Source organism: Heloderma suspectum, chromosome 5 (assembly GCF_057233095.1).
Source record: "Heloderma suspectum isolate Gila_16-S chromosome 5, 16-S_ref, whole genome shotgun sequence".
In the NCBI taxonomy this organism is placed as follows: Eukaryota; Metazoa; Chordata; class Lepidosauria; order Squamata; family Helodermatidae; genus Heloderma; species Heloderma suspectum.
In genome coordinates this window covers 190258144-190478356 of record NC_139462.1, presented here as the reverse complement: position 1 = coordinate 190478356, position 220213 = coordinate 190258144, and the positions used below count along the sequence as shown (strand labels likewise).

Genomic DNA, 220213 nt, shown 5'->3' with positions numbered 1-220213 from the left:
GGACTTGCCCTCCAGTAGCTGTGTTCAGGATTGCACCCTTAATGTTACTATAAGCTGCTAAACTGTTCTTGCTGCTCTTAGAAGTTTCAGGACATACAGAACTCTGGACTTCAATTCAACCTGGGCTTAACCCTGGATCCCATTTGTACCACATAGGTGACCCTGGTTCTGGAACTTGTGAAGTAACCATGAGGAAATTAAAACCCCTGAGCATCAGCAGAGGCAAGCCTTTCCCTTACCACTGAGTAATCACATTTACAAGAAGAGCATTGAGGTCTAACAGTGTCCCTTAGCATAGATTTCCCTAGAATACCCTTCATTATAGAAATTAAGCACTAGCAGAATTCAACCTATACTTGTCTTGTACTTTAAAGAGTTGCTTGGAATACAGAGAGTAGCCTTAGCAACTAAATACTGCTTTGGTAAGTTTATCATCCATTTTTTTTACACTTAACAGCACATACTTACTTACCTGGGAATAAGCCCTATTGAACTCACTGGCCCAGTTCACATGTAATGTGAACCTGTGGGTTGTTGGAGCTAAGCGCAAACAAGCATACTGCCTCCTGCCCACTCACTGCTTCTGTTTTGCATCACTTTCCAAAACAACCCAGGAATGAGGCAAGGTTGTTAATCTTGATGTCTGAACCCAGCACTCTGACTTCTTGGGGATTAAACAACCCAGAGTTTGAACCCATGATTTGTTGCTGGATTAAAACTTGTTTAATCCACAACAAACCAGAGTGTTGGGTTTGGACATTACAACTAACAACCCAGGAATGGTGCATTCCTGGGTTGTTTTGGAAAGCAGATGAAAGGGAAAGTGGCTGGCGGGCAGGAAGCACCATGCTTACTCACTCCCATGTGGTCCCGCCAATTCATGGGTTGTTTAACCCATGAATTGTTATTATATGCAAACCAAGTCATTGGAACTTACGTCTGACTAGACATATATAGGATTACACTGTAAATTATTGTGCAAGTGGATATCCATGAAGCATCCTTCTTCCATGCACCAGAAAGCAACACTGGTGGTTCACTGGATAGAGGCTTCAAGAGTGGTCTACTCTTAACTGCATTTCCTCCATCTCTCTTTGTACATGTAATGTATATAAGCTATGTCTTCCCCAGCAATCAAGCTAGTAATTTCATTAACAGGAGACTGTGTGTATCTGTTCCTTCTTTCCTTCCCTGTAATCAAATTTGTTCATTTTCCTTACACAGAAAATGTTCATTTCCACCCCAGAACAGGGTCCCAGTTCAATTGTGGGCCAACCTAAGATGGGGTGCACCAGGGCAACACCATTTCCTTCTCTTACTCTTGGTTTGGTTTCAAAGAAAATGAGAAGTGAGGGTCTGAAACAGAAAGATGAGAAAGTAGTAAAGAGAGAGAGAGAGAGGAAGAGAAGGAGGAAAAAACAGAAGAAAGATAAAACATGAATTAATTAACCCACAATTTGCCAGGTCATGTGCCTGGTGCTTGCTGCTGCTGCTGCTAATTTGCATAAACAACCTCCAGTCGGCCTGAGCAGAGGTTTCTTGATGTGCAAACCTGGATGCTACGGGTTATTTGTGGGTTAAACAACCTGCAGTTTACCTACAATTAGTTCCTAGGGTTCACCCAAAGGCTCTGCTTGCAATAGGTGCTTCTGTCCAATATTTGGGAATTCCTCCCTCCTGCTGCAGGTTTTCATGCCATAGCCCTTGCTGTTGAGTGGGGTTCTCTGAATTTCTGGATAAGCTTTTCGGGGGCGCAGGGGACTGCAGGGATGGGACCAGAAACATCCACTGCTCTCACGACTTGTATTTAACCTATAAAGTAAAAACAAATTAAGCAAGCCCTGTGTTTTAGATTGAGGTTAAAAATATGTATCCCAGGTTTGGAAAAGGCTGAGGACTACTGATTTAGATGACAGGGTTTGTCCCTTGTCTAGGGCAGAGGGTTAGATTGCTTTTTGATATTGTTCAATCCAGGTATTCTCTCTGCTGGGCCAAACTTGCCAGCAAAACCCAAAGAATAAAATCAAGAGATGGAATGTGGTGTACAATCAGAATTCCCTTGCACTTTGGCTGACAGAACAGGATTGCCTGCCCTGCCCAGATCTCCAGCAGCAACAAGAAAGGCTGCATGCAGACAGGTGAGCGCTCTCACAATGCCCCTGGGAAAATATGTTCTCTGCAGTTCAGTAAAATGTTTCTGACTGGCTTTCAAAGACATAATAAAAGAATGGGAGTATCGTAGGTGTAGAAAGCCCACTGGGCTTCTCTGTGTATTTGAATGGTTGCTAAAGAACCAAAAGGCTTTTATTCAGTCGAAGAGTGAAGCGTCGTGGCTCACAACCCAATCATTCAGTTTGGTGTGGGGTGCGGGAGCATGGAAACAATGGAACTGTCTTTTGTGGATTTATTACATTTTTATCCCTCCCTTCTTCCAAAGAGCTCAGGGAAGCATTCATGTTTCTCTTCCCTCCCCCCACATTTAATCACCACAACAATCTTGTGAGGTAGGTTAACCTAAGAGGTAATGACTGGCTCAAGCTTTGTGGCAGAGTGGGGATTTGAACTTAAGTCTCCCTGGTACTTCACCACATAACCACAACACCACACTAGCTCTTAAGTAAGCAGGTTTATTTTTGCAGTTTTTGGAAGGTCAGTTTTTACCATGTAAAACCTGTAGTTAGGATGCAAGTATTTTGGAGTCCATTTTGTGGGCAATGCTAGGACTTTTAAGCCAGTCCAGGTCTCCAACCACTACTTTTCTCACTCGGCCTCTGAGCTGTAATAGGAATAATAATACTGGCACACCTCACAAGGCTGCTGTCAGGATTATAGAATGATGTATGTGAAGCTTGATTAATAGTATATACATGCTGCTTAATTGCTGCAAAGCAGGGAGAAATCTGGTAGTTACTGCTCACAGCACTGTGCAGCTTTTGAACTTTGAATTATGATTTTTTTAAAATCCCACCCTTCTACTTGATTCTTCCTCCCCCTGCCCAGTTATCCTTACAACAATCCTGTGAGGTAATTCAGATACAGAGGATGACTAGCTGAAGGTCACCCAGTGGATTTGAACCCTGGTCCTAGTCTCACTCACTTTAGGTCTGGAGCTGACCTAGTCAAATCAAAATGTTTCTGTACTTTCCTTTGGCTCCTATGACTTAAGATATCACAATACAGCAATTTGAAGTCTGTCATACCTTTGTGAATGAAAGTGTATTCTATGGTTGCTTCTATCTGATAGAGTAGAGCTTAGGTCCTGGCCTTCTACAGAGGGTTTAATGTCATCTGATTTAAAGGAATGTGTAAATTGCCTCATGTGGTTAAGTCAGCAGGTAATCTACTTTATTGTACGTAGTTAATAGGTAATTCCAAGCAGTAAAAGCAAAATGAAGGGTTGTTGTTGTTTTTTAAATCACTACTATAAAAGGAATTAGAGCTTTAGAAACATCCAGGCTTTAACGTGCCAGTTAATGATAGGGATGTCAGAGAAATCCAGCAGAATCAGATGAGTTCAGATTTCTGTGAATCCAGCCCATGGATTCCTCAGCAGACTGGCTTTTCCTGAGTCACATGGTTTCCATGGACTTGCAGACTGGTGCTTTTGCTTTCTGGAATTTTACGCAGATCTAGTGGTAGAAAAATATATTTAAAAAACAGGCTGAAAATGTGCATTTCCCCCATAGGCTAAGACATGAAAATGACCATTTGAGGGGATTTGTGGATTTTTGCAAGTGCAAATTTGTGCAAGCCTGAATTTGTGCAAATTTGGGAAATTGGAAACAATCTGATTCAGTCAATGAGTGGATGATGGAACAAAAGGCACCTGACAATCCGTGAAATGTAGACGGAATGCATTTTACAAAAACTACATCCTTAGTTGATGATCCTTTAATGGAAACCTAGTTGTACACATTGGTGCAGCCATTTTAGAATTTTATCCAAAGATTGATCAGTGGACCTCTGCTAATTCAGTGGGGTTTCTTGGCTCCTCCCCCCATCCAAATATCGCCCCCTGTGCCTCCCAAAGCCACTCCTGAGAGTTGAGGGACCCTCTGGAATGGTGTGTGATTGGGACACCAGGGGCTACAGCAGGATGGGGAACTCAGGAGAATTTGGTGGAGCTGTCCTGCACAAGCCAAAAGTACCTTTCTGCCCACACAAGACATTTCTGGATCCAACCCACAATTTCTGATTGCAAGTATTGGTTTATTAATGACATTTCAAAAAACCCTCTCAAGAACTTAAAGTATGTTTTCCCAGCACCATTCCTGTGAAAAGCACAGTGTCCATCTTTGCTGCTATTTCAATGGCTGAGAAGCAGTGCATTGGGTTCAGATAACTGCTTCTCATATTTTAGGATTGTGGACCCTCTATATATCTAGATCTGTTCCCCTTGATTAAAATAGTTAAATTAACATTTCTAGTTGAGAATAATGTCTTTCTTTAATTGCAATTCCCTGCAGAATGTCTGACTTTTAAAGTATGCCATATCGATTTTACATTATTATGACAAAGAACCCTGAGCTCATCAAAATACATCAAAAAGGGAAATGCTTTTATATAATGGCCAAGGATATTCTTCAAGCAAGAGAACCTGTTCCACGGCCAATTTCTGCAACTTCTTAAATACCATGACTAAGGCTACTGGACAATGAAAATAATGTCCATCTACTCCAGCATTCTGTTCACCCAGTGGCCAACCAGCTGCCTATGGGAAACTCACAAGCAGGACTTGAGCGCAACAGCGACCTCCTGCCCAGGACTGGCTCTACCATTAGGAAGAGTGAAGAGGTCGCCTCAGGCGGCAGATGATGAGGGTTAGTAGCAAGGTGTTGGAGGAGAAAGCTGAGTGCCAAGCAGCCTGCCTTGTGCTCCCTACAGTCCAGTCACCCTTTGTACATGGAACAGGAGAGGACACCATCTTGTTCTTTGCCTTAGGCAACAAAATGTCTTGGAACGGCCCCACTCCTGCCCATGTTCCCCAGCAACTGGTGTACATAGGCATACTGCCTCAGACACTGAGGGCAGCATGTAGCCATCAGGACTAGTAGCCACTGATAACCTTATCCTCCATGAATTTGTCCATTCCCCTTTTAAAGCCATCCGAAGTGGAGCCCATCTCTACGTATTTTAGACCACAATTCCCATAATCCCTGATCATTGTCCATGCTGGTTGAGGCTGATGGGAGTTGTAGTCCAAAACATGTGGAGGGCATCAGGTTGCCTGCCCCTGCTCCTTACCTGCCAGCATGACCTAACCTTCAACAGCTCAGAGCACAATCCTTTGAATGTTTAGACAGAAATAGCCATGAACATTTAAAAGACATTCAACAAACACATGTGCTCTAAAGAACTCCAAATGTACATCATTCAAACCCTGGGCTGATATAGGTGCAATACTCATAAGTGTGACTGCACAAGGGATGCCTGAAGAAAGTGAAGTGTAAACCTGTTTCATTATGGTAATTGGCACAAAGAATTTATTAAACCAATTTATGGAAGATAAGACTGGCAATGGCTAACTAGCTATTTGCTACATTTCATGTTGGCAATATCCATTCTTTTCTTTTTTTAAAACTTAGGTATTTGCTGATCCATGTGATATGTGATGCTGTTGAATCAAATTGTTAAATTTTGATCCAGCTCCACTAGGACATGCTCCAAATAGCTTAACTGAATGAATAGATATACCACAATGTTTTGCACAATTGAAGACGTGACACAGATATGTTGATATTAATCTGACTGAGGTCACTCGGCGGAAGTGATCAAAGAGGAAGAATTCATGCTTCACCCATCAAGACTTTTTGTAGGACAGATGAAGTTGAAAGAGATTCCAAGGCTCCTTAATCTGGCTCACTAACTCAGAACAAGTCTCCTCGGTGTATTTATAATGCTCCCTCACCAAATTTAGATGCAATAGCCTCACTTTGAGGCCTGCAGAGAGATTGGAGCAAACTCTGAGGGGATGATGTATGTATTAATTTTATAGAGAGGCAGACAAATTTACTCGTTAACTGGTGTTAACTCTTCCCCCAGGTATAGAAGAGCAAACGCTACGGAGAAGTGGCAATCTAATCCTGTTAGTACTGTTCTATTTTAGGAGGCTCTCTGATACTTCAGTCTACTAGGCTCTTTATATAACTCTATTTGATTAGAGCGACAGAAGTACTCCAAAAAAAGGATAGTGGAACAGTTCAGCTACTCTCTCAGGAATTGCTCTCCTCACCCCCCCCTATTTTGCCACTCCATTTCTAACAGCCTAGTAATTTAAGTGAATACTGTTTGGGTTTACTATAAGCTGGTCAGTTTATCTCAGAGTACCCTCTGAGAGAACACTCTGGTGTATTCTTTTAGTTTTATTTATTTATTTATTTATTTATTTATTTTCTATACTGCCCAATAGCCGAAGCTTTCTGGGCGGTTTGCCCACATTTCTTCCATTGCCCCCCAACTGCAGACAGGAGGGCATGTATTCAACTCTCAGCAGCCTTTCGCTTCTGCAAGGGTGGGGGACCTATTAAAATGGTCCGCCCACAGAGGCTAATGGATTCCAGAGGGCTCTGGGGGATTTTTCTGCTGGTATGGCTGGTGTACCTGTCGAGGCCCAGGTCACTTTGTGGAATGCAGAGATGACTTGGGCAGTTCACACGATCACACCCAAGTACCCTCTCCCTCTGAGTAGAGGCTGGGCTGCTCCTTGATATACACCTGAGCTGAGGGCCTCATTAGGCAAAAGGGCAGATGGCAGAAAACTCGTGCTGAGTCCAAGAGGTTAGAGGTCATTATCAAGCCTACTCTGTGGCAGTGATGGTGGCAAAAAGGGAGTTCTGTTCTACCACCGTTGCATCTTCTCAGTGTTTTCCAGTGAAACTTTTCCAAGTAGTTCATGGCGTGTTACAATCTGGGCCAGGAAGAGAGGTGGTGGAACCTTTGGTAGCATGCTGTGACACGTTTGTGCGGGATTTAAAAGATAAAGTCACTCAAATCCATCAGGAATTGGACACCCTGATTAATGCAGTTCCATTACTAGAGGTGCCCAGAGCACTGTCTCATTCAGTTTTATTTGATGAGTTTCAGTTGTTGAGGCCTGAGGATGTGGACAAAGTGGTTGACCAAGTCTGGTCAACCACCTGTGTGCTTGACTCTTGCCCTTCATGGCTTATTACATCTAATAAACAGGGGATGTCCAGCTGGGTCCAGGAGGCTATAAATTCTTCCTTGAAAGATGGGGTGGTGGTTGTTCAGTAGTTAAGTCATGTCCGACTCTTCGTGACCCCATGGACCATAGCACGCCAGGCCTTCCTGTACTCCGCTCTCTCCCGGAGTGTGCTCATGTTCATATTCATTGCATCCGTGATGCTATCTAGCCATCTCATCTTCTGCCGTCCCCTTCTCCTTTTGCCTTCAGTCTTTCCCAGCATTGGGGTCTTTTCCGGTGAGTTTTCTCTTCGCATTAGGTGGCCAAAATATTTGAGCTTCAGCTTCAGTATCTGTCCTTCCATTGAGCACTCAGGGTTGATTTCCTTTAGGATTGACTGATTTGACCTCCTTGCAGTCCAGGGGACTCGTAAGAGTCTTCTCCAACACCACAGTTCGAAGGCATCAATTCTTCGGCGCTCAGCCTTCCTTATAGTCCAGCTCTCACAGCTATATGTTGCTACTGGGAAAACCATAGCTTTGATTATACGGACTTTTGTCAGCAAGGTGATGTCTCTGCTTCTTACTATGCTGTCTAGGTTTGCCATAGCTTTCATCCCAAGGAGCAAGCGTCTTTTAATTTCATGGCTACAGTCACCGTCTGCGGTGATCTTGGAGCTCAAGAAAATAAAATCTGTCACTGCTTCCATTTCTACCCCTCCTATATGCCAGGAAGTGATGGGGCCAGATGCCATGATCTTTGTTTTTTTTAATGTTGAGTTTCAAACCAGCTTTTGCACTCTCCACTTTCACCCTCAACAAGAGGCTCTTTAGATCTTCTTTGCTTTCTGCCATTTGGGTGGTATCATCTGCGTATCTGAGGTTGTTGATAATTCTCCCGGCAATCTTAATTCCGACCTGTGATTCATCCAACCCAGCGTTTCTCATGATGTATTCTACATAAAAGTTAAATAAGCAGGGCGACAATGTGCAGCCTTGTCATACTCCTTTCCCAATTTTGAACCAATTGGTTGTTCCATGTCTGGTTCTTACTGTTGCTTCTTGACCCTCGTACAGGTTTCTCTGGAGACAGGTAAGGTGGTCTGGTACTCCCATCTCTTTAAGCATTTGCCAGAGTTTGTTGTGATCCACACAATCAAAGGCTTTCGCGTAGTCAATGAAGCAGAAATAGACGTTTTTCTGGAATTGTCTTGCTTTCTCCATGATGCAGCGAATGTTGGCGATTTGATCTCTAGTTCCTCTGCCTCTTCGAAACCCCGCTTGTACTTCCGGTAGTTCTTGGTTCACATGCTGCTGAAGCCTAGCTTGTAGGATTTTGAGCGTAACCTTGCTGGCATGTGAAATGAGCGCAATTGTGCGGTAGTTTGAACACTCTTTGGCATTGCCCTTCTTTGGAATTGGAATGTAAACTGACCTTTTCCAATCTTGTGGCCACTGTTGAGTGTTCCAAATTTGTTGGCATATTGAGTGCAGCACTTTAACAGCATCATCTTTTAGGATTTTAAATAGCTCAGCTGGAATACTGTCATCTCCGCTAGCTTTGTTGTTAGTAATGCTTCCTAAGGCCCACTTGACTTCACTATCTAGGATGTCCAGCTCAAGTTCAGTGACTGCACTATCATGGCTATCAGGGACATTCAGATCTTTCCTGTATAGTTTTTATGTGTATTCTTTCCACCTCTTCTTAATCTCATCTGCTTCTGTTAGGTCCCTGCCTTCTTTGTCCTTTATCATGCCCGTCTTTGCACAAAACGTTTCCTTGATATCTCCGATTTTCTTGAAGAGATCTCTAGTCTTTCCCATTCTATTGTTTTCCTCGATTTCTTTGCATTGTTCATTTAAGAAGGCCTTCTTGTCTCTCCTTGCTGTTCGCTGGAACTCTGCATTCAGTTGGGTATATCTTCCCCTTTCTCCCTTGCTTTTTGCTTCCCTTCTTTCCTCAGCTACATGTAAAGCCTCCTCAGACAGCCACTTGGCTTTCTTGCATTTCTTTTTCTTTGGGATGGATTTCATTGCTGCCTCCTGAACAATGTTACGGACCTCCGTCCATAGTTCCTCAGGCACTCTGTCTATCAGGTCTAATCCCTTAAATCTATTCCTCACCTCCACTGTATACTTATAAGGGATATGATTTAGGTCATACCGGAATGGTTTAGTGGTTTTCCCTACGTTCTTCAATTTAAGCTGAAATTTTGCAAGAAGCAGTTCATGATCTGAACCACAGTCAGCTCCAGGTCTTGTTTTGACTGACTGTATAGAGCTTCTCCATCTTTGGCTGCAAAGGACATAATCCATCTGATTTCGATATTGACCATCTGGTGATGTCCATGTGTAGAGTCACCTCTTGTGCTGTTGGAAAAGAGTGTTTGCTATGATCAGTGTGTTCTCTTGGCAAAACTCAATTAGCCTTTGTCCTGCTTCATTTTGTACACCAAGGCCATGCTTGCCTGTTATCCCAGTGATTTCTTGATGTCCTACTTTAGCATTCCAATCCCCTATGATGAAAAGGACATCTTTTTTGGTGTTAGTTCTAGAAGGTGTTGTAGGTCTTCATAGAACCAATCAACCTCAGCTTCTTCGTCCTCACTGGTTGGGGCATAGACTTGAATTACTGTGATGTTAAATGGTTTGCCTTGGATTCATACTGAGATCATTCTATCGTTTTTGAGATTGTACCCCAGTACTACTTTCCCCACCCTTTTATTGACTATGAGTGCTACTCCATTTCGTCTAAGGGGTTCTTGCCCACAGTAGTAGATATAATGGTCACCTGAATTAAATTCGCCCATGCCCGTCCATTTTAGTTCGCTGATTCCCAAGATGTCGATGTTCAATCTTGCCATCTCATGTCACCTCCAGCTTACCTTGATTCATTGACCTTACATTCCAGATTCCTAAACAATATTGTTCTTTACAGCATTGATTTTCTTTTCACCACCAGACACATCCACAGCTGAGTGTCCTTTCGGCTTTGGCCCAGCCGCTTCACTCTTTCTGGCGCTACTTGGAAATACCCTCTGCTCTTCCCCAGTAGTATATTGGACACCTTCCGACCTGAGGGGCTTATCTTCCGGCATCATATCTTTTAGCATTGTGATACGTTCCATGGGGTTTTCTTGGCAAGAATACTGGAGTGGGTTGCCATTTCCTTCTCCAGTGGACCACATTTTGTCAGAACTCTCCGCCATTATCTGTCCGTCTTGGGTGGCCCTGCACGGCATAGCTTATGGCTTCACTGAGTTACGCAAGCCCCTTCGCCACAACAAGGCAGTGATCCATGAAGGGGGATGGGGTGGTACCGGCCTCTTTAAGGAAGGTGGTTATTAGACCACTCCTGAAAATGTCTAACCGGGACCTGGATGATATTAACGACTATAGGCCAGTAGTCAACATCCGCTTCCTGGGCAAGGTGCTTGAGTGGGTTGTTGCCAGTCAACGACAAGCACTCTTGAATGAAATGGATGGTCTAGACCCATTTCAATTGGGCTTCAGGCCTGGTTTTGGAATGGAAACTGCCTTTGTCACCTCGTGGGATGACCTTTGCCAAGAGAGGAACAAGAGGAGCCTTACCCTGTTGATTCTCTTAGACCTCTCAGCGGCTTTCATTACCATTGACCATGGTATCCTTCTGGATAGGCTGTCTTGACTGGGAGTTGGAGACACTGAATTGTAGTGGTTCCGCTCCTACTTGGATGATTGATTCCAGAAGGTGATGCTGGGGGATTATTCTTCTGTGCTTTGGCAGCTATGCTATGGGGTTCCACAGTGCTCTATTCTATCACCATTGCTGTTCAACACACACATGAAACCACAGGGAGAAGTTATCCAGAGGTGTGGGCTGAGGTGTTATTAATATGCAGATGACACCCAGCTCTACCTATCTTTTCATCAAATCTAGGTGAGGTAGTGGCTGTACTGAATCAATGTCAGGGCATGATAATGGACTGTATGAGGGCCAATAAACTGAGACTCAGTCCAGACAAGATGGAGATACCGTTAGTAGGTGGTTTGTCAGCCTGGCTAAGTGACGTTCAACCTGTTCTGGAGGGAGTTGCACTTCCACTAAGGATCAGGTTCACAGTTTGGGGGTGCTCTTGGATCCAGCATTGTCACTACAGGCACAGATAGACTCAGTGGTATGGAGCACCTTTTATCAGCTTAGGCTGATATACCAACTACATCCTTATCTGGACAGAGATAGCCTAGCTACAGTTATCTATGCTCTGTCAACCTCTCATCTGGATTACTAGAACGTGTTATACATGGGGCTGCCTTTGAAAATGTCTGTAAACTTCAGCTGGTATAAAATAGGGCAGCAAGATTGTTAACAGGGACTTGCCAATGTGTTCGTATTATGTCAGTATGGTTCCATGTGCACTGGCTGACAGTCCATTTCTGGGCTGGATTCAAAATGCTGGTATGAACATTTAAAGCCCTAAACAGCTTGGTTACCTGGAGGATTGCCTCCTCCCATATCTTCCATATCTCCTCCCATATCTTCCCAGATCCTAAGATCGTCTTCAGCAGTCCTTTTCTGGGAGCCACCACCGAAGGAAGTGTGGTAGGTGGCTATTAAGAAGAGGGCCTTTTCTGTTGTGAAATGAGCTTCCCAGAGAGGCTCGCCTGGCACCTACATTGTGCTTTTTTCTGCACCAGGTGAAGACCTTATTTTCCCAGACATTTTAGTCTTTCAGTTTCTGCTGCTTTAAATCTGTTACTCTATTTTAAATCTTTGCAATGCTGATAGGTTTTATTTTTATTTTATAGTGTAGTTTAAAACTTTTATATTGTATTTCATCATGTTGTATTTTGTGGTTTTAAGTATTGTGAACTGCCAAGAGAGCTTGGCAGTTGGGTGGTATAGAAATGTAATAAATAAATAAATAAACTCAGGGGGGCAGGTAACTGCAATTTGTGGTAATTCCCTCTGTGTGTATTGTCAACAGCATTTTTGTTTTTAATTGTGGAGGTCATGCACAATATCTGAAGGGTGGGGAAAAAATGGGGGAAGGGGAAGAGTCCAGTTTTTGTACCAGGCCCAGAAAAATTGCCCACCCCTTTGCCTGTCCCCTTTGGAGAGCTATAAGAGGTCAAATCGCAAAGGGCTTCCCAAAAGCTGGAAGCACCTTAACAAGTGTCTTCATATTCATATTTGCTTGAACTAAATAGTGTATGGACCAGAAGTACGAACATACGTACTTTACACATGGTGGGGTCACTTGCAGCAATCACATGTAAACATGTCTGCATTTACTTCCAGTTCAAACACTACTTCCTCTACAGAAATGCAGACAATGGTGAGCATGTAGAGCAGGCCTCTCCAACCCGGTGCATTCCAGATCTGTTGGATTGCAACTCCCATCATTCCCAGCTAGTGCGGCCACTGGCCATGATGGCTGGGAGTGATGGAAGTTGTCGTCCAATACAACTGGAGGGCACATGGTTGGGAAAAGCTGATGTAGGGTGATCAGTGCCACCATCTTGTTTGTGAAGCAATTCACAGTAGGGAAAATGGATGGTGGGGTGAAATCTCATATTCTACTTTATAACCATTTCAAAAAGAAAATAAAAAAAATGGCGCAGGAGGAATTCATAATTTAATACACATTATGTTCTCATCTTTATTAGGAGTTCCTGACTAATTGCTACATTGAATGCATGTACTTGCTTCTCTCACTGAAAGTTTTACAATGCGATCAGTATAAATAGCTCCCTTCCTTGGAATATTTATATATTGCAAAGTTACACAAGCCACACACTCTCTTTACATACACAAACACAGACACACACAAATGTATTTTTTTTAAAAAAATAAGTGCATGTTTTCTGCACAGTTTTGACAAATAGAACAAAATGTTCAGTGTCAAAGGGCTTGAAGAAAAGAAAGATGCCCTTTCTCAGTTATTTCTATATGCACAGGTATAGCATCTGATTATGAAAAGGAAGTGAGTGGTTTGAAGACAAGTGCATTACAACAAACCTCTTCAGTATGTTTTTATTCCCATATGTAGCCTTTTTTTTCTTGTTTAAATATTGTTGAATTTCAGTTGTATATTATTCTGACTCTGCCCTATGGTGTTTGGAAATGTTAGCAAGCAACAGAAGTTGTTGTGTATTTAGATGTGCAACAATGACATTCTTGACATCCATGGGGCTAACAGCAGCAAAAGTATATGATTTAGATAGATTTGAGAAGGCCAGCTATATATTCTTTCTCATGGAAAAAGCTACTCTTAGCCAAATGGGAGATAGTAAGATTACTCCTGGAAGTGTTGTACGCCATCATGGGTTCCTCTTTCAAACTGTGGACCTGTTGAGTGCCAAAAGCAGTGACTAAGGGGAGATTTAACAGAGTTTTATAAATTATGCATGGTGTAGAGAAAGAAATCAATGTATTTCTTCCTCAGAATACTGGGCTCTGGGGTCACCACATGAAACTGAGTGGCAGGAGATTCAGGACTGGCAAAACACTCCTTATGACAATGGTGTGGTAAGGACAATGGTGTGGTGTGGTGGTGACCTTTAGCTTAAGACAGCTTGAAGAGCAGCTTAGAGAAATTCATGGAGGAAAAGGCTATCAGTGGCTACTAGTTGGGATGGTTATACTACCTATAGGATCTGAGGAAGCATGCCTCTGAATACCAGTTGTCGGGGAGCAATAGCGGGAGAGGGCTGTTGCCTTCAAGTCCTGCTTGTGGGCTTCTCATGGACATCTGGTTGGCCACTGTGGGAAATAGGATACTGGACTAGATGGACCATTGCTCTAATCCAGCAGGGGGGCTCTTATGTTCTCACACATACATGAAGTGTACGTGTGGAGGACACCATTATGTCAGATGAACTGTTCCTTTCTGTTTGAGGTTTGTTTTCAGATTCCATCTCTGGGGCCTCAAGAACTCTCTTAGTCCCCAGTTGGAGTTGGCAATGCATACCATTGCTGCCACTGGCATACCATGATTTCTGAAAAGGGGACGGTCAGGAAAGAGAATGGTGGCTTAGATAAAAGATTACCAGACCATGGATGAGGAGGAGGAGGATTAACTTTTATATACTGCTTTATTGCTAAAACGCCATCAAGGTTTTTAGCACATCAAAAGCACAGAAATTTAAAACAATAAAACTTGAAAACAATAAAGAATAGGAAAACCACAAACAGTAAAATGTTAGTACATTAAACAACTATGTAATTTAAAGGGCTAAAGTAAAAAAAATATCTTGACACCTTTTCTAAAAGCTAAAAGAGTGGGGGCCAGTCATAGTTCTTGAAGGAGCACATTCCACAGCTTGGGAGTGACACATTCCAGCATTTCACAGATGAAAATAGGTATGGTAATACCTTATTCTCATATCAAGGATCACTGCCTGGTTGCCCACTCTCCACCTACACATTCCCCACTCCCTAACTTGCACATTGGTGAAAGCACTACACCGTCATCTAAATGCTATATTCATTTATAGTGCCATAGCTTGCCCTGCTCTGTTTAAAAAGATGAAAGAGGGGTCTATTCTGTATAGTAAGATGAACAGGAAGACACAATTACCCACCACTTGGTTAGCAGTTCAAAATGACTCGCCCCAGTGTGTGAAATAGACTGTGTTCCACGTGACACCTTAATGTGTGTTTGTGTGTGTGTTTCAGATGCTACATGCACACTAGGGTTCCAAGATGCATCCACCTACTGCTCAGAGATTTAACTTTGAGAGATAGCAGGAAGAGCATTGAATCCTGAAATGTCAACCATCCCCCAAAAGCAGAAGTAGAAACAAACTTGGGATAGTGATTTATCTAGGGTACATACCAAAAAATGGGAATTGTCTCTGGCAAATAGTGACAACTAGAGCATATGAATGGATGAAGATTTTAGCACTGCACATGAGCAGAAAAGGATAGAGCTTAGAGCTGCTGGACAGTAAACTGAGATTAACCTAGCAGTGTACCAGAGCCAGAATAAACTCTTATGAGGCCAAATACTGCTCTCTGCTGTGTCCTGTTGACGGTGTATCACAGTGGTGTAGGACCTCTTTTTCCATGAGATTGTGCCACTATACTGCTGTACCTCTTGAAGGCCACTATCAAGTGGGTGAGGCCAGTCACCCAGGCCCTAGTCACATGATCATTGCCCCCCAATCGTGACTCAGGTGACAATGGTGCGGTAAGGACCCTTGTGATTGGCCCCATTCATATTGTGACAAGCCTTTTAACGTTACAGCCGTGCTGTAATTTCAAACCATGGGAAACAGGGCTCACCCAATGCTGCTGGAAGATCTAAACTGAGTACCACAGTCAAGGTCTTATAGTACTTCCCAATGATCAGGGAATGTCTGGAACAGAAATGGGAATATGTGTAGAGTAGCCTCTCCCAACCTGGTTCCCTCCAGATGTTTTGGACTTCCATCAGCCTCAGCCAGCATAATTAATGGTCAGGAATTCTGGGAGTTGAGGTCCAAAATGGAAGGCAGCAATCTGGGGAAGGCTAGGTGTAGAGCAATCTAACCATTTTACCAGTTTGTTAATAGTATATGAAAAATGGAACATTTCTAGACGATTAACCCACCAAATGTTCCCCAGTGCTAATAGCACTTAAAATCGGAGAAATTAAAATGCAAGCATTGTGAAAAGTAACTGGCTAGGAAAATAAAACTGATAATATCTTGGTAACTTTCCACTACAGTGGCCTGTTGAGTTTCTATTGGTAGATATTTGTCATAGTGACATTTTGTTTATCACAATGTAAGAGAAGTAGTGTGGCAATAGGGAGCTGAGGCAACAATTGTGGACAAATATATGCCCAGAAAGCTTGTCTTGAAACTTACATGTTCTCAGCAAAAACGTGGATCTCTGTGATAATTTTTGCATTGATTCTTGAAACTAACACTTTGAAATTGTCTTCCAGCCTTCATCTAAAAACACACTTCTGTCCTTATAAGTGAAGATGAAAGAATACCCCCACCCACAACTTTTTAATAGCTGCCTCCATATTAATCAGCTCCCACACAAATGCTGGGGAACACTTAAGTAAGCATCATGCTATTGCTCATAATAGCTCACAAGATTTCCTAATGACTAATCACTCCACCATCATCTTAAAAGATGGGGCAAGTTGAAACGCTTTGTTCTGCTACATATTTGAGCAGAAATCATAGTTGCAATTAGAACCAAATAATTAATCTTTCTACTGACATCCTGATCAACTTGCAAACAGAAAATCTCACCATTTTTAACATGCATACACTCATTTTACACATCTTTATCTCTCCTCCCTTTTCCACATATAAGATGACAATGACAGCCTCTCTTTGCTTTCAAGTTGGAAATTCCTTGGTCGTGCATCAGATTGCTTTATAGCTTTGTCAGACCTCTTATGATTTATCTTTTGGCAATTTCTGGATACCCAAAGCCAGGCAGAATGCATGTTGCATTTTGAGCATTCTGTGTATCTCATATTTAAGCTTGTAAAACCAGCATAAAGCCTATATGGAGGATTTTATGGGGGTGGTGGGGAGCTAGTGCTAAGGGAACTAGTAACTCAATCCTATATTTACTTCAAATGAAGTCCCAGTGGGTGGAATCCAAGTTGATATCCCTGTGGGTGGAATCAGCAGAACAGGGACAAGGCTATTCCCTCTTCCTCTGCAGTGCCTCACATGCCCCCAAATCTGCTTTGGAGGATCCCCCAACCCTCCAGCACAAATTTGGGGGTTGCCCCTTCCCCTTCCAATGATTGAAGCTCTCCATTGGTCGAGGGACCCTAGTTGGATTCCACCCACTGTGTTCAATAGGATTTATTCCCACATAAGTGTCTATAGCAGCCTTCCCCAACTTGGTGCCCTCCAGATGTGTTGGGACTGCAACTCCCATAGTTCCCAGTCAGCCATGCTTGCTGCGAATTATGGGAGTTGCAGTCCCAACACATCTGGAGGGTGCAATGTTGGGGAAGGATAGTCTATAGGATTGTACCCTGAGTCTTGTACTGGAATCCAGATTTTGGCCTACTGAGCCCCCCCTCTGTCACTTTCTGCAGCATTCTAGTTACAGAGGAGGATGCAGCATGTATAATTCTTATAGTTCCTTAGTTAGACACCTCTTGATTGGCCACTCATATATACATCTATCCATATTGGTGCCCATACAGTGACCTTCTGTTTGGACAATAGTCACCCAGCCAGTGTGTTTTGGTTTGGCATTATGCATGTCTAATGGCCTAATCCATCAGGGCTCTTTTTGCATTCATATTTTATCACCTCTGCCTTACTCCTACAGCAGCATAGTTATTATTTAACCATTTGTTGCTTTATTTAAAATATTTATACCCCGTCTTTCCTTATAAGATTTCAAGCCAGCTCGGAACAAAAACCATAAAATACAGAAAGACCAGAAATCTCAAACCCAAATAGAGCAGCAGACCAAGAGTTAAAAACAACCACAATTTAAAAAAAGAAAAAATGAATTTTTTTTTTGGAGAGCAACATGAGCCAAAGGCCTGCCTAAAAACACTAAATTTTAGCATTTCTGCGGAAGGCCAATAAATTATTTGGAGTCATCAGCCTCATAAGACCTTGTAAGATACATAATTACTCCCATTTTGCAGATGAGAAAGTATGCCTGAAAGATAGCTATGTAGGCAAAAACCACTCAGTGGATTAGCAAAGATTAGCAAACACTGGTCTCCCATGTCTAAGCCTAGTACTTTACCTGTGAAACAATACTCATTTTCATATTTTGTCTTGGGATTGTTCTTGGAGCTGACTAATATCCAAAATGTTTTCTTCACTGGGCACAGTATTTTCAAACACAACTCATACTATGCAAGAGATCAGATATGTAACTCACACTGCAATTATATATACACTTACCTGGGACAAGTCTCATTGAATTCAGTGGGGCTTACTTCTGATTAGACCTGTATAAGATTGCATTGTCACTCCAATTGTGCACTGCACTGTGTGGCCAGGCATTGAACAAGAACACAAGTCACTGAGGGAGAAACATTTGGTAAGAGCATCATATAACATACCATATAAACAATTTACCTTAAGGGTAGGATTAATTATATAAAAGAGATTCATTACATTTTGTTGATGCAATTATGAACTGTTATGGTTAATTAGTGATTATACTAAATCTGTAAAGAGGAATGTACAGTCAATAGTCATTATAACTTCCGCTTGTGTACCACCTGTTATTTTGAACATTTAGCAGTTTGGGATATTCCTAAAGTGATTTGCATACTATACTGTAAAAGTCTTGGATTCCTGGCTCCATACAAAGGTGAAAAGATCAGAAATTGAGATGATCTGGGATGTTCTTGCCCTGAAAACTGCAAGAAAAATACTAATTATATTTTTAATTGAAATGGACTTTCTCCTTTCCTTTCCATATACTTGCCAACAAAGAGAACTTCCTGCCTGTATTTAACAGTCTCCAAGATCATAGGGAGGTGTTTTTTTGTTTGTTTTTTTACAAAGGATCTCAGCTAAGTTCTTTTTAGACTGCACTTTATGTTATCTTATTGTTTGGAAAGTTTTCCTTGTTTAATAAATATTTGCTCATTTGTGTGTGTGTGTGTTGGGCTGGGTTGGGGGTAAAGCCTTGCATTATATGTGTCATTTCTACATACTCTGATACATGCTTACCTGGGAGTAAGCCCCATTGAATGCAGTGGGACTTGCTTCCAAATAAACATGGATAGGATTGCATGATTACGTCTTGTGAACAAATCTTGGTGTCTTCCCAAATCATTAACATCTCAGTTATCAAATGTCCTTGTGTTACCTTTAAGTTTTCATTCAAAAGTCCCTACATTTTACAGTTCAGCACCATTTATTTAAATGTCTTGTGACTGGTATCCAAGGATTTTAGAGAATCAAGAGTTAAAATAAAGGGTGCTCTTTCCATAGAGTTAAAACAACAGGTACAAATTGTTGCCAACAATTTTTTTAGAAAGCGAGATGATTTGTGGTGTCTGAAATAAGGAGCAACCTTATTTGTTGGGAACAACCATTATGTTGTGTGGAAGTGTGAATTGTGGAGATAAGGGGATATCCATTTTGTTTCATGGGGCTCTGATGTTCTAGAATAATGGACAGCCCTTTAGACAAAGAATACCATGGTACCCTAGCATCTGATAAAGTGGACTTTTACTTATGAAAACTCATGCTGCCATTAATCAGCCTGTCCCTGTGACGTCACAGTATGTTGTGTTGTTCGTTTGTTTTTTTAAAAAATATTTATTTACTGAAACAGACTGATATGGCTTTGTTGTTCAGTCGTTAAGTCGTGTCCGACTCTTCATGACCCCATGGACCATAGCACGCCAGGCCTTCCTGTCCTCCGCTTTCTCCCGAAGTGTGCTCAAGTTCATATTCATTGCATCGGTGATGCTATCTAGCCATCCCGACCATCTGCTCCCATCGGTAGTACATGCCCTGGTCTCCTCTTGTTTAGCACTACTGTAATGTGCTCTACGTGGGGTTACCCTCGGAGACGGTTCGGAAGCTGCAGCTGGTACAGAACATGGCATTCGCCTGATTAAAGGCAGCCGCTGGCGAGATTACATCACTCCGGTGCTGAAGGAGCTGCACTGGCTACCAGTTGTTTTCCGGGCCAAATTCAAGGTGTTGGTTTTGACCTTTAAAACCCTATACGGTTCCGGCCCAGCCTATCTCAAGGAATGCCTCCAGCAACACCAGATAGGCCGCTCAACAAGATCAGCCTTGGATGGCCTTCTCTCTGTCCCATCAGCCAGGACAGCTAGGCTGATGAGGACGAGGGAGAGGGCCTTCTCTGTGGTGGCCCCCACTCTGTGGAACTCCCTCCCTAGGGAACTCTTGCCCCCTCTTTAATGAGCTTCCGCCATGCATTAAAATATGGTTGTTCAGGCAGGCATTTGGGGTAGGCTAGGGTAATTTTAGAAATGTGATGTTTTTAATGTTGAATTTTATTGTATAAACTGTTTTTATTGCTGTACATCGCCCAGAGTGGCTGGGTGACCAGCTTCTGCCGTCCCCTTCTCCTTTTGCCTTCAATCTTTCCCAGCATCAGGGTCTTTTCCAGACTTGAGGGGCTCATCTTCCAGCGTCATATCTTTTAGCCTTGTGATACGTTCCATGGGGTTTTCTTGGCAAGAATACTGGAGTGGGTTGCCATTTCCTTCTCCAGTGGACCACATTTTGTCAGAACTCTCCGCCATTATCTGTCCGTCTTGGGTGGCCCTGCATGGCATAGCTTATGGCTTTACTGAGTTACGCAAGCCCCTTCACCACAACAAGGCAGTGATCCATGAAGGGGCTGATATGGCTACTGTTCTGGGATTTATCCCTCTTTCATTTTAGAAAACTATGATTTGGATAAGGTGGGTCCTACTTTGCTCTTTGGCCCCAGTCCAGCCAGAGAGGCAGCTAGATCCTAATCATGTAGATCCTAAGGACATTTACCTGGAAGTAACTATGGAGTTGGGCCACGGGCATCTTCTAACTAGTGAAGGAGTCTGCCTCTTATCAAAGTTCTGGTTAGCCCTTGGCTCAACTGAATATATGGGGCAGGTTTCCTCTATTCCGAAACTAGCTTGGCTATACCATGGGTGCTGGTTTCCACTTGTGCTCTGATGTCAGTTTCTGGGACATGAGGGATATTGTACAGCAGACTTCCCCAACCTAGTCCCCTCCAGATGTTTTGGACTACAACTTCCAGCATTCCTGAACATTGGCCATGTTGGCTTGGTCTGAAGGGAATTGAAGTCCAAAACATCTGGAGGGCACCAGGTTGCGCAAGTCTGTTGTAGAGCCAAATCCTGTGCCCATGCCACCTCCAGTGTTTCCACCCATACAGGTGTTAACCAGAACTCATTCTTCAGATGGCCTCACAATAGATTTCAGCCATTAGTGGTAATTGGGAAGAGCAAGATACTGGTGGCAATGTAGCTGGATGTTGGTAACTAAGTTAGCAATAGGGTTTGTGTGATTGGATGGTGGGAGAGAAGCACATCCAGAAGGAGGGCATAAGTCCAGCTACAAGTCCAGTCAAGGTAAAGCAGCTGTTTTAGACAGAAAGCTGCCCTCCCTGACTCTTTGTCTTGTCTTGTGTCATAAGCCATGACTACATACCAGACAAAAGCAGGCTTTCCTCAACCTGGTGCCCTCCAGATGTAGACATTTCTCAGTATCCCTGACCACTGGCCATGCTGGCTAGGCTGATGAGAGATGAAGTACACAACATCTGGAGGGCACCAGGTTGGGGAAGGCTGCTATGTACCTTCTTCTAACTGAAAGGGTCCAGGCATAGCAAAATTTGGACTGATACTAGCTCCCTCTTGGCCAGCTGAGTAGATGAGGTGTACTTGCAAGGTGGGGGGATTGCATGATTGAATGTTCCTCCATACAAAAACTTCCTGGACATCAAGGAGAAGAGTTCTAGCCCAGCATTGAACTATGCCTCCTTCTGCCTTCTGAAGTAATTCAGTTCCAGCTTTAACCATCTCTTCTGGCCAGAGGCTCACCTTGATAACCCATGGACAATCTGGCTATCAGCATATCAGCATAAGCCTTTGCCATCAGAGTAAGTCTTGACAAACAATCTGCTACAAGGGGTGTCCTAAACAGCCAGAATAATGTGATTTAAAATGAACCAATTCATTCACACAATTGGGGGTTGGACTCGTTGGCCTTTTAGGCCCCTTCCAACCCTACTATTCTATGAACCTATTTAGGCTTACAAAGAGAAATATTATGGTTGTCAACAGGTCAAGGAAAATGTAAGTTGATGAATACTATGAGTTTTAGCTTGCGGTCCTATGCACACTTAAGTGGAAATAACCCCAACACAGTGGGACGTACTTCAAAGTACATCTAGGGGAAACTGTTGTAAGCCTTTCTGAGCCCATGTGATAGAGCTATAAATACAATATATAAATAATGAATTATTTTTACATGGTGCCTATATGTGTTGCAGCAGCAGGCACTATTTTAGTTGGCTCATTCTTTCCCTCCTGTGAGAGAGATGGGGGAATGCCTCATCTGAGATGCTACCTGCTAGGGACAGCTCAAAACTTTAGGGGACACCCTCATGGGACTTCTACATCAGCCAGTCTCCTCCCATTAAGGTGGCCAGTTGTGCATCACCAAAAAAGAGGACAGTAAAGGGCATCAATTTGCATGTGTTAATTTATATGCATAGATGGAAAATTAGAAATAATTATAATTTCAAATAGCAATACAACACATTTCACCACATAGAAATATAGAAATACATCTCTGATCTTCATGAAATAAATTTTTCACAGAGGGAGGGCTTGGACAAGGGTGGTGGAGGGAGCTCTGGACAGCTAAGCAAAGTGGAATATATCTTTATGAAAGATCTGTTCGATGAATGGATATTGTACTGCACTACACTCACACACAGTGTGCTCATTTTGGGACAAATTACGGAACTTTATTTTTGACAGAAGCAGCTTCTGTTCCAAATTCAAGTGATGCCTCTACAAACACCACCACCAACGAAAGTTCTTAAAAATTGGCAGGCTCCAATTTTTATTTTCTTAAAAATTGCCAGTTTCAAAAGTATGCAAATTGAAATCAAAGAGCGGGGGGGGGGAGCAGAATTATCAGAGCGATCCCTCGTTACGTGTTCCCAATAACATTCGCTTGATCTTTAGGTAAACGGGTCACCCGTCCTAAAAGGATAACTTACACATATCCACATACCCCCCCCCCGCCCCCACTGCACAAAGCAGCTCAAAACCACCACCCCTTCCTTCTTTCCCCCTTCTCCTCCTCCTCCAGGTGAAGTGCAGGCCGATGATTGGTTAGATGGGCTGTCCTTCCTATGACTATGGCCAACCAGGCTCGAGCCAACGGAGGCAGGGTGCCCAATGGGCGCACGTCCTGACGCCCCTTGCCCGCCACAGACGGGGCGGTGGAGCCCGCAGAGTGCCATTCGGAAGGAGGGCGGTGGAGCAGCAGGGTAGGTGGCGGAGCTGCAGGTGCGGTCGCGGCCCCGAGCTCGCGGTCAGGCAGGAGCGCGAGCCGTAGCATCCGACACTCCCCCCGCCCGGCACGCCTCCTCGGTGCCCGCCGACGTCGTATGGACGATGTGAGCCGCGAGGGGCTGAGCTGCCGAGGCCGGCAGCCATGGCCACAGCCCAGCGATAAGCGCCGCGCGGAACGGTCTGGAGCTCGCCTGGCGCGGCCCCGTCCTGTCCTCTGTTGCAGGGGGCGTGTTCGTGTGCGGAGCGCCTGAGGGAAGCCTCCGTTGTTTCTCTCGCCGTCGAGCCGACGCCATGTCCAGCTCCTCCTCGCAGACCCCCCCTCACCACCAGCCCCCGCAGAGGATGCGCCGCGGCGCCGCCGGGTCCCCCACCAGCGGCAGCGCCGGAGCTTCGGCCGGTAGTAACGGGGCCGGCAGCGGTAGCGGAGGAAACGGCAGCGGCGGCGGCAGCAGTGGCGGCGGCGGCGCCCCCAGTGGCGGCGCTGGGACTAGCCGGCTGCTCCAGCCGATCCGCGCCACCGTCCCTTACCAGCTCCTGAGGGGCAACCAGCACAGCCCGACGCGCTCGCCGGCCGCCTCAGCCTCGGTGGGGAGTAACACCGGCCCAGGGGGTCCTCGCGGAGGTGGAGGAGGGGGCGGCAGCGGCGGCAGCCCGTCCCCGCCGAGCTCTACCCCGCCGTTGGCCCTGGCGGCGGCCGCTGCTGCCGCCGCCACCCCGCCAGGAGCAGGCGGTGCGGCGGAGCCGGGGAGGGTGAAGGCGAGGCAGAGGCGCTCGCCCGAGAGCAGCACCAACAACGGCAGGCGGAGAAGCATCTCACCTGAGCGAAGGAGCCCCAGTTCGCCCATATATAGAGGTAAAGGCACACACGGGACTGATCCGTAACCCCCCCCCCCCGCGCGCCCGCATACAGAGTCTCCCCAGACCTTGTCAACACCGAGGAGGAAAGAACCCACCTCCAAAACACGGTTCACTTCGTGAAAATATTGGGCTTAAATTATATCACACACGCCCACCCCCTTCTGCCACCTCAACAGCTCATTTCTGTGAATATTTACTCAGAAGTACGTTCCACTGTGTTCAGTGGGCCTTACTCTCTGGTAAGTGTACATACGGCTGCAGCCCAAGTTGATAAGGAAAGGACATGAGCAAGCCCTTACTCCTCCCCCCCCCCGCAAATGTCAAGTCTAAAGGCCTTTCTTAAGCTCTAGCCTGAAACAAGATGCCTGCCTGGATCACTTCAATGTTGATTACTTACCCTTCATCCGCGCTGTAATAGTATTCCTAGTCCAGGGTGACAAATAGTAACGGGTGATAAAATCAATCTACCTTGCAACCTATGTCTGTGGGTAAAATAAGGGCTTTGATCCTTAGTACTAATTGAGAGCATTGCTACGCCCATCCCCCCCCCCCCCCCGAGAAGTTTCAGGGGGTGCAGCACTCAGTTTCCTGAGGAGGTCACTTGAGACTTGTGGGGTTTCCCTCATAAGGTTTATTCACATTTTGCTTAAGATGTGGGGCTACAGCATTACCACTCCAACAGATCCCTGCTCCCGCTCAGCTGTCTTGGGAATAGGTGGCATAGGGTTTCATACAGAGAGCCAAAATCAGCTCTCTCCTCTTTCTTCAATCCACTCCCAGCACAGCCTGACTTCCTGCTATACATGCAGTCCTCACTCCCCCCCTCCCCTTGGCCTAGTAGAACAAAAGGTTACCAACTCAAAGAGTTACAGAGGTTTTTTTGTGGGGTGGAGGGTTCCTGAATCTCTTTGTAATTAGGGGCACTGAGTTGTAAAGGACACCTGGAAGGTAATTTATACTGACCCCAAACACACAACACTATTATTTTCCCCTCAGAAGAGGTCTGGACTCCAGACCACTAAAAATAAACAAATAGGCCAACCAAAATAACTTCTTCAGTAAAACACAAATGCACAGGGTTAAGTAAAACATGGAAGAACATTCTGGCAAAAATCTAAAGAGGATACATCCAACAAAAACCAGTAAAAAAAAAATCCCAGTACCATCACAAATGCTCAAAACAAAGAAGGAGTTCAGTCTGTATGTACACTTGAAGATCTAGTCTATGAGGTGTTCTTCTGTTTCTTTGAGGTCTGGAAACACATTGTGCAGCTGTTTTCAGCAGCTGCAGTTGTGGAGCCACCTGGCTCATGTAAAGGCAATGGGTCCATTTCTAGGCTTTCAGAATCAGACCCCAGCCCTTTCCCCACTGACAGTTGCTGGAGCCTGCCACATATTTTATCCCTTTGATACCTCCTTAGGTGGTCCTTATTAATAAATTTGAGCTTGTGCCTGGGTCCCAGCTGGATCTGGTACACCCCTTCATTTATTTTCCTTAGTACCACATAAGGCTCTTCCCAAGACTTACCTAGTTTAGGGCTCCTGTCCTGCCCTTTTCCCACTTAGGGTTGTAAACGGACATCAGATCACCCCTTGCAAAGGTCTCCCCATATGATCTCACATCATACAACTGTTTCATCTTATCTGAGGGAATCTTAGGTTTTCTCTTGCAAATCAGTGCACCTTCTCTAGTTTAGGCTGTAATTCTTCCATATAGTTCAAGAGGTCTGTATTACTTTGCTCACCATCTGGAGTGCCATAAAGGGGATGGTGGAGGTCCTCAGTTCATGCTGAAACATAAGAAGGGCTGGGGTACATTGAGTACTCTCATTAACTGTAGTTTTATATGCCATCAGGAGGAGTTGGATATGCTCGTCCCAATCCCTTTGAAACTGCTGCACCAAAGTTGCCAACTGCCCACCTGGGGTGTAGTTGAAGCTTTCCACCATGCCATCAGACTGGAGATGGAAGGGAGTAGTCCATGTTTGGTGGATTCCAAGAATTTGATACATTTTTGGAACACCTTGGACTCAAAGTTTCTCCCTTAATCAGAATGTAATTCCCTTGGCATCCCAAATTTTAAGAAGAAATTGTCCACCGAGGCCTTTGCCATTGTCACACTTCCTGGTTTTTTTATGACATAAACCTTTGTCTACCACGTGAAATAATCCATGACAACCAGTATGTAGCAGTTGCCAATATCTTCTCTGGTAGGGGCCCAAGGAGATCAACTGCTGCATATTCCATTTGGTGTACCTTCAAGATACCACTACAGTGGGACCTCCCCTATCCTTTTTGGGGGGCGGGGGGGGGGAGAGATTGGTACACAGGCCTCACACTTTGTGTACTTATTCTCCACATTTTGCCTGTACTTCATCAATAGAAGTTATCTCTTACTTGGGCAAAGGTTTTTGCTGTGCCAAAACGTCCAGTTGTTTTAGCATCATGGCATAACATAATTACTTCCTGCTTTAGCTTTTTTGACAAAATCAGCTGCCATCTGTATCCAGCTCCAGTGGGCTCTGTCCCTCATCTGTACAATGCATGACTGTACAGTGTCATCCCTAAGCTCTAAACTCTCCCATTGAGACCAGAAAGCCTTCACAGTAGTGTTGAATGGAGATAGGATTTCCTGAGGGGCAGATTGAAGAATTAATTTTCCATCAGCTCACAGTGTTGACATCAGAGTCGTCTCTTTGTAAATCTCTCAGTTGTTCCAGAGTCCAACCCTGCAAAGTCAGTCTTGACACAAGGAATACTTGTGCTTCTGTTACTTCAAGGCCTCCATTTGCTTCTGTGAGGCCTCTGTGTGCTGCTGGTTCTATTGCCTCAAGGCCTACTGGAACTTCAGTTTCATCTGCTCCAGGAGTGTTGCTGTTTCGCTCTCTATTCTTGTACAGGCACACCTTGGCTCACAGTTCCTCTTCTAGGAAACACTATCCTACTTCTAGCACCAGTGTTATACTCGTGCACCACCACGAATGAGCTGTGAGACCTTTCAGGAGTTCTAGCACTTAGAGTTCTGTTTCCTGAGAAAGAGGTCGCTAGTGTTTCTGTCATTTAAAGTTTATTCACATTGAGCTTAAGATGAGGGTCCACAGCATTACCACTCCAACAGATCCCTGCTCCCCCACAGCTGTCTAGGGGAAGCTGTAGTGTCGTAGGTTTCATGAAGAGAGCCAAAACCAGCTCTGTCCTCCTTAAATCCACTCCCAGCACAGCCTGACTTCCTGCTATACACACAGGCCCCATTTGCCCCTTCCCCTTGGCCTAGTACAGCCTACCCCAACCTGATGCTCTCCAAATATTTCAGATTTTGGCTTCCATCAACCCCAGCCAGCGTGGGTAATGGTCAGGAATGTTGGGAGTTTTAGTTCAAAACATCTGGAGGGCATCAGGTTGGAGACAGCTGGCCTAGTAGAACAAAAGGTTACAACTCAAGAGTTGCCACAGTTTAAAAACAAACAAACAAACCACATTTTGGGGGGGGGGATTCTGAATCCTTTTGTAATCAGAGGCACTGAGGACCCCTGGAAGATAATTTAGACTGACCCCAAACACAGTATAGAATCTGCGCATGTTGTTAATGTAAAATAATGTAACTCAAAATGCAACATACATTTGGTTGCATTGGCTTTTGTCCTGGAGCAGGAGTCTTGGTTTAGTGAAGTCTATCCTTTAATAAAACATCCTTTTTTAAAAAAGGATTGTAACAGTGAGTTTCAGCCCCATCGCATCGTGCTGCATTCATGCCTTGTATGGAAATTGTTTGTATGTTTCAGTGACTGTAAAGGTTGGGCTAATGTCTGATTGTTTCATATTAATTATCATTTGGACTATAAGATACTTCCCCATAAATAGCAAAGACAGAATAGTATTATCTGTATAAAAGGATGCCTGGACCTTTTTACCTTCACATCAGGAAGGGATACAAAAACTGGCTTAAACAAGAACATTATTAACACAAACACATTTGCAATAGGATCTGACACCAGTACAACTGCTTGCAACATTTCCCAAACCTATCATGCACAAACAGTATTAGGGTCTGGGATCCTGTCTACAGTCCAAAAAGCCTTAAAAATCCCTTGTCCTTAAATGCAACCCCTTCACATAGCTAAATCTTAAGGGCTGAATTCTGGGAGCTAACAGCATGCACACACATTCTGTAGTATTCTTGTGAAAGAATGTAATGTAATACCAGGAAGCATCACAAACTCCGGATCAGTTGCAAATTTGAACCAAAACATATCCTGAAAACTTTGAAACAAATTAATATCTTTTGAGTTCTTTAAAGTAGCTGTGGCCATTTTAGCTGTCCACTCCCCCTTCTTTACTTCAGCAGTTGAATGAATCATACTAAATACGCTACTTATCTTGCTATAGCTATCGGGTATCCTGCATCTTTCAACACTTCTGCTTCTTTAATCATGCCAAGTCTGTGTTTCATTTCAGCAGCAAATCAAATAACCCTCTTGATTTAGTATTGAAAGCACCACGTTGGAACATTCCTGCCTTAAATCCTTGCAATTAGTTGTGTAGATACAGTTATTTGGATCGTACTAAACCATTCAATCCTCTAGAATACTGTTAGTATATTGAGCTGAAAAATGTTTACAGGAAAATGTGAATGTTAAATTTCTTTTTTGCATTCCAGATTGTGTGTAAGTTATGCAACAGGCTGTGATTTTGATTGATTAAAAAAATTCTTATGGAAATTGTCTTAACTGTCTAAATCAAATCTTGTGTAAAAATGGTGCTTAATCCATGTTCTTGGGTCCAGAAAATTTTAGCTTTCTTAAGCTTAATGGACTCAAGACACTTCTATGCAATTCTAGTCAAACTAGCAAAAACATTTGCTTGTAAAAACAAAACCTGTAAATGAAAAACTGATAACAAAACTTGTACTTACATGGAAGGTGTATTTAGGATAAAAGACTATTATATTAGTATGTAACTTGTCTTTCCTCAAAAAACTTTAAAAATACTTAGACTGCAATCCTATGCATGTTTACCTGGGAGTAAGGTCCATTGAATTGTGGGACTTACTTCTGAGTACACATGTATAGGATTGTGTTGTAACTCTCTAAAAAGAGGTGAATTACCTTTCTTTCAAATATTCAGACCTCTAAATTAGAACTGAATTACTTCACTGAATTTGTTGAGCCTGCCTTAAGCCATAGTAGCAGCATCCACAACTTGATGGAGTTATGAGAGTATAATATGTAACTATGAATTGGCTGTCAGGAACTGTTACCCATATGTACCATGATGAAATGATCCCCCTCCTTTCTCACACTAGTTTCTCAGAAAGTAGGTCCTGAATGGATGGAAGTAAATGTCCATATACTCACCATGCACTTATCCATTCCTGTAGTTTTATTCTGTTTAGACAACAAATGAGTATTCTTACATCTACAAGCTTAAAAAGTAAAATACAAATGTTAAAACTAAAGTCTGCAAAATCTCCCTTGTGGATCAGTTTTCACTGAGCATGACCAATCCCACATTCCTGGTTTGATCTCTTCTAAGTCGGTACACCTTTGACTAATGTAGTAAAATTGGAACAGCAACCTGTATTATCTGTAGGGAACCTAGAGTTGCTTTGTGAAAACGTTTAATGTACTAGGAGACAATAAATCTGGCTTCTACCGCTAATTCTGATAATTATACAACTTTGTGCTGATTTTAACCTCTGTTAAGAGCATGCCATATTAATAAATATGCTTCATACGTGGTACTTCAGAAGGTGTTTGTTAAAGTCACACTTAAAATATGTAACTCTGCTTCCTCTTTGCATTATTGTTTATACTGCAGTGCATGACTTTAGCTGCATAAGTGAGTTGCATTATTTAGTTTGTATTGGGGACATCTTGAAACAGAAATTGTTTTCCTTAAATTTTGGGTATGTCTACCATGTTTTCACAATGTAGCTTTTTCAGTGAGAATGCTCAGATTTATGTTCTTTGGTAATAAGGGAGCTGCCAGTGGTTCTTAAAAGAAATCCGCAAAACTGCTCTGGGTTGGAAGCCTGTATAGGTCAGGCAGCTGCCACTGCAGACGTTGACATCATTACTGCATGAATGAAAACAGCTTCCTCTGGGTGTCCTTTTCCCTCTTGCATCTTTAAGTGCTCTAAAATGTTTGTTTTAAAACCAATATTAATTCTGATTTCAAATACCATCAGGCCAGGCAAGCTGTACATTTTAAATTTGTAAGACAGTTTTTTATAAAATATTTTCTCTCCCTACATATTTGAGTTTCAGCCACCTACATTTAAAAAGTAATAGTCATTGCATATTGTATATTTTGAATATTACAGACTATCTGATGTCATGCAGTTTTGATGTCTCCTTTCCATTCCTGACACTTAGCTTACTTTTTTGCTCTATCTTTGAAGATAAAAGCATGTGTAATACAACTTATATTATATGGGGTACCTTGACTTTGTGATAAATGAATAATATACATGTGAGTTAACCCAGCGCAAAATGTTGTATAGAACAGCACTTGGTTATTTGAATATCACTGCATTAATACGCTAGGTGACCAAATAAAAGTTGTAGCTTTTAAATTGTGAGAAATGCAAGTTGCTTCTAAGATAGTGCAGTTTATTTGTAATTCAGATAGATGTGAACTATATAATTGCAAGGCATTTTCATTGTTAAACTCAAATCTAGCCTTTTCAAATTAATATAAAAATGTTCTCAATTAAAAAAGTCTATAAAATTACTTCCATGAATGCATAATTCCTAAAAGTATGCCTGGAGGTTTCCTAATAACAAAACAAAATCACTATAATTTCAGCATGGATGGTAACTTTTAAAATGTAGAATGATTTGCATATAATTTGGGGGAGGGGGTGTTCTGCCTGTCATCTGTCTTGAAGATGTTATCAGTTTCTTACAGTCCTCTAATGGGCTTTGGTAAGGAAGTTACTCTTACAAATGTTTTGACTAATATGTTCAGTAGTCTTTGAATATATTCTCTGAGGCCTAAGATTTCTTCCACCCCAGCTCTTTATGCTCCGTCTTGGGCTTCACTGGCTACTAACCCACAATACAGTTAACCTACTTGTTTTCTTTAAGGTGAAAGGCAGTTGAGCCATTTCATAAATCATGAGTGAAAACTGACACCTGAAATTCTCAGTTCCCATGTTTGGTTTCTTCCTGGTGTATGTATGCACACATATGCATGCACGCATATACACACACATGCACGCTTGCTCTCTTTCTCTACGTGCGCACACATATACACACATACATATACACACCTCCCTGGCTAAAATTAGAATACTGTCAGGAGCTCCTGTCGGTATGCTCGGTGTACTGGTGCTTTGAAACTTCGTACATGATGATGTATGAACTTTTTGTTAAGTAGACTGTGTGTAGATAAATGTGGTGTATGAGGAACTCAGGACTATTTCAACAGCTGTCTTTTGTAGAACTCTAAATACTTTTGCTGAAATATTTTTAATGACTGCAGCTGTGACCATGCACTATTGAGATCTCACTTGTTCAGAATTGTTTGGTTTTAAACAGAGGTCCTTTCTAGTCTAGCTAATCAGGCCACAAAGTTTGTTAGTCTGTGTCCAGGTCTAGAGAACCCTGCACTTGGGGAGGGGAATAAAAAGGCTATAAGAGAGGACACATGCGCAGCTATAATGTGCACTAATAGAGTGAAGTGCTATGGAGCTTGCATGTGTGGCTGTGTGTGTGTGTGTATTGTGTGAAAAGAGGGGGTTGGACAGGAATAATTTCTGTTTGCCCCAGGTGAATGACAGATTACAAGGCTTTAGTAATGGGATAAAATTCATTTTATTCCTGAGCTTAAATCATTCTGACCAGATATAAGGAACTGTGAAACTTGTTTGGTAAGCCCCAGGGGAGAGCGGGTTAGACCTTGGTTTTTCAGATACCAACCCCAGCTCAACTCCATGTGATAAGCTGTTCTTGAAATTCTCAACTTCAAAGCAATGTTTGATATGGCATGGGATCAGCAGTTATAAAAAAAAGGCATATTCCAATTTCATTTAAAGCCCTGGTATTAACCTGGGCCTAGGCCAGCCTTATCCAACCTGGTTCCCTCAGGATGTTTTGGACTACAATTCCCAGCACACATGACTTAGCTGTGGTGGCTGGAACTGATGGGAGTTGTAGCCCCAAACATCTGGAGGGCACCAGGTTGGAGAAGGCTAGCTTAGGCTATCAAAAGTTATCTGAAGCACTGCCTTCATTCATATGAACCTGCCTAAGTCGTTAAATGGTCATTAAAGGCTTTGTTTTAATAGATACTGGATTGATAGGTACCAGGAACAGGGCCATCTTGGAGTTGATGCTGCAGTTACAGAATCCTCTTCAGGGAAGTCTGATTAGCTCCCTCTCTTCCTATTTCTAGACAGATACAAAAACCTTATTTGGGAAGACATTTTATGATAATCTGTGGTGCTGTTTGAAACAGGTATGATGGCTGTGGGTAGAGCACTTGCTTGTGAAAGTGTTCCATGCATTCCTCATCAAATGTACACACACTTGCCACATGGTCTCTCTCATAAAATGGCTGCCATGGGGGAGTTGTCTATTTATAAAATGGTTACCATGGTGGGCATGGCCAATCACAATACACCCATTTCCCAGAAAGGAGACTGATAAGACTAAAAGAAAAGTAACTTGTCCAAGAACCCAAGGGCAAGGCAGAGGTGGGGTCTGAGCACCCAGACACAAAGCCAATCTTTTGAACCCAAATAAAGATGGTGCTGGAGGGCAGCACTTTGTTTTATAGCATACTAGCTTTCCAGTTTAAAAAAAAAAATCTTAAGAAATAAAAATCCAGAAGGGCGGGGAGGCTGGTGGGCACCAAGGGAAGTTCCCATGGGCACCATGTTGGAGATCCCAGTCCTAAATTATCTTGGATAAAAATGTCCAAAAGTGTTTAGCTGAATTAGGATACTAGTTTGTCAGAGAAAATCGTCAGGTAAAATAACTTGCATTCATACATGGCTTAATGCGCCTTTAACTTGGTGCATTTAATTCCTTTCATTGTCGCAGTGAGGTGACTACCACTTTGGATCCAGATTTTCCTAAAAGCTGCCATACCCAAATATGCACCAAGATAATTTTTAGTAATTGCATGCATGTGTTCTTTCTGTGCTTTGTATACTGTGAGGTTAGCATAAGAAGAAGGGCCATGCTGGATGAGACCAAAGATCCATCTAGTCCAGGATTCTGTTCACACAGTGGCCAACCAGCTGTCAACGAGGAACCCACAAGCAGGGCGTGAGCACAACAGCACCCGCCCATGTTCCACAGCAACTGGTGTACACAGGCTCACTGCCTCTGGTACTGGAGGAAGAACATAGCCATCAAGATTAGTAGCCATTGATAGCCTCCTCCTCCAGGAACTCGTTCAACTCCCTTTCAAAGCCATCCAAATTGGTGGCCATCACTACATCCTGTGGTAGTGAATTCCATAGTTCAAGTATGCACTGTGCAAAGAAGTACTTTTATCTCTCCTGAATCTCCCACCAGTCAGCTTCATAGGATGACCCTGGGTTCTAGTATTTTGAGAGAGCGACAACAATATCCACATTCTCCATACCATGCATAATTTTGTAGACCTCTGTCATGTCTTCCCTTACCCTCCTTTTTTCCAAGCCAGATAAGCCCAGCTGTTGTAATCTTCTGTCATAGGGGAGTGTGTCTATGTGTGTGCATTTGTACATGCTGCAGTGCCTAGTTCACTTAAAGTTGTAGCTCATATTTACCCACACTACACATGAGTTTCTGCTTGGTGGTGATGATTCTGATCCCAATGAAAACTTGAATTTTTGGTTACTACATAGTGTTGATGTCTTCTGTTGACCTACTGTGCTGGGCAGCAGAAGGGGCACTTGCAGGCAAGGTAGTGGTTTCTATGTACTGGTGGGTGGGAGGAGTGCGTCACAGGTAGACAGAAAAATATCTTGTTTGCAAAATGTTTTTAAAAACTGAGGACTAACCATGGTCATTACTCTTCGGGAGGTGGAGAGTGCCGAGAGCGATAAGGGGAAGAGAAATGGGGGCTTGATCAGGCTAAAACATTTATGGTATTGTTACCTTAATTTATCCCCCCCCCCATCCAGAATGCTTAGGGACTTTTCCCAGTCCAGAGTGCTTAAGTGTGTAAGAACTTTTCCTCCAATGTTAATCACTCTTCCAAGGTTGTGAAAAGTATCCAGCTCATTCTTTCTACTTGCTTAGTTCAAAACCTTAGCAGCACTTTAGGGCAATTGCACTGTAGTGCTAGACTGCTGAGGTTCAGCTCTAGTGAGAAGCTACTCCTAAAGCGCCAGGATTTAGCAATGTCATGCGATTGTGTGGTGGTGGTGGAATTTCCCCATCATTCCCTTGTAATTTTTTTTGCAAACTCCTGAGTGCTGTTCTGATTTGCCAGTGTGCAAAAGATATGGTGGTGGTATTTGGGGTACAGCAACTTAAACCTTCCCTTGTAATTTTTTTTGCAAACTCCTGAGTGCTGTTCTGATTTGCCAGTGTGCAAAAGATATGGTGGTGGTATTTGGGGTACAGCAACTTAAACCTTTTATCATTGGATATATATTGGATACATGTGGGATTGCAGCTAAATATAGACATTACCACTGTTGCTCCTCATCCATAGATACAAAAGAGATAAAAAATTAAGAGAACAGAATGACCTGGTTCACACCACATGCCAGCACTCTGTGGCTTAATTTACCCACAGGTGCTGTCGGATCATGTGGCTTGTTGTATTGTGTGAACCCAGGCGGAAGGGGTTATTTGAGGGTTAGCCAACCCTCAACCCTAAAACAAGCCATGGGCTATTTGAGGGATGTGTAATCCTCAAACAACTCCTGCCGCTTGGGTTCTCATGACACAATAAGCCATGACAAGCCAGGTGCCATGCAGAAATGGTGCCCACGAGCACCCAGCACAACAGTAAGTTAAGCTGCGGTGGGTTGTCATGTCATGCAAAATATATCATACTGGTAGTAAAATAATAGAAGTTTCTGGAAAGCCACCCTAAAGCCATGGGAAACCACTTTCTCTAAAACAACATTTGGGGAGAAATTGAAATATGCATTACTTTTATCAAATCTAAACTAACTGTATGAATCTGAAATGTATCATGTATAACTGACTAAATATTTACTCTTATGTACATGTATGAAGTTTAAAAGCTGAAATGACTGTCCAAACAATTACAAACTGTATGTAGACTTCAGCATTATTATGCAGAAACAAGAAGCACATATTTCTAGAGAGCTCAGAAAATAAGCACTTGTAGAATGTAAATTAAGGAGCAGCAATATCTTTGGATATTTGTTGCAGTGTATACCTGACCTCTTAAATTGAGTGCTTCTATTTAGGTTGCAGCTATCTTGGAACAGGAGCCTGATAGTGAGGGCTCACAAGGAAGTCTTCAGAGGGAAGAAAGGATACCTCTTCTCTTTCCCACCTTCCTGAAACGTGTCCCCATATAACACTAAAGGGTTCAGGTTTGACAATGGCTTTTTTTTTCTTTTCTTTTGCTCTATCAAGGACTGCAGAGTGTGAGGGGAAGGGAGGGCCTTTTGTGAATAGGAAAGGGAAGTGTCCTTTTTTTCTTTCCTCCCTCTTGAAATCTCTCCATATAATGCAAAGAGTTTTTTAACCTCGCAGTGCGTTCCCCACCACCACCCAGTAACTACCTCAAGGACACTATAAGCTGCTAGGGGCTCAAACAGACTGATTTCTCCCTACCTGTCCCACTTTTTTTCCCAACTGACATCTCAGACATTCTGTGGCTCCACATCAGGCCAGTTTCTTAGTATAGAAACAGATACTGCATCCCTAGACTGTTCTCAAATATGCAAAAGCCACTGGCTCTATCTTATTTATCCCCCACCTTATCACTTTGCTTCAATGTCACTTACAAAAAACACCATATGTAAAACATAAAAATGAAAACTGCAAAAGCAGTAAACCATAAAACCAACTGGTAGAACCAATTAAAATATCAGCAAGCTGAAGGCAATTACAATGATACAAAGCTTATTAAAAGAACATAAGCAGGATAGATTTTCCCTGGTGCTGAAAAGATTACAGAGGTGCCAAGTACACATGGAGGAACTGCACATGGAGTTCCAGAGTTTGGATGCCACCACTGTAAAGGCCCTCTTTAACTTCAGAAGGTGGTGTCACCCATAGGAGAGCCTCCATAATCTATCTTAAGGTGATAGGCAGGTTCATGTAGGAGTAGGCAGTCCTTTAGATCACGGTAGGTAGAAGGTAGGTCTCCAGATGTTTGGGACTTCAACTACCAGAAGCTCCTACCTTCATAGCTAGACATTAGGGATGCTGGGAGTTGAAGTCCAAAACACCTGGAGATCTACTTTCGGACCACACATGCTTTAGATACTTAGGTCAAAGTCTTTTATATGGTTTATAGGGCATTAACATCTGCACTGGAAATGAAATGGTTTAACTTGTCTTTAGGTGGCCTTTTTTGCTGCTGAACATGAGATCACAAAGTTCAGTATTAGTAATTATTATACATTGTAAAGGTACAGTCCTATGCACACTTGATTGGAAAGGTAATCACCAGTGAATTCAGTGGAATTTACTTTTGAGTAAGCATTCATAGTAAGTACAAAAAAAGTTGGGTATGTTGAACCATATTTATTTTATTTATATCCCATTCTATCTCAGTAGATATTTGAAAATATTATTATATTTTTTCCTAATTGATATCAGTGTCTGAAAGTGCTGTAGCTTCTGATTCTGAACTTTGAGCTTCATGTATTTCAGAATATGATTCATTCAATTCAATTTGCATGAATTGAAAGACGTTTCTCCACTTTTTCACACGCTTATAAGGATCCCACATAATCCAACATAGCTTCAAGGCAATGTACAGTGTCAAAATTAAAACAGTATATTAAAACAACAAATTAAAAGCAAAGTGAGATGGTAAGATCAATAAAATACTGGACGGCATCGCAAAAGGCAGTTAAAAGCATGGGAACAGGGCAGAAATTGCCTGACACCTAAAGGAAAGTACTGGTGTCCAGACTGGCGTCCAGTCAGCACATATCTAGGATGGGACTCCCAGAGTTTGGGTGCCAGCACTGGAGAGGCCTTCTCTCCAGTGGCCAGCTACCTAACACCCATGTTAGTTTGTTCCTTAATTGTATATGTATCTTAAAACATTAATCAGTTTTTAACTTAATGCAGAATGTAGAAGAATCTGAGGCAAATGTGAAATGAAACGAGTCCATTTGTTAAATAAAAGACTTGCCTTGCAACCACATTGCATGAGCAATGTGCTTGTCAGACTCCTGATTTTGACCCTAAGATGCTCTGTATTCTGTAACTTTTGAAAATAATTATCCCAGTGTTGCATCATAAGAGTGCTGGTTGTTTAGTAATCCAGACAAACACAGTATCTATGCTATCATCATTAATATTACCTTTCAGTCTTGGATAGAGGAGTTTTGGTACAATATTTTTAAAACACCACTTTAGATAGGACGCTGTTCTTAATTTTGGAAAAATGAGTTCTCCAGCTGTCCCCCAGATGTCAACTTCCAATTTTTTCAGCTTTCCCCTCTCACATTTCTAGTCAGTTATATTAAAAATCAAAGTTTAGCCACAGAATCACTATGTGGCATATTCTTGCCCCTGACCAAGAGGGGGAAGGAACAGTCTAGTAAATATTTATTTATTACATTTCTGTATCGCCCATTAGCAGACGCTTTCTGGACAGTTGACAAGACAAAGCTTAAAACCATAAAATACAGTGATATAGTAAAACATAATATAAAGCCATATGATTAAAACAGAATAAAACCAAAGCAGTAACCAGGAAAAAAGCGAGCAGCAGTACAAAAATCTAAAAATGCACTAACACAATGTTTAAAACTGAACGGTCAGAACATAAGAACCATGATGGATCAGACCAAGGGTCCATCTAGTCCAGCATTCTATTGACACAGTGGCCAAACAGCTGTCGACCAGGAACCGCAGGGCATGAGCACAAGCAGGGCATGAGCACAACAGCACCCCCCCCCCAATGTTCCCCAGCAACTGGTGTACATAGGCTCACTGCCTCTGGTACTAGAGGTAGCACATAGCCATCAAGATTAATAGCCATCAATAGCCTTCTCCAGGAATTCATCCAACTCCCTTTCAAAGTTATCCAAATTGATGGCTATCATTATATCCTGTGGTAGTGAATTCCATAGATCAACTATGCACTGTGTGAAGAAGTACTTTTATCTGTCCTGAATTTTCCACCAATCAGCTTCATAGGATGACCCCGGGTTCTAGTACTTTGAGAGAGGGAGAAAAATATCTCTCTATCCACATTCTCCACACCATGCATAATTTTGTACACCTCGATTATGTCTCCCTTTACCCTCCTTTTTTCCAAGCTAAACAGTTCCAGCTGTTGTAACCATCTGTCATAGGGGAGATGCTCCAGCCCCTTGATAATTTTAATTGCCCTTTTCTGCACTTTTCCACACTTTTCCAGTTTAGAAAGCTTGGAAAAATAAAATGGTCTTCACCTGGTGCCCAAACACCACAGCATAAGTGCCAGGCAAGCCTCTCTGAGGAGGTCATTCTACAATTGGGGCGCCACCACTGAAAAGGCCCTCTCCTTCATAGCCATCTGCCTCACCTCATTTGGTGAGGGCATCCAGAGAAGGACTGCTGAAGTCGATCTTAGGGTCTGGGCAGGTATATATGGGAGGAGACGATCCTTCAGGTAACCTGGCCCCAAGCCATTTAAGGCTTTGTAAATTTGGCCCAGAAATGTACTGGCAGCCAGTGCAGATCATAAAGCACTGGTGTAATATGATCATATTGGCCAGTGCAGTTAACAGTCTTGCTGCCCTATTTTGTACCAGCTGAAGTTTCTGGGCCATTTTCAAAGGCAGTCCCATGTATAACACATTCTAGTAATCCAGATGAGAGGTTACCAAAGCATAGATAACTGTAGCTAGGATATCTCTGTCCAGTTAAGGACGTAGTTGGTGTATCAGCCTAAGCTGATAAAAGGTGCTCCATGCTACTGAGTCCACCTACGCCTGTAGTGACAATGCTGGATCCAAGAGTGCCCCAAACGGTGAACCTGATCATCTCTGTCCATATCTCTGGATAACCTCCCCCAGCGGTTTCATGTAGATGTTGAACAGCATGGGGGATAAAATAGAGCCCTGTGGCACCTCATGGCATAACTGCCAAAAGACAGAGCAATAATCCCCCAGCACCACCTTCTGGAATCAGCCATCCAAGTAGAAGCGGAACCATTGCAATGCAGTACCTTCAAGATTGCCTATCCAGAAGTATACCATGGTATTGAAAGTTGTTGAAAAGTCCAAGAGAATCAACAGGGTCACACTCCCCCTTTCCCTCTGTCAGCAAAGATCATACCACAGGGCAACCAAGGCAGTTTCCGTTCCAATATCAGGTCTGAACCCCAATTGAAATATTATAATAAACCAAATATAAGCTGATAAGGCAAGCAAAGAAAGAATTTGAAAAGCAAACTTGTATCTGTTTTAACCCAATTGCTTAAACTCCTTCATAGCGGGATACCTGCTATTAAGGGAGCACGTGTTAGATAACAGATTTGTAAAAAAAAAAATACTGAAGGAAAATGCAGATATTGCAAATAATTCATTCGGCTTCTCTGGATCAGTTTTCACTGCAGAAGATGTGGCAAGACTGGTACTTGATCCAATTTTTTGGTGTCAGGCGGTGACCCTTAGAAGTACTTCAATTTGTCAGCTGTCAGCAGGAGAGACTTTGGTAGAGTTGATCCACTATGCAACCTGGCCACACTTTTGAGAGCCTGTGGTGTGGATGCCACCAGAAACTGCATGCGTTCCTGTGGCCAGTTCTCTCCATCCCTGCGATAACATCTAGGAGTAGTTGCTATATGATACAGTGTCATCACTTCTCTTGAGTGTCCTTCCTTCCACCAGCAGTAGTCGATGATATGAAATGTGGGTGAGTGGGTGGGGATGTCCTTGAGTTCAGATTTATGGTGGTGGGGGCTAGATGGGAATCTTGGAGGTTGGCTTGAGCCCTTGGCTTCCCAGTTGCTGTACACAGTGATGTAGGGCAGAACATTTTTCAGTGCTTTATTTTTCCATGGAAATGTTTCCATTTCATACGTTCATTTGTTAAAATGAATGTATGGCAATTGCAAATACAATATTAGGCAGATTTGGCAGAGAGCTTCAGCTAATGGATGGTATAGAAATATAATAAACAAACAAATAATATTTCAGAATGAAACAGAACTAATAAATAGTAACAGTGAAACTGAAATTAGCCCAGCAACCTTAGTGGAAGAGAGTGGAACTCTGTTGAAATAAATGAGTGGTTGTCAGCATATCATGCACCGTTCTTTGGGTTGCTAAAATTAATTAGTGTGTCAACAGTTTTCAGTACCTTTGTTTTGTTTTTCTTAAACAATGTAAGAGAAGTACATGCCATTAGGCAGTATCCAATGCTGCCACTCTGCTTATGCCACTGATGTAGTGCTAGAGTAAGCAACCTGTAGCGCAGTGCCAGTAGGGTATGCTGTTGGGACGGGTTTCTCTGGAATACGTGTCATGCCAGCATATGCTATTGGCATTGCACTAGAGGTCACTTATGTTAGTGCTATGTCAATGGTGTAAGTGGAACAGCAGTGTTGAATACTGCCCAATGTCTTTATATTTTTACAAGTATTCTAATAAAAAAAAATTCTGCATAATATAACATTTAAATCATGTTCTTTAATTTTCCCTCTCAAATATTTCAGGTCAAATACTTGTGGTGTACTAGGACAAAAAATTAACATGGGGTATTTTTTTAGCTTTGTTGTTTACTAAATACAGGTAAAATAAACATACTAAATTATATCCCTCTAGGGCAGGGGTGGGCAACTTTCCAATTGAAAAATGTCCAGAAAACCCACATCGCTATGGGACACCACAGAATGCATTGTCCCCATGATATTTCAGGTCAATATTGTATGAATCTGTTAAGAGAATCCAAATATAAAACAGTGGGAGGTGCACTAATAGAAGCAGTCTGGGTTCCATGACTCAAATATTAGGTTATATTTTCTTAATATATTAACTGTCTAGTACAGTCACTATCCATGCATTTAATAAAGTAAGCTCTTACCTGGAGTCAGCCCATGCCAGAAGTGTTTTTCCTCTAGCAAAAGTTAAGTGAGAAGGTAAGCTAAAGTGCAGACTTAACCTGGAAAGTTGTGTAGCTCATATGCAACTAATAAAATGCATACTATCAATAAAATTGTATGCAAAGTTAGATTTTTTTTAAACATGGTGTTATCTAAAAAGGTGGTGGGGAGGGAGAGGAGTGAATGAGAAAATCTCACATGAATATTTTTCCTGAGTTTGCTATAGTCTTGTTGTAGCAGACATGCATATTTCCTCTATTCACAGAATACTTGGCACTTTTCTAATTTACCTTAACTCTTGGAGTTTTTCCTGCTTGAGAGAATTAGCATGAAAGGGATCTTGACAGGGGGTATTTTCTTATTAACAGGCCTTTTGTGTTAGTTGCCAGATTGAAAACATGTGGACAGCTAAATCATTAACAGCCATATTCACAATGTTGCCTGTAACATGTTTCTGTTTCAGTGGACAGGCCAAAAGCCCAGCAAATTAGAACGTCTAGTACCATAAGACGCACCTCTTCGCTGGACACAATAACAGGACCTTATCTCACAGGACAGTGGCCACGAGATCCCCACATACACTATCCTTTATGCATGAAGGATAAATCCACTCAGGTAGGTTTGAGAAACCAATAATTGCTACTCAACTGCTCTCTCAGTCCAATTGGTATGTGTAATATATAGCCAGTTCTGGTATCTAAAAACACTGGGGGTCAGTAGGTTGGGAGTAGGACAGAAGCAAAGTAGATTCCAAGAGGGCATACCCTCCTTCACATCCTGATCTTCCCAAATAGAAACATCTTTCTATTTCACCCTTGTCTTCTCCCTCCACTCCTCTCCCCTCAGCATTAGGCTTGCCTATTCCTTCCTCACATGACCTAGGTTGTAAGTTCTTCAGGGCATAGACCTGTCTTTGTTTCTAACACCCAGTCTCTTCTTGCCTCCAATACTGTGAGTGTTCCTGCTTTTCAGCCTTGGAGTGTGTTTCTTCCAGCATTTTTGGTAGAGTGAGAACAGACTGCTATTTCCTGGCAATGGCTTCTCTACACATCCCGTTAAAAAAAGGCGTAAGAATGTAGTGCATTGGAACTAGTATTTTATTAGAGTCTCAGAAGAAATTGCTTTTAGTGTTCCTCTGGAAAAGCCCTAAGGTTCTGACCTGTAACAATAAAATTGTTATTTTATTTGTGGTATTTGTGCTCCACTGCAGCAAAGCTAGAGCATTTGGTCCATTCAGCTCATTAAGCACTGATGTACTCAGAGACACAAAATACCATCTGCATAATCCCTATGAGGGACTGAGTCTTTGAAAACAATGTTAGGTTTGCTTTGAGCTTCTGCACAGTGGAGGGCAACTTCTTGCATTTATGCATTCATTTAACTTTTAATATTTGAAGCATGAGTAGGTCAGACTTGGATATACGGGAAGTATTCATAATTTAATATTAGTCTGATTGCTTTTCAAATAGCATGGAAAAGTCATAGTCCTTAAGAGCACGCTATTCAAAGGCAGGTATATTACAATATTGACAAAAATAAGGTCAAATCAGTCAGTCCTAAAGGAAATCAACCCTGACTGCTCATTGGAAGGACAGATACTGAAGCTGAAGCTCAAATATTTTGACCACCTAATGCGAAGAGAAAACTGCCTGGAAAAGACCCTGATGCTGGGAAAGATTGAAGGCAAAAGGAGAAGGGGACAGCAGAGGATGAGATGGCTAGATAGCATCACCGATGCAATGAATATGAGCTTGAGCACACTCTGGGAGAGAGCGGAGGACAGGAAGGCCTGGCGTGCTATGGTCCATGGGGTCACGAAGAGTCGGACACGACTTAACGACTGAACAAATATAAGTCTATAGTAGAGGCCCTCTGGTACATTCATTGATCCAGCACTCACAATCAAAATAGCCTATTGTGGGTTGTTTTAGTCATGGTGGGCTGTGGTGCATGCCAGGCTTGATTTGCATATTCGACGTCCAGTTGCAGCTTGTCATGTCATGTGAACCCAAGGACTGTGGGTTATGCAAGAGTTAAACAACCCTCATATAACTCAACAACAGACCATGGTTATTTAACCCTCGCATAACCCATGGTCCCTGGGTTCACACGACACAACAAGCTGCAGCCAGGCATTGAATATTCCAAAAGGCTGCCCACATTCGCTGTTTGCTTGTGCGAACCGACCCAATGTCTCATGTTCCATTTTGAATTTTCTTGCTTTCATGGACCCTGTTTGTTCCTGTGCTGCTTTTTATGTGCTTGCAGTACCTCCAAAGTTCAGCACAGGGTCAACGTAGGTGCTTTAGAGCGCTCTTTCGGGAATCAAGCTTGAAATATAGTGTTTCATTGCAGCAGCTGCCCTCTTAGCATTGCTTCTGATGTTGGGAGGGTAATATTTTAGATGCTGATATTTTCAGTATGACTTTGGAGTGTTAATTGAGAAGAAAACCCTGGACCCGATAGATCCTGGGGAAAATTTAAGGAGGCTGCCCAAGTCTCTTCTCTCTTACCCCGGGCCCCACCTTTGAATTCAGGAAACATGCATGCTACCTATCATCTTTCCATACCCTGTAGCATTGTATATGATTCTTCTGTGTTTCTCTTGTATGTCATGAATCAATACAAGAATGGACAGTAGGTTCTTCTTCATGGTCTTTGTGCGTAACACATCTGGGCTCTGCACCTGCACGGAGCCTCAGTTCAGGAAACTTCCATAGCTGAGGAACTTTTGGCAGGAACCCTTCCCCCATCACCCAATGTGCATATTCCAATGGGTTCTTGCTCAATCCCTCAGTTCTTTGTTGTCAGGATGCCCCTGTTGCCTTCTGAATTCTCCAATAGCTAAAATCAACCCTCAGACAAAAGGGCTGCTTTCCAGGGCTTTAATTCCATTTATCCTAATGAGGCATACAGATGCTAATTGCTTGAGACTCGGAGGAACTACAAAGGAACAGCCATCTAGGGGTTTCTAAGGATTAGGATGTCACTTGATCTCCGTTTGGGAAAAACATGGCAACTCTCTGAACTTAAGGGGTGGGAGGGAAGATCTCCCCCTCTCCCGCGTTGCTTCTGCACGCAGCTGTTGACGCCGAGCCAATCGGGCTGAGCGCCGAAGCTCTGCCCCTGCGATCTCTCACTTGTGTTTGCGTCTGCGCCTCGTTTCTAAAAGTTCAGGTTGTCCCTCCCTTTCCATGCCTGGTTCACTGTCGCTCCCAGGGATGTGAGAAGGGGGGGCTCCCCCTCCAGCTGCACCTCTGAAGTCTGAGAGAGTTCCTCCCCCACGAATTGTATCTCCTCCTCAGAATCAGAGCTGCTTTGGGACTCTGTGGGCTCAGATACAATCCTGACATTTGTCAACCACCATTGTGGAAGCACTCGATTTGAGGAACTTCTTGCTGTTGGCGATTTTGTCGAGGAAAATTTCTGTTTCTTTTGTCTCTTTCCCTGTTTGTCTTTTTTTCTTCTTGTTAGTATTTCTTTCTTCCACGTTTTTCGAGTTCAGTTATTTTTCTTTCGGTTTGCAGCAATCGTTGGATCGCGGAGTGCCTTTAGGCATATGGCCATTAAGGCCCCTTTTTGGAAATGTGGTCGCTGTTGGGCTAAACTGCCGCCCACTGACGGGCACTCATTGTGCCTTCTTTGTCTGGGAGAAGGGCACATTGTTGAAGCGTACCATCGCTGCATGTCCTTCAGCAAGCCGTTACAGAAGAACTGCACTGATAGACTTAAGGCGATCCTCTGGGGAAAGGCTTTGAAAATGGCGGATGCCCTGAAAAAATCGATGACGTCTGTAAGATCCACAACCAGACAAGGTGAAGGTGGTGGATATGCCTCCTCAGAAGGAAGGATTGGCACCTGCTGCACCTTTCTGGTCAGCTCCAGCTCTAGCCACAGGCTGTTCTGATCTGCCTATTCTAGGCCGTTCCCTGGCAGTTTCTCTGGCAAAAAAGTTGTCAAAAAAGGCACGAACTTCTCAGCCATCTGAGGGTCAAAAGAAGAAGAAGAGGAGGGAGTCAAAAGCACTTGCCAGTTGTGCCTCGCTTACCGGCTCCTCGTCTGTTGTTGGATTCACCAATTCCAATGACTGTCCCACCGTCAGTATCACCATTGGTGCCGGTATCAATGCCATCTGTTTCAGAAGAGGAAATATGTGACTCCACACTGACTCAGGATTGATCAGTTAGGAGGAATGATCTCTTATGTAGCCATTCATACCGAGAGTTTTCTCCATCGGTCTCTTCTGCTCACTCATGTAGGGGTGAGAGGCCTCCTCCCTTTCAGTGGACGCACGATTGTGACTTGTCTAGATTGCCTCACTCTGACTGGGACAGAGGATCGGATTGGTTTCTTCCTCCACGATGTCATTATGAGTGGGGTGATTAGAATTGTTATCGGACTCATCCTTATTCTTATGAACATTTTGCTTATCTGGAAGCTCAACATCACCGTCAGGAGTCTCCTCTGTCAGCTTCTCAGTTTCATAAACCTTTATGCCTCCTCCACCGCCACTGCTGGTGGTACGGGCACCACCTACTGTCTTGCAGTCACCTGCTCCACCTTGGCCATCAACTCCTAAGGTGGCAGATATGCAGGCCAATACAGGCCACAGAGCCTCGCCTCTGTTACATCAGAATCCCTCTCCTAGGCCTCACAATCAAGACCTTCATTGCAGCTCCTCTGCCTCCCCAAGAGAAGACTATCAGTCTGACTCTGCTTCAGTGTCATCTGATACTCCCTCAATTTTGTCTCCTGACAGTGCTGCGGGCTCGCAAGACCCATCCTCATGCTTGGAGGATATGGGTCATCTTTCTGAACAGATTTTGAGAATGGCCCAATCACTGAGTTTGGAGATTCAACAGCCTATGTAGAGGATTAAGGACCCAGTCTTTGATGTTCTTTATTCGGAGTCTACCGCTCCTGCGACCATCCTGTTTCTTCCGACTTTGCTGCAAACAGTACAACTTTCCTAGAAGGCTCCCTCCTCCATGACACCAACATCTAAAAGGCTGGAGAGCATGTACAGGGGAAGGACGTTACATTCTTATTTACTCACCCTCCTCCAAATGCGGCGATGGTTGAGTCCTTGCAGGGCAGGTCTCATCATGTTCACTCTTCAGTTGATAAGGAAGGCAGGAGATTGGATTTGATGGGTAGTCATATATAGTCATCTGCTTCCCTTGGACTACAAGTCACAAATTAGCAGGCAACCATGGCTTGCTATCAGCTTTTTTTGTGTGAGAAGATGGGTTCATTATATGATTATCTCCCAGATGATCAACATGAGTTGGCCAGTGTTTTCAGGTGGAAGCAACCAGAGTAGCAAGGAAGCAGATTAATACTTCTTGACACCAAGGCAAGGTGATGGTGGGAGCAATTGCATTCTGTAGGCATGCTAGTTGCGATTGGGTGGACTTAACACAGGAAGTGCATTCTCGGATTGAAGACCTTCCGTTCGATGATGATGGGTTGTTTAATTCTAAGATCGATGAGGCCATGGATACCGTACAGAAGGTGAAGATCACAGCACAGAAAATGGGGTTTTCACAAGTGCAGCTGGCATTTAAGCAATGCTGATGGTACTGTCAATCGACTTTCCAGCAGTCTCGGCCTATAGGTGATCGGCAGCCACGCCAGCAACCAGCATTACAACAGAAGCATCAGTTTCCTTGGTCTTCAGGATGAGATTTGACTCCAGGAAAAAGCAACGCCTTTGACTAGACCATGATACTGCCTTCCTCGGACAGCCCTCCACCCTATGGCTCCTGTCTTGCCGCCTTTGTTACAGCATGGGGGAGATAACAACAGATTCTTGGGTTCTAGAGATTGTTAGTCAAGGTTACAGAATCGCATTTGATGCTCTCCCTCCTTTTTCAGGTATTGCAACCACAACTTCGTCTCTGGTGCTTTTAGAAGAGGTGGACAACCTCCTGCTGAAAGACATAATCAAGCTGGTACCTCCCACAGACATGCAGGGGGGTTCTATTCCCAGTATTTTGCTGTGCCAAAAAGGGATGGAGGGCTTCGTCTCATGCAAAAAGTTCAGAAGGACGACGTTGACTTCAATCCTACCTCTACTGCAGAGAGGAGATTGGTTTGTGGTTATCAACTTAAAAGACATGTACTTTCATATAGCGATAGAGGAGTTCAGCCAGCGTTTTCTTCGGTTTGCAGTCGATGGCCTCCCTTACCAATTACGGGATTTACCGTTCGGGCTTGCCACAGCTCGAAGAGTCTTTACGAAATATATGGCCATGGTGTGTGCCCACCTGAGACTGAGACTACAGGGAATTCAGATTTACCCTTACATCAACGACTGGCTTCTGGTTGCCCAGTTGGAGCGCCAGTTGCAAAGTGCCATTCTGCTGATGATGGATCTATTGGAAGACCTTGGTTTATGCATAAACATGGAGAAGTCAGTTTTGAATCCAACCAGAGTTATCCAGTTCATTGGAGCGTCCATAGATTCTGTCAGAGGTCAAGTGTTCCTGCCTCGGGATCGTGCATGAACGTTGGTAGAGCTGGCTACCAATATTCAGACCTCTCGTTCTGTGACTGCTTACACAGTACAGAAGTTGCTGGGGTTGATGGTGGCTACGACAGCAGTGGTACAACATGCCCGTCTTCGCATGAGAACGCTACAGAACTGGTTTATAAGGTCCTTCAACAAGAGGCATGAAAAGTTCACCTGCGCCTCCCTGATGTAGTCAAAGCTTCGCTTTGGTGGTGGACGGTGCTGCCCACCCTCACACAGGGCACACATTTCCAGTATCCTACTCCAGCACAGCTTGTTACAACAGATGCCTCTCTACAAGGGTGGGATGTTCATTGCAGGGACCTCTCGATTCAAGGGCTGTGGTCAGAGAGCGAGGCCAGCAGCCACATCAGTGTTTTAGAACTTCTCGGTGTCGTCAAAGCTCTGACGGCATTCGAGGGGGTTGTTCGCAACTTCTCATATTCAAATCACATCAGGCAACATGACAATTGTGTATTACCTCAACAAAGAAGGAGGGACCCACTTGATATGGTTAATTCGTCTTATCATTTGGATCCTGGAGTGGTGCATTGCTTGAAGGATCATCCTTACTGCGTTTCATATGGCAGGCAAGGACAACTGTTGGGCGGACCACCTCAGTCGCTCTTTTCCAATATCTCATGAGTGGGAACTCAAGACGAGCGTACGCAACTGGCTGTTCAGTTGTTGGGGTTGCCCTGCCATAGACTTTGTTTGCGTTGGAGGAGAATGCTGTGTGTGAGATGTTCTGCAGCTGAGTGGACTAGGAGAGGCATTTACGAGGGACTGGAATGGAAGTTTTCTTTACATGTTTCCCCCCTTTCTGCTCCTCACCAGGGTGGTGGCGAGGATGGAGAGGGATATTGTGGACGGCATCCTGATCGCACCGTGGTGGCTGAGTCAGCCGTGGTTTGCCAGACTACTGCACCAGGCCAGAGGGTAGTATCTTTGGCTCCCATCAATACCGACCCTGCTCTCCAGAGACGGAGGCAAGATGAGACATCCTGACCTACTTACCGTGCATCTTACAGCATGGAGGATCTGGCCTTAGATAGAATGAACTTACCTGCACTTCTTCAGTCTGTTCTTGAAGCAGCTAGGAAACCTGCCACCAGGAAATCTTATGCGAGTAACTGGGCGTGTTTTACGGTTTTTGCTAAGGACAATGATTTTGACTCTGCCTGCTGTGCCGTACAGGGCACTGAATTTTTTATTTTCACTCCATGAACAAGGGCTGAAGTATTCCTGTCTCTGAGTTTATATAGCAGCCTTTTCAGCTATCTATCCTGTTGACAAAGGTTTGTCTGCTTTTTCGCATCCTCTGGTTCATCGATTTTTGAGGGGAGTTAGAAATCTTGCCCCTCCTGTGAAACCTCCAGTACTGGCATGGAGCATTTCAGTGGTGCGACATGCGCTTACCATAAAACCCTTTGAGCTGCTTGATATGGCGGATCTTCACTTCTCTATTCAAAAGTATTTTTAGTGGCCATTACCTCAGCCCAGCGGTCGGGAGAGTTATGTGCCCTTAGTGTGGATGCTCCATACCTGCATTTTCATAAGGACAAAGTAGTTATTTGTCCAGACATTGCTTTTCTGCCTAAAGTTGTTTTAAGCTTTTATTTGGGTCAGGATATAGTTCTTCCTGCCTTTTTCGCCTCGCCCTCAACAGCAGTTGAGAAGACGTCTTCTCACCTTAGATGTTCACAGTGCTCTGGTGTTCTATAAAACTAGAACAGAGTTGTTTAGTCTTTGTTCTTCTGTTATGGGGGATCTAAGAAGGCGCACTCGACTAGAGCAGTAGCAACATCAGTGGTGATTGAGAGAGGGGTGTTGATACCAGATGTCTGTCGGGCTTTGACTTGGTCTACCCATTCCATTTTTGTCAAGCGTTATCGCTGCGATGTTCAAGCTTGTAAGGACTACTCCTTTGGTCAGATGGTTCTGTCAGAGGTTCTTTAATGAGGACACTGACCCGCCTCCTGGTATGTAAGCTTGTTATTTTCCCATATGTGTGATGCACAGAGACCATGAAGAAGAAAAGCAGGTTGCTTACCTGTAACTGTAGTTCTTCGAGTGGTCAGCTGTGCATTCACACAATCCTCCCACCATCCCCACTTCGTTGTCAATACCATGTTTTATTGGTGGCGCCGAGATTCCTTTGGTCTCTAAGGGCACAATTGACGGCCTCCTTGGAACTGAGGGATTGAGCAGGAACCCACTGGAGTATGTGCATTGGGATGGTGGGGGAAGGGTTCCCACCAAAAGTTCCTCAGCTGTAGAAGTTTCCCGAATCGAGGCTCCGCACAGGTGCAGAGCCCATATGTTTGAATGCACAGATGATCATCGAAGAACTACAGTTACGGGTAGGCAACCTGCCTTTATATTAACATAAATACCTAACTTCATGGTGGATTGCTAGGCTCTTACTTTTCACTGCCTTGCTTAAGGCCTCAGAAAAAAGCTAGAATGTTCTCTTCGATACAGGAAAGTTAAGGCCAGTATCATCATTGGTTTATTTGTATGCCACTTTTCTATGGCAAAACCTTGCTCAAAGCAGAGTACAGCAACATCAGAAATATTTACATAATAAAATGCAGCAACATTTCCAGATAATTCATGAAACAGTCTTAACAAGGTTTAAATAGTCCTACAAATAGGCTAAACATCTCACAATAAATATACACCACAATTGAACAATCCACTAATACCTAAAGCTAAATGTTATCCCAGTCATGAAACCTAAAGAAGACCCCATTCTGATGGTCTCTACTGTCTAGACATCTTCAACAGCAGAAGCAGCCTTTGTAATTGGAGTCAGTCAGGGCTCTGCCCTCAGGCCAGGTAGAAGTGAGCCTGACAGAAGCACAGGGATAAGGTCGCCCAGGACTGACAGATAGGTGGTCTTTGTGAAGCTGCCCTTAAAAACTATTCAGAAACTTCAGCTAGTGCCATGTAATTCCTTTTTGTATCAACTGGACTGGCTGCCAGTTCGTTTCCAAAAGCAGTTCAAGGTCTGGTTAGCACCTTAGAGCCCTAAACTACTTGGGCCTGGCTACTTAAAGGACCATCTCCTCATGTGAACTTGCCCTTCTGTTAAGGTCAGCTGCTGCACCCCTTTTGCTGTTGCCTTCAGAGGCACAGTTGGTGGCAATGCACGAGAGGGCTTTCTTGGTGGCAGTGCCCTCTATGATCCTTTTAGCTGATGTTAATTTACTCTTGCACCCCCATCCTTAAGGCATTTTTTTTTGGTCTTTGGTGACATTTCAATCTTATCATGTAACTAGAATAAACAAAATAGTAACTGACTTATAAAATGCTTAGGGTACCTGAAGTTCCAGATGAGTAGTAGTATTGATCTGTAGGAGGAAAAAATAATGATCTGTGCACAGTTGTTCAATATGGGTCACTGGAGGAGATGCCCTCCTTGGAATTGCATAGAACAGATTTGAAGAAAGTTGTGAAAGGATTTGTGGGGGGAGGGGGGAATTCAGATTTAAGATTTCAGCTCTTATTTCTGCTGTTAGTGAACTGTGGCTTTAACTCTCTTATTACATTCTCAACAGTGGGGTTTTATCTGTCAGGCAAAATGGAACTTCTTCTCTTGAATGGCCTAGCATGGCCTCAGAATATAGTAGACCTCGTCCCCCATTCTGTTTTGATTTAACTTGTGTTTTAGTAAACATGGTCATTTTCACCCCCTTTTAAAAAAAAGTTGGAATCGTTCAGGCTACCCTTATTGAAGCATTGGCCTGACTCTACGGCAGCATCTGGTTATTCATTGCTTGATATATTGACGATAGTGGCTGGGAGTGTTGGAGGATTGAGAGTGGTACTGCAGTAATGGAATGGTAAACAGACTTGCTAGATACATGCTATACTCTTACATAAGAGTGCCTAAAACCAATCAATTATTGCCTACTTTGGGTGAAATCGTGTTCTCCTTCCATTATCTGTTAGCTGAGTTGTAGGTATATCTGGGTTTTAGCTACTGCATTATTACTGAAAAACACTATTTAGTGAGAGCCAGTGCAGGGTTTGAGGAAGGAACATAGCTCTATGGTAGAGCACATGCTTTGTGAGCAGAAGGTCCCAGATTCTCTGGCATCTTCAGTTAGAAGGATCAAGTAGCAGTTGATGGGGAAAGAGTTCTGCCAGAGATCCTAGAGAGCTGCTGCCAGCCAGACTAAATACTGGGTTAGATGAGCAGTTTGACCTCATATAAGACAGCTTCCTATGTGGCCTAAGAATTCTCATTTTAAAAATACTGGAAGTTAAACCTTCATAGGTCTTGGCACTTGCTGGTAACTTGCCCCATCCCCCTTCAAATTCCTAGTGAGTTCTGCCCTTCTGTGTGTGAACATACTATTTTTAGATCAGTTGTTTGGATTCTCGGCACTCTAGCAGGAGATTAATAAACAGATCTTGCTGTGCTTCATCTTATCCTGATTCTAAGGTAAATCTATATTTCTGTATGTAAAAGCTTGTCTGTTCTTCAGAATGCTCATGTTTGGTCCTGTAGGACTTGAGAACTTGAGCCTTCCTACCATCTAATTAACAGCTGCCCAGCTTGCCCATGTCTTAAATAAAAATTGAAGGGAATACCATTTTCATTGACAAGAATGAATTGTGGAAGTTACTGTTTGATAGCCCTTTTAGCAAGATAGATATTAAACTTCTAATTATTATTTTACCATGATTATGGAAGTCACTTTAGCACCATAGCATTAAAATGGCTCAGTGGAGACCAAATTAACACTGATTTCTAGAGTACCATGGATTTTATCTCCTGTTTTAATGGACAAAGTGGGCACATGAGACTTGCAAAGATGGAGTAGCTTAAAATAGATTGTTTTCAAAATAGTTGAAGGTTATTTTGTTTTGTACTTCACCATGGATGGCGTCTCCTATTCAGCACCTCTTCTTAAGCAGCATCTTGTTTTGAAAGCAAATAAAGTTCTATACATACTTCAGAGAGTAGATGGCCAGCTGGCAACCTTTATGACCCTGATAAGACTTGCAGTACAATCTTATCTAGTGCCTGAAGGGTGTTACAGGTTTTAATTTAAGGTGTAGTAACATTTTTGCCTGTGGAGTCACTTGTAAGAAAAATAACATTTAAATTAAAAATACAGATTAAAACAGCAGCAGAGAAGAACAGCAGCTCAGAAGGCCAAATGCTTGTTTAAATAAAAATGGTTTTGCTGTGCTGCTGATTGGATCACATTATGTGCCAAAATAAATGTTTAACACTTGGAAGCCTATCTGACAAATAGCCTTGCAAATAAGCCCACAAAAGTGTAGCAGTCTATCTGACATCACAGACCTGTTTTATTAACTTATAGAACATAAATGGCTTGAGTGGTGAGGAGAGGAGCCAACTCCCTTTGAACTGATACACACTTCCTAGATTTCTTACTCTCCTAGACACAACTCTCAGCACTCCACAGATGAGTGCCTGAAATAGCTCCTAAGAAAACAGAGGATGGCCACTATATTATATGTAGTCCATTTATATCCTGCCTTCTTTCTGTCGTGGAACTCAAGGTGGTACACAAGGGGTTCCCTGGTGGTCTCCGATCCAGACACTGATCAGACCCAGACCAGTTTAGCTTCAGCAAGGTGGCTGAATCATGTGCTCAGACCATGTCCTGACACATTTCTTGTTTACAGTACTAGAGATGTAAAATGTCTGGAAATTTGGAAGCGCTGGGGAAACACAGTTTTTTAAATTCTTTCTGTAAAAATTCCAGCATCTTTATTTCTTTCTTGTTAAAATTATTGTTCTAATTATCTTTTACTGATAGACATTTAGGGATGCTCCAAGTCGTGCTCAGTTTCCCAATATGTGACTGGAGTCACCATATAATAGTATTTGAAGAAATGTGCATTCTTGACAGTTTGGGTTTTGTTTTATAGAGTCATGTGTTTGGGGGCTTGTTCTGATTAGATACTATAGCAGTCAGTTAATGTGGTTTTAAAACCCACATGTGAGAGAAACACTGTAGGCTGTACTGCCACTGCCGCCACATGCAATGGAACAACATGTGGGTTCCCACCTATGTTTCTTTTTTAAAAGAACTCACTGCTACAGTTTTTAATAAAAGTTCCCAATTAGACCTCATTGGTAGGGGAATGCTGCCTCAGCTATAAAACCTTTAACTGGTGTTAGCAACGTAATCCTTCTGTACCTAAAAGAAACTCAGTAGCCTGGTTCCTATGGTTTAGACACGGAATTTACACCATCACTAGATACAACTTTTCAAAATGAACAAAAATTAAGATGCTTATTAAAGGAATTATTTACAAAAGGGAATAAAGTCAATAGGTTGAGGTAGTTTAAAGGTTATTCAATTAAATGTTTTTGGTTTTTATTCCTAATAGGTAAGAAAGTCTTCCCAGCTAAATAGCTTTTACTTCAGGCTAGATTTCCCTAAACATCACCCTAACCAATTCTTCACTAACAGGTGCTGCACACCAGTCTTCCTTGCCTTCAGCTTTTCCTGCTTCTGGCTTCTAAAACAATTCAGATATTTCAGAGACTAATTGCTGAAGTCCCCTCTGGTCAGACATAAAATTGGACCCTAAAATGTATATAACTTGGTTTGCTCGTAAAATTATCATGTTTGTTATATTAAATGTAACAGTATAGTTTATTCAGACAATAATTACAAATACACATATTTAAATGTTTTTAATTGTAATGATAATTTTATGAGCAAACCAAGTTTGTGTGTGTGTATTATTACATTGTATGTTCCTGAAGTGACAAAGTGACTTAGTATTGCAAATTTCTCAATTTTCCCCAACATTTCTGGATCCCCCGCCCCCAAAAAAAGAACAAGAAAAAAATCCAGGTTTATTTTATTTTCCCATGGCTTCAAAATTTCTGGAAATTTTACATCTCTACTGCTGTGGAGGAAGAATAAAGATTTAAGAGTATAACATCATGCTGAGAACACTTCTGATATGCAGTACTTCTGGCCCTTAAGATTATTTTTTAAAGATTGTTTGGTATTTCCTTCCTATGGCCGAAGCCATAAGGACAATATTTTCAAGTAATTAAGTATCAACATTTTAATAGACACAGAACTTGAACAAACCAAATAGGAAATAGGCTTCGTTAGTACTCAGATGCTTTTGTATAAGGCAGAACAGACAACAGCAATAAAGCAAAATACAAATACTGCTTAGCTTGGCAACCGTGCAGGCTGACTAGAGTTAATTTTTGGATTGTCGCTACTCTGGCACCTTTAGTTTAGGCAAGAATATTTGATCCTCTTGAAAGTGATGCAATTTTAGCTGTGCACTTACTTCCAGCCACTGGTAGTGACCATACAGATTCTCCAGATGTTTTCCAATTAAGAATGATAGGAGTTTCCAAATAATAAGTGATCCTTGGAAGTCTGTCACCAAATAGTTTTTAATGTGGCTGATATTATGAAGTGAGCAAGCATTGAAGACAGTCCTGCTGACTCCTGTACATATCACAACACAGACTATTCTCTACATTGTGAACAACAACAGGTTTGGAAGAATGTTCAGCCACTCTCCAAGACCCAGTAAAAGGACATTGTCTGTTCTGCCCCCCTTCCCCCACCTGGTATGGATAGGAGCAGAGGCTTTGTCATAGATCTTCACCTCATCTTCAATACTATTTGCTTGAAATTCACAGAAGGTGAACATGGCCTCCTCTGTAGCTATTCATTGGGGAGGGGGGAGCCATAAAGAGACCTTGGCCTGTATATTGGGTCATGTGCAAGAAAACAGCTAAGTTACAAATGAGTGAAGGTTTCCTTAGCATCTGGGCTATGCTCATATCCCAAGGGGAAGCTTCTAAGGCTGAATTGGCACCTCAAGCCTTCAGTTGCCTATTTTGTGTCCTTGATACATGTGGTTTTAGCTGTCAGCTGGACAACAGAGATTTCTTGTTGGAAGTGAGTATTCATAATTCAAGCTATGGCAGTAATCTCTGGGGCTGAAATCTTAACTAAACAACAAAATACCTTGGTACATAAAATTAGTTTGTGGGGAGGGAAATCGGTATATAGCCCTGGTATGTGAACTGAATTGTACGATATGAGCTATAACATCAGAAATCTTAAGATGCCATGTCCTTGACTTTTTATTTTGGAAGGCAACTTTCTTCCAAGGTACACAATTCTTTTTTTGTGTTTTTGTCTATCGTGCATATACATATTCAAACAGCTGTTTCAGTGAGGATCACTTGTTCTAAAAGCTATAACTCCAGAACGGGGTGAGAGTATTCTCTTCCCCACCCCCAATAGTTCAGCCAGTTGTTTGGCTGTCCACAACTTTAGCTTACACTATATTGCCAAGTATAAAATAAACAATGGATCTAAAAGCCTTCTTCCCCCCTCACCCTAAATAAAGTGTTGAGAAGGGCAGAACTAGTTAAATAATTAAGGAATGGTAATTGCTCCTAAGCAAACACTTGCAACAAGTAAACAACAGTACAGGGATTATGTGCATATACATCAAAACTACTATGCACAGATTTAACACTCATGAAATATGTAACTCCTTCATGTTGTTGGTTTGTTTTGTGGACATATGTGCAGATACCAATCCATCAACATCATGCAGGGAATAATCCTATCAGGATGACAGTAGGCTTCTGAAGATGGAGGCTTACCGCCATCCAGTACAGAGTGGGAGGAGTGGCTCCTCCTGCTGTGCATTTTGGCTAGACAGACTTTTTTGCCGTCCAGCTGGAGCTCCTCTGAGCAGGTGGGAAGGAGGCTGAGGAGGCCTGGGGATACTGTGTAAGCAGCCCTCCTCAGTCCCCTTCCTGCCCATTGGTACGCCCCTTTTCGGCCCTCTTTGAGGTCACTTTGCAAGCTCGGAGAGGCTGCCGACTTGGTTCTCTCTGTGCTGGCTGCGAGGGGGAGGAGCTGGGGAGCTCAGATTCCTGGCTCTGAGATCAGAGCATTGTCTCAGACCTTAGATCTGAAATCCAAACTATCTTACGCCCCCCCCCCCGGGGGGGGGGAATAGGATGCTCCCTAAAGTGTTTCCAGGATACTCCAGAAATGGTAGGGCTGCAAGTTTGCAGGGATTGGGCTGATAACTGTACGTATAGTAATGCTTGTACAGAGTACAGATAACTGTTGTACAGAGTACAGATAAATGTTGTACAGAGATACTTATACAAGAGAAGTTCACAGTGATGAAAAGCATGGCATGAAAAGGCTTTCTGGCAGTATACTAGCTTTTGTGGTACACAGATAGTGCTATGAAAACTAGGAGAACCTAGTGACTCATCATGAGATTGTGGGGACTGTACACTGCACCCAAAGAACCATGGTGCTGCTTATACTAATGACTGAATGTTTCTTTAGTTATGTGTATGTAGCTTTAAGAACAGATTCCCGGGGTTAGTATTTCCCCCTTTTCTTAATAGGCAATGAGAAAATAGAAAATACAGTTCTGTTTATGTGGCAGATGGGTAGAAACTGAGGTACTTGCTTAAGGTGAAGACTGCAAAACTTTACATATGAATATTAGTACAATGGAATCTTAATTTGTTACAATCAAATGAGTTGGAGCATTTTTTTTCTAGTTCATTGCAGGATCCGAATTTTAAAATTCAAAAAAAGCAATTTGACATCATCATTCCACCTGCTTGGTTTGGGAAAATTACTACTACAGTACTGTTAGAATCTCCGCTAAACAGCTGAGTCAGAAATGAATGGGATTTGACCCCTTGCTTCTTCCAGAATTTCTCTGCTGTTGTTAGTCATTGGGCCTGTTCTCACATCATGACAGTCCACCGTGGTGGCTTAACTTACCTGTGAAGGTTGTCACATCATGCTGGGCGCCTGAAGGTGCCATTTTTGCATGGCGCCTCATGGATGCTTGGCTTGGATTATCTGAGGGTGGGCTAACCCTCAAACGATCCCTGTCGCTTGGGTTTGCACAACATGACAAGCCACGGCAAGCCGAATGCCCACAGGCATTTGGCACAGTGTGACACCCCCTTGCTTTACTTCTTCTTGTTGCTTTACTGCTTCTTGGGAATTTAATGTGCTTGAAATTATTAACAGTTGGCTAGGTGGTAAAGGTGTTAAGTTATATCTTTTGCATGTGAAGGGCATTTAGAAAACTTGTCTTAATGGTGCTTAAGCCTTCTCCAATCAATCAGTCAGTCAGTCAGTCAGTCGTCAGTCAGTCTTTTTTTTCCAAAATGTTGCTTGTCTTGACCAGCACACATCTAATTAGCTTTTTTTTATTCTTTTAAAGGAAAGTTGGCAAGGAATCTTTGTCTTGTCACTGTAATCTTGGGTTGGGATCCTCTTGGTATGGTCGCTTGAATTTTGGGGTACTGCTAGCAAGGATGGGTACTGCCATGCCTGTATAGGGGGTGTTAAAGAGAGTATTGGGAATGCTTATATTAAGCTGTATGATACTTTTCAGCCTATGACCCTTAAAGTGGGAGGGACCATATCTTAGTGAAAGAGCACATGCTTTGCATGTTCAGTCCCTAGCACCTCCAGTTAAAAGGATGAGATAGCAGATGATCTGGAAGGACTCAGCCTAAGACTCTGGAGAGCTGCTGCCCGTCAGAGTAAACAGTACTGGACAGTTATTCAGATCTGGTTTAAGGTAGCTTCATGTGTCACCTGAATCAGGGGTGGGCAGACGTCAGGTGTGTGGGATCTGCTTTGTTTTTTACTAGAACCCTGAGGTCCACCAACCAGAGCCTGATTCCAAATACATAATTTAGGAATAAAGAATTCTGAGCCCAGGAATTGGTTTTGAGTATCAGAACTGAAGGCAGCTTACAGTCCTTCCACACACAAATCCACTTCTGGTTACCCAAGCTTTCTTAATTTCAGCAGCATAATTTTGTGCATGTTGGGGGGAGGGGGATCTCTTTCTTGCTGCTATTGTTAAGCAGTTGAGAGACATAAAGCCTTGCCAATCTACTGCAAATCACACAGAGATTTACCTTCTCTCCACCCCTGAGTTAAGAATGACAACTACTAGAATTGCGAACTATGTGGAAATACAAATACACTATACACAAGGTGACTCAAGAAGATTCTTTCAATGCTTTATTTTCTAAGGGCAAATAAAGTGTGTATAGTGTAGTGTGCTACGCTACACACAACCTGGTTGAATAATTTCTTGGCAGGGAACTATGGGAACTGTAGTTCTGTAAAGGGGATTAGTGATCTCTAATAGAATTCTCAACACCCTGATAAAGCTACAGTTCCCAGGATTCTTGGTGGGGGCGGGGGGAGGCAGGAGAACCCATGACAGTTTTATGGCAGGTCTGCACAATACATTTTACCGGAATTCCAACTTAAACCATAGGGTTCTAGGAACTTATTGTCTGGACCGTTTAGTACAAAGCTTGCTTGGACTAGAAAGAAAAGTACAAATGGGAGTGCCTACTACCAAGCTGCTGCCCCCCCCCCCCGCCCAATCATAAGCAGTGCAAGGGGATTTCTTTGCCTCAGTTCAGATGTTACTTGGAGCATTTGCCTGGTAGAGTTGCAGTGCAGCAATTCTCCGCTCTACTACACAGATGTCATAATATATTAGCTGGCCCTCCTCCCCCATGAATGGCTGATCACATGAAGGCCCTGTTGATATTATTTTCCCCCTCTCCCCCCCAAAGTGGAGGAGAATTCTCATGAATGGGGCTTCCAGGTAAATCCGGCATTTGAGTTAAAACTCTGGCGTATGTGTTAAGCCGTCTGCATGTGTGCAGTTGAGGTACTGCTCCCTGATGAATGTCCCAGCTACTGAATGAAGTTGTGCTTTGTCCTCTCTGATGGTTGCATAAATATGGGTGTCTTCCAGATTTTTTGGACCACAACTCCCATACTCCCTGACTATTGGAGACTGGAGTTGAATAGCGTTGTCCAAAACTTCTGGAGGGCACCAGGTTGTCTACCTCTGCTTTAAATGGAAGGGGCACATCATACCCCATAACAAATCCAAAGCTGCCCACAGCTCCCCTCCCACTTTGCCTTCCCATTATCTTTTGTCCTCTACATCTTCCATGTAATGTGACTAGAGACCGATAAAGATGGAGCTTATTTAGCCTTCCCCACATGTGTAGAAGAGAGAGCAGGAAACAAGTGGACCTGTTGAATTTTTTTCCATCTTCACAACTGTTAAAATGATGTTACTACTCCTGTGTCCCTTCTGCATCCCCTGTCTCTTGTGATATGTCCCAGTCATGCATAGTTCAGTTGCAGTGGTGTAGCTGTACTGTCGAAGAGTGCAATTGTGAGCAAGCCATAATGAAATCAGTGGGAGGACTCCAAAGTAAATATAGGTTCAGGCTGCAAGCATTGTTACTGGGGTCAGGTCAGTGTGAGTCAATTTGGGTTTATTTATATATCCCTGTTCTGCAATTATTGCAGTCAAAGTGGGTTCACAAGAGATATAAACATAACAGTATTCCATAATTGCCAGAACCAGATGCAAAATGGCAGTTGTGGGGTGGAGTCTTGTATCTACTATACCTCTGAAATCTGCACATATATGGGCAAATATACATCTTACTACAGAATAGAGAATCTAATAGGGAGGGGAGGAGGGAACTTTTCTGTTGTTAAACAATTGGGAGTCAGAAACCCTTGCCAATTTACTGCAAATCATCCAGCAGTCTTATCAGTAGATCCCAGTCTGCCTCTTGTCCATCCTTGTTATATGGGATTGGAGTGTGTGTTTATAGTTGTATGTATTATTTGGTTGCCCATACCTTTCTGTTCTTCCCCCTCCTGCTCTGTCTGTAACAGGAAAGAGTGGGTAAGCAAGCTCATACAACAGCTAGCATGCCCCACTGTGTTTCCCAGTTGGCGTAATAGTGCTTTGTTATGGCTGCCTCTGGGCTGAGCTGTCTCTGTCTTTCTGTTTCCTTCACTGTCTGCAGAAAGCCAAATATTGTAGTGGCTGTATTACTGTTGTGTTTTCAACAACTGCTGTCCGTCTGGGTGGGGTGTATCTATCATAGAGTGAGTTGTGGCTGCTGCATCTGTCAGAAGAAAGAGAAAGCTGAAAGAGGGTGATAATGAGGGCCTTAACCTGGGGGCAACTTCTGTGTGCCTTTGGTGATCAGAGGAGTGACTAATTACAAGGCTGCTCTTGTGAGTACTAAAAAAAAATTCCAAGCACTTCCTGAATTTTGAATGGGAGCATGAGGAGGAGAAGCCACTGTGCTACAGAAGGAATTCTTGTGCACATGGACAAATGTGTAGGGACTGTGGAGCTACTGTAATGTTAAGGTCATCTACAAATTTCTATAGAAATATCTGTATGGCTTACATTTTAGTATATTACCCATTATCATTTAACTTACAAATGATAAGTGGTGTAATCATAGTATTAAAATATTAGATACATTAGTTGATGGTGGAGTTGGTTTGGTATCAAAATGTTCAATGTAATCTGATTAATGATAATGGAGTGAATAGATACTGTTTTGGGGGTAAACTCTGAAAAGCTGTCTGATTTCATGTTCTAAATGTTCTGATGAAAAACTGACTTTGATTTCAGTCATTTCCATACCCTGATTTTGTGGGGTGGTGGTATGGAGTGTTTTAGTACAATATCTATTCCACTTCTTCCTTTTCTTGAGCTAAATATTTATTTTCATTTAATGATTTATTGTCAAGGAAGCTGTATTTTGCAGTTACACTGAAGCACTTTACTTGTGCACTTCTAAACAAGGGCTCCCTTTGTTTTGAATCTTTAAACATCTGCTTCTGTTCATGTAGCTCAACTTGCCTTTGGAAACCGCATTTTCAATATAGCAGATGCAGCATAGAGAAAGTGAGGGATGTAGTGGGAGTGCAGCTTATAGGCTACTATATTGTATATTCTGTGTCTCTGGTTATGAGTTTTAAATTTTGTGCATGTTCTAAGTGTGCATTTGTGTGCAAATATAACAGTATATTAAGGTGAAACTCTGTTTAGCAAAGTATCAGGAAAATTGTCTTATATATTTTTGTAGTGAGCTGATGTGAAGTGGGAGCCATGAACTAGGAAGTATTCTGGTTCAAATTTTATCTCGGCCACAAACTCATGGTTAGACAAGCCAAGCTGCTTTGTTCTCAAATCCAGCTCTTGCGTAATATGGGGATAATAATATTGTTTCAGGATTGCTCAAAGGAGATGTGTATATGAAATGTCTTCAGCACTCGAAATATAATAGAAATGCTAAATAGTGTGTGTTCTAACAATACAAGTGTAAAACAAGAGCAAGTAATGGTGCCAAATCATACTTGTTGGTTTTCGTTCGTTTAGACGCCTAGCTGTTGGGCGGAAGAGGTATTAGAAAAGAGATCTCATCAGCGTTCAGCTTCATGGGGGAGCGCTGATCAACTAAAAGAAGTAAGTGCTTAACAGTTTGGCAGAGGGGTTCCTCAAGTCTCACAGTTATACTAAATGCAGTTTAAGTGTTCTGCACCTTTTTGTGGGAGCATGTTCATGCTCTGTGCTCCTGTTACAATCTCTTGGTGTTAGGGTTTCTCTAGTGTGAGTGGATGAACAGAGAGCATTGGGGAATCAGAGTGGATCTCTGTGGTAAGATTGGCATGCAAATAGTTACTACCACGTTGTGTGTTATGTGCATTGTTCCACAGGTAGATTCGTGATAAGAATCACATCAGCCCCAAACTGTTTATGTGAACTCAGAAATCTCTTTGAAGTGGTGTTTGAAGTACAATGTAGCGCCCCCTGGTTCACACATTCTTGTGGTCATTATCTGGCCTTAATTAATCCATTTGGGTCTGAAAATAGAAAGCAATTGAATAATGTTTTAAGGGACTGTACCAGTAGTTCTTGTACGTTCAGTTGATTTCCTAAAAATGGTATATTGCATATAATTGTAGATATTTTGCTAAAATATATTAAGAAATTGAAGGAGTAAAAAAGCAAACAAAATTAACCTGGTTAAGGGCAAGAATAAGAGGGTAGCATTTATCTAAACTACTGAATGGATGGATGCAAGGACAAAATTATTTGAAGAATGAAAAGTTTTTCATATGGTGCTAAGAAGTGTGACTACTACTCACAGAGGTAAAATGAAACTTATGTCACACATTTTCCTATAAAGGGGCAAGGAAATGTGCACTCTGTATCTCTTTCTTTTTCTATGTGGTTCCTTTTCACAAGCTGCCAGCTCAGTGGATCCAAGGCCTGGCTGATTCACTCTGGTTAGCTGCCATTGCCACCTGGCTATTTGTTTTAAGATCAGCTTCAGTGAGCTATTTCAATTTACGTATGCAAATGAGTAAGCCAGCATTTTCTTCTGGGAAAGGTTGCAATTCTGATCAACCTCATAGTTCTTGCGCTTTTGCATTGGAGGAAAGTAAGGGATCATATTTGGGAATGTCTACTATGCTGCATGAAAATGTAATGTTGTAAGTACAATACATGCTTCTGACTTGTTCAAAGCTCTGGAAACAACTCAGAATTAGTGTATCTTCTTTCTAACATAGATAGGTAATGTAATTCACATTTTTAGGAACATTTAGATATGATTCTGATTCTCAAATATATCCCTTTTTCCTTTCAGAAGTATCATAAAAGCAGTCCTTTTTAAGCTAAATTTCAACTCTTAGTAGGTTAGCTGTTTAGAAGAGAGCATTTAGGTCAGGATGACTAAAATTTATGCAACAAGCAGTAATCACAACCCACGTTCATCTCTAAAGTGTGATACTGTAGTTTTGCAGCTAGCTTATTTGTTAAGACAGGTGCTTTTTTCCTCTCAGCTAATCTGAAGATATGAACATTGTCCATTCCATGCCTTCTTTTATTTGATTTTGTCTCTTCTTCCCATCAGATTGCCAAATTGAGGCAGCAGCTCCAGCGCAGTAAACAGAGTAGTCGTCACAATAAAGAAAAAGAACGTCAGTCACCTCTCCATGGCAACCACATAGCAATCAATCAGACTCAGGTAAGCAGACCACTGACGTTGTTCAGGCAGCATTTTCTCTCTCTCCATAGAATGGAAGGTGACTATCCTTTTCCGGTTCTGAATTCATGTCTATATTTTAAAACGGTATTTTATAGTTATGACTTCTGAGGGGAATTTTATTCCAGTGTATTCAAGCAGCAGGTAGTACTTGAAAAGTTGAAGAAATTGTCTCTTTAAAAAATTAATAAATCTGCAGCTTAGGTTTGATGGAAGCTTTGAGGTGTTTAGAAATAGTTTGTTTATCTGCCGTCTCTCTATCCAGAAGACATTCAGATTACCCAATAAAGTTCACCCACTGTCTCCATTTTCAAGGAGATTTTTTTACCTTGCTGTATTTCTGGAGACTTGTGATCTCCAGTAAATGCTAATTTATCACTACCTGGTTACCCAGTGCAGCAGACTAAAGAGGTTTCGTTTATCGTTGTTCTTTTCCTGCCACTGGGAACCTTGACCACATTATTTAGTCATAGCAACCTTCCTAGAAATCCTTGCTTTGAGGACTATAGAAAATGTGTGCTCTTGAAAGTTTGTTGCATACAAAATGGTTAACTACAGCTTCAACACTGGCACAGCAATACTGCCTTCCTGCAATTATCCATTTTCATTACTCATTATTCACATTTATCTGCAGTTACGCTCTAGATTCAACATGGTATACAACCAGTCATAAATAATCTGGTAGCTACCATGGCACCCTATAGAATTGTGCTTTTATTTAGCCCTTGTGATTGTGAGAAAAAGCTAGATGTTTGATCTTTATTTTCTTAAAAATATTTAGAAACTTGTAGGTGTCTGGGTAATATTTTTGAGCAAAATGCAAATGAAACTCAGCACAGGTTTTCTTCGTAGCCCACAGGACGGCACCTCATTGTCTCAAGTGGTAAGTAGTGGGGCTGGCAGGTCTCGCTCATTCCCCTTCTGGAGGTTGTTAAGAGTTCAACTGCCCTCATATTTTCTATAATATTTTTTATTAATAAATGTGTTAGTCTTTAATGTTGTTGCTGCAAAAGACTTATAACACAGCTATTTCTCTGGAAATTCTTTCTCTTAAATTATCTGTAAGGGGGGTTGTTTGGGTTTTTTAGTTTTAGTATTATTTGTACCTCACCCCTGCCCCCATGTTTGCTCACCCGTAGCATAGCAGGCCACATTGCGGAAGTGACAAAGGTGTGATGCCAAAATCACTTCAACTATTTTTTCATTCTAGTGTGGCAGCATAACTTTTTATGTTTGTGTTTTTCACAACAGTTGTGTTGTGTTTTTCACAACAGTTATGCATTTTTCCAGAAAAACACCAAATTTACACCATATACATGGATAGAATATTTTGAAGTTTGCTACGCAAGTGTTAAAGAGGCCATTTGGCTTTAGTTTTGCCTTGGCTGTGCTGTGCAAGTATCTTCATGTATAATTGTGTTAACTAACAAAGGGGTTATCTTTATGGAATATGGAATCCTAAGCTACCGCAACCTGAGAGTAAGCTCACTGAAATCAGTGGAACTTGCTTCTGAGTAGACATGTGCAAGATCAGGCTGCGCATCTAGTAAGGGACAATACAGAATGGAAGCTTTTATAAATATTTATTTATTTATTTTACTTCATTTTTATACTGCCCAATAGCCGAAACGCTCTGTCACATAATGTTTGCATTGTGTAATTGAAATGAGAAACAAGATATCCATCTTAAACACTTATAATTAATAGTTGAAATACACCCTAAAGAGATGGGTCAGTTGCATTCTTCAGAAATACCATGCTGCCTTGTCTTAGAATGGCTTGTGCTAACAAAGTGTGTAGTGTAGATGAGCTAAGTGGGATTGACCTGCCTTGCATCACTGCCTGTTGGTTGAATTACCATTAAAGCCAATTGCCATTGCTTCCAATCCTACTATTCTATGATTCTAAGTACAAAGAGCTGTGCAACCATAGTTGGCCCTATCGTGGCCAGAAGGCTGTTAGAATAGCACATAGGTGAGCTAGTGGGTACTGTCCTCAGCCCATCTCTCCCATACTCTCCCATAACACCTTTGATATGGTGTCTGCACATCTGGCTATCAGCATGTGCCACTAGGTTTGTGTAATGTGTTTGGTTTTCTCATGTCACGAATACAATACCATTTTTCATGCTGATCCAGTACTTTGATTGCTGAGGCAATGGGGCATAGTACTGGGCTGTTAGACCTGTATGACAGGAAGGATTGGATCTTTTTTCCCTTTTCACTTCTACTCTTTCTCATCAGAAATCTGCAATCACTGAGGTGCTCCTGGATTCAAAAACTGATGTATAACTCTGGTTTTCTATTTCTGAATCTTTAGAGGAGTACAGAACCCAACCTTTCACTTCATAAACTCTCCAGTTGTAAGTTTTAAGCTAATCTGATATATCTCTTGTTTGCTCTAAAGGCTTCTATATCGAGATCAGTCCCGATGCCACTGTCAAACATTTCAGTGCCAAAGTCAGCTGTTTCACGTGTGCCGTGCAATGTAGAAGGAATAAGCCCCGAATTAGAAAAAGTGTTCATCAGAGAGAACAGTGGAAAAGAAGAGGTATCCAAGGTAAGGTGATGCTAATAGTAGTCTTTTTAAAGGGCATAATATAGGAATGGGTTAAACAATTTATGAATCAATCTAAAATTATTGAATTTAGGTAATTTCACATAGAGAGGACAGATATTCTACAAACACTTAAGAGTTTTATCCAAAGCTTCTACTGCTTGCAGAAACCACATTTTCAATCTTGCACAAATGTCAAATCCAATATTTTGATTCTGTTTGCGCAAGCCGTTGCACAATGTGTTCCACACAAGCCATTTCATAAAGAGTTCCATATGCTGTTGAACAAGGCATTCCACAATTCACTATGACTTCTTTAGGCTAAGAGTTGCTTGCACTACTTGTGCTATTATTCTGCAAGCAGTTATGCATCTACTAGTGGAACACCACCAACTCTTGTAATTTTTCCATTGTCTTAACATTGGACAGCTAGTTGCATTTTTTTTTTTTTCAAAGAACCTGGTACTGAAAAGTACCGAACCAAAGCTTGGTTGTATACTACTCTATTTAATTATAGTGACAGTGGTAACACAATCTTGACATCTCTAGAGATCCACATCTCAGCATAGTAATTGGAATAAAATAATTTATTTGAAGAGCTGATCTAAATATTAACTTAAGTTGATGAGAATATTACTAGCACAAAGTGTCAAACACTACCTTTATTCCATCTTCCACAATATATGTTACAGAACCAATGTCACTGTGGTTATAACATCTGCCAAAATTAAAGAGCACATGTTTGTTGATCAAACAGATTATCATATAAAATGATGTTCTTGTCCTCTAACAATTTATTGCTGGACATATAAGGTTTATCTCTCCAAACTGCTGAGCACTTCTGATCTGATCCAGCAGCACATGAGGAGGAACTATATTGACTTCACTAAGGCTCCTCACAGCTTTAAGTGGTTTGCTGGATTGTTGCCAGAGTTTTTGATATGGGGCAAGACTGAGCTAATATCAATCCCTCCTTCAAAGACACAATTAGCTCCCATGTTTTTTTCTTGTTATTTCAAGAGTTAAAGCTGTTAGAGAAGTCAAAACTGAAGAATGTATTTGTTGATATAAACCAAATTCTCTGTTATGCAATCTTTAATGCTTCTAATTTCAGAAGAGAATTTAAATTGGAAAAAGAGTTCTGAATTTGTATTTGGAATATTTGTTTCTACAGGTTTGAGATACAGAAAAAAAATCCTTGTTACATCTCAGCATTATATTGTTTTCAGTGCTCCATATATAAATAACTTTCCTATTGAACAAAGACAAGAGAAGACTTGCACAGCTTTTGCTATATAACATTGGCTTATTAATTTTTTGTCAATTACTATGTTGTATAATATAATTCTTAGGCACTTGAATATGTATCTGCTGAATAATCGGCAGTATGATTTGATCTGTCCAATAACAGCACAGTAGGCCTCATTTTAGGTCATAGCTTTAATCAGCTCAAAGCTTTGTGCCCATACTCATGGGAGTGCCTGAGAGATTGTTAGTTATTGCTGACATCACAGTATGCCCTCTTCGCAGGCGTACTTCTGCATTCCAGTAGAATGCAGCACGGTAACTGATTGTCTTGCAAAAAAGAAAAGAAAGAGCTAAACAGTGCAGAAACTTTTATATAATTTTCCCATGATTTTATAATCCTAAATAAAAAGGCTAACTATTATGAAGTAATTTATTATTTTGTAAGTAGGGCAGCAAGCCACAGCACTGGGTCACAAAGTAGATACAGTTTTTTTAAAATGTTAGGAGCATATACACACAAAGCAAACTGCAACACTAGTTTCTAGGGCCTTTGTTCTAGCATGCCCATTATAAGTGGCTTTGTGTCAATTGCTGGCTTGGCAGCTGCCATCAACACTACTACACCAACAAGGTCTCCTTCCCATAGTATGCCACAGTGGTGCCAACTGGTGGTGGTGGGGAGAATGAAGACAGGAGGGCTACTGACAGCCTCTTTTTGTGCTCCCTGTGAACTGTTTGAACCTGTAAGATCCAAGTGAGCATTGCCCTATCCACAACTGAAACAAATGGTTCGGGGTAACATGTCCCTATCACAGTGTAAAGCCTTTGACATGGATAACATGCTTACTGCTGCAGTTGCTGTGGGTCCATAGGATCAGGCTGTTAAGTGTAACACATGGAAAGTCATCTTGAAATATCTGCTTATCTCACAGGAAGGCAAAGCTATTTTAATAATATGTTGATGCCATTTAAAAGCTTTGAGAGAAAAGCGCTAAGTGGAAATATTTCAGTCTTTGTTTCTAAATCTGTTAAAAGTGAAATGCCTTGGTAAACTGGGAGACTTGGATATGAAAAGGAATAGAAAATAGTATTCTGTAATGCAGAAGTCCTTTCCCAAACATTGGCTGGGGTCTTCCATAAGAAGGTGCTATCTAAGTTTTCTGGAAGTTGAACCACTTTACTTTTGTGCACACCAACTTGTTAGAATTTTCTTTATGACAGCTTTTCAGGATAGAACAAAATACATTTTTTCTTAGGTTTTCTCTTCAGGATAGACTCAGTATTTCTGCATCTCTGTTTACCTTTGACTCGTTCATCATAATTTTCTTAGTGTGAACTTACTGGCATTTCACTTCACTTCAACGAATTATTCATTATTCTTAATCAAGATCTTAGGTAAACAGGGTATAAGTTGGTTCTCAGGACTTCACCTGCAGTGAACTGACTACTATGAGGCCATCATCAAATTCAGTATTTATTTTTAGAAATATTCTCCAGTGAGGATGAAGTATTAGAAAAAACAGATTGGGTACATATTTTGATGAAAAATCACTTTTAAAAACCACATGGAAGAGGTTGACTTCTTTTTTTAGACACTTGCCTACCTGGAAACAATAAATTCTTGAACTAAAGCTATATATACTGGGTTGACCCCTTAAATGGCTGTTGTCTTCCTTTAGGGCAAGATCCAAAGGGACTATGCTTCAGAACAAGAGTTTTGTTTTTTCCCCTCTGTTGGTGTCTGCTAAGGGAAATATTTCAGATTGTATTTCATAGTAATAATGATAGCCTTCTTTAAGCTGTGCACTTTCCCTATCTTCTTTCATCACAAATGTCTTCTTTTTGGTTCCTTTAATCCTGTTACTATTTTTAAAAAAAGGCCAGAGCATTTGTTAGTAAGGATAAATCTCAGCATGTGGCCTAACTGCCGAAGTGCATCCAGCCCTGACGTTTATTTAAGGATATAGCTGCACATTCAAGTGACTGGAATTTTCATGCAGTCTGTTGCACTAAGTGAGCTGATGAACAGCATGCCATTGTGTCAGTTGCCTCCTTTTGTAGGAAGTTGACTTCCCTCCTCTCGCAAGGTCATGTCTGGCTTGAAAGAAATTAGCACAGGTCAAAGTGCCCTCTAGGTCTCAGACTTCACTGCGGGAGAACAAGTTCTTGCCATGCATTTTAACGATGTTGTTTTTCTTGCAGCCCTTGGATATTCCTGATGGCCGAAGAGCGCCCTTACCTGCTCACTATCGTAGCAGCAGCACACGCAGCATTGATACACAAACACCTTCTGTCCAGGAGCGCAGCAGCAGCTGCAGCAGCCATTCCCCATGTATCTCTCCCTTTTGCCCTCCTGAATCTCAGGACGGGAGTCCTTGCTCCACAGAAGACATGCTGTATGACCGTGACAAAGGTGAGAGCCCATTTGAATAGCTGATCTTGGCTTGCTTTTACTTTGCTGTACCCTCATTGTGCTTAAATCAGTTTTTAATTTCTTTTTGTCCTGTTGGTGTGAACCAAGACTGCTCATAATTGTTTTTGCTTGTTCACATATGTTTTCCCTCTTGTTTGTGCAGTTTCACAAACATCTTCCATAAATGTCAGAAAGACACAGCAAATATCTTTCAGTCTTTTTATGAAGGCTTCAGTTTGAAAAGTTAAGGAAATGTTTCATAAAACAGTGTGTGAATTGTTGGTCAAATAAGTGACCATAGTTTATGGTTGTGTTGTTCTTAAGTAATGAAACCTACCTTTATTGTTCATTTGGCAGCAAAGGTTAAACTAAAAAGACAATAAAATTATTCTAGTTGCATGCACAAAATATCATGACTGGGAATGAGTTGTTGATGAGGGAATCACTGTCTGTGTTTCACTGTCTGTATTTAACAATGCAATCCTATGCATGTCTTCTCAGAAGTAAGTCCCATTGAGTTCAGTGGGACTTATCTCCATATAACTGGGTATATATGATTGCAGCTTAAGAGTCTGACAATTCTTCATAGTTAAGTGGAGAAGTTCTCAGCTTTTGGCGAAGGCTATGCTTTTGTGTACTTCGCAGTTCTACACAAGCATAGGAGTTGGTGGTGGGCACAGAATTCGGCATGTTTAGTATCTTGGCTTTCCTTTTCCTAGGCCTGTGTTTCTAATCTAGATCTTAATGACTGGTACAATGACCTTTAAAGTGTGTGGCCAGTGTCTCATGACATTTCATGAGGAGTAGGGTGATTTCTGTTCTTTGCAAAGCTTCTTGCTTCATCCTATAAAAAACAGAATAAACTATGTGCAACCAGCAAATGTGTGTATCTATATATTTAATTTATATTCCGTATTTCCTCCATGGAGCTCAAGATGCCATACATTCCTTGGTGATTCCTTGGTAGTCTCTTGAGGCACTGATGAGAATCAGACCAGCTTAGTTTCAGTAAGGTTGCTGTACATTCAGACCATGCCTTGGGACCATACATGTCAATTTGTTTTGTTTGTGGAATCTATAAAGGTTGTAGGGTTGAATTTGTCTGTATAATTTTTAAAGCAAGTTATAAGCATCCATGGTCAGTATGAGCCTCTCTAAATGAATAATAAAATAATTCAAGTCTCCTGGTATGCAAAGTTAAAAACAGCTTAAAGCATTAAAATGAATAAGTGGAAGGGGAAAGTATCTTTCTTTGTTTTTGTTTTAAGTATTTTACTTGTTCCTTCACAAAAAGCTATGCATTTTATCTTTTAAAAAATATTTTAACTCACACTTTGGCCTTTTCTTTCTTTCCAACTTTGATACTAATTTTCTGTGTTTATCTTTTTCTTTCAATATAAATGACCACATCCTGCACTCTGCCTTTATCATTTCAGTCATACACATCCTTTACAAACCATTCTTTCATGTGCCTCATACACTTTTTCATTTCTTTTTCTTTCTCCTGTCTCCAGCCCCACCTGCCATCTCCCTGTCCATTCTCTCTCTTTATGCACATATTCACCACACTTGGGCACTTCCTCAGCCTCTTACATGGTTTTACTGCCTCCTCTGTCTTGGCTGTAGCTTCTTTATTCAGTTGGAGTTAGGCACACTGTTTTTCCTTGAGGAAGCAAGATGTTCTTGCAATGCAAAAGAGCCTATGGAACATCACAGCCTAGTTGCCTTATGCATACATGCTTCATGGTAAATTGTGAGTTAAGTTCATGATCTTTCATTATATTTGAAGAAATGTAAATATATGATGCTATACTACACAATACAGTGTGTTGAATGTAAGAAGCAAGACACAGTAGAAATAATACTTCACACTGAAAAATACAGTCAATTACTGCTGCTGCTGCTGCTGCTACTACTAGAACCCTGTCACAAGAGGTCTTACATAATCAGCTGTTGCCCTTTTAGGTCTGTTTGTCCCATGCCCAAAGGCCTTGATGGTCAGGCGTATTTCATTATTAGCATTTATCGTTAGTTGGAAAAATACAGTGTTCTGTAGAATCTCGTTAATGTTCAGTGGCAGCTAAATATTTCATCTGTAGCCTTTAAGAGACTTTTAGATAATGTCAATATTTGCTTTTAAAGAGATGCTTTAATTTTCTTTTATTTTCATGGCCACTTTAATGGTGTTTGCAGCCACAGACCTGTTTTTTGGGTAGAGGTGATACGTATAAGACTTTTTGATGCCACAGTTCTTCCTCATGGTCACTGTTGTCCCTCATATGGGTTCTGCTGTTGTGCAGATCCAGCTATGTGAATGTTTCAGAGCTCTAGCCTGGGAATTGGCACTCGCATGTTCCTCCCCCCAAGAGGAAATGTTTAGCCTTGCGCACATACCTTGAGGGAGCCAGAGCTCTCTTTTGGCTGTATGCAATATGAATCTGATCAAACTGCTACAGTTATCATGTACTTTTGGTTATCTGCAAATATATTTTTGGTTTAGCCACCCTGATGTCTGTTGTTATGAATCTGATAATTACCATTTGTATTTACACAGATGGTTGCCTGTTAGCAGCTCTCTCTGGAACAAGTGACAATTTGATAACAAGCAGTGCATCTACTCACTAATATAGTGGTCACTGAAAAAGTAAAGTTGCCACAGCAACTGCTGTATGCTTAATCAGCACAGAGAAATAACACCACTGAATAAAATAATAATAGTTCCTGTATATTTGATAGGCTGTGCTGAATTTTGTTTTTCTTTCTTTATAATGTTACTAAATTTGGACCAGTAACTACAGACCGTTATTATATATTTCAAGCAACTTATACAGTTAAATCATTTTTTAAAAGGGAAATTTGTTGTACTAGCTCAGATAATATGAAAACCTATCTCAAGGAAGATTTCTGAATGAAGATGAATGCTAGGTGTTGTATTATTAAATCTTTAAACAATTGTTCAGAAGTTTGGCCATTACATCATTACTTTTGTTTTTAAATGTTGACTTTCTTAAGTCACAGTCATTGGCTCTAATTTATTGATAGATTGTGGGGAGTGTTGATTCTTAGACCTTTCTTATTTAATCTGTTGTATCAGAAACTGATGTTGGCAACTCTTTTTCTGTTGAACATAGTTTTCAGCTGCCATATATATTTATTTATTTATTTATTTATTTATTTAAGTCAGGAGTATGTATTTATACCACATATGCTGAATAAGCAACATTTTAGAAACATTGGAGTAATATGTAGATTATTAAATACAATTTAAGATCAGTCTTTGGGAGGATGTAGAAATGTGTACTGGGCAACATAATTCCCTTTTGAGAATTTTTCCTGTAATCAAAAAGTGCACCTTTCATTATCATTCTATTATGAAATAAAAGGATAGGCTAAGAGGCCTGGGTAGACATTGGTGGTTATTACATCCTCATCCTCTGCCACCCTACCCAAGAGGTTTATTTGGTGCCAGATGTTTGTCTTAGTTTGCAGCTGCTTTGGGTAAAAGAGTTGATAATGTTATTGTTGAATACATTTTTTTCAACAGACATCCCCCACCCCCACCCCATCCCCAGTTCTAGAGTACAAATTTCCAAACTTCTATTGTGGATCCCACCTTCAGAGGTTCAGTCTCTGTTCAAGCCATCTGCCACCTCTATTTTAGGGCTCTTCTGTGATGGTTCAACCTAAATAGTTGATTAACATCATGTTTTGGAAGGAGACATTTTCAAGTTTGAACTTCTTATGCTAAAAAGGCATTTAAAATAATGCCCAAAGGTTCTGTGCTCTGTTGTTCCCTGTCATAGGCCTTATTTTCCTCTTCAGCTAAATTTCCATTATACTTTTCAGTAGTAAATCAGCTTTAAGCTGGATCTGACTGTGTTTCTGAATAAAAAATGGAAGTTAATAATTGATCAAGCGTGGGGAAAGCTAACCTGCTGGCCAGACACAGACCTGCTTTACATTTCTAAAGCATCTTTTCTTTTCCAGTCTAAGGCTGCGCTTTGACCACAGGCTCCATTGCCGCTCTTTGGATCAGATCAGCTGTTTACTTTACATTTCTATAAAGAGCTGCTTAAATAGGTTGAAATTTTCAAAAGAAATGAACATAAAGTCTGCAAAGAGAACCCATGGCCTGCTTTGGGATGGGAGAGTGATCTTGCACAGCAGGGGGTGGAGAAAATGTTAATGGCACCTGTTGTGTGTGTGGGGAAGGGGAGGTGAGGAAGGGCTGAGCCTGCAGTGTGATTAGAAGCAGTTTTATTGCATTAAAAGTGCCAGCTCCACAGGGTGCCCATGATTAGAATTCAGTTTGGTGACCCCCTATGCTATTTACAGCCTGCGGGTTCACGTTTGAGACCTTGTTCTACAAAGAAAGATACTGGTTTTCGGCCTTTACTTTTTGGATTGTAAAATAGAACTTCACTTCTGATAAGTAAATCTCTCCCTTTTTTGCAACAGACAGAGCCTTTGTTGATTGGCCATCTGTTTAGTACAGCTACTCTCAAGTTAGTGACGATTTGTTTACTACACTGCATTTCCTCTAGTATTACATGTTTAGGACCAGCTGTGTGTGAAAAATGATATTTGGAGTGTTTTAAGGAGGATTCAGGGGACATATGGGATTGAATACACACAGGGAAGAAAGGATGGAAGGACTGTTGTTATATGAGGTTAAAGAACTGAAGGGATATAGAAATGTTCCCATGGACATTCACAGTAGTTACCCAATTACCTAATAAGTTGCTGGTGGGTTTTATTAGAATGGTTTAATTGACACTGTATACTGGTCAATTATTCCCAGTGAATAATCAGAGTTTTCAGTTCTGTTGTTTTTGGGGGGTGTTCGCTTCTCAGAGCAAAATTTGATTTCCAAACCATAGAGGAAGGCATTTAAGAGAATATAAGCAGCAAAGGAAATCAGTTTTTCAAAAATTGAATTGTACTTGAATGTATCCTTTCATTGCTTTCAGTAATAGTTTTCAAGGGATTTGAGAAAATTATGGTTGCCATTTCCTCACAGTCTTGCAGTACATAGTAAGTGTTCCTCTATGGATCTATGAATACCATCTACCAGACATAACATTATTGTTGTTTACATAATCGCCTGTTGTGGGATGAAAAAGTGATAAATCAGGAGTTCCTCAGTTCATATGCAGCTCTTTTAACATTCTGATTCAGTCCCAGAACTTGAAAAGAAATCTGAACATGTAGAGTTCAGGTGTTATTACCGCAAGATACTTGATGAAGTTAAAAGGCTCTGAGAGGCATTAGTTTTAGTCTTTTGATCTCAAAAGGTTTCAGTTTGTATGCCATTGTCTAAACAAGAACCATGCAGAATAGTAAAGAATTTAAAGATGCAATCCACCAAGCCCTCTTCTCATTCAACTCCCATTCTTCAATGGTGCATGCTAAGAGATATGCTTGATGGATTGTGCTCCAGCTCTCTGTGGGTATGCTAGGCATCTGCTGTTGTGATACGGATATTCAAAGGTGGAAGAAGGGTTACCAAAAACAGGTATACCAGCATGTCAGTCATGAAAAGCAGGGATACTAATAGAGCAGGGATGCACCAGCATTTGTATTATATACACTTGTTTTTATTTCCCTTTTAGTCTTTTTCTGTGTATAACACAACTGTGGTCAGTGTTTCCAATGGCTTCATAGTTCAAAAGCTACGTATTCACACTTTAAAATTACTGTGTTTATGCATTGACAAGACTCAACTGAACTTTACATTATCATTAACCACTTGCCCTTCTTTTCCATATGCTGTACATATTGCCCTGATCATTTACATTTTTGAAATGCATAATAAAGAACTTTTATTTCCAGGATTATAGCTGTACTTTATTCAGTCTGTAGCATTCTGGATGAAATATCCTCCTATTATGTGCTGTTGTGTGGTAGATTACTGCTTCACTAAAGCTTTTATTCAGAAGAAATGTGCTATATCAGAGTGATAGAAATAGCCTGCAGTAAAAGACACTCTGTGATTTGAAGTAAACTGGCATCAGCGGTGAAGTTGTGCAAAAGCCATCGTGTTTGGAAATCAAGTATAATTAAAAGCACTCTCAATCCCTAGTAATACAACTGCTTTAAATTTTCAGACAGTGGGAGTAGCTCACCGTTGCCCAAGTATGCCTCCTCTCCTAAACCCAACAACAGCTACATGTTCAAACGAGAGCCCCCAGAGGGATGTGAGCGAGTGAAGGTCTTTGAGGAAATGTCGTAAGTAATGCCTTTTATATCAGCTGGGATCTGCAAATGCAGGAAACTTTTTTACTGGACCATTTTCAACTGCAGATGAATAAAGTACTCCAGCTGATGAGAGTTTTTTCTTTCAGAAGAAGAAACCACTCTTGCCAATTTTGCACAGGCAAGAAGTTGAAGTGTTCCTGTCAGCTTGGGGGAGGGGGGTGGAGCATTTTTGTTCTTGACCATGTGACCCATATTTATAAAAGCACAAGCAAGGGGGAAACACAAGCAGAGCTATGGTTTCTTTAGTATTCTGAAAAGTATTTTGCAGCACGAATAAAGCGGTCTTTATAAGGAATACCAGTTTAGCTTTCATTCTTTAGCCTTTAAAGCCTGTAAACAGCAGCTGTGACCAGAGTTCTTTCGGTAGTTTGTGAATTTTTTATTGAGCTATATTTCGTGTGTGTGTGTATGTGTGTGTGTGTCAACTTTTCCACACACTCCCAACCCCCATTTTGCCATACAAGGAACTAGAAGTGGGATTACATGTTAGACTAAGGGCAAGCACATGTTGCACAGGCAGGTGGCTGAAGTCAGGATCTGTTGTTTTAGCTCCCATAGAAAGTGCTTCTGGATAATTAGCAGAGGGTTTAAAAGAAAATGAAGAAGTCTTGCTGGGTGAATGTATAGAGTGGGCTAAGGAAAGAGGGACAATTGTCTTAAACTGTGCTGCCATTTCATGTGTGTTTTCTGTTGATAAACCCCACATGGAAGGGTTTGCAACATGGTTTGTACATCTATATCCTTTAGAAAGTTATAAATGTTAGAACTGCTCTCTGGTTGCTTTTTGCTGCATATTATTTATTGCTGTGGATCGCTGAGCTGACTACCAATATGGAAGATGTTTGCCCATCCGTCAAATAATCCCATTCCTTGTCACTCACATTTTAGTAGCATATAAAACTGCAGACCTAAATTAGGCTGTCTTGAACTGTTCAAGTGTGTAATACTTACTTCCTTTCCACCCTCTTTGTTGCAGGACTCGTCAGCCTGTCTCAGCCCCTCTCTTTTCATGTCCTGACAAAAACAAGGTTAATTTCATCCCAACCGGATCAGCTTTCTGTCCTGTAAAACTTCTGGGCCCTTTACTACCTGCTTCTGACCTGACGCTCAAAAGCTCTCCAAACTCTGGTCAAAGCACAGTTTTGAGTACTCTGACTGTTGAGCAGCTTTCATCTCGGGTCTCTTTCTCCTCTCTGTCAGATGACACCAGCACAACGGACTCTACAGAGTTCTTAGTACAACAGCCATCCCAGCAGTCACCACAGCTTTTGCAAGAACTGCAGTCTGAAGAACACTCCTCTCCTCAAAACTATGTGATAATCTAGAGCAAGGCAGAGTGTCAGTTGAAAACTCAACTGCGTGAGCAACAACGTTTCTGGAACAAAACGACGCTACTTATCAGCATCTTTCTATATTTCAGTGCTCTTCTTGGCAGGGACAAAAATGCTCTTATTTAGCATTTTTGTGTGTGCGTGGGGGGGGGCAGAATGCTTGCAGAATCCGTGTATCATTAAGCATTTTAAGTGGAGACTATGCATTTCATAGAATGTTTGACCAGATTAGTACTGTGTCTTGTGTTCTGTTTCAGATTCTACAGTATAAATAAGCTCTATATCAAACAAAGGTTGCCTGTCTAAATAGAAAATGTCTTGCTGTGTTGTGTTCTATGGAAAATACTGTACTTCAGGATTATGTTTACAATTTATCCAGGTATTTATGTTTTGAACTTCTGTAATACATACAATGCAAAAAAAATGGCCACAGCAGTTGCGCAGTGCCCACCCTATGGCCTAGCTTCAGGTACTTCTCTCGAAGTCTAAACTCAGGTAACTTGGAATGTATATCATATTGGGATAAAAATACTTTACAGCTAAAAAGCTAAAGAGGGAACATCACTCTTCTGCCTTTAATTATTTTATGCATTAATATTTCCTCATTACATTCCACTTCCTTGGAAAAAGTGCATTCAAATCCAGGGGAATAACAACCCTGGACATGGGTGAACATGAGGAGAACCAGCAAATCTGTGATGTTTGACATCACATCGTCATGTGGTTACAAGTAAACAACTGTTGCATTTACCGTCATTTCAGCATGTAAATTGTGGCATTTAAAAGTTTCAGGTGTTGCACAGTTAATGACTGTTAAGCTGTTGTGAATAAAGTGTTCAGTACTAGGCTGTACATAAGAAACATTCCATGGCGTGTGTGAGAGAGAGGATCTAAGGCAAGAGTGTTTTCATTTAATTTCAGCATTTATGTTTCAGGTTTTCAGAGGGGGTGGTGGGAATTTCCTCTCATGTGTATGTTGGCAAGTCAAGGACGTGAAATGCTACTGTTACCATTTTAAAAGTCTAATTAATGTTTAGTTTCTCTTTTAGAGGAAATGTTCATTCATGTACTGGTTGCAAAAAAAATTCTCGGTTTTTTGACAAGCAATGGTCGGTAAACTTTGTTTTATTTGTACAGTGGGTATTTTGCACCTGGACTGAAAACAAAACAAACTCTTAAGCAGCATTTGAGGTTTTGTAAAAAAAAAAAAAAAAAAAGGAAAAAAGCAATAGTTTTTAAGTCACGTTATCTATTCAAAGCATTTCCTAATACCGTCCAGTTTAGGTCATTGGCAGGTTGATTTCTTGCAGTTTGGGTGGACAATGTTGGAGCTTGTGAGTTGTCTTCACAGATGCTGCATCCAGAAACATTTCCTTGCTGCCCTGGAACTGTGAGAGCACTGCTTTTGGAAATAATAACTGCAATACAAAGAGGACTGTAAAGGCAAGGGACATTCAACATTCTTGGGTCTTTGCTTTCAGTTCTGTGGAAGTAGCTTTATGCAAGTCTGTTCCTAAGAAAGCTTGCTTTCTCTGTTCAGAAACTGAAAAGATTTAAGACTGCAGCTGCTGTAGTAGTTATGCTCACTCCACTACTTTCTTTTGAGGAAGAAAGGGGGGGATAATAAAAAGGCCTCAGTGAAGAGTACCTAAGAAAAGAAATATGGAAAATATACAGCATGTGTATGTTGTTGCAAGATGAAGCATGGTTTCCTTCCTATCATCACCAAAGAGTTGGGTAATAACCTGTTAGGAAGTATACACCTACAGCCTCTGTACAGTTGTTGTATGACTGTAGGAGCATGCTGAGAGTGGAAGCTAATTACCTGTTTAATTTTCACACAGTAATTTTTTTTTTAAATACAGTAACAGGCATCTTTAACCTTGCTAATCTCAGGCCTTGGCAAAAGCACTATATAGTTTGTATGTTAAAGCATAAGGGAAAAGCATCCAGTTCTTGTGACCTAAGTGTGCATTCTTTAAAGTTTTACATTAAAGTTGAATATTAAAATACATTTCCCTTCTTATCCTCTGGTTGTTTCTAAATATAACTATATAGTCATGGTTCTTGATGCTAGGGTTTATGGAAAGCTCTATCAGGTGACATTTAGATCAAGAATGAACTCTGGTGTACAATATTTACAGTTATATTACTTGTTCTGTTTTCCCATGAGAAACTAAATATTAATTGTCACATGCACATTTGTTTTTAACATATGGGAAGGTTCTGAATCAAATGTGTTTAAAGCTAATGCTTTGCTATGTAAATTTCCCAGCAGTTGTTGATCTCTGATATATCCTACGTTCAGTTCAGCTGTAGAAATTTGTCAAATATTGTTTCAAGAGTTTTGTACATAGTTGTACTGTTATTTCTAGCCACTGTGCTGAACAGTATTCGAATTACCACACAATATTGCTTTACACAAGGAAATGTGTGGCTTTTGTTTTGTATTTTTTCAGTATAGAAGTTCCTGTGTCTTATTTAAATAAAATTATTAGAAAAAACACACACACACCCTACAACCTGCAAAATGTAGTGTGTCTCTTTTGTTTGAAAGCTGTGTGGAAGGTAACTTAAACATTCAGAAAAAGCATGGGGTATAATACTTGAACATTTCCACTGCAAGGAGGCGGGGATCACACAAGGGCTGTCCCATGTTAAAAAAAAAACACCTTGCATATGGAAAGCTAATACATTAAGAAGAGTAATCAGTTGAGATGTGGGATACTCTTCTTAACATATAACAGCAAAAAGGAGTGGTGAGGCTAAAATCCTATTTCTCTTCTATAGGGTTGTTCAGTCGTGTCTGACTCTTCGTGACCCCATGGACCATAGCATGCCAGGCCTTCCTCTCCTGCGCTCTCTCCTGGAGCGTGCTCAAGTCCATATTCATTGCATCAGTGATGCTATCTAGCCATCTCATCCTCTGCTGTCCCCTTTTCCTTTTGCCTTCAGTCTTTCCCAGCATCAGGGTCTTTTCCAGAGAGTTTTCTCTTCGCATTAGGTGGCCAAAATATTTGAGCTTCAGCTTCAGTATCTGTCCTTCCAATGAGCACTCAGGGTTGATTTCCTTGAGGATGGACTGATTGGACCTCCTTGCAGTCCAGGGGACTCGTAAGAGTCTTCTCCAGCACCACAGTTCGAAAGCATCAATTCTTCGGCGCTCAGCCTTCCTTATAGTACAGCTCTCACAGCCATACGTTACTACTGGGAAAACCATAGCTTTGATTAGACGGACCTTTGTCGGCAAGGTGATGTCTCTGCTTCTTACTATGCTGTCTAGGTTGGCCATAGCTTTCCTCCCAAGGAGCAAGCGTCTTTTAATTTCATGGCTACAGTCACCGTCTGCAGTGATCTTGGAGCCCAAGAAAATAAAATCTGTCACTGCTTCCATTTCTTCCCCTTCCATATGCCAGGAAGTGATGGGGCCAGATGCCATGATCTTCGTTTTTTGAATGTTGAGTTTCAAACCAGCTTTTGCACTCTCCTCTTTCACCCTCAGCAAGAGGCTCTTTAGATCCACTTCGCTTTCTGCCATTAGGGTGTATCATCTGCGTATCTGAGGTTGTTGATAATTCTCCCGGCACTTCTATAGGGTATATACCTTTAATGCTGGGCTTCCCAACCAGTTATCAAATGTTGTGCTTAAATTGTGTATTTCTGTAATGAAACTGTTTACATCAATTTATTGTACTCTTAATCATTTGTGGAGTTAGAAGTCCATTTACTTCCACTGTAAGGTAGTGTAGCTGGAAAACGATTAGTGCCAACCTGGCTAATTCAGAAAATACACACTTCTCCTTTGGACATACAGGCTGTTACTAATATGTACATTTCATTTCTCGTGACTTAACACACACAATAGCTCTGAACTGACTTATTCGCTGTTCTTATCTATTCTCTGCCTATACACTCAGGATAGGAATGACATATTAAAAGGTACTCGCATCCCAAGTGCCTTTTAATATATTAAAAGTCTCAAAACGTAGCGATGGCCACCAATTTGGATGGCTGTAAAAGGGGGGTAGACAAATTCCTGGAGGAGAAGGCGATCAATGGCTACTAGTCCTGATGGCTGTTACCTCCAGTACCAGAGGCAGTGAGCCTGTGTACACCGATTGCTGTGGAACATGGAGGGGGGGCGGGAGGGTGCTGTTGCACTCATGTCCAGCTTGTGGGTTTCTGGTTGGCAGCTGGTTGGCCACTATGTGAACGGAATGCTGGACTAGATGGACCCTTGGTCTGATCCAGCATGGCTCTTATGTTCTTATCTATTGTTTTATAGAAGCTGCAGAACATAAGCTGGTTTTGGTATAGTTTTCTGTGTCGTAAAAATGCATTTTCCCCAGCCCTACAGCTTTTATATATGTGGGAAACTGTCATTATGTGCTTCAGCACCCATTAAAACTTCAGTTATCATCATACATTTTCCAGTAAGCCTTTACTATTAGTTTTTAAAAAGCTAAAACTAAACCACGTCACTTTGTGGCCTGAACATCATAAATTCAAGGAACAGAGCACTAACGTTTTCTTGTACTCATAATATGTTGGGAGTACATCTTAGTGTGTGTTTGGAACGCAGAAATCAGTAGACTGAACTTTGCCTGTGAATTATCCTTAGCTAGCAGGGACCAGGTCTTGCAGGACTCGCAACTAGATGTGGGAAGAAGGGTGGATTGTCTCCCTCTGCAATGTCACACCTCTTCCTGCCACAATAATTTATGAGGGGTCAGTGATGAGTTGATTTGGTGAGCCTGCTGCAATAGTGCTGTAAATTGTTAGAGAATGTTGTAGGCCTAATAGAAATACTTATTCAACAGCAGCAATTTTTCCAATTGCTATTAAATGAAAAGATTGCACAGTAATGCTCAGGTAGTGCAAAGAGCAGTTAAATTAGGTATGCCACCCCTCTTCTCAACTAGTAAGTAGAGCTTGAAGTTGTTTTAACAGGAATGGGGAGACATGAACTCCCCCCACCCCAGCTGATGTACTAATTCTGCTCCTGTCTAGCAGACAGCAGAACTTTGGTGGGACTCTAGCTTTTTACTCAAGTCTTGTCAGCATGCTGGCCACAAACACCCCCCCGCACGTCCCTTCCCCTACCTAATGATACTAGGGAAGTGGAGAGGAAAATATATTCTTAGGGAAAGACACCACTATTCTATCACCTTCACATCTGGAAAGAGATGGTAAAGCACACCACTGAGTCTACTATCTCTTCCCCACAGGTGGCCTTAGATCTCGTGTACATTCAGAAGCAGAAAACCAAAAAGGCTGGTGTCCAGAAAGGACAGCTTAGGGTCTTGTTCATTCTTGGGTAGGGCCTCTCCTGCAGTAGCCATGGAAACAGTGCAGCAACACCCTGCACACTGCCAGGTTCTGTGGGTGTGCCATCACAATATTATCCCCACCTATAAAGCAAAGGAGAGAAACTATGGTCCAAAATACAGCAGCCAGACTTTCGTCTTGCGCATTGATTGGGGCATAGAATAATGATCTTGGGTCAACTTAATTGGCCGCATATCTGTTTCTGCTTGATTTAAAGTGCTGGTTTAGGCCTTTAAAGCCAAATCAGGGATGGGCAAGTTGTGGCCCTCCAGATGGATTGCATCTGCTGTGAATCCTAGCCAACATAGCCAATGGTGAGGGACGATGGGAATTGCTGGCCAACATCTGGAAGGCCACAACTTACCCACCCCTGCTCAAGGACATGGTTAGCTTAAGGACCATCATTTACCATATAGGCTTGCCTGCTCTTTCAAGATCGGCTTTGGAGGCTTTGCTTTCTGTGCCATCATCTTGTGCTGTTAGGTGAGCGAACACAAGAGAGAGCTTTTCTGGTGGTACTGCAGCTCTGGAATACTGTCCTGGCGATCTATCAGGCTATTTGTTCTCCTTCTGTCTTAATCGGAGAACCTTCCTTATTTTTATTTACTTTTTACTGCTTGGTTTGTATTGCATTGTAGATTGCTGCTCTTAGAATTTAATGTCTTAACATGTTTGCTTTTTAATATATCTTTTTGTTATACTGTATTTTTATGTTGTGAAGCCACTCTGAGCAGGTAAAAGATCTGGTTATCAAAACAACTTTTCCTAGTGGTGGTCAATTCAGTGAAAAGAGTATCTGAGTAGGCAGTCCTTCCAATAAGTAAGAACCTGCATTTTTCACTAGGATACAGTAATTCAAATACCAGTTTTGTCTTTTGTTCCTGGAAGGCTGGACAACTATTCTTAAGAGGTTACATGCCACTTGAATCTTACCAGGAAATGGTCTGACCTTAAAAAGGAGTTAGCCCCAAATCCCTTACTTTTTATTATAGTAGTGTCCTCCAGACATTTTTTACTACAAATCCCAGTATTCCTAACCATTGGCCATGCTCACTGGGGCTGATGGGTGTTGGTCCAAAACATCTGGAGGGCGCCAGGTTGGGGAAGGCTATATTATAATATATTATACTAATATACTTAGCATTCATTTATGTAGTTCTTTAGAGTGTAAACTTCACTTATATTCCAGGCGTCAAAACTGCTCTTTGACATACCTAAGTAAAGTGCTTCCTTCCACAAACTGAGAAAGACTAAGTAGGATGTGGTGAGTTTCCATTCTAGCTGGTGATCATAGAATAGTATAGAATCATAGAATAGTAGGGTTGGAAGGAGCCTACAAGGCCATCAAGTCCAACCCCCTCTGATGCGAGAACAATGTTCAGGTTCTTTGCTGAACAAGGTAGGGCTTTATTTAGGATCTTCCTGGTTAAAGGCACTTGTAGATACCCTTTCGTCATGGGCATTTTCCTCTTTCAGATTGATGTTGCTACATTAGCAATTAAGTGTGTGTGCATGTGAAACCCTCTGTTTCTTAGGTAGTTTTTGCTCAAACAGTGCATTACTGTCACCTTTCTCATTGTGTGTTTTTCTGATACTGAAAAGGCATGCCTACCCCAGTCTGGGATCAGGACCACCTACTCCTGTATGAACCTACCTAGCAGCTGAGACTTCCTGAAGGCCAACTCTGGGTGCCCTCACCTGCAAAGCTTAGGCAGATGGCTACTACAGAGCTTTTCTGCAGTTTATCGTGAACTGCAGAACTCAAATCCAAGAGAGATCTGACTGGCACCTCCAATATAGGAAGCTGACTTGCACTGAGTCAGACCATTGTTCTATCAAGCCCATTATCATCAGTGCTGACTGGCAGCAGCCTTCCAGGGTTTAAAGCAAGAATTCTTCCTACCATACCTGGAGATGCCAGGAATTGAACTTGGGCCTCTCTGCATGCAAAGGATACTCCAAGCTATTGTCCCTCGCCTTCAGGACTGCTCCTTAAGTGCCAGGCAAAGTCTGTCCTGTTTATTCAGGCTTTTGGTCGTTGACTCTTGTGGCTTGAAAAGCTGATCATAGTGTTTAGTCCAAGGGTGCAGAACCTCAGGCTTGGGGTCAGTGCCCACTCCAGGTTTTGGAGGGCCCTTGGGCAAGACACCCTCAGTAGGCCCCCACTCTCAGTGAGCCAGCCTTTTCACCACCATTGTCTGCAGCTACTATTGCTCCTCATCCTCTGTCTTATTGTTGCTACCACTTGCTTGCTTGACAATGGCATCTACTGCTTTTCCTTCTCACCACCACTGTTTGTGCCAGAGCAAGAGGTGGGTGAGATAGCAGGGTGCAGTGGCGAGGAGGAACAGCAAGTCTAGGGGGCTCTTGGTGGGCCCCTCCTGGGGTGTGGGCCCTCAGCAGGTGCCTAACCATGCCTACCCTTGAAGCCAGCCCCGCCCAGAGTTCCAATCCGGCCACTAGAGCTCCCAAACTGGTCCCCCAGGGTTCCCCAGATGTTCTTGTCCCCTTCAATGGCCCCACCCCTTCCCCTCATCACCAGTTGTTTGATAAGAACATAAGAAGAGCTGTGCTGCATCAGGCCAAGGGTCCATCTCAGCCAGCATTCTGTTCACACTGTGGCCAACCAGCAGCCCATGGGAAACCCATAAGCAGGACACGAGTGCAACAGCACCCTCCCGCCCATGATGATTTTCCAGCTTTTGTGCAGCTTAAACACAGTGGCCCCAAGGCAGCTTACAATGAAAATGTAAAAATGCCAAAATTAAACAGCATGAGCAATAAAAGGCTCACAAAAAGCAATAAAAACTCACCAATAAAACCTTAATTGCTTTTATCTAGTATGTTTTTATAATGGCATATTAAGAAATACTGTTTGCTTTTTTATTGTTTTATTTTTAAGATAGTTGATGTTTTTTAATGGAATTTTGTTAATAATCCGGATTTAGTTGTGTGCAACTGGACTGGCAGAAGCGAACCTCCTTGCCCTGCCCACAGCAGCCCCTCCAGCACCCTGAAAATGCTACAAAGAGGGACATGGGACCCTGCTGAAAGGGGTGACCTGTGGTACGGAGGGCAAGGGGGATTTCGTAAAATTGGGCAAAAGCACCTTCTGGGAGCGGAGCCTTTCTATCGATGGAAGGCAGCTCCTGGATCCATCCCAATAATAATAAACAAATTATCATTATTATTATTATTATTATTAGCCTGTTTATGTGTTCAAAGTGCTTCACATGCATTATCGAGTTGGAATGCTTTCAACAATACTGTAAGGCAAGTAAGATTATCTCTTCTGTGGCAGAGGGAGAGACTGAGGCCAAAAGAGGACTGAGGCCATCCATCTGCCATCCATGGCAGATGGATGGCCATGTGTCCTCTTTTATAGAGGGCCATCCAGTCCCAAGTCTGGTATAAAGACTGAACCATCAGAAGGAAGAGAAGGGGCTTTGAAGCTGCCCATCAACAGCACCTGGACAGCAGACTGAGCAAGGCTGATACATAGGTGTTCAGGGAATGGAAATTAAAAATCTATGCACACAAGCATGAGATAAGGAAGCACATTTGCCCCAAGAAATGTAGACAAGGAAGACTACCCTGAAAAAGAAAGGCAAGAAGGAGCACTAGCACAACCACATCCTGCAGGTAGCTTGTGCTTTTGAACAGAACTATTTCCAGTGGCCAACCTAATTATGGAATTTTAAATGTGCTTCAGGTTATTTATTCCCAGAGGTGAAGCGCTCTACCCTTACTTTTACAATGCATCATTGTGTGAAAACAATTGTCCAGGCAACTTCTGCTAGCAACAGGGGAAAAATGGTGTGGCGGAATACTCATTTTCCATGGCTAGCAAAGATCTGTCCCAGATTTTTTTAAAAACAAAAACTTCAAGAGCTCATCAAGGGAAAACATCAATAGAGCAAGTAATTCAGGAAATATATTCCCATGCCAGAGGAAATTCTTTTGTTTAAAGGGAAAAGGGAAGAACAGTGACCTCAGCTCCATTTAACACCAGTTATGCTCTCGTTTTGCCTTTTGCCTTCGCTGTGTGTTAAAACCCCAGAAAAGACGCTGCAGCAGCAGCATGAAATATAAAGCATAAAGGTCTATTCCAGAAGTTTATTTTGAAGAGTGATCCTCCTATGCATTACCATCAACATTTTCACCCTAGAGGCCATTCTCAGCTTTTCTGGTTAACCCTCCCATGCAGGCCAGGAGACAGGGCCCAACATGCCTTTGTGACCAGTGTGGAGACAACATTTGTGGGGTGAGGATGGCCCTCATCCAGACTGCAGGGCCAAAATCAGCCCAGATGCTTTTTGTTTTACACAGATGTAGACTTAGGACATTGTCCCTGGCACAGTAGTAAACAATGCCCCCCAATTTATGCCACTTACCATTCAGTTTTCTTTTTATAAACAAAAAAGCACCCAAGGCATAAACAGTCTGAAGAAATCTACTGCTCTTTGCCACTGGGATGCTTTATTTGTCTTACATGCAATGTAAAGAATGTAGGACATAAAGACATAAGCAGGGGTGGTCCAAGGTATTTTGCTGCCTCACCAACAGCCTGCCTGGTCCAGCATCCTGTTCCCCACAGTGGCCAACCAGATGCCTCTGGAAAGCCCAAAGCAGAACATGAGGGCAGCAGCCCTCGCTGTTGTTGGCCCCCAGCAACTGCTATTCAGAGGCATGGTGCCTCTGCTCTTGGAGACTGTATAGCCATGTGCATAAGCAGCATAGCCATTTATTGCCATATCACTTTGTATATGAATTTTATTACTATAAGTCACCTTGAGAGGGCTCCTAGCCTAGATTTTTTTCAAATAAATTAAATAGTGACTTGCACAGCCTCATTGATAGCCTCATCCTCCATGAATTCTGGATCCAACCCTAGGTATCTGAAAACATATGCAAGAGGCAGGGAGGTACAAAATCGCTCTCAGCCTCTCAAGAGACCAGCCGGATCTTGAGTTGGGAAGAACAGCACTTGAGTCTCTACTGCACAAGGACGTATGTCACCATGGAACTTGAAAGGGCCCAGGGACTCTTTGTGCAAGCAGGCTATTGTGTTGTATGTAAATAATGAACTGAATCTTACTACTCCCTGGGAGTTGGTTCACAGACATTCTTCTTGAGGAGGAAACACATGGATTCAGCTCTCAGTCCGCTGAGACTTGTGGCTGCACTCAACTCCCCTGCCCATTCCGCTTCAGTCCTCCCCGCAGAAGATATAGGCAAAAATACTAGCAGACTCCTTCCAAGCACTTGCCATACTTTTCATGTGTTTGAAAGCTAAAAGCAGCAATAAAACCTATCCACTTTTCGTGGTGTTGGTATTTTATTAAGTTATTTTTATGATTTTAATATATTATTGTAAACTGCCTTGGTCAAGAACATAGGAGGCTGCTTTACACCATGTTAGACTATTGGTCCGTCTAGCCTAGTAGTGTTTACTCTCACTGGCAGTGGTTCTCTAGAGCCTTGGGCAGAAGCCTTCCCCATCACCTGCTACCAGTTCCTTCTTTAACTGGAGATGCTGGGGATTGCACCTGGGACCCTTTGCTTGCAAGACATCTCCACCACTGAGCTATGGTGCCCCTACAGGCAGGGTAAAATTAATTTTGGTAGGAAATGTTATTTTTGTTTCTGCAAGATTACCAAAGCAGCTTTAGCACTGTTGGGGATAAGTAATTTATTCCTTTCTTCCTCTTGTAGGCCCAGTGAAGGTCGAATCTAGACACTCTCATGGTTTGCACCTTCACTGCAGCTTAAACAAGCCACGGTGGCTTGTTTTAACGCCTGGCGTGTGCCGGCCACCACTTGCCTAATTACTTGCCTGGGCATGGCTTGCCATGTTGTCCAAACCCAGGCAGCATGGCTTGTTTGAGGGGGAAACAACCCTCAAATCACCCAACAACAGGCCATGCTTAAACAAGCCACTATGGCTTGTTTATGCCATGGTGATCATGTGAACCAGGCCCACTTTCTACAAGGTATTTTAAAGCATTTCATCATGACAAAAGGTTATTTAAGCAGTCTGTCAGTAGCTGTGAATATGGAATATATTAGATGCACCCTGAGCCAAGAGACAGAACTACTTAAAACTTCAGGTGACAAGCTAAATAGAGGATCCATGTAATTCTCTATATGGAAATAGCCTCAACATAGAAAATTGGACCCATATAAAGCAGCCTTTATACCAAGCTGTACATGTTGCCTGTTTTGCTGCTGGACTATCTTAAGCAGAAAACATATTAAAAGGTAGTTTAACTTGATTGATGCACACTCTTCAAGCCCACTGTTGGTTCTGCTTCTGTTATCCATATGGAATTAAGTACATTTTTATAAAAGGTTCATAAAAATTGTTATTCATTCTTTCCCCTCAACAACTTAGGGAGCAATCCTATGGCCACTAGACACTGTCTAGAGGGCCATTGGATATGCTCATTTCTGGGAACCGACTTCAGAGCTCGCGCTCCGAGGTCGGTTCCCGGAAAACTAACCTCCTCCCTGGTCCACGTTGCCTCTGAGGCAGCGCGGAGAAGCCCCATCCTCTGTGCTCATAAGAGGAGCGCAGAGCGACTGAAAAGGGGCTGGGCTGGGGGGATGTTCTGGGGTGGGGAGAGCGGAGCTGCACGTACGACACTTCCAATGTGTCATACGGCAGCTCCCTCTCCTGGTTGGCCCCCCTGCTGCTAGACAGCTGAAAATAGCTGTCTAGTGAAAAATAGCAAGGTAGGAGAGGCGCGGAGGGAATGACCCCCCCCCCCCTGTACCTCTCCTGCCTTGCTTTGGATAGGTGGTCGCCTCTGAGTTCGGAGGCGGCCACCTATCCAGTTAGGACTGCGCTCTTAATCTTAGAAATCGGAAGTTCCCCAAAGCAGCTATTCTTAGCAGAAATTCTCGCTAGCTGAAATGATCAGATTTTAATTAACACAAATCTTCTAAGAACAGCAAATCAATTATCATTTCTGCTACAGCATCACCTCTCCCACCCTGCTATAATGCCACAGCCATTGTGCAGCATTTTTATTTAAAAATATCCTGCTTCAAAAAACAAAATATGCAACTATGTACAACATATACAACATGCAATACATACAACCAAAAGGAATTCTTAAACTGGTCAGATAATGGACCAGATAATTGTTAACAGAATGATTAACAGACATCTCCAATTAAATAACTGAGACTGAGCACATGGCCAGCACAGCAAAATACTACAAAAACATTCAACATGACTTAATACTGATGATGATATTATGTTTATCATCACCATCATCACCATCAACAACTCATCTCATACTTTTTCCCTTAAGTCTGGGAGTTCAGTTTGGAGATAAACAGTCTGGTTGCCAAGTTCCATTTCTAGACTCAAATTACTGTAATGGCCATTGTTTAAAATAAAATTCAAAAATATACACATTGTGTATACAACACTAATGACCAATGCTGTCTTTGCATTAAACAAAATTTGGCTTTATTGGTTGTTAGTCATGATACACAGAGCTTTTTAAGGTGGGAGGGTGGTGGAATCGGTACAAATACAGTTGCTTTTGGGGGGGGCCCTCAAATCTTGTGGCAGTTTCGCTATTGTATCTGAAGTGTGATGTGAATTGGTAGTAATGCAGACCTTTGTTACACTTGTGCAGCATTCTCCACACAAGGCCCTGATTGAGCGGGAGCCATTTGTAGCTCAGATGTCTATGATCTGTGACCTAAAAACAGTTCTTATTAAGTCTGACACAGTAGCATATTAGCTTGCTTGAAAGCCACAGCAATCTATTCACTACCCCCCCCCCCAAAATAAAACATTCTAGCTTTGTAAGCTGGCAAAGCTACAACTTCACTCCATTCAGCTGGCTGCAGATCTAACATACATTGGGTCCAAAATAATAGCTTATGGGGATTTTAGAGCACTGTAAACAGTGGATGGAAATGTAAAAGAATCTGTAATATATTGTGGAATGCACAATTCATTGCTGGTAAGACCACCAGCTGTTTCCAGCAACATTTAGCTTTGCCACTAAATATATAATTAGAAGAACCTCTTGAGTCACCGTCTTGTGGGGTTTCAACAATATGAAATATGAAAGAGTAAATCAAGTAGGCTAAACCAGTCGTGGGAGATGCTAATGCGTTTTTAGTTTTCCGTCTCCCCTGTCCCATCTTAACATTTCTTATGGCAGAATAGGACAAGCAATATGAAGAGCATTAAGAGGTGACCACTTTGGACATCAAGATTTTGTTAAGATGACAGTGATTAAAGTCCACTTCACAAACTACAGTTTTAATAGAACACATACAGAATAATGGGTGTGTTCCCACAAACCTGGGATTTTAGGTGGTCAATATTAACAAAGATCACAAGTAGTGGAGAGTCTTCACCATAAGTACACTGACCTATCAGATGAAAGCCTACCATAAGCCATGCTAGAACAGGAAGAGGCGTCCTAGTCACTGAGTGTTTTATGTTTTCAAAAGCTGTTTTAGACTACTGCAACACACACACACACACACGCCCCCCAGTCAGGTACCTGGATGTCTGATCAATTTCGAATTCAGAACTCCTACATCATGAATTTAAATGTGCATGAAAATCAAGTAGAACATAAATGGCTGGCTGGCAAAAGAAATCTGCATCTGTACTTGGGCTGGAGGCATCAGAATGAGATGGGAGGGAAAGGCCCGGAGTTGCAGAATAGAACTGTAGTGCTTCAGACTGCAAATAGGTATCATGTTTTTGAATATTCTCTATGAAAAAATCCCAAAAGTAGAAAATTAGCAGACCAAGGCGAGGGCTGGACTAGAACCTCTCTCCCAGAGATGCTAATACCCTACGGACAGCTAGTTATGTTGCAGTCTGTCTTCAAAAGTCATCTAAAATTATCAAGAGAAAATAAAGGACGACACACCCATTTCTTTAGATTTACATGTTGGGAAGATAAAAGAGAAAGAGTCAATCTGAAGGAAAATATCAACTGAAGCAGAATTTTTGAGTAACAGATTTTCTTGCCTAGGGACAGCTCCAGATTGTTTTTTTCGGGGGCAGGGGGCTCAGCAAAGTGCTATTTGATGTCCCCTTCCCCCCATGTAGGTTTATGTGATAGCAACTACAGGCAGCAGCCACAGCTCTGGAAGACACCATTTAAAATGCCTACAATGCCCAGCAGTGACCCTATGTCAGAGGCATTGTAGAAATTAAGGTGGTGACTCCCACTCCCAGTTGTCCAGCACTGATTGGACATTTTTTATTTAAAGCAAGTCTTAGGGCAGGCATCAGCTTGTAGATGCCTAAGCCTGCTCTTGCCAACTGATGATATCTGATGTTCTTTCAGGCAAGGAGAGGAATTATTAGTTTCCGACTAAAAATGATCATATTTCTATCAGTTGGATTTCCCACATTCCAGTTGACAAAGGGGCATTTACACATATTTTTTTTTGTCAAAACGATCTTTATTAAAGAAGAGTGTCACAATAAGCTCAAGAACATGTGGGTATGAAACCAGCTATGATGAAAAGTGCTTTGTATGGAAATGGTGGTTACTGCAAATGCACACGATGGCAAAGTAAATACGACCTGGTCTTTAACAGCAGAAACTGCTGGCGCAAAAGAACACGCTAGAAGGACGTAGTCTGGGCAGTCAGTTTGGACTTATGCAATACTGTTTGCCTAATAATTTAAAATCAGAGAATGAGTACAGTAGATTCACAGATACTCAAATATAATTATCTAATAATTAGCCCCAAAGTATAGATTTTTCATTATGGTTAATAATAATAATAGAAATTTAGTTATTTTAACATTTCAGCAGTATATCACATACTACTGTCTATACAACTGATTCATGCAGCCTCCAGTTACATGATTTTGATTTCTGATTTCCACAAAGAAAAGATATAAAAAATAGGTTTATCATTTATATTTCACTCTTGTATTAGCTATAACACCTTTCTGTCAAGACCCAGGTTACAGCAAGTACACTAATCTAGTCATCAATCCCCTCTAAACCAACACTTCATTCAGTACATCCACATACCGAGAGAGAGAGAGAGAGACAGAAGAAGAAGAAGAAGAAGAAGAAGAAGAAGAAGAAGAAGGAGGAGGAGGAGGAGGAGGAGGAGGAGGAGGAGGAGGAGGAGGAGGAGGAGGAGGAGGAGCAAACTCTTTATACAAAACAAGAGCTAATCATTGTTACCTATAGAAAGGGGAGGGTCAATCCCTTGATTTTATTAGAATGGCACAGATGTGAGAAGTTGTACAACAGCACACTGACCTGATATTAAATTTTCTAAAATCCCAAGAATGGTGTTTATGAATGATGAAGTGAGAGTTACCACAGGCAGACAACTCATGCATTTAGCAACTCATGTTCTTTATCTGTTTTTCCAATGGCATCTGGGTTGGACAAGGGGTCCAGATCAGCAAAGAGGCTAAACCAAGCAGTTAGATCTTTAGAGGAACTTGCAGTTTCTGCAAAAAGAAAAGACAAACAATCCCCACCCAGTCAGGCTGTTTATCACATAAATAAATATGCAATGGATTTAGAATGCACTATTGAAGAAAAGATCTCAGATATATCCAAGAAAACCTATTTTCATGTATTGAGAGAAAAGTTAAGCATTCTGCAGTTCTATATTTATTTATATAATTTGTACCTTGCCTTTCACCGGGATGCCCTCAAAGCTGCTTACAATAAACCACACTACAACACAAGAAAGTGCAACAAAATATAATGGCAAATAAACCAGCAGAACTGGCAGATAAAAATCAAGTTACATACATACATATGGGCAGTTCATGGCCTATCCTCTCACTAACACATAATTAAAGTACTTCACATGAATTTTCCTTACGACATACCTGGAAGCTAGGGGCACACTAACGTTTTGAAAATGGGTTGAGGGCACTGGGAGTTTCCTCTTTCTCTGATGGACATTTTGGAAATTGTGAAAAGATCAAGAGAGAAATATAAGCAGGCCACCAGGCGGCGACATCAGAAACCGCAGAGATGGCAGAGCCATATGGGCACATCTTGCCTGCGGCCAGGAGTATTTGAGTTCAAAGAGCGTTAGCTGGAAAGGGGGAGGGTGTTCACCAACATGCCATGGGGCCCAGCGATGCTCTAGTGGAGTTCTGTGGCCAGCAGCCTGTTTACAGTGGCGGTTCTCCATCACCATTCAAGTCTCCGCAGCATTTGAAACACAAAGAATGAACAAGCACAGACATTCCAGTGCTTACTCCTTAAACTCCACTCTGATTAAAGCATTAAAACACACACGCCAATGATGTATCACCTTTCACAGGTGTCTTGTTGATGTTCATATTCAAGCTGCTGGATTTCTGTGTTGTCTGTGGTGCAGGCAAAGGGCTAATGCTGCTGGCTGCCCAACCTAAAATTAAATAGCAGAGTTGCATTTCTGCGAATCAACAGGAATTACTTATCACAACACTCATGGCAGCAGTACTCAAAACATTTATTTTATTTATTACATGTATATCCTGCCTTTTCCTCTCAGGAACCCAAGGGGGGGTATATGATCCTCCTCCTGTCCATGTTATCCTCACAACAGCCTATGAGGTAGGTTAGGCTTATGGTCAGTGACTGGCTCAACATCACCCAGGAGCTTCATGGCCAAGTGGGGATTTGAACTTGGGTCTCCCCAATCCCGAGCCTTGTGTGGCGCAGCGTGGTAGGTGGCAGTATTGCAACCAAAACTCTCCCCACGACCTGAGTTCGATCCCAGCGGAAGCCAGGTCTCGGGTAGCCGGCTCAGGTCGACTCAGCCTTCCATCCTTCCGAGGTCAGTAAAATGAGTACCCAGCTTGCTGGGGGAAAGGTAGTCACGAGTGGGGAAGGCAATGGCAAACCACCCCGCTATAGTTTGCCATGAAAATGCTAGCGAAAGCAGCGTCCCTCTAGGGGTCAGTAATGACCCAGTGTTTGCACAGGAGGAACCTTTCCTTTTCCTTTCCTCCCCAATCCCAGTCCAACACTGTAACCACAACACCACACTAGCTCTAATTTGCTAGAGCCTAAGTCTTTAATAAGTAAATGAAATTGCTGTCCTAATCTGTTGTTTTCAATCTGTTTCATAGTTTTAGGTAGGTTTTTATATTTAGAGAAAACTCTCTGGAAAAGACCCTGATGCTGGGAAAGACTGAAGGCAAAAGGAGAAGGGGACGGCAGAGGATGAGATGGCTAGATAGCATCACCGATGCAATGAATATGGACTTGAGCACGCTCCGGGAGAGAGCGCAGGACAGGAAGGCCTGGCGTGCTATGGTCCATGGGGTCACGAAGAGTTGGACACGACTGAACGACTGAACAACAACAAATTACATATTTGAATACATAATTATTTGTATTATGCTGCTTTTAACCCAGTTGTGTAAACTGCCTCGGTCGAAAGGCAGGATAGAAACAAAAACAACTCTCCCTTCCTTATTCCAGGTTACTTCAGGAAACGGCTGAAGGTTACTCCAGTTTATTTTAGGTACGGATTACCAGGGTTTGCAAACAGTACGGGTTTTCTATCTTTCTTTTTAACAGGCTTGTTTGCTCCATTAAATCGATTACCCTTTTGAAACAAACAATACAACATACTGATAATTTTGAAGTTATTGACATTCATAAGCAGATCTATTGGCTCATGGGGAGGCCTCCAGACTGCTGTTTCCAATGGCAGGTTGGAGTTCTAACAGCCTACAGTTCTGAACCCAAGAAAGGGCTCCATCAACAGGCTGCGGGTCTACTGGGGTAGATCAGCTGGCATGACTACTCGTTGCTGGGGATGCCCAACACTTGTCCATTTGCCCAGTAGCTCTGCGAAAAAGATACATCTCTGCCATATTTCTACTGCTAATGTACAGTGAAGTTAAAAGGGGGAAATTTGCCTTTGGGGAGAAAAGGATCAGTGTTTACTGGCTGCAACCCTACGCTAGTTTATTGCTCTAAGAGCAGCTTATGGTATGATGAGACGCAAGATTATCAGTGAGACGTTAACTGTACAAATGTGGAAAGTTGAAACAAACAAGCAAAAAGTAGTCCCCTCCATTCCAATTAAATTAAAAAATGGAAATTTAAAAATTAAATTTAAATTTTAAATTTAAATTTAAAAATGGAAGCAACAACTAGATAGTTCACTCCAACCAGCAAACACCATTCCTGTACACGTGTTAAACAGGATTCTGTATATGATTCCATGATTCCTTTAATTCTTACCAAAATGGAATATCAGTAGAAGGGTGTGTGGAAGCAAATGCCTTTTTATTGAAGCAATCTGTACAATTAGAAAAGTGGCCAGAGGAGATAACTTCACCATCAGTGGAATATTTAACATCCCAACCCCAAGATCATTTTCTTTTTTGGCTCTGAAGCCTAGCCTTCTTTCACCTGCATAGAGAGCTCTTCAACAATAACAATTATTTGTGCTAAACAGTACTCAGAGCCCATCTAAGACTGGGAATAAATGGACCCAGTAAGAATATAATGTTGTAGATCGACAAAAGAGACTGAAGGACAAGGGATTACTTACCAGACAAAAGAGTAGGAGGCAGGAAAACGCAATAAAAATAATTTCCTGAGCCTATCGTTGTCATGTGTATTCTTACTTTGGAAATACCCATGCCTGAAAGGAAGCATGTCTGTACAATGCCTGTCTGCATGTTGGTCAATCAAGACTAACAGGTATTTGCAACTGATTAATTACTTGATCAAAGGTTTAGGCTGAAATTCTATACACAGGCTGAGTTGAGGCATAATGCAAAAACATTGTGTGTTTTGATGTCTCAATCCACGCCTGCCACGAACTGGTCCAGTTTGGACTTCACATTAAAACTTGGTTTACCATTATGGGAATAAGCATGTTGAAGCCTCAGGCTCCCCCCTCTCCTCCTCCATAACAAAGAAATCTGAAGTTTCTTTTGGGGTGGACAAACCAGGATCTGAAACCACAATCTGAAGCTGGCTTCCATACCACAGTTTGTGTTAATTGTGGTTTGCCGTTATGTCTGAATTCAGGGACCACCAACAAACCACAGCCTCCAGTTCAAGAGGCTGCTGCATCGTGGAGACGGGATTGAATTTACGATGACAGACAAGCAGCTCAAAGTCATGGGTCATAAGCAAGTCTGGAGTTCTTAACTGTGGTTAGCACTAACCATGGATTTGTGTTACATCTGAACCCAGCCTTAGGCTGCTTAATTCCATTGAAACAAATTAAATTTAAGTAGTCTGTGTGCAGGACTCCAGCCTTAAAAAATAAATATCCAATTTATCTGATCGATGAAAAACAGCTGCCTGTGCACAGTCAGGAAGTTGGCTTCATTTGCTCCCCATTTTTCTCCATACTTCCATATTGATGAAAGAATACACCACACTGAGTGCAACACAAAGTGAAGAGGGAAAAAACAAATGTCTGAAGCAGGATTTTCCCATCTGCCTGACAGGATTCTTTTTCATCAGCCTGGTTTACTACCAACAATCTTTATTTGTAAATGCTATGGATTCTATCAGAGGTCTTAAGCAAGCTACACATCTGCTTTAGCATATGATTCCACTGAAGATGGTGAATCAAAAAGGCCTTAATTTAGTATTTTTTAATATGCAAACTGACCTACAATACTTATTTTGGATTCACAAAAACCCTCTAAGATGGACTACTATTATTCTCAGGTTCAAATGAGAAACTGAGGCAGAAGACCGTGCATAGCTGAGTAGGGATGTGAACTCAAATTTTCTTAGTTCCCTGCCAGATGACAGACTACAGTAGAGTTCCCTTGTCTGCATAACTGACACTGTGGATGAAGGTTGCAATTTACAAGGGCAGAAAATACTGTTCTCTGCCAGCCATACATTGAGTAGATCACTTAAAAATAATCCTAGCAAAAAGATTTTTTTAATTAATAAGCAAAGCTGATGTTAATGTACTTTGCACGCAAACCATTTACGCAAATGAGAAGTTGTATGCATTTATAACATTCTCTCAATTATTTAATAAGGCAAAGCTTTAACCGGTAAGAAAAACAAGCCCTCTCAATACTATCCTGGGTTATGCGGACAAACAGTACCACTGCAAACAGGTGAGCTGACACTCCAGCAAGTGTGTTCTATCTACGGGGAAGTGTGTTGGCTTTGAACCAGACAAGAATCCCAAACACCTGCTCAGCCCTGGCCTCTCTCATTGGCCTTGGGCAAGTCATGACTTGCCCCACAAGGTTTCTTAGGGCACAATCCTATGCATGCTTAGGCAGAAAAATGGCCTACAATCCCAGCATGGCTGGCTGGGGAATGTTGGGAGTTGCAGGCCTTTTTTTCTGTCTAAACATGCATAGGATTGCACCCTCAGAGAATGAACAAGATAATTGCATTTAGTACAACAGGAAGTGTGCCACAAAAATCATAAATAATAAATTTTCCACTTGCAGTTCGTTTAAGTGATCTGTGACTGTGTTGCAGGCTGAAGTTTATAAAGAGAAACGTAAAGTACTGCATGTTCAAAAGAAACTTGTTTAAAAACAAAAGGTGTGTGGGGAGAAAACCGGCCCATTGTTTTATCAAAGTGTTTGGGCATTGCAGTAGATTGTAAATCTGAATAGGTAACACTGACACAATGCTGTTTGCTTGCAAAACAAAAGAGAGGCTAATGCCATTTTGGATTGCATTAGCAGAAGAACTCTATAAAGGTATTAATAGTTATGGCTCCTGCTGGCCACTGGGTTGTCCTCAGCAGGGTCTGGATGGTGCTTCAGATTTTTTTGAGGAGTTCAAAAAGGTTGACTGACAGCTTTGAATATATGACATTTTAGAAAAAGAAAATTGCGGTGTTTTAAATGCGGGAAGACTGAGTGGTGGGAATGATAGTAAAGTTGAAGGAGACTCTAGATATACTGTAGGTTGACTATCAGGACAAATTTGACAGTTGTCAAGGGAAGTTGCTAAGAAAAGTGGTGGACTCTTGTTGGATGTAAGCAGCCGTTGAGAATCCTAGTCTAGCTTGAGTCACCGTCTTTGGTGGCATCCTATGTTCTAGCATAAGCTTTGTGTGTATATGATCTCAGATACAATCTCTAACATTTACAGATAAAGAATGTTAATAACAAGGCTGGAAAAGATCACTGAACTTTGGACAACCATTTGCTCTATAACTAGAGTTGAAGCTGCTGAGGAAAACAAATTGTCAAAATGTGTTCAGCTGGACTATGGACTGACTGAGCTAATAATTTCCCATTAGCTACTATTTAAGAATATTAGCTATTTCAATAGCAATTTCTATTAGCTGTTTAAGATGACTTAGGTAGCGTAAGAAATTGGTGAGCTGCAATTTGTAATGCTTTTGAAATGTGTTGTGAAATAGTGTATTTTTACAGTATAATTTCTTGTTGCTCCTAGCTCTCAGTTTCCTTGGAGAATAATTTCAGTGAAGTGGTAGGCTAGATAGACCCTTGGTCTGTGTTAGTATAAGGATCAAACTTCACATTATGCAGAAGTCCAAACATCATCCCCAATGTTTTATTTCTTTTTCCAACCCAAAAGCAGCTGCTGGGAACTACAATTAGGATCAGAGGAAAGACGTGTTGGGAGGAGGTGCTTTGCTCTTTCCCTGCCAGCACATCTCCCCACACCCCTCACTCACAGCTGCCTATCCCACCACAGAGGAAAAAGTACAGTCACCATTATGAGCTTTTCCGCACAAGGCTGTTAATCAGCTGTTAATCCACTATATCTATGTTCGTTTTCATTGCACAATGGAGATCCGAGAGCTAAATGAAGAGCGTTTCCTTTCCTGCTTTTCTGCTACATAACCTCTAGGTGACACTGTTGTATAGCCAAATAGCACAAATACACAAGAAGAGATCACACTTTCTTTCGGGTTCACAATTAAATGCTGCATTTTCCCTGTTCTAAAAAAACTCGCCAAAAGTGCTGGCTATACACAGAAACAAAACTGGAAACAAAACAAAACTTTACCCACAATGTTGGGTAAAGAACCTGTAAACAACCGTGAATAGGGAATGACAAGCACATGATAAATGCCTCATGTAGAAAACCCCTATGTCCTGTGCCCTGTCAAAAGAAAAGCTGCTAGTTGGAAGAGGATTTTGAGGCTGCTTCCAAATGCAGCCTCCAGTGACTGCTTTTTCCCCATTTAAATTGCCACCTGCAAAGCAGCTATTTGCCACATGGGGGAAAACATTCAAGTACCATTCCGCACCCCCCCCCTTTTAAACTTAATCTCCACCCATACCCCATGGTTGCTTTTTAATTAAAAATAACTATCACTGCCATAGGTAATGCTCTACACAGATCTCTCCCATCAGGGGATGGATCCAGGATATGCCTTCTGCAAGAAAAAGTGACCTTCTGCAAGAGGAAATGCTCTGCTCATGAAAGATCCCTGACCAATTTGGGGGGTTCTCCCCACCCTCCCATAACTCAGCTCACCCCATGCAGCAGGGTCTATTTTGACTCTCTAGCATTTTCAGGGGGCTGGAGGGACTGCCATGAGAAGGAAGGGGTGGGAAAGTCCACTTCTGCCAGCACAGTTGATCTACCATAAATCTGGATCCAATCCCATGTCTAGTTCAGCTTTAGTCACTTTTCTATGCTGGCTTTCCTGTAGTGAGCAACACAACATCATCTTCCTATGTCTAGTACTTCAGCTCCATTAAGCACTTACACTAGACTGAAAAGCCAGTTATGTCCCTGTTCCACTGGCCAAAGTACTTGGAATTAAGCCACTAAAGTCCCTTTGATGATACACTCTTCTCTTAGGCTTGCCAGTTTTGACAAGGTCCCTTTAACAACAGCTTTTTTATTGCTACTCCAGGCTCTACTATTTTCTTCTACCTGAGGAATGCCAGAGGAATAATTTTCCCATCAACAAATGACAAGGAAACCAACCCACGTTAACACCCTGGAGGAGTTAAGAACCCTTCACACACGTCATCCCTTCACTCTAAAAATAATGAGACAATTTTTCCTTTCACCCTTTACGCCTCCCTCCCACAACCACCATCTGCCCAAGACACAGCAGAAAGATTAACATCGAATATTGGCAGCAAAAAGGTTGGTCTGCTGTACATGGAACACTGAAGCAAGTAGAGTTACAAATTTATAAAGCAGTTTCATTTTAATTCTGTTGTGTTGCAAAGTAAATGCATCTGCACAAGAGCAGCTAACTCATACTTAGGGAGAGCAACAACAGGGAGGATTGCAGAGAGGGGAAAAATATGTAAACAGGCCTAGTGTGAGTAACCTGAGGGAGGAAGTCACTTCCTGGAAGGTATACATGCAAACTTCCCAGAAGAGAGAGAGAGGGAGAGAGAGGGGGGGGAGAGAGAGGGAGAGAGAGATAGGACAGATAGAGTGTGTGTGTGTGTGTGTGTGTGAGAGAGAGAGAAACAGACAGACAGACAGACCTGGCTGGTAATAATGCTAAACCACAGCTGTGTCATATGCAGAAACCTGCTCCCTTCTCTTCCTCTGGCACATCCATAAGGAGATCATAACAATCCACTTTTGTTTTAACCTAACCGGAATTTGTCATAATTCATCTGAACAAGAAACTGTGGATAGTTTAAACTATGGTTTATCCAAACAACCCAAGATCAGAAGACATGGTTTGATCCTGGCTTGTTTGGATGAGCCTTAGTTTAAAGTAACCACAGTTTGCCCCTGTGCAGATGGAATGACAAACTGCGGTTAGTTTAAAATGGAAGAAGATGCTTCCAATTTTCATCATGTGGCTGTGCTGGAGGAGGGCAAGGAATGGGGAGCCCAAGGCTTGTGCACATAACACTATACTATGATTTAGCACTATATCCCCAAACCCTCCAAGTAAGTATGTGTGTTTGTTTGCATGCACACATACATACTCCATTATCATAGCGTTCAGTGCTCAGTTAGTTCACTATGCCAAATTACTGGCGGAAAGAGTTAATTTACTTAGCAACAGACTGTGCTCTACTGCTAAATGTTTCTAATACCAGCAATAAAACAAGCCTACCTTGAAGGGAGGACTGCAAATCATTCATGTTTTGGTCTAAAAGCTGAGAAGGAAGGAAGCCTGATGATGACTGATGGCCCTCCATTTCTCCTATGGAAGAGTTTGTGGCCATATCAGCAAGGGGATCCTCTCCAAAGACAGCTGTCCATTCCCTGCTGAATTCACCGTCATCCAAAGAAGAAGCATTGAGAATCTCATTCAGTAAGACCATATCGTCCTTATCAGCAGCTTCTGGCTCCAAGGAGTTTGCAAGTGGGTCCTTTGATGCTGATGGAAGAAGTAGGAGCACCAAAATTAAAGATCGGGCAAACGAAGTAAGAACAGAGGTGAATACTGAAGGCATGCCCATCCAGACCTACCAGGAGGGGAGGGACCATTGCACAGCCATAGAGCACATGCTTGGCATGCAGAAGGTCCCGGGTAGGACTGGGAAAGACTCCTGCCCCTCGCTACCAATCAGGGTAGACAATACTGGGCTAGATGGACAAATAACCTGACTCAGCATAATGCAGTTTCCTCTGTAACCTGTCCGAGCTAGTTAACTTTCCTATTACTACTTTTCATCCCTCACCTTTTGGGAGTCATTGTGGAATTCTGTCTGGACATTTATGATTTCTCACCTCTCCTATTAACCTCTCTGGATGCCGTGGTTGATGCAACAATTCATGATAAGACAGCTGTTAAAATGCAGACACCTTCACTGGGACACTCCCCCACTTTTTCAGAAACACACCAGATACTTCAGCAAAAGGACTATTTTGGCCAATGATCTGAAACATCATGAAAATTGTTTTTCCTGCAGCAGTCCTTACCCTTGCTATAATAGGAGATGTAATTTAATATGGGCAACAAACAGAAGGCTCATGATGGATTACCTAGCAAAGGAACAGCTTACTTTATGGTTACATTACTCCTACTGAGCACTCAAACCAGGAGTTTTGCTGGATGGGGGTGACCTTATGCTGGGCTGCTGGCTCAGATGTCTGCAAGATGAAAAATGGAGGAAATGCATCATGGAGAAGAATAGAATGGCCTCTCTTCCAGATGACAAGGAAAACAGGAAGGGAATAGGATCTACCTATTTGACCAACGTAGAAGGCAATGAGATGTAGCAATTATTTGCAAACTGATTGTGTGCCCGTGCACTGGAGGGACAGAGATGGATGGTCATGGGCAAGAAAGGCCCAGTACCCAGCCAGCCACAGTTGTACAAAGAGAGTCACACTGAGCTCCTAGAAAAAGTTAGGTATAATAATAACAAATGACAACTGCAGTAACAACAACAACATGATCAACAACAACAGTTTGTCAGCAGGGAACCATCTCAAATCACAAACAACATTATTAAATCTAACCGAAGCATTTAATGGGAGAACACCATTAGAGCCACCAGATGAATCACTGAAGCCTGTTGCTGGTCTATCATTTTACTTTCCACCCTCCTCTCTCCTCCTTAGGAAGAAGTCAATGTGAGAGTGGAATCCATGACTATCTTCAATGTGGCAAATGCTTTAGAACTTCCTGTCTCTTGGAAATACAGCTCTCAACATGGTTAGTAGTACCACATCAGAAGTTTTAAAATAGACACCATATGGGAAACTGACGTGCGATTCTATCTTGAGAACATGCTCAGCCATGATATTTCTTCCCCTTCTTTTTCTCTAAGAAGCATGCCTCTGGAAAGACCGTGTGGCAGAAGCAGTCCTGATGTCCTGGGGGGCTGGGGAGGGATTGTTCTCTGCCCTGCTTCCATTGCCGGGGCATTGCTAGAGGGCAAATGCCAGAGTAGTCATCAAGCAAACAGTATGGGAATCTGTAGGTTTATTCTAGGTTGGAAGATCTGGAAGACTGTCTTTGCTGAAATCAGAATTATCTTGATTTAAAATTTGATTGGAAGCTGCCCCGAAGGCTTAAATGGTGGAAAGATGTACACCTGTCTGTTGAATAAAGAAATAAATAATGTCTGCTGCAATTGTTGCTGGAACTCATGAGGACTTATTGAGCAACAGTCTACAACTAGTTCCCTGGTTGAATCCAGTGGTTAAACATCAGTCAAGTCTAATGGTAAAACTTGGCCTGCCATAATCAATACGACAGCCATGGACTACTACAAAGCTTCCCCAAGAGGGAATCCTTGCAGGGAAAGGAACAATATCTTGATGAACTAGTAAATGTACAATTAGCCCAGTCAGTGAAACAAGGTTTTAGGTTCAACTTGCACCTGACCTCCTGGGACAACTATTTAGCAGGGCATCATCTGTGTAGGGGGAGTGTTGGTTGGCCTGTACAGAGTACCTTCAACTTCAAACAAATCTGCTACCCAAGCCACAGTTTGCAGGTTTACAACAGCTGGCAACCCTACCTTGGCCAACCATGTTTTGACCTATTCATAAGTGAGCACATGCCAGAAAGGCTGTGTCACATTTGGCTTGTTCCAAGGAGAACGTAATTCCGTAAACTATTGGTAAAATTATGTGCAGCAAATTTGAGGATGGCAGCTGATTCAAAACTGAATTTAGGATAAAAAACAATGTTCCATTTCTCCCTTAAGCATTATCATTTGCAGAATGCATGCTGTAGTACTGTACATGCTCTTAATTTCAGTGTAACAGCCTAGGATCCTATGTGGCCTTTTAGCCAGTTTACTGCTTTTTTGTGTCTTCCAGAAAAGGAAATTTGCTAAGAAGAGTATATAAGGGAGTGTGATGGGAGGGTAGGAGTAGAAAATCAGAACTACAGCAAATATTGCGATTGAAGAAAGGAATGGGGGACAACTCAGCACCATTTCCAGCCAGGCCTGAATGTGCTTCAAGCTTTGCTCTAAAAGTGCCCCAAAGTGTGATGCTATGTATTTTTGGAAAGGTTTTCTTTTATGGTTCCTCTCATGCTGCATCACTGTGGATCTTAGTAGCTTCCCTCAAAAAAGTAGTAGCACACACAATAGACACAGCTTTCTTCAATGAAGCTTCAATTGGCCAAATAGCCAACTGTGCACTTACATTCTCCACACACAAAACAGTAAAGATCATAAACACTTGCAATGAGTTGTGGGCATAATAGAGATGTACATATAAAAGAATCCTTTGAAGCACAACAGCCACAACAGCAGATTTTACTTAAAGGCAACTGTCTTCTTTCTTAGAGAGGACCATTCTTTTAAAGAGCACAAGAATGTAGAGTGAAGTGATTGGGGTGCAAAAGAGGATGGTTGACTTTTAAACAAGCTTATGAGTCAAGACCACATGGGAGAATAAAAAAACCTATACACTAGGAATAAAAACACCTACAAAACTAGGAATTAAACAGCAGCTTAAACTTTTATCAAACATCCACAAGAAGGATTATCTGAAGCCTGAACTTTTAGTTTATATCTTCAGTCCTCTATGCAGTTCTGTGCTTGACAAGAAAGTCTGTCAATATAAGTAATCAACTAAACTGGCATAATTCAGTACAAGTTTCCAGCTGTGTCAAAATGGTGGTCAAAACTTTCATCCCAGCATATTAAACTTGGAACAAACTGGAAATTTTATAAAAATTAGCAGCACCCCTCCCTCCTTCTCTCAAAGAAAGGATGATTTGGGCCGCATCTACATGACACCACTTTCATTGCTTGCTCGGTAGGAGCTGCGTAATATTAGCGCTGCAAACTAACAACTGGGGTGGTAGATGGGAGGGTTACAGCGGGCTTCCCAAGCCGGGAAGAGCAGAGAGCGCAGAGCTGGGGAGGAGGGTGCGCGACTAGCACGGAGGATTTGCTTGCGAGTAGGCGTTCATAGCAAACCCCACATACACGTTTCTGAGGCAGGCGGGCAAGCAGGCAGCCGCTGTCTCCAGAGCCTGAGCAGGTGCTGAGAGCATGAAGTGCTTCTGAGTACATGTTTATAAAAACCATCCGCCCTGGCACCCACCCTCACTCAACTGCGTAGCTTCGAATCCACAGGCATCCACTGTTTCTCAGCTGTGTTCCTTCGTAGCTGCACGTCTCCACTCTCCAACTCAACAACTTAAAGTGAGAGGAAGCGACGTGGAACGGAAGGAAATGAGTTACTTTCCGGTATACATGTTTGCCCCTCTGCTCTCCCCCCACCCCCGCCCCAGGCTACTTTCCCTTCCACCAGCCTGCTTCTTCATGCCTCTGTAACTGTGGAGCTGCGAAGGAGGAACGGGGAGGGGCATCACTAATGATGCTGTGATCTGAGGAAGGGACAGACAGCTCAACCCCCCGCAGTGAACCCGAAGCAAGTAAAAACTTCGCAGCAAATGGACTCTGAGAAAAGCCAGATTTCTCTGTGAAAATCACAATTGGGCTGCGAAGCGGGGACTGTGTCATCTGTCGCAAAGATCTTCTCTTTGAAGCGGCACCAGGGCAAATGGCTCATGTACATGGGGCCCTGGTTAGCAAATTTACTACAGTTTACTATGGCCAGAAAATCACAATAGTGTCTTAAAACTTGGTAAAGCTCATGGCACAAGTGGGTGACACTACTAATGCTTCATTTCACAATCCACAGCTGATCTACACAGCTCAAACGAAAAACAACTGTACTAGAAAGCTCTCTTACTGAACTAGAAGCCAGAAAACTCTTGTGATAAATGTGGCATTAACACCGCAAATCTTTTGTCTCCTTGAATTTGAAAGACACCTCTTAATTCGACCTCTCTGGCCTGATATTTTGCATGATGTTTTAAGGCATAAGTCAGGACCTGCATCACTTCCAGGAACTTCCACACCAAGCAGGGGATGATGAAGTGACAACAGATTTTTAGAGCATTGTTTTAATGATAACATGGCACCATTCGTCTGTGATGCCACAAATTACATTTATTGCAACAGTAATAAGGCTAAGAGCAAAGCTATTCTATGCAGTTACTGTATACTACTTCTGTTGCATGATGATGCAATGTATACAGATAAAATATATGTAAACTATTTTTCTGTATTCTAAAACTGCAGCTGTTTATTCACTATCAACGTAGTTCTTACTAAAAAGAAAAAAAGGCCAACATGGTTCTTATCAATTAACTATTTGCTTTGCTGTTACTTCTCCCTTCCCTTCCCTTCCCTTCCCTTCCCTTCCCTTCCCTTCCCTTCCCTTCCTTTCTGTTCTTTGTCTTGTGTTGACCATTTCCTTGATACTCCTTTTTCCAACAGTAAATCTAACCCTCATTTTCATAAATTTTCCCCTGCTCTCACAATATTTAAGAAAGTAATATACTGTTACTATCTTTCTCTTGACGTAGATATCCTTAGATTGGGGCAAATTCTTCTTAATGTATGCATTATTTTGCATGGAACCCAAGACAGTGTATAGAATGGAAAGTATACCCATGCCTTTTCATTACATGATGGACAGGTGCGGTGGGGCATGTAATGGGCAGTGCTGGCAACAATACAGTTGGCATTTCTGCTACAACAACTCTGCCTGCTCTGGCCTTCATGACTGTTAGTGCTGCTGCATCTGTAAACAAACATGGTGGCATGCTATGGGCTACCCACAGGGCACTGCTGTACATTCATTTATTGGCATTATAAATATATTTATTTATAATGACAATATTATGAATTGTACATGTATACATATGCACAATAACATTTTTTATAAGATGATTTGGACTAGTTGGCTGGCAGAAGCTACTGGCAGCTGCTTGTATGGGAGGGCATAGAAACAAAGCGAAGTTTAACATGAACCCTTATTTGTAGGGTGACAAAAACATCAGCAGCCATCTCGGCTGGAAAGCTCACAAAGTTAAGCAAGTATTTCTTAAGGTTATCACAGATTCTTGATGTTGTTATTACAAGTGAAATTGTTTTATGTAAAATTTGTTCTTATACTCCCTCATAAATATCCTGCTTCGGGGGCAGGGAGTGATTTTAAACAATATAAATATAAAATATATTGTTTTATATTATACACAATATAAAATTAGTTTGTGGAAACCCATTTTGATTGTTCATTTATTTTTCTGGAAGGGAAACTCATCCTTCTGAAACCAAATATTACTTCAGGAATATGCTAAGTACATCTCAATTAATAGTCACTTCTAATGTGCCTATGTATGATTTCACTTCATACATTTCCCATGGCGGATACTTGTTATGGACACACAGTCATGTAGTGGCACCTGGAACGTACCTGATATGGGGAAATGCTTCTTAAGAACTAGTGGGTTCCCTTACTAACTATTACCATGTGTGGTAGTTGTGTTAAAATAAATATTCAGAACAAGAAAATGTTCACAAGGTGTAAACACTTTACCGTCTCAAAACCAAATGTGGGATTCCAGCCTCGGATGCTATTAGGAAAAGTGGCAGAATAGGTACAAGAATTCTCACACACACACACACACACCCAAATAGCTGCCAGGATGAGTGCAATATGGAAGACACAATTTCCCACAAACACACAATTGTGATGGATTACTGAAGCATAGTTGGCAAAGTATGCCTGACTAAAAACTCAGTGGAAGACTATCTGTTGCCTACAATAATGTTTGATGTCAAGGAACCTGACAAATACACTTTATTACTATCACTGTCAGTCCAGAAGAGGATACTTCTCTACAACAATATCATACTGAATTTCCTTTTACAACCACACCTACATCCACACGTAAAGTGGTCAATCACATTGAAAAATAGCTAGCTTTTAAATTATTAAGTTCAAATTAAACTGTTTGGTGCCCTTTGGAAGAACTGATAAAACAGACAAAAAGATTACGTACCATTTTCCTCAGGTTTCAGATCTAATAAATCATCTATAGCACCTAAAAAAGGCAAAGGAGAAGGGAAATAATTGATCTGCAGACACTTCTGTAGATTTCATGCTTACAATGATCTCATTTTCCTCAGGATGCAATCTCATATCCACTTGGAAGCAAGTCTCACTGAACTCAATGGAGTTTACCTAGCGAAAAGACATGTATAGAATTGCACCGCATTTCTGGGAAACATACCTGAATTATTTCTGTGGTTGAAGTTCTCCCCCAAAGTACTCAGGATGTCCTTAGTATCTTCTGCTGTAACCAAAATATGTTCTAGGTCAAATCAAATCCAGCAGAGTCATACAGAGCTTTAGACACAGTATGTTCCTCAAGGTTTTCTGGTCAGATCTCTTGCACTATTAGGACTTTTTATTTAAACTGAATCAATCCCAGATAAATGATTATTGAGTAGTGTCTTCAGCAAAATGTTTTTATAATTGTAATATAATATCTGTCCATTACTCTGTAGGCCACTACACGGCGCTCATAGAAACTATATTCACTTTTAAAAGGCCCTTTCCACAATTTGATGTCTTACCAAAGCGAAACGCATTTCACAAGATCAGGATCTATCTCTGTTGTAGCTAGGGTCACATGAGCTGAAATCCACTCACATGAAAGGGCTTTTTCCTCCCCCCGTGCAGCTCCCCACCCCATGTGCAATCTGCTCTGAAGAGTCCCCCAATCCTTCGGAGCAGATTTTGAGGGCATGCAGGGGGCAACACGGGGAGGGCAAATTGCCTCTCCCCATCCTGTTGACAGAAGTAGTTCTGTTAGTGGAAGGACTTGATTGGATCCCACCCTTAGTGCACCATCACCTCAAGAAGGGACACAGGACCAGTTCCAAATATGCTCAGTGATTGACTAAGCTTAATCATTTAAGGAAATGATAACTGAGAGACATAAACATTTTAATTTTTTCAGTTTGTAGCAGTGGTGTGATTTGGAGATTGAGCTACCTCTGTTCAAGTTAGGGAGCAGGTTTACTACAACGTTGTTTTAAAAAATCCTGATCTTTTACTTGCCTGGCAGGTTTATCAATTCCAAATAGATTGTATTCCTCTCTACTTCATTCTCCATTTATTAGAGAGTCTACTTGAATTAAAATGCTGTGATAATTTTAGGGAGTCTTGCTGTTAGGCACTCACCCGGAACATGTTAAAACCTCATCGATGCCCAACTCTGCCACTACTCCTATGTGAGTACATTCTCTCGGAAAGAGCACACAGGGTAAGAAGGGAAAGTATGCCCAAAGGGCTGGATGCGCCTGATCTCGTCTGATCTCGGAAGCTACGCAGGGTCAATTAGTATTTGGATGGGAGACCACCTGGGAATCCAGCTCCCTGCACTGAGCAGGGGGTTGGACCCGATGGTCTTGTAGGCCTCTTCCAACCCTATGATTCTATGATATGATAAGTCTGGTACATTTGGAGAAAGACAGCAGAGTGTTGTGGCGGCTTTGGCAGTGGTCGCTATCTCTTTTTCCTGAAAAGTCACGGGGGAGAGAGGGCACCACCAGACTGGCAGTAGCCACAGCAACAGTGCTGTGTTCCTCTAGCTGCAAAAGAGATGATGACAGAGGCCCCTTGAAGCCGTGGTAGCAGGCAGAAGGATGCAGAGCAAGTGCCTACTCTCCACAGTATTTATTTTTCAAGGTGCTTTTAATAGTTGTTAAACAAAATATCTAATCTCAGATCTCCGTTCTTAATTGATTTCATGTGCTTTTTATTTCTAGAGCGGGGATGAAAACAACCTGACTGAGACCATGTAATATGCTCTAAAGTAGCTTGCAAGAACAAAGTGTTCACACAGCATCTATTAAGTGAGAAATATGAAGCACACTTGGCATTTGAAAGGCATAATACAAAAGAATACCTGAGTCAGCCGATTCCTTGGTGAGGCTTTCATCATCTAATGAAATCAACCTTAAATTGGAAGGGGAAAAATAACAACTTACTTTGTGCTATGTTCTATCATATTATTGGGGAAAATAGTGTCATACGCTTATGGTTCCCTCCCTTTTTCAGTTTTGTGGACCAAATCAAGATACCCTGACATTCCAAGGATGTTGGTATTTTAGTGCTTTCTAAAGAAACAACAGCATGTGCAAAATCTGTTAATTAGTGGCATCTGATAACACTAGATTTTATCCCCTGCTGCATGAGATACAACTTTCTGCTCCAGCAAGTTAACACTGTAGCATGTGCTGCACATACTAGTACCACGCTGGTAGTGCATCACAAACAGCTGTAATTCATATGTTTTTTCTCTGGTGAAATATCCATTTCTGCATTGAGTGGCACTAAATGGTGGAGGGGAATCTGATCTCCTGATGTCTCCAGCCATGAGGTGGAGACAGCAGTCATGAGAGCTGCAAGATAGATTGACTCTGTGTTGCTGCGTTTTTAAAATTGCTATTTCTCTGTGTGTAAGCTCTCCCCTGTTACAATAAACCTGTTTTACTGGTTTATTGTAAGATTTTATTGTGCTGTGTTTCATTGGTATTGTACTCTACTTCAGAATTATTTTATAATGGAAAGTTGATAATACATGTTTATAAATAAGAAAGAAATAAACTTCAGAACCATGCAGGCATGCTGCTGCTGAGTTTTGTTGTTTATTCGTTCGGTCACTTCCGACTCTTCGTGACTTCATGGACCAGCCCATGCCAGAGCCTCCTGTTGGCTGTCACCCCAGCTCCCCAAGGTCGAGCCCATCACCTCCAAAATATCATCCATCCATCTTGCCCTTGGTCGGCCCCTCTTCCTTTTGCCTTCCACTTTCCCTAGCATCAGCATCTTCTCCAGGGTATCCTGTCTTCTCATGATGTGGCCAAAGTACTTCAGTTTTGCCTTTAAGATCATTCCCTCAAGTGAGCAGTCTGGCTTGATTTCCTGGAGTATGGACCGGTTTGATCTTCTTGCAGTCCAAGGCACTCTCAGAATTCTCCTCCAACACCACAGTTCAAAAACATCTATCTTCCTTCGCTCAGCCTTCCTTATGGTCTAGCTCTCGCAGCCATAAGTTACTACGGGGAATACCACTGCTTTAACTATGCGGACCTTTGTTGTCAGTGTGATGTCTCTGCTCTTCACTATTTTATCAAGATTTGTCATTGCTCTCCTCCCAAGAAGTAAATGTCTTCTGATTTCCTGGCTGCAGTCAGCAGCTGCAGTAATCTTTCCACCTAGAAATACAAAGTCTGTCACGTTTCCTCCCTCTATTTGCCAGTTATCAATCAAGCTGGTTGCCATAGTCTTGTGTTTTTTTTGGTTTAACTGCAACCCAGCTTTTGCACTTTCTTCTTTCACCTTCGTCATCAGGTTCCTCAGCTCCTCCTCGCTTTCAGCCATCAAAGTGGTATCATCTGCATATCTGAGATTGTTAATGTTTCTTCCAGTGATTTTAACTCCAGCCTTGGATTCATCAAGCCCAGCATGTCGCATGATGTGTTCTGCGTACAGGTTGAATAGGTAGGACGAGAGTATACAACCCTGCCGTACTCCTTTCCCAATCTTAAACCAGCCCGTTGTTCCATGGTCTGTTCTTACCGTTGCTACTTGGTTGTTATACAGATTCCTCAGGAGGCAGACAAGATGATTTGGTATCCCCACACCACCAAGAACTTGCCACAATTTGTTATGATCCACAGTCAAAGGATTTAGAATGGTCAATAAAACAGAAATAGATGTTTTTCTGAAACTCCCTGGCTTTCTCCATTATCCAGCGGATATTGGCAATTTGGTCTCTAGTTCCTCTGCCTTTTCAAAACCCAGCTTGTACATCCGGCAATTCTCGTTCCATGAATTGCTGGAGTCTACCTTGCAAGATCTTGAGCATTACCTTACTTGCATGTGAAATAAGTTCCACTGTTCGATAGTTTGAACATTCTTTAGTGTTTCCTTTTTTTGGTATGGGGATATAAGTTGTTTTTTTCCCATCTGATGGCCATTCTTGTGTTTTCCAAATTTGCAGGCATATGGCATGCATCACCTTGACAGCATCATCTTGCAAGAATTTAAACAGTTCAGCTGGGATACCGTCGTCTCCTGCTGCCTTGTTATTAGCAATGCTTCTTAAGGCCCATTCAACCTCACTCTTCAGGATGTCTGGCTCTAGCTCACTGACCACACTGGCAAATCTATCCCCAATATTATTATCCTTCCTATACAGATCTTCTGTATATTCTTGCCACCTGTTCTTGCTCTCTTCTGCTTCTGTTAGGTCCTTGCCATCTTTGTTTTTGATCATACCCATTTTTGCCTGGAATTTACCTCCGATGTTTCTGATTTTCTGGAAGAGGTCTCTTGTCCTTCCTATTCTGTTATCTTCTTCCACTTCCGCGCATTGCTTGTTTAAAAATAATTCCTGATCTCTTCTGGCTAACCTCTGGAATTTTGCATTTACTTGGGCATCTCTCCCCCTATCACTGTTGCCTTTTGCTTTCCTTCTTTCTTGGGCTACTTCTAGCGTCTCAGCAGACAGCCATCTTGCCTTCTTGGTTTTCTTTTTCTTGGGGGCGTTTTTTGTTGCCGCCTCCTGAACAATGTTGTGAACTTCTGTCCATAGTTCTTCCGGGACCCTATCTACTAAACCTAGTCCCTTAAATCTATTCTTCACCTCCACTGCACATTCATGAGGAATATTAGTGAGCTCATATCTAACTGATCTGTGGGACTTCCCTATTCTCTTCAGTCTGATTCTAAATTGTGCAATAAGAAGTTCGTGATCTGAACTACAGTCAGCTCCAGGTCTCGATTTTACCGACTGTACAGATGTCCGCCACCTTTGGCTACAAAGGATGTAGTCAATCTGATTTCAGTGTTGACCATCTGGTGAAGTCCATGTATAAAGTCGTCTCTTAGGTTGTTGGAAGAGAGTGTTTGTTATGCACAGTGAGTTGTCTTGGCAAAATTCTATCAGCCTATGTCCTGCTTCATTTTGTTCTCCCAGACCATGCTTGCCTGTAATTCCAGGTGTCATTTGACTACCCACCTTAGCATTCCAGTCTCCTGTAATGAAAATAACATCTTTGTTTGGCATACTATCCAGTAGGTGCTGCAGATCCTCATAAAACTGATCCACTTCTGCTTCTTCAGCATCTGTGGTTGGGGCGTATATTTGGATCACTGTGATGTTAAATGGATTACCCTGAATTCGAATTGAGATAATTCTGTCATTTTTTGGATTGTATCCAAGCACTGCTTTAGCCACTTTATTATTAATTATGAAGGCTACTCCATTTCTTCTGTGGTCCTCTTGTCCACAGTAGTAGATCTGGTGGTCATCTGATGTGAAGTGGCCCATTCCAGTCCATTTCAGTTCACTGACACCCACAATGTCTATATTTAATCTTGACATCTCCCCAATAACCACATCCAATTTGCCCTGGCTCATAGATCTTACATTCCAGGTTCCTATGGTGTGTTGATCTTTAGAACATCGGATTCGTCGTTCAACACCAGCACCGTCAGCCGCTAGCCGTCCTTTCGGCTTTGAGCTAGCTGCGTCATCACATCTGGGGCTAGTTGAACTTATCCTCTGTTCCTAGATAGCAGCATTCGGTGTGGACCTCTGATATGCTGATCTACACCAGTCTTCCTCAGCCTGGTGTCCTCCAGATGTTTTGGACTGCAACTCCCAGAATTCCTGACCATTGGCCATGCTAGCTGGGGCTGACTGGAGTTGAAGTCCAAAACATCTAGAGGGTACCAGGTTGGGGAAGGATAATCTATACCTATGAGCTGTGTGCCATTCCACTGCTGAAAGTAACAGCTGCCTTGCCTCCTCCGCTACCTTTTGGCACTTTCTGGTGGGGCATTAGATCCCTTTCCTCCATTCACTGGTGCTCAGCAGTAGAAACTAATATTTACCAGTGAACTACAGGATAATCTGCTGGTCATCACGAACTATAACATTATGCTGGCATGGTGAAAGAATGGTATGCTAGCGTTTTAGGCAGTAAAGCCACAGTGATGGGAGGAATGGTCCTTGTGACTACGTGCTGCTCAGAATGGCAGCAGAGTTGGGTGGTTAGTCTCTTATGATGTGGTGAGCCTCACCTGAATCCCTCTGAAACAGGATGGTGGCAAAAAGAGTTTGAGGACCCAGTCAAAATTAAAACCTTCCCATCTCCACAACTGCCTTTGTGACCCTGGTGATTTTACTTTGGCGTAGTTTAAATCTACATCCTTTCCCAACTAACACAAAACAGTATTTTTAGTGCCCTCAAGGAGACACTTTAGAGATTCAGAACTCTTTTTTGCTTTTCATCCAAACATTTAAAGAGAGTGAGAGATTATTAAATTTTCTGTTTGGAAGAGAGGAACTCTGCTTCCTGACCTTGTGTGGAGTAACCGGCAGAACCACTGAATAAGCAAGAGGATTGGTTACATGGCAACTGATGTATTGGCTTGGCAGGGATCACTGCTATTACTATGCCTGCTGTCACACTGTGATCTTATCTGAACCACGAGCCAAGCACTGAGGACAGATCAACTGTTCCTTTAGATCCACAAGAGGAACACAGACACAGTGGGGTTACAGAAGTTTTTAGAAAGAAGCTCTGAAGCAAAACAGATCAGAAGAGGAAAGAAAGAAAAAAATGAAAAAGGACAGCTCCAGGAATAAAACTACTTTACTAGACCCTTCCATTTTTGCTTTACAGAAAGGAAGAGCTCAACCACATAAAGTCTTGAGCCACTTTATCATTCAGGCTGAAAAGGAAGCTGGCATTTGTCAACTCATTTATGAACTCTTTTTTGGTGTTCTTCACAGTTGTCAGAAATGCTTTTGCTGATGAAGTCTCTACAGGAAGATGCTCCTTTCTTCATTTCAGCCATTCAGAAATGTTCTCACACAGCTAATTAAGCTATTTATGTTAATCACATTTTATGCATAGGCAAGTCCGACCTGCTTCCATTGGCACACAACAAATGATGGATTCAGTATAGATATGAAAGTGGCCACCTAGAAAATGGCCACCTAGCATTGAGCACGGGGTTGGACTCGATGGTCTTATAGGCCCTTCCAACCCCACCATTCTATGATTCTATGAAAGGCTATCCAACAATAGGCTCTCCCAAGCCTCTACACATAAAATAAAATTTAGATCAGACCATTCCTTTTTTCAAAATTGTTTTTTTCTAGGATCAGAAATCTCAGGATTTCTCTGAGACTTTTAGGGGGAAAAGTAACCAAACCAAATCCAATGGCAGTATTGAAAGCTGTTCTCCAACACATTCACATCTGGTCTTTCCTTAACCCTGAACATCCAAAACAACAGCTGGCATTAGGATTACAGCAATGCACATATCTTCATCTCTGTTCCTGGGTGTTTCCACAAAAGAGGGATCACATCTCTTTCTCCTTTTCTCTTCATGTCCTGATCAGCGAAACTACCAAAGATTAAGATACAGCCTACCTGTATATTCTCTTGACACCAGTAAATAAAATCTCACTAGGCTCAGTTCTCAGGATATACGCTTACAGTGTACTTGCTGCGCTACTAGGTCACTTGCCAAGCCCGGTATAGATTACAAAAGCTAATCAGTGCTCAAAGTGAGCAATGGATGAGTTCCAGCTCCTGTGTGCAAGTGGAATGCCAAGGCAGGGAGACAAAGCATGGAGAGAAATATGTTTATTGGTCCCATATGATATACGTACAATGCTATTGCTTCAACGCTCCGCAAAATACCAGGGAAGAAAATTTGCAAAATGGGCAAGTGCGGTGGCAGCATTCAGTCCCACCCCAAGTACAGCAGAGAATGTAATGTAATTTCCTGTGCAATGTAATGCTTTTCTTATGCAGAGGAGCTTCTATGGAGAAACACATGCAACACAAGCCTGGAACGCAAAATATAATGTGCATTTGTATGCTGACAAAGTATTTGTCCCACGTGTTCTTCTGTGAAGGAGAAAAATATAAGAGACAGGAAGAGAGAAGTAGTCCACTAGAGATCCAATTACAGCAGCAAAAAGGTAATACATTAGAGTGGGGCAAGGAAGGTTCTTCCATTAGCTTCAGCCACAGGTTGTTTTTTTTAAAAAAAGGAGATTTCCTGGCCCAGTCAAAACATACACAGCGCTCAGAGAAGCTTCCACTTCCTCTACATACTGAACATCACTTCTGTTTGGGATGCTCATCACACTTTGCAATTAGGAAAAAAGTCGTTACTGACACAGTTCGTGATCCTAAAGTCCACGTATAGGGCTTTGCCCACAGATTGCCTTTGCAGCACTTCATATGAGCTGAAGAACTACTCACGGAAGAGGTATCAGCTCATGTGGGCAAAGAAGTGAGAAGCCACTGACTCATGTTCTGCACGTTTCCTGCTCAGATAATTAGTAGCCTACTTGTTTACTGCATTTACAGTTAGAAATGTGTATTTCCTTCCAACTGCAAAGATAAAGTGAATCTGAAAGCCATTCTTGGCCAACATTATTTTGTTCCAACAGTTGCATAACATATGACTTACTGGCTCTGCTGATCTTCTTCCAATTTGGTGTTCTCTAGCTGCAGTTCCTCCTCCTTTTCTTCACTCTCCATCAGTTTATTTACAGGTTCTTGTAAGCTCTAGGTCACCCACCAAAACATACATGAAAAAGAACATAGAAAGTCAATAATAAGGAATGCTGAAAAACGTTAATGTTGTGACTTATCAAAGTTGCATAAAACAGAAGCCAACACAGGAATGGAAATAGGAAGAAAAGAGAATTCCTAAAGGAAAGAGGTCACCAAACAAACATTCATTGAATAATAACTGTAGTGGAAACAGAATGGGAAACAGGCAAATAGTCCTATACATTTTCTTTGACTCCCACAAGGTGTAGAGCAATTTGCAAGTGGGCAGAGACGTCTTACTTTGCCTCCTGTGTTTCAAATATACTGTTATGACTATGCAACAGAGGCAGTGAGCAGCACTGATGTTTCTGGTTCTAATGAATGAATTGTAGGATGTCTTTTAAGAAGCCACCACAAGCATTTCCCTGCCTTGCTCCCAAGTGTGATTATATCACACCAGTGATTTATTGTCTGCACTGGCTCTCAGTCCATTTCCAGGCCCAGTTCAAATGCTGGGTTTAATCTCTAAAGCTCTTCATTTCATTTATTATATTTCTATACTGCCCCATAACCAAAGCTCTCTGGGCAGTTCACAAAAATTAAAAGCCATTAAAGCACATTATATAAGGTACAAAAAGAAAAGCATTTACAGAAAAGCATTTGCATGGGGGGGGGGATTATTGCTCTGTGCCATGGCAATTGTGCCATGGGGTTCCACAAGGCTCTATTTTATCCCCCATGCTGTTTAACATCTACATGAAACCACTGGGGGAGGTTATCCACAGGTGTGGGCTGAGATGCCATCAATATGCGGATGACACCCAGCTCTACCTTTTTCTCATCAAACCCAGGTGAGGCAGTGGCTGTTCTGAATCAGTGCCTGGGCACGGTAATGGACTGGATGAGGGCCAATAAACTGAAACTCAATCCAGACAAGACAGAGGTACTTTAGTGGGTGGTTCGTCTGCCCGGCTAGGTTATATTCAACCTGTTCTGGAGGGGGTTGCACTCCCGCTAAAGGATCAGGTTCATTGTTTGGGGATGCTCTTGGATCCAGAACGGTCACTTGAGGCACAGGTGAACTCAGTGGCACAGAGCACTTTTTATCAGCTTAGGCTGGTATACAAACTACGCCCTTATCTGGACCGAGATAGCCTAGCTACAGTTATCCATGCTCTGATAACTTCTCCTCTGGATTACTGCAATGAGTTATACATGGGGCTGCCTTTGAAAATGGTCCGGAAACTTCAGCTGGTCCAAAATAGGGCAGCAAGATTGTTAACAGGGACTGGCCAACGAGCTCATATTACACCAGTACTTTTCCAGCTGCACTGGCTGCCAGTCCATTTCTGGGCCCGATTCAAAGTGCTGGTATTAACATTCAAAGCCTTTAACGGTTGGGGGCCAGGTTATCTGAAAGATCACCTCCTCCCATATGTGCCTGCCCCAGCCTTAAGATCATCTTCAGCGGTCCTTCTCCGTGAGCCCCTGCCAAAGGAAGTGAGGCGGGTGGCTAGTAGGAGGAGGGCTTTTTCTGCTGTGGCACCCTGGCTGTGGAATGAGCTCCCTAGTGAGGTTCGCCTGGCACCTACGCTGTATTCTTTCCGTGCCAGGTGAAGACCTTATTATTTTCCCAGGCATTTTAGCAGTTTAGCTTTCTAGACATTTAGCTTTGCTGTTTTATATCTGTATTTTAAATCATTTCATTGCTGCTAGGTTTTATTCTGGTTTTATCCTGGTTGTATTGTTATACTGTGGTTTTAATGTTTTATATATTTTATATTGTTTTATTGTGTGCTCTCTGGTTTTAATTTTTGTGAACTGCCCAGAGAGCTTCGGCTATTGGGTGGTATAGAAATGAAATGAATGAATGAATGAATGAATGAATAAATAAATAAATAAATAAATAAACAAACAAACCATATAAAGAGATAGCACAGACAACATATATCTAAAAAACCATTTGTTAAACTATTAGCCAAAGGTGATCCAAGACCTAATTTAAAACTCATTGTATTCTGCCAAGTGCCTGAGAGAAGAGGGCGGTTTTAACCTGGCACTGAAAAGATGACAATGTTGGTGCTGTACAGGCCTTGTCAGGGAGATCATTCCATTATTAGGGGGCCATCACCAAGAAGGCCCTCTCTCTTGTTGCCACCCTCCAAGCCTCCCTTGGAGGAGGCACCTGGAGGAGGACCTTGGATGCTGAGTGTAGTGCATGGATCGGTTCACTCCAGGAGAAGCGCTCCATCAGGTATTGTGGTCCCAAGCTGTGTAAGGCTTTATATTATATATTTATAATCAAAACCAACACCTTGAATTTAGCTCGGAAACATACAGGCAGCCAGTGCAAGTGGGCCAGAATCAGTCTTGTATGTTTGGACTTTCTGGTCCCTGTTATCAATCTGGCTGCTGCATTTTTCACAAGCTGCAGTTTCTGAACCATCTTCAAGGGCAGCCCCACATAGGGCACATTGCAGTAATCTAACTTTGAGGTTACCAGAGCCTAGACAACTGAAGCCAGGTTATCCCTGTCCAGATAGGGGCATAGCTGGGCCACCAACCGAAGGTGGTAGAGGGCACCCTGTGCCACTGAGGCTACTTCAGCCTGAAGTGACAAAAATGGCTCCAGGAGTATCCCCAAGCTATGAACCTGCTCCTTCAGGGGGAGTGCAGTACCATCCAGAACAGATGGAACACCCTCCATCCAGTCAGCAGAACCTCCTATTAACAGCATCTCAGTCTTGTCTGGATTGAGTTTCAGTTTATTAGCCCTCATCCAGTCATTGTTGCAGCCAGGCATCAATTTAGCACACCCATAGCCTCACCTGAAGAAGATGAAAAAGAGAAAGAGAGCTGTGCGTCATCAGCATACCAATGACAGTGCACACCTAAACTCCAGATGACCACACTCAACCATTTCATGTAGATGTTGAATAGCATGGGGGATAAAATCAACCTCTGCAGAACCCCATACTGGAGAATCCATGAGGCTGAGCAATATCTCCCAAGTACCACCTTCGGGAGCCACCATCCAAGTAGGAGCGAAACCATCGCAATGCAGTGCCTCCCACTCCCAACTCAGACAATCGTCCCAGAAAGATACTATGATCGATGGTATCAAAAGCCACTGAGAGATCAAGTAGAATCAACAAGGTCACACTCTCCCTATCTCTCTCCCAACATAGATCATCATGCAGAGTGACCAAAACTGTTTCTGTGCCCAAACCCAAATGGCTTGGGACAAGGATGCCCAAAAGACTGCAATCTCCCATGCCATACCATACCTGCACATTGAACTCCTCTTCAGAGGCTAGGTTCTGGGTGTCCCCACCAAGTGAAGTCAGATGGGTGGCCATCAAACAGAGGCCTTCTCAGTGGTGGCACCCCAGTTGTGGAATGCTCTCCCCAGAAAAGCTCACTTTATGGTCATTTTGGCACCAGGAAAGTCATTTTTATTCTCCCAGACATTTTTAAAAGATATGTTTTTAGTGTTCTGAACTACTGTATGTGCTATATATTTGCTAGTTTTCTGCTTTAGTTCTCTCTGGAAATTGTTATGCTCCAAAATGTTATTTTATGACAACGGTGTTTTTAATCTATATGGTAACGTTTTACCAGAGAACAATAATATTGGGCGGCTTTATATAAATATAGTAAATAATACAATAAAATTAATGTGTGGTATGGCTGTATAAGAGTTTCAATGGCTGTCATTACACCAAAACACTTGGGGGACAGTCACTGCATCAGTTGTGTTGGTGAACCCTTCATGCATCTGACAAATTAGGCTCTGGCCCATGAACGCTTGTGCCACCATTTGTTAGTTTTTAAGGAGCCGCAAGACTCTCTGTTGCAACAGACTAAAACAGCTATCATTTTGGAAAGGGTACATGTTGTGCTTCTGTGTAATACTTTGTGTTTATAAAACCAAGTAGAATGAATTGCTGCTCAAAGGATCAGACTGTTAACCTCATTATTACCATGCATGTTTCATTTCTACACATTCATTCATTCTTGAAAGATCTAATCAGGCTGCCAAAAAGTCACTTTCAATACTTATTCAGGTTTAAGGCAGTATTCAAGATTGCGAGTGCAATAAGAACCTAGCAGTTCCCGAAGCAATTGGAAATGAGCAGAAATGCTAGTTTTCGGAACAGTGCAGGGACCTCTGCTGACTAGCGCCATTCTGGAAACGAGCATTTCTGCTCGTTTCCAGGGTTACTTTTGGAAGCACTAGTTCCTGTTGCACTTGTGGTGAGTCCCACGAGTGCAAAGGAACCGGCAGAGGTGGTGCAAAGAGATACTGCCTATAGTGTTTCACTTGTAGCCTGCTTAAAATAAAAGTTTGTTTCGTTCTTACAGAGCAGAGTTTTGTATTTAAGTCTATTTGTTGTTCCTTGATCTGCATTCTCAGGTGGGGAAAATGGGTACCACTCTTTAGTGGTAGGTTTCTGTCAACAGCACTTCTAAAATGTTTGTTTTACTGTTGTCATCCTGCCGTGCAGGAAGTATAATGTTTTCTGCGAGGACAAGTTACAATTAGTATTAACAAGTATTTTTCTTTTTAAATTATCTACCGATCTTATGAAATACTAGGGTATACAATAAACAAAGTGGGGACACAATCAGGTTCTCTTCATGCATTCCCACATTATCTGCCACTTTTTTTTTTTTTAATTCCAGACACTGTGCCAAGTGGAAAATATTCCCTCTTATCTAGCTTAGCTCCTGTGCTGCTCCACAGCGAAGCAGACTGATTCACTAGTGGAGGCATTGCAAAGTCTTGCCAATGTAATTTTGATCTTTCTTTAGCTGAAAACATCTGTTTGGACTTATGTTACCTTTTGGTATTTTTAGGCACTCTTATTCAACAAATATGCAGTTCCATTTTCCCCCCATCACAATATGCTTTTCTATAAATATTTACTTGGATCAAAAACCCAGGAGATGCATTTATCCCCGAAACACGTGAATGATCAGAAGTGGGAATGCCAACGTTCTTATTAAGGAATGTTATTTCCTAATTGAGCTTAGGTTTAGGCTTCAAAAAAGGGGTGATTTATAATAGAGGATTATTTTTTACATCATCATCATCATCTACATTTCTATACTGCCCAATAGCCAAAGCTCTCTGGGTGGTTTACAAAGATTAAAAACATTTAAAAGACAATATACAGAGATTAAAAACTATTTACATAAAAAACACATGGACAGACAATAAACACAAAAGAAACATATATCTAAAACAACTTCAAACAAACAATCTCAAAAACAAACAACCATAACCCTAAGACATTCCTGGATCAATTAAAACTTATTATATGCTGCCAAATGCCTGGGAGAAGAGAAAGGTCTTAACCTGGCGCCGAAAAAATAACAATGTTGGTTCCAGGCGGGCCTCATCAGGGAGATCATTCCATAATTTGGGGGCCACCACCAAGAAGGCCCTCTCCCTTGTTGCCGTCTTCCGAGCTTCCCTCAGTGTAGGCAGCCGGAGGAGGGCCTTAGATGATGAGCATAGTATACAGGTAGGTTCATGTCGGGAGAGGCTCTCCATCAGGTATTGTGGTCCCAAGCCATGTAAGGATTTATAGGTTAAAACCAGATCCTTGAATCGGGCTTGGAAACATACAGGCAGCCAGTGCAAGCAGGCCAGAATTGGTCTTATATGTTCGGACCTTCTGGTCCCCGTTATCAATCTGGCTGCCGTATTTTGCACAAGCCGCAGCTTCTGAACCATCTTCAAAGGCAGCCCCATGTAGAGTGCATTGCAGTAATCTTACTTGGAGATTACTAGAGCATAGACAACTGAAGCCAGGTTATCCCTGTCCAGATAGGGGCATAGCTGGGCCAACAACCGAAGCTGGTAGAAGGCACTCAGTGCCACTGAGACCACCTGAGCCTCAAGTGACAAAGATGGCTCAAGGAGAACCCCCAAGCTACGAACTTGCTCCTTTAGGGGAAGTGCAACCCCATCCAGAACAGGTTGAGCATCCTCCATCTGGTCAGAAGAACCACCCACCAACAGCATCTCAGTCTTGTCTGGATTGAGTTTCAGTTTATTAGCCCTCATCCAGTCCACTGTCGCAGCCAGGGACCAATTTAGCACATCCACAGCCTCACCTGAAGAAGACGAAAAGGAGAAAGAGAGTTTCGTGTCATCAGCATACTGATGACAATGTGCCCCCAAACTCTGGATGGCCACGCTCAGTGGTTTCATGTAGATGTTAAATAGCATGGGGGACAGAACTGACCCCTATGGAACCCCATACTGGAGAATCCACAGGGCCAAGCAATATTCCCCAAGTACCACCTTCTGGAGCCGGCTATCCTAGTAGGAGTGAAACCACTGCAATGCAGTGCCTCCCACTCCCAGCTCAGACAATTGTCCCGGAAGGATACCATGGTCGATGGTATCGAAAGCTGCCAAGAGATCAAGGAGAATCAACAAGTTCAAACTCCCCCTGTCTCTCTCTCCTGACATACAGGAGACACATTTCCATGCCAAAATCTGGCCTGAACCCCAACTGAAATGGATCTAGATAATCGGTTTCATCCAAGAGTGTCTGGAGCTGGTTGGCAACCAATATATTTATGAATTAATAGTTCAGCTTTGTAAATAACCTCTACCCCAGTCACTTGTGGAGTCTAAGAAATCCCAGCAGCTTTATGAAAGTTGGTAGCTCTTTTATTTTAGGCAACAACTGACTAACAAGGGCATGTTCAGAGAGGCTGGTAAATATTCTTCTGGGCTGTAATTTTGTGGATATTTCCAGGTCAGCAATAGCCACTTAATCAAAATCACTGACCTAAAAAAACAAAGCACCTATAATAATTTTTAAAATGGCTATCCTTTTCTTAGATGGGAATCACAGTGGTCTCCATCCAAGGGACTGACCAGATCCATCTATACCTTCAGCAATACTGAGTTATCAAGTGCTTGCAGACCACTCACTGCCACCCATTGCTACCTTATCTTACCAATTCATCTATATGGACAATTACAAGAGTGGATGCAATAATATATTGTAAGGAATCAACTGTATTAGAGTAGCAAGCTTTTGAGATACAGAGAAATCCTCTTCAGGTAACATGATCAGTTCAATAGAGGTATTGTTTATCTACTCTATACCAGAGACTCAAAGCAGCCAAGCACAAGCCATGTTCAGGATGTTGCTTTCACAGACAGGGTTTTCTTAGCAGTTTTAGTTGCAGCAGTGCCCAGCAAAACCCGTTTTAGGAGTCAAGAGCAGTTTGAGCCAGTACTCAGCTTCCTTGAACTGCAGCCTCATTGTGGAACCCAGCTACAAACACTCTGATTCCAGTTCAAAGTTTGCTGTGCACTGTGATGCATGAATATCCCCATGCAAAAGGATTTCTTGGATCAGGGTTTTTGATCACTTATTACCTGGAGGCAGAGTTCAGGCAGAACAAATGTGGCTACAACATATGCTCTGGTGATATACTATATAATTATTGTTTCCTTTGTTGCCCTATTCTTTCTTAAATAGCATCAAGTACATTTGTTGTGCTTTTTAATATCATGATAGACACTTGAAACACTTCAGAAAAGCATTCTAAATCAAAATGGCAGCAGGGTGAGGGCCAAATCTTGAGAATATTTATCTACTGCAAAATGTGCCTTGTCTTTGGCAATCTTTACAGAAGAGGGCCTTTATTCAATTATTTTTTTTCATGGCGAGGGGCAGAGATCTGTAGAAAGAAGGCACAACTACCAATAAACTAAAATGACCCCACAACTCCCTTATCTGGCATTTAGGTTGTAGCAGGAGCACTCCATTGTGAACCTACATGGACTGGCAATGGTTCTCCAGAGTTTTAGACAGGAATCTTTTCCTGCCCTACCTGGACATGACAGGGACTGAACCTAGGACTTTTCGTATGCAAAGCACATGCTTTAACATTGAGCTATGGTTAGTGTCAGGGATGAATCTGAGCGTGTGGAGATAGTTAGCAACTCAGACTCAGAATGGGAACAGCCAGAACCAGGGGAGGTGCCCTCCCTAGTGAGGTCAGATATGGCAAGGCGTTCTTCTCAAGACCTTGGCACACAGGTGGCTTGACCTGAAGCCCCCCCCCCCCGAGAACCCAGGTCTCGGGGGAGGAGGAGAGTGAGGGACATGACTTGAGGGATGCTTGGGTCCGTCACAGAGTGAAGCGGGAAAAGTCCGAAGTGGAGCTCAGACTCTCCTCCAGGTTGGCTATGCGTGATAGCCTATGTGGGCGGGAGCAACTGTAAGGGAGGGGCGTCCCCCCTAAGCACGTCTGGCTGGGAAGTTCTTGTTCAAAGTGCTGGCAACTCCTCTATCTTCCACTTTCGCTCCTCTATTGGTATTCGTAATTGTGTGGAGTAGCTGTTTCCTTTGTAGCCTGAGAATTTCCTAGAATTTGCATTTGTAAGGAACCTGGTCGTTAACTAATAAAGTAGTGAGCCTGAAGCCTGGTACCTTGGCGTGTGTTGATTGTGAAGGGAGAGGACAAAGGAATGTGACAGTGAGTGTCCCTTTAACAATGAGGGTTATTGAGGGTAAACATTCGACTGACTACCTTGGCCTACTTCCTGCCGCCATTCCACTGTTGCATCTGAAGAAATAGGTTGTAACCTATGAACGTTTGTGCTACATTAAAAATCAGTTAGTCTGAAAAAGGTGCAATTGAATTCATACTTTTAACTCCTTTAACCCAGGGATGCACAACATTTTCGGAACCATGTGATGCTGGGCTCGGGGCTGCCCACATACACGCTGGCACACATACATGTGCCTGAGACAGATCGCTCTTTCATGGCTGCTAGCAGCAGGGGAGAAAAAGCAAACAGTATGAGGATCTCAAGGGGAGGTAGCAGAGAGTATTGCTGGCGGGGGCGGGGATTCAGGGGCAGTGGGAGCATCAGACAACATTGGGCGGGGCACAGTAAAGGCCTTGGATGGCTGCATGCAGCCCCCAGGCTACAGATTGTGCACCCCTGCTTTAACTGAAGATTTACATAACTATTTGAACATATAAATAAAAGGGAGCTCTAAAACATCTGAGAAAGGAAGCAGCAAGATCACAATGAGAGTCACTGCTTCCTGCATTGGGAAAATGAATATAGAACAAGAACCAAGGCTGAAATTAAATGGAATTTAAACGCCAAGCAGCAGATTAAAATGAATAAGCCAGAAAATTTTAGTACAATTCTTCTAGGAAGTTGAACAATTTATTTTTCTCTTTCCACAATTGAAAAGAAGAACTACTAGCCGCTCATAAATAAAATTTCTTTAAAAATTAAATTATGTTGAGTAATAGCAAGGACTTATCTTCTGGTGAAAATTATTGCAAAATACAGAGCGCGTGAAAGCAGTTTAAAAAAACCAGATAGGCATTGGTGATGCAATTTTAAAGGCATTAATTTATCTCATAGGCTTTGTAGCTGCCACTGTGTCTAATCAAACTGTGTTAAAATTAGAAATAGACATCTACCTCTTTCTTGCAAGTGTACACAGCAACCCTATAATGCAATTTGCAACATAACAGATGCCAGATGCAACCCCTACAAATCCCATTTGTCTTTTTTTGTGAGAAATAGTAAGGCCCACTGAAGAGCCAGCCCTCTCATGAAACAGAGTGAAGTGTCTGCTTCAAGCAGAATGTTGGCAGGAGTGGCGGGTTGGGGCCAGCCCATCCTCTGCTACCCTTCCATCCCAACCACCATGCCCTTGGAGCATCGCTCACTGTGGTCCTTGAGGTTGCAGTGCTGCTGCTTTGCTGACGGATGTTTTATTTCTCTTGCTGCCTCCTGCGTCTTCCCACCTTGCAGGTCAGCTATTGAGCCGCAACCTCCTTCAATTCTCAATTCGTGATTCTCCTGCTGCCTGGCTCCAGAGAGAAAGCTGCTGCTGGGTGATGAGGAGGATGTTTGTCCCTCTCCTCTCTCATCACTCAGGAGCCGTTGGGCTGGGTTGCCATTGTTTCCCACCCACCCTTTGTCCCCAGAGTCCAGCATGAGGAAGAAGAGGAGAGGCTGTTTCTCCCGCAGTGTGCCAGAGTCTGAATGTGAAGAAACAACTTGCAAATCAAGTTTAATTTGACTTAGGAATCAGTTCCTGTTCACAGAAATTACACAGGGCCAATCTAAACGGAAAGACTTTGTGAAGCAATTTGGGCAAAATCTGCATTTTCACAGAATCAAATGAGCTCTTTCCACGGTAGACATGTGCTATATTCTTCAGCTTCTGAAGTATATACGGGAATTGAAGCCTCATTCCTTTGGGGTGGGGTAGGCGAGTCCCGCCGCAAGTAGAAATTAACATCAGCAATTGCGTAGGTGTAGGGCAGCAAACGAGCAGAGGCTTGCTCCCCCTTCCTCGCATGTCCAATGCAGGACTTGCTTACAAGTAGATGTTCATGACAAACCCCACATACCCCTCCCTACACACACATATGAGGTGGACAGGCAAGCAGAAGTGCAAAAACGAGTGGGAGTGGAAGAGGCACTGAGAGCAGAGAGTGCAGAGCTGGCGAGGAAGGAGAGAGACTAACTGCCTAATCAACAGGCTCCCCTGTCCCCAACAAGGGCTCAATGTAGAGCTTCTGAGTATATGTTCATGAAAATCATCCATCATTGGCATCCACCCTTTCTTAGCTGCACAGTTTCGAATCAACAGGCATCCACCGTTTCTCAGCTGTGCTCCTTCGTAGCTGCACAGTTTCAAAACGGCAGAGCTGGCTCCTGGCTCCACTCCCAAGCTGAATGACTATTTAAAGTGAGAGGCAGGGAGCTACTGTTTCTCAGCTGTGCTCCTGCATAGCTGCACAGTTTTAAAACAGCAGGGCTGGCTCCCACGCCCCCACTCCCAAGCTCGACTATTTAAAGTGAGAGGCAGCGACGTGGAACTGAAGGCAATGAGTTACTTCTGGGTAAACATGTTTTCTCCTCTGGCCTCCCCATGCCTCCACTCCATGTTACTTTCCCTTCCACCAATCAGTGCCGCTTCCACCAGCCTGCGCCAAACCCAGCTGAGGTCACACAGTCTCCCGAACAGCACTGAACCTGCTGTGACAGGAAAATCTGACACAAAATGAGTTTGGGGGGAAAAAAAAAAACAGATTTAGGGCAAGAAACACAGTGTGCATCATCTGACACTATCAGTTTGGGGGTGGAGTAGAACAGGAGTAAAAGCTTCATGTAGATGGGGCCACGGTCAAATCAGAAACCCAGGCATTATTCATTTCATCCCCCACTCTTTCAGCTCATTGTCATTTTCGTTTTTAAAAGGATAGTGTGGTTCTTCTGTGTGTGTGCGCGTGTGTGTGTACATGTGTGTGCGTGCATGCTTGCCGGGATAATTTATTCCTCATGTTTCTGCACTAAACCACTCCTTTCCCTCTGTCCTCCTTTCCTCAGGATAGTGTGGATTTTCTTCTTCTCTATTTGTGTGTGTGTCTATGTGTGATGGCAGATTGTAAAGGTGTTGGTTTAAGATTTTTAAGATTTTTTTTTAAAAAATCATGAAGCCGGTCAAAGTTCAAGTAGCCAGAATCGGGGCGGGGGGGGGGGAGGAGATGGGTACATGACAGATCCTGGACTTGCAGAGGCAGGGGGAGGGGAAGAAACACTGAATTAAAAAGCAGGGTGGGGAGGCAGCATTGGAATGGGGAGAATTTTACTGTAAAGCTGTTGCCAGTATAGAATACCTACTATGTGTTTGTAGTTGTTGCTGGTGGTGGTGCGTGTGTGCGAATGTGTGCACACCCGTCCCACCTCTCCTAGATTTGGCTCCTACCTTTGTTGCCTGACCTCAGTTCCTGGATTACTAAGAACTAGCATGTTCCAGCAGAAGGAACTTGGTAAATGGTAATGAAAAACTCGGCGTGGTGCAAGAGACACAGGGAAAAAGAGATTAGCATCTTCCCAGCTTAGCCTCCCTTTCCTCTTCCTTAAAACACTAGAAGGCCAAATAAGACTGCCTGCCTTATTTGATGATTTGCCTATCTACAATGCCGCTCATTAGTATACTTTTGCCCCATGATGCTGCTTGCCTGAGACTGTGGTCCTATGTTCACTTACTGAGGAGCAAGTCCCATTGAGCTCAGTGGAATTTACTTTCAAGTAAATATATACTGGATCAAGCACTCTTGAAAATAAGCCCCACTGAACCAGGTAGGACTTACTTCCAAGTAAATACGTATAGGACTGGGCAGGAAGAAAGTATATTTGTTCTGTTTGTTGGAATAGTGCATTTCACACACACACACACGCACGATCAAGTGTTAAGAAAGAATGTGGCATGTGGCTTGAGGTTTTCCTGATCATGCACCCTTCCTTCCTCTTAGCATCCAGGTTTAGAGCAGTGGAGGGCAATTAAATTCCCTAACGGTCCCAAAAGTTGTGGCAGCAGGTATCTTGTCAGTGGCACTGAATGATATTCCCCTCCTGTTTATTGCTTGTGCTGATCTGGGGATGGGGAACCAGTCTGCTGTAAATCTGGAAGGTGGGAGAAGCTATATCTCTAAGGAGCTGGATAATTTGCTGCTTGGAAGGAGGAAGACCAGACAATTGGACACTTTTGCTTATAAGTGGGATGGTTGTACCTTTGCTTCTGGGGGTGAGAGGTCATGCATCCCTTCTCCTATTGTGTTCAGGTGGAATTATTATTATTATTATTATTATTATTATTATTATTATTATTATTATTGACTGTTATCAATGTACACTGCACTTTACAGATTAACTTAAACAAAAAAGCAAGATCCTTGCCCTAAGGAGGGGCAACATTGTTAGTTATTTCAATTGTGTTTTTACTCCTAAGTAGAGAGACTTGTGGGTTTTTCCTCCTGAGGTAAGATAACCATTTGGTCAATCTTGGGCACTATGCAAATTGATGTGTGGAGGGCACTTGCTGTTCCTCCTCTATAGTCTGCCATGAAAACGCCAGCGAAAGCGGCGTCCCTCTAGGAGTCAGCAATGACTCGGTGCTTGCACAGGAAGAACCTTTCCTTTCCTTCAGAATTTTAGCCTCCTTCTTAGGGTTTCCAAGGGAAAGATATATAAAATATCGGGGGACAAAAGCAAAAGACCAAGCTATTCTCTCCTGGGCCCATCTACAGTTTCTTTAAGAATGTCTTCTAAGTGAACTAGAATGTTTGCTTTGGACTTTGTACCCTGACCCAGCAAGTTCTGCTGCTTGACTTGGAGGATGCTGGGAGTAGTTTGGCCAATCGGGCAGCACCTTTGAGCCGCCAGGCTCTGGCCCCCACCAGACGCACTACCCCAAACTCCCAGATCTTGCCCCTGAGCCTCAGGTGACTTGACAGTCCTGATTATGGTCCCGTCCTATCACCACCTGAAACATTCAACCTTACTTCCATCCCTCTCCAATGTCCCATCTCACTACTGTTTGATTGTCCCCTGCCCTCTATCTGCGCAGTTGTATGGGAGTAAAGAGGGAGTGCTGAAAGTCTTTCAGCCCAAGGGCCAAATCCCACTCTTAGGGGCTGCTTACCAGTGGTGAGCAAAGCCAAAGGCAAAAGGGGCAGGGCCCCAAACCCAAAAGTATACTGGCATTTTTTAGCTTAAAGCTCTTCCTGCCAGTAACTAAGCCTTGGGAGAGGCGTTTGGACCTTTTAGAATGGGGAAAAACTAAAAAGCCGGGAAACCACCAAACGTGGTGGTTGGAAGGAAAAGGGGAGGGGCCCCTTGGGAAATCCCAGAGGTGGCTTGGGGTCAGATTTTACCTCCGGGCCTGAGGTTTTGCGCCCCTGGAATAAAGGCTTCAAGGCTTCAGAAAGGAGATGGGAAGCCACAAGAAGAGGCAGCACTGGGTACCTGGTGGTGAGTTTTGCACTTGAAAATGTGGAGAAAGTAAGGGTGCAATCCTAGGCACATTTAGACAGTAAAAAAAAGACCTACAGCTCTCTACAACATATTGGCTGGGACATGCTGAGACTTTCTGAAATTTCTAAAGGAGGGAAAAATAATATCTCCGGAATGTTTAAAAAAATGCTGAATAATAAAACAGTGCTGCTTTAATACTGACCACTGATAAAAGAGTGGCACTTTGGAGCCCTGCCACTGAACTGGGCTATTGTGATTTATCTTTGGTTTCATTTCCCTCCTCCCCTACCCACACCCTTATTTGTTCCTATGTCATTTTTTATTCTGCTACCATTAGATCCAATATTAATCAATAGAAATATACCAGCTTAATTGTACACTCAAAATGCTAATCTTTAAAACAAAACACAAATGAAGGCAAGAGGAATTTAACATTCTCAAGCACTGGGCACCCCCAAGCAAAATCATCTCTCCCTCAACAGGATTCTTGGACTTGTTCGTCTATTAAAAATATTCTCCCAAACACAACCTCAGCTATCAGGAAACACAGCTGCGATTACACTACTTCCACAATATAACCTGAAGTAAAGAAAACAAATTTTATCAGATTGTTCATTACCAGAGTTTAGCAAAAAGAAAAAAATAAATTCCTGAAACAATGTACTGTTTCCAGAAATAATCCCAAGAGCAGAGAGTCTCTTTCTGAAGGTAACCCCTTTGCATTAATAAATCATTAGTTCAAAAAAAAAAACCCCACACACAAACTGGTTTCTTGATACTGTTAACTAAAATAGAACACTGAAAGTAAACTCAATGATCTTAGAAAGGCCTAAACCTCACCAGGTTGAACTCAGATGCTGTAAAAAAAATACACACTTGCTTAATTTAGACAGTTGCAGTATGGTCTATGGAAATAATTATAAAACTAAACTAAACGCATGCTTATTTTGCGTTAAGAAGGGAGGGGAATGCATTTCAAAAGCTAAAATTTCTATAAACTCACTTCTTATATTAGAAGAGTATCGTAGAAGAGTATATTTACTTTTGCAAAAAAGGAGTAAACTACACTAATATGGTATAGTTGCTATAGTGCTGGACAGTGGAGATCTAAATTCAAATACTTGCTTAGCAATGAAACTCAGGGTCAAACTGGATGAACTGTTCAATATCTTCTTAAAGAGTAGCCTTTAAGGAAAAAGCTCTGTTACTAAATTCACACACTTGCTGCAACTGACTTGGGTCTCTGTTCCCTGCTACTAGCTATTAAAAAAAAACCTTTCCCATGTGGGGAAAAAAGCATCCAGGGGTTTCAAGCGGAAAAATGGCTGAAGGAGAAAAAGTTAAGCAGCTGCTCCCCTTGCTATCCCTCTGCTTGAGCTTGCAGCCTCCAGAAACTACTTTCCTTTTTAAGAAAGAAAGAAAGAAAGAAAGAAAGAAAGAAAGAAAGAAAGAAAGATCTAACTAATTGGCCCAGTTCAGATTATATTTTCGGGCTTCATAAACTATGATTTATGGCAGTGAGTGTCAGGCTTGAGCGCTCCCTTGCCCCTTTTCTCATTTGCCAGCTCTGGCATTTCATTAATCCAGAGTTCCCTGTTATGTCCTGATCAAGAACCTCTAGCTTAATTTTTGTCAGAATTTCAGCTGGGGATGGAAGGGTTAAACCTGCCTTCCCACGGTGGTTCCAATGAAAATCACCCCAGCACCTGTTGTTAAATATTATTTTAAAAACTGTTGCAGTTTTTGAATGACACATTTAGCATCACATCTAGTTTGGCTCTTAAGCTGGACACGCTGATAACTAACTAGCACTGACTAGCGGTTGAAGATGAGCGGCATGGGTGGTACAACACCACCAGGATGCAGGCAAGAAACCAGTATAAAAATGTAGATTTCATTTGACACAATCAACAGAGACCGAACTTAGTTAAGGGCGCAATCCAATGCATGTTTAGACAGAAAAATGTCCTAAAATTCCCAGCATGCTTCTTTGTGGGGCTTTTTTCGGTCTAAACATGCATAGGATCGTGCCCTAAGTGCCTGAATTTAGTAACAGATATGTTAGTAGCTAAGTTCTAATCATGCCAGGGTCACTCTTTAAGAAGCTGATTTAAGAAAATATTGCAGGATTATTTCTCTCTTTCCAATATTATTCAATAATCTTCATATTCAGGATAGTACTTATTGAGCTTATATTTTATTGGGAATGAGAAGGCTTGGGCATAAGCTGCCTTTGTGATGCAGTGCCATGACAAAGTCACTCCACATGACTGGCTCTTACAATGCATTGGTAATGAATGTATGTTGTCACATGTGGGTAGCCTGTTTCCCATGCCACTGCAAAGTCAGTTTTTGCTAAGGACTAGATGTCTCCCAGTGTGGAATTTATAAAAGCAAGTAGTAGCATCACTTGTAATAGATAGCTATTGATGACAACTCTGAAGTGTGAAGATGTTCTACAAAAAGGATTCTTAGCCACACACACCCTGCTTTCACTTATCCAAATCACTCTACAAAGTAGAATGTAAAATTTACACTGTAAATAAACAGAGAACTATATATTCCTTACCTTCAGCATTGTGAATTCATATGGCTGATAACCCTTGAAACTTTCATGGATGGCTGCCATGGTATGAGATGTTTTTTCCCAAAAATGAAGGAGGGTTGTCTGTAACAGAAAGAAACATCTGAATGCACAAGTTTCAAATACTTAAAATTTTGTGCAGTACCCAACAAAATTTACCCAGCCCTAGCCATATGGTTAGGAAAACTGTATTGCACTGCTATGTAAAGGTACATGGCTATCATTACTAAACAGAAGTCCTACATTATATGGACAATCGCCTTTTGGATACCTGGTACGTTGTCAGCACATGAGACAGAAGATTGCATCTACTTGCTCCAAGAAGATCCACTTTCTGACAGACATCAGTTTTCAGTTTGTCAAAGTTCAGTTTTGCATGCCGGACTTGTGCCTGGACCTATTGATAATAAGAACTCCTTCAGACACCAGAAGAACACAGAAAATGCTCACGTTTTAGCATGCCTCTTATTTCCAAAGGATTATTCAATTGTCATTTGTATCTAGTATATAAATCCCATGTATCTAGTATAATTCATCCATGTCATTGTTTATTTTATTTATTTTATTTATATGCTGCCCTTCAATTCATAAGTTCTCAGAGTTGTTTCCTGGAAGAAGTATTGGGGAACAAATCTTTTTCACCAGAGGTAAGAAAGCTCCACCACAGCAAGTGAACTCTCTCTCATGCTAGAAAAGGCAGATCGCACACAGATCTGTCACAACAATTCACTGCATTTCCTGTGGCAGGGAAAAAACTGCATAGTACTGTGGCTATTGCACACATAGGTGCTGCCTCTTAAAATCTTGGCAAAGAGAAAGGATAAAATGAATGACCAGACTGGAAAGTCAGTTAATAGATGCTCATTTCAATTGCTTTTCTTGCTGCAACGTTGATGGTAACATTGGAGGCATCGGGCTGGATCCAGGGGTAAGCTGGGGATGGGCTCCCCACTCTCCACAAGGGGATTCCCATAAAAGGTAATTGGGGTGTGACGTCAAGGCCCAGCACAGCAGGGGGCTACCATGCCTGCCACACAACCAGAATGCAGGAAAGGGCTCATAGAGCAGTGTATGCTGAGATGGGCCCCAAATGCCTGCCATTCCCTTTAAAGGTCATCCCAGTGTGGGTGTTGGGTGCCAGCAGTCAGGCTGCCCAATGACAGGGACCCAGCACCTGTGCCCTGCCATAACTCGTTGTAGCCATAGCCAAATAAAGTTGTAGACAATTTCAGCCCACTCCTGTTTGTGTCTGTGCTTATTGCTTCCAGTCTTCCCATAACTCCATGATGCTCGCCCAATACATTACTGCAGCAGTAGGAGAGCCACCAGTCCCATATCAGTCCTCCTTCCCATGGCAGTTGCACGGTTCCTGAGGGTCAGGAAGTATTTGCATGGATAAAGACCACGTAACTTGCCATTCTTCCATCAAGATGTTATGGTCATATTCCTCAGATGACACACTCTCTCTCAGACCACATTCAAGTCAATGGAACTATTTTGATACATTGCCCAGGAACCTCACTTAGGTAGCTTTCTTCACTCAGACACTCTTGGGTTTTGGTGATCCTGATACTAGTACAGCAGTCCTGTCAGCATGGAAGTCTATATCAGTTCTTGTCCCTTTCTTACCTGGAAAAAGTCTGGGGTACCTGTATTCAGTGCTTTAAGAGGATCTGCTGCTCACTCCCCTAAAGTGAGTTCCCCTTCCCCATACTGTCTTCACTGTTTGCATTCCAGTCCTAACCATGTTTACTCTACCTAAGGGCTAACTCACACATTATTTTTTTTTAAACTCGGACACAAAAGGTTCCTGTGTTTAAAGTGGCAAAATGCACGTGTAACCCATCGCACGAATTGTACATGCACACCACGTGGCAGGGTTTCCTCAATAACCCAGATTACAGTGGCTGAGGATGGGGGTGGAGGAAAGCAGGCTTCTGCATCCATAGTTACTGCAGGCATGTCAATTCCCTAAAAAGCACCACACATATATCTTGCCACTTAAACTTGAGCGCAAAAGGCTTTGTTCAAAACGTAAACTGTGTGGATCAGCTATAACTCCCATTTCTTTAAATGGAACTTAATTACAAGTAGTTTTATGTAGCACTGCAGCCTTAAAAATACACTAAGGGGTAAAGAAAAATAAATTCAGTCTATGTAAGCTATCCATTCTACTCCCATCCCCACCTTGTAAGAATGTACAGGGTGGAAACTGTGACCCCACCATTTCGTTTTCAAAATGTATCATCTAAGCAAATGAGTGGTTTAATAATAGTTTTTTTTTAATCCTAACATGCTCCATCCATATGTCATGCATCCCAGGATTCATTACTCAAACAGCTTAGTAAGAAGCAGCCTTTTGCACTTTGAATGGGCATTAACTGTAGGAGCACTCTGAGTATTTGTCTCAGTGAAGAACACGATTAAACAAACATCCCATAATCTAGCATCCTGTCTCACAACATATTGCAATATCCACCGAAATGCTCATTTGACCTAGCTTAGTTTGTTATCGTTATCATTGTTATTTCTCAAGAGAAGTAGTTTGGCCTATGTAATGGCAAAACTGTTTTCTCTTTTAAGGATAATTGATGGATAATTTATAAACAGGAAAGGACAACTAACATTAGATCTGCTTGACCCAATATGTAACATAAGACCATATGCTTTTTGTGTCAATACTGGTTATTATGATACTTAGTGTACTGCTGTGCTACCAAATGCTACACATTTTCCTCTTCCAAGCCAGAAAGGGACTGCAGCATCTAGCAGTATTAAAATGGTCAGATCTAATTCTGTACTTAGGAGATACAGGAGGTTTCCTTAGTAGTAGAACTTGCTATGCCTCCAGCATAGCAACACAGGACATTAAGCTTAGAATTCAGAACAGTACATCAGCATGAGCCTGTTTCTAAAACTCCTTGCAACATCAGAAATTAATGCAGTAATAGTAATAATAATTATTATATTTTAAACTTCAAATGTTATGACTGAAACACACCTCACTTTACCCACTGCAGAGATAACATTACAGATTCCATAACCAGTTAGGTTTGCAGTGCTCCCTGATGACTCCTGTACCCCTTCTCTTTTTCTCCTCTTCCAATGTTGTACAAATTCCCCTTCCCTTGTTTGAGTTAACCACAGTACAGCATCACAGCTTCAACTATGTTACTGATAACCATGGTTAGCTTCAAACCACAGCCTGCAATTGTGTGGGGTTTTTTTTTAGCACATTAATTTAACGTATTTAGTTTGAGAGCTCTCCTGGACTCTGCTCTAACTGGGGAAGTTCAGGTGGTGGTGGTGGCAGTGGCCAAGAGTGCTTTTAGCTACCCGAGGTCCACCAACTGCAGCCATACCTGGGGAAGATATGAACCTTGCCTCAGTTGTGCATGAACTAGTCTCGTCCAGGCCAGTGATGTGTGGTAGAAAAGGTTCTGCTGAAAATTTTCCAAAATGGATTTTCCCCCCAGTGCTTTATTTTTCTGTGGAACATTTTACATTTCATAAGTTCACTAGTAAAAATGAATGGATGCCATTTGCAAATACAATATCGGGCAGGCTTGGCAGTTTCAAAGTTGTAATGAATGCTTTTCAGGTGATGTATCCTTAGCAAGTATGTGATAGAATGCATGTACGTCATTGAAATACACTTAGTCTCAGACTGAAACGGAACTAATAAGTAGTGACAGTGAAACTGAAGGTGCCCCCAAAACATTAGTGGAAGAGAAGTGAACTGTGCTGAAATAAATGAGTGGTTATCAGCATATTATGCTGTTATTTTGGTTGCTAAAATTCACTAGTATGTCACAGTTTTCAATAATATTGGTTTCCCCCCTTAAATTTAAAAAATGTAAAGGCAGTACATGCTATTATCTTTACATGTTGTACATGTATTCCTATTAAAAGCCTACATCACATCACATTTAATTCACAGTAAGCATGCTTCGTTTCCTCAGATATTTCAGGTCAAATACCTGTGGTGTATTGGGACAAAATATTAACAAGGGTTACTTGTTTTAGCTTCATTATTTACTAAATACAAGTAAAATAAACATGCTAAATTAGATCTCTTTAGGGCATCAGAAAATTTTCTGGTGCAAATGACCCTATGCAAATAATCCTAATTCGTATTGGGGAACTATCCAGAAAATTCTCCAATTCAAACTTTCTTTGAAAACCCACAGCACCGTTGTATGCTGCAGCACATGCCGTTCCTTTTAAAGATGGTTTGGAAACTTCAGGTGGTGCATTCGTTGGGGGCAAGGCAGTCGAATCACAGGACACCTGTATTGCAACAGCGGCACTGGTTGGTGATGCATTTCCAGACCCAATTTAAAGTGCCGGTTTTAACATTCAAAGTCTTAAATGGGTTGGTACTAAGTTACTTGAAAGACATCCCACACTCTGATATGAGCAGGGAAAGCCCTAAGCACATACTCTAAGAACATGTGAAAACAGCTAGGCTGGAGGGCCCAAGAGAGAGGGCATTTTTTGGCAGCGGCCCCATGTTTCTGGTATGTGTTGCCAATTGGGATACATCAGACTCCATCACTACAGGTCTTCAAAAGAGCTCAAAATACTTGTTTTCTGTTGCTTTCTCTTAAATGGGTATTAGCTGTAATTATTTATTGGATTTTAGTCTTTTATTAGGTTGGATGCTTTACAGTGTTGTTGCTGGCTCTTATTAGTGGCTAATTTTGATGTTATTGTTTAAATACTTAGAGGTTTGCTGTTATTTATATGGTATATGGCTTACTGCCTTGGGAGGGGTTGCTGAATAAGATGAGATGTGATGTGCGCGTGAGTGGGGAGGGTGCAGAGGCACCTTCCGTGAGTGGAGCCTTTTCGTCTACGTAAGACAGATCCTGAATCCAACCCCATCAGCTGTCTCGCTGATGGTAAAGATGCAAATCCATGAAAGCAGCCCTTCCTTCTTACAAGGTTTGCAGGTTTGGATATTCCGGTTTGAAACTAACCATGTTTATTGTTAACACTGGCACAGACATAATATCAAACCATAGTTAGCTCTTAAAAGGTAAAGAAGGGGACATTCATACATGAAAGGAAAAGAGAAAGGAGAGAGGACAAGAGTGCAAGAGCTGGTGGGGAACTCCTGATCTGCTATGCCTGCACATGGATGAGGTTCCAAACCATAGTCTGTCTTTGGAATTAGCCTGATTCCACGTAGGCAAATCATCTCCTGCCCTGCAATTCTAATGCAACTACAAACCTTTTCAAGTCATGCAACCCAAACCAGAGCCCTGTGACCTGCCCCTTCCATTTAAATTAATGAGAATGCCTCTGCAAATGAACAGCTCTGGGCTTACGTTTGTACCCTTCACCCACAAGGGATCATGGCACGGGAAGGATGGCATTCTTCCTGTGAGGGAAGTAATGCATGTGAATAGCACACCCACATGACAGTTCTATGAGTAAATAGGCACTGAATTCACTCTTAGAGAGAAATCCTAGAATGTGACCAACTGGAACAAAGTATTTTCCACAGATTTCTTTCTCTACCTCACACCCAAATAAGTCCTGTGAACATGTATCCAAACACATTTTCCTAGTCTATTTCCTCAGTTGTCACTTCAGATAAAGACACAGAAATAGGTGGCTGGAACCCTTTGCCTTATTAATATTAGAACATTATCTTCGTGAGCTGAGTACTGAGTGGTAATAAAGGTATTCAGTTATCATAGCTGCTGATGTCATCCTGAGAGTGGAGGATGGAGAGGGAGAGATGAACTCATCCACTGGATCAAGATTGATGGTGGAGCACATGAATCACTAAGTAGCTTTTGCTGCTCTCTTGCTGTAAAGGTGATCAGATAGCAGCTTGTGTTCTAACTAAATATTGGGCATTCCTCAGTTGAAGGAGATGTGTCATGATGCCCAGGAATAATACTAGGGTCACTGCACTTAGCCTTTTATATCTGCAAGAATTTCAACATACATTTTACACTCATTTTCTAAGACTGATATGGAGAATGTTTGCTATATAATTTGCCCTAGATAATGGTGCAAATGAGGAAGGGAAAGACCTTTACTGGGCATTTGCTGGTGAAACATATATGGACCTTTAAAGGCCTTCTATCAGACAGAGAGAAGAACGTGGCACAATGTACAATACTTTTGGCTAGCTCATACATAAACATTTCAGATTAATAAACTATTGTTTATTGAATGAAGAACAAGAATTGCACCCATATGCTCCCCCTCAGCCCTCCCATCCCTTTCTCCATTTGTTGGCTACAATGCTTCTATTGTGGTTTGTTAATATCACAGTTTTCCATTACATCCACACTGGAAGACTGTGGTTTAATCTCAGTTTATTAACCAGCTTTCATAACTAAGATTAAACCACATTACATTTGGATGTAATGAGAAACTGTGGTTTAAACAAATCATGACAAAAGCGCCAAATGCAGCTTTGAGGGGAGCAAGGAGCATGGGCATGATGTTAATTCTCAGCTTAATAACCCATGCTTTATTAAGATGAGATCATGACGTTGCTCCAACAACTCTGTTTATGTATCCACCAGACAAATGCTAATGGATGAACAGTCCACCTGATTCTCAACTGTTGTTCTAAAGTAGTCTTCCCTAATGTGGTCACGTCCAGATATTTTGGACTTCAACTTTCATCAGCCCCAGCAACATGGCCAATGGATAGGAATGCTGGGAATTTGCAGTCCAAAACATCTGAAGGACACCAGGTTGAGGAAGGTTGTTCTAAAGCCTAACCTTCCTCACAGGGTTGACGTGAGGATAAAACGGAGAGGAAAAGGACCATGTATGCTGCCACGGGCTCCTTGGAGGAAAAAAGTGGGATATAAATGTAACAAATAAATAAAATAAATATCAGGACAACTAATGTTCATAATCAACCCACAATTCAAAGAGTAAACAGGTACTGTGTTTTCTGCTACTATCAATGTTTATAGATCATGTAGATTTTGAGCCTTGTCAACACATACTCAAGATGCTAAAATGAATGACAATCTTGATTTGATATGGAAAGTTAATGGTATTCAGGTCATTACCAAGAGAGGGTCTGCTTTTGCAAGAGTGATAGCCAAACACTATAAAGGCTTTGTGGGAAATAATGCTGTCAGTTATGTAGGAAATGCATTTTAATTGGTTGCTGTAAATGTGGTACTTCCACATTTTTACTGGAAATGTTATGGCTATATTATTATACTTAATGTTCTGATAGGATTGTGCTGTAAAATACTTCTATGTATGTTTATGCAGAAGTAAGTCTCACTGAGTTTAAAGAGTCTTATTTCCAAATAAGAGTGCAGAGGACTGCAGACTTAGTTAATTAGTTTATGTAACTTTTTTTTCCTGCTGACATAGCATTGTGTTCCACTGGCTCAGGGGATTTAGGAGGGATCCTGTCCTATTGATTGGGAATAGCTTGAAGATAGGATTGTGCTGCTAATTCTTCTGATTTCTCAGATTTGAAGGAGGAAAACAAAAAAGACTTGAGGTCTGGCCACTTCCTTTTCGAAGACTGAAATCCAAAGTGGTAATTTCTAACGTTGAGGTTTTAGAAGTTTAGAAAGATTCCGATCATGGTTCTATTCAACAGGCATCCATGAGATCAGAACACTCTGCCATAGCGTAGTTCTTATTTCATGTTTGAATACAACTTCTCTTTCTAATGGAGGAGCCAGTAAAACATACGTGTTAACATAAATTAAAATCTCTCAGTACATTGATTACCGAAGCTATTCAAGCCGACCCAAAGCCTTACAAGGCCTTCTAACACTGTCTAGAAAATGCTTCCAGATTTTGCAAAGGACAGACACTCAATACAGAGGGGTAAAACCCTGGTATTTAGTGAAATTGGAAACGAGAAGAATCTACTACAAAAAGTATACAGTTAATGGGCCAGCTGCAGAACTATGTGATAAAAATGAATTACAGCTGGATCAGTATGGGGAAATAGATGAGTCAAGAAAGAAGAGATAAATGGAAGAGTAAACAGGAAGGGAACACAGCCGCTAAGCGGATGGGTTTTTTTTTTTTTACACAAGAGCTTTGCTATGATTGCTACTCTCACTTTTGGGCTGGGTTAGACTGTTGGGATCTTACCTAATGTGGGCCATCTGCTTGACTTTCACTATATAAATTAATCACAAACACAGAACATAGCTTGCTTTTCATCTCTTTTCCTCTGCCCAAGACTTGAACACAAATATTGACTGAATTAGAGGAAAAACACACAGCTGTCTGGGCTGGCAGGACATTTCTACCTTCAGATTTTAATGGTTCTCATCTTTCCACACCAAAAGAAAGTGAAATCTGAGCAGGGTAACAAAAAGCACAGTCTAAATGGCACAGCCACAAAAGAGCTCCCCAAAACTACACAAGTCTTCTGCAAACTGCTCATAATTGAGTTATTTAGAAGGAAATTGAAACAATTATTGTTCCATTAAACAGTAACCCAGAAACACATCATTTTTAATCTTTAACAATTTTAGCTTGAATGTTAAGTATGTGTGTGTGTGTTTAAATTAAGATCCATTTGTCTCTGAGAAAAGTTGAGATTAAAGCTGGAGTAGACACACTACTTGAAGTAATGCATAGCAAATAATGCTACATGGATGGGGATGTTCAGCAGCTGGAAAACTGTACTGTTTTGCTGCAAATCCTAAAAAGAGGAAAAACCGGAATATGCAATTCCTGTTAGCTAATAATATTAATCTGAGAAAAGTCTGAAGATGTATTTTATAACCCTGTCTAGAGTGTGTCCTCACAATACTGAAGGCAAAATAACCTGCTCTTTCCACTACTGTTGCTCTTTCCCATTTGACACAGGCTTTCTTCACATGGAGCTTTTATCCTGCGATTGAGATTGCTCCCTCACGGAAGTTTGCGGGCTCTTTACATGACGCTGTGACCCTCCAGGGCGTCTCCTGCACTCAATGCCCTTTGTTCTGTTTTTAAATAGATCGCAGAGAATGAGCTATCAAATTACCCCCTTGTATTCTGCTTGAGTTCCCTCAGTGAAAAGAGGAAAAGCAGCAAGAAGACGAGGGAGATCCATGAAAGATAATGGAAGACTTTAGATACAGGAAGAAGGAGGGGGGAAAGGAAGTGGGTGAAAAAGGGAGTCATTGTGATCCTGCATTTAAAACAGAAGCAGAAATCCTAATTTTAAATGCAAGATTTTAGGCTGGTGTAGAGATGCCCACAGTGACTGGGTTCAGACAACACGCCGTGGCTCATGGGCGTCTCACCATGTTTCACATGCAGCTCCTGCTTGTGGGTTGTCAGGTTGTGCAAACCCAGCAAGCATGGGTTATGTGAGGATTAAATTGTTCACACCACATGACAACCCCAGAGCAGGTTTTGCATATTCAAAATGGCAACTCCACGTGCCTCGCATGCACCACAGTCTCACTGTGTGCTGTTGCATTGTGCGATCAGCCCTGAAGAGGAAACAAAGGGCAGTATCAACTGGACACTAGCAGTAATGTAGGGTACACATAAGGGACTTTAGCGTGATGCCAGTTGTTGGCGTTACGGGATTTCCCAGAAAACCTGTGCAGTGCAATTTACATTAGAGCTAGTGTCCAACTGGATACTGCCCAAAGCAGAAGACAGCATCATGGAAGATGGAAGACTCCACAGCAAAGAACGTTCAGTAGTAACCATCACCACCAATGCAGTGCCAATGCATGAGGTTAGAAATTTAATTCCTCTTTGTCCTTATTTTACACACTGTATAACTTTTTGTTGGTTTTAAAAAAATCATACTTGATAAGAAACCATCACAATGTGAAGGCCATGATGACATAAAACAATTACCCCAGTTTACTTGAATCCTCCCAACCAAGCAGCTTTTCTCCACATGGGGACACACTCGAGTCTCAACCAGTGCTGGGGAATCTGTGGCCCTCCAGATATTGTTAGGGAATTGTGGCCCCTCCCATCCACCCCAGTCAGCCTGGCCAATGGATGGGAGTTATGCATACTAATCCAACAACATCTGGAGAGCCACAGGTTTCCCCACTCCTGGTGTAAACGATTCCATGCTCTCTTAGCTGAGAGTAAGCACTAAGGAACACAGCAGGAATTATCTTTGCATAAACTTACATACGTTCGCTGGATCATGGAGAAAGCAAGAGAATTCCAGAAAAATGTATATTTCTGCTTCATTGACTACGCCAAAGCCTTTGATTGTGTGGATCACAACAAACTGTGGCAAATCCTTAAAGTGACGGGAGTACCAGACCATCTTACCTGTCTCCTGAGAAACCTGTACGAGGGTCAAGAAGCAACAGTAAGAACCAGACATGGAACAACAGATTGGTTCAAAATTGGGAAAGGAGTACGACAAGGCTGCATATTGTCGCCCTGCTTATTTAACTTATATGCAGAGTACATCATGAGAAACGCCGGGTTGGATGAATCACAGGTCGGAATTAAGACTGCCGGGAGAATTATCAACAACCTCCGATATGCAGACGATACCACCCTAATGGCAGAAAGCGAAGAGGATCTCAAGAGCCTCTTGCTGAGGGTGAAAGAGGAGAGTGCAAAAGCTGGTTTGAAACTCAACATTAAAAAAACGAAGATCATGGCATCTGGTCCCATCACTTCCTGGCATATAGAAGGGGAAGAAATGGAAGCAGTGACAGATTTTACTTTCTTGGGCTCCAAGATCACTGCAGACGGTGACTGTAGCCATGAAATTAAAAGACGCTTGCTCCTTGGGACGAAAGCTATGGCCAACCTAGACAGCATAGTAAGAAGCAGAGACATCACCTTGCCGACAAAGGTCCGTCTAATCAAAGCTATGGTTTTCCCAGTAGTAATGTATGGCTGTGAGAGCTGGACTATAAGGAAGGCTGAGCGCCGAAGAATTGATGCTTTCGAACTGTGGTGCTGGAGAAGACTCTTACGAGTCCCCTGGACTGCAAGGAGGTCCAATCAGTCCATCCTCAAGGAAATCAACCCTGAGTGCTCATTGGAAGGACAGATACTGAAGCTGAAGCTCAAATATTTTGGCCACCTAATGCGAAGAGAAAACTCTCTGGAAAAGACCCTGATGCTGGGAAAGACTGAAGGCAAAAGGAGAAGGAGACGACAGAGGATGAGATGGCTAGATAGCATCACGGATGCAATGAATATGAACTTGAGCACGCTCTGGGAGAGAGCGCAGGACAGGAAGGCCTGGCGTGCTATGGTCCATGGGGTCACGAAGAGTCGGACATGACTGAACGACTGAACAACAACATACATAGAAGGTTAGGTTGGAACCTCCTTTTGTTCCCTCAAAACCCTGCTCAGTATTATCCAGTGTTGAGACTAATAAGAGTAGGACACAGTCTACTGACTGCTCCATAATACCATCTCTGTGGTTGGTTGACAAAATTGTACAGATATATGCTGTCATTATGCATACAACAGTGCACACGGCCACAGGATGTAAAAGCATTTTCATAATGTAAAACCCTGATTTATAAGCCCTACGAAGATGGTCAAACTAAGTAGAAGTATATTTGCAGGGGGGAGGTGGTTTGGGTTCATGCCACCAGACATCCACACATTGATACACAGGGACCTACACTTGCTGGGGTGTATGCAAAGTTACCATTGTGTGGAGACTGTGGGTAGGATCAGCAGGTGTCATCAGAAACCTCTTACCACAGTGGTACATTTCTACCCAGTTTGATCATCTACATAGGGCTATCCAGGATCTAGGTCAGGCATACATTTTGTGATTGAGCATGTGCACACTGACAACCTTATGTTACAACGTACAACCTTACGTCCAAGTAACACACAGCAAAGCTGCTGGAGAAAAACAGTCTCAGTCTCTCTCACACATGCTGCCCAAAGTGGACCTCTTCACAGTAAAACCTGTCACTTCCCATTGCAATATGTAAGAGAGCAATTGAGAGAGCTCGAGCTCCTTTATTGCAATGTGCTTGTGCTACAAAGTGTGCATGCACCAGGGGAGGAAACAAGATAATATAGGAGAGACCTGCAGTCTTCTGACTGTATTCCTAGTGAGAAGGGGGAGGAGCGTGTGTGTATGTGTGCGTGTGTGTGGTGATGCCATTTTAAAACCTCCTTCTCTCAGCAGAGGTGCTTTCCTGTCCAGCCATAAATAAATAGCTAGTTGCCTCATTTGCAGTTGCTACCAAGTTACTCCTATCCTTCTTCAGAAGTCTGATGTTAGTTTTGGAAAAACTCCATAACTGTGGTTGGAAAGATGGGGGACAGGGGGAAAAGAGACCTGGAATGTTTTTTGTTTTCTGGAGGGACTCTCTGGATTCAGCCCTGATGCTCATGGGTGGGAAAGAACAGAGAACTTGACTGCTGGGAGGGGTGTGTGCATGCAAAAATTGTGGCACTGGAAAAGCAATTTTTGCAAGAAGCTATAGGAAAGGGGATAGGAGGAAAACCAGGAATGGATTGTTATGAAGAAGGATTGGTCCTCCAATTGCATATTATGCTGGCAAAGGACGTGGGAGCAATACTTAATTTCTGAGACGAGGTGCTAGGGCTCAGGTATGTGGCACTCATGTCATATGCCCCATCAGCCTTCATCCTTAATTGAAGGGTGCATTTATATAAGCTGCAGTTGTTCAGTAGTAAGGAAAACCACCCCCTGCCTGCTCAGAAGCACCTTTCCTTATTTGTTCCAAGATTAAGTGCTGATACTAAAAACAGTTTTTAGAGTTTATCACTGGTGAATCATAGCACAAAGGGAACACTGGGCACGGCAACTTTTGCACGGCTTAGCATGATGCACTGTACACAAGACATTTGTGTGCATGTAGATACCAGCTTGCTGCTTCCTGAGAAGCAGGGACCTAAAGGGAGCATACGACTTAAAGCATAGAGAGACACACAATGAGCTGAAGGCCAGTAGAAAACATGGGTCCAAAAATAACCCACACTAGAGGCAGGAATGCTGTTAGGATGACATCGATGGAGTGCAGTGGACATGCAAGGGAAATTCTGAAGATTAGGGAATGCAAACCAGGGGAGGTGTGTGTATGTGCGCGCACACACACACACACACACACACACACATAAATACAGGAGTGGGGAACCTCTTTCAGGACAAGGGCAGAAAAGCTCTCAGGGGCTACATTTCAGTGGTGGGCAGGGCTGAAAACAAAGGCTACCAGGCCATTACTAAAATGTTTTGGCCTACAATTCCATCATCCCTCACCATTGGTTATTGCTGGCTAGGGCTGGGAGCTGTAGGCCAAAACATCTGGAGGGCATAAGTTGTCCACCCATCCTGTATATGAATTTATTAACCAAAACTGTGGCCACCAGGCCTTTACTGTAATTTGTGTTACATACCAGTGCTGTGAACTGAGAGGCCCTCAAAGAAGCTGAGATGACATCCATTAGGTTCAAGTCCAGTTCTCCATTCACTAACACTAGCTTAGATGTAATATAGGAAAATGGAGTTTTATTTTAACTTGATATCTTAAAGTCGGGTCTGGAGCATGCAAAGAGTTCCTTTCCAACTTAATGAATTATTCATCGATTCAGAATATCAAACATGGAAAGCTCCACTCTTCCAGAAGAAAATGGGAGACCTCATGCAGCAGCGGAACTTTACAATGCTGTGACTTACTTTCATCGATGCCAACTAAATATTTTTTAAAGTGCCACCAAAGTGGGGAGAGCATTTCAATCTGGAGTGTTCACCAAAATGGAGGTGGTCAAGGTGTCTGATGTGGTGAATTCCACTTATTCCTAAGGTTCACTTAATAATAAGTTGCATCTTTAAAACAACAACATGGTTTTTAAAGCAATTCAAAACATGGGAATTTTTCTTTTCATTTACTTTTTGATATATCGCTGTGGGGCAGGGGAATCAAAGAGAAAAAAATGTAAACAGCAGATTCCATTGATTTTTTTTATCAAGAAGCTCTAGGACAGATGAAAAAAAAATTGCCTTGTGGGCCATCTGTGAACAGTCTCACTGCTATCATTTTGCTAAAGGCCTCTACGTTTGCCAGGTCCTGGCGCAGCTTTGCTTGAAAGAAACAAATGTTGCTCAGACACATCATCATTGAAAAGTAAAAACAAAAAGTTTATAATAGTACTTCAGGTTCCATGCTCTTGTGCCAAGACAGGGAGGACAAAAAGTGATTATAGCAAGTGTGGTTTTTTGGTGTGTTTTTTTAAAGCCTTGTTCATTCATTCCATCTATTCCCTATTTTTCCTCCAAGGAGTTCAAGGCAGTGTACATGGTTCTCTCCCCCATTTTATTCTCAAAACAGCCCTGCATGACTGGGCCGAGGCCACCCATTAAGCTTCATGGCAAAGTGCGGATTTGAACCCGTGTCTGTCTCCAGTCTGACAGTTTGACCACTACTATATCATAGTTTAAAATGAAATCTGAACTGAATACAAACAAACTTTTTAAGAGATTATGTGCCAATTTTAAAACTGAATCATGACCATCTCGATGAAATGAGTGGCTGTTTCTCAGCTGTATCTCAGCTGAGACGCCATGGCCAAATCAGGGCTTGGCCATCAGAAATGTGCTGTAAGCTCCCTCTTCTCCTCCCTCCCATTCGTACCAATTCCCTCCTCCACTTCATTGTTTATGGCAGCCATAGTTTGCTGCGACATCCCAAGTGGGTGAACTTTGGTTACTGCCAAACATAGTTTGCCTCTGAACCAGACTTGGAAAGCATAGTTTTTTCTGAGTCTGGTTTGAAAGCAGAGCTATGCCTAATTCATTTGTTGTTCAGTCGTTCAGTCGTGTCCGACTCTTCGTGACCCCATGGACCATAGCACGCCAGGCCTTCCTGTCCTGCGCTCTCTCCCGGAGCGTGCTCAAGTTCATATTCATTGCATCCGTGATGCTATCTAGCCATCTCATCCTCTGCCGTCCCCTTCTCCTTTTGCCTTCAGTCTTTCCCAGCATCAGGGTCTTTTCCAGGGAGTTTTCTCTTCGCATTAGGTGGCCAAAATACATAGCAAAGAATGGTTACTGCATACCATGAAGTGGAGGAGGGACTTGGCGCATGTAAGGGGATGATGGAACACCTGAACTTGCAGCACATTCCTGATAGCCAAAAATATGGCTTCAACAGGTTATTTGAACTGAGCCTGTGAAAAATAATAATAATCACTATCGTCACTACCATGAGGAGGGGGGAAGATCTCTGACTTATGATGTTAAGCAATATAAAAAGTCACAGTAAGATGTGTATTGCATTTATCATTGTGGGCTCCAACTGGACCCAGGCACTAATATACCTTCACAGTATCTAGGAGATGTGTATCAGCAGAATCATCCACAGGGACTATGTGGGTGGATTCCAGTTTTTATGCTCTAACTACCCAAGCTCTGTAATGTGTTCTGCTCTCAAATTATGACTATTTATTACTCTACCAAACAGACAGCATGGATCCATTTCATGAAGAAACATAATTTCTGCCCAGTAACTACCAGTTCTTGCTAGAGAAAGTTTCTGGACACTGACCGCTTATCCTATGCATCTTTATGCAGAAATAACTTTCATTTTGTTTAGCAAGACTCACTTTCAAATAAATGTACACAGGACAGTACTCTTCACCATCAACCAAGTGACTTTGCTTAGTATCTTTGCATACAGAGAGCCAAACAGAAATGTCTTTTAGCAGATGGAATTCTGCAGTGCAGTTGGGCTGCATGACCAGAGGTTTCCGGCTATGTTCCTAGGCTGCATAAAAGCTAGTTGCAACAAATAATGAAAACATATTGGTTTGCAACTGGTTCATATTCATGTGTGATATATGAATTTCAAAATGGGAAACTTGTTAAAATCAGTGGTTTATTTTTATTTGAGTGTGAGATGTATATCACAATTTAAAAATACCATGATGTAAAACCAATCCACCCTGTGGCAAGGACTTTTCATATGCCTATAAAAATAGTAGACATGAAGCCCTTGACAAATAATGCAACTTGTTTCTACAATAGAATGTTCCATCACCTGTCTAGAGGCAAGTGGAAAGATATGGCCTCCCAGGAACAGAAAACAAAGGACAAATTGTTCTGCTTGTATTTTAGATTTTTTTTAAAATTCCAAAGAGAGATTATTCATCATCTCACAATTTACATATTAATCACAGTGAAAGAAAGATGAGTAAAGTTAATACAAATCTTTATTCTGAGGGAGGGAACAGTAATCACACACCTTTCAACTGTATCAGTTACTGAATTCTAGGGTTCTGCACTAGGTTTCTAAAAGCCTACAGTTAAATCCAAATTATCCCAGTACTTACAATAGCCCAATGAAAAAGTTTGGTACAAAAGAAGGAAACCATACCTGGTCTCATTGCCTGGACTTGAGATAAGTGTGGGGCTTTGATGTGATTGATCTTAAGACAACTGTATCTTGGCTTAATAAGCCAAGATATGTACAAGCTTTTTGTCCGTGCACACAGCCCCTTCATTCCTCCCTTCTCAAAAGCAGGCAAACGATCAAGGATCAAGGATTCAATTAACTATAGTTTCCCATTTTGTCTGAACCAGGAAACTATGGTTAATAACTTTTTTTGGGGAAAAAACAGGATATTAAAACATGGTTTAAACCATGGGTGTGTGCACTAGTGTCTTCAAAAAGCAGACACAGGTTTTCAAAGGAACATGGGCCCATGTTGTGTGGAAACAAGATTGCAGCTTTCTTCCCTGTCCATGAAGTCCATCTGTCCCAAGGGCACAAATACGTAGCTATAATGTTTTAATAGGGCATATGCACATAAAATCTAATCGACTGCACAGGTCTGGTGTGCTCATGTTGGATTGTACACAAATAAAACCTATTAAAATGTTCCACCCACACAATGATATCCAATGGCCTTGGAGGTGGATAAATGCACCAGATGATCTATGAGGGATGGTGCTCTCTCGCTCTACCCCATGAGTAGGAAAGAGATTTGGGGACAGTATCATTTAGGATGGCTGGAAAATCAGAGTATGAATTATGAAGCAGGAGGGGAGCAAACGTATGGCCACACAAGAAAAACACAGACATTGTGGACAAAAACAAAATCAAGAGTGGATAAAAGACACGTCTGCTCAAAAGACTGAAAAGAGAGTGCAGAAATGTGCAGTAACAGAAATGTTAGTACAAGGCTACCTATAGGAAAAACACTACACACAGTTTTGAAAGAGAAAAAGGAGGAGCGGGGATTGCATTCAAGAAAAATACGATGCTGGAAGGAACAGAGAGGTAATTGGCCACGATGCCATCAATTTGAGCAAACCATGTAAAAAAGAATAAATTAGGTGTGCCCCAAAGCAGAAACACTACAGTGAAGTCAAGAAGGACAGTGGGCAATTATTGTTTACCAGGGTTACAAAGGCAAAGGTCTTATATTTAGAAATAGTCACATTATAATGCAGTAAAATCTTACAGGCCAGATGTCAAAGTCACCATTTTAATATGAATAGTCAATTGAGAGTAAGCAAAAAGGAATTCCAAGTTTTAAAGAATGTAATGATTAAGAAAACCCACTGAATCCATGGCATTACTCTTTTGAATCCGGGTCCAATACTTAACTGTACCACACTGGCTGTAATAGAGCAGTAAGAATTGCTTTAATGTTAATTTTTTATGCTGTGGGTTGCTTTTTTAAAAAAACAACACACTGCATGATCACATACTTTTCTTTAGGTTATAGAGAATGTCAGAAGCTTTGTGACCTGTTGGTACCTTCAAGAAAAATGTTTACTATGTGAGATATACATGACCCCAAAGCAGATATTTTCCCTCTGAAATATAATAATGAGCCAGTTTGGATGATCATATCTAGCTTAAAGTCAAGATAAGAAGAAGTCTTCTTGCCCATATTCACAGCCAGCCCCTTCGCATCTTTAAACAATCAAACCAAGAAGTCTCTAAATTAAAGCTTGGTTACCAGCTTTGGAACAAGCCAGGATGTTAAACCATGGTTTGAAGTTATTTTAATATACTGGCTTGTTCTTAAGTTGGTCACCATAGTTTCCCAGTTCAGACGAAATGGGAAACTATGGGTAGGATCCAACAGTGTCCTACCATGGGTGGCCCAGGCCTGCTGGCGGTGGCACCCACATGGTCCCTACCACTGGCAGCCACAGTGTAGCACTTCTGAGGACAAGCGTCGAGACAAGTGGAAACACTCATTTCTGGAAGGGGCGTAACCTGCCCCTTCTAGAAATGAGTGTTTCTGCTTATCTTGGTGCTTGCCTCCGGAAGCACTACATCGCAGCCACCAGTGGCAGCGGCCACACATGCGCCACCACTGGCAGGCCTGGGCTACCCGTAGAAGGACACCGTTGGAGCCTACCCAATGGTTAGATGTTTCCTGATTTGTTTGGTTGTGCCATGAAGGGAAGAGGAAAGAGACTGCATGCATAGGCAAAAGGCTTGTCCATGTCACAGCTTATTAAACAAAGTAATGGTAGTCCAAACAAGGCTAATAGCTCTTAATCACATTCAGATCTCTGTCTGGGGAGATTCTACAAGATTGAGATTGAGTATTCACATGTACATGGGGATGTTAATACAGAATCTCTGATATTCACTGTAAAACATACATTAACTTCTGCTGGATTTTGTCACGTCCCCTAGCTTTTAAAAAGTGCCCAACACATCCTTGTTTCCATGAAACCTGAAATAGCTAAAACAAAGCTGTGTATCTACAATAGCACTTTTAATTCTGTACATTAATTTAAAAGCACTGGCCCTGGATAATATTTTCAGATTTTTATTTCTTAAAAATGAAATGAAGCAAATTAAAAAAGGAAAGCACTCAAGGGCGTTCGCCTGTCTACAGTTACTACAACATTCTACAAGCAATACACCTTAAGATGACGTAATATGTTCCCAGAAGCTTGCCTCTATTTTTAAAGAGTACCATTTTCATTATGCATTTGAAGGGCATTTCTATCACACATTCTTACGTTGCTTTTAACCTATGAACAGCAATGATGTAGCCATTTAATACATGCTAAGTGACTGTATGTAGATAGCTATTGATCTTACTTGCTTCAATACTTTAACCAGCAATTACATTTAACTGGCAATTAAAATTCCTACAGTATATACATTTGCATTGTTAAACACACACACACACATACCCGTCAAGCATGCTTTTAAAGTGAATTTCCCTTTCCATTTTTCCCCCCAGAGCAATCAGAGTGTGAAAGATCACAAGCTTATCAGGCACTGTTCAGTTAGGAAGAGATTCATGATCTTCTATTCTCATGCAAGCCTGTGTAGTGGAAGGAAACTTATGAATGACATGGACAGAAAGTAGTGCTTTATTTCTAAGAGAGGTTCTAAACTTCCCAGTGGAGGCTGGTGGCTCCGATATTAGTGGGGTAATGAATCCGCTCCAGGTTTCAGTCAGAACTCTAAAGGAGTTATTCAAAGTACAAGCACCTTAGATAGTTCCCTTAGAGTTCTGACTGGTTCTGACTGAAACCCGGAGAGGATTCACCGCCCCACTGACATGGAAGCCACCAGCCTCCACTGAGTCTGCCTAAATTAGGTATGTTGCTACCTTGAACCCTTTACTCCTTAATCCCAGTGAATAAGTGGGTAATAGGTGAAGAGTACGCTGTACGTATTTAGAAGGACTTATTCCCTCTATCTGATGTTCGGAGGCGACTGCTGTTAATTATGTCGCCAAAGCAGCACCATCCAAACACAAACAGTAGGTATCGGCAAGCTTAGCGTGGACCCCAAGGTTTGCAGTAGTACAAACAAATCTTTAGAGGAAAGAAGCCTTCAGTGGGAAAAGAACACAAAACAGCCCAATAAGGATTGAGCATGCTGTTGCAGGGAGTGAGAATGGAATGGCTGGAATCCTGAACTGGGGGTGAATCACACTGCAACATTTTGTTGCAGGTCCACTTCTTATTTTTATGAATTCACACGTTTAAGGCTGAGCTTTGGTATCGAGAAAGCATCATGGGAATGAGCCCTGGGTCATTAAACTTTGTCAGAAACTCTGCACAGCTGCAGCTAAGCCAGAGTTCTGAAAACTGGATTCTAGAACGGAATACCATTTTTTAAAAGACTGAAAAAGGTTAATGTTCTTGCTCTAACCCCCTTGTTGTGCATATAAATCCTAGGAAGTGAAAACAGTAGTTTTTGGCTCAATAAATTTGTAGGCCATTTATATTTTAGGTCAATCTTTTCAGTACAAATGTAAGTAGTGTTTTTTAAAGTGTATTTTTCTTGATGTAGCAGAGAAGCAGGAGTCATCTAACAGTGGCAGATGTGGGTAGGAATTAAGTAACCAAGAGAAATAGCCATTTTCAACTGTCCCTATCCTTCCTGTCCCTCTCATCACCAGGGACTCTGGATGAGGGAGTTTACTGAAAATGAGATGTCAGACTACAAGGCTACCTGATAGCCATGCTACCTAACCATCCTCCATTTTACTGTGGGGGAAAGGCACATGTTGAAAGCCCTCAAAAATAGGCACATGTTGAAAGCCCTCAAAAATAGAAATGGTTCCCCAAAAGATTCAGGAACTTTGGAAGTTGCCTTAGCCTATTTGTTCATCTAGCCCAGTATGGTCTACACAGACTGACAGCCCAGGGTCTAAGGCAGAGATCTTTCACATCACCGGCTGCCCAATGTTTTTGAACTGGAGATACCAGGAATTGAACCTGGGTCCTTCTACATACAAAGTAGGGCCTCTGTCACTGAGCTATGGTCCCTCACCCACTCTTTTCCCCAAAGCAATGACATCCAGGGGACTGGAACAGTGGACGTTCACCATGCTAGGTGGGGTCTTGAGGCCCCAGTCATGTAGGAGCTCTCCAGCCACACAGCAGCTCTTTGTACTGTGTTTACTGTGTGCTTCCCCCCCGCCCGCCGTGTTAGACGGGGTGATCCAGTAGATATTGTTTACTGAGACTTCCAAAAGGCTTTTGACAAAGTCCCTCACCACAGACTCCTGAGCAAACTTAGCAGTCACGGAATAAGAGGACAGGTCCTCTTATGGATCAGTAACTGGTTAAAGGACAGAAAGCAGAGAGTAGGAATAAATGGTAAATTCTCCCAATGGAGGGAAGTAAATAGTGGAGTCTCACAGGGATCTGTATTAGGAGTCAGGACCAATGCTTTTTAACCTGCTCATAAAGATCTCGAATTAGGAGTGAGCAGTGAAATGGCCAATCATTTGCGGATGACACCAAATGATTTAGGGTGGTTAAAACAAAAAGGGATTGTGAAGAGCTCCAAGAGGATCTCTCCAAACTGGGAGAACGGGAACCTAAATGGCAAATGCAGTTCAATGTAAGCAAGTGTAAAGTAATGCATGTTGAGGCAAAAAAATCCCAACTTCAAGTATAACCTGATGGGATCTGAGCTAGCAGTGATCAACCAAGAAAGAGATCTTGGGGTTGTGGTGAACAGCTCGATGAAAATGTCAGCCCAGTGTGCGGCCGCTGTAAAAAACGCAAACTCCATGTTAGGCATAATTAGAAAAGGAACTGAGAATAAAACTGCCAATATTATACTGCCCGTATACAAATCTATGGTGTGACCACACTTGGAATACTTTGTACAGTTCTGGTCACCACACCTAAAAAAAGATATTGTAAAGTTAGAAAAAGTGAAGAAAAGGGCAACTAAAATGATCAAGGAGCTCAAGCACCTCCCTTATGAGAGAATGTTACAACAGCTGGGATTGTTTAGCTTGGAAAAAGGGCGGGTAAGGGGAGACATGACAGAGGTCTACACAATTATGCATGGTGTGGAGAATGTGGATAGGGAGACATTTTTCTCCCTCTCTCAAAATACTAGAACCTGGGGTCATCCCATGAAGCTAAAAACAGATAAAAGGAAGTACTTCTTCACACAGCACGTAGTTAAACTATGGAATTTGCTACCACAGGATGTAGCGATGGCCACCAACTTGGATGGCTTTAAAAGGGGGTTAGACAAATTCCTGGAGGAAAAGGCTATCAATGGCTACTAGTCTTGTGGTACCTCCAGTACCAGAGGCTGTGAGCTTATGTACACCAGTTGCAGGGGAACATGGGTGGGAGAGTGTTGTTGTGCTCGTGTCCTGCTTGTGGGTTCCTGGTCAACAGCTGGTTGGCTGCTGTGTGAACAGAATGCTGGACTAGATGGACCCTTGATCCGATCCAGCATGGCTCTTCTTATGTTCACCACCACTATATTCTGCACCCAGAAAAAGGGACATTTTGTAACTTGGATACATTTTGCACTGGTGCATGTATTTCTTTTATTTGCCTAATTTATTCAGTGTCTTCTAGTCATGGAGCATGACAAAGTACCATGCAGGGCTCTGAAGACCCACACCTGACCAATAGACCTGCTCAACTCCACTCCCTGAAATACACCTGATATTTTGCAAGGCTTCCCCCCCCCCCCAAGCCAGGATTAGAATAGTGAGATTCTTAGGATGCTGCAATGTGTGCCCCAAACAAAACTTTCTACTTGCACAGCATGGTGGAACGCACACAGAACTTTGCCTACCACTGGACTTAAAATGGCATCCACTGGTAACAGAGCATGACTACTTCAGGAACCTACTAACAAAATGGATGCCTGAACGGAGAAAGGAGTGCATTTACAGGTAGGAAAATCACCTAAGACTTCCCCTATAAACATGACTGATGGCAGCTCTGTTGGACCAACGAATTCCCATCTGCCAGTAATGCTCAGCCATGAGGAAACCCACCAGTCTGTGCTGATGAAAGCCCAAGGAGTTGAAAAGGGTCAGTAAAATCTGAGGCAAAAAGGGGAAAGGATTTTCCCCAACTTAATGCATAAAAAAAGAAAAGAAAAAGATTCATGGAAATGCAGTTCTTAGGTTTTCTAATTAGTTATTCTCAGTAATTATAAGGCAGTGAGCACAAAGACTGCTATACTGAAAGTCACCATTCATTAATGCTCATATTTTAGCTAGCAAGGTGCTGTTAAGTTCCTTTCATACCTGAAGCATGCACAGGTTAGCTATGAAGTTCAGTTAGGCAGATCCTTCCTGTTGTTCCATGTAATTTGTGGAAAGAACAAAAAAAAGAAGTGCCTAAAATGTATGAAATTATATGTTGCCATTGAGGAGAAGAAAAGAGGAAGAGGAGGAATGACTGGCCGGCATTTCTTCTGGTTTGGCACAATAAAGACAAAGGGGGGAAAGAGAGAGGCCTAGAGAACCAAAACACCATATATTTTGAAATTGCCTACCTATAATTCAAAACACTTTTAGAATAACTTTATGCTACTCTGTAAAACCATTTTTAAAAGACCAAGTATTAGATGCACACTCCAGGTAGCTCCTCAATGGGAATTTGGCCCAGTAACCTATTTCAAAAAACACCTTAATCACAAGGACTGTGATTATAAATCTCAAAATAGGCATGAACCTGGAGTGTGGCAGCTTCCCTGTAGTGCAGCACAAAACCGAGGATTCTTGATCTTTGTTAACAGTACCCAAAAATATTTTTGGTTATCAAACTGGAGGAAAACAGCAACAATACAGTACTAGAACTAGCTGAACACAGATATATTGTTTGCTGGATGCAAAGTAATCGGTTTGCCATCATGGGCACAGCAAGGGTAAAGGCAGAGGAGCTATGGAATATAGTAGTGCTGATGTGCTAACTCCAAATGGAACACACAGTTTTTCAATAGGTGCTTTAATTAATAGATTTGTGCTTTATGAAACTTACCCACTCCGACACACAGCAAAAATACATGAAAATCCATCTGTATCAGTGTATTCAGATCTAGCTTCCTTTTTATAAAAATAAATATTATCCAGCATAGAATAAGGTGTGCTACTCTGAGCTAAATAGTTGCCCATAGTTGCTAAATAGTTGGGGAAAAGATAAGGCATGCCAGGTAGCTTTTTTTCCTGGTGAATGGCTGGATTCAGATTCAATTATATTTAGAGTAGATCCATTGAAATCAGTGGGATATAAGTCAGTCATGACTAACTTAAACCCCATTGATTTCAGTGGGTCTACTCTCAGACCTGTTTCATATGTCACAACTCAGTTTTTTTTAAACCCTGGGTTCCTGTGAACAAAGTGGGAGCAAATGAGTCTTCTGGTTCCTGCCACCCAATCACTCCTGCTGCAAGAACAAGCTAAACAATCCAGGGACACTCTAATACTGGATTGTAAGGGACGGAGCATCCCTGGGTTGTTTAGCCCCAGCGGGAGTAATTGGGCAGCGGGAACTAGCTTGCTCTTGCTTCATTCATAACAGCCCACAGTTTAAAAAAAAACACAAAAAACTGTGTTGTTGTGACATCCAAACTGGGCTGTGACTAAATCTGGATCCCATCCCAAGTGTTCTAAGTACAACAAATGGCTTCATTCAAAAACTGAAATAGTCACAAATATGACAGCACTAAGAATGTTCTAATAATGTAATGCCACAGTGTCCCCCCACTCCCCCACCCCAATATAATGCCATGAAGCTGAACTCAGCACGATTTAACTAATAGCAGACGTGGCACTACGAATGTACAGGTTTTGTTTTCCTAGCACACATGTACAACCTCCTGAACAAAGGCCTACAGTGTAGTCTCCCTTGTTTGATAGAAGTCTCAAAAATAACTTGAAACATTCAGTAAAATACTGCCACACAGTGGCACATTTCAGGGTTGCAAACTCAAAAACAAAAGGCAGCTCCAATGTTCCGTCAAAACTGCAGAAATCTGAACACAGCCGTAGTTTTCCTAATTCTCATCAAGTACAAATCATGATGTTCGCTTATTCAACTGTGAATCAATACAAACATCCACCACCATTTCCAGGATACACCATGAAAAACTTAGTACCTGGATGAGAGAATTAGCTACTTCAAAATTACAGGATGCTTAGCTTGATAGTTTGTATTACAGCTAGTTCTAACAGTAAGTTGCATACTAAACACAGCCTCAGAATCCAAAATCGTAAAATTTAAAAACGTTTTTTCTTGTACTGGGTTCTAAGACCAAGAGTTGAACACACACACACACACACACACACACACCCTACCACATGTGAATGAAACATATGGCTGCTCTTCGTGTTTTCAATACTCTCTTTGACTCACTGCTACAGATCACTGGCATCAAATTACACTAGACTGCCTCTCATTTATCTAACTACAAGCCTTCCCTCCCCTCCACTTACTACACAACCTGTTGTGCTTATGGTCTCATAAAGTTTTATAAAATGTTTTTTTCTTCCTCAAAAAACGATAACCCAAAGAGTTTTCAAGCAGCATTAAAACCTATCTGATGTGTGTTGCTATTCTTTTTTTAAAAAACTGCTGAGATATTAATTTTATTGATTTCTCATCTCAAATACAAGTTATTTCCTGTTATGTAAATTACACCAGGAAGGCATAAATTATATCTGCAAGGCCATCTCTGAAAGCATTTTAAATACCATATTTAAGTCTTTCCTTCTTTTATATGTGTTATCAATAATATAATTAAATCAGACCTACAATGATATCAAATAATTTTATTCTCATGAATTTACCAACAGTCCTAACAAAAATACTTCATGAACACACTGCAAAAATACAATACAAATGGTTGAAAACTGTATTTAAGATCTGCTGTTTTCAAAATCCATACTTCAGGAGGCAGTTTATCACTCTAGTTCAGTGCTAAATTTTAGATAACATTAATTAAGCATGGACAATCAATTATTTTAAGAAGTGACTGTATACGGAGATTCCAACATCTAGAGATCTTAGAAACTATTGTCCACTTTCAGCTGCTTTAATGGCCAAGTGTATCCACTGTTGACTTTACTACAATAATTCCATATCAACAGAATAGGGATTTGTGTGGCTCCCAATGCAGGACAGAACCACTGGACAAACCAAGAGCTTCTTAGCCTCAGAAGTGATGGCAGGACATATGGTCCAGATATGCAGGTCTGCCATTCAGTTTTGCGTCAATCAACAATCTTCGTATGGTATCCAGCAACCAAAGCAGGCACAAGTGTCATTTGCCCATCTCCGGGGATTATTCAGCCAGGTTCCTAAAGATACAGGTACCTTCATTGGGTTATGACCTGAAAGTCTTAAGCAATGGGCAGCTTAGGAGGGTTGGACCAGCTGGGTACAGAGGCAGAATCAACCAAAGAACAAAGCTAGCAACCAATAGTTTTATTGGGACAGCACAGTCTGCTTGGATCCTCTTTGGGGTACGCATTTAAAACATTTATATTCCACCTTTCCTTAAAAGTCCAAGGCAATAGTTCTTGGTAGCTGTTCTTGGCACCCTGAAGATATAGCTAATATGGTAATGCTTAAGCTATTAACAAAAAACAGAATATATATGTTAATATAAAAACCCTACAGCCAGTGTGGTGTAGTGGTTAGAGTGTTGGACTGGGGCTCGGGAGAGCCGGGCTCTAGTCCCCACTCCGCCATGAAGCTCACTGGGTGATTCTGGGCCAGTCACTGACTCTCAGTCTAACCTAACTCACAGGGTTGCTGTGAGGATAAAATGGAGAAGAAGAGGATCATGTAAGCCACCTTGGGAACCTTTCAAGCAAAAAAAAAGGCAGCATATAAATGTAATAAAATAAATAAATACATAAATATCTAGTTCTCATCAGTTACTTAAGAACAATGGACTGGATTTAGGCATGTGCTACTGGGTTGGCAGAAGTGGACTTCTCTGCCCCCTCCTCCCTACGGCAGCCCCAGCCTCCTAAAAAGGCAGAGAGTCAGGGGATCCTGCTGAATGGGGTGAGCTGTGGTGCAGGAGGGAGGGGGGATCCCTAAAATTGGGTGGAGGAACTTTCCATGAGCAGAGCCCTTCCACCCTCAGAAAGCAGATCCGGGTTCCAACCCAATTTCTGGCTGCCATATCTTTCAGGCATGGAAAATATATTCCCAATCAGTTGAAATGTATTCTGCCACATGGTAAAGATCAGTTTATGATTAATTTCATCTTCTAGCTATTGGATTATATTTTTCTCAGAGGAATTAAATCCATGCTCCATTACCATCATCAAGCAATGCCCTCTAGTAAACTGTGGGGAGCCTCATACCTTCCTAAATTTCTCCATCTGTTTGTAAAGATCAGGATCCAGCTCTTGAGACACATCTTTCATCCACAATAGAGCTCCCCGGTATTCAGTCCGGCATTGCTCCATTCGGTTGACCGTCAACCATGTATCAGAAATGGCTCTGTATCTAAATGTCTCCACTTCTTGGTATAGTCTGCACAAAGGAGTGCGCAATGCCAACCTGTGGGGGAAAAACCCACAAAGCAAAGTGTAGAGACTTCTGAAAACAAAACTAAATAAACCTTTTTAGACCTCATTTTAAGTAGCAAACCAAAGAAACAAAGAGTCAGTGGAAAGGAAATGCATTAAGGTATGTCACTAAGCAAACTAGAATAGACAGAAACCTTCAAGGCTCATTTCGGATGGCAACATTTAAGACAATGGGATGGACCCACACTTAATCCTATAAGTATACCCACTGAAATCAGTGGGACTTAAGTTAGTCATGATTAAAATGGTCTACTCTACTGAAATTTTCACAAGTCCGTTACACATAATTTCTCTAGGCAAGAACCATGATTGCCAAATCTAATCTAGCTGATCCCAAATATTTTTCTAGTGGGTTTTCAGTTGTTGCTTTCTTCCCTTTTGTTTTTCAATTCCTAGAGAAAGTGCCAATATATCATCAGAAAAATTCAGCTACAGGAAGACAATGAATGCACCTATTTCAGAAATAATATGATATACAATACAACACAGGTAAGCTAACTCTAGAGATAATTTCAGGGCTGCCAGTTTTAAATTCTATAAATTGAAACGCAGCAGATGATCAGTCAATGGATCATTTAATTATAGGTTAAAAATGAGCTTCTGATGAAATGGTAGGGCTAACAATAAAAAAGATTCTGGACTTTGGAATTGTGCCATATACAATGTACAAGTTGTTTCCCCCCTGTGACAACGAATAAGAAATGTTAAAATTGCCTTTTCCTTTCCTCTAGTATGTAAACCATGTAATTATTTTGGCTTTCAGAATGAACTTACTATGGCTTTCATTCTAGCAAAGGAGCCAAATGTAGCTAATGGTGATCAGCTAAACTCAAAATCAATTTATATAAATCCCTAGATCTTTCACAATACTAAATGCTCATTTTTAAAGCATTTTGCTTTGGGTATATTAAAATATTAGAGACTGCCTGTCTCTCACTACCAGAAAATAATAGTTAACTGTTTCATTCTCAGAAACTGAAACTTTCCTTCAGAATCCTTAAAACTGCACTTTTATGGCAAGTTCCATAATCTGTAGATATTTAAATTTAACCAATCAACAGTTTGATCATATACCCATCTACCCAGAAGTAAGTCCCAATGAGTTCAATGGGGCTTACTCCCAGGTAAGTGAGCATAGGATTACAGCTAATAGAGAATATTTAAACCATCAGAAACAGTCATAATTAATTTGCACAATATGTTGATGATGAGGTGAAGCATCTAATATTTAACATTCAGACACAAGTTAAGAATTATCAACCATGTGGCTAACAGGAGGAGTCTTCAAAGGAATGGAACCACTCTGGTTAAAGCAAGTTGAAAGTTCCCTCTTGCGGTTGCTGAAATATGGTTCCTATTCCACCCAGAGGTCAAAAAAAACATTCCTCCAATCACACACTTGGACAGCTCTCAGTATGCAGCATGGGTTACTAAAATCTCTCACTTCCTTTCTTCTGCCATCACTTCCTAGAGTTACAGCAGCTCATCATGAGATAAATTCACTCACCATTTAAACTGGAGCTTAGCTGATTTAACCAGAAATCAGAGGATTACATCAACCCTGAATTCCAGTTGAGACACACCCGGGTGACCTACACATAATTCAGTATAGTATCTCCCTAAACATTAGGAGACACAAAGAACTCTCCCTTTATTGTGTTTTCTATTCTAATCTTGCCAGTTCACGTATCATTTATACATAATTATAGAAGATAGGACTGGTACTAGAATGAACTTTTTCTACTCTGTCCAAGGCTATCAACATCTGGCAATGTGACACCATCTAAGTAGACTAGCATCGGTCGAGGAAGGGGAGGGTACTTCAGGATTGACGGATGCCAGAACTTGCTGCTGACTTAAGCAGGTGGAATTGAGAAGAGGAGGTGGGAGGCGTCACACCAGATTGGCTGCCCGTCAGAAGTTGGGCCAGAAGGATCCTCCCTGAAGGCAGGAGCTCAGAGAAAGCTAGTGGACCATGGCAGGAAACCCATCCAGAGTTGAAAGGCAGCTGACTTGCTTTCAGTAGCTCTTTTAGCAAAAGATTTACATTGCAAATTAGGCCTAAAGGACAGCTCTAAGCTTTTGTAGTCACTTCAGAGGTGAAGAGGTGCTATTAGCTGAATAAACAGTTTGTGGATTGCACAGCAAGTCTCTGCTGCCTCATTACTCAGTGGGAGAGCTTAGCATCCATGACATGCTCTACCAAAGCCTGGAGGGTTTGCATAGATGTGCAAAGGTGCTTAAAGCGCATAGTTTTCTGCAGTGGTGCAGCCAGGGCGGGACCTCAGGACCAAAGTCCAGGGCTCTGTAGCCCGCCCCCCCCAATAGACCACCCAGAGAGTGATGTGATGGGGGCATCAGAAGCAAACTCTGTTTTATACCTGTAATCATGATGGCGCTATAAATTGAGTTTAAAATGCAAAACTGCACACGGTCAGAGTATTTTTCATTAAATCAGGGTTGGCAAGCAGATGTGGTATTGTGCTTTACGACTGTTTCTAACATTCAGGAATGTAGAAACCATTGTAAAGCATGAAATGGTGGTTGAAGGTAGAGGGAAGAGAAGTGTTAGCTGTGTGCTTCACAAAAGAAGCAATACATGTAGCCATCTAAAGGGCCCCCCATAAAAACATTAGGCCCAGGGTCTAAAATTACCTAGCTTCACCACTGGTTGCCTGGAGAGAAGACGGGTAGAACGTAAGACCATAAGAAGAACCATGGCGGATCAGACCAAGGTCCATCTCGTCCAGCATTCTGTTCACACAGTGGCTGCAGGAAACCCCCAAGCACGACATGAGTGCAACAGGACCTTCCCGCCCATGTTGCCCAGCAACTGGTGTACATAGGCCTACTGCTGCTGATACTGGAGGTATCAGGACTAGTAGCCATTGACAACCTTCTCCCCTGAACTGTGGCCAGAATGACTCCCAGATGCTGAAGCCAGAGAAGGCTAGCTCCTTCATCCTGCGGCCTAACAAAGCTGTGATCCTTCAGACCCTGGAAGATGCAATGAGTGACCAGATGCCTCTAGACAAAGGATCTGATCAGTAGGGCACCCAGGATTGGATGGAGATGAACCTTCTGATGAGAAGAAAATGTTGACCCCAAATCCTGGCTTTAAGGCTGCAGATCCCAAGACACTCAATCTTCTTTGTTAGGAAGCGGAGCTGGAAATCAGAAGGGAACTCCCCTTCAGAAGGGGATAGAAGTTCCATAGGCTCTGTCTTCCAAACTGGAGGACAGATTAATCCTTTTCATTTCTGACTATTCTCCTAGCACTAAATGAGAAGGTAAAGGAGAAAAGGCAAGGTATAGGTAAACAGACTGAACAGGATTCAGAGAGAAGGCAGGAAGAGAGCTCGTATGGCAGAGGTAGGCAACCTGGTACTCTCCAGATGTTTTGGACTACAACTCCCATCAGGTCCAAATAGCATGGGACTGGGAATGATGTAGTCCAAAACATCTGAAGGGCACCATTTGCTTACCCCTGCTGTATGGAACAGAGGTTAGAGTGTTGGACTAGGATCAGGGAGACGCAGGTTCAAAGCCCTATTTATCCATGAAGCTCTCATTGGGAGATCCTGGGCCAGTCTCTCTCTCTCTCTCTCTCTCTCTCTCTCAGCCTAACGTACCTCACAGGCTGCAGTGAGGATAAAATGGGAGGGGTTAGAAATCATAAACTGCCTTTTACTCCTTGGAGGAAGGACAGGATATAATAAATAAATAAGGGCAAAGAGCTGCGGCCGCTGTGTGAACAGAACGCTGGACTAGATGGACCCTTGGTCTGATCCAGCACGGCTCTTCTTATGTTCATATGTTATGTTCTTAAAGCAAAGGATGGGGGGAAAGCCACAAAGACTCAAAAAGCAGATTGAAGGCACAGCCAAAGAGCGTTGCTGACCAAGCTACCTTCCTGCTTTTTCTCATAAGGGCTGCTAGAAGGCTGGAGGCAAAGAAAGAAATGTATGTGGGCTTGCATCTAAAGGCAGGGAAGGGCTGATGAACTATTCCAGACAGGAGGTCTCAATAATAAACTCCATCTGGTCAAACATACCTTTGTTGAGAAGAAAAGCAGAGGGCTTTTCCCGTAGCTTGCATCATCTTGCCTGCTCTGGTTTTATCCTGAGAACCTTGGGATCGGAGAAATTTTCCTAATTCATTTTCTTCCTGAGACAGAACTAAGATATAAAAGAATGTAATGAAACATAACTAGGCTTATTACACTATATTTTGTTAAGTGGGGTAATGTCACAAGAAACACAGCATAACTCAACACACACACACACACACCCTGCAATTTCTAATTAACCTTCACGCCTCTCCTGCACTTACGAAACAGAAGATCCAGTTCACTTCAGCACATCCCTTCACAGGCTCAGTGTAATGTAATAAGAACTGCAAAATGACCTCTAAGCTGAAATGGCAACAGGCGAATGTTTATTTTTTTGCTTGAATAGAGGTATAAGCTTGGTGACATCAGATGAAGTAGAGTACCGTGACCCAACTACAATACCTAGAATTTCCCTTGATTGTTTTAGACACTCAGCTCTTTGAATCTGTTGCTCAAGTGACGGACGTTCACGTGGCTCCTGTGAATTGGATGCTGATTTAAAAGCTCAGACTTGCCCCTTAATTCTATCCCTTCTGTATATATATATAATTTTTTTTTGAGGATTTGATTCTACAGGGGTTGTATTTAAATTAAGAACATGTTTTAAAAGCACTCATCATGCTATTTATAAAAGCATCACAGGGGCAGAGCAGGGCATTACATGTCCCTCAATCCCAGGACCACACATATAAGTGAACATGAGGGAGAAAGCAGAAGTTACCCATTACATTACAATCTCCCAATGGTTTGCTTTTTTAACTGAAAAGCAGTTTGTAGCAAGGTGCTACTTCAAGCAGAGGGATGGCAGAGGAAAGGAGCTGCTTAACCCTTTACCTTCCCCTCAAAATTGCTTTTCCCTATACTGCTTCTCTCTTCGTAGGACAAAATATCTGGGTCCCCCTATCTATTCGCTCATGGGTAAGAAAGAAGCTTGGAGGCCTGAATCTGAACAAAGAAACAACTGGAAGGGAAAGGTTAAATAGCTTCCCCTCCTCCTTCTCCCTGCTCCCCATCACAGCCTCTGAGGCTGCTTTTCAGTTTTTTTAAAAAGTCAGGAGATCATAGAATCACAGAATAGTAGGGTTGGAAGGGACCTACAAGACCATCAGGTCCAACCCCCTGGTCAATGCAGGAATCCAAGTCAGAGCATCCCTGACAGATGGCTGTCCAGCCTGATCTTGAATGCCTCCAGTGTGGGAGAGCCCATTACCTCCCTAGGGAATTGGTTCCATTGTCGTATTGCTCTAACAGTCAGGAAGTGTTTCCTGATGTTCAGCCGGAATCTGGCTTCCTGTAACTTGAGCCCATTATTCCATGTCCTGCATTCTGGAATGATCGAGAGGAGATCCTGGCCTTCCTCTCTGTGACAACCTTTCGAGTATTTGAAGAGCGCTATCATATCTCCCCCCAGTCTTGTCTTCTCAAGGCCAAACATGTCCAGTTCTTTCAGTCTCTCTTCATAGGGCTTTGTTTCCAGTCCCCTGATCATCTTTGTTGCCCTCCTCTGAACCTTCTCCAGTTTGTCTGCATCCTTTAAAGTGCGGTGCCCAGAACTGGACACAGTACTCCAGATGAAGCCTAACCAGTGCTGAGTAGAGGGGAAATACTACTTCTTGGGATTTGGAAGCTATGCTTCTATTAATGCAGCCCAAAAGAGCATTGGCCTTTTTTGCAGCCACATCACATTGTTGGCTCATATTCAGCTTGTGATCGACAACAATTCCAAGATCCTTCTCGCTTGTAGTGTTGTTGAGCCACGTATCCCCCATCTTGTAACTGCATGTGGTTTCTTTTTCCTAGGTGCAGAACTTGGCATCTATCCCTATTAAATGTCATTCTGTTGTTTTCTGCCCAGCACTCCAGCCTATCCAGATCACTTTGAATTTTGTTTCTGTCTTCCAAAGTATTAGCTATCCTGCCCAATTCTGTGTCATCTGCAAATTTGATCTGCATTCCCTGCACCTCCTCCTCCAAGTCATTAATAAAAATGTTGAAGAGCACTGGGCCCAGGACTAAGCCCTGTGGTGCCCTGCTCGTTACCTCTCCCCAGGTTGAGAAGATCCCATTGATAAGCACTCTTTGAGTCTGATTCTGTAGCCAACTGTGGATCCACCAGATCGTTGTTTCCTCTAGCCCACTTTGAGCTAGTTTGCTCATCAGGATATCATGGGGCACTTTGTCAAAAGCTTTGCTGAAGTCGAGGTATATTATGTCCACAGCATTCCCACAGTCCGCGAGAGGTTATCCGATCAAAAAATGAGATCAGATTTGTCTGGCAGGATTTCTTCTTGACAAATCCATGTTGGCTTCGAGTAATCACTGCATTGTTTTCAAGGTACTTACAGATGGATTGCTTTATCATCTGCTCCAGAATTTTCCCAGGGATTGAGGTCAGACTGACTGGTCTATAGTTCCCAGGTTGCTCCTTTTTACCCTTTTGGAAGATAGGAGTAACATTAGCCCTCCTCCAGTCATCTGGCACTTCCCCCGTCCTCCATGATTGCTCAAAGATAATCGACAGTGGTTCTGAGAGTTCTTCTGCCAGTTCCTTTATTACTCTAGGGTACAGTTCATCTGGCCCTGGAGATTTGAACTCATTCAAAGTAATTCTGTGTTCCTTGACCATATGCCTATCAATCTCAAGCTGCAATCCTGCCCCTTCAGCCTGTACTTCGCCTTTGCCAGGGGGGTCATAGACCCTCTTTTGGGAGAAGACTGAGCCAAAGTAGGAATTGAGCACTTCTGCCTTTTCTTTGATTCATGTGTCTTCTGCATCATAATGTATAGTTTGGACTTATCTCCAAGCTTTATATACTATCACAACTGGACATTTCCCTTAGCCTTAATGTGTTTAAGTAATTAGGTAGAAAGGGCCGCGGTGGCTTAGTGGTTAAGACGCTGAACTGCAGAGCGGAAGGTCAGCAGGACAGCAGTTTGAGACCCAAGTGCCACGTGACGGAGTGAGCTCCCGTCTTCAGTCCCAGCTCCTGCCAACCTAGCAGTTCGAAAGCAAGAAATTGCAAGTAGATAAATAGGTACTGCTTCGGTGGGAGAAGTAACAGTGTTCCGTGCACCTCGGTGTACAGTCATGCCGGCCACATGACCACGGAAGCGTCTTTGGACAGCGCTGACTCTTCGGCTTAGAAATGGAGATGAGCACCACACCCTAGAGTCAGACACGACTGGTTGGGGACACCTTTTACCTTTTTAATTAGGTAGAATCAGGTGTTTAAGTAATTAGGTAGTTCTTCAGGGGTGAGTTTAGGAGGTCCAACCCTATAAAAGGATCAGAAACTTTGTGAGTTTGGTTTTCATCATATGGTTGTGTGGAAACACGTCATGCCACGATCAAAAGACATCTCTGAAAACTTCAGAAAAGCAATTATTGCTGCTCATCATTCTAGACAGGATTACAAAACCATTTCTAAGGATTTGGGCTCCACCAATCCACTGTCAGACTGTCTACAAATGAAGAAAGTTCAAGACCACAATCATTCTACCCAGGAGCGGTCATCCTACCAAAATCTCTCCAAGAACAAACCAATGCATCATCCAGGAAGTCAAAATGAACCCCAGAATAATATCCAAGCACCTGCAGGCCACTCTTGCCTTGGCTAATGTGAGTGTTCATGACTCAACAATCAGAAAGAGACTGAACAAGAATGGTGTTCATGGGAGGATAGCCTGGAGGAAACCACTGCTCTCTAAAAAGAATATTGCTGCCTGTCTGAAGTTCGCTAAAGATCACATAGATGATCCCCAAGACTTCTGGGACAATGTTCTCTGGACAGATGAGTCAAAGGTAGAATTTTCTGGCATCAATGAGAAATGTTTTGTTTGGCAAAAAAAACACTGAATGCGAACAGAAGAACTCCATCCCAACTGTCAAGCATGGTGGTGGCAATGTGATGGTTTGGGCCTGCTTTGCTGCCTCAGGACCTGGACGCTTGCCATCATTGACACAACCATGACTTCTGCAGTCTATCAGAAGATTCTAGAGAAGAATGTCAGGCCATCCGTCTGTGAGATGATGCTGAACTGAAAGTGGGTCATGAAACACGACAATGATCCTAAACATACAAGCAGATCTACAAAAGAATGGCTGCAGAAGAAGACATTCCATGTTTTAGAATGGCTTAGTCAATATCCAGACCTAAACCCCATCAAATGTTGTGGCAGGACCTGAAGCGAGCTGTTCATGCAAGGAAGCCCTCAAATGTTACTGAGTTGAAGCAGTTTTATAAGAGGAATGGGCCCAAACTCCTCAAAACTGATGGGAGGAACTGACAAACAGTTACAGGCAATGCTTACTTGAAGTCCTTGCTGTTCAAGGGGGTGCCACCAGGTTACTGAATCTAAAAGTTCACACACAGATATTGAATGTCGAATCAGTTGTGGATACATAAACGTTGAAAAAGCATCATGTTTGGGTGTCATTTATTTAATCCTAGATAAATCCTTTATCTAAGATTATGGGGTTAGATTAAGGTCTAATAAGATTTTAGGTTGGAAATATCTGACAATCTTAAGGGGTTCACAAATGTTTTTTCACCACTGTATAGGATTTGCACTGTTAGGCTGAAAAGGGAGCCACATGAAGCTAAACACAGCTAAACATACTTACAACAAATCCTTTTTTGATATAGTTCAATTGCTTTAAGTAAATCCATGCACGTCCTCTGAATTGAATGGAAAAGCTGAAATGAAAATAAAATACAAAGCAAGTATAAGATCTGTTGAAACACAGAAAGGACATTTTTTCCTAACTCGGCACTGTATTAAACTACAGTTCACCTTAAATAATATATTGCTTCTGAAACCTTATTAGCTTTCCTTGCACTATGAAATCATCATATTTTCTACCCACATACAAAATCATACATGCAGAATTTCCTAATATAAAACCTACACAAACAACACAGCATGTGAGATGGTCTGATCAAATAAGTTTGTCTCATGGGCATTTATGCCTATTTTATCTTCCAGGGAGTAAGTAAGTGAGTGAGTTGTTTGTTTGTGTATTTATTTATTTATTTACAATATTTATATACCGCTCCATTTCTAGAACAGATTTCAGAGCGGTGAACACACACACACACACACACAAACAGTAAAATAATAAAAAGATTAAAACACTGTATTAAAATTACACTTGTTTAAAAAACACAATGCCAATAAAAACTGTAACTGGTCAATTCAGGAATGGCTCCTGGACCAATGTGTTTTTAGGAGGCAGCAGAAACAACGCAATGTTGGTGCCTGCCTGACCTCCAGGGGCAGGGAATTCCAAAGGGGGCCACCACGTTAAAGGCTCTTCTCCTGGTGGACTCCAACTGGGCCATAGGTCCACGGAGAACCACCAGGAGCAAGCCCTCCAATGACCTCAGTTATCGGGCAGGTTGGTAAAGGAGAAGGCTCTCTCTCAGGTCCCAAGTATCCTGGTCCCAAGTTGTTTAGAGCTTTGTACACTAGCATTAAAACCTTAAACCTGGCCCAGTAGCAAATAGGCAACCAGTGCAGTTCCCTCAGCAGAGGAGTTACATGACAGAAAGGGGAAGCTCCCAACAACAGCTGAGCTGCTGCGTTCTGCGCTAGCTCCAGGTTCTGGAGCAGCCTTAAGGGCAGCCCCAGATAGAGTGCATTGCAGTAATCCAGTCTTGAAGTTACTAGCACCTGTACCACTACCCTGTCCAGGAGAGGCCATAGTTGGTGAACAGCCAAAGCTGGTAAAAGGCACTCCGAGCAGCCATGGCCACTTGGGCTTCCAGCAACAATGATGAATCTAGGAGTACCCCCAAACTATAGACCTGATCTTTCAGAGGGAGTGCAACCCCATCCAGAACAGGCAATGAGCCTATCTCCTGGACTCAGGAACCACTCACCCACAGGGCTTCCATCTTGCCAGGATTCAGTTTCGGTTTATTGGCCCTCAGCAAGCCCATTACTGAGTTCAGGCATTGGTCCAGTACTTTCACAGCCTCTCCTGATTCAGATGTCACAGAGAGATAGAGTTGTGTGTCATCAGCATACTGATGGCACTTGGCTCCAAATCCCCTAATGACCGCTCCCATCGGCTTCATATAGATGTTAAATAATGTTGGGGACAAGATGGTACACTGCAGAACCCCATAGCTCAATTGCCAAGGGGCTGAGGAACGGTCACCCAATGTTACTGTCTGAAATCGGCCCTGCAGGTAGGACTGGAACAACTTTAATGCAGTGCCTCTGATACCCATCCCACAGAGTCGATCCAGGAGGATACCATGGTAAATGGTATCAAAAGCCAATGAGAGATCGAGCAAAACTAACAGGGTTGCACTCCCCCGTCCCTCTCTCAATGAAGGTCATCCATCAAGGTGACCAAGGCTGATTCAGACTCGTAACCAGGATGAAACCCAGATGGAAATGGGTCTAGATAATCAGTACCCTCCAAGACTGCCTGCAGTTGTTCTGCCACTACCCTCTCCAGAACCTTCCCTAAAAAGGGGGTATTTGCAACTGGGTGGTAGGTGTCTAATACCACTGGGTCCAGAGTGGTCACACTACTGCCTCCTTAAGAGCAGCATGTTCTTAAGGAGACAGTAAATGCTACATGTGACGGTAAATGTAAGAGAGGAAGAAAGCAAAAAAGAAAATGCTTCGCTTTTTCCTCTTTGGATAGCATTTCTTTCCTTCTTGCAGCAGACTTTAAGTGAACAAAAGTTCTTTGAGTTGCATCATCATCCATAATATAGTAAGATTTCAAGTATAGGTAGGTAAAGCTTTGTTTAGTGTGAACAACACAGAGGAGCTTAATGTTACCTATACAAGGCCAGGGCCCTCAAATGTTGCCACAGCAAAAACTTTAGCAAGCCACCACGAAGACCTATTTAGCAGAAAGTACTCACTGTTATCTTTAGCTCAGAAGTTAAGGCCAATGAAGAAAAAAAAAACAGAAGAGAGCAGAGCAATAAAGTACTAAAAAGTGTACACTTTTTGTGCACTAAAAACGACGGTTGCTAGGGCCATATCTTTGGGCAGTTTCACACATTTCACCTAGGTCTGCCACCACGCACACTTGACAGGCAACCACAGGCAATCCTGAATCTTTCATTACTGTACTGTGTACTGCTACACATCTTTGGAAACCCTTTAAATGTTTAGGTGTACTCTTAAAAAATGCCATTTATATTTACACCAGAAAACTAATTTAGGCTGCAGTCCTATGCATATTTAGACAGAGAAAAAGCCTACAACTCCCAGCATTCCCCACCCAGCCTTGCTGGCCAGGGAACACTGGGAGTTGTAGGCCTTTGTGCCCTTGAAGAGTGCAAAGCAGCCACCCACAGTACCCAGACATCAAAAGCCAATTACATGGCTATAAAGGCACAACAGGAAAAGGGGGTGTTAATTCAGAAAGCAAGACCTTCTGGATGTTGAGGTCAAAGTGCCCATTGTACTAGCCTTATAAAATGCTTTCACATCTTGATTGGTAATTACCTATAACTGTCATGAATACAGCAGAAGACATTTACACTTGCAAATTCAGATTGCTGGGAACACTGGAGCACTCTTGTTTCCAGAATGGATTCACCCAGGCAAAATAACTTCAAGCAGGCTGACTGGAACAATTCACTGGATATTCTTTTCCATCTTACTTGTCAGCCAGCATCAAGATCAGCACCAACTCTGCATAATAAGGTCTCTATTGTACAGACAAAAAGCATCCTGCATGAATGGGTCTGTTCTAAATGGGCTCATGGGCACTGAGCCCAGGCAGTAAGTAGGTGTTCACTTGGGCCAACTACTGGAGAAGACTCTTGGAGGGGATTTCATTGCCATTATTAAGAACATTAGGGCTGCCTATGCTGGATCGGATCTAGCACAACATACTGTTACCAATGGTGGCCAGCCTGCTACCTCCTCAGAAGCTTCCAAGCAAAGCAAGATGGACAGTGCCATCCTCTGTTGGTTGCCCTCCCACTCTCTGAACACATGAAACTGCCGACTCAGACCACTGGTTTATCTAGCTCACTGCTGTCTACTCTGGCTGGTAGTTTCTCTCTAAGGTTTCAGACAAACAGCTTTGCCAGCCCTGCTCCTTGAGATCCTCTTAGGTGGATGTGCTGGGGATTGAACCTTGGACCTTCTGCATGCGAAGCTTGTCCTACAGACCTTACCCTGCAACTGACCCTCACTGGAATTCCTTGGGCCTCATGGGAAACCTATCAGAAAAATACATGCACACAGGATTTGGGAGCTTCAGCCTCTGTAGGGGAGTTACCTTAGCCTTGATCAAACCCTATTCCCTCAATCTCTATTGGGAGTCCTGTGCTGCGATCAAAGTAAAAAACAGAAGGCAGAAAAGCACTTCATAGCATATCAGTACAACCTTATCTTCCCCAACTGAGATCCTTAGAGTCTGGATGTACAGAGTTTTAACAGTAATGACTTTGGTTCAAAGAGCTGTTTCATGCCTTTTGTGTCAACGGCTAAGCTCACACATACATGTTCATTGCTCGATGACTGCAGCATCAAGTGGTGACTTCACTCATTCACGCATGTATCACAGATCAACCACCACAGGAAAGTTTGCATATCATCACACAAATGTTGTTTTTCTAATGGAGTAAATTCATACTTTCAACTGATAGTCAAGTGGTACAGAATTAGCAGAGCAATCCTATGCAAGTTTACTTGGATGTAAGCTCCACAATGTTCATGGGGCTCACTCTCTATAAGCCATGTTTAAAACAGCACATCCACTCATGTCTATCCAGCTCTCTGCTGCCAAAAATGATTCACCTTACTTGTTGCTCTGATCACAATGCCCCTCTTTATATTGGCTTCTTGTCTGCTCCCAGATCCAACACATACTTTTTGTCTGTACCTCAAAGCCCCCCATGGCCTTGTCCTCCCCTCCTCCTCCCCTCTCTGCCTTTTTTCCCCATACATCCATACCTATCACCACTTCTCCTCCAGCTATACAATCCTCGGCTGTCCAAAGGTCTCCTGCTCCCTAAAAAGACTCAGGCCTTCTCTCCCTTGCAGCCCCATATGTTTAGAACCACCTCCCAGAACATCTAGATCATACCACCTCTCTTACTTCATTGAAATTCCTCCTCAAAATGTACCTTTTCATGAAGCCTTTGGCACAAACCACTAGTTTCCTTGCCCTACTGTAACTCAGCCTGAAACTAAGCCTATATATGTGCAGCTCGAACAACTGTATATTGCTTCCCTGTTTACCCCTGCCTCCTTTCCCTCTGTTGTTTCTCCAGTGACAAATCTTAGATGGTAAGCTCCTCAGAGCAGGAACCTGTCATCTTGGACTCTGTGAAGCACCATGGACACTGATGGCGCTATAGAAATAATTCGTGAAACAGTTCAAATAAAACAGGTCCAGGATATCAAACCAGTATTGCAGTTTCAGAAGGAACAGTCTATAGCAGGTTGTTCAGATTTTATTATTTAATAAAGCACAGTCCTGAAGGTGCTCTAACAGACCTAGGATATGTCCTCTGCCACTGAAATACAGCCATGTTTACAGTATAGCTTAGATGCCATTCTGTGCAAGGACTATGATGGCACAGCTTCTAAGAGGTGTAATTAAGGTCACAGGCTGAATGTAAATACGTAAAATGTCACTCCCAAGCAGGAACTAGGCCAAGAAGCAAATCTTTGAACTAACCAATCTTTCAGCAAGGACATTTGTTTTAGTTTTAATTTTAAAATGTCTCAATACTTAAATGGTTACAAAAGATGGTTTGTTTCTTTGAAAAGGGACTGAGGAGGGGACAAACAGGTTCTCTGTTATCCCTGCTAATTCTATGACAATACTGCATACAAGTTTTAATTCTGATGCTGTGTGACTGTAAAGAATATGCTTTAAAACCAGCTTCTTAAAACATGTATGTAAAACAAAAAACATCAACACTGGCATAAAGAACAAAAGGTAATGGCTAAGAACACAAACTCCCATGTTTGCAATCTGTGTGTATCCCACTGATTTATTTCTTACATTTGTATCTTGCCCTTCTTCGAATGATTTTAGGGCATTGTTTTATCTTTACAACCCAATCAGGTAAGTTACTCAAGAGATAATTATTTCAATTGCATGCATGTAGCAGTTTGTTGATTTCTCCCTTCCAACATCACTTCCTCATGAAATGAGCCATCTCCCCCTACATTTGGTACATTTGAGGGGGCCAGGGCTGAAAAGCCCCTGAGTATTTATGGCCCTCTGGATCCCAGGCAAAGTTTTGCAACAGCTTAAGCAGTTTTTCTTTACCCCTTTTGTGAGACAAAGTCTGGGCTGCTATACATACCTCCAGTTTTGCATCCAAATCTGCATCTGAGGCCACTACATGTTCATCCTCCTTCTTTCCTGTGACTTTGATAAGAGTTTGTTTCGTTTTCCAGTATTTCTGCTGCATTTTGTTGACCACAGACTTCTCTTGGCCTTGGGCATACCGATCATAAAATTCCCTTGAATAACTGCTAGGAGACAAAAATGCAGTTGAGGTAAAGAGATTTAAAAGAGAAGTCTAAATCATATAAGACATCAGATAAACTATGCCTGTAATTACACTCTTCGAATTTAGGTTTATACTGTTTTACACTAACTTGTATTCTCCCAGCCCATAAAAACCATTAGTGATACAGGTTCACAGACAGACAGAAAGATACACACAAATGTACTTACTATCTGTGGCCATCCATGTTTTTTATTTTCTTCAAACACTAAGAATAAAGAAAAATACACAATTAAAATATTTAATATTATTACCTATCCTAAGCCTTTGAGGAGGGAGTAGGGCTAGAAATTAAACTAAGCAAAATAATTTGCTAAATGATTTAAAAATATATAAATTTATATGATGTCAGGTTTTCATCCAATGAAACAAAATGGTGACACACCACTGTACTAAAGCTTCTGCCAAATGCAGAAAATATGGTAATGGACCCTGCACTCTCAGGTAACTTCTGAGAGCCTAGTTCATATTAATCTAGGACATCAATTCATTGCCCCGCAACCCCACCCCTACTCAGTATTTCACGGCTGATTCCAACATGCATTCTCTGAAGTGGTACAATTCTGTAACCTGATCACATCAGAGCTAGGGGTGGCGGAGAATTCCGCCACGGACTCCAATGAGGCTGGATTCTAAGAATCTAGCCCCCCGGAGTCCGCAGCAGAATGAAAGACTCACCTCTGCCACCCGGGGGAATCCGCGCGGGCTGGATCCTACCTGCCGCTGGCTGTCCATTGCCGTCCGCTGCTGCCTGTCTTTGGATGCAAATGGTGTCCAGCGTAGTGGAGGCCATTTCTGTCCCTGCCTTTTGCCATGATAGGCTATGTAAAGATTTACATAGCCTATCACAGCAAAGAGCAGGGATGCAAATAGTGTCCGCTAAGCCATTTGCGTCCCTGCTCTTTGCTGTGATAGGCCGGGCCCAGCCAGTGGCTCCGCAGACTTGCCACGGAGCGGAGCTGGCCAGGGAGGATTCCGGGGGGAGGGACGGATCGCCTCCCCCCCCACAGACCCCCCCAGCGGACTGGTATGTTTCGTACACCCCTACATCAGACTTCCTTTCTCTCCGAGGTGGCAAGTTTTAATCTGGGGTGCAGCTTTTGGTATTACTTGCAAATTATTAACACATTTTCATCTTCATTTTTTGTTCATACCTTCCAAAAACTAGAAGCATGATTTTGGAAGGCGCAATAAGAACAGCTCTACTCCTACTAATAGTTCAATTCCCAATTCCCTTTTCACAGAGGAATTATACTGGAAAGTGGGCCAGACAACACCACATGTGTACAAGAAGCCAACTGGATCACCAAGGTCTTCTGCACATTTAGATACAGAATTTATTATCAGAGGATTCAAGTAACTGCTATTCATAATGAGCTTAAACAGGGAAATGTTTTTCTCAGTGTAGACAATGCTGACAAATTTATTACTGCTCACAGAACTTTAAACCTGCTTCTTCTATTATGTTTTAAGCATATGAGTGCATTCTGTCAGCAAAGATATAACAGGAAGAGTCCAATATGATGCAAAGAGGAATCAGATGTTGCAAAACTGCTTCTTTTCACACAGAGTCTCTCCCCACTCTAATATATAAATCACACATTATATACTTGCATATTTTCAGACACAAGTATCATGCCAGAGTGTTACAGTGTCAATGTTATATAGTATCATCAGTTCGCATGGGCCCTGGCAGAATAAAGGGTACAACCTTATGCATGTATAGACAGAAAAAAGCCCTGCAACTCCCAGCATTCCTCAGTCAGTAGAACTTCTTCTGTCTAAAAATGCATAGGATTATGTCTTAAGATAAGCAAAAAATAGATAGGCTTCATCATAAGATGCTTACAATCTAAAATTTGTACAAAGGAGGAGAGAAAAGTGAGGGGCAAGACTAACAGAGAGGCAGAGAAAATAATATATCTGAGCAAATGTAGTTACATGCACACTGGGGCTTTCTTCACCTAGAGCTTTTATCCTGCAATTGAGATTGCTCCTTCACGGAAGTTTGTGGGCTCTTTACATGACGCTGTGAACTTCCAAGGCATCTCCTGCACCAAATGCCCTTTGTTCCATTTTTAAATAGATTGCAGATAATGAGCTATTATCCCCATTGTGTTCCACTTGAGTTCCCTCCATGAAAAGAGGAAAAGCGGCAAGAAGAGGAGCAAGATCAATGAAAGATAATGGAAGACTCAGATACAGGGAGAAGGAGTGGGAGAGGGGAGGCGTAAACGAAACGGGTGAAAAAGGGAGTCGTTGTAATCCTACATTTAAAACAGAAGCAGAAAGCCCTGTTTTAAATGCAGGATTTGAGGCTGGTATAGAGATACCCTGGGGCTTCTTTACAGCTGGGGAACATAGAATCATAGAACAGTAGGGTTGGAAGGGGCCTACAAGACCATCGAGTCCAACCCCCTGTCCAATGCAGGAATCTAAGTCACAGCATCCCTGACAGATGGCTGTCCAGCCTCATCTTGAACACCTCCAGTGTGGGAGAGCCCACCACCTCCCTAGGGAATTGGTTCCATTGTCGTATTGCTCTAATAGTCTGGAATTTTTTCCTGATGTTCAGCCGGAATCTGGCTTCCTGTAACTTGAGCCCATTATTCCGTGTCCTGAATTCTGGGATGATCGAGAAGAGATCCTGGCCTTCCTCTCTGTGACAACCTTTCAAGTACTTGAAGAACACTATCCTATCTCCCCTCAGTCTTGTCTTCTCAAGGCTAAACATGTCCATTTCTTACAGTCTCCCTTCATAGGGCTTTGTTTCCAGTCCCCTGATCATCTTTGTTGCCCTCCTCTGAACCCTCTCCAGTTTGTCTTCATCCTTCTTAAAGTGCGGTGCCCAGAACTGGACACAGTACTCCAGATGAGGCCTAACCAGTGCTGAGTAAGAGGGGAAATAGTACTTCCTGGGATTTGGAAACTATGCTTCTATTAATGCAGCCCAAAAGAGCATTGGCCTTTTTTGCAGCCACATCACAATGTTGGCTCATATTCAGCTTGTGATCGACAACAATTCCAAGATCCTTCTCGCTTGTCATGTTGTTGAGCCTTGTATCCCCCATCTTGTAACTGTGCATTTGGTTTCTTTTTCCTAGGTGCAAAACTTGGCATTTATCCCTATTAAATGTCATTCTGTTGTTTTCTGCCCAGCACTCCAGTCTATCAAGATCACTTTGAATTTTGTTTCTGTCTTCCAAAGTATTAGCTATCCTGCCCAATTCTGTGTCATCTGCAAATTTGATCTGCATTCCCTGCACCTCCTCCTCCAAGTCATTAATAAAAATGTTGAAGAGCACTGGGCCCAGGACTGAGCCCTGCAGTACCCCGCTTGTTACCTCTCACCAGGTTGAGAAGGTCCCATTGATAAGCACTCTTTGAGTCTGATTCTGTAGCCAACTGTGGATCCACCGGATCATTGTTTCATCTAGCCCACTTTGAGCTAGTTTGCTCATCAGGACATCCTGGGGCACTTTGTTGAAAGCTTTGCTGAAGTTGAGGTATATTATGTCCACAGCATTCCCACAGTCCGCGAGAGGTTATCTGATAAAAAAATGAGATCAGATTCGTCTGGCAGGATTTCTTGACAAATCCATGTTGGCTTTGAGTAATCACTGCATTGTTTTCAAGGTGCTTACAGATGGATTGCTTTATCATCTTTATCACATCTAAAAACATAGCCATGAAGAAACTGAGGTAGAAGTTTAACTGTTAGATTTTGTTTCAACGTCTGAAGTGGTTAACAGTAGAAGGGAAAAATGTAGATGGAAAAAAAGTGAGGAAAGATAAACTGTAAATATGGTATGCTAGCGGAATAGTAGTTACTGTTCCCACTGAAAGGTGAATATGAGGTGACGTTTCAGTCTTATATATAGGAAGGTGAGACAGAAATTGGCACCAGCTGATTGGAGAATAGCTGAGCATTCTAAAGATGACTATTGGTTCTGAGTTTGAACAGAGGTGATGCTATAGAATGTTGGCTACACCAAAGCTGATTGGCTGGAGGGTTGTGACTGGAGCAAATATAAGGAGCTGTTGAGCGGCATCTGGGGAGGGTTTTGCCTGGGTGAGTCTGTCAGGAAGAGTTTGTCAGTAGGTGTTTCATGTGAGGCTGGGGAGCCTCAGGAAGGCATTGGCCAGGAAAAGGGGCAGCCACAAGACTGGGAAGCCAATTTGAGAGCTGAAAGCATGTGAGGCAGAAGCGGAAAGGATACAAGTGAAGAGAGGAAGATTTGTGGAGCAGCCTTTGCAGGAAAGAGTGCCCAAGTGTCAGCGGGAGGTGATAGTCTGAAGACAGAGTTGGACCAAACTGACCGCTTCAAAGGAAGCCTGGTAAACAGCCTTAAAGCTCCCAGTCTGTAATCAACCTTACCAGAGAGAAGACTGCTTATCAAGCCCTCATTGCTAGGCCTGTGAATTAACTGGGGTTGAGCTTGATAGGGGAAGTGGCTTCAATTTTGTTAGGGTTAGTAACTGGGGCTTTTAATACCTGACTGGTGGTAACAATAAAGCCTTATTTTACAGTGACAATATAGAAACCTTGTTCTTAAAATGACAGCAGTGTTAAATAATCTTTTTTTATTTTTTTTAAAAAAGTTAAGTTAAACTAACTCTCTTAGTTTATTTTCTTGTACTTCTGATCTGTTTTTCTCATACCTAACGACCAACTATCGTAGAAAAAAGGGGGTATATTAAATAAAGGCATGTAGATTTATGGTGGCAGAAGAAGTGAAGGGAGGGACTGCCCAGTGGTGCAGGGTGATTCTCCACAGTTAGTGACTATAGCAGTAGGATTGCCCAAATGCTATGACATGTACACAGAGGCTTGTTTACAGCTGGGGAATATCTGAAAAACATAACTAACTGAACCATGAATATATATGGCCAACGCATTCCAGCCCCAACAGCTGAAAAATATGTAAACAATCTGAAATTTAAAAATTAAATTCAATCTCTTGCATCCTCATTGAACCGTATTGATTGCACTAAAGCCACACATGGATACTGAAGTTCTTTTCAGTACATGTTATTGCAGAATCAGCACTGTTTCTTCTGCAGGGTGGATAAGATCACTACAGTTATTAGTATGGTAGAACTAAACTGTGCATAGGCAGCATTTGGTTCACAGATAGAAAGACACAGCCTCGAAACTACAGGGTTTCCTTTCAGACTAATGAAAAAGGTGGATAGGCATAGAATACACAATATATTCTAATATGGTGTATAATTGTTATTCAGAATATTAGTTTCACTATCTCTCTCTCACACATACACGCACAAATAACATATTTCCTTTCTGCTTGCATTAGTGATATCCTTGGCCCTTGCAAAAGAAAAAATGAACCCAGCTTGCTTGATACAACAGAAAATAGACCACGCTATGACAGCAGGTTGGGGCCAGAATCTGCCTTCTGTGAACAGAAGGTCTGCACTCAAGGAATGTGCTTCTACCCAATTTGGGGGCCCTTCACCACAGGTTACCGCTCTCTGCAGGATTTCTTGACCCTCTGTGTAGCACTTTCAGGGGGCTGGAGGGGCTGCTGTGGGGCAGGGAAGTCTGCTTCTGCCAGCCCAGTTGCACATGCTTATATCAAGATCCAATCTAGGGCGTAGGATTCTGGTATAATGAAGACATAACTTCACTCACATCCATACAGAATAGATGCAATGGTCTTTCAGCATAGATTACCCTACAACATTAATGGGAGCTTACTCTGGCCTGGTTCGCACATAATGGCTACCCAAGGGTTGTTTAAACCATTAATCTACATTTTATGAAAAGCAAGTGGTGCGTCTCAACAAGCCTGTGGTCTGCAACATTTACACTGTGTTTCCCACTCATTATACTCTTTCTGCCCCCTTCTTTTGTGATCTGTGGTCAAGCAAGTATCAAATAAATATGAAAGGCCATTCCTGATTACACACACACACACACACAGTAGGAACAATCCTTGAGGTAAAGTAGCATTTGAATAGACCTTAGACCCTGATCCTATTCCTAGTGAATGAGGCAAGATTTGGGTTTTGCAGACACCATTACTCTGTTTATGCAACAAGGCAGACCATCAGTCAAGTAAGAAATATGAAAACAAAAACCCTTTTATAGTGACCTGAATAAACTGTGGCTTGTCAGTTACATTGGGTTTGCTTGCTTTTTTTTAAGTTAGCAAAGCTATCAGTAAGGTAACTTCTAAAAACCCTCTCCCAGAGTATCCAATATTATGCTCACATTTTTTCCATTAGAACAACTGTTTTTGAGAACCTCTTTCATAATGAATAATACTCCTGTAACTCTCCCGCTAGTAAAAATCAAGTTAGCAAAGAAACTTAGCATTCGGCAGAATCCTCAATGAACGTAGAGACTCTCTCCAATATAATATCCTCAGGAAATGGGTAGTGTCTTTTGCTCTTTCTGCTACAACATATGATTTTTAATTTCAAGAAGCACAGGCCATGGTTCTGATGCTGTCCATCACTGCTGCTACGGTTCCACTTATACTTCCATTTAACGAGTTCCATTATAACCAGAAAACCTGGCAGTAATAATGGTGTGTTATAATTGCATACTTTTATGCAAAGGAGGGAATATTTCCACCTCAATTTAGGAAATACAAGGCTTGTTACACTGGCAGGCAAAACTGAACGAGTTGATCATTCAAGGCATTTAGCCCAAAGGAGGAGGAAAAGTTTGGCAGTCTCTCAAACTCCCCAAAATCCCTGTCTGTCAGTGTCCATAAGGACCATTTCTGGCCATTCCAAACACTAGTGCTACAAAGGCAATTGCCACATTATTCCTCAAATTAGGCAGAACACATCTAAAAAACAGTTCAGAAGTTTTTTATTGTTGTTGTTGGTAGGATTGTTATATTTTTATATCCACCATTCCCTGCCAGTTACTTACTGTAACCACCAATATGCTAACACAATGTCAGCTATCATAGCTATATAATCCTATCCTACTACTTTCTCAGATATGATTATAGTCAATCTGCATAATTTGTCAGCCAAGTTATTTGCTCCTACTGTTCCAATGATAACAAGTATCAAGCCACTGTGCTATGAATAGAATTAAAAAACAAATTATAACTAGGAACTTCATGTCCCCTACATAATGTTATTCAGAAACAGATTTTTTATTATTATTCAATAGAGAAGACCAGAACTACATGGAATGAAGTATAAGGCTGTCATTGCTTCTACAATTTATTTGATGAACCTGTTTTGAACCAGGACCCTGAATACAGAACGTTCTGTTTAGGAACTGTCCTAGCCATATTTATTCAAATGTACGGATTCTAATAGTACTCACTTCCTAGTAAGTGTACTTCAGATTCCAACTTCTAACAGTCCTTTCTGTAGTTATCTTGTTTCTATAAGTAGTTGGTGCTCAGAGCATGTTATGTAAGTAAATTACATTTACTCCCACTTACCTGGGAGTAAGCGCCATTGAACTCATGGCCCTTACTTCTGAGTAGACATATATAGGATTGCACTGTTGGACTTTTAACCCACCTTATGCTTAATGGCTTGAAGAGAAAAATAAAACATATTACCTATACATGGTGAGTATACACACACACACACACAGAACTATTATGGCTAGGGTCCAAAGAGCTACTTTAAGCACATCCAAGAGCTTATCAAGTGAAATCCCCCCTTTTTCCTTTTGAATACCAGACTTACCCCCATACCATAGCACAAACAGCTTGAGACTTTCAATTTCAAAAGTGGTTTGCCATACAGCATGGGGGCTATAGGAAGTCCAATATCCCTTGAGATGCACAAAAGGTTCAACTGTTCTTTCATTCTGTTCCTTCCTGACTACTAGCAACCCAATCCTAAACCCAGCTGCAAAATAAGTCCCTTAATACTACGTCCCTGCAATTAAAGGGCCTGTACATTGTTTCAAGAAGATGAAAGACAACAGTCGTAAAATAGCACAAAGGGAATTTTTCTGTACATCTCTACTGATGGCCAACTTACACTCTTCATTAACTGTATCTAACACTTTTACTTGCTCAGTATCATTTTAGTGTTTCCTTTTCAATGCCTTGCATTCAACTCCTTTAACCAATACAGGCCAACAGCATGTTCAGCCTTTATTTACCAATGTACCTTAAACTTACTTCTACTCAGGTAAGTTTAAGTTCATTCTCATAAGTAACCTCCTTTGCTATCCTACCATTTCACCCTCCAGTGTACCCAGTCCACCTGCCTCTATCTCCCAGGACCTTACATGATGACTGATCATTTGTTTCTGTGTTGCTGAAGTGGCTTCTATCCCTATATAATCAGCCACACTTATGATGCTCCAATTTTCTCTAAACATTTTATCACCCATTTTTTTCTACTTTCAGGCTCTTGTGTATCTTCCTCTCTGTACTCCAGCACTTCAGTTGAGACAACTCGCTGAGAGGTTCAAGTTGGCCCTGTTTTCCAGATGCACAATCATAAAGGTTACAGCAAAATTAGGTGTCAGGGGCTTATGACTAGCTATGACATAAGTAGTATAGCTGGATCAGCAGCTAGAAAGACAAGTTTAGGCAGTTTGGGTCATATGGAAGACTGCAGTCAGATGCAAGCTCATAGAAGGTGCAAATAAAAAGGGACAGGGAAAGAAGGAAGAGAAGCAAAGGAACAAACACAGATGGGTTCAGATGACGAGCACCAGAAAAGAGGCACAGTCAAAGATCTCCAAACATTGATTGTTGACCAGCCTACAAGCAGCCTCATCCTGCTTCCTCTTCTAGAAGAAGCGCTGCTGGGAGAGCAGGACAATGAAAGTCCAATGGACATATTAATTGCAACATTAATTGCAGGTGAACTTAGTTTTGCAAATACATCCAGGTTCTAGAAAATGTTGTCGATGTAGCCTGATACTGCCTACCCTGACTGATATGGGCAACTGAAAAACCTGGAGCCTTCTAATGCAAAGTATGTGCTGTACCATTGAACTAAAGGAGAAGAACCACAGCTTAGTGGTAGAACACTGCACACAGAGGGTCAAAGTTCAATCTTCAATCATCTTCAATTCAAACAACAGTTCTGGTGCCAGACCTTTTTATTCTCCCAGTATTTTAGCACTTCAGCTTCCTAGTCTTTTAGCTTTAGTGTTTTAAAACTGTATTTTAAATCTCTGCATTGCTGCTAGGTTTTATTCTGGTTGTACTGTTATATTGTGGTTTTAAGCGTTCATATTTTATATTGTTTTATGCTGCACTTTGTGGTTTTAATTTTTGTGAACCACCCAGAGAGCTTCGGCTATTGAGCGGTATAGAAATGAAATAAAACAAACAGGATCATGTAGTAGGCCCTCCAGAACCTGGAGAGCCAGTGTGGTGTAGTGGCTAGAGTATTGGACTGGGAGCTGGGAGATCTGGCTTCTAGTCCCCACTCGGCCATGGAAGCTCACAGAGTGATTTTGGGCCAGTCACAGACTCTCAGCCCAACCCACCTCACAGGGTTGTTGTGAGGATAAAATGGAGAAGGACTACATACGCTGTCTTGGGTTCCTTAAGGAGGAAAAAAGGCAGGATATAAATGTAATAAATAAATAAATAATAAATAAACCATTTTAAAGCATTACTTTATTAGACCCCAAAATCAAATTTAAGCATCAACAGACTTCTTAATTATGCTTATTACAAAAACAAATTAGTTATTGTGAAGAGGCAATATTTTTAAAGGTACATTATTTTACCTTTTAACGATGGGTTGGATCCAGATTTAGTCATACTTAGAGCAGACCCATTGAAATAAATGGATTTAGGTTAGTCTCTCTAACTTTTATCAGGGTCAACATATAGTTCCATTTTATATATATATATATATATATATATATATATATATATATATAATTGAGATAGTGACCTTTGCCACTGATGACCCTTGTGTCCTTTATTCCTGTTTGAAGATACTGCAGTTATAGGAGGTGATGAATAGGAGAAGCTTTGCTAGCGGCTCCATTTATCCCGAACTACTTCAAGTTTAGGGGGAAACCAAACCTCACTTTAAGTAATAAATTCACTTTGTAATCAAGGATCCTACCGTGAAATGAAAAAGGTAAGCTGCCACCATATAGTAGCATTTTTTGCTTAATGAAATATTTTATTGCAGCCAAATAACAGGTGGTCAATTGACTGGCGTGCCAAGCCTCCCTTGAGTATGTATGGTGGAAAGGAGAGATAAATATATTTCAAATAAATAAACACAACATGATTTCTCACTAGCTTGCTTGTTCACACAAGCCTATATCAGTCTTTTGTATAGCTTCTGTAAAGCTGTTCAAGTAGACTGTTGGCAATTCTTACTTGCCACAGGCAATTAGTTGGGCAGCTATTTATAAACCTGGTCTCCTAAAAGTTGGCAAGGCAAGCATAAGGACCAATTCCTGACATTAGTATTATCAGAGATGGCAAGTGTAACATTTCAGTGACTGTAGCTGTTTGTGATGCTTTGAACTATACTCTGCAAGGTTTAATCTTGAAAAGTACTTTCAAGGTTATACCGTGACAAAAATCTTGGACTAGCCATGTGTCTTAACACTTGTGCTAATATACAATGGTTAGTCATAGTAGGTATTTAAGCAAGTATTTTAAAAAATAAAACATGAAGACTAGTAGAAAAGCTATTTCTTGACCTGTAAAATAAAGATTAATAAGTTTACCTACCAATTTAAATAAATGACTTAAACATTCATGTAAGAGCAAGAACAGAATTGTATTTATTTACATTCTTTAACATTTCAAAATACACTTACACACCACCCCCCTGGAAACCACTATAAAATATATGTGATGTTCTAACACTATATACGAGGAGTTATATTTATAAGGAAATATAAAAAGCTAACTTTAGCACACTATAAATATCCCTCGGTCTAAAATGGAATTGTCATTGACCTCCTAACAGGAATGTCTACTGGGAAAAAGTCTACACAGAACAAAAATAATATTTTCTTCAATACAATTAATATGTAAATGATGTCTGGGTCCTCCACGCATTTCACTGGACCTACTAGTTGAAAATAAGGAGACACTGTAGGCCTACTTGGGTTTTCCCTCTATGCTATTGTAATCACTTGAAGAGCAGGGCCACATCTACAAACCCCACAACTGGGTTCCTACCATCCATGCATTTAGAGGAACATCTGTAAAGGGGAGCCTGCTGAGTGATCAGGGCTGTCACGGGTAGAGCCTCTGTGTGTGCAGCAAACTCCTCTTTACAGTTGCTCTACTCAATGCATAGACAACATGGGAACACAATGACAGGTTAAGGGCTAGCAAGAGTGGCTCCACCCCCACTCCTTAAGATCACAATTGCATGGAAGGAAATTCAAATGGGGCTATTCATGAGCCAATTTGAGAAGACAAGCAACAGGTAAGAGAAGTTATAGCAGATGAAATGCACAAGGCAGAGGGAGGATGGCCGAACTCTTCCTCTTCTCCTCACCCCTTCCCCTGTGGCATCATCACTGCACTTCCCACTCAGTGGTTCCTACTGTCCTTTCCCTGCTGGAGGTGGTAAAGCACCTTTAAGTTAGTGCATTATTATTTTCTAGTGCATGAAGATATTATGTTTAGGAGCATAGGGAGCAGCCTTCTACCGAGTCCAGCCTTTGGTCCATCTAGCTCAGTATTGTCAACAATGGCAGGCAGCAGCTCTCCAGGGTTTCAGGCAGGATTCTTTCTTAGCCCTACCTGAGGATTGAACCTGGGACCTTCTGCATGCAAAACATTTACTCTTACTACTGAGCTATGGCCTCTCCCAGGGATGTGGCAGGGTGATGATGACATGGAGTGGTGGGAAGAGGCTAAGAAATTGGCACTCAGTAAGACCTAGCATTGGAAACAAGGAAGAGGCTCATCATGGTAATAAAATATACAGAGTCCATTTTGGGTGATTCTTCCTCATACCAGCACTTCCTCCATGCCTCATCCTACATTGCTCAGTTGGGTCTTGTGATCCTCCACAGAGGCTTGGGGTGGGGGGATGTAGGCATCTGCAGGGGTGAGGAGAGGACCAGAAACTTTCCTTACCTGAAATTCCTTCCAATCACTTATCTTAAGATACAAGCCATAGTAAACGTCTGAAAACACACCCACTGTTAACAAATTAGCTTTTTCTTCTTCTATTTCCTTTCTTCAGAAACAAAAAAGTTTTCTTTTGCTGCTTAAAAAACTTGCAGTATTCAAGCTTAAATGTCTTATTAAACTGCACTGGACTTGACTTCTAGATAATATGCAAGCTATGTTCTAGATTAATGTACATGCATCATGTACCTAAAACATACACCAATTCAAGTTAAAATTCTAAACCATTACCAGGAAATAATTCCTACTGAACCTAGTGGAACTTACTTTTATGTAAATTTGTTTTGGATAAAGATGAATCTACCATGTATAACCCCCTATATGCCCCAAGGCTTATCAGAAATGTGTGTAAAATATGACAACCAAAATGAGAAGCATCCTGTTATCCTTCAAAACAAAATTTACAAATTCACTGGAATCCACAAACCACTTTGATAGGTGTATCTGTACTGAACCAAGAACAGAATCACAGAAAGAGTTTCAGTCTTTGTGGATTACATTACAACACAAACTGAACAAGTGACTATTGTGGTCTTATTAATTCAAGCTACTGGAAAAAAAGAAATGGAAAATGTGAAAAATACGGTAACCACATATTCTCCTACCTAACAAATGTTTTGTGTCTTTAACAAACTTTATGACTGGCAGAAATTCATGGAGCTGGAGTGATGAGTGACACTTGCTGAATTTTCACTCCAAAGTGAACTATTTATGCTTTGAGATTTTATTTATCACACTCTATCCTCCTTTTAAGGAAGTCATGGTGGCATATACAAGGTCATCCCGTTTTATCACAACAACCTGTGAGGAAGGTTAAGCTAAGACATAGTGGTTTGCTCATGCCCATGCAGCAAGTCCCATGGCTGAGTAGGGATTTGAACCCAGCTATTCCCAGGCCATGTGCAACATCAGGAGGGATACAAATCAATTATTTTTAAATACACAATTGAATTTTAAAATTTTAAAATGGATTTTTAAAAAATTAAATCATTGTTTTAATTTAACAGATCATAAATACTAAATTTCTCTCTCATTTAAAAAATAACAGTTACAATTAAATGTAATCACAAACACGCTAAACATAGACTTAGAGTGTTTCTACATTAGGCAAAACACCCGCAAAAACCCACATCCTTTCCGGAGCTTCCTACTTTTGGTATCTTTGCAGGATTAGGAAGGGCTCCTTTACATGGCAGCCATGTGGTTTGAACTGAGGGAGTGCCTTCCTCCCTCCCCAGCATGTGTGCAAAAGGGGGAGGGAGTCTTGTTTTCATAGCTTAACTTCTGCTGTACTGTTTTCTCACAGCCCCCAGGAAACCTCTGACGTACTTCTGAGTAGAGATAAAATGTAAGATTGAGCTGTAAGTCTGCAACCCTTGGCACACTTATGTGGGAGTAAGCCCCACTGAACTCAATGGGACTTACTTCTGAGTGCACATAAATCACCCTGTAAGTCTGCAACCCTCAGCACACTTACTTGGGAGTAAGCCCCACTGAACCTAATAGGGTGCTCTGAAGCAACAGAGGACGTTGCTTCTGAGCTTGGTGGGGTGGGGTATCAGATGTGTCTCCCTTTATTGCAGGGAGGCATTCTACCCTCTTCTCCCTCCAACTGCCCTTGCTCCTGTCAAATCACATCCTGACCACGCCCCTAACAACTGAAAACAAGCACCCACAGCAGGCAGACACAGCGGTTTCCTCCACTACTGGAGAATTTCACACAGAGGTCATGGTCCTGTTCCCTGGGATGGAAAGAGTACAACATTTTCTGCATTTGGGGAAAACACGAGACAGGTTGGAGGAAATGGCGGGAGACACCCTGGAGGGTAACGGCGTCATCTAAAGAGCCCACAAACTTCCGAGAGAGAGCCATCTGAATAGCAGGATAAAAGCCCTGTGTGATAAACCCCCTACAGTCTCATAAAAATGAATTAATGGCTGTCACATTCATACACATTGAGTTTCCTACCAATCAAACTCGGGCATTCATTTGTTCATCCTCTCATAAAACTGGCTTTGTCCAGCTTAACTATCAGCTCTTGCTTTTTGAAAGTGCAGGGCTCTGCCATAGCTCAGTGGCAAAACACATGTTTTGCATGCAGAAGGTCCCAGGTTCAATCCCCAGCATCTCCAAGTAGGGCTAGGAAAGAATCCTGCCTGAAACCCTGGAGAGCAGTTGCCAGTCACTGTTAGCAATACTGGGCTATACACGCCGGTAGTCTGACTCAGTGTAAGTTTCTCTAACTAGAACTAACTAGAGAAATTGAATAGGATTGTTGCTGTTCTGTGCTTATGTGGTAGTGGAGCTGAGGAGAGGAGTTAGGACAGAGGAAAGGATGGTTGGAGGCATGGTGGAAAGGAACAGTGGAGTGAACTGGAAAGAAAAGATGTTATAGCACAGATATAGCTTCCAGTTGCTATTATCCTCCACACCTTTGGCTTCTGGGTATAAGATAGGGTCTATCTGGGAACATACCCTCCTTGATGCTGTAAAAATGCTTATTGATTAGTGATCAGATCTGCACAATTGTTTTAAGAAATATGTGAAGAACTATCAGTGGCAAATGTGATTTTAATCAATGGTTTGAGTCAGGAGTTTCTCTTGGTGATTTAAGCCAACCCACCCTATCCAACATTATTCAATATGCCTCACTAACATATGCTTCATTCAGATGTCTGTTTTAACATTATAACACCCCCCACTCCACCCTCCCAGCCTCTAGAGATGGGTGAGCTACAACTCTAAAACTTTAAACAACAAACAATGCTATAGTTTACTACTTCGGTCCAAATAATTTTGTCAAATGAACAGGTGAATAAACAGTAAACAACAACCTAACATACAGCATGTTACTTAAATGATGAAGTGTCTAGATACAAACACCAAAAGCTTTACACTGGAATACAAAAAACTTAGTTTGTCATATTCCACCAGTGATCACAAGAAATGACCCTAGCTAGCATGTGGGCACAAAAGCATCTAGGTCAATACCATAGAGCAGATTTCCCCAACATGGCATCTTCTAAATGTTTTGGACCTCAACTCCCATCAGCTATATCTAGCATGGCCAATGATCACAGATGATGGGAGGTGTCATTAAAAACATCTGGAGGGCACCATGCTGGGAAATGCTGCCATACAGCATGCACGATAGGACTCTGATAGCCAATGCTGTGAACCTGTGCTACATGGGTCCTCACACAATCCTCCCTGGCCTAGCAATGTGGTATCCTAAGGGATATATTACTATTTATTACATTTCCATACTGCTCCACAGCTGAAGCTCTCTGGGTGGTTTACAAAGATTAAAAGTAATTAAAAATAGATTATTCAAAGTGAAAAACCATTTACATAAAGCATACAGACAGCACACAAAAAGACAACATTTATCTAAAACAATTTTAAACAATCAACTATAAGACAAATCTAGGAGTTGATTAAAAACTCATCATATGCTGCCAAATGCCTAAGAGAAAAGGAAGGTCTTAACCTGGCTCTGAAAAAAATAACAATATTGCTGCCAGATGGGCCTCGTCAGGGCGATCATAATTGGGGGGCCACCACAGAGAAGGCCCTATCCTTTGTTGCCACTTTCTCAGCCTCCCTTGGAGAAGGCACCTGGAAGAGGGCCTTAGATGCTGAATGTAGTATATGGGTAGGTTCATAAAGGGAGAGGGGCTCCATCAGTTATTGTGGTCCTGAGCCATGTAAGGCTTTATAAGTTTAAACCAGCACCTTGAATCAGGCTCAGAAACATACAGGCAGCCAGTGCAAGCAGGCTAGAGTCAGTGTTACACGTTCAGATCTTCTTGTCCCTGTTATCAATCTGGCTGCCACATTTGCACGAGCTGCTGCTTCTGAAGTGTCTTCAAAGGCAGCCCCATGTAGAGCGCATTGCAGTAATCTAACTTGGAGGTTACCACAGCATAGACAACGGAAGCCAGGTTATCCCTGTCCAGATAGGGGCATAACTGCACTACCAACTGGCAGAAGGCACTATGTGCCACTGAGGCCACCTGAGCCTCAAGTGACAAAGGTAGAAACATAGAATCATAGAATAGTAGGGTTGGAAGGGGCCTATAACACCATCGAGTCCAACCCCCTGCTCAATGCAGGAATCCAAGTCAAAGCATCCCTGACTCAGGAGAACCCCCAAGCTCTGTGGTTCACAGAAGGAGTCAATATGATGTACCACATTAAGCAGGACTTAGATTCAATGCTATATATGCATTAACTTCCAACTGGATCATGCCCCAAACACCATAGCAGAATGGGAACATTAATGGTTTCCCCTCTTTTCTCACTATGCATTATTAGTTTGAGAGTATGAAATCTTTGGGCCCAAAGACTCCCATACACCTGCCCACCAACTCAAATTGGATGTGTTTTTAAGAATCTTAACATTAAGAGTCAAATTACATACACAGATGTTTCATCTGTGAATGCTCTTCCAAGGATTAAGCCACCCCAAACTGCAGGTGAATAATCATACACTTGAATGTTTGCCATGTATATAACTTGCTGAATGGGGAAATCTTTCCCTGATTTGCTAGTTTCTATATATTTTAAAGTTTGTAATTGCTGTTTTTAACATGGGGGAGCATTGCATCATGTGGTTTTCACCAGATGCATCCTAATATGGTTTAGTCCAGGGAGGATTATAACATACACGTTCAGAAATTTTGCAACTGCATAGAGGAGAGAAACCACACAAATGTCCTTGGAAGTACATTACCTTGCAACACAGAAAAAAAATGAGTATTTTTCCTAGAACAAGGAATCTAATATGCTGCTCTTCCCATATGCCAATATAGGACATCAGTTATACAATACTGTTTTTTGTGCTGAGTGGTTTACGATTTTTATTAATTCTACAAACAGATTTCTACAGTCCATGATGACTATTTCCATTTTACACTGATGGCACTATGTAAAGAGTAATTTTACAAAGAGGAAACAGCTTGAGAGTGGCATGCCCGGAACCAACTAGTGCCTAGTTGACTGAAGAGGGAGTTAAAACTCAGGTTTTCTTGGCAGTGATGAATGTGGCCACACTTGGAATATCGGGTACAGTTCTGGTTGGCCCATCTAAAAATGGAGCTGGAAAAGGTACAGAAAAGGGCAACCAAAATGATCAGGCTGTACTATCTTTTCTATGAGAAAATGTTATCATGTTTGGGGCTTTTTAGTTTAGAAAAAAGGGTGACTAAGGATGGGCATAATGGAGGTTTATAAACTTATCCACAATATGGAAAAAGTAGATAGAGGTAAGTCCTCCCATCCCTCTCATAATACTAGAACTTGAGGGGGTCATCCAATAAAACTGATCAGCAGTAGATTCGGAACAGACAAAAGGAAGTATTTCTTCGCACAATACAGAATTGATATACAGAATTCACTGTCATGTGATGTAGTGATGGCTGCTAACTAAGTTGGCTTTAAAGGGAGATTAGACACATTCATGAAGGATAGGATCTATCAATGGCTATTTGTCATGATGGCTATGGAACCTCCAGGTTTGTAGGAAATATGCTGCTAAACACCAGTTGCCAGAGAGAAAGCTAATATTGTTATGTCCTGCTTGTGAGGTTTCTAGAAGCACCTGGTTGGCCACTGCGGAAAACAGGCTGCTGGACTTAAGGGACCTTTAGCCTGAGTCTCATCAGGGCTCTTATGTTCATTTTCATTCCTGGTCCTGTCTCCCAGCCTCATAGATCTCTGGCTCCATGGCTTACTAAATTGCTGGGAGACTATGAAGACGGTTGGGAGACAACTTGAGTGTCAGTGGATGAGAAAGAAGATTCAAGCCAAATAGAAATGAACAGACCATAGAACCCATTTCTAGACCCATAGGGTGGCAGTGATGATAGCAAAAAAGTCTTTGCCACCATCCTTGCACCACCTGAACCTCTCCAGGTGTCACATGAGCTATTACACCCCAAAAGTTGCCCCACAGAAAGTAAACCATCTTCAGGTAATTGTCATTGTTTAGCTTGATTATTTGCTGATAAAAGTCATTCAAACAGAGCCTGATGTGAATGCTATAGTTCACACAGAGCAGACCTCCACAACCTGGTGCCATCCAGATGTTTTGGACTACAACTTCCAGGATTCCTGACCTTCGGCCATGCTAACTGAGCTAATGGGAACTAAAGTCCAAAACATCTGCAAGGCACCAGGTTGGGAATGGCTGACATTGAGTCTACAGCAGCAATGTCAGAAATTACCACTTGGATCAGTTTGATCAGATTTCTCTTGAGTATTTACACGAGATTATTTCTAGAATGCTGGACTTGTCAAACTCAGGTTCAAACCCTGCTCAGCTATGAATGTTGCTGGATGGCTTTGGGCAAGTCATCACTTCACAGAGCCTTTGGAGGAAAAGTGGGATGTACAAATGTGAAGCAATACATTAATAGTCAGTAGATCACGCTAGTACTCTGTATACAGCAAAGCATGGCAAGAGAAGTTTAAGTAAGGTCTCTGGAACCTAGTCCCATCAGTCCTATTGTTAACCTAACACTCTTTCTGGGACAAGAACTCAAAATACAGGTCTTGTTCACATGTAATGACAACCCAGAATATGGGTTGTCATTGAATCATGCATTGTTGTTACATGTGAACTCTGCACCAAAGGCGAACTCAGCACCATGGTTTAACTATGGGTTGTTAACCACAAACAACCTTGGAAGAGAATCCATGGTTTGTTGTTAACAAGCCATGGTTAACCATGGTTGTTAGGTTCACAACCTAACAAACTATGGGTTCTCTTCCTGGGTTGTTTATGGTTAACAACCCATAGTTATATCATAGTGCAAGTTTCACATGTAACAACAACCCATGATTCAACAACAACCCATGATTCAACCCATACTCTGGGTTGTCATTATGTGCGAACCAAGTCACAGTGTCATAATGTGTCTTCAACTTTACAGATAGTGCAAGCCGTAAGCCCAGGCATACAAGATCACCAAATATTTTCCCAACAGAGCCGCAATCCATGAACCGCTGATCAAAACCCTACAGTTCAGCACCACACAAGCCCCATGCAGGCAGAAAGGTCCTAAGTTTTGCTTTTAAAACCCATCTTGAACATTTATATAGAATGAGTGCTCTAAAAGCAATAGGCAGCTTAGATGGCCTGTGAACAGCAGCGGGAGCTCAAGTTAATGATTAAAGGAAACCAAGCTGCAAATTGCCAAAAAAAAGGGGGGGGGCAGCGGCGAGGGGGGGGCGAGAAGAGGAAGAAAAATGCACCTGCTGCTGTAATCCCTGTTAAAAAGGATGAGCAGGGAGAAAAATGAGCAAGCGAAGGGAAGAGGTGCCATTTTGGAACCAGGAAATTATTATTACCCAGGGTGGGTGGAAAATCCTGGCTGGCTCGGGTCCCGAAGAACGCCGCTTCCCTTCCCTAGACGGCGTGACCCCAGCTGCTTGACCCGCGTCACGGGGCCGCTGCAAGGCGTCGTCGGGCTCGGCTATTCGCCTTTCCTCGCCCTCAGAGGAACGCGAGCCGGGGAGCCCCGCTCGTCCCGCCGCTAAGCTGGAGCTGCCTCATGCGCCGCGTTCGCAGCCCCGCTCGGCGGCGGCGGCGGCACTAGCCGCGGGCGCCTCAGGAAGAACCTGCTTTTCCAGCCCGCAGGGACCGACAGCCCGGGCCTGGGCCAGCGCGCAGGGTCAGGCCGCCGCCGCCGCCGCCGCTCCCTCCCGCTCGCTGCACCTACCTTGTCAGCGGCTCGGAGGGAAGAAGAGCAGGAGGCGGAAGGCGGCGCCCCCGTCCTCCGCCTCGAAGCGCCGTGCGCGCCCCGCTTCGCCGCCGGTGCCGCCGCCGCCTCCTCAGTGGGGGGCCCCCATGTCGCTCGCGGGCGCCGCCCTTTCGCCCGCCGCCTGCCCGGGGCTTCCCTCCCTTCCCGCTTGATCCCCTCCCGTCGCGCCCGCTCCAGCGGCCGGCACGGCGGCTCCAGGTATTCCAGCGGCCGCGAGCGTCACAATGCCTCCGCCTGGGAGGAGAACGGCCCGGAGCGGGGCGGAGCTTCGGCCACCATCGTCGCCCCTTCTCCTCCTCCGGGAGGCGAAAAGAAGCTCGGAGCCTCCGCGCGGGTTCCCTCCCTCCGCTCGGTGCCGCCTGGCGCTGCTCGGCTTCCTGCGATTGTTCCTCCTTTGCCGCCGACAACAGCCGCCGGCAGAGATGCTGCTGCAGCTTGGAGCCGGGCCCGCTTTTCCCTCCCCCCCCCCGTATTTAAAACCGGAGAGATCATGAATGAAAGGCCAGATGAGAGGATCCTTCTCTCTCCGCTGGCGCCCCCACCCCCGGTCTCCGTCCTGTGCCTTTGGCAGCTGAACGACGGGCAAACATCCAACAGGTGGAGGGTGCTTGCCCATCACTGACTTTGAGTTCACACTCAGGGGCCTGCGCGCCTGTTGAACTCGTGCCCGTTGTGGATCGCTTGAAGGCACAGGAGTCCTGGCTGGCAGGGAAAAACGGTGGCAACCCTATTCACACAAATCGCACATTTCCTATATACCAGAGGTGGGGAACCCGCTTTCAGTCCTAGGGCAGACCTCCCATTTCTGAGAAGTTCACATTCCAGGATGGGTGGAGCAGAAGAAGGCTATAATACCAAAATTACCAGTCTATTTTAGCTTGAAGCTCATCCTGCCAGTAACTAAGCCTTCGGAGAGACATTTCAACCTTTTAGAAAGAGGAGAAAACTGCACAGTAGCCAGGAAGCCACCAAGGGATGGGTCGTTGGGGGAAAGGGAGTGGGGTCAGGGGGAAAGGGTGTATGGTCAACTGGGGAAGGCCGGATTTCTCCCAGGGCTTGAGGTTCCCCACCCCTGCTATATAAAGTGCAGCCTGAAACAGACTTGTCACTTCTCTTAACTCCTTCTTTGTCTCTGGGTAGCGAGATGCCCCTGGGGAAAAAAAAATTAACCCCAACCTAGACTATTTGTCTTATAGTGATTAAGGGTTCTGTTTTAACTTTCTTTCTCCCTTTGCTGTCAGCACTAAAGCTTGAACATGAAACATCTTTTAATTGCTGTGAAAGAACAATAAGGTGTAACTGGGGAGAAATTTGAGCTGGTCCAATAAAGTGTGTGCTTTCATTTGGCGTGCAGCTCTCATTCCTTTTATTTCCATTAGTACTAGACACCTCCGCTTCTTTATGTCCCCTTTTCTGGAACAATATAACCAAAACCCAATATACACACACAATTGTATTTACCCCCAGTGTTTTAAAATATACTAACAATATATATATATATATACACACACACACACACACTACAGAGTACCAGTAGAATTTCATTTCAACTATACAAAGTCTTTTTCAAGCCTATGTGTGAGAACATAGTCCTTAGGCAAATTCTTTTTGTTGGGCTTTGAATGAGTTGTTGCCAAGTCAAAATCTTCCTGTGATAACAGCATTTAGTGATAGCAAGAATTCTTCCAATCTCCAAAACCCCTCTACAAAGTAATAACAATTACATTTTTTCACTACATATTCCTCTTGATTACAAATATAACTATTACAAAATATAACTCTTACCAACCAAATCCCAAGCACTTAAAAAAAAAAAAATCATGACAAGGCCATCTACAGTTCAGCTCCTCCTTCACATCCCAAGGACAGAATAAATGCAACTATAAACTGTGCTTAATTTATGTCAGCTGCAACTACCACGTTCTTGGAGAACAGTACTAATTCCTAAAGAACCAGTGACTTACTAATGCAAACATACATTATTTCCTGCTAATAATGACTTTTAATAAAAACATTGACATTTCAGGGTAAAAATCCAAAATGCCTTTCGCTGACAAAAGTAAACCCTGAGGATTTTGCCCTCCGAGAGTAGATATATGAACCTGCTCATTTGTAATAAATCTGAAATCCTCAGGTGAATGATTACATTCTAAGAAGTGTGATATTAATGGGGCCTCACACTTGTTCTGGTTCTAATCTTACCTTTGTGCTCACTGATCCATAATCTCATGGCTCTGCTTGTTTGTCCAGCATATGCTAAAGGACAAGGGCACAAAGTTATATAAACAACATTATTAGACTACTGAACTCTCTCAGTTTAAAGACCTTTCCATCTTTGAGATTGATAAATCATTTTATGGAGCAATCCTATGGTCCCTGGGAGAGTGTCTCAGGGACCATAGGATATGGTGGATTCTCTTTCTGGAGGCTGTAGACATAGTACAACATAGACAGTATTACAAAGAGACCGGGTTCAGACAACACGATAACCCACGGTTCAACAACAGTACAGTGGCAACCCATACTCAACCCTTGAGTGAGGATTATTGTTAGGTATGGGGTGGACTCCCGATTTGGTTCAGGAGACTCCCTCCCTCCCCTACCCCCATGCCATTCCCACCAAGCCCCTACTCCTGCTCAACCCCGCTGCCATGCTCACCGAACCATCCGCACTTACTTGGGCCCCATCCTCCGGCATCGCAATCAGCATTTTGTGAACACTCATGGCAATCATGAATATGCATGCATAGAGCTATACGCAAAATGGTGCCATGGCTTGCCCATATACACAAGATTAAAGGCACAAATAGCCCATTTATGCCTGTAATCTTGCGTATATGGGCGATCCAAAGTGCCATTTTGCGTATAGCTGTATGTGCACATATTCACGATTGCCATATTTTTTTGCAAAATGGCAATCGCAATGCTGGAGGATTAGATCCGGGTGAGTGCAGGAGACTCAGTGAGCAGTGCAGGTCCGGGGGTGCATGAGTGGGGGCAGGGGCTGGGCGGGCGCCCGGAGAACCTGGAAAGGGGGGCGCCTAGCCATCCCTAATTATCATGTTGTCTGAACCGAGCCAGACACTATTATGACCTCAGGAAGGGGAATCCAAGATCAGGCTGTTCCCCCACCCCCTTGCAGCCACTGTGGACAGCACCACAGCAGCTGCTCTTCTGAGGTCACACCACCCTCAGTGACCTCAGAGGAGCTTGGGGATGGCAAAAGGGGGCTGGGATAGAAGAGGCCAGGATCTCCCATGATCCTACAGCCTTTCTGTCACCATCTCCACCCATCACTGATAAGTCAGCTAGACAGGCTCAGAGGTCTGTCCAGTTGAAATTGCTTTTTGGGGGGTGGGGAAGAATGGGAGGTCAAATGGCCTCTGTCATTTGTTCTGCTCGGCTCTTGCTGGTAGGGCTCCAATCTCAGCCCTCCATTTATTGGGTGCGCAGTGCATGGGACTGTGCTCTTAGTTGTAAAGACTGGGCACAGCAGACCAACTTTCCACATTTAAAATTTGTGACAGAGGGTTTGATGCTATTATGTATTAAATATGAACATACAATTTTATCTTTTATGTTAAATGATGTACAATATCAAATGATAGGTGGATTTTGACATTCCGGAAGAACCAAATGCAAATATTTTAGGACATTTAACATGTCGCTTTCTATGTATAGTCCTAAATATTTTAGGACTATACATAGAAAGTGACATGTTAAATTCCATTGACCAAGACAGTTTGTTACTGGGAGCCCTCTTTTTATCTAACAAGCTAATGATCCCTTGAGCCAAAATAACATACACATGTGATTGCTGTACACCATACAATGTTCATGGTGGTGCCTGTATACAAACTGTCAGTAGAGGCATTCTGTAGTATGTGAGAGAAAAGAGGGGATGCCTCTTTTAAGACAGTGCTTGCCCTCTGTTGGTTTTATAAGTACCTGGAATAATATGTATAGTAATGTGTGTGCGCATTTGTGTGTGTCTGTCTGCTGGTAATTAGTAGGTTGATTGAAAAATGTTTACTCAACTAACTGCTCAAACTAAATGATCCATCTGAAACTATTAACTGAAATACTGTAGCACTTGTAGGTACCTTTCTTTGTTTAAAGGATACTTCTTTGCATAAAAATGCAATGGATTGTATCCAGACTTCATCATGGTTAGAGCAGACCCACTGCAATCAATGGGACAATTCTACTCTAAGCATGACTAAGTTTGTATAGAACCCAATGGCTTGAATCCTGTCTTTTCTTCTGTGAACAGAACAGATTTCACACCCTCCCCTTCCTTCTACAGTCCCCTGCACCCTCCTGAAAACCCGCCCCTGGTTTGGGGGAACTTTGGGAATGGTGTGAGACATGATATGTTGGGGCTGCAGATGGAGAGAGGAGTTAGCAGCCATCCACTGAATCTGAGGCAATGACAAAATATCACCAGCGTTGCAGTGTTCGCATATTCTCTTCTGGAGTAATCCCACAGATTTCAAATGTATAAGTCAAAGTTATCCTTTAAGATGCCACCAGTCTCCTTATCTTTTTATGTGGCAACAGGGTAACATAGCTACTTTGGGGGAAGAGCTATGTTATTGTGGATTCTTGGACCCAGTATTATGGAAGGACTCCTACTGGTAACTTTAGTGCCTTTTGCTCATGCAAAATAGCTGTGCTGGTATAAATTAAGAATAAACTAGAGAATTTCTATGCCAGTAACTTGTCTAGTGAATGGGCACAATTCAGATAAAGTTAGATGCATTTAAGAATAATTGAAATTAATGGGATATGAGTGCTTAACAGTGCACAAGCCACCTGATTCCAGTGGGGCACGTGAGCATGCTCCATGTTCTTTGGAAGGAGCTCAGTAGGTTGGATCCACAGTTAGTCATATGTAGAATAGAACCACTGAGATCAATGGGACTCATCTCATTAATTTCAGTGGGTCTACTGTTAAGTATAACTAACAGTATATACTTAACAGTATATATGTTTCTGGATTCAGCTCCTGTCTCCAAGGTTTTGTTTTTTCCTTAAAATATATTTCACCTATCATCTCTGTAACTGACATCAATTGCACCTTTTGACACTTCTGAACAGAGTAGTAAGAGGTATTTTCTCTTTTGAAGAAATTTGCCAGCAATTTTGTTCACTGCCAAGACTTCTAGGTAAAATTACCTAATTCTATGGGGAAATTGCAAGGTATGTTTGAAAGTATATAATAAATGTACTTGGAATCCTTCAACACCTTCCTTACAATTGCCTGCCTTTAAAAAATACTATACCACCTTTAGTTTTGCATGTCTGGAAATAAAGTTGAGACACAGCAATTTCCCCCCTCCAAACTTCTCTCCACCTTTTATTTGAATTACTTGTATACAACTAATATTATAATATTACGAAGATCAACATAAAAAAAAACCCCTATCAACAAGAACAGAGGCAGAAAATCAGGAATAATCCTGATAACTAGAGTGTGGTAAACCAGTATATTTATGCTGAAAACAAGGACTACTTGATGTGTTTGGTGATGTTAAGGAATGAAGCAAAAGGTGCACTGCAGGCTTAGTTCAAACATTCTAAAGCCTTGCACACAGGTTGTCCTGGTGGATGCAGCCACAAAGAGGAAGTAAAGTCTGAGCCAGCATGATTATGTTGAGAATCTGCTTTCAGGTATGAATTCACAGAAGCACAGTGGCCCATTGTTTACCAAGATGTTTATACTGGACTAGAAGTTACTTCGTCCATGTGGCCACATCCATAGGGGCACTTTATCTGGAGGATTTTAGAGACCTGGTTTGCACACATAACAGCTCATGGTTTAAACAACCCATGGGTTGTCATGCATGAGTGGGACTACTGCCTCACACAAGCCCACCGCTTCCACTTTTAATCAACAACCTAAAATCAGCCAGGTTGTAGGTTGAGCATGACATGCAAACCCAGAGCAATGGGTTGTTTATGGGGGAAACAACCCACTTGTCTTGCTCCAGCTAAGTTCAGCTCGTTTGCTATGCAATTAACTAAGTTAATTGCAATAGAGAAGTCAATTTAGCAAGCCAAAAAGTAAAGCACAGTTTTATCAGGCAAACATGGATTTTTCAGAGTAAGGTCAGAAACATAGCCAAGGTCATGAGATATCAGTCAAGTAGAATCAGAGTCCAGAAGAAAGTGTCAGGCAGAAGTCCTGACAAAAGGTCAATACACAGATGTCTAAACACATCAGCCTGCAAGACAGCAGAGTTGAAGAAACAGCAATATTTTCATCAAAGGCTAGACTGATAATGCAATCTTATATTACCAGAGCCTCCAGAGTCCCACCCATGGCTCAGCTGCAGTACTTCACCAACCTTGCTCCTGAGGAGTTCCCTCCTCTTGAGGAGTCCTCCTTTGGAGTCAGGTACATCTTCTTAAAAGAGCCCTACTGATCTGCCTTTTAAAGCAGTGATGCTCTCTAGGACTGGGTGGGTGCTCAGCTTCTGTCTCTGAAGTAGAACTCCCTTCTTTCAGTGGGGACAGGCCCATGATCCTCTTCCCTGAGGGCCAAAGGTCCTCCATGCCAGGTCCTCCTGACAGAGGTGGCTCCATCTGTCTCAGGGAGTTCTAGCTCCTTGGAGGAGGATGTCTCCAATGGGGGCATAGCACCAATGGTAAACCCATGGGTTGTTGTTGGGTTAACCACTGGCTTGATTAGCCACTAAAAACCCCCAACACTCTGGCTTCACAGATCATGCTCAGGAGCCTATGAACTGGCTGTTCATAGGCTGTTGATTAAAAGGGGAAGTGGTTGACTCTCTCCTGCTCATCTCTGACAGTCCATGAGTTGCTTAATCCATGAGCTGTTGTTAGCTGCAGCCATCCCAGAGCGTCCTAAGGGACCATAGAAGAAGGAATGTGGAACTAAAGTGTACATGTAGTATCTAATCCATGGATGGGGAACAAGTGGCCCTCCAGATGTTGTTGTTCTGCATCAGAACAGCATAGCCTTTGGTGAGGGATTATGGGAATATTAGTCCAACAACATCTGGAGGGCCACAGATTCCATGTCTCTGGTCTAATCCATCTAGTCCTTGTTCTAGCTCTGTCCCATCTTACATATGTCCATAGTAAGTAGCTGGTCTCTTTGTTTCTTGAGTAACCCTTGCCAGAAATTCCAGACAAGGAAGTCATGTTGTAGAAATGTATTCTAGTTGATAATTTCCCAGCTGTCATAGAATCACACACTCCTTTTAAATATACTAGATCTTACACACACACACACCCCTGCCATTGAATGTAATCTCCTGGCTCCCATACTCATTATGTTGTTTCTTCCCAATGCATCTGGCTCCTTCATTGTTTAGTCCCTTCATGCCACTTCTCTCCCTCTTCCTTTATGCACGTCTACACTAAGCCCTACATCTCCATTCTCAGATCATTAAGCCCACAGCAGACAGGGACTTAGGATGACTCCACTCCTCCCTTTTTGGCAATTCCCAGGGGCTTGTGCAAGCCATACCATGGAAAATTCTGAGCCTTGAATGTTTTATTGGCCTAATACCAATAAAACATGCCAAATTGCTTGTGCCCCCTCAAATGATGTCTCACATACTGCTTCTTCCCATTTGACAAACATTGTTCTATGCTATTGTTTACATCAACTCGCATGGTTCCCATTACTAGATTACACTGAAGAAAATGTATGCATTCCTTCTCAGTAGGAGCAGCTGGTTTCCAGCCGTTCCTAATGATTATGGTAGTAGCACAGCAGGGGTAGATTCATTTTATGAAGTCTGGAATACATTCCCAGGAGGTAAGTGTATGGACTAACAAGAAAGGGTATCTGAGATTTGGCCTGCCACTAAGTGCTGCAGCTGTCCTGAGACTGGCAGAGCCTGGACCCAAAGGACTGGAGGATGAAGTTTTGGTTTGTCTTCTCCAGGGGACGCTGACAAAGACCCCTTCAAAAACCGTGTTGGTCCTCCTGATGCTGATAAGTAGGCTGAGGGTGGTGCTAGCTACTGATCGGTTTAAAGGGAGATCTGGGCATGGACATGATGGACCACTTCAGTAGAAATATTGGGTGTGTATAATAAGGTGATTTAAAAGACAGAGAATGGGGCAAAGAGACCCACTAGAATGCACATATAAAACTGTATTGTGTGCTGGAAGGACTGGATTTTAAAGCAAACCCACAGTAATGCAAGTAAGTGATCTCTTCACTGACTCAGCACACTGACCCTCCATTTTGTTGCATGACCACAAAGTGAATATCTGTCAGGACTGTAGCAGATGGTTTTGTTTTGCTTTGGTTTTGACTGACAGAGCACCTTAAAGGCCAATCGTCAAGACAGTATGCTCCATCCATGTGGTAGTGATGACTTGATAAACTGTTGAAAGATGGGTTCACCTTATGTCCCACTGTCCCACTTCTCTGGTTTCCAAGGGGTCATGTGGTGAAACCATGGACAAGAAAGGATTCTGTACCAACCTTTGTTCTCATGTGACAACCCCTGCCCCCATTACTAAATGATGGCATACATTAGCCCTAAGAGACAGAGTGAAAGTTAGTCAGTTACAACCTTTAACCCTTGGTTTAGTTGTAGATCAGTCAGCTAAGGGCACAATCTACCTGGATGTTTATTTTGCACAGGAGATTATGCTTTACCTTTTAGTTTGTGACAGCAAATTTTAATTGATAGTTCTGCAAGTAAGCACCCCTCTTTTCTGAGTCTGGTGTTGTATGGTACGAAGAAATGAAAATTAAAAATGAAAAAAATAAAATATTAAATATTAACCATGAGGGTTTTGATTTGTTTATTAAATTATAAACTTATAAGTTGTCTTACCTTTTAATAACAATTGATTTTTGGTAATATGCACATTTATTTCTAATTGGTTAAAGAGCATGTCAACTCAAAACTCTTAACTAGGTTGGCAGCCGTAACAGCCAGTTTATGGCTATAGGTGCTACTCAGGGAAGATTCCTTTTTTTACTTCCATCTCTTGATAGTTATCTGGTGGGTTGCTAAGTATACATTCAGGAATCTCTTATCTGCTGACAGCTGCCCATTCTGCTCTGTCAAAGAACAGCACTTGTTTAAAGAAGAAAAACTGTTTTTTTTTCTGACGAGAAACTACCAATTGGTGTGGAAAGTAGTCTTTTCTTCAAGGACTCCATTTCTAAGTATGAGTCTTACTTGTTATCTCATGCACCTTTGCTGAATTGGGAAAAGTGGCTGCAATTTTATCTGAGTCCTACAAAGGTATCGTTTTTCAAATTGCGGATCAATCTACTATACAGCACTTGGGACAATTTCTCTCTTTTAAAGTGCAGAGATCACTTGGCAAAGAAAACACCTCGACTCTAAAATCTAATAAGGATTGTTTCCTGGACCATGTAGAATATGTATTATTTTCTCTTTTGATTACTTACCATGGCTTGGATTTTTCTATTTCTATGGACTAAAAAAAGGGGGTAGCTGACCTAGTCAATCTGGGTTTCAGAAAAGGTTTTGATACTGTACTACATAGGACACATAGGGAAAGTGGAAGGCAAAAGGAAGAGGGGCCGACCAAGGGCAAGATGGATGGATGATATTCTGGAGGTGACGGACTCGACCTTGGGGGAGCTGGGGCCTGGGGGTGGCGACGGCCGACAGGAAGCTCTGGCATGGGCTGGTCCATGAAGTCACAAAGAGTCGGAAGCGACTGAACAAATAAACAACAACACATAGGACACATAGCACCATGCAGAGTATCTCTGCCAATGCTAGGTTTTATAGGGTAACATTTAAAGAGATGATTGGTAAATTTATAAAATGCAGAGAAATGACTAGTGACATTCTTCCAAGATTTGAATCTAGGACTCGTTTTATTTAATATTTTTGTTAGCAAAATATCCAGTGAGAGTACCTGATGAGAGGCCTATTAGAGTCCACAGGGTGGCATTCCCCCTGTCAATCTCTGGATGTGGACTGTCTGTCAGTGCCACTAAAATGGCCTCAGAGCAGCAGCCAGGTGTCATGACCTCAGAGCCAGACTTCCCACGATCTGGAGGTGAGGCAGAGGATTCTGAAGAAGTTGATATATTACTAATGCCATAAGACTCCCACCAGAAACCCTATGCCTGGACAGAGGAGGAGCCATTTCTGCCACTCCTCCATGGCCTGAGGAGATAGCTCAGCCCTCCTCAGATTCCAAGGACTCCATTTCTAAACCTGCAACACAGCTGAAGTCTTCTCAGCACCACCAGAGTCAGCACCTGCAAAATTGGTTGGGGCACTGTAAAACACAGGAGGCATCTCCAGTGGGGGTAAGGGAGGGGAGGGAGAACCAACTAGGATGTAGACCAGGGGTGGGCAATTTTGGGAGGTCTAGGGCCATTTTTGACCCCCAACCTGCCTCCCATAGGCCATCACCATCCCCACAGGTGCCAAAAATAAAATAAAGTACGTGACATCTGTAGTGTCTATGGAGCACCAAAAGTGTGAAAATTAGATTGTTGGCATGCTAACTTGGACCTTTGGGGGGCTCTGTAGCTACTATGGGTGTGTGTGCACATGTGTGCATGCGTGCGTGCACACACACACACACACACACACACAGATGAATTTGGGGGGCAACAGGAGGCAGTGGAGCTGTATGCAGCCTGAGGGCCATGCATTGCCCACCCTTTCTGTAGACCACGTGTGGGCAACTTGTTGCCATCCAGATGTTTTGGCCTACAACTCCTATCAACACTAGCCAGCATAACCAATGGTGACGGATCATGGGAGTTGGAGGCCAAAACAACTGGAGAATCACCCTTGCTGTAGAGTATCAACCCTTCCTTGGAGCGATGTCTGAACTCCACCCCTGGCTCACTCCTCTTGGAGCTTTCCAAGGTCCTACTCCTTGCCTGGATCCTTGTTCTGCTTTTCCAGGCCTGCCTATGAACTCTTCTACGAACAGCATACTGTCCAAGCTCCTGCTCTGTAGCATAAATTCATGCCCTGTTCTTCTGCCCTAGCCTACAAACTCTGCCTGGAAGAAGACACAAAGCTGCTTGGCAGCACTCCCCTGCCCAATAGCCTCCCACCACCACACACACACAAACAGCCATTGCTGGACCGTTATGATTATTTGAAGGAAAGACAATTTCTACGTACAAATGACAATAATCATAACGTGGAAATATAAATATGGCCACAATCCTAAGCATGCTTACTTAAAAGCTTAACTCCATCAAAATCAAGAACTTGCTTCAGAGAAAATGTCTTTAGAATGGGAGCATTCAAGTGAAATATACTATTATTTCTCTTTCGAAATCCAATATGGGGGACAAAGCCCTCCCCTTCCCTCCCCTCCAATTGACTTTGCCCATCAGCATTTCTTTCCTGGTGCCATTTCTGCCAGGCCAGAAGCCAGAAATGACCAGAGGTGTATTACAACCATGTGTTTGAAGACCTTGCTTAAAAAGTGAATGTGGGAGATAGGTCAAAAGGTGGAGGGCTCGTTTTCCAGCCACAATCAATGGCTTCTGTCTATTCGTAATTGTGCTAATGTTATCACCAAACTTAAACAATCCTCTCCTTCTATTTTAACTCCCCAATTATATTCAAATACTCTCCAACCGCAGTGAAAAATGGGCAATATCTATTTCCTTTCTATTTCCACAGTCCTTAAGAAATGCATTATTACACTGATGGTGCCACATGGAATGGGTTGCGTGTGGCAGGATCCCCAATGTGACACCATGTGGTGGAGCAAGGAAGGGAAACAGCATGTCTTGGTAAAATGTGTGTCAATAACAAACCTATTTTAATGTCTTAAGAACATGAGAAGAGCCCTGCTGGATCAGACCAAGGATCCAACTAGTCCAGCATTTGGTTCACACAGTGGCCAACCAGCTACCCACATGAAACTCACAAAGTAGGGCATGACTGCAACATCGCCCTTCCACCCAAGTTCCACAGCAACTGATGTACACAGGCATACTGCCTCTGATATTGGACATAGCACATAGCCATCAAGACTGGTAGCCATTGATAGCCTTTTCCTCCAGGCATTTGTCAAACTCCCTTTTAAAGCCGTCCAAGTTGGTGGCTGTCACTACATCTTGTGGTAGTGAATTCCATAGTTTAACTATGCGCTGTGTGAAGAGGTACTTCCTTTTATCTGTCTTGAATATCCCACCAATCAAGTTCATGTGTTCTAGTATTATGAGACAGGGAGAAAAACATTTCCCTATCCACTCTCTCCACACCATGCATAATTTCACACACCTCTATCATGTATCCCCTTACTTGCCTTTTTGCTAAGCTAAACAATCCCAGCTAGTGTAACCTTCCCTCATAAGGTAATTGCTCCAGCTCCTTGATCATTTTAGCTGCTCTTTTCTGCAATTTTTCCAACTCTGCAATATCTTTTTGTGAGTGTGGTGACCAAAACTGTGCACAGTACTCCAAGTGTGGTCGCATCATAGATTTATATAAGGGCAGTATGATATTGGCAATTTTATTCTCAGTTCCTTTCCTAATTATGCCTAACATGGAATTTGCCTTTTTCACAGCAGCTGTGCACTGGGTTAACATTTTCATCAAGCTGTCCACCAAAACCCCCAGATCTCTTTCTTGGTCAGTCACTGCTAGCTCAGATCCCATCAACGTATACCGTATGTGAAGTTGGATTCTTTTGCTCCAATGTGCTTCATTTTACACTTGCATATGTTGAACTGCATTTGCATTGTGATGCCCATTCTCCCAGTTTGGAGAGATCCTTTTGGAGCTCCTCGCAATCCCTTTTTGTTTTAACCACCTTAAATAATTTTGTGTCTTTAATAATGCCTTACAACAATATAGATGGGGACTAATGTAGACTGCTCCATCATGCCCTGGATATCTTTATGATAGTAGAAATGTGAAACCTTCCACACCTTGGCCACAATTCAAGCCACTCCATACTTTCCAACTGCATAAACAGTTTTGTGCCACAGCAAATTCACCGGTGGTGGTAATTCTCAGAGGAGCAGCATCAAACTATCCTTCTGCTAGGCAACATTCTGCAAAGCAATATATCCTTCAGGTGCAGTGTTCTGAATGGTCTTGAGATGTCCATGGGTTCCACTGTTATGGAAATGGTATGGTTGCCACTGCATCCCATGCCAAACACTTACTGGTTCTATATCTTCGGAGTTGGTTACATATCTGTCTGGAAGCAGATGGTTCACGTTGCTTTTAGTGTTACATTATTCCTGCTATAAGTGCATCTGTTACTACATCAAGCAGATTTTGTTTTCACCCAATAGATGTTGGAGGCGGCCTATTTATCATCATATCTCATTTCAGACTTCTTGAGGTTTAGAACTACAAGGAGCAGCTACTTCTTTTGAGATGTACCAGCCTAAAAAGGTGGTCCCGCACTCCAAAGGTTCTCCTACAGAGCAGAAGGAAAAGATCTGGGTGGGAACATCCTGAACACCTGTTTGGGGTAAGAAGCCCTGCATTCAGTCCTCTCCAGATAGTTTGGCACTGCAGGCATAATCCCGATCTAGCAAAGTGGGGCCTTATTATGTATAGCTGCAGGTCTTGGATTGGGTGTCCAGCAACAAGAAACATACAACAGAATCTGATCCAGTAGTTCACCTGCATACAGTTTGATCATGCTGGATTAGGGCATCTGTCTTTCAAACTATGTACTATACAATAATGCAGAACTGATTATCTATTTTTATCCATCTAGTTCCCACCAGTTATCCTATAAATGGGACTAAGGGTGCAATCCTATGCCTGTTTAGACAGAAAAAAAGTCCTACAACTCCCAGCATTCCCCATCCAGCCATGTTAGCTGGGGAATGCCTGGAGTTGTAGGAGTTGATTTTCTGTCTAAACATGCATGGGAGTGCAGCCTATGCAATCTTTTCAGATATTGAAACATTGTGCTGTTTGTCAATACTGGTGTGGCCTGCTGTGCGTGTGGGACCTGGAGCAATTGCTCCATTGCTGCCCTGCCCCCCCCCAAAGGGGGGGTCTTCATGGGATTGTTTTAGCATACTACCTCAGCTGCAGACATAATGTTATACTGACACAGGGGGTGGGACTAAACCCTGAGTGTGCATAGGGTTCTAGCTTGTCAGTAAAGCACATGCTTTGCATGCAACAGTCCCTGTAATCTCCAGTTAGGGCTGGGAAAGACTCCTGTCTGAAAACCTGGAGAGCAACCACCAGCTAGTGAAGACAATAGTAAGTAAGATGGATCAAAGTCTGACTCAGATTAAGGCAGCTTCCTGGGTTCTTATGAGTAAGGTCTGGTCCTCCCACCCATGCTCTGAACTCTATCCAGTTGCCCTTGGCATCATTTTGTCTGGCTGCATAATATGGGCAAAAGGGGGTTTAGGAGCTATCCTATTCTGCTCAATGGAATTCACTCGAGGATAGGCTTGGTCAGTTAAATTATTAGATCTTGTTATATTATGCCTTGTTGTAATTATAATTGCTACTCTGCTTGTGATTACAGAGGACTTGCATTACAACCTCCCCCTCCCAATCCTAAATAGCCCACATCTTTCCCTCATTGGTGTTTTCAATTAAGACTTAAAACATTGCAGCTATATTTTTCTTCCCTTTATGGGATTCATTAGAGGACCTTATAATTTTCAAAGTCCACTCCACTGAAAGTAATTACATTAGATCAATATAGTGACGTTCAGTGGATTGTATTACACAGCTCATTGGAAAGGACTGAGAATATATATATATATATATATATATATATATATATATTCATAAGGTCTGCATTACCCAACTCAATGACCAGAAGTGGGTTGATGATCAAAGGCTTTTAATTTTAGTGTCTGAAATTTCCATTGAAGGCACCTTTGAGACAAAAGAGTTGCCGAAGGAAGGTTAAGCAATGAATGACTGCTCTGAATATAGGAGAAGAACCCAGTTTAGTGGTCTTTAAATTTTGCTTTTTGAAAGAGATTGTAAGTCCAACTGAGGGGTTCATCACACAGGGGCAGAAATCTGCATCAGTACCGGGGCTTTTTCCATCCGGTTTCATCCTGGGATTAGATCAGGCTTCTTTACACAGTTGTTTCTATCTCGTTATATTCTGTTCTTTACCTTTTCTCGGGGTGGCTACTCTTCCACAAAAAGCCATTGTGAAATTTCCTCCCTGGTTCCCTCCCCTTTCCCTCCCCTTGCAGATTACAGGTGGTTTGGTTGTGATTAACACGCAATTTGGGCAGGCGGCAGCCTCCACTGAACTGCCCGAACCCTGCTCCCACAGGTGCCAGTTTCTCAGTGCACTGCTGGCATGCCAGTATGCCGGCCATTTTGTGCTGTGGGGTAAGCAGCCGAAGTCAGAAGTGAAAGTTGGTGCATTGCATTGAGTCACAGCATGTCGGCAAGCCAGCATGGCAACAAGCTGGCAGGTCAGTATACACACCCACCACCCTGATGCCACTGCCGTCGTCATCATGACCACACTCCCAACGACCCAAACAAAGCGGGTTTTCACGCTACGGGAGAAGTATATGGGCAGGCCATGGCGCTCCTGTTGTACAGACTGAAAAAGTACTGCATTTTTTCCATTTGGGGATAACATGGGATACGCAGGGGGAAATGGTGGGAAATCACTGGAGGGTTATGGTGCTGTGTGATGGACCCGCAAATTTCTGTGAGTAGCCAATCATGAATGTGCGATAAACTGCAGGTGTAGAGATGTCCTGAATGTAAGTGCTATAACCACAGTTTCACCAGAGAACTTGGTTGCACCCCTTATGGGATTGAGATCTCAGGCCTGCCTTCTGCCCTTTTCCAGCCTATATGTGTTGGACTGCCACTACCATCTTCCCCATCTCACAAACAGATATTTCAGTTAACAAACTATTAATGCACTTAAAGAGTAGTGACTGTGTGTGTGTGTGTTGTGTGATTGTGGATATTATGTGGTTTGTGCTGACAGTTCATTAGCCATACACCTGCTCTGTTCAATCCCAGTCATTTCCTGCATCCATCAAACAGCACTTGACAAAAACATGGTGAATTGCTGAAACTGGGTCTTGTCAAATGTATTTTTGATTGCCGTCTAAACTTACTTCAGAAAAAGTCATAATGTGGCATAACCTAGAAGGCATCCTGGTTACTTCACAGAAGGTGCTTCCACACTTAGGGTACAATCCTATGGCCGCTGGTCAGTGGCTAGACGGCCATAGGATTGGTCAGTTCTAAATGCTGAAGTATTAGATAAATGTTATTAATATTACTCATATTTTGTGAGGTAGGTTTATGATGTCAGTTAGAATTTATATTGACTTGACTGATTAGATTAACAATACTTAAGCTTTGTATAGCACTTTCCAGCATTCAAACCACTTCACAGGAGCTGTGGACAATGGAACAGGCTGGACGTCGGCTAGAGCGCAACTGGTGTAAAACTCAAAGTGAAGACGACTGAGCATGCTCTAGAGCACACAATCATGCCTTTTGCACAGCAGTGTGGGCCACAAAGAAGGCTTATATTGCTGCCTCTATTGTGTCCTTGAGTAGCCATCCCGTGCAACTCTTTTGGGTGGCCCAGGGGTTGTTAACACTGTCTTTGAATGGGGCCCTGGTCCCTTCAAGGACCTGCTGCGTCCTTTTTACAGCACACTTTGAGGACAAAATTGCTTGTCTCCACAGTTAATGCAATGTTCATTAGGGATGGACAAAAGGGACTTACCTCGTCCCGCAGCTTGCTTCGCGGTGGGGGGGAGGCGCTTCGCTTCTCCCCTTGAAGTTCAGGCGAGGGGGGGAAGGCGCCCCGCCTCGCCCGGCCGAAATTCAGGCTGGGGGGGAGGCGCCCCATCCCTCACCACCGAAATTCAGGCTGGGTAGGAGCGCCCCATCTACCCGGCCGCAAAAAAAAAAATAAAAAACACACACACACCCCCGTGATAGGCTACGTAACGATTTACGTAGCCTATCAAGGGTGTGTGTGTTTTTTTTTACTTTACTTTTTTTTTTTTGCAATGGCGGCGGCGGCAGCCAGTTGGGAGACCGGCCGCCGCCCCCGCCCCCGCCGAACCGCCGCCGGGACCCGCCACCGAGAGGGACATTCGCCAAAGGTAAGTCCCATCCCGGGGCAGGGCGGGGGGCCGGTGGAGAATTACCCCAACACTTTCGGGGAGCCGAATGAGTCGGCACTCAGCCTCCCGAAGATTCGTGGAGAAATTCTCCGCCAACCCTAAATTGTTCATGCAGCTCCAGTTGAGGTGTCTGGCGCCACCATCTGACCAATTTTATGGGATCAGTTTCAATTGCTGTGGCCTGTTGATGTGGACAAAGTGCTTGCAGCAGTGTGAACGAACATGTGCCTTCTCGATCCGTGCCCTTCCTGGCTAATAAGAACTAGCCAAGGAGTTATGACTGGGGGCCGATCTACATTGCGCCCACCATCGCAATGAATTCGGTGTCCCGTTGGGTTAAACGCTCTCGCATTAAAACGTGATTATTCACACTCACCCATTTTCCCCATTGCAGTGCTTCATCGAATGCGCGAGCTTGGTTCACACTCAAGCACTGTGCTGTTTTCCTGTGCGCGCTTGTCTGATCTTGGATGCTAAGCGGGGTCGGCCCCGGTCAGTAGTTGAATGGGAGACCAACTGGGAATCAGGCTTCCTGCACTGAGCAGGGAGTTGTTGTATCCCTTCAAATGAGACTAAGTTTTACCCCCCCCCATTCCCCGCTCCGGATGTTTTTTAAAAAAATTAAGGCATTATCCTCGCAGAATCGGGGCTTCTCTGCCATGTTTTTTTTTCTAATTCAGGCATGATCTTTGAAGCTTCGAAGTTGTGAAGCTTCACAACTTCGAATCTTCGAAGATCATGCCTCAATTAGAAAAAAAACATCGCGGAGAAGCCCCGATTCTGCGAGGATAACGCCTTAATTTTTTTTTAAAAATCCAGAGTGGGGGATAGGAGGGGGTAAAACTTAATTTGAAGGGATACAACAACTCCCTGCTCAATGCAGGAAGCTTGATTCCTAGGTGGTCTCCCATCCAAGCACTGACCGGGACCAACCCCGCTTAGCTTCCGAGATCAGACAAGCGTGCGCACATCCAGCCCTTTGCTTGTTGCTGAGGAAATGGGGGCTGCTGAGGAAGCTATGCGATTGGTAGCTGGAAGAAGACATGGGGCCATCGAGAGCTGTGACTGGACAGGAGGGAAATACAAACACCACCGCATATGGACAGGCGGGGGAGGGGACTACGACTGGATATGGTAGCGAAGTCAGAAAATCAGAGCACATTAAGGGGAAATACTGGGATATTAGGGTATTGAAAGTGGTAGCATGGAAGTGGGAAATTCCGGTTCCAATTCAAGAGGCTACTGCGCAGTGTGAAAGGCGGGCGCCACCGGGCAGTGAAACCTCATTGGAAGCGAAAAAAGGCAGTAAGTGTAGATCCAGCCTGGGTGGGTCCAGGGAGTGGTAAATGCATCTTGGTGTGAAGGGGTAGTTCCTATTCTCCTTAAGGAGGCAGTTTTGCTACTAGTGTATAAAGTCCTAAACAACTTGGGACCAGGATACTTGAGAGAACGCCTTTCCCTTTATCAACCTGCCCTGTCACTGAGGTCATCAGATGGGATGCTCCTGGTGGTTCCACAGGGTCTGATTGGAGTCCACCCAGAGTAGAGCCTTCAGTGTGGCGGCTCCCTCCCTGTGGAACTCCCTGCCTCTAGAGGTCAGGCAGGCACCAACATTGTGTCATTTTTGGCACCTGCTGAAGACATCTCTGTTTTAAGAAGCCTTTCTTGCTTTAACAGCCATGGTTTTTATTGGTATTCTCTTTTTAAAAAATTTAAATACGTTATTTTATTTTGTATATGTTTTAATTCTTTTTATCTTTTATTATTCACCACTCCAGAATCTGTTTAAATGTGGAGCTATAAATCTGTTTATATGATGTAAATAAATATTATCAAGTTGTAATCTTTAAACAGATCTGTAAACAGGATTGCAAAACCTTTGGTCCACAGGGCACCCCCATACAGCCTGTGGAGACTCCTGGGATTCTTCCGGGGGTGGGGTGGGCGCTTAGCCTCCAAGCCACACCAACTGGAGGAATCTCCCTGGAGGGCATCCCCATTGTTATCTCCAATCTCAGATCATAGATAACAGTGGGGGTTCCGCTGTGGCCCATGTACCAGCAGGGATATTAGATTGGATATAACAGCAGGGATGCAGCTGCTCTCCCTGGTGCAGGCCAAATAGCTTCACACAGTATCCAGGTGGGTGCCGGGTGCCACACAAAGACAGGGATTTACCTACTCTGGGGAAAGTAGCTGCTTTTTCTGGCACAGGGTGAATCCCACTGTCCTGCATGCCCACAGTTATCTCCAAACTGTGTGAGGTAAGTCAGTGGCAATATCCCCTATATTACAGATGGAAGGACTGAGGCTGAAAGAGAGTGGCTTGCCTGAGGTTGACTAGTGAGTTCATGTATGGCAAAGGTGAAATTTGAACTGGGAACTTCCTGATTTGTAGCACAGTCTCATGGAGAGCAACCCTTTGGCCACTAGACAGTGTCTGGGGGTCCATAGGATAGTTTGGATTCCTGAATTCAAGGTTGGAGCCAGCGCTCTGACCTCAGACCCAGGAGTCTGAGCTTCCCTCCCCCTTGCAGCCAGCATGGAGAGAACCTTGCCAGAGGCCTGTCCGAGGCCATGAAAGAGACCTCAGAGAGGAGGGAAAGGGGGCAGTTCTGTGGGCAGGGAGGGGAAAGCACTGGGGAAGCAGGGATACGTGCTCTCCCCAGCCCTCCCCCCTCGCCCTCCCCCTCTGCAGAGCAGTAGCTAGACGGGCAAAATGCAGAGCAGGAGAAGTGCGGCGGTGACGATCATCTTCACGCTCCTCCTGCTCTGCATCAGATGCTCATCAGCCTCCAAGTTTGGAGGCTGACGGGCATCGGGATAGGATTGTGCCCTTAAAGCCGCTACACTTGTAAAAGATTATTCTTTTTAAATGTCAATTGTTATTGCTGACTGATTATGTTACAGAAGTTTCGCATGACATGTTACAGTTGGTATTGTTAGTTTCCTTGGGTACGTAGATACACAGGCCATACGTAAATTATTAAATTATTTTTAAAAACCACATCCTCACAGATGGTACTTAGATGATAGACTGAAATATGGCTGCTGCTTTCCTCAACCCACATATCTCAGTCCAGAAATACAGCTAAGGGAGAGGCTGGGAGACAGGAGAGGGACTGAACAGCAACTGAGCTGATTGTTTAGCTACCGGAGTGTGTAATTATTACACAAAGAAACAGCACCAGCTCTAGGAGGTATTAGGTTCAGAATAATAAAGAATCATAACAAGCTATAAGCTGTGGGTAGAAAAAGGCCTATTAGATGAGGCAAAATGCTTTCTCTAATAGAGGGAAATTCCTGCTGTTCCATGGTGGAGATAACAGGAGGCGGGAGCAGGGCTTTTTGGAGGCCCCCAGAAGGTTCTGAGATGCTGCACCTCTGCCTGACACAGAGTCCACGCAGCACACAAGGACTTTGGCTGTGGTGCAAGCAATGCAGCCCCTTGAATTCACGGAGACCCCTTCACATGACTGATGCATGAGGGGGCCTTATATCTCATGGAGCCCAAACCCACTGAGTTCAACAGGGTTTGCTTCACCTAGCTGGTCTACCTAGGATTGCAGAGTTAAAGCCATTTGTAATATATATCTTTTAGAAGGCTTTATAAGTCACTTCTCTTTATAAACTACCTATATAAAAAGTGCAGGTTTTTAGGAGCCATTACGTCCTGAAAATGACCGATTTGCTGATGGCACAATCCGAAGCATGGCCCTTTGAGTTCAATAGGGTGACACCCTAGTAAGTGTGCTCAGGATCACATCCCCAAACGGTAAAATCCAACCCTGTGTTTTATGTCCAGGAGCTTAACCTCAAAGCTAGTGAAATGCTGTTTGTACGCAGCAACAGTGACATCTGGTGGCTATTTGTATTCATCACACTCCTGCAATCTAGGTGGGAGATAAAGAAAGGAAAGGTTCCTCCTGTGCAAGCACCAGGTCGTTACTGACCCCTAGAGGGATGCCGCTTTCGCTGGCGTTTTCATGGCAGACTATAGCGGGGTGGTTTGCCATGGCCTTCCCCAGTCGTGACTACCTTTCCCCCAGCAAGCTGGGTACTCATTTTACTGACCTTGGAAGGATGGAAGGCTGAGTCGACCTGAGCCGGCTACTCGAGACCTGGCTTCCGCTGGGATCGAACTCAGGTTGTGGGGAGAGTTTCGGTTGCAATACTGCCGCCTACCACTCTGTGCCACATGAGGCTGTAGGGAGATAAAGCTGGTATACAAATTCAATGTGCATTTCCATGGCTTCCACAGTTCAAGCACTTAAATAGTGCTACGGAGGGAGCAATCCTATGGCTGCTAGTCAGAGGCTAGACGGCATAGGATATGTGGGTTCCCGGAGAACCAACCTTCCCCCCGTTCTGCTTTGCCACACAGGCAGCATGGAAGGGCTCCGTGCTTGGAAGAGGAGCATGGAGCGGCCAAAACGGGGCATGGGGGGGGCATTCTGGGGTAGGGAAGGCGGAAATGTCTGTATGACACATCCTACGTGTCGCCTGGCAGCCTCCTCCCCCACTCCGCCTTCTAGACAGCCAAGCTGCAAATGCAGGGCAGGAGAAGCGTGGAGGAGACAATCCCCTCCGTGCTTCTGCCCTGCATTGGATAGGCAGTCGCCTCTGACTTTGGAGGCAGCCTCCTATCCCCACAAGATTGTGCCCTTAAGCTATTTTGTTTCAGGTGGAAAATCTAGCCTGGCAACCTGGGTTTCCCCCCACCTACACCCATGTTCAATTTGACTGCAGTAGAAGTGTCTTTCTCCATCAGTGGTGTAGTGCAGCCGGGGCTCACAGAAATGCAGCGCTGGCACTTTTTTATTAGCAGGGATGCTGATGTCATCTGCCACTACCACCACCCCTGCCCAGAATTCCCTGTTCCCATTGAGCTTAGCTGTAATCCTCACAGTAACTGGGGGAAAATTAATTTCCACAGCAACAATCCATTTCCTGTTGAAATGCAAAATGTTTTGGGGTGACTTGGTCTTGAATGGGCAATTAAAACCCATTCGCTTAAACAAAAGACCTGTTCCTGGTGGGACTGAAAACTGGTAGAACTGGTTTGTTGCTACGGATCAGCCCAGCTGCCTGCATGTTTGGACTCTCCTTGGGGGTGTGGCTATGAAGACTGTCATGATGAATGCCTCCACTTCAAAATTTACCACTTCACCACTGTTCTTGATTTGACTCTTGGTCATCGGAGAATCTGACTGCATAAAAACAGCCAAGCTCTCTGTCTAGCCAAAGGTGACTGTGGGCTTTTTTACATGAGGTTTTTAACCCACCACTTTATAGAGGCGCCTGTCTCTGGGTTCTTTGCAGGATTAAGCTCAGTTCCTTTACATGTGTTTTTTTCCAGGGTTTTTCTTTCTCTTCCTTTCCTTATGTTCCATCACACAAGCACTAGGTGGCACTGTGGTATAGCAGAATTCACAATTACACTAGGCTTTATCCCGCCATTCACAGATAATACCAGACTGTCCTCGCTAGAAAACCCTCATGCTAAAATGATTGCAAAGTACTGGAGAGGCCCTGGAGGAGGATGATATCATGTAAAGGACCCACAAACTACCATAAGTGAGGAATCATGAGTGCACGATAAATGCCTCATGTAGAAAGGCTCTGTGGCTCAAGTAGGATACATTACAAGTAGTGATGGGCTGAGAAAATGCAATTCCCTTGCCCCACTCACATGACTCACCCCTGCTTTGAATGTGGCCCCCACCCACTTTGAGCTGGACCAAACCAAAAAGCCACACATTTTGCCTATCTTGCTTCCGCACCCATTGCCAGGCACCCCATCCCAAAGGGAAAAAAATCCTTAACTTGGGAAGTGGGAGAGGGTCCCAGGCAGCATATGGCAGGAAAGTGGGTCAGGAGAAGCCTCTGCAGGGGTTTGGTTGCAGATGACATGCTTCACGGGTCATACCTGGCAGAGTGACTCTCCCAATCTGGACCTACCCAGATGCTATGATCAACATCTGAGGCCTTCCTCCAAGTGCCTCCTCTGAGGGAGGCTTGGAAGGTGGCAACAAGGGAGAGGGCCTTCTCAGTGGTAGCCCCCTAAATATGGAATGATCTCCCCACTGATGCCTGCTTGGCACCAATATTGTTATCTTTTCGGTGCCAGGTTAAGACTGTCCTCTACTCCCAGGCTTTTAATGGCATATGATGGGGCATTTATGCCAGCTGTTTGAACAATTTTGTTGAAATTGTTTTGAGCTGTTTAAACTGTTTTTAATTTTTGTATATTTAAATGTTTATGATGTATTTTACCTTGTGAATTGTTGTGAACCGCCCAGATCGGCTACTGGGCAGTAAAGATGTTGCAGAACCCAGAGTCAGAGAGACCACGGAGTGAAGGAAAAAGAGATTATTTATTTAACGCGCGGGCTTAAGGCTGGAATCATTTCCAAAGAGCCAGAAGCCCCGATTTACATTAGCACATTGGTTTTATAGACATTGTGACACATATGAAATGGCTCCTCCTCCCCCTCCCGCATGGGGTTGCAATCCTCAACATTTCTTCTCTTAGCACTATTGTTTATAATACAAGAACTGGGTTATAGGGTAGCCATGATAAGGAGAGAACAGAAGAGAACAGCAGAGAACAAGATATACAATTGTATGACCTTTGACAAGATAAGGAATTCCTGTGTCTCATCAGCTTACAACAATATATTTAAGGGAGAAAGAGCTCAGCAAGAACATGAAGCATGAGACTGCATGAGGCTACTTAGTCTGACCCCCGATATGGCTGCTACATTCCCCCCTTAAATGCATAATTTCATTACAATTATAGCATTTTTGATAACCATACAAAGCTTTTTGTGACATACATATTACTTAGCCTTTTGTTGGGCTATTAGAGCGTAGAGGGCAGCAGTTTTACTAGCTGAGACATAAAACAGATTGGTTAAACAGCGCATAAGACAAGGAACGCAGAGACATAACAGTATCTTTATGAACAACACTGGTAGAATTAGGATGAACAATGCTTTCAAGCCAGCTAAGATCTGGAAGCCAAGGGGTTAACTAATTTAGCTAATTGTTTTGTCTTATTGTTTTGTTAGCTACTATATTGTGCAGCTTGTTGATCTGTTCATCTACAGCATTGCCATTATCAGTTAAGTTAAAACAACAGAGCTTTTGGTGGGTCTCACAACTTAAATGATGAAGAAGGAAGAGGTAATCTATACCAGCTCTATTTTCTAGATTGCACCTCTTAGATCACGCAACTCTTTATTTAACAATGACAATGCTCGTGAGGTGGCATTTATGCTTTTGGCTAAGCTGCAAGCTAACCGGTTGATCTCCAGACTATTAGCCAAGGCTAAACCTGGAACCCCAAGTAGTGACATTGCTAAGGCCAATTTTTCTGAGTCAGAATATAACTGCACATGACTATTACAATTTTTAGTTAGTTGGAGTGCTCGAGGCTGCCGTTGACGGATTTTCTCGGGCTACAGGGGAAGAATTGGCACCAGTTTAATTGGCGGCTGAGGCAACATGGGTGGTTATTAGACAAGTTGGCAGGAATGAATGACCAAGTGCGGGAACTACATGTTTAAAACTATGAGGCAAAAGTATGTGGGCATCATTAAAAGATATGTTTTGAATTTTATTACAGTGGAAGGGGGCCAGGGATAGCTTTATATTTTCTGGAAAATTTTTTGACAATTAAGCATTCGTGCACACGTAGCATTTGTTTCAGCAACGATGGGGGTGCGTAAAATGAACTCTGTAGGGGGTAGGATCTTTGCAACTACGCCCCAATTAGCATTTTGGGAATAAGTTAAACT

The 220213-nt window shown here is 42.5% G+C and overlaps 2 protein-coding genes across 30 annotated transcripts; one reads left to right on the top strand and one right to left on the bottom strand.

Annotated features, from left to right (window-relative positions):
• The first annotated feature begins 23093 nt into the window (after window positions 1-23093).
• Window positions 23094-80002, top strand: GLCCI1 (glucocorticoid induced 1). Of its 4 annotated transcripts, none has more exons than XM_084858739.1 (8): window positions 23094-23122; window positions 41671-41822; window positions 62005-62091; window positions 63545-63658; window positions 66083-66235; window positions 69683-69893; window positions 76001-76121; window positions 77128-80002. In XM_084858739.1, exons 2-8 carry the CDS (start codon window positions 41802-41804, stop codon window positions 77474-77476), a joined length of 1056 nt encoding a protein of 351 aa, XP_084714865.1. In that variant the 5' UTR covers window positions 23094-23122; window positions 41671-41801; the 3' UTR covers window positions 77477-80002. The 4 variants fall into 4 exon arrangements, with proteins under 4 accessions (XP_084714865.1, XP_084714862.1, XP_084714863.1 ...); XM_084858736.1 differs by having other exon boundaries at window positions 23094-24000; XM_084858737.1 differs by lacking the exon at window positions 62005-62091 and having other exon boundaries at window positions 23094-24000.
• A 12250-nt stretch (window positions 80003-92252) lies between these two features.
• On the bottom strand, window positions 92253-195584 carry ICA1 (islet cell autoantigen 1). 26 transcript variants are annotated; one of them, XR_014792387.1, is made up of 17 exons: window positions 195281-195363; window positions 178809-179006; window positions 175628-175665; window positions 175251-175422; window positions 169568-169640; window positions 164887-165010; window positions 160605-160803; window positions 133842-133967; window positions 133556-133654; window positions 117061-117158; window positions 110459-110508; window positions 108776-108835; window positions 108545-108586; window positions 101822-102088; window positions 94109-94204; window positions 93088-93284; window positions 92254-92483 (listed from the first exon to the last, which is right to left on the bottom strand). XR_014792387.1 is itself a non-coding variant. In XM_084858727.1 (16 exons), exons 3-16 carry the CDS (start codon window positions 175642-175644, stop codon window positions 93163-93165), a joined length of 1542 nt encoding a protein of 513 aa, XP_084714853.1. In that variant the 5' UTR covers window positions 175645-175665; window positions 178809-179006; window positions 195281-195584; the 3' UTR covers window positions 92253-93162. The 26 variants fall into 26 exon arrangements, 22 of the variants coding, with proteins under 22 accessions (XP_084714853.1, XP_084714857.1, XP_084714849.1 ...); XM_084858727.1 differs by having other exon boundaries at window positions 92253-93284; window positions 175251-175419; window positions 195281-195584; XM_084858731.1 differs by lacking the exon at window positions 178809-179006 and adding an exon at window positions 172423-172627 and having other exon boundaries at window positions 92253-93284; window positions 195281-195584.
• Between the last annotated feature and the right edge of the window lie 24629 nt (window positions 195585-220213).

Bases quoted from the DNA above. Each gene is read 5' to 3' on its own strand.
- GLCCI1 (XM_084858736.1), top strand. From the start codon at position 23,439: ATGTCCAGCTCCTCCTCGCAGACCCCCCCTCACCACCAGCCCCCGCAG. The intron at 41,823-62,004 runs GTAGGTTTGAGA...TCGTTCGTTTAG, and splicing joins TGAAGGATAAATCCACTCAG to ACGCCTAGCTGTTGGGCGGA. The intron at 69,894-76,000 runs GTGAGAGCCCAT...TTAAATTTTCAG, and splicing joins GCTGTATGACCGTGACAAAG to ACAGTGGGAGTAGCTCACCG.
- ICA1 (XM_084858713.1), bottom strand. From the start codon at position 171,023: ATGAAGCCGATGGGAGCGGTCATTAGGGGATTTGGAGCCAAGTGCCAT. The intron at 165,011-169,567 runs GTAAGTATGTTT...TTTATATCTTAG, and splicing joins ATATCAAAAAAGGATTTGTT to TTCTGTCTCAGGAAGAAAAT. The intron at 94,205-101,821 runs GTAGGCTTGTTT...ATTTAATTTTAG, and splicing joins TTTGCAGTCCTCCCTTCAAG to GTTGGGCAGCCAGCAGCATT.